The sequence below is a fragment of the Anabrus simplex genome, chromosome 1 (genome assembly GCF_040414725.1).
Source record: "Anabrus simplex isolate iqAnaSimp1 chromosome 1, ASM4041472v1, whole genome shotgun sequence".
NCBI classification, from domain to species: domain Eukaryota; kingdom Metazoa; phylum Arthropoda; class Insecta; order Orthoptera; family Tettigoniidae; genus Anabrus; species Anabrus simplex.
This window is the reverse complement of record NC_090265.1, coordinates 1,328,531,929-1,328,820,286: the sequence shown is the minus strand read 5'-3', so window position 1 is coordinate 1,328,820,286 and position 288,358 is coordinate 1,328,531,929. Positions and strand designations below refer to the sequence as shown.

Sequence of the window (288,358 nt, the reverse complement as noted above, 5' to 3'; positions counted from 1 at the left end):
TCACATTGGATTATATTCGGATAATTATGTGACAGCTACATACATAGCATTTGGCTCACATATGGCTACTGGGTGGGCCAATTTTCTTGTGGAGTTTGATGATTCTGTCTTTCCTATAAGTGGTTGAAAGTATGAACTATGCTTTGAAAAGTCCAAATTTACTTAACATCGCGAACTAGAGAAAAATCAAACGTATAAGGGATACAGATACGACAACAAGTCGTAAGACCAAGGTTGTAGATCACTCCAAATTGAGTGGAGATTGTACCATCCGTCATGTGATAGGACTTCCCGTTCATCCCACGAAATACCTCGAAACGAAGGTCTGCACCATCGTTTACATAGCTTTCATATTTCGGCATTCTTCGGGGTAAAAAGTGAAAAATTTAAAGATCTTGGAAGTGTTCCGTCTGTTATAGGCTAAAACGTATTATTTTGCAAAGTTTCAATTTTCTTGTTCGTCTGGCAGATCATGCCGTATTCTGGATTTTGGGCTAGGAAGGTAAATATTAGGACTTTCAGGAAACTAATCAAAAAACATGCAGATGGTCAATATTACCCCTTAAATGGATAGCTGTATGAAAATTTCGCCAAAATAGTCAATGTACAGGAACACATTCGTTACGATTTTATTTATATAGATAGATAAGCTATCTGCTCCACGTACAACACCTTTTTGGCTATGTCCGCTGGACTTAACCTGCAAAACCGACCGTTCATGATATCTACCTTATTAATCCTCCTATCGAAAAAATGCACATGAAGAGAAAGTTTTAGAAATGGACTTCCATCAAGTTTGGTCGATTTCCAGTCAGTTTGGTCTTGTACTGTATATATTGTGGAAGAGTAAAATCTCCATTTCGGTTCCCTATAAACCGCCAGTCCATTCTGGTAACATGAAATGTTATTGACCTTTAAAACCTACCTTTGGATAGGTGGATGCTAAATATAAAGTTTGGTTCAAATATCTTCAGTAGTTTTCAAGTTACAAAAGAAATACGCTTTACACGCACCCGCTCGTGAATTAAGTCCGGTGGGACTTGTACAGAAGAACGGTCCGTTAATGATATCTCCCTTATCAATCCTCGTATCGAAATGATGCACATGAGGAAAAAGATATAGAAATTAATTTCCATTAAGGCAGGTAGATTTCCATTAAGTTTGGTTGTGAATATTTTGTGGGAGTGCAAAATCACGGTACCGGTTTCGTATAAAACCTCAGTCAGTTCAGGGATTTAGAAACATTATTTACCCTAAAATGAAGGTGAATTCTAAATATGAACTTTGGTGGAAATATATCCAGTAGTTTCCAAACAAACAAACAAACAAACAAACAAACAAACAAACAAACAAACAAACAAACAAACAAACAAACAAACAAACAAACAACCAACCAACCAACCAACCAAACAAACAAACAAACAAACAAACAAACAAACAAACAAACAAACAAACAAACAAACAAACAAACAAACAAACAAACAAACACCAATGCTAAAAATATGCAGAGGATGCGGATTACTCTACGGAAATTTAGCCAATATAGTCAATGTACAGACAAACGGTCGTTACGATTTTATTGATATAGATAAGCATGGAGACTATAGAAGTACAGACCTTTATTTCGAGAGTTACGGTACTGTTTTGAAACTGGACGACATATCTACAAACGGACTTCACCATCAGACGCCCCTTTCAGTGTTCTACATGGTTGGTACTATGACATCTTCTCGTATCTCCTATATTTATGTGTTAGATTCAGTCATTGAATGGGGTGAAATTTTGTACAGTTTTCACATACGTCGTACTTTATATTTTTGTTCCTCATATGACAGCTAGAATCATAAAATTTGGCTATCACATGGCCACTGGTCATGTCAATGTGCGTGCCGAATGTCATGATTCTCTCTTTCCTATACGTGTGCCAAATGATAACATATACTTGTAAAAGTACAAAATTAACTTGAAATCGAGAAATGTAGCTCTATTTAACGTATAAGGGATAGAAATACGACAAAAAGTCATACGACCAAAATTGTAAATCTCTCAAAAATGGAAGGCGATTTTGCTTTCTGATTTGTGATACGACTTACCGATTAGCCACCAATTATTCTGAAACGAAGGTCTGCACCGTCGTTAAAATTGCATTTCGATACTTCCCGGGGCCAAAAGTAATACATTTGCATAGCTTAGAATATTTTCTCAAAGAAAAGAGTGTCCAGCTTTCGGAATTAGCACTCGCATACATACGAAGTAATTAAGGAAGAAAATAATACAGTTAAGAAAGTTGAAATTAATAGAAAATGGATTATAACCGAGGACAGCTGGATGACGACAAATATGTAAATACCAGGTGAATGTATTAGAAAATGAAATGCCCCTCAGTAATTTATGCTGGTGTGAGTTATGGATATAAGAAAGCGGTAACAGAGGAGAAATTTAGGCCCAGGGATTCATAGGTAAACAGATAAGAAGATGACTAATGGTGTTATTACTTAAGCTATTCGAGGACGGTTATAACCTCCAACGATATTCCACCAATATCCCGCAGAATGGCCGATTGACGCCTCTCTTGCTTTCTACCCAATGAACAACCACGAATTTACAGGAATGATGACGAAAATGGTAATACGTTATTTCCCTGCTGGCAAGGAGTCAGAGACGTTGCCATGGTAACCTGTAGGTTCGTTGTCGGTCTGCCGGTCACTCAATGCAGAGCATGATACCCGCAGAAAATTGTATTTTTTTCTGTCATTTGAAGAGTAAGGTAAATTATGAATATAACCAAAGTTGTTTAAAATGAAGAGACGTTTCACGTACGGTCCACGGAGTTTACAAAAATCAATAGTATAAGAGAAAATGGAGGAAAACCGTTTTGGTTTTCCTACAAAACCCCCGTCCGTTCAAAGATTTTAAAATAATCATCATCATCCCCGGGATAATTATAATCTAAATATGAAGTTTAGTTGATATTTAAACAGCCGTTTCACTGTGATGGTGGAACAAACAAACAAACATACACGAAAAATAAAAACCACCGATTCGGACTTGAGTTGACCTAAAAGGGATGAATAGGTGAAAAATTGGCAAAACAAAAGAAATTACAGACAGCGGATCCCCTACAACTTTATTTATATAGATAATCTTGCTGCTGTAGGAATCCTGGAGCTGACGTTGCCATGGTTACGGCAGTTCATTTCGTTATGCGATTCCTAGAGCAGGGGTAGTATGGTGCCAATATCTCCATAACTGTTGGTTTTAGGCCCGCAGGGTTTACCGAGTTTTGTTCCTTGCGTCAAGGGGCTTGAATTGAGCTTTGCCTCGTCCTTGTATGACAAATTCGATATTTCGCCTATATTAGCCTAGTATTCTTATATCTTCGCCCCCCCCCCTGCCACCCCTATAGAATTGCTTTGAAAACAAAATACAGCCCATGGCCCTCAGAAATAATGAATATTTACATTAGTAAAATAATTTTTAGAATCGATCCATTAATTCCTGAGATTAGCCGTTACATACAAACAAACTTTACCTCTTTTTATATTAGTATAGATACAATAAAATAAATTCACATACAGTTTTGTACAAGAAATCCATCTTTCTCTTTGGCAAATTTCTTGATTACTTTCATATTAACGTCCAGGAGTTCACAAGTAAATTTACTCTCCATGGATAATACTGAAAGGGTACCGAATCTTTCTTGGAGATTTGAATTTCTGAGAAATATTTTCACTAATTTAAGCATTGAAAAACTTTTCTACCCAATTTTCAGAAGCTGTAAACATTCTCCAATGGTTTCAATCAAGTGATTGTCATTTATGAACGAGTACAATGTCACAGCTTCCGACGTACGTCCGAAATCATTCCTACAATAAACCACTCCCAATTCTGTGCGTAGCGTTTTGGAATCCAGGAACAAGAGGAATTAAGAGGACAAATTGGAGCAAATAATTTACCAAGAGAGCGCATTTTAAAGTGTTCCTAACTGCGCTTTCTCAAGCGAGTGTCTCTAACGCTCTACTGTTAGAAAGCGTAAGAAATGCCACTTCATATCCGAGGACAGCTAGTCTGGGATAACCGGGTGAATTGGCCGTGAGGTTAGGGGCGCGCGGCTGTGAGCTTGCATCCGGGAGATAGTAGGTTCGAGTCCCATTGTCGGCAGCTCTGAAGATAGTTTTTCCATGCTTTCCCATTCTCACACCAGGCTGTAACTTAATTAAGGCCACGGCCGCTTCTTTCCCACTCCTAGGCCTTTCCTATCTGTTCGTCGCCATAAGACATATCTGAGTCAGTGCGATGTAAAGACAATTGTAAGAAGAAAAACCTCTCGGATAAATTCATCCTCGAAAACATCGTCTTCGTCGACTCTCCTATCTTACCAAAAATTCCGCATCTCCATCAGTTGATCGACAATCGTGGTCAGAATCATATCAAACAAGGAATACTTGTTAAACATAACCATGTTTTAATGTAGGTCTTGTCCGTGACTGTGAATTCGTTATGAAATAATTAATACCGTTACCAGTCACAATTTTTTACTAAGCTGTATTCCACAACGCGTTTCAGAGTTTACACTGGATCTTCAGGTGGTGAAATGGTGGCATTCATCGTTGCTCTATTTGAAGCACAATTGCTTTCAAAGAATATAATTTCATTTCCAACTTGTTTGATATCATTTAAGAAAAGACTAGGTAAAGAAACGGTAGATAATCCATTTTAAATAACTTTCTTGACTGTAATCAACTCCCTGAAGACAATATGGAGGTGCATTTTGACCGAAGGGCTCACTAGGACTTCACTTTCTTATAGCGGTCTGATTTTCTATTAGTTGTCATATGAAACTTCTGGGTGCGGTACAAGATGTGATTAGAACTACCTTTAGCCCAGACAGTTTGCTAGCTAGGCTAACATTCATCCAGTACACTTTAAATGACTTAATTTCCATCAATAACCAAGTTGTACTCACCTCGGTCAACTCCATATCTTGACGTAAGATCAACTACACTCGACACTGTGTCATCTAGGAAGTTTAAATAGCAGTAGTTCTGATCAGGGGATTCCTATAGAAGCAATATTCAGCGTTTGCTGCTTCTAGTAAAAAGTTCATGACCCTTTAGATAAACGAAAGATGATCCATGTTTACATTACATAATAGCGATAGGATAGCTATAAACAAGGCGATAGGAAATGGTAAACAACAGACTGACTGTGAAGTAATTCAAGATGACATTATGAATATGGTGACTCTTAGAGGAACTCGCAGCCTGTTTATCTAGTTCACCTGTTAACAACCCCTCTCTAATGTTTGGAATAGTGGTATCTGCATCTTACAAATCTCAGAAGGTCTAAGTGAATGAGCATTTCAGAACTCACAGCCATCATCATCATCATCATCATCATTCTTCTTCTTCTTCTTCTTCTTCTTAATCCGTTTACCCTCCAGAGTTGGTTTATCCCTTGGACTCAACGAGGGATCCCACCTCTACTGCCTCAAGACAGTGTCCTCAAGCGTGAAATTTTGGATCGGCGGATGAAACTGGGGAGAGGATCAGTACCTCACCCAGGCGGTCTCACCTGCTAATTATTCTTATTCTGATTCTTATTCTTATTCTTATTCTTATTCTTATTCTTATTCTTATTCTTATTCTTATTCTTATTCTTATTCTTATTCTTATTCTTATTCTTATTCTTATTCTTCTTGCCAAACCGAATGGCCGCGCGTATTAACGCGCTATGGATATGGAGCCAACCTTTGAATTCGGGAGACGCGTGGGTTCGAACCCTATCGTCGGCTGTCCTGAGAATGGTTTTCTGTCGTTCCCATTTTTTTACTTCCAGGCAAATGCCGGGACAAGTCCTGTTCATAAGCCACTGTTTATTCCTTCCACCTCCTTACGCAGTTTCGTTCACCATCATTCATTTCATCTTCATTAGCCCCTCAACTGTGGTTGGCGTCAGAAAGGGCATTTGGCGGTAGAAACATGCCACATAAATTCACCTCAATTCAACCCCGACTGCGCATCAGGGGTCGGGACTAAGGGGTAGACGTACATTGTTACGGGTAACAAGGTTTCATTGTACGTGTTTTTAAAATGAAGGTTCTTCCCTAGAAAGTCGAAAGACAGGTTCATTTTACGATACCGTCAAAATATATGAAGAAATATTCTATACAACTTTTAAGCTTAGAAGGAAAGTACACACATTTTGGTGTACGTTAACTCAAGATCGGCATATTTCTAGATATTTAAACTCAAGTCTTGCATATTTTTGAATCCGACAGTAGGCACTTTATTTCAATAATATTTATCGCGCGATGCAGTATTTTAGGAAATAACTAACGGCCGTTAGCCCGACACATTGCCGTTCAAATGTATTCATAGGCATCTTCAGGCTTTGATAAAACATTTAACATCGAGTGAACTGGCTACATGGTCCGAGTCGTGTAGATATAAATTTACTTTCGGAGATGATGGGTTCGAACCTCACCGATGGCAGCGTTGAAAATGATTTTCCGTGGCTTATGCCTGTTGTACACCATCAAATTTTCCTTTCAGTTCAATACTTCATAACAAAAGTTGTCAAATCTTGTCAAAGATTGTTCATTATTGCTGAAGGTTTGACAATATTTGGTAAGGTTTGATAGCATTTTGTTTTAACTTGGAGGAAAGGCAACCAGCAGTTGTAACTTAGTTCTTAGCAGTGGGATGCATTCTTAAAACTAAGAGAAACGCACAATATACTATCATTCTCATGGCAAAAATGTTAATGTGGTTATCTTCAACGTAATAGATTTACTGTATTCACTGCCATATCATAATTTGTAGAGGTTGTGTTATATAGCATTTACTCACATTAATTGAATAAAAATGATAGCAATGCAACGGAAATTCATATCTTATTACATGAAAACATATTCGGAATGCCATAATAATACTAGTCTATATGTGAAGATCACTATAAACTGATCATTGCTGACAGTGTGTACTTAGCCTAGCTGTCCACTTCCTTGAGGTATTTCTCTTGCAATCTCCTCGTAAGCTGCTGTTTTATTCATTGTATTGTGGCACTCTACGGAGTCCACCGAGTATAAGCGGGGATGTGCCTCATACTTAGCAATTAATACTATCTGCGCACTTTTTAGCGATAGATTTACACCCTAGTGCTGAAGCGGTCGACCTCGGCAATCTTCGAGATTCGTACTGGCAATCTTTGAAACACAAACTATGAATCGCTTATGCATCGCTCTGCGACGTCTGGCGTACACTTTACGTACTAGTACTGTACCATTACGTTACATTAGCGGCCGTCAATGTAATGGATATAGTGGACAAAGATGGCGGACAATAGCTTCAGGTGCAAGTACACAGAGTAGTGATCTAATAAATCGATATCGCCCGGCCGCAAGGGAAAAGAATCTCAAGAGTTAAATAATGACGGACGGAAAAATTTGAAAGAGAACGATTCTTGACTACTTTGTGAAGATAAAGTTACAAGTTGAAGGGAAGTTGCACGGCTTATAGAAAGATTATAAAAAGGATCAACTCAACGTCAAATACGAAAGTATTAGTATATTAACAGAATAGAAGACCATATCTGCAAGAACATAATACGGAAAAAGAGTAGATTTGAAAGAAATAGTCGTTACTGTGAGGCCAGAATTCAGAAACGGAAAGGAAGCTTCAGCCAAATTACACGTTGCCGAAATTAGTACCATAGCGGCATAATTTGTTGTTTCCAGGAGGGAGACAATATCTGTTTGAGCAAAAGGAAGAGCAAGGAATAGGCCAAATTAGAGAAATCTATAAATTTAAAGAAAAGAATATTTTCGTCCAACTCGAGTTTCCAAAAACTAATATTGCGAATTGAATTGCCTATTATTCACCAGTATACTATGAATTCTACTATGTATTTGTTCTTTTATGATTGCATGATGACTGGTGACAAGATGGACTCAGCTTAAACAGAAGGGATGTTTGCTCAAGACTGATTAGCTCAAGCCAAGACCCAAGATGAAGCCGCAGATGACGTAGTCTTCGGATCGCAGTGGTTGCCTACTCCAAGATGCCGTAGTCCAGCAAAGATCCAGTGGCAAAATCCCGTTACGAGATAAGTATTATGAGTTGCATCGTAATGAATTTCAAATCAATTGATGAAAAATATTTATAGGTGTACTGGAGTGCTAGATATATGAGATCAAGTGCAAATGAAATGATATATGAATATAAATACCAATTATTAGCCGATGAAATGTGCTATTTTATGCTATATAACTGCAATGCTAATGTGATAATTTTAAGGTTATTTGAAACTAGATCTGACTGAGTATTTGTGCATGTTTTGTGCCAATTAATACGTGTAGACCGTGAAGCGTTTAACCAGTTATGGATATATAAATATAAGCGAGATATAAGACGTAACCTAGAACTTCAGGTCAATATGTATACCAGTCATAGCCAGTACGATAATAATATGGAAAAGAAGTGTTTGAAATATTACGAAGTTGCAGTGTATAAGAGAACAATCAGGTTATTGAATATTGCGTCGGTAACACAGAGGTTATTTTAGTGGAATTGAATGATGATATATTTTATATTATGGAGGAATATGTATATATATATATAAAGGAAATGAAGTGTTAATGTGGCATGTTATAAGTAGAATGAGGAGATATGTTTCTGTTCGTTATTTAAGAATGGGATAGATAACTGAAATGCGAATTCCTGTGTTACATATTATATTTAGATTTTGGTTAGCACTGCAAGTAGGGAATATAGGCCATGTTGAGTTGAATGCATGTCTCGAGCCAAGCTGTATGTGTTTCGTTGTAACTTTCGGAGGAGGATATGGAGAGGTTACGTGTTTGATATGCATTACGTTATATATATTTGGGAAGAGAATGGAATCTCACACATTTACGTATTTGAAGGTCAGCACGTTAGCGCTTACACGGAGTACGGTTTGCTTTATCGAAATTATGGCACAGCGAAGAAATATTTGGGAGTATGTAAATATTTTGGCACATGAATAGGACTGTATGGCACGATTTTTCGCAGATTAGAATGACGTACCGTCAAATATATGGCACTCCGTACTAGATTTACTTGGTTTGTGTTGTACATATGGTGATGTACTGATTTAATTTATTCATTTGGGTTATGACAGGAATATTGGTAACTGTATGGGTGTTTTGAACCCATAATTAAACATGCTAATGCTTATCTCGTAACGTGGTGAGTCACAAACAAGAATCCAAACATGAATCTAAACATGTGTCCAAGTATATTTTGGTCAAATAGACCGAAAACCAAAATGAAACTTAACTTATGCCCCAAAGAAAATCCCAAACAATATTAAAGGAAAGATATTCCACTACTCTTTGGTTTAATAAAGTTCTGATCCCTATTTTTCCCCTTATATGAATTTAATCATGGAAGATATGGTATAATTTGATATTTAACAAATATGTAAGCAAATATGTTGAAGATTTAAAGTTCTTTCAAATATGTTTATCCCGGAAACCAAGCATTTTTGAGAATGATACTTACAATTCTATGATTTTCCTTTCGTTATTGCCAATGAATATATATTATTCAATTTTATTATACATTAGCATGCTAATAAATTAGATATAGATTTGATTTTGCATTTCTATTATTTAAGTAGGTAGTAGTAGGATAGTATATGGAATTATTGAGTTAGCTTACGCTGAATTTTAGGTGAGGTTCGGATAATTTCTTTTGACATAAGGATATGGTATGAATGTTTTAACGGTCGGCGACTCTTCAACGGAATCCGCGATTTATTTAATGCATATGGGAACAACGAAGCGAATTTTTACCCTGAGAAATGATTATATGCCATATGTTGGAACTTATGCTCATAAATATTATTCCAGTTTGGGAATCTTTGTATGACTTGTGACCCGATGCTTAGAATTTTGTGGCCGGAGAAATATTTAGATATGTGAATACTCAGTTAATACTCCAATAACATAAAACAGAGATGCCGGTAAAGGTCGCAAATCAAATAAAATCAGAAGGCATAGTACTGTTGTTATTTACACAGCAAAGCCAAACTATAGAATTCACTCTAGGAATAAGATTCGCATCGAGAAATGTTATATAATGTTATATAATGTTATATAATATGTGTGTGACACATTTGTTGGCTTAAAATAACAAAGGTTTAAATAATTCATATCGATCGATCATATTAACGATTCAATTCAGATTTCATTTCCATTCAGCTGGCAGTACTAACTGAACCGTAAGAGCTCCCTCCTTACTCCTCAAACCCGTACACAAATCTATCGCTAAAAAGTGCGCAGATAGTACACATACCACAACCCTAGGTCTTGAAGAAGCCATTTTTCTTGTTTTGATTCCTTTCCCGGAAATCCCAGCATGCCTAGCGGCATAACGCGCACCGTTAATACTCTAATTCCATTGATCAATTCTGTCAAAGACTTGGCAATTCTTTGATCGATTAGAACATGTTCTGATTTACTTCGATGACTTTTGAAGACTTCTCAAGACTTGTCAAGTATTGTAAGTGATTTGACAAGTAAACTTGTGAAGTAGGCCTAACGACATTTCTTGTGAAGTCTTTTGAAGTCTTGAAATTGACAAGAAATTGATCCTGTACTACAGACTTTACAAATAACGGTATTAAATCTTAACTAAGGCCACGGCATGATGTTACTCTAGCAATATTATGGGAGAGAGGGCTAGATGTCACTCCCTACGAGCCAAACCTGTTACTGCTGGGCTCGATTAGTAGGTAACCAGCTCATTTTCCTACTTACAAGGGAACATCCACAATGGTGAAGTCGCCGATCGCGATGAAACTTAGCAAACACATTGAGGTACATGTAAAAACAATGCCAGCATCAATTTTAGGCGCCAACATTCATTAGCGCGTTAACTAAGGGGCCTAAAATTTGCGACATTTCAAGTTCCGCGCGAACAGCGATGAATTCCTCCTGACCAATGCTTAGCCGGAACACTGCTTTGTGCCACACCTCTACTCCTCCTCCCCTCCGCCCCGCCTGGTTCAGCACCCTTCGTTTCCCTCTCCCCGCGCTGCCGTTTGCTTAGCTGTCGAACAGAACCTGTGCTACACTGCGTACGCTATCAGCCTTCCTCATAGCTCTCCCTTGGAATATCCACATTGTATAGGCAGTTTACATTGTTGTACCAGTTCGTACAATAGCCATGTACACTTTTACGTGTGTAACTGCCATTGTACCCAGAAGACTGTAGTGTGATACTTTAATATGGCTACTTGTTGAATACAAAGACCTCTGTCAGCTATAGCGCAAAAGTACGAGTAAGTAGGACTACAGCTCTGCCTGTGATTACGGTATATCTACTGCATATATAAATGCACATCTTTATTTCTTTTTAAAGATGTTGCTTATTACGTCAATCATTCCATGTCATACTCATATCAAAGTTGTTTATGCATTTAATTGATTCATGTTCGACAACCATGGCTGCAATTGAAATGTGTTGTGCCTTTCACTGCAAAACATAAATACATCGTTCAATAAAAGCACAAATAAAAACATTCTATCTAGATTCCTTATACCAGAGTACGTAATACGGGAAATACCAGCAGTTTCTAACTTGGAGTTTATAATTGCTGTTGTTCGCGATTTCGTTTCGTTATGACACAACTGATAGCGTACACAAAATGGGGGTAGGGGAGTGGAAATGAAAAGAAGGTCTGGACCTGTAACCATATTTTGATATCCCGAGATACATCATCTCATTACATTCATTGAGATCCTCTACCCGGGCACGTGATTTCTTTAAATAAAAGATATTTAACGTTGTTTCAAGGTGGGTGATTTATTTTAATAAATTTCATATGTATGTCCACTCTAAATGACACTACCGACAGCTTCAAGGTGTTTCAGACGTAAATAATAATTTAAGCCTAGATCGGACGCGGTACCTTATACCACGTTTGTCCACGCCCGATGGTGCTTAACTCGGGGTTGTACCCACGAATTGACAACCCACCGGAATTAGCAGGAATGAAAATATAACATTTGCATAAAATATGAGTAAATACGTTTAGGTTATTTATTATCATTATGTGTGAAACGGAACGTGATTTAAAGGATTTCAATAATTATAGTACGTGAAAATGAAAACCTACAACCTGTTTTCCAGTCATTGACCGGGTCAGGGATGTAATGAATAAATCATATATAGGCTATTAGTACGATGGGGTCGCCACTCCCAAAGTGATTTAGTAATGACTGATAGATGCTATGAAATGAGAATGGAGAGTGTTGCTGGAATGAAAGATGACAGGAAAAACCGGAGTACCCGGAGAAAAACCTGTCCCGCCTCCGCTTTGTCCAGCACAAATCTCACATGGAGTGACCGGGATTTGAACCACGGTATCCAGCGGTGAGAGGCCGACGCGCTGCCGCCTGAGCCACGGAGGCTACAATTAAAGTACGTAAAGAAGCAAAATATAGCGCCGGTTTCGTTCCACAGCTAAGGAACCGGCGAGCGCGAGGAGAAGGGAGGGGAACGTGCCGGGGAGAACCACTTGGAGGGTAAAAGGTGGTGCAGAGGGTGTGTCTCCAGACGGGAAGTGTATGTGCCGGCTTAGCATTGACCAGCAGGTATTCATCGCTGATCGCGCGGAACTTGAAATGTCGCAAATTTTAGGCCCCTTAGTTAACGCGCTAATGAATGTTGGCGCCTAAAATTGATGCTGGCATTGTTTTTACATGTACCTCAATGTGTTTGCTAAGTTTCATCGCGATCGGCGACTTCACCATTGTGGATGTTCCCTTGTTAGAGATCAATTTTCACAGCTGGTAGAATAGATTGTATTGCAGAACCTTAGTTTTTGTTTCTGGATAGCAATACTGTGCTTACTGATTACCAACTTACACTGTTCGCATTTACGAATCTAAATTTTATTTCCTTGTCTTCTGAACCGCATTCAAAAGTTTTGACTCAAGATATCAAATGGGATACTTTGTACCTTGAATGCCTTGGTTGGAGTTCTACCTTTCCTGGTGATGTGAATAAACTTCGTTTTCTTATAATCATCATTGATTCCTAAGCATTTGGTTTCATCAAACAATGATTCTGAAAAACATATGCGATTTTCTTAACCATCGGCGAATTATGCTACGTCATCATGCCAAGAAAAATAGTTTTAAAACATTTAGTTTTTGTTAGCATATTATTATTCCATTTCTTAATTTTGATATCTGTGTTTTGCAGTTCTTGAACATGCCAGTTATTTTTATTTTATTTTATTGTCTCAAAGATCCCATGAGCTAATGTTCGTATTAGGGACAGTACATTACAAAACTGACACAGTTATAATATTGAAAACAAATTAAATTATTGTTCGTGCAGAGCTTAGAGTACTATAAATAAAATTTAAATCTACATACAATACAAAAATTTTCAAGGATACAATTACATGTTAAAGAATATATATTAACATAATCGTAGAGCTAGAATAAAACCTGATAATAAGTTCATCTAAAAAGGCTAAATCCAAGAGCATTACATTTTATCCATACATTTTTCTTAACTTTTCTTTTGAATTTATTGAAATTCTGGCAAGCTTTTAGTGTCTCAGGAATGGAATTAAATGCGGCTATAGCCCTATAAAATACAAAATTAATTCCGTACTTCATCGTGCTAATTCAAGGGATTTGTAAGTTTCCAGATTGCAGTGTTGCATGATTATGAATTGATGAATTTGAATTTTATATTAGCCCGAGCTAATTTATGTTATATTTTGAAGGCGGGTGTTACCAAATGATATGCAATAGCTAACCTAACCGTAGGAATGCCTGTTGATGAAAACTTGACTTGTCTAGACATAAAGACTGGAAAACTATAAAGTGTTTTGAGTGCTTTATTTTGAAGAATTTGAAGCTCTGCTATCTGACCTTGAGTACAGTAACTCTATACAACTTTAGTGAATTGTAGATGCTGATGAATTAAAGCATAGCAAACACATTTTAAGTGAGATTAAGGAATTATTCCACGTAGTCTGTTCAGTACACATGTAGTAGATACTACTTTACTCTCAAATTGCAGATGTTGGTGCCAGTCTAGTTTGGTGGTTATAAAAATACCTAAATATTTAATACAATCAACTTGTTTAACAAATTCATCCGTAAGATACAGAGTGTCCGCCTCTGTGGTGTAGTGGTTAGCGTGATTAGCTGCCAGCCCCGGAGGCCCGGGTTCGATTCCCGGCTCTGCCACGAAATTTGAAAAGTGGTACGAGGGCTGGAATGGGGTCCACTCAGCCTCGGGAGGTCAACTGAGTAGAGGTGGGTTCGATTCCCACCTCAGCCATCCTGGAAGTGGTTTTCCGTGGTTTCCCACTTCTCCAGGCGAATGCCGGGATGGTACCTAACTTAAGGCCACGGCCGCTTCCTTCCCTCTTCCTTGCCTATCCCTTCCAATCTTCCCATCCCTCCACAAGGCCCCTGTTCAGCATAGCAGGTGAGGCCGCCTGGGCGAGATACTGGTCATACTCCCCAGTTGTATCCCCGACCAAGAGTCTGAAGCTCCAGGACACTGCGGCAGTAGAGGTGGGATCCCTCGCTAAGTCCGAGGGAAAAACCGAACCTGGAGGGTAAACAGATGATGATGATGATGATGAAGATACAGAGTATTAATATTAGTCTTGAGTGCTTACTAACTGTGCCTGTAATCGAATCTGTAACTCTGAATATAGGAAGCGAGCATCGTGACTGCTAAAATACACAGCCAGTCTATAAATGACATACCAATGTGGAAAAATGTAATAAACGTGCCCGCAAGAACACGTGAAGGGGGGGTCAGATTAGTTCTCTGTGGAAGCAGGTTGTTAACGATATTAAAATTATCAGCATCAGTAAGAGACACGCTCCAGTAAGTTGTAACGATGTGTGTAATATTCTCCTTAGATAAAGTAAAGAGCTGCCCAGCCGTATCGAAATGCTACAGGACCTTGAAGAGCACGACACACGTGGTTGTATAAAAACTACAAGAGTTGAGTAACGACTCTCTGAGTGTTATCGAACGTTTGGGCGTCAAAAATAACAGTGAAATACCTACTCTCAGTTTATTGAATTTATAACAGTACGAATGCCTTCATGCCCAATTCATTGTCAGCTTGTCGACCCGAGTTAACGGATTAACCCATGAATGTCCAGTTCATAATTTTGTGTGTATGACAAATGTTTATTTCCAACTTGGTTCTATCTCTCTCTTTCCTAGCGTTTCTTTTCGCTAATCAGCAAATAATAATAATAATAATAATAATAATAATAATAATAATAATAATAATAATAATAATAATAATAATAATATTTTAGGCAAACTTAAACTTCGAAATATTTTCTAGTCATTAAGAAGGTTATGAAGTCTAGGATACCGTCTCGTTTGTATCTTCTTCTCTGTTTCAACTTTCTTTAAATCTCCTTTATCATATTCTTCTAATAACATTACATAGTTATGCTGTTCCCCGTGTTTTCTTCCATTTTCTCTTCATTAACCAAACAAGAGTGTAATATTCAAGTTCATTTTAAGTTTTTATACCTCTATACCATCTTTATTTTTTTCTCTGATATTCCTTATTTCTTTGTGGCCAGTTTTGTTATATCGTCTCCATTTCTCTCTGATACTGGCGTCCTCAGAATTTAGACAGGCGGCTTACATATTCTCCTTGATGTTAACCGTGTACCGTTTCACGGAACTTCCCCGTGGCCGGTGTCCTCCTGAATGGAAATTAATCTATACCTTCTGTATGTTTTTATTAGTGGTAACGTTGTATCATCTCATAGGGTTGTAACATCGAAGTAACACATAAGTTTACGGCGACAATGAGATATAGGGCCTATGTATTGTACCTGTCCCGGGCATCGACGGAGTACTAAGTATAAAATCCTGCTTCACAAATATGTTAAGGATGGAGACCTCATGGTTGAAGAACTTCGGAGAATCAAACCCGGGCATCGAAGTCCCATCCTCCCTGCTTTCATTCAGAGCAACGGCTATACTCGAGAGCATATGAGTCATGGTTCTGTCCGGTAAAAATAAAGTGGGCATGTAACATAAATATCTTGAAAGTAGGGCACTATAGTAAGAGGAATACATTAATCTGATAAGAATTAATTTTTACCAAATTCAAAACACAATTTTATTCCCTGAGAGATCATTAGGGGAAACTTCTATACACACATGAGATACAAAATAATTCCTTGCGTGGCAATTTTTAAGACCTACTACACTTAACTTATCGCACGGATAATGCCATTTAATGTCTTTACGAGTTCATTATACAGTACACTCTTCAATTGCATTCTGACATTCTCAAGCCGAAACCACTCAACACTGCATATATTACAAATCCACTGCCACATGTTAAGGACTTTTCCCTTTCACTTTAATAATGATATAATTTGAATATCCACTGTATTGTGAAAGAACACATAAATTACATGAAGACGGTGGCATCTCGAGTGTTTTCGTTTCTTAAGTCATGGATTTAAGAGTATCGGACTAATACATTCCTTATTACATCAGCACATTTCCTAGTCATAAAAATCCCGCCATCGCCTATCATTAATGGTTCCTATTAGTATCACATTACACATTACCACGCTACTGAATATACGTGTCTCTCCGGGGTAACAAACTTATTACTAATATTTACAATGCAGACATTATAATGCTGGTAAGCCTGTGACACCAAAATGAATCAACGTACAATTACACAAAGCACAAACAATAAAATGTGGTGGAACATTCTCCCTGTAGAAATAACAATAAATACACTCCAGTGCTCTCCAAAATCTGTGATCCCAAAGAGGTCTTCTGGTATCAATCCGAAGACTTCGGGTATCGAACCACGCCTTCTTGACTTCTAGGTGCTATCTGAAATTCCCTAACTACGACTAATCTTAATACGCTAATCGGAGGAAAGCATCAACTACGGGCTCATTAAACACAAAGTCTTCCGATGGTAAAGACAAATTCCCACGCAAGCGAATATTTAAGTACTGTGTTCTAAATGAACGAGACTATCCATGCAGGTCAGAAGACCACATGTTCGAGGATAAACCCATTAAGAAACAAATAAGTGAGAGGTCTGGAGCCTCATCTACCTTTCACCCCTCTACTCAGAAGCCATATGTCACTTCGCCTAGGGACACGCGCCCTTACTAAAACAGCTGAGCGGATATACACAACTCCATCTGGAATGAGCGATTAATTAAAAATTCATCTATCACATGTTTTCCGGGCATGTTACCCTCCATTGACATCATTCACATATCATTCACTTTCTTCCAGTGCCCCAGCAAATTACACTACTGACTTATATTATTATCATTATCTCATGTCCTGCATATCTTCATATATTTTCTACCGAGCTCGATAGATCCAGTCGTTTAAGTGCGGCCAGTATCCAGTAATCGGGAGATAGTGGGTTCGAGCCCCACTGTCGGCAGCCCTGAAGATAGTTTTCCTTGGTTTCCCATTTTCACACCAGGCAAATGCTGCGGCTGTACCTTAATTAAGGCCACGGCTGCTTCCTACCAACTCATAGGGCTTTCCTATCCCATCGTCGCCGTAAGACCTATCTGTGTCGGTGCGACGTAAAGCAAATAGCATATATTTTCTCTATCGCCCTCAATTTCAAACACATGTACTTAATATCCTCACTACTCAAATACCTTCTAGAATACATTGACATGACCTTTTCTGACAGGGAATTACAGTACAACATTTCATACATTCGCGTATCTTTCTAGATCATTGGTTCGCAACTCGAGTCATCGTTTTCCTTCTTCACTTATCAGCATACTTAAACTGAGGGAGGATGTCTATAACCATGCAAGATGTTAATTGTTAACTTGTAGAGGACTTTGACAATTAATAATCGTAACTTAGGAAGGTCCTACCAGCTGATTTAAAATGGAAATACATAGAAGTCAGCCGAATTATTTAAATCCACCCATCAACGAGTGCTTCATTAAACACATATAACAACTTATAGGGCAGTAATCACTAATTCATGCATATATCCCGGGATAACTTTGGTGATTAACCACTAATCACCCAGAAGACAAGAAAAATAAAACTAATAAAGAACTGTACCCCTTTGAGAATCGCACATACTTTACATGAAATCAAAATGCATGCTGCTGAATTTATCTACAAGGTTTGATTACCATATTAATGCGACCTTTGACGGATTTTCATGCAAACACATTATTGGAATATACTTATCATTTCGGCGTGTAACCTGCTACCATCTGGCGATACCCATACGGATTTATTTATCCATGACCACCAGCTCGCTGGTAGAAGGTTGTGGGTTCATCTGGATCCGAGCTGACTCCATGATGTACTGGAAACTGCTACCTCCAAGCCGTTGAAATCCCACGCTGTCCACTCAGGAATACCGCTGGCACATAGGCGCGATCTGGTGACTGTATGTACTGGGTTCATCTGGGCACTAACATATATGTGAACACAGATGTGAGTCAAGTTATTTGAAGTACTGTTTATATGACTTCGAAATAAATGCAATGATGGTAGTGACCACTCATAGGCTCGATATGGACTGCCACAAGTAGCGATTAATATCCCTGAATATCGCCACTCGCTCCACGTTCATTAGAGACAGCGATACTTGAGAATTTCCCTATCATCCAAACTAATCGTCACTCTTGAATTACTCATTCCCGGCTAATCGCCGAGCTAAAACTTTTGGACAAAAAGAAATAAAATTTTGATGATACATTTATATTACAATGTAGGTGTCCACTAAGGGAGGATTTTGAGATACTCCGTCGCTAAAAGGGTTACAAGGGGGCGAATTTTTAAAACGGGTGTATCTATATCTCAAAACATAATAGTTTAAAGATGTGAAAGTTGGTATTTGGAATCTCCTTTAAAAATAAGGAAGCATGTATTTTTTGGAAAATCCTCTTAAGGAGAGTGAAAATGGTGAAAAAGTGGTTTGAGTACCATTTATGAGGATACGTATATATAAAAAACTGAAGCGGTTACAGTCATGAAAATTGATATTTGAAATCTCCTCTAAGAATTAAAAAACACATTTTTTTGTTTTTGGAAAATCTACTTACGAGGGGGTAACAGGAGTGAAAAATGGAGCGAACTTTTAAATGAGTATATCTCCAATATATCTAAAACTCGTAACATGGTACAGACGCGAAAATTGGCATTCGAAATCTCCTGTAAAGGTAAAGGAACACGCATAATTTTTTTCTGAAAATTCACGTAAGGGGAAGTGTTAAAGGGGGTGAATTTTTAAAGTGAGAATATGTACAGTATATCTAAAAAACGTAACTTATCACATAATCTTTTAAAAATGAAATAACACGTATAGTTTTGTTGTCAGAAAGAACATTTAAGAGGGGGTAAAATGACTGACAAAGTGGGTTGAATTATTTTTTATTACGATACTGGTATATCCAAAACTGAAGATATTACTGACGTGAAAATTGGTATTTGGAATCTCCTTTAAAAATAAATAAACACATATTTCTTTATTTCCGGAATATTCACCGGAAAAGGGGTTGAATTATTTTTATGAGGATACTTATATCTCAAAAACTGAAGAAGTTACAGACATGAAAGTTTGGAATCGTCTTTAAAAATAAAGAAACTCATTTTTATTTTCGGAAGTCCACTTAAGGGGGTGGGGTGGGTGAAAAGGAGTAAATAAATTGTTGAATTATATATATGAGGTTGCTTGCATATCAAATACTGAAGATGTTACAGACGTAAAAATTGTTATTTGGAATCTCCTGTAAAAGTAAAGAAACACGCATAATTTCTTTTCTGAAAATCCACTTAAGGGGAAGTGTTAAAGGGGATGAATTTTTAAAATGATCATATCTACAGTATATCTCAAAAACTGAACATATTGCAGACGTGAAAACTGGTATTTTTTTTATCTCTTTTAAAATATAAAACTAACACGTTTTTATGCTTCGGAAAAACACTTAAGAGGTGGGCATTGTAAAGCGGACTGAAAAGGGGTGGGATTCTTTTTATGTGGATACTTATATCTCAAAAACTGAAGATGTTATGGGCATGAAAATTTGTGTATGGAATCTCCTTTAAAAATAAATATTCTTTTGTTTTCGGAAGATCCAATTTGGGGGACGGTAAATTAATTGAATCATGAATTGAATTCCTTGTTTGAAGATACTTATATTTCGAAAACGAAGGACGTTACACAGGGAAAGATTTGGTATTTCGAATATCCTCTAAAAATACACACGTATTTTGTAGCGGGGAAGGGGAGGCTGGAATCACTTTAAGGGAGGTGTGAAAGGAGTTGAATTCTTTTTATGAATATACAAATAAGAAGTGGACTTAAAACTATACACCGCTAACGGGGTTTTGACTGGAGAGTGAGGTATGATGACAAAAATATGAATTTATATTAAACCGTTTTAAAAATGAAGTTAAAATTTCAAATGATATCCTAGGTGTTAAATAACAAGTTTTGAAACAAATGTGACCATTCAGGGAGCTAAATGGGGGTTACGATCCGGAAACAAATATATCCATTCCTCCTCCTAAATGGTTTAACGTTCGGAGACAAAATTCCAAATAGCGGTATACATTTTAAATCCTAGGTGTGAAATAGGAAGTATTTTTAACGTTCCACTCCTAAAGTGTTAAATGAGGTTTGCTCCGTAAACGCAATTATTCATCCCTCCAAAATCGTTTGACGTACGAAGTTGTAATTTTACGAAAAGGGTAAGCTTTTATGTCCTACGTGTAAAATATCGTATACTTCAAAATATTTCTCCTCTAAGGAGTTCAGATGGTGGTTGACCCTCGAAGCCGCCAAACCCGCACACGATGGTCATCGAAGGTTATGGATAAGCGGGATTCATCATTGAACATGATGCGACGCCAGTCGTCCTCTGTCCATGCATCCTGGGCAAGGCACCAATCCAAACGCAGGCGTTGATGTTCTGGAGTCAATGCAAACGACGTATGGGGCGGTAGGATCCCAATCCTGCGGATGCGAGTCATCGACCTTCTGTGCGAGAACTCACAGGATGTTGTAGAGTCTCCAGTACATGTTCGCGGACGCCGAATTTATGGGATCCCGCAATGCTTGGTGCACCCGGATAGTGTTTCTTGGTCGACCCGAACCTGCATGACGTGATTGGGTGCCCTCATGTACCCATTGAGTCCAACTTGGGGCCACTGTGACATTTGAATGGCCCACATGTCTGGCAATTGTGCAATACGACCAACCAGCCTCAAGCAGTCCCACAATACGGCCTCTGTCAGATGCTGTCAATTGGTGGATAGCCTGTCTAACGCGTCTGCGAGGCATCGCGGGTGCTTCGTACTGTCCGTAGTCCTCTCTGTACATCTTACTTTAACTGTCTGATTCACAGCAGTTGACTGGTAACAACTAATCATCAACAGGACGGTGCCATCACGAATGAACTCTGGTGGGCGTTCTACACATTACCGATCCTTGTAAGTCTAATCATTTACTCACACATAACAAGGTAAGCATGTATACCGAAATAGGATAATACTGGACCACTCTTTCTGGGTGTTTAACTATTTTGTCAGGCAGTATATATAGCGTGTGTTAATCCGAGCAAATAAGCTTTGTGAAGGTGAAATAATAATTTGAATTGCTTAAGTGGTTTCCGAGATTAACCTCCCCGTATAAACAAACTTACAAATTTGAACTCTCCTTACTATTACACATAATTGGTTAATTCTAGGACAGGCTTGTTCAGGCTGGGCTTTTCATCCCGCGGGCGCAGAGAGCACTGTAATGTGTTAGTAATATTTGCATGTGTAAATATAGGAAAATGAAACCATGTCTGTTAATATCGAGCTGCATATCTGCCAACTTTAACGGTTTATCCGTAAAATTGACCAAAATTGCAGCATTTTTTGGTTTTATGGATGGACGGTGTCATTTTACGACTTCGCGGACAAAAATTTGAAACGTTAACATTCAATAATCACTCCACTTCCGTACTATCGATTGTTTCCGTGGGTCGAATGCAAGTGCACGATAGTCGATAACTCATTCTTTGATATGATTGGTATTTTTAACCGTGTGATGCTTGTGTCGTTATTGGAATGGAATTTAAAGCCGGGATAACAGTTCTTCCGTGTAAATCTTAGGTGTCGACAGGCTCTTCTCCGCAAATTCCTTGTTCCGCTCCGTCCGCCTCTTGTGATTTAACCCAAATTCTTTGACCACGTGAGTGTTGTTCTTTGTTGGCGAAGTTGGGGTGTTCCATGAATGATTTGGCCTTTTGAGGTCATGACATATTTTAATGAAGTGTTCGAGTTTTTGTGTTATAACTTCGTGCTTCGGAGTTTCCCGTGTTCGTTGGACTAATTCCATTCGTTCCAGTGACTGGGTATACCGCTATTAGCGAAGCCCATTAAATTATAAAGAAGAAGAATAATTACATTCGTGTATGTAGTCGTGTGTGTATGATTTTTACCATGTGCATATTCTTTGTTTACGATGATGCGTCGTGTTCATTTAATGGCTTAAGACTTTGTGTGCTTTGAAATGTTTTAATGAAGTGTTTTACTTCTTTGAGTGTTTATGTTATAATTTAATGTGACGTTCAGTGTTCCAGGTTCCTTTCGATGTTTCAGTAGATATTGAGGCATTTGTTCTCGGACATTTTCATACGCTATATTCCGACTGTAGATTATCATGAATAAATCCGACAAGAAACAGTACTTCCAGACATTTAAAGAATCACATTATGTTGATTTTCCGTGCATACTAAAATCAAGACAGGGAAAAATTTGCCTTTTGCACGATATGTGGGTGTGCTATTAATATTACACATGGTGGAAGAAACGATTTAAGTACTCATGTGAAGAGCGGTAAACACGTAAGTTATGTTAAATCGAAGGAAAATAACAAGAAAATCACACCTTTCTTGCCAAGTCTGGAAACATTGACAGCGACGTAATTAGGGCCGAGTGTCTGTTTACTTCCTTTTTGGTGGAACACAATGTGCCCTTAAGTGCGGTTGATCATGCTAGTGCTTTATTTAAGATGTTACCTATATCAGAAGTTGTAAAGAAATACAACTGTGTTCGCAAGAAAACGGCATGCATTGTAAATAAAATGCCAAAAAATTGCATCATCTGAAGTTGTTAAGTGTCTTCAGAACGGACCATTTTTTTTGGCAACAGATGGAAGCAGTGATACGAATGCCAAGTTGTATCCTATTGTTGTTTCATTCTATGATATTCCGTGGGAAAAAGTAGTGGGCACTATGCTATCCAAACCAGCGTTAGACGGGGACTCAACGGGGCGAAACATAGGTAACCTGCTGTTATCACAGCTGAATTCTCATACCGTACCAATTGAATACTGTGTGGCTTTCTGCTCCGACAATGCTCCTATTATGATAGGACACAAAAATGGGGTTTTAGCAATTCTTAAGGAAGTTCAACTGGATATTGCCGTCATAGGTTGCATTTGCCACATGATTAATCTAGCAGCTGCAAAATGTGCTGGAAGATTACCACTTAAAGTGGATGAGATCCTTGATTATATATTTTATTTCTTAGAGCAGAGTGTCAAAAGGAAGGCACGCCTTCCGAAATATCAGAACTTACACAATAAAGAGGAAAAAACAATTCTGAAGCATGTATGTATTAGGTGGTTATCTTTAGGAAGATGTTTGGACAGACTACTGGAACAGTGGGAGCTGCTTCTTCCTTTTTTCAAGGAAGAAGTAATATTATGTACTGTAACGGTTCAAATCCCATTACATACATTCCTTTTTGTTATGGTTGTTTTAACTGTATTATTATTATTATTATTATTATTATTATTATTATTATTATTATTATTATTATTATTATTATTATTATTTTATGTGTGTTATTATTATTATTTGATTCAATTCTATAATTTCATTTCTTATGTATATATATATATGTGTGTGTGCATGTTAGCATTAAGAAAATGTAGAGTGAGATTTGCTGCTTTATAGAAATAGAAATATATTTATTTAAAGTTAATTACAAGTAGGACCAGAGGTCCCTTTGGCTGTAACTAACTGCCACTTTAACTTAAATGTATCACGTAACATACAAAATATAATAAAAGAATGCATAAAAAGCGTAAGATATTAATTAATTTATTTATTTTGTGAAACAACTTTTAAGACGTTGCAGCATATGGTGCAATACTGTTACAGTAGCTAACTGTCGAGTCATCGCTCTGTCATGGTATGCATTTAGAAGCATGAGATAATTGAGGGAGTTCCTAGTTTGCCTGAGGCTATTTCAACATAATCTGTAACACTTGGGAGCTGGTTTTGAGTGATGTCATGGACAGTTTGAACCATGACGTGGGTTTTATACCATGTGGCATTTAGTGTCTATATAAGGAGGAGTGTCCTATAGCGGAGAGTCAGTTGGACGGAGCCTTGGTCGATGGATAGTCATATTGAGAAAGAGGCCACAGTTATTCAGTCCGTCAGTTGGAGGTAGAGCAGTGACATGGATACGTAGTCGTCAGTGACCAAATGGATTAAATGTTCGGAGTGTGTTTCGTGTATCTGTTCGGTGGAGTTCTTGTGTCAGTTCGGTTACAGCCGAATACTGAGTCTTCGTAATGCAGACTAATAGTTCAGTGAATTAAGTGCAAAGTGATTGTGAAGTGAGGTTATATTTTCAAGCCATGCTATATCTCGTTTGTGAAACTAAAAGGATACTCCACCAAATTAGGTTTCAGATACCTACAGCTGATACCAATTCAAAGGAATACGTCATAATAACACTCATAGTGTTCAAGGTACTGTTAAGTGAAACAGTGAGGGATACATTTCTTGTACTGCTTTTAAATGTACTGTTAAGAGGATTTCAAATTTAATGCCTAGAGTTTCTTTCTGTTGTTATTTCAGAGTTTTATATTGTCATTTAAATTATCGCAGTAAATCTCGCCATTTAAATGCTAAATTTAAAGAATATATTTTGTTTAGTATCAAATACAAATAATTGTTTTATTTCAATGGTAGATCTGATAACCTTAAATTTTAGTTGGGAAACCAAACGTCAATGTCCTTTTCCCAGAACCTATATGTTATGCTGTCAAAGTAAGCTTATTACCCTACACCCTAGACATATTAAAGATTCTCATTTTATTATCATTACATTTATTTGTAGCTGGGGCCCATCAACAATTTTAAGTAAAGGAGAGGAGTACAAGGAGAGACCATACATGCCGACGATCGAACATTTTATTTCATGATTATTTTAATTATTGTTTCATTCTAACTTTGTGAGCAATCACAGCACCCCAAATATTTCCACAAGCTTGACACCTTTCAGAATACCTAGAGTTGAACAAAGTGGATCCAAAGAGTATCAGAAGAAAATAATTCTTGATTCTGCTACTACACATGCCCCTAAAAGAATAACATATTCTTCCGAATGTGACAAGCCCATCTTAAAAAGCAAGACTTCTGGTACAACAGGTGAGGAAAATTTCTTTATGTTCCTATCCTCAAACTTGAACAAGGCTTTTTGCACTTTCCTTAATGTGACTATTCCTGTATTTGACAAATTCAATGTTGCCCTTCAGACTTCTTACCCACAAATTCACTTTTTATTAGAACATGTAATGGATTTGCTAATGCAGTTGTTCATCAAGTTTGCTAAGCTCAAAATTGTCAAAAGCTTCTCATTGCTTGAAATTGAGTATAACTTGATTCAAAATCAAAGAAGCGATGATGAGTTAGTTATTAGCATTCAGAATTCGAACACAGGATACAGATAAATTCCTTTTCTTTTCATCAGTGAGAAACTTATTTTGTAAGGCCTGTGACTACATCATCAACAAGTTTCCACTCAAAGATGATGTGTTAAAAGCATTCTCAAGTTGCTAGGTTAAATAAAATTGAAGATGCACAGTTCTCTTCCATTCGTTTTTTCTTAGAAAAGTTTCCTATCTTGTTATGGAAGGAGGAGAATGAAACTACAGTTGAGGTGGTGAATGAGCTTCAGAGGCAGCTCACAGCTGTTCAGGTAGATGACACTTTGACTGCAAATCAATATGCTGCAAGTGATTCCAGTTAGGCACAAATATCAAGAATTCGTGGAGCCGATGGACTTCTTGAGTATAACTGAATTTCTAGAGTAATGCTCTCTATTCTCAACATACCCCATAGCAATGCAGAATGTCAACGTGTTTTCAGCCTTGTGAAGAAAAATAGAACCGAGTTCAGATCATCCATGTCCAATGAATCTCTGGAGTCTATTTCTATTTTAAAGACCAGGAATTCTGTCCCTGTTATGACAAACCATTTCCTCAAGACTTTATGCAGGAAGCTCAAAACGCCACTACTATCACTTTAAAGTCAAACTAGCGTGTGATTTGCAGTGTGTATTATTTCTTGCCTGTGTTACGTTAAACACGTTTTATTGTGTAAAGCCTTTTTCATTTATCGCATATCTGCTTAATTTATCAGGGAAGTATGCTATGTATGCTCCAAACCAATATTCACCATGCCTGCTGCTGTTTAACACGGATTTCTTCTTGATTGTTGTGTTCATCTACAAATCATTGACCTATGATATAAGTATATATAATTCCATTGAAGTATCCTGTTTAAAGCATGAATTATTGTATTTTGCAGCCCAGAAGTATTATTATTTTCGTCAAGCCGGGCTATGTCGAAAATCGTTACTTTTCAAAAGTATGCAGGTATGCGAACGCAGTATAAATCAAACAGGAATATTTGAAATGTATTTTGTGATTTTAGTGTCTTTCTTTATGCTGTACTCTAATATTTTGTTGAAAATGGTGGGAGGAAAGCTTCGTAGTCACAATCAAACGCCACTCCTCGTGTTCACTCTCTCGCTTGACTATGACGCACGCTTGTCAAGTAAGCTGTCCACATTTACGCCAAGCCAGCTCGGCCTCACTGGGCTAGTCCCAACGGGCGCCCAGCTGAGCACCTCTGCTCTAGATTACTACTCACTTTCGTCATCCGTGTGCACCTCTTTCTGTATTATTCTTACTTCATTTAATTCTAATTTCTTCAAATTCGTTGTGGTATGTCCTACCCCCCACCAACCCTCTTCTACTCCCACACACTTTCTTGTTTTTGCTTTTTTACTCGCTTTTCTTTTCATCTTTAATCTATCACTTTGTCCTTGGCGATCTTTTTTTTTTTGCACTGTATTTTATTTACGGTATTTATTCTTCTGTATTTCCCACCATCCTATTTGATCAGCCTGATGAGCTTGCTGTTTATTTCTCAATATACAGATGTACCGAATCGGAAACATCTTACTTTGAGCTAAGGTGGCATCGTCACTTCCCACCGCTAGGGCTAGCCCGCAGTGAGCCATCTGGTGACGAAAGAGAGTACCACTTGCAATAGACCAACGGTCAAGTTTTTTATTTTTTCAATTTGTATTATGTCGCACCGACAGAGACACGTCTCATGCTCACGATGGGCTAGGAGTGAGAAGGGAACCACGTAAAACCATCTTCAGGGCTGCCGACAGTGGGGTCCGAACCCACTATCTCCCGAATGCAAGCTCACAGCTGCACGGCCCTAAACGCATGGCCGACTCGCTCGGTAAACGGTAATGTAATTTCAAGTTCAAACCGTCACTGTTAGAGAAGTATTCGTCGTGGACTGACGTGTGTTTCTTTTCCGAAGACGCAGAGCAAAATCTCGGCGGAACATAAAGAATTTCCCTTTGTTTTACTTGTCACGGCAATGTCCCAAAGATACGGGCCGTGAAAACATTGTAAATTACTCACAATCTCTTTATAATATCCGTACATACTGGCAGTAGGATTTAGATGAGGATGTAAATTCGAAGCGATAAAAATCTCCTCGACTCACGTGGGTTCAAATCCCTGTCAGAATGTATAAATACTTACTGTAGAAACGAGATTTCTTCTTCTGGAGGGTCACATGCCCTCAGCGTTCACTCCGCCTTCAGTAGAAATGAGTACCAGGTTAATTCCTGGGGGCAAAGGTGGCCGGGTTTAGAGCTAACCTATCAGTGCCAAGGTTACTTTCCACCCCTTCACATCATTTACGGAGATGGGTTTTCTTTCGCTTGCTAGGACTGTTTACGGATCTTTCTGGTCTTTTCTTATCATGTTGCTGTGGGAAATCAGGGAGATAAACTTGTATTGTCGCCGAGCGTGGGATTTTATTTTACTTTTCTTATTAAATGTGTTATCGAGACTGGAACAAGTGCCAAATTCTCGGCGGAAACAAGAATCGAAGTTGGACCTGCCAGGCAGAAAGCTACTATACTAACTTCCACAGCACAGTGGAGGACCGATAACTTAGAAAAGGTGTTTCACAGTCACTACCATATGAGTGACGCATTTGGATCAGAAAGTAATATGTCATCGATTACCTTGGAAATTATCCATTCTTAAGCTCAGCATTTTGTGATTAGGAGGATTAAGCAAGCGTGTACAGAACGTGGCCTTTGTTTGATTCTTGGTATTAGCTCCAAAAACGAATGATTATTGGACACAATGTCAGTTCATCTCATACCCATTTGTGTGTCCTGGGACAGGTAATTTACACTAAGACTAGATAGAACATGATGGCTAGTTCGTCCATTGGTATATCTTGACCCAGTGCGATGTGAGCGATGAATTGACATTCTAGTATAGTTCTAAGAATAAATCAAACTATCCTCGTGCGCCAACTGACTGACAAGGAAACTTTACGAGATTCACGCTTAAGATTTTGATGATACAATACTCTCACAGTTGAATACATCGGGTAGTTAACTAGCACCGAGCTCGATAGCTGCAGTCGCTTAAGTGCGGCCAGTATCCAGCCACCCCACTGTCGGCAGCCCTGAAGATGGTTTTCCGTGGTTTTCCATTTTCACACCAGGCAAATGCTTGGGCTGTACCTTAATTAAGGCCACGGTCACTTCCTTCCCCATTCCTAGGCCTTTCCTATCCCATCGTCGCCATAAGACGTTAAAAAGTTAACTAGCCCCTTATTTTTTCGGAGATAGGTAACCCAACTAACGCATATATCATAGTCAACCGAAAAACATTAGTACCTGCTTCTTTATGGCCTTAGTGCAACTATACCGTTTATATAATGCTCGCGCATACGGTAGAAATCATTAGCGGCAGTGTTATTCCTATTGCTTAAATTATAAATCTTTCTTTTTTTCTTAATCCGATTACCCTCCAGGGTCGGTTTTTTCCTCGGATTCAGCGACCCACCTCTACCGCCTCAAGGACAGTGTTCTGGCGAGTGATACATTTGGTCGGGGGATACAACTGGGGAGTAGGACCAGTACCTCGCCCAGGCGGCCTCAACTGCTATGCTGAACAGGGTCCTTGTGGAGGATGGGAAGATTGGATGGAATGGGCAAGGAACGGGGAAGGAAGCGGCTGTAGCCTTAAGTTAGGTACCATCCCGGCATTTGCCTGGAGGAGAAGTGGGAAACCACGGGAAACCACTTCGAGGATGGCTGAGGTGGGAATCTAACCCTCTTCTACTCAGTTGACCTCCCGAGGCTGAGTGGATCCCGTTCCAGCCCTCGTACCACTTTTCCAATTTCGTGGCACAGCCGGGAATCGAATCCAGGCCTCCGGGGGTGGCAGCTAATCACACTAACCACAACACCACAGAGGCGGACCCAACGCAAGGTCACATATTAAAAATGTCGCCTTGGAGGATATCGGAATTGTATGAATTTTCGAATTCCACTGGTAAAATAAAGATTCAGGGAGATGTCGATAGTGTCGAGATCTCCGAGCTTGTGTCGTATCGAGATCTCCCCGAGTTCTGTGGGTGCGCAAGCTAAATGTTTGGCGATTTGACCATGACACGGCAGCTTCTCCAAACCTTGCTTGATGGATCTAACCTCAAATACGTATTATCCTACTAATACCGCATATCTTTCTGTTTCCTTACTGAACCTATTCAGTATCCTTTTAATCACAAGTCACTTGCTTACTCACCTTCAACTATTAAGGTGGCTTGTGTGTATTTATCATGATAATCTTCAGCTTAAAGTATCAACCTGAGCACATTAACGCACGCTTTTAAGGAATGTATGTCGGAATCTCCCGAGTTACAAGTAAATATTTAATTTTCTCTACAGCCTATGTTGTTTCAAAACATTTTCCCCACCTATTTATGTGTCATAAACCCAAAGAGGAATTTTATATAAATAAAGATATAACTCCACAATACAGAGGCCTAGCCAGGAACTGAAGGCGGGGAGAGTTCGCCCCCTAATTTACATACAACATGTTCGTCACATAAATTGATAGCATCTGAGGGTACATAAATGACGGGAGAGACACCTAGTTCAGACCCCTGTCTCCTTATTTTCTGTTTGTTTTTGGAATTCTATTTTTACGAAAAAAATGAGTCCAGTACGAAACTGAACTGATCGACACTATAACCTACCTGAGCGTTCAGTACGGTAGATGTATCAGCTAGGTGGAGCTGACTAAAATATACTCTTTTAACAGCGGCTGGAAACAGATTCCTTTGATTTGAGATGCCGCGTCTAATTAACATTCATTTATAGGGCGAGGAGTAAGGGAGTGGAATAAATTACCAAGGAAAACGTTCGATAAATTTCCAAGTTCGTCGAAAATATTTAAGTAAAAGCTAGGTAAACAATATTATAAATAAATGTAAATATGATATAAATTATTGGTAGGGAATCTGCCACCTGGGCGACCTCCCTAAATGCAGACTTTGATGATTGATTGATTGATTGATTGATTGATTGATTGATTGATTGATTGATTGATTGATTGATTGATTGATAACTACAGGCTACTCCTGTTACAATTGATAGCAAAGTAATATATTCATCGAATTGGACGTAGGAAAAAATTATATTTGATTTCAGTAATTTCAAGATCAGTTTAAGGTAACAAAACCACAGGACTTGTAAATCGACAATTCAGTGACGCGATTTTCGGTAGCAACACAAACTTTTCTCAATGTCGTGCACGTAACGTCAGAGAAGGATTGTTTCTTCATGCTTTAAATGATTAAAATTTGAAAATATTTCTATTAGAATAGAGCGGGCTTCAGACTGGTGAGCCCCCCTCTGTCTTTGCCACTGCTACAATATGATATAAAAATATACAAAATATATTCTGAAACAAAAGGAAAAACAAAATTTATCTAGTTAGCTATTCAGAAACACGAAGTTCTGTCCGCCATCCAGGCCTCTGGGTGAGGATTTTCGTGCAACACTGTTGACGCCTGGAGAGGATGAGATCTAGCCTTTCATTACAACTTATAAGCTATTCAGTCTTTCGAAAAAAAGAACAGAAATGTAACATTTAAGAAAACTATAAATTACCTGTAAAAAGTTGACAATTATAAGTGGAGTAACATGCTTTGCTCTACAATTACAGCATTTCTCAAACATGCCCATCATGAGATTCCTTCATATGTAAAAAATTTGAAGCGGGAACTTCATCACTTTATTTGTGAGACTGTTACACTCTTTCATATGAGAGGAAGGCGTTAATCTATGTTTATGAACATCGTCTTTATTTTTCCAATTCTTTATTTACGTGGGGTGTTCAGTTGCTATGAGGCCTCTGGATGGTACCCACAGGCCATATCTAACCTTACCATTCCCTCCATTTACCTGTACTTCTACTGCCATCCTTCCTTAGTCAACTCTTTGAGTTTGAGTCACGTAGCTTGCATTCAGGAGGTGGTGGGTTCGAACCCTACTGTCGGCAGCCTTGAAAATGGTTTTCCGTGGTTTCCCACTTTCACATCGGGTAAACGCTGGTTGGTAAAATTTAATTAAGGCTGTGTCCCTTCCTTCCTATGTCTTATCCCGTCGGGATAAATATCCATGTTAAATATCCATGAAGGCATTCAAGAGTATCTACTCACCCCAAGAAATCACATATATCCTTTGAAGGCTTTCTATGTGAGCTAAGCACAACATTCAGCATTAATGTGAAGGTACTACTGTTCTCAGGGGAAATGTCCAGTTGGGGAAAGTCGACATAAATAAATAAATAAATAAAATAAATAAATAAATAAATAAATAAATAAATAAATAAATAAATAAATAAATAAATAAATGTCATTATATCAGTAGAGTAAAAAAGTAACATACTGTACATTTAGCTGGCTCCACCTTGCTTTGTAGGCAACTTCTCTGCCTCGCCTACGTGGAGTATTGCCTATGATCTATATGGCAGCTGTATAGCGGAGAACTTATTGATAGGGTGGATCAGGATCGAAATCTGTTGCGTAGGATGGTTAAAGGTGACGAGATATGCTATTATTTTTTCACTGCGATCCAAAGGCCAAACGTGAAGTCCGTTTAAAGTTTAAAGTTATACTCAAATGGTTCTTTGATATCCAGAGACTAACACAATTCGAATTTACTCCTGAAAGTCGAAGTGTCACTAAGGGGACGAACTTTGCCATTCGTCGGCGACTTCGTGATGCAATACACTGAAACGGCCTCATTTGTGGCAAGGAGAGAATTGAGTTCTCGATCACGATAACGTCCGTACACACCGGTTATGTCCTTCCTCATCCTCCGTATTCTCCCGATCTTGCTCTAGTGGATTCCTATATGTTTCCGCAAATCAAAGCCCTCTCAAGGGGCGGAGGTTTAATTCGACCGAAGAAGTGAAGATAATGTGACGCGCGCTCTGCGAAAAGTGACCAAAATTGACAGCAGGACAGTTTTCTTAATGGGTACCGACGCTGGCAGAAGTGCGACTCTACCCAAACTGCTTATTTTGAAGTTGGAATTGTGTAAAAGATTTCAAGTCATCTGTAATAAAAGTTTCTACACGTGTTCGGTTACTTCTTGACTCTACTTCTACAGCAGTTACTGTTAGTTCATGTAAGTATGTAATAAAGGTACTCAACTATATTCATGCCTATAAGTATATGTTTATTAATCTTGTCATCCACAATACTGTTCTTTATTACAGGATCATAAAACATATTTTGTTCCTACCCATTGCCATTATATGGCCAATGTTTGCAGTACGCCTGCTTCTTATTTGATAATCTAGATAATGTAGCCGATATAGTTCTTTCACAGAATGAATTTTTATTTGAGGAATAAAGGTTTGGGACATCAGAAGAGAGAAGAACAAAAATTGTACAAATGCAGTGAAACCCGTCGTCAACGGAACCTCAGTGAAGAGGAGTAGTGATATATCCGGTCATTGTTAACATTTCCAAACTTATTTCCCTGTATTTTTGAAATTTCTGCAAATAGAAGGTTTACACTTGTAGAGCGTCTTTTGTCATCTCTAGTAAGTTCACTATACCAGATTTAAGTGATTCTTATAGTTTGAATAAGATTCATGATTTTAAAGCCAGTTTTGAAGAGAATACATACTCCAATTCAAGCCGGCGTCGTGGTATAGGGGTAGCGTGCTGCCTCTTACCCGGAGGCCTCGGGTTCAATTCCCGGCCAGGTCAGGGATTCTTACCTGGACTGAGGGCTGGTTCGAGGTCCACTCAGCCTACGTGATTAGAATTGAGGAGTTTTCTGACGGTGAGACAGCGGCCCCGGTCTAGAAAGCCAAGAATAGCGGCCGAGAGGATTCGTAGTGCTTACCACACAACACCTCGTAATGTACAGGCCTTCGAGCAAAACAGCGGTCGCTTCGTAGGCCAAGGCCCTTCAAGGGCTGTAGTGCCATGGGGTTTGGTTTGGTTTTACATACTCCAGTTCAGACACTGTGAAAGATCGTAATTGTTTTAAGAATTTGCTGGGAATTTTAATATTATCAGTTCAGTGGTTTGTTAGAAGTACATATTACAGTCAATGAGCAACGAATTAAGATTTTTTTTAACATTCTGGTCCTATTTCACAGACTTTACATAAAGTTGCATTTCCCTTGGATACTGTTGGTTTTGAAGTAGATATGGTAGTAATGTAGTTACGCATTTTTGGAAGTCTTGAAGGTTCAACATTTTTCCAACAGGTAGTGTAAGTGCCAAGAATGAAATATTCTGTTCCAGGCGGTGTAGTTAGGAATTTAATGAAGAACAAGCAACCCTATCTGCACGAATATTTGAAAAATAAAAGAACATCTTCATCAGATATGGTAACACGATGAAGATATTGCAACACTGGTGGTCTAGACATACGAAAGCGTGCCAAAATGTATTGAGGCTTTTATCACGTCAAAAGGTGGTGCTACAAAGTTTTAAACTCTTTTAAATATGCTGCGTATTGACATTCAAAATGCGTTTTAAATATTTAATAACTATGTACAGAAAACCAAACCAAACACCATGGCGCAACAGCCCCGAAAGACCATGCAGATTACGAGGTGTCATGTGGTCAGCACGACGAATCCTCTCGTCCGTTATTAACTATGTACTATAATCCTTGTTCGTTGTCCATACTCTGTATAACATTTAAATGTGAAATGTTACAGGCTATGATCACAGTTACTTGTTACGAATTAGCGTACAATGAAGTACTTTTAACTGCAAACCAAGTTCTGCATTCTGTGCAGTAATACCTGTTATGATAACACTGCTGACGAAAAGAAATGAACTTTGTCTGCAAATTTGTGTGAACCAAATCCATATCAATATTGGTTCCGGGAGAAGTATGGTACGTGAAAATTAGAACATTACTTGGTACACGTCACATGCTTGTTTCTTAAACGACGTTCTTAACCAAACTTGTCACGCAATTTTTAATGATTTTGTATGACGAAAATCTAGAAATTTATAACTTTATCTTTAGAATTTCGACTCCCTCTAGGCAGAATACTACCCAGTACTGAAAAAGACCCAGTTCCATGATTATTGTTCATTCATGTAACTCTGATGCGGTAATTGAAGGTAATTTAATGACTGTAATGGAAGAAATATATGTAGCTTCCTTCATAAAGCTCTCGAGTACACGCGTATTTCACACTTTCTGAATATTCTTATTGCCAGTTCATACTGTATTATCTCAGAACTCCCTCTTGCATCACGACTCTTCAGGTGATATTCTTCCACATTTTTGGACTATTGTTGGGAACCCACCTCAGCGGAGGGACCGCGCGAGTTAACGCACTACGGCTATGGAGCCAAGCTCTGCAGTCGGGAGACGGGAGAGTTCTAAACCCGCCGTGAGCCATCCTGAGAATGGTTTTAGCTAATTTTCCTATTTTCACTTCCAGGCAAATGCTTGGACAGTTCCTATTCATGGGCTACAGTCGATTCCCCCTACCCACTTACCCAATTTCATTCATCATCATTCATTTCATCTTTAGCTCCTCAGCTGAGATTGGCATCAGGAAGGGCATCCGGTCGTAAAACAGATCATATAAAAATTCACATCCTCATTCCTGACCTCGTATAAAGAAACGGGAGGAAGGGATAGGTCTATAGATATATATTGTATTGTTTGGAACACAGTGACTACAAAAACGTCACTCTTATGGAAAGAGTTTAAAACAAGTTGCTAAACTTGATTACTTATAAAATCACAAGAAATTACCCAGAATGAATGTATTATTCAAATATGCTCAAAGGAAATAGCGTGAAAAAGCTTGCGACACAGACGAAATTGCAAAACAAAATGAATTAATTAGAAAACTGATGATTCAAATATGATGCAGTCAGAAATTAACTTGAACTTGACATATCTTCTTTATTTCAAAGGCAATACTTAAATTCATAAAAACTCCCCAGTTAATTCTGCAATGAGAGTATACAGTAGTATTTATCCATACAGTATTGATATATTTTGTACAACAGAAGCTACAATTACTTCTTCACGTAAGTGTGTGCTTCGCACTATAATTTAGTAGATATAACGAAATTTGAAATGTTCCAGTACAATTGTTATAAATCATATATCTCAATTATATCTTAGTGAAATATACTGTTTTTATTACATTTTATATATTAAATTTTACTTCATTGATAAACATTTTTACTGAAGACCCCGAATAAAGAAAAAGTACTTTTATTCCATGTGACATATTAATTAATTAATTGTAATTAATTAAAACAAAAAATCAAAGTTTAATAGGTTAAAATATAGACATTTTCTTCTTTTGTGTTTGGTGATTTAGTAGGACGTAAAACCAAGAATTCTTTGGTGCTTCGCTCCGGTCGCGAAGATTCAAGATAGAAAATTTCATCCACTGGTGTGGCATCTGGAAACGTGTCCATAACGCTGGCAGCATTTCTTTGCTGGAAAGCAAATCCTATCCGCTGTCTCAGGAATTCCCTTGAACAACGTCTCCAGTAGTTCCAGATAATCGTTGGTCAGTATCTGAAAACATATTTTTGGCCTCTTGACACCACGTCCCCATCGTTTCGACTGTGAATACGACGATGTATTTGTCAAGTCACTGCCCTGTCTTTGGTCCTTTTATTATACGTGGCAATTACACTGCAGAACCAGCAGCCTACCAAATGTGAGGCGGAGGAGATGCCGCTGTGGCATCCCACAGGAAAGATCTGCTCTTGTTCCATGCGACCACCAGTGCGTGATGTGATAATATCGTGTTTGAAGATGTGACATTAATTATGTTTCATGTTGTTTATTATGCGTCATTGGAAACTGATTCAAAAAATAATGTTACGTGCCAGCTCAGTCGTAGCCCCCTTCGGGACTGTCTGGAAGGGATTAGTGAGTCAGACCGGAGAGCTGGCAGCCGGCCCGGAGGGCATGGCCGACCTTTCCGTCTATTGTTCTCTTCGTCTGGTTTCTCAATGCGCCTTCTAGAAGGTGCAACGAGAAATTTCCGTCTCTGGTCGAGCCACGAATATAATATTCTTTTAAGGTAGCTGGACAGGGGTGGCAGTGCTGGTAACCGTCAGTGTACCGCCGGAGTCAGAGTATCGTCGTGTTGGAGTACTGTGTGTGTATACTGCCTTATTGACCAGAGTTCTGTCTGTGTGCCGACGGGGAGTGAGTGACTGGAGCTTGGCGTCAGTAGTGTTGGTTGTCGTCTGTGTCTCGCCGGAGTGAAGAGTATCGTCGGGTACTAATAGGAGTACTGCCTTGGAGTACCGTGTGTGCACTACCGAGGACTGTAGACTGTCGTGGGGTCAGCGTTTGGAACGGCTGGTGTGAGTAGAATTGGTGCAGTGTTAAGTCTTATTGCTATGCGGAGTATTAGAGTGCTGTCTAGTACTGTTGTGTTCTTACTGTAGTGCGACTGCTGTTCAGTTGTCACTGTTGTGTAGTTCACTGTATCTGGACGTGAGAGTGGTGCACTGTCTGAGGAGTCAAACCAAGGAACAGACATCGTGTGTTGTGAGGGGTAGCAGCCCTGTTGTGTGGGAAGGAGCGGAGCGTGTGAACGAAAGTGAAAGGTAGCCTGGTACCCATTCAGGGTAATACCGCACAGCTGGAGTCCTGCTCTGAGAAACTTGTAAATAGACAGGAGTTAGTGGTGTCTGGTCATTGTGTGTATGTGTCTGTAGTCATTGGGCCATCCTAAATTTAAATTAGAGCGACAAATCATACTGTGCTTTATTCGTAACACTATGCTTGTGAATAAATTATTTTACACATACTAAGTAACAATTGGCGCGAACGTTGTAACTGGGATCTGTCATGTTCACGGTAAGTTAATATATGGGATTTTGAAAAGGTGTAAATATTTTCGAAAAGTGATAAAACGATATTCTCTGTCTGATAAACAATGCAGAGAAATTCGAAAAATTGAAGAATTGTGGAGTTTGTAATTTAAACATAGTTTGAAACAATCACATAGTTAAAGCTTCAACTCAAAAATTACGTAGAAGACATTCGTACGTTGCCTTACGTGTGTTAGTTGGAATCCGTTAACAACAAAATAAATACCGGTCGTTTATTTTTCCGTTGGAGATAGGTTTCACTGAAATTGGAATTTTCTATTTAATAGAACTAGAAGAGACGCCCTTTAGAATACCGACCATTATCATAGAACTTCTGAGGAAGGTAATGTGGTAGTGAAGCACTACTTCGGAACAATCTTGAAGGATCAGACAAAACATTAGGCAAGGTGTTAGGATTTGCATTTAGTTGAGAGAATTGTGGAGAAGCATTATTGGTAGGTGAAAATAGATTACTCGGCACATTTCCAGACAGTGGAGGCGAACCTAAGGAGCCAAGTAGCCCAAGTGATTGTAGGGAAGATATTAGATTTTGATCTGGACTGTTTAGATATTTTCCACCCAAATATCCGGAAGTTTGGAAGGGATTGCTCTGAAAAGCGCCAGAATTTGGATTACTGTTCATAGGGAGAGCAACAGGATTCTGAGCAGGATTCTTTGGACTGTATCCATATGGAGATGGGGCACGCTGGTCGAAACCTAAGAGGAGAGGTTTTAGGCCAGACGCCTGAAAACTTCCAAGAGGCTGAGCATACACGAGAAGAGGTATGAGATTTTGAGGCAGTGAGCCATCGGAGTTTGGTGGAAGATTGTAGCCCTGCTCTGTGGATTTTCCCTGAGGAAGAGATGTCTGAGTAGGCGGTGGAGGTGGATGAGCAGGTGATGAAGGTGGTGAAGGTGGTGAAGGAGGTGAAGGAGGTGCAGCAGGTGAAGGAGGTGCAGCAGGTGAAGGAGGAGCATTTTTCTCGAGAGGAGGGTTGTTTTCTTTAGAATCAGTGGAGAGAGCACTTAGTTTCTCCAGCAGAGACTTATCAGGGAGAGCTTGAAATAACTTGTTGACTTGAGAATCCAATTTCTGCAAGTATTCGTTTATATGTTGAAGCACATTATCATTACTGCCCGTACCTTCGGGTGAACTCTGAGCCTTTTGCAAATCATTGCTTGGTTTGGATGGAGGTGAAAGAGGTTCTTTCTTATTGCTGGATTTTTTTTCGGACTCAACGTTAGGTGAGTCTTCAGGACTAATATCACGATATTTCAGAAACGGGTAATCGTCATCCTTGAAAAATAGTTCTCCGGTGTCCTGTATAGCATTTGCGAAGTCATTTGCCGTTGCCCCTACCAGAACAAAGGCTATCGTGCAGAGCTGTGAAAAAGAAAGACATAAAATATAAATGAGTGAAAATGACATAGCAACAATACTGGTAGAGAGTATTATGGAGGTATGTAGGAATAATACTAATACTAATACTAATACTAATACTAATACTAATACTAATACTAATACTAATACTAATACTAATACTAATACTAATAATAATAATAATAATAATAATAATAATAATAATAATAATAATAATAATAATAATAATAATACTTTATTTAGGCATTACATGAGGTATAAGTGATAAATTAATATTGCACTAACAAATTAAATTATTAGTGCAATAAGTCAAATAAGCCAAGTTTACTAAACTTTAAACATTTGGCGTCAACCTCTGTGGTGTAGTGGTTAGTGTGATTAGCTGCCACCCCGGAGGCCCCAGTTCGATTCCCGGCTCTGCCACGAAAGTTTAAAAGTGGTACGAGGGCTGGAACGGGGTCCACTCAGCCTCGGGAGGTCAAATGAGTAGAGGTGGGTTCGATTCCCACCTCAGCCATCCTGGTGATTTTCCGTGGTTTCCCACTTCTCCTCCAGGCAAATGCCGGGATGGTACCTAACTTAAGGCCACGGCCGCTTCCTTCCCTCTTCCTTGTCTATCCCTTCCAATCTTCCCATCCCCCGCAAGGCCCCTGTTCAGCATAACAGATGAGGCCGCCTAGGAGAGGTACTGGTCATCCTCCCCAGTTGTATCCTTGACCCAGAGTCTGAAGCTCAAGGACAGAGGTGGGATCCCTCGCTGAGTCCGAGGGAAAACCGACCCTGAAGGGTAAACAGATTAAGAAAGAAAGATAATTATATCAGAACATTAGAAAATGAAGTGGCTGAGTGGACCCCGTTCCAGCCCTAGTACCACTTTTTAAGTTTCGTGGCTGAGCCGGAAATCGAACCGGGGTCTCCGGGGATGGCAGCTAATCACTCTAACCACTACACCACTTATTTACACCTATTTATCGCTCTATACAGGATAACATCATCCGCAAAAGGCCTTATCTCTGATTCCACTTCTTAACTCATATCATTTATGTATTATACAGGTCCTTCACTCAAGGTCAGACGAGCACATGCCAATTCGCTGAGCCTGGTGCCGGGAGAGCGCCCGTATGAACTGTATGTAAATAACAAGCACACATAATAACGCATAATCCCTCATCAGAGGGTCTGCATTACAAGGGCTGCACTCGGCTAGAAATAGTTACACGAAATCATTATTATTATGCATAATCAAAGTAAAATAATATCTCATCTTGTCACAGAAGATGTTAAAAATGTCCTCCACCTGCATCTACACATTTTTAGCTTCATCTAAGGAAATTTTCATTCATATGCATTAGTTCATCTATCGAGATAGCCTCAATTTCTCTCATGATATTTTGTTTGAGTTCATCTAGTGTGTGAAAATGGGAGTGTTGGCGGCAGTAACTGTATATAGGACTAGCGAATGTACCCGTGCTTCGCTACGGTATTCTACATTGTATTCGAATATCGAAGTAAATAGTGTACATGCAGTAAATAAGATTGTTTTAAAATTGCATGTCTTTTAGCGTTATCCGAGAAAGAGCATGGGGAGGTCCCCGTACGTTGTTTCCAATGTAAAGTGTTTGTTACGGATTTGTGATATAACGGCAGGCTCACTTGCCTACTGGCATTCACAATCGAGTTGGGAAGTTTACATTATAATTGCAGGCCCCATTGACTACTACGCGGACAGAATCGATTTGAGGAGTTTTCGTTAAAATGGCAGCCCCCTTTTCCTACTTCCAGACAGATTACAGTTGAGGAGTTTCTATTATAATGGCAGGCAATTACCTTACTATCACTCGAAATTGAGTTGTGGAGTTATCATTATAATGCCAGGCCCATTTTCCTACTGCCAGCCAGCTTACTGCCAGTCACACCAAGTTGGTGAGTTTCCATCAAAATAGCAGGCCACTATGCCTAATGCCAGTCACATTTTAGATGAGGACATTTCTTTATAATGGCGGGCACCCTTGCCTACTGCCAAACACAATCGGGTAGGGGAGTTTTAAACAAAACTGCATGCTCACTTGCCTTCTGCAAGTCAAATCGAGAAGGGAACTATTCATTACAATTGTAGGCCTTCCTTACTAATGACAGTTACACAGGAGTTGGAGAAGGAACCCTTTCCTACTGCCAGTCAAAGTCGGTGTGGGGAGTACTGATTACAATAGCAGACCCACCCTTTCTCGATCGCTACAAATCGACATCAGTGAATATATGTAGATCGACATACGAAAGTATATGCGTGTTTACAATATTGAAGACCTTCATTTACAGATTAACTGCTACTAAACGTACGTCATACCGACAAAGGATTATACCATAAGACACGCCAGATTTAGTGGCCTAAATGGCTGGTCCTTTGATATGTCCTCTATTCTTGGGTCAGATTGAGTTAGAAACGTGGAACAGGGTAAAGGTTTTGTAAGATTATCTCACATTACATTACTTTTCGCATAATTATGTGACAGCTACATACATAGCATTTGGCTCACATATGGCTACTGGGTGGGCCAATTTTCGTGAAGAGTTTGATGATTCTGTATTTCATATAAGTAATTGAAAGTATGAATTATGCATGTGAAAATTCCAAATTGACTTAACATAGATTAATAGAGAAAAATCAAACGTAAAAGGGATACAGAAACGGCAAAAAGTCATAAGACCAAGGTTGTAGATCATTCCAAATTGAACGGAGATTGTGAAATCCGTTATGTGATAGGAATTTCGGAAGGTCTGCACCATCATTAAAATTTCCTGCATATTTCGATATTCTTCGGGGATAAAAAGTGAAAAATTTAATGATCTAGGATGTTTTCCGTTCGTTACAGGCTAAAACGTATAATTTTGTCAAATTTCAATTATCTCCTTTTTCTTCTGGCAGATTATGCCGCAATCTGGATTTTGGGCGAGGCGGGTAAAAATTAGGACTTTCAGGAAACTAAACCAAAAATTATGGAGATGGTCATTATTACCCCTTAAACGGAAAGCTGTACGAAAATTTCGCCAAAATAGTTAGTGTAGAGGCACACAGTCGTTACGATTTGATTTAGATAGATAAGGAATCTGCTCCATGTAAAACACATTTTGGGCTATGTCCTCTGGACTTAACCTGCAAAAGTGACCATTCATGATATCTCCCTTACTAATCCTCCTGACGAAAAAATGCACATGAAAAAAAAAGTTTAGAGGTGGAATTCCATCACGTTTGGTCGATTTCCAGTCAGGTTGGTCTTGTTCTGTATATATTGTGGAAGAGTAAAATCACCATTTCGGTTCCCTATAAACTGCCAGTCCATTCCGGAACATGAAATGTTATTTACATTTAAAACCTACCTTTGGACAGGTGGGTGCTAAATATAAATTTTGGTTCGAATGTCTTCAGTAGTTTTCAAGTTGTAAGGAATACGCTTTGCACGCACCCGGTCGTGAGTTAAGTCAGATGGGACTTGTACAGAAAAACGGTCCGTTAATGATATCTCCCTTATTAATCCTCGTATCGAAATGATGCACATGAGAAGAAAGGTTTAGAAATTAATTTCTACCAAGATAGGTAGATTTCCATTAAGTTTGGTTGTGTATATTTTGTGGAAGTGCAAAATCACTGTTTTGGTTTCGTATAAACCCCCAGTCAGTTCAGGGATTTAGAAACAATATTTGCCCAAAAACCTATCAAGGACAGGTGTATTCTAAATATGAGTCTTGGTGGAAATACATCCAGAAGTTTGTAGCACTCGCGTACATACGGTGTAATTAAGGAAGAAAATAATACAGTTAAGAAAGTTGAAAGTAATAGTAAATGGATTATAACTGAGGACAGCCGGATGACGACAAATATGTAAATGCCAAGTGAATGTATTGGAAAATCAAATGCCCCTCAATAAATTATGCTAGTGTGAGTAATGGATATAATAAAGCGGTAACAGAGGAGAAATTTAGGTCAGTGATTCTTAGGTAAAGAAATAATAAGAAGATGACTAATGGTGTTATTACTTAATCTATTCGAGGGCGGTTATAATATCCAACGATATTCCGCCAATATCCCGCAGATAGGCCGATTGACACCTCTCTTGGCTTCTACCCAAGGAACAACCACGAATTTAAAAGCATGATGAGGAAAATGGCAATACGTTACTTCCCTGCTGGCATGCAGTCAGAGACGTTGCCATGGTAACCTGTAGTTTCGTTGTCGGTCTGTCGGTCACTCAATGCAGAGCATGATACCAGCGGAAAATTGTAAATTTCTCCGTCATGTGAAGAGTAAGGTAAATTATGAACATAACGAAAGTTGTTTATAATGAAGAGACGTTTCACGTACGGTAAACGAAGTTTACAGAAAATCAATAGTATAAGAGAAAATGGAGGGAAACCATTCTGGTTTTCCTATAAAACCCCCGTATATTCAAAGATTTTAAAATAATATGCATATCGAAACCTTCCCCGTTATGAGTATGATCTGAATATTAAGTTTGGTTGAGATCTATGCAGCCGTTTCGAAGTGATGGTGGAAAAACCATTCAGGTTTTCCTATAAACCCCCCGTCTATTCAAATATTTTAAAATGATATGCATATAGAAACCTTCCCCGGGATAAGTGTACTCTAAATATGAAGTTTGGTTGTGATCTATCCAGCCGTTTCGACGTGATGGTGGAAAAACCATTCTGGTTTTCCTATAAACCCCCGTGTATTCAAAGATTTTAAAACGATATGCATATCGAAACCTTCTCCGGGATGAGTATACTCTAAATATGAAGTTTTGTTGAGATCGATCAAGCTGTTTCGACGTGATGATGGAACAGACAAACAGACAGACAAACAGACAGACAAACAGACAAACAAACAGACACGAAACGTAAAAACCATCGATTCGGTCTTGAGTTGACCTAAAACGGATAAATATCTGAAAAATTGGCAAAACAAAAGAAATTACAGACAGCGGACCCCCTACAATTTTATTTATATAGATAATAGGGCCTATAGTTTTTGAAACCACGATCACTGGAAAGAGATATAGGAATGACATTCTCGTATCATTTATTAACAATTGATGGACAAAGAATGCCAATATGGATATTTTTAGTAAGACTTGGCAACCGCGAATACGGCTATCGAGTCATTGTTTAATTGTAGAAATTTTCGACAACAGGGTAACTATTCAACCATTGTGGCCCGCAAGATCCTCAGATCTTACGGTGAGCGATTTGTATTTATTGGGGAAAACTGAAAAATAAGGTTTATGCAACCGACCCTCACACTGTAGATGAACTCAAACAAAATATCACGAGAGAAATTGAGGCTATCTCGGTAGATGAACTAATGCGTATGAATGAAAATTTCCTTAGATGAAGCCAGAAATGTGTACATGCAGGTGGAGGACATTTTCAACATCTTCCATGACAAGGTGAGAAATTATTTTTCTTTGATTATGCGTTATTATGTGTGCTTGTTATTTACATGCGATTCATACGGGCGCTCTCCCGGCACCAGGCTCAGCTCGTCTGACCAGCTCGCCCATCTACCCGCTGCACTGCGCTGCGCCGGCCAGCCCCACTTTGAGCGAAAGATCCTGTATAAGAAAACATAAAGATACGATAACACAGCCTAGAGCCTCTTAATTTTTTCAAGGTCAGATAAAGCTTCGCCTACTCTAATTCTCTGAGTTCTATTTCCAAGAACCGGGCGAGTTGGCCGTGCGGTTAGGGGCGCACAGCTGTGAGCTTGCATCCGGGAGATGGTGGGTTAGAACTCTACTGTCGGTAGCACTGAAGATGGTTTTCCGTGGTTTCCCATTTTAACACCAGGCAAATGCTGGGGCTGTACCTTAAGGGCCACGGCCACTTCCTTCGCATTCCTAGGCCTTTCCTATCCCATCGTCGCCATAAGACCTATCTGTGTCGGTGCGACGTAAAGCGAGTTGTAAAAAAACCTACTTATACATACACTTTCCTTTTTCACTAAAATTTGGATGAGTGCCAATTATGCTTACCATCATGTTATCTTTTCTTTCAATCTGTTTACCCTCCAGGGTTGGTTTTTAGGGTCGGGGGATGCAGCTGGGGGATGAGAACTTATACGTACCACTGCGGTTTAAGTGAAGGCCATATGAGCGCAGATCCCTATTTCCTAATCACCCATTCGGATCTAGAAATCTCACTCCCAGTTTCCCCACATAGCGACTCCATAGTATTTAAATCCCCAATAACCTTCCAGTCAGTATCCCTCCTACACAGTATTCCACTCATAATAATCTCCACTTTCTTAACCTTCACCCGTGCTGCATTTATCAGATCCCACACATCTCCAACTATGTTGGTACTTTTACCTGCTTGCCTTACGTCATTGACACCAACATGAAACCCTTCCACCTTCTACTTTCCCTCCTCCTTCTCTTCTACTTTCCTCAACATCTGCCTCAACCTAATTCCTGGATAACACTCTACCCTCGTTCCCTTTCCTCCACACACTTTCCCCACACATCTAACAATGGAATCCCCCATGGCCAGGGCCTCAATCCTACCCACCTCATTTGTTCCCCTCTCCTCCTGGTCAGCTCTACCTTTCGGCTGCAGAAGCTGTTTCCTCCTCCATTTTCTCCTTCCCATGACCCTGTTCCACCTGTATTTTCCTATCCTCTACCATACATTTCCCTTTCATTATGAATTACTACCTGGAAAAACACCCCTGTAAACGACGGAAAACACCGCTAGGGGACAAGGTGAAATGTAAAAATAATTGAAAAGACCGATATTAGCGTGGAATCCATAGTTTTCGCGGTCACTAAGATGAAATGTGACACTCTGAATGCCGTGTAAGTCAAATTTTAACCACAATCGGCATGGGGGTGGAGAAGGGTTTAACAATAATATGTCCAAAATGGCCGATATTTTTGTTGAGTCCAGAGTTTTCAGGTCCTTAGCCTGATTGCTGACAGCCCCAGTGACAGTTGGAATCGTGTACATCATATCTATAGCGTGAATTAAATACATACAGTTATAACTTACTTTTGTTATTTGTTTGACAGGTTCAGGTACTTATCTTACAATTTGGACTTCCACAAGGAAATAATTTAACGCGAAATTATAATATCAATTGAAAACTTAAAATTAAACACATTACAATAACTCTAAATTTACAAAAGCTTTCGTAAACTATCAATGAACGCCACAACATAGATTTTTAAAAGTCACTTCGAATAGTTAAAACAAATCCCAAAATTAAACACTGAAGGAAAGTGCGCGGGCAAAGCCGGGTACTACAGCTTGTCTATATTATATAAATGGAAGTCTGTTGGAGCGATTTATAAAGGTGTAAACACGAAAATAGACATGAATTCACGAGGCTCTTTGAGGCATCTTAGAAACTTAAATTCCGCTATCAGAGTAGCTGATGACCTAAGGATCCCTAGAAAAATCGAAAATCCCAAAAGTCACCGAGGGGGCCAGGCTGAGGGTTATGAAATTTGGGGCTCAGTGTAAGAATGAAGCTATAAAAATATCTTTCTCCCAGTGGGGTATATTCTTCTAAAGCGACGACCTAATAGTTTTCATCGGCATAAAAGTTTCCTGAATGTTCGAATTTTTACCCCCCTTCTAAATCAAGATGGCGGCATAATCTGCCAGACGAGCTAGAAAATTGAAATTTGACAAAATTATAGCTTTTAGCGTGCAAACGACGGAAAAATTCCAAGATATTGAAATATTACACTTTCCCCCCTATAAATAACGAAATATCGGGAGAATATTAATGTCGGTCCGATCTTTTTCGAGGAACTTTGAGGTTAAACGGTAAGTCGTATCACGAAGCGAATGACACAATCGCACGCAGCTTGATGAGATCTACAGCTTTTGGCCTATGATTTTAAATAGTATCTCCATCCCTTGTACGTTAGACCAAGCTGCATTTCTTAATTTAGGTCAATTTTGTACGTGTTTACACGTATATTTTATAATTTGACACACTCATAGCAAAGATAGAGTCATCAAATTCGGCACGCACATTGGTACGACCAGTAGCCATACACTAAACATATTTTATGATTCCAGCTACCTCATAAGTATCCGAAAAATAAAGAAATGTGTGAAAAATGTACCCGAATTTCACCCTATTCAAAGTTTGTAACTCAATCTAACCCATAAACATAGGAGATACGAGAAAATGCTACAGGATCAACAATGTAATCTAATGGCGTGATCCGTTTGTCGATATGACGTACCGTAGGAATGAAGGTCTGCACTTATAAATGTGCCCGTGTTTATCTATATAAATAAAATTGTAGGGGTTCGCTGTCTGTAATTTCATTTATTTTGCAATTTTTTTCATATATTTATCTGTATCTGATTTTTAGCTTTCGTGTCTATTTATCTGTCTGTCTGTTTGTTCCACCATCACGGCGAAACAGCTAGATAGATCTCAATCAAACTTTATATTTAAATTATAGTCATCCAGGAGCAGGCTTTGGTGTGCATATGGTTTCAAAATCACGGAATAGACTGGGGTTTATAAGGAGATCAAACGAGTTATTTGATATTTTCTCATACACTATTGATTTTCTGTAAAATCTGTAGACTATCTGTGAAACGTCCCTTCGTTTTATATAATTTTTGACTACATAATTTCACTTACTCTTCAAATGACGGAGAATTTTTTTTTTTTTAATGGATTTCATGCTCTGCGTCGAGTGACGGACACCCTTGGAGACCGACAACGAACCTACCGTTACCACTGCGACATCTCTGGCTGCTTGCCAGCGGGCAAGTAACGTAATGTCATTTTCTTCATCATTCCTGTAAACTCGTAGTAGTTCGTCGGGTAGAAGGCGAGAGAGACATTAAACTGCTATTCTGCGGGATATTTTCGAAGTACCGTTAGAAGTTAAAATCGTCTTCGAACAGTATTAACAGTATCGTGGAGTGGAGCCCATTATTTCACACCGAAAGATGTTTTCTGGCATTTGCTATAATTTTTACTGTATTGCTCTTCTACTTAGGTTTCCTGCTTTAATTTATTGCCTCTGCCTTGCCTCTTTAGGCTTAAGTAATAACGCCATAAGTCATCACCTTATCTGAATACCTAAAAATCCCTGCGCCTAAATTTCTCCTCTGTTACCGCTTTCTTAAACACGTAACTGATATAATAATAATTTAATGAGGGACAATTCACTTTTCCAATACATCCACATGGTATTTACGTACTTGTCCTAGCCAGCTGTCCTCAGTTATGATTTTATCTTCAATTAATATCAACTTCCTTAACTGTCTTACTCTCTTCCTTAATTTCTCCGTATGAATGCGAGTGCTAACCCGAAACCTGGGCTCCCTTTCCTGTGAGTGATACTATGCACTATTTCTTTCGTTCATTTTTCCTTCACAGTCTATGATTTCTCCGATTAAGTCGTAACGTACTGTTAACTGGAAAATATTTAGAATCAGCAGGTAGGTTGTGACACTTTTGAGCGTTGGTGCCTCGTACGATAGGAACTAAAAAACGAGGTACACTTGGGGAGTGCTTCTGAACGTGAGGCCGGTAAGAATGTGCTCAGATTTAGTAAGATATTGGGGGAACGATGCTGATAGCAGGCCAGGTTCAGCTCGCGGAGAGAACGTCATTGAAGATCCAGGGTGTCTAAGGCTGCTTTTAATAATGTCGCTTTACGTCCCAAGGTTTCGGAAGACATCTAGGAGCCGGATATTTTGTGCCGCAAGAGGTCGTGTACAAATAGATCTACCAAAAAATCTACCAGTGAGGCCTACCGCGCAGCACTCGCAAACCCACGGACTCAAGCAGCCCAGCCCGAGCAATGCCGTCCTATTCCGACGCGGCCGCTTACTGGTCCATATCACTGGTCCCACATAGCCCACCGCTGTCCACCGCACTGGACGGGCAGAGTAGTCTACCTTGACTACTTCCTCGCAATAACGCGTGCGCCGTGTAACGAAACGTTCATTTTACACTTCTATTCGGATCGCTTACTATACGAATTTTCATACGCTAATCGCAGTATGAAATAAAACGATAAAGGTCTCTCCTGCACTGAAATAATAATAGAACTCAAACAGAAACATTATTAGAAACTCTAATGTCCGTCCGCAATTGGCATCAAGTTAACTGAAAATGGGTCTAAATAACACGAAGCATATTCAAGTTGGTGGTGGTGGTGGTGATTATTGTTTGTTTTTTTTTGCTAGGGGCTTTACGTCGCACCGACACAGATAGGTCTTATGGCGACGATGGGATAGGAAAGGCCTAGGAGTTGGAAGGAAGCGGCCGTGGCCTTAATTAAGGTACAGCCCCAGCATTTGCCTGGTGTGAAAATGGGAAACCACGGAAAACCATCTTCAGGGCTGCCGATAGTGGGATTCGAACCTACTATCTCCCGGATGCAAGTTCACAGCCGCGCGCCTCTGCGCGCACGGCCAACTCGCCCGGTGATTATTGTTTTAAGAGGAGGTACAACTGGGCAACCATCCTCTATTAACGCTGATCAGAGAGAAAAATGGAAGGGATCCGACACTTCGAGAAACGAAGATATCGGCCAAAAAAGGGCAAGGGCAGTGAAAGGCGTGAAAATTAAAGACTCCCTAGGCCTCGGATGCTCTAATACCGTCGGGGTCGGAAAAGAACAAGAGTTGATCAAGGGAGATCGGATAGGATAGATAAATGTGAGGAGCATGGCATAAGTAACTGGAATCAGTCAAATTAATGCCAGGACTCAGGTACGGGCCCCAAGGTCGCAATTCACACTCCCAAGTTAAAAGTCACTGGGTCCCCTTTTAGTCGCCTCTTACGGCAGGCATGGGTACCGTGGGTGTTGTTTTACCACCCCCACTCACGGGGGATGCATATTCAAGGGGCCTCTCTCGCGTTTAATTAAAATGAATGAAAATACAAACTAAAACGACGTTAAGAAATCTGAACACGGCTTTTACTTAGCTGCTGTGCGTAGTTTATTGGTCATTGATAAATGGTGGTGTGAACTAAAAAAAAGAGCATCAACATTGTCTGGGTGCAGAAGAGACCACCATGCGTTGTGAATGAAGCCCACTGAACTGAAGTTTTTCTCTGAAGCTGAACTTGACGATTGCATACATAGTACTTTCTTGGCGATCTGGTGAAGTTTTGGATGGTTTTATCTATTTGTCCTCCAATAGGATGCTATATATTCTTGCATTGCACAGTTTTGGTTTAAATATACTGTATTTCCATCTCATCTGTTGGAATAGGGCCATCGTCAACGTCAGTCAGCGAAGCAAACTTCATTCATTATTTTGGCAGATTATGGATTGGATTATTCGTCATTCATACGCGCTTTGTTCAGATCGGTCAGTATACAAATGAACGCCTGTCTCATCACTGTCAACTGTAGGCTTGAATACCAATCAAATATCACTTTTAATGTTCGGATCCGGCTCGGAAATCTTGTATCGTCCGGTTTGTAGGTTTCTCTTTATTTCGCGTTTTCTTGCCAAGGTTTCTTTTCTTTTGAAGCCACAGTCCGCATTAATTTCCGAAAACAGGTTAGACAGGAAAGTTAAATACAAAACCACAGCAAACGTGATGGTCTTCACTTGACAGTAACGCAACGCGCTCCTCTGACACGCAGTAAAACAGTCAGCCCAAAGCACTACCACAGCGCTATCATGGGTTCACCGCGTACGAACGCCATAGCGCTCCCCAGCGCGACCCGTGCGATGACGTCACGGGCTTCTTATGTTCGAGTCTTCTAAAGCCCATTGCCATCTATTGCCGAAGCAGCTCATGGGCTGGGCCGCTGTGCAGGACTCTGACGTAATGGTCTCCACTCGACAGTAACGTAACGCGCTCCGCTGACACGCAGTACAACAGTCAGCCCATTGCACTACCACAGCGCTGTCATGGGTTCACCGCGTACGAACGACGTAGCGCTGCCCAGCCCGACCCGTGCGGTGACGTCACGAGATTCTTATGTTCGAGCCTTCTAAAGCCCATTGCCATCTACTGCAGAAGCAGCTCATGGACTGGGCCTCAGTGCAGGACTCTGTGGGACACATCCCGGCACTAAAAGCTACACGCTATTTCATTTCATCTCACTTTCTTAATACAGAATAAGAATTGTCCTTTTGCCAATATCGAGGGAAGGTGTACATATTTCACATATAAATATGGATATAATTTATACAAAAGGAAGTTTACCAACTTATTAACTACAATCTGTCTATTTATCTATTTAACTATAAAATATACAGCTTCATATGTGTAAATGCACATGTAAATACACAATAGAGAGGGAATAGAAGGAAGTGAATACATATTTATAGATCCCCTGAAATAAGCATTAAATCATGAATCGATTAATCGATCAAAAATTAAAACGAATCCTGGATGAATAACTTCATCTCGCCTATAAAGAGTAGTATTGATCATGATCGGGCCCTCTGTAACAAATACGAAGGGTGTGAGTACATATCAGCTGAAGTTGACCAGAATGCCCAGTGTACGATTATTTATTAACAGTCAAAAGTACACTCTCTTATTCCTACATTAAAGTTATCCCTGGTTAGATTATAAAGATTTTAAATATTTTATTTCTAATTCCTATTTTATTTCTAATAGCATAAGGAGTGGGCATTTCTCGGAGATTGAGCAATAATCGATTATTTGATTCTAAATAAATTAATTTGAATTTTTATAGTTGATATTTTTCACTGACTGCAAAGTATCAGCAGAGATCGTTTACCAGATCTTATGTTCTTTAGAAAAAGGTTTTACATAATCTGAGGGATTTTACAAATCCATTGTTGGATGCGCTAGCGAGTGGTTGGCTGTTCTAAGAGCTCTATCTGTATTGTCTCAGTGATAAAGTACCTAGTTATTAGTTGTAGAAATTTAGCAAATTTTGTGTGTGTGTGTGTGTGTGTGTGTGATACATTTAGTTCCACAAATATTAGATTAGTGGTATTTATTTAAAATTTTTACACTGAATAGTTCCGTAAGCGTTCGTTAGATTACAAGCTGCAATTTAGGACTGCGTGAAAGAAGCATTAAAAGAATATTATTATTAAAATATCAGTAGGCTTGTTGATAAAATACTTACAAAGACGGGATATTACAAAGAGTCGTAACTTCGGCAGCGGTTATATATTACTGCAGGCAATTGACAGGGTATTTCAAATAGCAGTTCAACAGTTCAACCTATCACCTATCATGGAGGTAATAACTTTAAATAACGCGATACTGTTCTAAATTTTGTTTAAAGAAATGATTTTAACAGAATATACTGTATTTCACTGGCAAAATAGTTAACAGTCGTTGTTTTATTATCCATTATTGTCGCTCTCCATATTAAAATATTGTCTGGGGCCGATGACCTTCGATGTTAGGCCCCTTTAAACATCAAGCATGATCATCATCATCACATATTGCATTGTTGGCTGCAGTCGTAAACGAAGGGTGGAGTGTAGTCAAGAAATTATAATATTAAAAAAAATCAGCTGATTCTTGTATTCCGATCATTTGTAGTTCTGAGCAAGTAGTTAAAGTATCCGTTAATTTATATTTCGCACCATCGATCTTTCAGTATTTAAGAGCGTCTAGCTAATAATAATTAAGTTCCTATATCCCAATAATTGCAATACAAGTCTCTGGCGTAATTTTGATAAATTTTTGTAGACAATCTCGTATTTTTCAGCATTTATGGACACTTGTATTCTCCATCTCGTGGAGTAGGAAAAATAATAGTAATCCAATAGCTGTAATAGTCACATAACAACCCTTCAGTTGAGAGTTTAGGGCAGTCGCCCAGGTGGCAGATTCCCTATACGGTATGTCAGAAAGTATCTTGCCTGTCATATTCGTGTGTATCCTTGTGTAAGGTAACCCTTCCGCTACTTTAACGTTTAACCAAACGGCAGGTTTCATTTCTATTAGAGCATAAAGGATAAAGTACTAGCTACGCGTTTAACTTTGTTGGTAATCCTTGAGTAGTTCTTGCAAATTTCCAACTTGAGGCCTATTTGCAATTTTCATTTAATAGTGCTTAGTAATAACCTATTGTAATAATTCGGATACGTCTGAACGTAGTTTAAAAATTATTGTAGTGTATTGTAATACATTTAACCTGTTGTAATTAGGATACGTCTGAACGTAGTACTTGTAGTCTTTTGTACCAGTAAAAATTGGTCGACTCAAATCAGTTGGAATTGGTAAAGACTACGAGTATGATGCATACAATATATTACAAACCTCCAATGTTCCATTTTTAATAATGGTGTAATTCTCATCTAACGAAAATCTTCATATGAACAATTATACTTTAATAAATAACTTAACACTAGCAGCGTTAGAAAAAAACCGGAATTTTTAGCCGAATCTTACAATTTAATTGGCACATTACTATGACTTGGACATTAAATTCCTGTGATTAACGTCTAGTCTATTATAGACCCGTATTAATTGTTACTTCTTCATGTTTACTTTTTATATAGTAATGATAATAATAATAATAATAATAATAATAATAATAATAATAATAATAATAATAATAATAATAATAATAATAATAATAATTTTGGTGAAGATTACAAGTATGATGTATACAAGAGATTACAAACCTCCAATGTCCCACATTTTTAATAATGGTGTAATTCTTATCTAACGAGAATATATTACAAGTTAATCTTCTAATTCATTAATCTTCATATGAACATTTATGCTTTGATAAATAACTTAACACTAGCATTGTTAGAAAGAACCCGGAATTTTTAGCCAAATCTTACAATTTAATTTGGATATCAACTTCCTGTGATTAACGTCTGGTCTGTTATAGACCCATTTTAACTGTTACCTCTTCATATTTAATTTTCATATAGTAATGATACTTTATTACATGACATGAAAACATTTTAATGAACAAATAAGGTTTAATATAATGACTCAACCTTGAGATGATTGTACAAAATGGCTGAAGATGCTCGACACAACGAGCGAAACATGTTACATTTAATGTTTGTGTTGTGGTAAATGTCCTTTCAAAGGCAATAAACATTTTAATGTATTGAATAAGTGGATATAAAAACAAGAAATTGTAACTAATGTAAGTGGTATGTTCCGAGCTGTCAGTGAAGAGATGACATCAGTAGACGAATAAGTCTGAGTGGTGTCTTTAAAAGTAGGAAAGATCATAACATTGGTTTTCAAGAGGACAAATTGGGGCAAATATTCGTTTATAGGAAGGGGAGTTAGGGATTGTAATAACTTACCAAGAGAGATGTTAAATAAATTTCCAATTATTTTGCAATAATTTAAGAAAAGGCTAGGAAAACAACAGATAGGGAATCTGCCACCTGGGCAACTGCCTTAAGTGCAGATCAGTAATGACTGTTTGAATATAGCAAAGAAGTCAGCTAAGGATAATATGATGGCAAGCATAATGGGTGGACATATGAATTTTAGTGAAAAATGGAAGAGTATGTATAGGTATTTTAAGGCAGAAACAGGTTCCAAGAAGGACATTCCAGGAATCATTCATGAACAAGGGGAGGATCTTCAAAAGGCAGTCAGTATTCAGTCAGCAGTATGTAAGGATTGTTGTTGGTTACAAGGATAATGTTCAGATGGAGGAGGTGACTAATACTAAAGAAGTATGATAACAATGACATTTACAATAAGATACAAAAGTTGAAAACTAGAAAAGCGCCTGGAATTGATCAGATTTATGGGGATTTTCTAAAGACAATGGGTTGGGATATAGTACCATATCTGAAGTACTTATTTGATTATTGTTTGCAAGAAGGAGCTATACCAAATGAATGGTGAGTTGCTATAGTAGCCCCTGTGTATAGCCCTAAAGGAAAGGGTGATAGACATAAAGCTGAAACTTACAGGCCAGTCAGATAGACATGCATTGCATGTAAGCTTTGGGAAAGCATTCTTTCTGATTATATTAGACATGTTTGCAAAATTAATAACTGGTTTGATAGAAGGTAGTTCGGGTTATTCCACTGAAGCTCAACTTGTAGGATTCCAGCGAGATATAGCAGATATCCTGGATTCAGAAGGTCAAACGAACTGTATCGGGTTTGTCCTGTCTAAGGCAGTTGGTAGGGTAGATAGAGGGAGACTACTGGCAAAGATGAGTGTAATTGGACTAGAAAAAAGAGTGGCTGAATGGGTGGCTATATTTATAGGAAATAGAGTAGGGGAATTTTTGTGTGTCCCTGTAGGGGTTAAGAGGGGAATTCCTCAAGGCAGTATTGTTGGACCTTTATGTTTTCTTATATATATCAATGATATGTGTAAAGAAGTGGAATCAGAGATAAAGCTTTTTGCAGATGATGTTATTCTTTACAGAGTAGTAAATAAGTTACAAGATTGTAAGCAACTGCAAAATGACCTCGATAATGTTGTGAGATGGACAGTAGGCAATGGTACGATGATAAACGGGGTTAAAAGTCAGGTTGTGTCTTTTACAAATAGGAAAAGTCCTCTCAGTTTTGATTACTGTGTTGATGGGGTGAAAGTTCCTTTTAAGAATCTTACCTAGGTGTTATTTTTGGAAAGATTTTCATTGGGGTATTCACATAAATATGATTGTAAGTAAAGGGTATATATCTATGCACATGGTTTCGAGGGTATTTAGGGGTTATAGTAAGGATGTAAATGAGAGGGCTAATTAGTCTCTGGTTAAACCCCAACTAGAGTATGGTTACAGCATATGGGACCCTCACCAGAATTACTTGATTCAAGAACGGGAAAAATCCAAATAATGTTTTTTGCTACTGGCTTTACGTCGCATCGACACAGATAGGTCTTATGGCGACGATGGGGTAGGAAATGATTGGAATTGGAAGGAAGCGGCCGTGGCCTTAATTAAGGTACAGCCCCAGCATTTGCCTGGTGTGAAAATGGGAAACCACGGAAATCCATCTTCAGGGCTACCAACAGTAGGATTCGAACCCACTATGTCCCGGATGCAAGCTCACAGCTGCGCGCCCCTAACCGCAAGGCCAACTCGCCCGGTGAATCCAAAGAAAAGCAGCTCGATTTGTTCTGGATAATTTCCGACAAAAGATAGCGTTACAAACATGTTGAGAAGTTTGGGCTGAGAATACTTGGGAGAATGGAGACGAACTGCTCGACTAAGTGGTATGTTCCGAGCTGTCAGTGGAGAGGTGGAGTGGAATGACATCAGTAGATGAATAAGTTTGTGTTGTGTCTTTAAAAGTACGAATGATCACAATATGAAGATAAAGCTGGAATTCAAGAGGACAATTTAGGGGAAATATTCGTTTATAGGAAGGGGAGTTAGGGAGTGGAATAACTTACCAAGGGAGATGTTCAGTAAATTTCCAATTTCTGTGCAATCATTTAAGAAAAGGCTAGGAAAACAAGAGATAGGGAATCCGCGACCTGGGTGACTGCCCTAAATGCGGGTCAGTAGTGATTGATTGGAAGTGTGGGAATGACAAAAAATGACTAAACGAAATAACTCTACCGTTGTAAGGAAGCAAGTACCACTTAACAAACATTTCAACTCACAAAAACTTACAAATATATTGTTAAAGCGGAATATCAATGTTTTACAGTATCGCGTTAAATGCTCATTAAGTACATTAAATACTCGCCAAAAAAATAAGGACTTGAGTTACTCCTGAACAGTTTCAACGAAACGAAACTGACTCATCCTGTCTTTTTCTTAAGATCACACTTTTGATACATCAAAATATCTTTTCTGTCTGACCACTTGTAGAGTTCACTTGTTTGCTCCATAGCATTGACTACAATGCCATCTCTGCTTACTTGGTAAACTTCGGCAGGATATAATTTTCTTTCATACTGGACATAGAAACAGTCACCGGATTCAAATGCCGTATCTGAAATATAAAGTCAAGACATGCAAATCCAGAATAGAAAATACATTAAATATCCGACTCAGTACGGTAAATTCTAATTGGTCTAATCCAAGTTTGAAAATTAAAATGTACACAAGATATATACCTATGGTTGCAGAAGTAGATGGTCCCTTGGTTTCTCCTTCCTCATCAGCTTATATTGTGCATTTTCAATCAGGCCGAAGGTATCCATATCCCGTCGTAAACCTGTGACAGTGTTTCTCAGCTGAAGAACTGAAACAACTCAGTCTTCGGAACTCTAATGAAGGATTCTGCTTGTTGTAAACTACTTGGTGAACATTCAGTGTGCCGCAGAATGTTGTAAGGGAACAAGTTGAAAGCAATTCATCCTTTCCATCAATGTCGTGTTGTGCTATAATAAAAAGCTGTAACCTACAACAGTGTTCTTCCGAATAGCCATGAGGTCTTGTAAAGAAACCACATCTTTTCCCTCTGCCACAGCTTTATCACCAGTTCTCTTTTTGTGGAACCAGTACCATCATATGCCCTTTTCCCATGATACAGAGTAGTTCCGTGCGAAGCTCTGTACTGATGGCAAGAAGTCTGTGATGTGAAATGATATAGAACATTTTTTGTTGTTTTTATATTGAGTTACAGGTCCATTGCTCAGCATGTGAACCACCTTTAGTTCGTTTGAACATCTCGCTGAAACCCACTTGGAAATCAGTTTTAATGTGCCCAAATCGCAGCTGCATCAAACCTGGTGCATTGAGGAAAAGTACAAATGGAGTTTGTTTCAATCCTTCCAGCAGAATTTGTGATGTACGCTACACCTGTGTGTAATGTAATTTGCTATCTTGCACTTCCAACGAAGACAAACTGAATTCCTTCAGCAAATTATCAGGAACAGCTTTCACTGAAGTCGACATGAATAATTGCAGCATCGGCCTTAAGTGTGTGGATACTCTCGTATTGGTGAACCATAATTCTAACATGGTTCATGAATCCGCCTAAACGCTTCTCTCAGTCATAATATTTTTCAAGATTGTGGTGCTCTTCTCTTTTACTGTTTTTCTTACTTTTCATCTGCTCATTTACCCTGTATGTAGAGGTTCTGTGCACCCATTTTGCCTTATAATTTCAGTATCTTTTTGGTAGTTTATACTCCACATGTCTACTTTTACAAATAGAGCATGTTCTGAATAAGCAATGTTCATTTTCTGTATTACAACGCAGGGCTTGGAGAACACAACTGGGGTTAACAAACTTAAAAGCCTCATCATATTCGTGTAACGTTATCACAATCATTGCAAAGTTTGCATGGATTATGCATTTACATGTAATCCTGTCGTCAGCATTAGCTTCAGGTATCCAGAATGGCTTGGCATGACAAAAATTTTCAAAATTAATTAACTATCTATGTGAGGGAATGACGTCATAATAGTGGGACGAACGTGAGGGCATTATAGAAAATTCGACTTTTGCACTAAAACTTTTTTTTTCTCCCCTAATATAAACATTTCTCAAGACAAATTTTTCTGTGCAATAGTATGTTTATGTACCAAAAAACAATATGAAATAAAAGGAATGTTAGTATCTATAAACATCGAGGGTTCAATTGCTGGGAATTGATAATTGCTCAGTATTATGTTTACAGAGATTTCATGGAACAAGTGGCTTCTTGCGACGAAGACTCATAAGAGAGCTACATGCTAAGCTGTTTTAATGAAAAAGAAACAGGCACAATCAATGTCACTCTGTCTTACGGAACTGGTAGAAGTGGTTGATATAGTTCACATTATGAGGTTCTGCGGGATAGAATTTAGTTAGCCGGGATGAGTGACTCAGACGGTCGAGGCGCTGGCCTTCTGACCCCAACTTGGCAGGTTCGTTCCTGGCTCAGTCCGGTGGTATTTGAAGGTGCTCAAATACGTCAGCCTCGTGTCGGTAGATTTACTAGCACGTAAAAGAACTCCTGAGGGACTAAATTCCGGCACCTCGGCGTCTCCGAAAACCGTAAAAGAGTAGTTAGTGGGATATAAAGCAAATAGCATTATTATTATTATTATTATTATTATTATTATTATTATTATTATTATTATTATTATTATTATTATTATTATTATTATTATTATTATTATTATTATTATTAGAATTTAGTTATTGTAAAAGCTTGGAATGTTGCTTCCGTTTGTTTCTCGACTGTCGGATATTGACTTTACTCTCCTTGTCTTAATGTGTCATTACCCGTATCTGGAAGTCATAATCGAGATATAATGAAAATGAAAGTGATAAAGAAAGAAAATTAGACTAACTTGGCACACACAAACTAACACACACACATTAAGCAGACGGGGTTTTTGACCATGGCTATAAAAGAAACCAATGCACTTAATTTAATCTATGTTAATGACTAAATATTTCTGATCCCTCCCAGGACTTGGATCTGTACTTGTTTGAAAGTTTATTTCCAGTAAAATAGAACAGGTCCGCCTCTGTGGTGTAGTGGTTAGTGTGATTAGCCGCAATCCACAGAGGGCTGGGTTTGATTCCCGGCCCTGCCACGAAATTGAAAAGTGGTGCGAGGGTTGGAACGGGGTATACTCAGCCTCTGGCGGTCAACTGAGCAGAGGAGAGGGGTTCGATTCTCACTCAGCCATCCTCGAAGTGATTTTCCGTGGTTTCTCACTTCTCCAGGCAAATGCCGGGATGGTACCTAACTTAAGGCCACGGCCACTTCCTTCCCTCTTTCTTGTCTATCCCTTCCAATCTTCCTAACCCCTACAAGACCCCTATTCAGCACAGCAGGTGAGGCCGCCTGGGCGAGGTACTTGTCCTCTTCCCAGCTGTATCCCCCGACCCAAAGTTTCATGCTTAAGGACACAGCCCTGAAGTCGATAGAGCTAGGGTCCCTCTCTGAGTCCGAGGGAAAACCAACCCTGATGGGTAAACAGATTAAGAAGAAGAAGAAATAACAATAACACTAACTTCAGAAAACTCCTGAAAATTAACTTCAGATACTAACCGCAATTAGCTAGAAATAGCAATAAACAAATAATAGAATAATCATACCTGTCTGAATGTCACTGACAGACCCATGGTCGTCTTGTTTCAAAGTAAAAGATTAGCGCGAGGTGTAAAGCTATATATTTGTATCATACGTTTTAGTTGATACACGTGGGTGTTGATTGTCTCGCACGATCGCTCAGAAACAATTACTTTGAACTTCACAGTCCATTACTAATGGTAAAAGCTGTTAAAATACTAATATGACAATAAATGCTTATATATTTTAGTGTGAAGGATTTTCTGGCTATTTAATTTTTTTTTCCGTGATAAACGATTACAACATAGAGCTTCTATTTAAAGCACCACATTCAAAGAGGCGACGAAAGACAAGCAAATGACACGAATTCATGAAAATTATTCATCTCAACGATCTAAAGTTTAGCATAGTATTTTGCCACCCGGTTGATCTGGGTTCTATTTCCGGACTGGCAACGAATTTGCTGTGCGCTCATTAAAGAAGAATATCCGGCGAGGAGAAGTTGAACTTATCTCACTTTCGTCCACTTTCAAGTTATAGCTTAAGATTAATTTGGTAATGTGAGAAAACTCTCATTTCCCTTATGCCCAGAGATTGCGATTTTGAATTTAACCATTATGCCCTGAAGATGCTTTCCATGGATTTCCATTTTCACTTCAGGCGATTCTTGGTCTGTACCTCAATTAAGGCTACGACCGCTTCTTTGCTTGCCTATCCGAGCCTCACCGGCAATCGTTATGACGTATTAGTGGGGCATTAAGGAAAAGTTAAAAGAAATGTTAGTTTGCTTTCGTTTCGTTTCCTTTCGAGCTCTACCTAGCCGAGGCAGTAACGGCGTGCTCCATACACCTGGAAGGTACTTAGCTCAGTTCCCAGACAGATCACTGAAAAATTTAGAAACGATATTTGCACATGAAACAAAGGACCTTCACTCAACAGAGAAATGAGTACTACGTTAATTTGTAATCACTCGATATTTTGTACCTGTCATTAAAATGTATATACTGAAGAAAATGGAAATTGCAACACCATGAAGGCATTGGTCGTTTGTATTGATTTTCAAGATATGGAACGATGCCATGTAGGTATGTAAACGATCAAAGTTTCAGACCAATTGGATTGTTTCTACAGGTCTCCCCACGTGATTGGCCGCGGAGGAATCAACTCCAGTATACGGACTCTGGTGTAGCGTAGTAGACTTGCAGTCTGTGCAGTGAAGTGTTCCCCGTCAAACATGCCTCGACGACAGAGAAGAGCACGCTATCAACAACTGTCGCCGTTTGAGAGGGCTCGGATAATTGGGCTGTGTGAGGCTGGATTATCGCTAAAGACTGTCGCTGCACGTGTTGGCCGACAGGCATCTACGGTACAACGTGTATGGCAGCAGTGGTCAAATGAAGGTACCCACACTTGTAGACCTGGCACAGGCTCAGCGCGACAGACAACTGTGAGAGAGGATCGCCGCATCATTCGGATGGCCCGGATGGAACCCCATGCAACAGCAGCGCAAATTCGAACAGCTGTGGCACCCCACGTTACACAACAAACAGTTGGTAATCGCCTGCGTGCAGCTGGTTTACGAGCCCGTGTCCCTCCAGAAGGTGTTCCATTGACCCCACGACAGCGACGTGTAAGGCTGGCTTGGTGTCGAGAAAGATCGACGTGGGTCGACGAATGGCATAGGGTCGTCTTTAGTAATGAATCGCGCTTCTGTCTTGCCCGCAGTGATCGCCGGAATCGTGTGCGCCGACGTACCGGGGAAAGGGGCCGCCCAGATCTTATTGTCGAGAGGCATACAGGCCCAGCACCAAGCACTATGGTCTGGGGAGCTATTGACTTTAATGTGAAATCACAATTAGTGCTTGTTGAGGGCACTATGACTGCTCGACAGTACGTTGATACGGCACTCAATCCAGTGGTTGTCCCTATGATGGCGAACATTGCTAATGGGATGTTTCAGCAGGACAGTGCCCGGGTTCACACTGCACGCATCTTCAGAGAAGCTCTCCGCGACATCACAACCTTAGAATGGCCCGCCAGATCCCCGGACCTCAGTCCTATTGAGCATGTGTGGGACATGATGGGTCGACAACTGGCCAAACGTCCTCAGCCACCCACAACTCTGGAACAACTGACCCGTGCAGCGCAGCAAGCATGGGCCACAATTCCTCAGGAAGCGATCCAGGGCCTTATTGACTTCATGCCTTTTCGAATTCATCAATGTATTGCAGCTCGTGGTGGGAACATTCTGTATTGATTGTTGTCCAAACTTGCGACCAGAGAGACCTGAAAGTGTAATTATCGAATCACGACTGAACACTCGTCCTGCATGTTCTATTGCAGCAATGTAGCACCACTCCTTCTGGGTGTTGCAATTTCCATTTTCTTCAGTGTAATATCTAGGTTTAAGCTACCCGCCTGATGACCATGATCGTTAAGGCATCAAGTCTGGTGGTTAAGTGATTCGAATCCCGTTGGTGTAAAACATTTTCACGTCAGAACGTCGGCCGGTAAGGTAAGAGAGGTGGTGGTACAGCTGCCCCTATTTTTCCAGAAAATATGCAACCAGCTAGGAATTAAATGTCTCTTAGTCCTATCATACGCAACATCTTGTAGCAATTTTATGTGCAGTTAGCTCGATATAAACTTCGGCGAACAATGCAAAAATGGTACAAGAGGCAGTAAGTGAGGCCCATCTCAAAAACACTGTACCATTTTATGTAGAGCGGAGTCCAATATTCCAGTCATTTTTACGAAATGTTGCTGTACTGTACAAACCATAGCCACTCCTACGGCTGTCGGTAGAGAACTGCGCACCTGATTGATTCAAGAGGCCATTTTGTTTTGATAGAAAAGGGTGGTCACGGTATCATAAAAAACGTGATGGGTTAGGACCAATTACAGACATGTCAATTCACCGACATTCTGTATAGCCTCATCACATCGAAATTGACAGTATTTTATAATCTATGGCACGCAAATGCTGTGGAGCAGATGTGATAGCTAACGCCATGTAATTACTGCAATGAAGGGACATCAATGAAGTCATAAAACTGAACCATAAGTCTGTAACACATCAGCAAATTTACGAAACGGGAACTTTTGCTCCTCTCATGAAAACAGAGTTGTAATACCTGGGGGTCGACGCATGAAGTGGCTGCACGGAATTAGGCATGTGAGATGATCGTAGTTAAGCTATATGGAGCCGCGAGGGTTCGAAACCTTATTGAGTCAAGCCTTCTTACATTTTCATTTCACCGAGCTCGATAGCTGCAGTCGCTTAAGTGTGGCCAGTATCCAGTATTCGGGAGATAGTAGGTTCGAATCCCACTGTCGGCAGCCCTGAAAATGGTTTTCCGTGGTTTCCCATTTTCACCAGGCAAATGCTGGGGCTGTACCTTAATTAAGGCCACGGCCGCTTCCTTCCCACTCCTAACCCTTTCCTGTCCCATCGTCGCCATACGACCTATCTGTGTCGGTGCGACGTAAAGCAACTAGCAAAAAAAAAAAAAATTCACTTCCTCCCCTTCTCGGCATCCTTTACGAAGACTTGACATTTCTGACGTCACAGAATTTCTTCTAAGGAAGTTATAATAAACAGACATAATAATTAAGCCACGTAAGCACCTACTGTCCACCTTTGTGGTGTAGTGGTTAGTGTGATTAGCTGCCACCCCGGAGGCCTGGGTTCGATTACCGCCTCTGCCACGAAATTTGAAAAGTGGTATGAGGGCTGGAACGGGGTCCACTCAGCCTCGGGAGGTCAACTGAGTAGAGGTGGGTTCGATTCCCACCTCGGCCATCCTGGAAGTGGTTTTCCGTGGTTTCCCACTTCTCCTCCAGGCAAATACCGGGATGGTACCTAACTTAAGGCCACGGCCGCTTCCCTCCCTCTTCCTTGTCTATCCCTTCCAATCTTCCCATCCCTCACCAAGGCCCCTGTTCAGCATAGCAGGTGAGGTCGCCTGGGCGGGATACTGGGCATCCTTCCCAGTTATATGCCCCGACCCAATGTCTCACGCTCCAGGACACTGCACTTGAGGCGGTAGAGGTGGGATCTCTCGCTGAGTCCGAGCGAAAAACCAACTCTGGACGATAAACAGGTTAGGAAAGAAAGAAAGCACCTACTGCGGACAATTTCAATGTGAATACCATTTGAAACATTATGGTAGACTCATTTAAACAAGTAATAGGTAGAGGATCAAGATGGCAGTGACTTATATGATGTTCGCGTGTAATATTGTCGCTTGGAACTATTGAATAATCGGTAATTCTAAGGTAAAATTTACCGTCTGGAGGACCAGAGTAAAGTTGCTAAGTACTTTTGTAGTGAGTGTGGTTTTAAATCTGCATTGTGGAGATTAGTGTTCATTAAAGGATCAATCTCACACCTATAACCTCATCTTGTTAGCTAAAAGATAATGGCCGCCTCTGTTGATGGAGGTCGGCAATATTTTTCTAATTCAATGAATCTAAATAATGAAAATCAGCAAGTCTCAAGTAACCTCATGAATCGACAGGATAAAGAAAGCATAATTCCCACCCGTACCGGTGAACCAGGTAACCTCATGACAACCTCTATTACTGTTCCTAACACACTTAATCAATCTCCTAACAATCCAAGGTTAAATTACTCTGCAGCAATGCAATCCTATCCTACCAAAGATCAAGCTATTGTTATTGAATCTTGTGATGGTATTAGTATCTGAGATTATATACTAGCAATTGGAAAAGCCACTAGCCCTAGTAACATCCGATTTGTCTCACGGATATCTAATGGAAGAATATGTACCTTCCTTGCAAGTCAAAAGTGTGTTGAAGAATTAATTTCAAAACATCCCAAGATTCTCATAAATAATGTTTCCTTGGACATAAGACCTCTCCTAACTAAAAACAAACGAGTTATTCTATCCAATATTTGCCCTGTGATTCCTAATATTGTTATTGAAGAAGTATTTCTCAAACTCGGAATTAAACCAATGTCAAAGATATCACCTATTAGAGCAGGTTTAACAATCCCTGGATTTTCTCACATTCTCAGTTTTCGGAGACAGATTTATGTTCAAACTGAAGACTTTAACAAACTTCCAGACTGACTCCAAATCGAATATGAGGGTACCAATTACTGGATTTATTTGTCCTCTGTTACACCCATCTGCGTTCTTTGTAAGACGGAGGGACACTTAGCTAGAAACTGTCCTGATAATGATAAAATAATAAATGAAGGCTCCTCATTAAATCAAAACAGTCATTCTTGTGGCAAGATCAATCTAACAGAATTTCCCCAACTAGTAGAGGATACACAAAAAATTAGAACAAACTGTCAAGAAAATATTACCTGTTCTCCCTCACAAACTACTCTTCAGACAACTGCTACATCTACATCTTTTCAGTGTTCTCAAAATCAAAACTGTGGGCCTTTACACTCAGTCGAAACGACTCTAACCACTCCTTTGGAATGTCCTCAAAACCCCTTATGTGTTCATCTTGCTGGATCAAGGAGGCCAATATCACTATCTAGCAGTGAAACTACAGGCAGAAAAGACCTTGATTTTAAGAAACCTCCCTTAACAACTGAACATAAGATAAGTGAACAGGCAAGAAAACACAAGACAAAATAAATTTACAAGAAACCAAAGACAGAAAAAGAAAGCACAACTAATAGTGATATGCTTAAGCCAGTTAAGCAAGTTCTAGAAGCCAACCCTCAGTCCTTCCCCCTCAGTTACTTACAATTCCAATCCTTTTTTGAAAACAGTATTGGAGCTAATTACATAGCAACAATAGCTTCCAATTACACCCAAGATTTAGAGGGTTTAGCCCAAGCCCTTCAAAAACTATATCCATACTACAGTGAAAAATCGATTAAGAACAGGAGTACTCGAATAGTCAAGAAACTGCTTAAGACTAGCAGTGAAAACCGAGGTGAAGCAATTAACAGTTTAGTTCCAGATTACTCCAGCGATGACTCTACTTTCCTCACATAATGATGATAAAATTCCCTCTACACCTGTTTGTCATTCTTATGGCTATAATATTACTTCAATGGAACCTCGACAGTTTTCGATCACAGCAAGAGTATTTACAACTTCTACTAAATAAACATCAGCCTTCAGTTGTCTGTCTACAAGAAACTAACTTTAGAGACAACTTTGTTTCCCATTTAAGGGGACCTGGTAGGGTCTATATCTATAATTTTAAATTTACTGTTTTAGGTACATTTGTCTCAGAAACGGTTCATACTAAAGGCTTCATTTTTTCTCATGTTTTCTTTATACCTTCTTGCGTGTTTTAACACAGGGGTTTATTCATTAGAGATATTCGTCCATTTTTTTATTGCTCACATTTTAGCTCATTGTTTCTGTACTAAACACTTCTCTCAAAAAACGTTGTGTTAAAGTGTGTATATTATGACTTTATGTAATATCTGAAAGGTTCAAGATTGTATACTAAATAGTTTCTGAGAAAATGTTCCTTTTGTTCAGAAAAAAGTGAACTTGCAGAAACAAGCCTTCAAAGTTTTTCAATGTAATCCTGCCCCATATGATGGATCATCTGGGTTGTCTTGCATCTCATCCTCTAGTCCTCTTCTCACAGCTCTCTTAGTTTGTCTTGACAGATTTCGACCGTTTTTTAGCTGTTGAACAAGTAGGGGTATGTAAAATTTCCTCAGCGGAGTCCACAACATTTACATCACTTAGGCCTACACTACTACTGCTAACACTTCTGTTACTGACAACTATAACTTTTACAGTAGGTTTTTCAACATTCTTCCTTTTCTTAAAAACCCTATTGCTCAGTCGCGGCATTGCAACACAAACAATTGTCTTCAAACAACGAATGTAACTCCTGGAAATGCAGCGAACAATCATACGAAAAAATGAGCTCCATTACTTCATGGAATATTAATTTCCTGTCCTTTATGCGTCACTTATCTCTGAATAGGCTAGCAAATGTCACAAATACCCTTTACGTTACATCTACACACATATACCACCACTGGGCGGGAATATGAGTAGGGAGCCAAGGAAACGTGTATTGTCGTTGTCAACAACGAGATCTCCCGGCAGATAAAGTTACCGGTACCGTGCCCATGCAGTGTTGTCTTGGAAACGCAATACAAAGCACTTATAATTAAGATATGACCATGAATGATAGCTCTTATGAAAGAAGAAAGTCTCTAGATTTTTATGGAATGAAAAAGTAAAAATTCCAATTTTTGCCGAATTTCACCCTGCCGGGTCCCCTTAAGACAGTTCAACGTACATTATAAAAACCGAATGAATCCAAATCATGCAAGGGGAGGCGTAGCTACCTATGTTAAAAATAATTTACACCATCAAGAGATTCCTTTAACTACTGATTTAGAAGCAGTCGCAGTTTTATTATACCTACTACAAGCTATATGCGTACGTAATGTTTATTTTCCTACGAATAGTACATCTCACGCTGATGATTTATGAAACCTAATAGGCTATACCAACTCCCCAAACCCTTCATTTTGATGGATGATTTTAATAGCCACAACAGTTTATGGGGTAGTTGCAATACTGATGCAAGGGGGAAAGAAATAGAGAAGTTACTAGATGAATTTACTCTAGTATTATTGAACTCAACTGCTCCAACTCGTTTTGATATAGCACACGGAACATACAGTAGCATAGATTTAACTACATGTACGCCAGACGTAGCTGCACTATTTAACTGGTCCATTTATTCAACTCTACAAGGAAGTGACCACTTCCCCATCATAATTAATGATGATCAAAGTTCTCCAGACAACACATCAAAACCCCAATACTGTAAATGGAATTTAAATAAGGCAAACTGGCAATCATTTAGAAAGACTGTAAATAACTATTTAAATGATCTAACTTCAACAAATAAATTTCCTTCTAAGCACATCAATGATATTGTTCAAGACTTCAATGAAGAAATAATTAAATCTGCTGACCAGAGCATCCCAAAAGAACTCCTATGCCCTTCAAGAAAACGGTTCCATGGTGGAATGACTCCTGTACAGAGGCTATCAAAAATAAAAACCGTGCTTACTACCTATACAAAAGAAATCCTACGCCTGAAAATGAAGTTAATTTTAAAAATATCGAGCAATAGGACGAAATAAAATAAAGTCAAAAAAACTTCCTAGTTAACATTCGTGTCCTCCTTAACCAGCCAAACTTCACAAAAAGTTATGTGGAATAAAATCCAGAGAATAAGTGGTAAATACAATAAATTCTGTATTACATCGCTAAGAGATCCAGTCACTGGGTCAATTGTAAATGAACCTCAACAAATAGCTGATCTACTGGCTAAATCATTTTCAAAAATCTCCAGCAATAACAATCATGAACCTGAATTTCTTCGCATGAAAACAACTCGAGATCCAATAGACTTAAGTGAAACTGTACCTACACCGAACTATGCTTGTAATGATACTTTACAGTTACAAGAAATTGTTACAGAACTCAACAAATGCAGCAGATCTAGTCCTGGCCCAGACAACATTCCATATGAATTTTTAAAACAGGTTCCACATAGTGCACTCAATTATCTACTTGCTGTTTTCAACTATATATTGTACCCGCTCAAAGCCTGAGTCCCAACCAGCATTTATCTCAGGGAGTGTTACGGTCCGAATCCATCGCAACTAATACTCAATAAAAAAATATTTTGAGATATAAGATCTCAAACTAAATGTAAGGGCGCCATCCAATCAGTACTACAGGGTTGAACGGGACACTCTAATCTTTAACTTTAAGGCTCATCATAAAACACACAAATTATATATATATTCAGATCAAAGGGAAATTATGAAGGCTCCGTCCTAGGAATGGGGACGGATATTTAAACGGTCACCAAGGGTTTACTATTCTACAAGAACAAGAACCTGGAACTGTTTCCTTGTAAATGCTAAAGGAGCATTTTATTTAAGTAAACAAATGAAATTTTACACACAATCAAAATCTGTTGACCCTTGATTTGCCGGTAATTTGGCAAATTATTCCTGAAAAATGATTACATAATATTTATCACTTTTGACCACCCTTCCATTTGGGTGGTGGAACCGTTGATATCTGAAGGTATCAGATTTACCTTCGTTAACACCATGACCCTATTTGATCATGGACCAATAACCTGTTGGCTAAGTAGGCGCGATCACATGGACCATGTTATCGCCTCCACTTTAATTGAGATGAGACCAACCCGGGAAACTACAAACTCTCCCCGGGTTCCTAACCAAGATATGCTAATCGTTAGTTGAAGGAATACGACAAAGGGACTCTAACCTAATGGTCCAGATGTAGGGATTTGCCTTCATTTTACAAATATTAACTTAACTTATTATTTACAACCAATTGACATTATTACATTAATTCGCCAGCTGACTTCCCTAGTATCATCCATCATCATCATCCGAAATAATAAGAAAAATAAAAAAATATTTTATTAAATATTATTATTATTATTATTATTATTATTATTATTATTATTGTTATTATTATTTGTGGAGATCATGATTATCGTAACCCGTGATCATCCTCGGACTAATATTTCAACTTTTCGCGATTTTATTTATTTTTATCTGAAATAAATAAAAGTACCTTCTTTGATTATTCTTCTTCTCCTTCTTCAAATATTCTCATTTTTATTATTATTAGTTAAAATCTCAAATTTTTTATTTCAACTCCCAACATCATTATTATGTCCAAAATAAAAAAAGTAAATTCTTCTTCTTCTTCTTCTTCTTCTTCTTCTTCAAAAAAGTAGTTTTTCTTTATATTTATTATTATTATTAATTTAAAAAATTTAATTTCGCCTGTTACACGGTAGTCCACTCTCAATATGTTTAACGCATAACCCCTTTTACAATTCCTATTTATTTTGGCACTAATCAATCCAGATATGATTTACTTGGAATATTATTATTATTATTACTTCTTTCGAGAATATTTTTATTCCCCATCTTTATAATTTGGTCACATACGTTCTCTCCCAAACAGAAATCACCAAGATCCGAATTCACATCGGTCGGGACATACTAGTGTTCGAATCCGCCACCTTATTTTCGTACTGCCGTTAATTCATAGAGACCATATGCTCCTAAGACAATTCTCAAATCCCATAACACCTCGCAGTTGGGCAAATACCTCCAATCTCTGCAAGTGTTAAATTATTCCTTCCTTTTCCATTTTGAAGTCCATTTATCCATTGGAACTCTTCAAAACATTTTCACAAATTAACCCTCGGTGTGTGGACTCTATTCTGCCACTCAATACACCGGTATATAAATACAACCTCTATGTGGGCCTTAAGATCCATCTATTTCTTCATCAACATCAGTACAATTCACTTTCATTTCGGGCCGGATTTCTGTCCCACAAAACTCCAAATCTCAACTTTTGGCTCAAATCCCTCTGGATCTCAAACATAGCGTGACCATATTATAAAAGTGCCTATCTCGTTTCTACCAAAATTATTTATGATTATTATGGAGTCCAAAAACGTTAAATCAACAATTAGTGTTAAAACCGGATTCAATGCACAAATTATAATTATTCACGGCACATGTGATCTCCACATTTAAATTACTTTAATTTGCAATCATACTATCCAACTAGGCCCGTGCCTTTATTCTCAAAGATTATTATTAAACACGCCTTTACACATTACCAAATTTTAATGTACTACGACACTTGTACAGATTATTATTATTTTGTCCGCTGGCGAACTTCGCGATATTTACACACAACTCAATGGACTTCATTCCGTCCCACAACAATTTAAATCACTTGGCAATCCTACCTCTGGATTATCTTAACAACATGCCTTAATATCTATAAAAGTTCCGATGACGGGAAAACACTTTGGAAGCACTTCTAAATGAATATTAACATTATCTTTACGTGAAACGTGCTCCATATCATAGCAAACAACTCAAGCACTTGAATGAACAACTCAACCCTACTATACTCTATTTAATAATCAAAATTATGATGAGTGCTCGATCTAATCTACATTTTAATTTGTCCCTTTGTCTATCTATCTTTGAACTTATACGAGCCGTAACGGCTCGTTTCACAATCAAGTTACCATGATAAAATATGATTTCCTCCCCCTAACGATAGCAATCTATAAATATGTTAAAAGGTACTCAACTCTGCCATTGTAGTCTGCTAAAACCGGACGAGAAGCCATAGCCCCTCCGGTTTTTAGCAATGCATTCCACTGGTATTCATGCCAGCTTGAAGAATTAATCCTTGACCCTTTTCAACTTTACACATTTTGAATAAAAACAAATAAATTAGCTGTTGCACTTTGGAATAATTTCCACCCTAAATTCTATTCACAAATTTTACACTCTCGGCCTTGTATCTAGCCCACTTAATGTAGATATACATTCTTCATTCCTTTCCCGGACACTAGGAACATGGGATACCTCGGGTTTCCCTTTACAACGGCCCGTGCGCGCACTTGAATTTCCCGTCTCACGCTCGTGTAGCTGACCAGGTATCAGCTTAGAATCGACTGTTTACTAGGTAACATAAACACTCGTGACCGTTCTCATGTAACGCACTTCCGAATCTGTTGGTAGAATCTCACACTCCGTAAGTTATGCTTTACTGAGTCCTGTCTATTTGAAACACTTCATACTAGTAGACTGCTCAAGACCGTAATATGAGCTACATCACGTCATGAATCACTGTACTATGTAACAATATAATACTTCGAACTCTACTCCACGAGTAAGTATACACTCGCACCCCTGGCGTAGTCTCGGCTCGAACACAATATCAGAAGTACTTTCGCGTCCTAGTATACGAGCTCATATTTATACTTGTATCCCCTCTCTTCCGAGTTCAACGGAGGTCATCTTGGGATGCACAGTCCCGATATCTTCATACGACAGTTTGCGGTTTGGCCCGTGGCTTTAATATATGATCCAATGATGTAATTATGTTCTCAAATGCTCTATACCAATTCTCAACTATTATCGTTCGCTGGTAATGGATATATTCGCAAATTTAGCTGCCGTATCCCGGCTCGGGATTTCGCGCTCTATTGTGGCGTCCTTTGCCTTCAGCCAATCAACGAATAACGTCCATGAATTCTCAGAATTACACCATGCAATCTCCCGTAATTATTAACTTTTTATAAGTTTTATGGTATAGTAAGGCTCCTAAATTCCACTTTATTCTGAATCGATACTCCACTTCCTTCTATCAGTTTAATCCACGGAGTTAGCCTCGCTAGTGCTTCTTACAATACGAAGTCGTCGCCTTGCTTTGGTCAAGTGAATTTTTCCATTGGTCCACCTTAACCACGTGACCGGGAAGGCTCATATTTTTTTTCTTCCAGTGCCAACCCCGCTTTCAACTCCCGCGAGTTACATGGAGATACCTCGCCATCATTTCTCAGAAATTTGCACCCGGCTCCCTGCGCTGTTGCTACTACCAAGACTGCCCGGGGCTAGGAAAACTTTGGCAACAAGTTATCCTCTCTCTTTCCACGTTGTCACAATTTTCTGAGAAACCTAATTCTGTCCCTCATTGTGTTTGTTAATCTCACTGGAGACAACATTCTGTGGTATGGTGAAACCTGCCATCTCGGCCTGGCCTGTTCTTACTGTATGTACAGCAAGATACTATTTATTCTGAATATGAAATATATATTCCTCAATAATTCATCATAATTACAATTGCATGACGCTTATCACACCCCCACCAGGGTGCAATATGGAGTTCCAAACTATTTCCAGATCAAACCAGGAAAGAACATTTTGATCCCAGATAATTATCGTCCCATCGCCTTGACAAATACAATGTGTAAGCTAATGGAGATAATTGTTAACAAGAGATTACACTGGTATTTGGAACATATACTCTTTTTTAGTGATGCACAAAATGGTTTTCGTAAAGCATGTTCAACAACAGATACTCTAATATGTTTAGAATCCGAAATCCGACAAGCTTTCCTGAATAATCACCACCTCATAGCTGTTAGTTTAGACATTGAGAAGGCATATGACATGGTGTGGAAAAACTATCTAATTGAAACATTGATGAAACATAATATTTCAGGAAACATGCTGTACTTCATTTATAATTTCCTTAAAGATCGCCGAACTCAAGTCAGGACAAATGGAACTCTTTCACATGAAGTAACCATTGACAGTGGAGTTCCCCAAGGATCAGTCATCAGTGTCACATTATTCCTCGTTGCAATAAATGGCACTGTCTCCAACATTCACCTACCAGTAAAGGCTTCCTTTTTTTTGCTGATGATTTGACTATACTAAGTGCAGAAAGAAATAAATTAACTACTCAACAGGTACTTAAGGAATCAATTGATACCGGAATATCCAAAAATGGGCTAAAGTTACATGGTTCAAATTTTGCAAATACCAGTGTAATCTAAACATACTGTACAAGACCCTGAGCTGTACATGGACAATCACAAAATTGAAACAGTAACAACTATGAAAATCATAGGAGTTTCATTTTACGTTAAGTTGGATACCTCACCTGAAAAACCTTAAAGATGACTGCTTGCGAAGGCTGAACGTAATGAAGATCCTGCCAGCAAAGAACTGGGGGGGGGGGCAGACTACCAAGTGCTAATGAACACGTACAAAGCCATTATTGGGACTAAATTAGACTATGGCATTGTATACAATTCCAAAAGAATGCCTTCACTCAAAATCCTTGATTCCATCCAGTCCACAGCTCTTCGAATTGCTCTAGGTGCCTTCCGTATCAGTCCAGTAGCTAGCATTCAAATAGAACCAAACGAACCACCCCTCGCAATTAGACGTAGACAACTAAGTTTGACTTACGCGCTCAAGGTAGCAACTATGAGTGAATCAAGAATTAAATTGTATCCTTTTCCTAACAAGCACCAAGGTACACCCATTAAATCAGGATCACAACCACAGCCCTTCAAAGTCAGATTAGCCAAGTTCTTGAAGAATTAAATTTAAGTATCCCTCCAATACTCCTCGCAGACAACTCTCTTAATGTCCCACCATAGACAACAATTAACTTTGGAATAAATTACAGTGTCAAAGATGAAATTGACAAATCTCACTACCATCAATTATTTCTTGAAATTTCTAATAAATACCCAAGGCACACTGCAATCTATACTGATGGATCAAAATGTGAGGAAAGAAATGGATGTGGCCTGAACGTACCATGCTATACCGATTGGCTGACTACTATACAGTCTTCTCTAATGAGCTATACGCAATAAAGCAGGCTGTTACATATTTTGAAAACCAGCACCTGCAATAACTCCATCATTCTTTCTGATTCAAAAAGTACATTAAACGCAATATAAAGTCCATCATCGAAACACATCCTTGTACAAGAAATACAACTGTTGTTACAAACATCATGAAAGAAGGCAAACAAGTAATCCTTATGTGGATACCCTCTCATAGAGGTATTCAAGGCAACGAATCTGCTGCTCAAGCAGCTAAAGACGCTACTTACCTCCCACTAGGCGATCTAACAATAGCTACCCCTCACACTGACATTATTGCCTATGCTAAAACAAAATTATAACCAACAGTGGAAGGTAAAATGGTTTCAAACTTCAAACAGCAAACTCCACGAAGTAACAACGGAATCTACAGTACAACACTTCACAACCTTCACAGGCAAGATCAAATCCTAATATCTAGAATACGGATCGGCCACTCCAAGATAAGTCACAGCTACCCATTGAGAAGAAACTGCCTCCCATCTGTACAGCAGGCAATAGTGTGTTGACTGTGAAGCACATCATTACGGACTGTTCACTGTATGACAAATGGCGCCAGTACCACGGTATACCTAAGGATATTAAGGGGACACTCTCATCTCCTTGTCTGTATTAAAAAATTTAACTCTTCCGTTTAAAATACCAATATCTTGTATATTCCTTTCATTCTTCACTCTACTGCAATTTAATGTAAATTCTACAGTTAGACCTTAGGGTTAAAGTGAATGATTGCAAGTATCTGGGCTTAAGAGAGACATGATTCTTTAGCATATTGTGATGTTTGGAGCAAGGTAAACCTGTCTGCACATGTTAGAATTTGTGAAATACAAGATCAATTTCAAAGCAATAGCGTAGATTATTCCATTAGTACAGAGATACCAGACCTAATATTCGTCGCTTGGAGTGGATACATGGTACTAATCGCAGCCAGCATGTGTTTTTTCGACGGATTCAGAGTTCGAATCTTGCTAGGAGCTTTTCATTTTTTATACTTTTAAAGGCATTCGTAATTAAATTTTAACTTATTAAGTTTTAACTTGTCCACCTCTGTGGTGTAGTGGTTAGCGTGATTAGCTGCCACCCCCGGAGGTCCGGGTTCGATTCCCGGCTCTGCCACGAAATTTGAAAAGTGGTACGAGGGCTGGAACGGGGTCCACTCAGCCTCGGGAGGTCAACTGAGTAGAGGTGGGTTCGATTCCCACCTCAGCCATCCTGGAAGTGGTTTTCCGTGGTTTCCCACTTCTCCTCCAGGCGAATGCCGGGATGGTACCTAACTTAAGGCCACGGCCGCTTCCTTCCCTCTTCCTTGCCTATCCTTCCAATCTTCCCATCCCTCCACAAGGCCCCTGTTTAGCATAGCAGGTGAGGCCGCCTGGGCGAGGTACTGGTCATACTCCCCAGTTGTATCCCCCGACCAAGAGTCTGAAGCTCCAGGACACTGCCCTTGAGGCGGTAGAGGTGGGATCCCTCGCTGAGTCCGAGGGAAAACCGAACCTGGAGGGTAAACAGATGATGATGATGATGAAGTTTTAACTTCCTGAATTCTCAAAAGTCACTTTTCACCTTTAAAAAGAGAGCATACATTGTAAAAGAATAATTACATGGGACTCTCTTATGGCAAACGGCAACAACGAATGAAGCGCACTCCACTTATTTTCAGCATTATGACACACCCATTCGACCAAGGAACTGCGCACGTTCGACTCGAAGAACGCCTGGACTTCATACGTACGGCACATTGTAATATTTACAGCAAAGTGCAGGCAGGTTCCACCACATACATCACCACAAGCAAGAATGACTCATCTCTATCTTGCTCAGATATGCATTTACGAAGGGGGTGGTCATTTTGAACATTTCCTTCATTAATCGAATGGTCAAGCACAAGCCTAATGCACTTCTGTTCATAATAGCCTGTAAATAGCTCTTTTAAGAGCTACTTAGAAACGAACATAACAGAGTTCCTGCAACATGAGAACTGATCATGATTTAGGTTTGTCTTCAACAACGTGACTCACACGAACATTTAACAATGAAATAAATCAGGAGTGCTTTATCGGACTCGAACTTCCGACTAACGATCATCGCTTTCCTCCTTCAACTTCAAGCACGCTCGGCTATCAGGACCTGTCGTTTCGCATTGTTATATCAACACTACTTCTAGTCATTCAGCCATCATATTCTCTGTACATGAAGTTCCTGTGATACAAAATTTCACGATTCTTTACCATCATTCGGTATTTTATCGTCAATGCTGATTTTGTTGACGCGAATAAACGAATTGTAGAATGCGTAGTAAGACCAGACCTCGTTGTGAGTAGCCAAGGTCAATGCTTTAGGTTAGGTTATAATCTGCGGGTTGTATAAAACTGAGCGAAGAGGGGCAGCTGTACCACTCGGTATAGTTACTAATCATTCGATTGCGTGCCTTCCGCCTCTGTGGTATAGTGGTTAGTATAATTAGCTGCCACCTCCGGAGGCCCAGGTTCGATTCTCGGCTCTGCCACAAAACTTGAAAAGTGGTACGAGGGCTGAAACGGGGTCCACTCAATCTCGGGAGGTCAACTGAGTAGAGATGGGTTCGATTCCCACCCCAGCCATCCTGGAAGTGGTTTTCCGTGGTTTCCCACCTCTTCTCCAGGCAAATGCCGGGATGGTACCTAACTTAAGGCCACGGCCGCTTCCTTCCCTTTTCCTTGTCTATTCCTTTCAATCTTCTCATCCCCCCGCAAAGCCCCTGTTTAGCATAGCAGGTAAGGCCGCCTGGGCGAGGTACTGGTCATTCTCCTCAGTTGTATACCACGATCCAATTTCTCACGCTCCAGGATACTGACGGTAGAGGTGGGGATCCCTCGCTGAGTCCGAGGGAAAAACCAACCGTGGAGGGTAAGCAGATTAAGAAAGAAAGAAAGAAAGAAAGAAAGAAAGAAAGAAAGAAAGATTGCGTGCTAGGGGACTGGGTTCTGTTCCATACCTCTCTACAGTTTTAATATGGAGAGAGTACGCTGTTGATAGTGATTCATCCGTCGGATGGGGACTTTGAACCATGAGCAGACCCGTTGGTGTTATTCGACTGGAGCAGGCATTAGTTACGAGACCGCGTTTAACCCTCTTCCTATTTCATTATCATCATAATCATAACAGGTCATCTATGGGGGTCAAATAGAAAGACCCGCACCAGACCTCTCAAGAGGCCACACGATATCAATCAAGGCTTTTTTTTTTACAGTAAATATTAAAATGTTAATTTATATGTAGTATCTGATAGTAGCATGATGTGTTGCAATGGTCTAGGGCAGCGTGTGTGTTGAGTAAAAGTAAGCTCTTAATAGCCTGCTAGGTTAGAAATAACGAACGAAACATAGTTAGAATGTGAAAATAACCAGTGGTCTGTGATGTGATTTAGAGATAAATTATCCTGTATTATCACTGTCTTTAGACGAAACTATCGAGGCAGCGATTGACTTGTTTTGTAACGGGGGATAATTATTCCAATAAAAATAAAAATGAGATGGCGTATGACTTTTAGTGCCGGGAGTGTCCGAGGACAAGTTCGGCTGATGAAGACGACACACACACCCAGCCTCCGTGCCAACGAAATTAACCAATGGTGGTTAAATTCCCGACTCTGCCTGGAATCGAACCTGGGACCTCTGTGACCAAAGGCCTTCTTCTTCTTCTTCTTCTTCTTCTTCTTCTTCTTCTTCTTCTTGTGAAGTTTTCATTCCCTTCGGGCGGGGCGGGCTTCCTAGAGAGTTACGCTCTCTCTCGGGCCGGGAGAAGTGAAGAGAATAGGTCGGTGTGATAGACGAGTAAGACGGGTAATGGGGCTACGATGTGAAAAATAGGGGAGTTGTGAGACAGGATGCGTAGAAAAGGAGTGGGGTTATACAAGAGTGCCAGAGTGTAGTTGATTCGAGAGGAGTGTGGCGGAGATCTGGTTTAACGAAGTGGTGAAACGTCTGAGGATAGCTTGCAATTGCAGTGGGAAGAAGGAACAAATGGAGAGAGGAGGTGGGCGAACAGAATATCCATATTGTGGAGAAGGGGCTGGCCGGCTGCGACGTCGTGTGGGTCTAGGAGATGTTCGAGGAGGGGAGAGGGAAGGTTCAACTTTATGGCGATGGCTGAAGATGTAGACTCTGTTGAGGAGAAGATGGCGGACGTTTGCTTCCGTAGGTAGCTGTAGCCGGACCAAGAGTATAGGGCCAGTGGGATTCCTGATTCGGAAAGCTCTGTGTGCCGGAATGCGTGCAGCGTGGAGTTCTCGCAGTATTAGGGTTGAGACAGAGATGGAAGGGTCGACACCTCGAATGACGCAGCTATACATTTCTGGAGAAGACTGAGGTGGCGCTGGTGGCGATGGTAGTCGTGCGTCGGCGATCTGAACTGGTGGTGTGGCTGGTGCGTCTTGAAGTGTCTGTCGTTGCAGATGAGGGGGGCGGTCCGGAGACAGAAGTAAAAAGGAGGACATGATAGGAGACGGATGAGAAGACGTAGTCGTGGTGAGAGGAGCAGAAAGATGGATGCGACTAGAGGTTGTGGTTGTAGTGAGGGTGGTAGTGGTGGTGATCATTGTGGAAGGAAGGGAAAGATCGTAGATGGGGAGGCCAACTGCCAGTGCGGAGTCAGCCTATGTGCTTTTTTGGGATCGGCGGGAGCTGCAATTAAAGGTGAAGAGCCACCCGGCCGAGCAAAAATAGAAAGATTTGCGTAGATTGGAAATGCCCAATAACAGCGATGTTGACGAAAGACCTCTACCAAAGGCCAGCACGCTAACCATTTAGCCATGGAGCCGGACATTAATCCAGTGAGGAGAACGGACATGGACGACCCCTTCCTGACTCAGGATTTTTGATTTTTTTCGTGGCTTTAAATGCACTGCCTGAAAAATTTTGGAAGCCCCAAAAAGAAATGGCCGGATGTTAATATAACTTCGTACACGCACACACCGTCGGTAGGTTTGTAAACGATTAGAGTTGCAATCCTCTGCGACAGGTAGAACGGCCACCAGAGTGCATTAGTGTTGTTCGTGTTTAGTGTTGTGACCAGGCGGATGCGAGTATGGCGGCGACCTGAGAAGAGGTTCCATTCTTCCAATGTTTTGGAGAGGTACAGCGGTGTTACACCTGGCGTCAAGCTGTGGAGAGATCGGGTATGAGTTCAGGTTACGGCTGGTAGTAATTCAGGGAACTCTGGTGGCACAACGGTACGTCACGGACATCCTGCGTGCTCATGTGCTGCCTCTCATGCTACGGTATCATGGTGCCCTTCTTCAACAGAACAACGCTCGTCCCCACACGGCACGTGTCTCTATGGACTGTCTGCGTGGCCAGCAAGATCACCAGGTCTGTCCCCGATAGAAAACGCGTGAGACCAACTGGGATGTTGGTCCGAGACGTCGACGCCTTTTCTTCGTATTTAGAATAATTCCGTCCAAACGGTGTAGCACAAAAGGAATGAGTAAAATTTCAGACCATGAAAGCTTCGGTTATAATTTTAATATTTTTGAATTTCTGAGGTCTAGTATTAAATACTTCCGAAAGCGAAAAAGAGACTAACGACCCTTATTCTTACTAACGTCTGAACACTTTCGAGATATTTTGAACAGAATATAATTGTAAATTATAGAAGTTTAAACAATATATGCATCACAATACAGTCAATATACGATACCTCAGAGTGTTTGAGTACTAGTCAATGTGGAGAACTAAGAGTCGAATGAGTTTGAATTCCAGAGATGGATATTCTTGAAATTATCTTTTATATGACTTTTACATTCTAATATTTAACAATTAGAAATGATTCTCATTGACTATTTTCCTCTCAGTTTAAGAAGTCCCTGAAATTGAAATTTCATCATTAGAAAATATCCCGATATTGTTGTTCTGAACAGAATCTGAAATTTGACATTGAGGACGACTCCCATTAACAAATCTCAGTACGTCAAGAAGACTGCGAACTTTGAAATTTCAACAGCAGAGAAGATTCGCATTAATCGTCACCCTCAGGAGGTTAAGAAGATACAGAGATTTGAAATCTAACACTGAATGCGATTGTCTTTTTATTATTTTCAGTAGATTCTCAAGAATGATTGTCCTCAGCAGGGTATGAAGAGCCAGTCACTCCAAACAATAAAAATAATAAAAATAATAGGACATCTAATTTTCACTAAATAAGACCATAGCGATATCGGACGCAGGATACTTCGAAGAAAAGAAAGAACATATCACGGGAACCCTCGAAAGAAATGGATACTCATTAAACAAAATCTCTGATAGTTTTAAGAACATTAGAACGAAATAAAGGGAAGAACACGGTAAAAAGAGAACACAGGGAAGGAGGAAGTGACCCGTTCGAAGACAGGGATACTTTCATACATCATAAACAGGACAGACAGGATTGGGGAGGCTCTAAATAAATATGACATCAGGACCATTTACAGAACACAAAGTTAAGCCGTTATCTGCTACCATTGAAAGACATAATAGAATTATAGGCCCCTGGAGTCTACCACATTTAATGTAGCGGTGCTACCTGCTACATAGGTGAAACGAAGCGTCTGATTCCTACCCGACTTACAGAACAAGTCCATCACACCAGGAACCAAGACACAGACATTTCAGCTGTAAGCAAGCGTTCTTGCGAAATTTCATTTGACAGAATCAAGATTTTAGCAGCTATTCACTGGAATAATAAAAGAAAGGAATTCGGGAGGCTATTGAAATTAAGAAACGACTGAACAATACTAATTTAGATAAATGTTATAAAATTAGCAATTCCCGAATGTCTATTAGACACTTATTACAATATGCAGGTCTTCAAGTTACGTAACAGCAATGGTAACTCCCAGCTGTCTGCCGAGTGACATACACGTTCCCGATAATCTACTCAAATGAGAAAATAATTTACGTTGTAGCAAACATCTAAACTTCTTCCGCGAAAATAACAGGTCAAAGTGGAAATAAAGTACAATCAACAAATCTCACATCTCTTCCACTCATCTCCTCCTATACACACTTCTCCCTTCACCATCCGTAGCTAGATATGCCTTCAGGATGAGGAATGAAAATTATTCATCAAACAACAACAAAAACAACAACAACAGCCAATTTCCTAGTTGATTTTAGCTGCCTAGGGAGTCTGATTACCTCGGATTGTTGCCTTGACAAATAATACCGCAGTGTATTCGAAACGTCTGCAATCTGTGTGTAAGGTACATAAAACAATAACACGGTTCAATCCAGAAGAACTACATAATTCAACAGTTGGCCGCGCGGTTAGGGTCACGTAGCTGTGAACTTGAATTCGGGAGATTGTGGGTTCGGATCTCACCATCGGCAGCTCTGAAGATGGTTTTCAACTGTTTCAATTTTCATGCGAGACAAATGCTGGACCTGTACCTTAATTAACGCCATGGCCCCTACCATTCCAATTTAAGCACTTTCCTACCCTGCCGTCACCGAAAACCTTCGATATGTTAGTGCGACGTTAAAACACTAGCAAAAATAGAATTAAAAAAGAAAGCAATGGAAGCCTCATAGCTAAGAGAATCTCGTAGCTGATACATTGTTACCTTCAGAGCTATAATAATGGAGATACTCTCAATTTAGAATTGTATAGTTACGTCCATTAACGGAAGAATCGCTGATGTTCAAGTATTGTTCAATCGTTATGGCAACGAATAAACTGACGGTGGTGGGGTAATACAAACTGCAAAAACACAGAACAGGTTCAGAAACGTTATTTTTAGCCTTGTCCACAAAGTAGTTGCTGAGGACCAACATGGCTTAAAAAAAGAAGGAAGCAGAAAATTTGAAGTCATAACACATTTCGCGAATGGTCTACATGAATTACTTTATTTTCAATAGACTTGTTCCTTATGAACATTCATTGCAACTGCCCATTGATATCATTTGACAGCTGCTGTAGAAAGTTTGAAAGTATTCCTTGCTAGTTGCATAGCCAGAGCAGGACGAATAGAAATGAATAGTGTGACCGACTCCCTCTGAATTACATGTTTACAGACACGGCGTACATGATATCCGCCGCCTGCAGCGCTGCTGTCGATGAAAAGGCAAGTAGGAGCACTTATTGTCGGCTTAAAGCGGAAGTGTGTAAATATTTTCTGGTCATTCTTGGTAGTTGTATATGCGCCAGATATCTGAGGTTAAATTTCTGTGAACTGAAAAGTGAAAAATATTAAGTAGTTATTTGAGAAGTAGGACGTATATGTTTCCGATTTCTACCACATGTGAATATGTCTACAACTCGCTATGTTCCAGATTGCAAAGTCGGGTTATGATAAACAGTCGATTGAAAACATTTTCTTCGCCCCAAAAGTTCCCAGTCTGTTCTTCAAGTGATCGAAGGCTATTCCACGACAAACAGTTCAGCCATTTTCGAGATCCTCCCTCCATAATAAGCGATATTCAGACCATGGCAAAGCTGTAAAGACCGAATAACTTCTACTGAAGCCGGAATGGGCGAGAATGTAAATCCGGCCCGGTTAGTAGACCTCATGGCTGTTTTCGACACGCCAGCTGATATATAAACGTCTGAAAGCATTAGAGTGCAAAAATAATGCATATCTTATTAACTGCATGGACAATGCTCTCAGAAAATCAAAAAAGACTAAGCAAATGTCTTCCACAAGGCCACTCCTTGCCTCTATATAAACAACTTTCTGTACAGACTGATTTTCACCACACAGTTTGACGTGCTCATGCCAGTTTTTCACCGATAGCGGTAATACTGAAGAATCCTCTCACGTGTTCATTACTCACTCGGTAGGACAGACCTTCTGACCACCATAGCATTCGCATCCCTGTGGCGTGCATTTGATGATCGCGCTTCTTCTGCCTTCCCCAGAATTCGGACTTATCCATGAGAATTGGTCTGATGACCATCTAGTAATATTTATCTATAAGCTTTATGAGCATCAATTTGTCGCATAAGACACCTGTCAGAGTTCGCCATTTCATTCACCAAACATTGATTGGGTGCATGACATCCTCGTAGATTGTGGCATCGGGAAGAACCGAGATAATTACATCTGTCAGTCATCATCAGTGTTTTCCTCGAGTGAATAACGGCATTGTTTGGAGTAAACAGATCTGGTTCTGCGAAGTTGCAGAACATGTATTCCGTCTTCTTACGGATGTTCCTGAGTCTGTTTCTCTCCAGTGAATCACTCCATCATCATAAGGGCATCTGCACATCTTCAGATGTTTCACAAACCAGAGCGAAATCATCCGCGAATAACAGAGTCTATGATACTTCCGGCATCAGTTGCTCTGTCAAATACGTAGGTAGTGACATTATTGAACATAATTGGACTCGGTTCCGATTCCTGCACACCGACTTCAACAGGAAACATTCAGACACACTGACCCAGCTTTCAGTTTAGTAGAGGAATACGTAAACATGTATATTCTGAATCAGTCTCAGATACTCCTCACGTGATCTCACTGGGAATACGGTCAAAGACTTTCTCTATATCGCACAGAGTTTCTTTGTGTATAAATACTCGCAATGGTGCTTCTCCATCATGATCCAGAGAGTCTGAATTACATCTCTGTTTGACATATCAGATGTGAAACCTCACTGATTCTGATGGATGTTGACGATATTCCTGATGCTACAGTATTTACAATGACACGCCCCCGAATTGTTAGAGCATGTGAAGTGAGTTTGACGCCTCAGTAGTTCCCACATTCTCAGACATCTTTCTTCTACTTGAAGATGGGCACGAGACAGCAGATGAAATTGGTACGATTATACTTCACTGTATTTTACCTGACGTTTTTGATAATAAATCCTACCATTGATTCTGGCATTGGCGTGCCATCAACGTATTTTTAAACACCCTAGTCAGCTATACATTTCTTTCAGCACCCAGAGCATTCCATACCTCAGCTGGGGTATCATCAGATCAATATTTTTTTTCACCATCTGGAGCTTGCAGGTCATCGCAGAAGTCTTGCATTGCTTCTCCTCTAGCTTCTGCAACTATTGCCTTTGGAAGTTGCTTAGTAGCCTTGTATCTCATCTTCAGGCGTGGCCTGTTCTGGCTGTTATTAGACTTCCACTACTGCTTGAAATCAGTTTTATTCTCGTTGAGCGCCCACCTACTGTACTTCGTCTTTCTGCCAACACATCTCTTCATATACAGACTCCCTTTTGAGACTCCGGATGCTGCCTCGTTTTCCCGTATGACTATGACCTGGGCCATCGGTGTAATTGCTCCCAGATCCTGGACAGTATAGGCCCTTGTATCATCGACGGGCAGCTGAAAGGTTGTATCTCGTTTAGTAATTTGGTTTCAGTAAGCTGATGACGTAGCAGCTTTAACTCGCCTATGAGTTGTAAGAAACAAGGAAAATGTATTTTATATCTACTGCATATACATTGTTTTACATTTTTTGCTGGAAAAAGCAGTGCAGAAAGAACATGGCAACCGTGATTGACTGCTAACTTGTAAAATGGACTTGTTGCAGTCATTTTTACCACTAGTTGTATACGTCATAGCCTTTCAGAATTGATTATCTTACTAAGAGGTACGCCAAGAAATATTTAAACAGAACATGTGTATTATTTCTAGGGATTTTATTTTTACGCATAAGAACTGTAACTATTAAACATGTACTCTATGATGTCCCCTTCAAATTTGGCCTATAATGAATATTTTATTGTATGTGGCAAAGGGATATTATTATTCTTTCATTAAGGGTGATATGTTACAAGTTGATTTCAACTCAGTCGTGTTTTAGTGCAGAGAACCGGTTTGAACAGGTAGCGTGGACAGTGTATTGTTTTTTCAATCGACCGCCCAGCTGTAGTCATGTGACCTACTTGGAATTTCTTAAGGCCGCCCCAATTGATAGCGCGTAGCGAATGTTCTCGATATAGTACTCTCTCGAATTATGAGAACCTATCGGGTGAAGGTACGATGTCCAATTACGACGCGATATAAGGGCACACCTCCCGTTGTAAGTGCATAAATACCTGAACTTCAGGAATAAACGCCCCTTCCTATTGCGACGTTCTTCGAGTGCAGCAGATTTTCGAGGACGATTTACGTATAATTCTACGATAATTTCCACGTGGTCGTGTGTGTAGTCACATTCTAAAACTTTTGTGTCAGTTTCAGCTCTCATCAAGACGAGAAAGAAGAGGACCTTTACATATTCAATTCTCTTCAGGATGTCTCACCCATCTTCTGAAAGAGCGATCTACGAGAATCTGGAAATGGCCTTTTCTGTCAACATGCAGTGTTAAAATGTACGCACTGTCTGAAGTGGGGGAGATAACGACTGGATGCAGATTGCTATGTAAACCAATCACCATGTGAGCAGTTTCGTTCATCGACGGTGAGATCCAATTTCATCAGAAATTTAAGTACACTTTTATAATAATTTTCCTGTTCATCTTTGTAGACATAGTAATAGCTTATTCATTGATGGTAGTATTTATGTTAGATTAGAGTTTATGACAATAGTTCCATTCTTCTTTCCTATGGGTAATGGTAGTGTTGTTACATTGTGAGTGAATGATTTGTTGGACTCTATTAGCGTAGTTAGTCAGTGACCGTCTTCTGATCTTGTTCTAAATGTCCCTCCGAATGATTAGAATGCTATTTTAAAATCATAGACCTCTCCGATAAAAGATAGTTTTATGTGAGATTAATTTCAAATTTGTGAACTCGCGTGGGACAAAATTACGTCACATTTGACATGTTGAATTTCATTGAATTTCACTGAATTTCATTAAATTAATTTAAGGCAGTGTCATCAGACTCAGTGTCAAATTCAGATTTTTGGTGAAGTTAACAGTCTGTAATAATAATAATAATAATAATAATAATAATAATAATAATAATAATAATAATAATAATAATAATAATAAAGTTGAAGGTCGGGTTAAACTGAAATTTAATGGTCATGTGTGGTAAATGTTATTTGTTACTATTGTGTTATATTTGATGTGTGCACTGTTAGTGGATTATGAGCCTGGAAAACGGCGGATCCTGAGGGATTAATTATGCCATTTTATTTGGGAAGTATGCGTCTAGAGAGCCACGTCTTCTGCGAATGTGGATGAGATTTAGGAGTAATAATAATTTATCGCTACTCAAGAACCACATGTCCGATGATAATATTTAACCAAAGTTTCGACCAATTATTTTGAATATTGAATCACCGATTTGCTCAATGATGAACGTTGTGATACATACACATACATACATTATCATTAACGACTGTTATGCCTTTCAGCGTTCAATCTCCAGGCCTCTGTGAATTTACTAAACGTCGCCACAATCCTCTATTTGTAACTAGTGCAGTGGCCTCATTTAGTTCTATACCTCTTATCTTATAGAACTATACCTATAACTATACCTATACCTTTTATCTTTGGATCTCGCATACCAAGTACAGATGAACAGGACATAGTTGGATGTGCCTTTGTTGTTCATGAAAACGATTCTGAGGTGTTCTCATCCCAGTACAAACTCTCTTCCACATGCTCTATTTTCCAGGATGAACTATGGGCGAGCAAGTCTGCGATCGAATGGTGCAGATCTAACAATAAGAAATCTCGGTTATTAAGTGATTCGCAAGCTGCGCTGAATGCGATAAATAACAAATATAATCTGAATCCAATAGCTGTAGCTATTAGAACCACAGCTCAACAAAGTCCCCACATCTGTTTTGACTGGATTCACGGTCATTGTGAAATATCTGGAAACGAGAAAGCTGATCCACTGGCAAAAGCAGCGGCTACATCTAATTTGGAAACTTACGACGATGGTTAGACTCAGTTTCTAACGATTTAAAGATAAGAGGTATTATTATTATTATTATTATTATTATTATTATTATTATTATTATTATTATTATTATTATTATTATTATTATTATTATTATTGAATATCCAAAGCAGTTTGGAACCCTATTTTACATAGCATATTAGGGTTGTAGTTAAAATGCATATTCAGTTTTACAATGAAAAAGAATTCATGTATCTAATCGACGGAAAATGAAGTGGATGAAGTTAATACAATATTTGTAACAGCATGGCTTCTTAAACAAATGATACGGGGGTTTTGATAATGCAATGTTGCAATAATTGAAATGAGAGTTCAAGTCATACCTTCTTCTTTCAAATGCAGCACATTCAAACAATAGGTGATCCACCATTCGTGAGGATCCGCAAAAACACACGTAGCCAACAGGACGATTAATTCTAAATCGATGAAAATAGTAACCAAATTTGCTACGAAGCATTGAGTGACATCGTGGTCAGGGTCAACAGCAAGGATAGAATAGTGCTAATGGGCGATTTCAATGCGAGAGTTGGGAACAGAACTGAAGGATACGAAAGGGTGATTGGTAAATATGGGGAAGATATGGAAGCTAATGGGAATGAGAAGCGTTTGCTGGACTTTGTGCTAGTATGGGTTTAGCTGTTACGAATACATTCTTCAAGCATAAGGCTATTCACCGCTACACATGGGAGGCTAGGGGTACCAGATCTATAATAGACTATATCTTAACCGACTCCGAATTCAGGAAATCTGTTAGGAATGTACGAGTTTTCCGTGGATTTTTCGATGATACAGACCACTATCTGATCTGTAGTGAACTAAGTATCTCTAGACCTAGGGTAGAGAAAGTGAAATCTGTCTGCAAACGAATAAGGGTAGAAAATCTCCAGGACAAGGAAATTAGACAGAAGTACATGGATATGATTAGTGAGAAGTTTCGAACAGTAGACAGTAAGCAGGTTCAGGATATAGAAAGTGAATGGGTGGCATACAGGGATGTTGTAGTAGAAACAGCAAGGGAATTCCTAGGAACAACTGTGTGTAAAGATGGGAAAAGGCGAACATCTTGGTGGAATGATGAAGTGAGAGCAGCTTGTAAACGTAAAAAGAAGGTTTATCAAAAGCTCCAAACAAGGGCCGAGGCAGAAAAGGATTTGTACGTAGATGAAAGAAACAGAGCGAAACAAATAGTTGTTGAATCCAAAAAGAAGTCTTGGGAAGATTTTAGTAATAACCTGGAAAGGCTAGGTCAAGCAGCAGGGAAACCTTTCTGGACAGTAATAAAGAATCTTAGGAAGGGAGGGAAAAGGAAAATGAACAGTGTTTTGAGTAATTCAGGTGAACTCATAATAGATCCCAGGGAATCACTGGAGAGGTGGAGGGAATATTTTGAACATCTTCTCAATGTAAAAGGAAATCATCCTGCTGGTGTAGCGAACACCCAAGCTCATGGGGAGGAGGAAAATAATGTTTGTGAAATTAGTCTTGAGGAAGTGGAAAGGATTGTAAATAAACTCCATTGTCATAAAGCAGCAGGAACAGATGAAATTAGACCTGAAATGGTGAAGTTTAGTGAGAAGGCAGGGATGAAATGGCTTCATAGAGTAGTAAAATTAGCGTGGAGTGTTGGTAAGGTACCTTCAGATTGGACAAAAGCAGTAATTGCACCTATCTAGAAGCAAGGGACCAGGAGGGATTGCAAGAACTATCGAGGTATCTCATTGATTAGTATACCAGGCAAAGTGTTCACTGGCATCTTGGAAGGGAGGGTGCGATCAGTCGTAGAGGAAGTTGGATGAAAACCAGTGTGTTTTCAGACCACAGAGAGGCTGTCAGGATCAGATTTTCAGTATGCGCCAGGTAATTGAAAAAATGCTACGAGAGGAATAGGCAGTTGTGTTTATGTTTCGTAGATCTAGAGAAAGCTTATGACAGGGTACCGAGGGAAAAGATGTTCGCCATACTGGGGGACTATGGAATTAAAGGTAGATTATTAAAATCAATCAAAGGCATTTATGTTGACAGTTGGGCTTCGGTGAGAATTGATGATACAATGAGTTCTTGGTTCAGGGTACTTACAGGGGTTACACAAGGCTGTAATCTTTCACCTTTTCTGTTCCTAGTTTACATGGATCATCTGCTGAAAGGTATAAAATGGCAGGGAGGGATTCAGTTAGGTGGAAATGTAGTAAGCAGTCTGGCCTATGCTGACGACTTGGTCTTAATGGGAGATTGTGCCGAAAGCCTGCAGTCTAATATCTTGGAACTTGAAATGATATGATATGAAAATTAGCCTCTCGAAGACTAAATTGATGTCAGTAGGTAAGAAATTCAACAGAACTGAATGCCAGATTGGTGATAAAAAAAGTTAGAACAAGTCGATAATTTCAAGTATTTAGGTTGTGTGTTCTCCCAGGATGGTAATATAGTAAGTGAGATTGAATCAAGGTGTAGTAAAGCTAATGCAGTGAGCTCGCAGTTGCGATCAACAGTATTCTGTAAGAAGGAAGTCAGCTCCCAGACGAAACTATCTTTACATCGGTCTGTTTTCAGACCAACTTTGCTTTACGGGAGCGAAAGCTGGGTGGACTCAGGATATCTTATTCATAAGTTAGAAGTAACAGACATGAAAGTAGCAAGAATGATTGCTGGTACAAACAGGTGGGAACAATGGCAGGAGGGTACTCGGAATGAGGAGATAAAGGCTAATTGAGGAATGAACTCGATGGATGAAGCTGTACGCATAAACCGGCTTCGGTGGTGGGGTCATGTGAGGCGAATGGAGGAAGATAGGTTACCTAGGAGAATAATGGACTCTGTTATGGAGGGTAAGAGAAGTAGAGGTAGACCAAGACGACGATAGTTAGACTCGGTTTCTAACGATTTAAAAATAAGAGGTATAGAACTAAATGAGGCCACAATACTAGTTGCAAATCGAGGATTGTGGCGTTTAGTAAATTCACAGAGGCTTGCAGACTGAACTCTGAAAGGCATAACAGTCAAAAATGATAATGTATGTAGGTAGGTAGGTAGGTAGGTAGGTAGGTAGACACTATCGCGATAGCCTAGGATACTTTATGGAACCTGGAATAGCTTACTGTTGTTAATTTTTCTAATTTGCTGATAATTTAACCAGTGTTAGGAGGAGGTTCTCCCACAATAATTTTCATTTTTATTCAAGCCAGATGTGGGATAATAATTATTTATTTTATATTACAGTAAAATGCAAGCTTCGGTATGGTTGAGAATGAAGGTGTAGTGTATCAGACAACTTTTGGAGAAGAATCTGAGTCAAAATCATCAAGATAGTCCGGCTCCATAGCTAAATGTATAGCGTGCTGGCCTTTGGTCACAGGAGTCCCGGGTTAGATTCCCGGTAGGGTCGGGAATTTTAACCTCAATTGGTTAATTTCGCAGGCACTGGGGCTGGGTATATGTGTCGTCTTCATCATTTCATCCCCCATCACGACTCGCAGGTCGCCTACGGGAGTCAGATCAAAAGACCTGCACCTGGCGAGCCGAACTTCTCCTCGGACACTCCTGGCACTAAAAGCCATACGCCATTTTATTTCATTTCATCAAGATTAATTTGTTAAATTTTGTTATTTTCTGTTACATGAAGTGCTAGTTGAAATAAATGTCAAACCTGTTGTTTTTAATGTTTTTTTAATTGTCGTCAGTCCGTAAGTCTTACCTGCCCTTTTAAAATAAGCAGAGCTTGACAGCAAACCGTCCACGACTGGGACTTTCTCTCTCCGGCTGAGCCGACCGGGAATAAAGGGGGCAATATTTAACTTAAGATCAAGACTACAAGGCAAAATATTTGGTCTGCAGCAACGTGGGTCCAATGTTTGAATTTTACCGCAGGGAAACATCTGATAGATTTTGCTTGCTAGTGTTTGAATACAATCACTGAATGCTTTACTCTCTCCTTTTCGTAGCGTTATTCTATGATGGTGCAGAATCCACTAATTTGCTCGCCTTGTTCCCCTCCTTGTCATTAAGGGCATCCGTTGCAAGAGGTGATGCGTGCATTTCGCATATCTTCCTTGATGTTACCATGATGTTTCTGAAGAGACCGATTCCTTCTGTGTTTTATGCAAATGTCATATTTACCGTCAGATTCGTTTTTCTTTCATAACATGACTGTACCACCTGGGACGGTGTATTAGCATGTTTTCTAAAACTGGCATGACGTTTTACGGCGTCCACGTTCATAATGCGGTCGAAATTAGTAACGTCTACTAACCGACATAGTATTTTCCCCCATTCTGTGGAGAGCTTGTTTGTGTTCCGTTGAAGCAAGCGTACAGTGTCTCTGATCCATGTATTGACTTGCAAACTTTCCTCAGCACCCCGGTGTCTCGATCCCATCTTAACCACATCATTCGAGTTGACAAGGACCTGTGGGAGTTTAGGACTCCCAGATTTATTTATTTTGGAACATTCTATGAGACAAGGCTATGGAATCTACTATATTTCATATAAATGCTATTCAAATATGACTTTGAAAATGAGAATCGATTAAAAATAACTTGTTCAATCGGAAGAAAATCAGTCTGTAATTCTTCTGAGGTTTATTTACAAAATAATTCTCAAGGTTACTCTGCACTAAATCATGTCTATTATCAATGCCGTCCTTTTTATTTTTTTTATTCCAGTACAGCTTTAAGTCTTCACCGCCTGATTCAGGAGAGTGACCACAAGGATCATACACGGATCTTTGCACATCTGAGAAATTTTCAGTCCGTCCTTTAATGATCAAAACCTCTCTGACACATGACATTTTTTTCAAAATCTTAGTACATCATTGTTGACACGGGAAAGTGCTTCTTCTCAATTTGCTAATATCCACAAAAGATGTCAGGGTCAGGCAGACTGTACGTTATTTTCTCCTTGTTTAAATGACACTTGAAGTACGTATTGCTTTCTCTGTACACAGTCGTGCCCTGCGTACACTGTCGCGGTTTTTCGTTTACACTTGGAATTACATGCATCACCTATTGTTTCGAGGAATTTTTGATATTCAGTTAGAAATACTCTACGAGGAACCCATGTGACCACCGCGAGCTTCGTATAGCTACTAAACTAGTGTTGCCGAGTGACAATATGTTACAAGTTGAGGAAAGTCATTGTCTATTTTCTGATATTCTCTTTTTCTCTTTCCAGATTCCAGTGCAGATTTAGATCATCGCCCAATTAAGATCAGTGAGCGCAAGGACCATTTACCAGTGGGAGATCTCTAAATATAGCGCTTTCTACCTGTTCTTTCATCCAATATTTTAAATTCGAATTCTGGTCGTTTCATCACCATATGACCGCTTTCTCCTCGGGAATGTTGTTTCATATCAATCTATATAAATAAAGATGCAGGGGGTCCGCTGTCTGTAATTTATTTTGTTTTGCCAGTTTTTCAGATATTTATCCGTTTTAGGTCAACTCAAGACCGAATCGATGGTTTTTTACTTTTCGTGTCTGTTTGAATCTTCCACCATCCCGTCGAAACGGCTGGATAGATCTCAACCAAACTTCACATTTAGAGTGTAATCACATCGGGGAAGGTTTCAATATTGATATCATTTTAAAATCCTTGAATAGACGAGGGGTTTATAGGAAAACCAGAATGGTTTTCCTCCATTTTCTCTTATACTATTGATTTTCTGTAAACTCCGTGGACCGTACGTGAAACTTCTCTTAATTATAAACAACTTTCTTCATGTTCATAAAGGGAGAAATTTACTATTTTCTGCGGGTATCATGCTCTGCATTGAGTGACCGACAGACCGACAACGAACCTACAGGTTACCACGGCAACGTGTCTGACTGCTTGCCAGCAGGGAAGTAACGTATTGCCATTTTCCTCATCATGCTTTTAAATTCGTGGTTGTTCCTTGGGTAGAAGGCAAGAGAGGGCTCAATCGGCCATTCTGCGGGATATTGGCGGAATATCGTTGGAGGTTATAACCGCCCTCGAATAGATTAAGTAATAACGCGATTGGTCATCTTCTTATCTGTTTACGTAAGAATCGCTGCGCCTAAATTTCTCGTCTGTTACCGCTTTATTATATCCATAACTCACACCAGCATAATTTATTGAGGGGCATTTGATTTTCCAATACATTCACTTGGCATTTACATATTTGTCGTTATCCGGCTGTCCTCAGTAATAATCCATTTTCTATTAATTTCAACTTCCTTACCTGTATTATTTTCTTCCTTAATTACTGCGTATGTACGCGAGTGCTAGAAACTACTGGATATATTTCCACCAAACTTCATATTTAGAATCCACCTGTCCTTGGGTAGGTTTTAGGGCAAATATTGTTTCTAAATCCCTGAACTGACTGGGGGTTTATACGAAACCGAAACCGTGATTTTGCTCTCCCACAAAATATACACAACCAAACTTAATGAAAATCTACCTGCCTTAATGGAAATTAATTTCTAAACCTTTTTTCTCATGTGTATCATTTCGATACGAGGATTAATAAGGGAGATATCATTAACGGACCGTTTTTCGGTACAAGTCCCATCGGACTTCATTCAAGAGCGGGTGCGTGTAAAGCGTATTTCTTACAACTTGAAAACTACTGAAAATATTCGAACCAAACTTTATATTTAGCATCCACCTGTCCAAAGGTAAGTTTTAAAGGTCAATAACATTTCATGTTCCCGGAAGGGACTGGTGGTTTATAGGGAACTGAAATGGTGATTTTACTCTTCCACAATATATACAATACAAGACCAACCTGACTGGAAATCGACCAAACGTGATGGAATTCCATCTCTAAAACTTTTTTCATGTGCAGTTTTTCGTCAGGAGGATTAATAAGGGAGGTATCATGAATGGTCAGTTTTGCAGGTTAAGTCAAGCGGACATAGCCAAAAAGGTGTTTTACGTGGAGCAGATTCCTTATCTATCTATATAAATATAATCGTAACGACTGTGTGCCTCTACATTGACTATTTTGGCGAAATTTTCTCACAGCTACCCGTTTAAGGGGTAATAATGACCATCTGCATATTTTTTTGGTTTAATTTCCTGAAAGTCCTAATTTTTAGCCCCCTCGCCCAAAATACAGATTGGGTTTCTCAAACTGGCCAAAGATAAAAATCCAAACATCATGGGAACCCACTGTATAATTCACAGGCAGGCTTTGGCGGCCAAAACCTTGCCCCAAGATTTTAATAACACTCTAAAACTCGCTATAAGAATTGTGAACTCTGTGAAGACAAGTCCTTTACTGACAAGATTGTTTGAAGTCCTTTGTGTTGACCTTCAAGCCGATCACAAAACTCTCCTTTTCCACACAGAGGTTCGCTGGCTATCAAAAGGGAACATGTTGGCTCGGCTGTTTGAATTAGTCTGAAGTTGAAATTTTACTTCTTGGTGAAGGTAAGAACGATCTGTATGAAGTGTTTACTGATGCCAATTTTATCGTCTCATTGGCATATCTTTGCGATTGTTTGAAGCTTTAAACAGTTTGAATATCTGGAATATTTATAATGTCCAATAACGGAAGATTTATATTGATATTAAAGCTCCAAGACAAAAACTCCAAAATTATGCTTGCTTATGATGCCATCAGAACTTTCCTGGAAAAAATACAGTTATGGAAACGCCGGCTTCAGTTGAACTTCTCATCCTGGATGCTGCCATCTTGATATGGGGGAGGGGGTTAAAAATTAGGACTTTCAGGAAACTTTTAAGCCCATGAAACCTTTGGGTTATCGTTCTGGATAAATATCACCGACTGTGTTCTTATGCAGATTTGAAACTCCCAGCGTGTCTCTCTCAGACAATTACGAGAATTTTAGATTTTTCTAGGGATCCTGAAATCATCAGGTTGCCTGAAACCAAGTTTTAAATTTCTAGGCTGCCTAGAATGGTCTCATTAGTTCACGCCTGTTTTCATTTATATGCCTTAATTTATATATATAGTACAGTATATATAGAACGCGCCAAACTGACTTCTATTTATTAATATGAATTATATTTCACCCGCTTCCGTAGTGGTTCTAGGGGCGTCTTACTCCCACAGTATGTTTTCCAGGTAGTAAGTCATACTTGAAAGTCATACTGGAACATACACACGTCTATCACCTTGGGAATTTTTGACAATTTATTTTTTCATCCTTCCTCACCCTCTATGCAAAAGGGGGCTGAAGTTGGACTTTAAAAATCCGGAATGTTACTATTCATCTCAGCGACCCGGAAAACGATGGATTAAGCAGTATATTCGATTATTATTATTATATCTCACTCCCCCTCCCCCCCTAAAGGGAGCTAAACTTTGAGTTTTAAAAATCGGGAGTGTTACTATTCATCTCAGCGACACCGAAAACTGTGGCTTCGACACTATTTTCGATTATTTTAAAATCTGAATCCCTCACCCCGCACCAGAAAGGGGGATGAACTTGGACTTATAAAATATCCGGGGTATCGCCATTCATCCCAGTGACACCGACAACTATGGATTCAACATTATTTTCGTTTACTTTTATATATCACTCTCCCATTGCCACCCACCACGAAGGGGGCTGAACTTAAAAAAAATCCTGAGTGCCATTATTCATCTCAGTGACCCCGAAAAGTATGGATTCGACACTACTTTCGATTATTTTTATATCTCAGCCCCCTCTCCCCCCTCGTCCCCCCGCCCCTAAGGGTTCCTGGGGTGTCCTACCCCCATGCGGTTTGTCTCCTGATACTAAAATTTCGAAGTGTACATTTCACCTCGGCGACCCCGAAAACTATGTATTCGACACTATTTTCGATTAATTTTATATATCACTCCCCCCTCCATCCGATCCCAAAGGGGAATGGACTTGGACTTATAAAATAACCGGAGTCTCACTATTCATCTCAGCGACCCCGACAACTATGGATTCGACACTATTATCGATTATTTTTATATAACATTCTCCCATCTCCCCCACCACGATGGGGGCTGAAATTGGACTTAAAAAATTTCGGAGTGTCACTATTCATCTCAGCGACCCCAAAAAGTATGGATTCGACACTATATTCGATGATGTGTATATCTCAGTCCCCTCGCCCCCCGCCCCTAATGTTTCCTGGGGTGTATTACCCCCACGTGGTTTGTCTCCTGATACTAAAATTCCGGAGTGTCACTATTCATCTCAGCGACCCAGAAGACTACGTATTCGACAGTATTTTCTATTATTTCTATATATCACTCCCCTATCCCCCCCAACGAAGGGGGCTGAACTTGAACATTAACAAATTCCGGAGTGTTGCTATTCATTTCAGCGAGCCCGAAAAGTATTGATTCGACACTACTTTCGATGATATTTATATCTCACCCCCTCGCCCCCCCCCGCCCCTAAGCGTTCCTGGGGTGTCCTACCCCACGTGGTTTGTCTCCTGATACTAAAAATCCGAAGTGTACAATTCACCTCGGCGACCCCGAAAACTATGTATTCGACACAATTTTCGATTAATTTTATATATCACTCCCCCCTCGCCACCACCCCAAAGGGGGATGAACTTAGACTTATAAAATATCCAGAGTCTCACTATTCGTCTCAGCGACCCTGACAACTATGGATTCGACACTCTTTTCGATTATTTTATATATCAATCTCCCATCGACCCCTACCACGAAGGGGGCTGAACTTGGATTTAAAAAATTCCGGAGTGTGACTATTCATCTCAGCGACCACGAAAAGTATGGCTTCAACACTATTTTTGATGATTTTTGTATCTCAGCCCCTTGCCCCCCTGTCCCTAAGGTTTCTTGGGGTGTAATACCCCCACGTGGTTTTACTCCTGATACTAAAACCCCGGAGCGTCACCATTCATCTCAGCGACCCCGAAAACTGTGGATTCGACACTATTTTCTATTATTTTTGTATATTACTCCTCCATCGCCCCCCCCCACCTCGAAAGGGGCTGAACTTGGACACTTAAAAATTCCGGAGTGTCACTATTCGTTTCAGCGACCCCGAAAAGTATGGATTCGACACTATTTTCGTTAATTTGTATATCTGACCCCTGTCCTGCCTTACCCCCACGTGGTTTATCTCCGATACTAAAAATACGAAGTGTACAATTCACCTCGACGACCCCGAAAACTATGTATTCGACATTGTTTTCGTTTAATTTTATATATCAGTACCCCCTCGCCCCCACCCAAATGGGAGCAGAAATTTGACTTTTAAAAATTCGGGAGTGTCACTATTCACCTCAACGGCCCCAAAAAGTATGGATTCGACACTATTTTGATTATCTTTTACCTGCCCCCCTAACCCCCCTAACGGGGCTAGAGGTGGCTTACCCCCACAGTGCTCGTTTCCAGATAGCAAACAATAAGTGTTCACAATTTGATTGAAATTGCACAGTGGTTTAGGAGACGTGTCATTTACACACATACATACATTCATTTTTATATATATAGATAGATTATATATATCACTCCCCCCTCGCCCCCACCCCAAAGGGGGCTGAACTTGGACTTTTAAAAAATCCGGAGTGTCACTATTCATCTCAGCGACCCCGAAAAGTATGGATTCGATACTATTTTCGTTAATTTGTATATCTGACCCCCCTTCCCCCCCGCCCCTAAGGTTTCCTGGGCTGTCTTACCCCTACGTGGTTTTTCTTCTGATACTAAAAATCCGGAGTGTAAAATTCACCTCGACGACCCCGAAAATTATGTATTCGACACTATTTTCGTTTAATTTTATATATCAGTACCCCCTCGCCCCCACCCAAATGGGAGCAGAAATTTGACTTTTAAAAATTCGAGAGTGTCACTATTCACCTCAACGGCCCCAAAAACTATGGATTCAACACTATTTTCGATTTTTTTACCTGACCCCCTAACCCCCCACCTAAGGGGGCTAGAGGTGGCTTACCCCCACAGTGCTCGTCTCGAGATAGCAAATAATAAGTGTTCAAAATTTGATTGAAATTGCTCCAGTGGTTTAGGAGGAGATGTGTCATTTACAAACATACAAACATTCATTTATATATATATATAGATAATCATAGTTAGGAAGTAACTGAATAAAGGTAATCGAATTACTAATAACGAGTAATATTTTCTACAAAATAATTATTACTCATAAATTACTTCTTGAAATAAAATTGTAATCGATACATTCTAGCAATTTTTATTTTCTAGCAGTCATTACATTCTAGCAATCGTTATATTCTAGTAATCATTACATTTTAGCAATCGTTATATTCTAGTAATCATTACATTTTAGCAATCGTTATATTCCAGTAATCATTACATTCTAGCAATCGTTATATTATAGTGATTATATTCTAGCAATCGTTATATTCAAGTAATCATTACATTGTAGAAATTGTTATATTCTAATGATCATTACATTCTAGCAATCGTTATATTCTAGGAACCATTACATTCTAGCAATCGTTATAATTATTCTAGTGATCATTACATACTAGCAATCGTTATATTCTAGTAATAATTACATTCTAGCAATCGTTATAATTATTCCAGTGATCATTACATTCTATCAATTGTTATATTCTAGTAATCATTACATTCTAGCTATCTTTACATTCTAGTAATCATTACATTCCAGCAATCGTTATATTCTAGTAATCATTACATTCTAGCAATCGTTACATTCTAATAATCATTACATTCCAGCAATCGTTACATTCTAGTAATCATTACATTCCAGCAATCGTTACATTCTAGTAATCATTACATTCCAGCAATCGTTATATTCTAGTAATCATTACATTCTAGCAATCGTTATATTCTAGTGATTATATTCTAGCAATCCTGATATTACTGTATAGTAATCAGTATATTCATGCAAATGTTATATTCTAATGATCATTACATTCTAGCAATCGTTATATTCTAGTAATAATTACATTCTAGCAATCGTTATAATTATTCCAGTGATCATTACATTCTATCAATCGTTATATTCTAGTAATCATTACATTCTAGCAATCGTTATATTCTAGTGACTATATTCTAGCAATCCTGATATTACTGTAGAGTAATCATTATATTCATGCAAATGTTATATTCGAATGATCATTACATTCTAGCAATCGTTATATTCTAGTAACAATTACATTCTAGCAATCGTTATAATTATTCCAGTGATCATTACATTCTATCAATCGTTATATTCTATTAATAATTACATTCTAGCAATCGTTATAATTATTCCAGTAATCATTACATTCCAGCAATCGTTATATTCAAGTAATCATTACATTCTAGCAATCGTTATATTCTAGTGATTATATTCTAGCAATCCTGATATTACTGTATAGTAATCATTATATTCATGCAAATGTTATATTCTAATGATCATTACATTCTAGCACTCGTTATAATTATTCCAGTGATCATTACATTCTATCAATCGTTATATTCTAGTGATCATTACATTCTAGTAATCATTATATTCTAGTGATAATTACATTCTAGCGACCATTATATTCCAGTAATCATTCCATTCTAGCAATCGTTATATTCTAGTAATCATTACATTGTAGCAATCGTGATATTATAATGATCATTACATTCCAGCAATCGTTATATTCTAATAATCATTGCATTCTGTCAATCGTTATATTCTAGTAATCGTTACATTCTAGCAATCGTTATATTCTAGTAATCATTACATTCCAGCAATCGTTACATTCTAGTAATCATTAAATTCCAGCAATCGTTATATTCTAATAATCATTACATTCTAGCAATCGTTACATTCTAGGAATCATTACATTGTAGCAATCGTGATATTATAATGATCATTGCATTCCAGCAATCGTTATATTCTAATAATCATTGCATTCTATCAATCGTTATATTCTAGTAATCATTACATTCTAGCAATCGTTATATTCTAGTAATCATTACATTCCAGCAATCGTTACATTCTAGTAATCATTACATTCCAGCAATCGTTATATTCTAATAATCATTACATTCTAGCAATCGTTATATTCTAGTAATCATTGCATTCCAGCAATCGTTATATTATAATAATCATTACATTCTAGCAATCGTTATATTCTAGTAATCATTATATCCTAGCAATCGTTATATTCTAGTAATTATTACGTTGTAGCCATCGTGATATTATAATGATCATTACATTCCAGCAATCGTTATATTCTAATAATCATTACATTCCAGCAATCGTTATATTCTAATAATCATTACATTCTAGCAATCGTTATAATTATTCCAGTGATCATTGCATTCTATCAATCGTTATATTCTAGTAATCATTACATTCTAGCAATCGTTATATTCTAGTAATCATTACATTCCAGCAATCGTTATATTCTAATAATCATTACATTCTAGCAATCGTTATATTCTAGTAATCATTACATTCTAGCAATCGTTATATTCTAGTAATCGAGATACAGTACATCATATGGAATCAGAAACGGGAAAAGGTAAGTTATAATGAAAATAAGTTTTATAGTTCTATTGCTGTATATTAGAATTAGTAGCTTCACCAATGCTGGAAGAGTTACTTTCGTACCTCTCGAGTACTTCCAACGACATCAAACTTATCCCACAAGTTCCATTACTGGTGGGGATAGCCCATTCTCAAAATTGATTACGTGTATTCTTGAAGTGGCTCTGCGGAGCGTCTTTTCCACGAATGTCCGGTTCCATGGCTAGATGGTAAGCGTGCTGAACTTTGGTCCAGAGGGTCCCGGGTTCGATTCCCGACGGGGTTTGAATTTAACCTTAACTAGTTAATTCGAGTGGCTCTGGGGCTGGATGTGTGGCATATTCAGCATTGGAAATTATCCCAGGTAGGGTCCTCATCTTCACAGAATGCAGGCCACCTAATAGGCCGTCTACGAGAAAAAAAAACCGCACCAGGCCTCTCCGGAGGCCATACGCCATTATTATTATTCCCCAAGAGGTTGAGGTTTAGGGATGATACTTCTAAGAACTGACTACTTTGTAAAGTAAACAACAAATTATCTGAAATGCTGAAGGTCACGAACCAAAATAAATATCATCATATTTTTTTTAAAGTCCAAGGAATGGCGTTCATTCTCACTTAGCGATGATAGCCACTTAACTCCTCTGTGACAAAAATCACAAAATGAAGTACCAGGCAAGTGCTGGGGCTGTAGCCTATCTTAATTAAGGCCATGGCCGCTTCCTTCCCAGTTCTAGCGCTTTCCCATCCCTGCGTCGCCAAAAATTTTCGAAGTGTTAGTGCGACATTAAAAGGCTAGAAAAAGAAAAAGGAAAAGAACATTTTTTCTTTGCAATATTTGGTATCATTCCAGACCCAAGCTAAAACAGAAATGTTAGTGATTTCCTTAAGGCTGGCGTTCTGTGAAGCAATTATCATTGTAATTGTACTGATTATACTTGCCGAAAAAGTTATTTTTAATTTCAATGGAGTAAAATATTTCAAAGGTAGCTCTAATTCAGCCCAGTTATTTTCTAATGAATTCTTCCCGTCCGCCTCTGTGGTGTAGTTTTTAGTGTGATTAGCTGCTACCCCTGGAGGCCCGGGTTCGATTCCCGGCTCTGCCACGAAATTTTAAATGTGGTACGAGGGCTGGAACGGGGTCCACTCAGCCTCGGGAGGTCAACTGGGTAGAGGTGGTTTCGATTCCCACCTCAGCCATCCTGGGAGTGGTTTTCCGTGGTTTCCCCACTTCTCCTCCAGGCAAATGCTGGGATGGTGCCTAATTTAAGACCACGGCCGCTTCCTTCCCTCTTTCTTGTCTATCCCTTCCAATCTTCCCATCCCCCAGCAAGGCCCCTGTTCAGCATAGCAGGTGAGGCTGCCTGGGCGATGTAGTGGTCATCCTCCCCAATTGTATCCCCCGACCCAGAGTCTGAAGCTCCAGGACACTGTCCTTGAGGCGGTAGAGGTGGGATCCCTCGCTGAGTCCGGGGGAAAACCCACCCTGGATGATAAACATGTAAATAAGAATAAGAATAAGAATAATAAGAATTTTCCCCACAATGAGTATGGAGTAATTTATACATAGTGTCCTTGAAAATGGTTCCTATATTTACAGAAGAGGCAGCACGCAACAAATGAAGGAAGAAGGGTCCTATATACTGTACATTGATCCCAAACGGAGTATCTTCAGAGTTAGGGTTCGCTTCCACTACTATCAATGATCGCGATGTTCCAAAAATTTACGGAGGTTCTATGTAACAAAAAACGGAATTAGGTTCCTACTAAATCTACTAGCGTGTGGTGTTATGGTCTTATTATGATGGGGCACTGGCTCATTTTCATCGTAGGTCAAGGCGATACCTAACACGGGTCTTCCATGAGCGATGGGTTGGTCGAGGAGAGCCAATATCTTGGCCTTCCCGTTCGCCTGACCTTAATTCTTCAGACTTTTGACTCAGGTGTCATGTAAAGACCATGGTGTATGCGGTATCCATAAGGGATATGTATACACTAAGAGAACGTGTCTTCAATCCGGCAACAGCCAGGGGTGTTCCAATCATTGCGACGTAGGATGGAAGGCTGCATTGCAATGGATGTTGGTCACATCTAGCACATGTTTTCAAAAGTAGATCAAAGAGATGGTAGTGGTAGCGGAAGATATTGGGTTTGCGATCAATGTTTATAGGACCTTTTGCCTCCTCTGTAAAGATTGGAACGTTTTTCAAGGACACGCTGTATATCTCATCAATCCAAAAATTGTAATTGCTATTCTGGAAAACATTACAGAAATGTAATTGATAAACACTAAAACAACATTCTTAAATTTAAGCCTATACTTCATGTCGATTGAGAGCGTACAAAACAAGAACAATTACAAATTACGTAAGCGATGCATCAATGTTATGAATGGTTAATGGCATATATATTTTTTATTCTGAATTTCAAAAAGAATATTTCAAATAATTCTGCCTCGTATAACACGACCATTCGAAGTAATTTCAGATGATTAATCTGGAATTATTTAATAAAAATTTGCCTATCAAAGGATTAAAAAGGAGTAGAGAAGTCTGTGAAAACAAGGTAACTCTAACTTTTGTAACGAAATGTTAGTATTTTCCTTTCTGCAATCTAACAGGTATCCATGAATATCAATAGCACATTGAATCATTTCTTTGGCATCTGTTCCTTTTAGAATAACAGTAGGCTTATTTCCTTAGACATTATAGATTTACAAGGGTAAGAGAAAAACCATACCGCGCCAGATAACTGATATCTGGGAGATATGCGAGTCTTTATCCCAAACACAATCGGATGGGGATCAAACAACGATTAACCTATAAGAGAGTATGAAGCCCACGACAGTGAAGTTACGATAAGGGGATCAAGAGAACAGCCGCAGCATCTCATATAAAAGTGCCACCCTCAAGGACGCGCACGACTTCTTTTGTTCCTCAGGCAGCCAACAGGTGAGTAGCAATATTTACGTATATAATTTCTTGATAAGTGATGAATTAACGATACAAAATAACTGTGCTTATTTCGAGTGTCAGAAATACATCCAAATTCACGAAAGACAAACACATTTTATTCGCTAAAAGCTATTTGCTGGATTTTCGTGATTGAATTTCTAACACGATAGAATAGCTCCTTGACACATTGAGACATAGAAGTCAGTAGTCTGATTTTCATAAAGTTTATTATGAAACCTATTAGAATAGTCCATTTAAACACCATACAGTTCATACTTTGAACTATTATTGAAGTCAATAGCTCCCTCTGTGGATCAGTGGTAGAGTGTTTGCCTGCCGATACCAAGTTGCGGGTTCAAACAGGACAGAGGTAGTCGGATGTTTGAAGGGCGAACAAATTCCATTCGACATTTCGTGTCGCACTGTGTCGTCGGCGTGTAAAAATCACTGGCGATGTGTTTACCCAAAAAAAAATTTAAAAATCTCAGTCGTCGTTCCCCAACAGAGATCCGCTTTATTCTACCTAGGGTAAAACAGAACGTCGACATTGACGCACAGGTAACTTAAATGGCGTCAAAATCAAATGCCTGCACAGGGTAGCTGAGTTCATAGGAACAGTGGCGTAGATACGATATTTCCCTGTGGGATTAATAATAGTTACAATCATAAAACAAAGTTTAAATGAATGTAGAGGCTTGCCTGTAGAAAAAACACTGGAACTCGCTGTACACTTGACAAAATGATCTATTAGTGGAGGACAAAGTTACATCGCATCATCATTTAAGTGAGGGAAAAAGTATGCAATGGGAAAACAGTTATACAGGCATCCGAAACGCAACCCACTGTTCCACAATTGAGTTCAATCAATCAATACTGACCTGCATTTAGGGCAGTCGCCCAGGTGGCAGATTCCCTATCTGTTGTTTGCCTAGCCATTTCTTAAATGATTTCAATGACATGGGAAATTTATTGAACATCTCCTTTAGTAAGTTATTCCAATTCCTAATTCCCCTTCCTATAAATGCATATTCTTTATTACTGTATTACTGCATTGCCGGTGATTTATATATTAGTGAATTCATTTGGTAAAAACCACGACAATGTAGCGTAACAGAAGTGCACAATTCTATCAAGTTCAACAGCAATAACAATCTTGAGATTCAATCACTTAATGGGATAGAATAAATTTGTTACTTTCGTTGGCCTGTCTCAATCTCATCCTTGGCTTTGACAGTGTGACAGTGACCGAGGTATAAGTGATGCTAGTAATACCATTCCTTATGCAGCCAGTCCCTCTTATGAATGGTGTGAAAATATCGCTCATAGGGTCGGTTGGTGTATGCATTTCAGTGGGCTTGGCAGACTGATATGTAATAGCAACTTCTGGCTCGGCGAGGAAAGCAACGGGAAACTACCTTACTTCTCATTTCTCTAGTATGCCTCTTCAGTGACGCCTAGGCTATTATGACAGCCTTTGGCGGAGCTGTGGAGGTTCAAACCAGCCTTCGGGCTGAATATCCAACACACATACAACATGACTTAGATATACTGTACAAAGTAAAACGCATTCCTTTCAAAGCGTAAGAAATTTCAAAATCAACTCAATTCCTCTTCTTTTCTGAGCAAGTTAATCTATCACTTTGGCAGCTGACAGAGTAACGTCCTCATGCATAGACAATATGGCAATGCCATTTAGTCTTGTCTGAGAGGTTCGTGGCGTGGGTTACTGTTGTCACGTCCTAGTTTGTGACCCACGGACAACAGCTGAGTGGCCTAGTAAGTAGTCATGAGAGTCGAGATACCAATTGCTATGGAATGGGAGTGGACACCTTGGACATATTTTGAGTCATGACCCTCCTTGTGCTCAGGCGGCTAGGACTATACAACCCGATAGAATAGAGATCCTCACTGGAACTACGTGTAAGTTCATCCTGCTTCATAGAATGTTCACCGAGAACGCTCAGAACGTTTTAAGCAAGCCTCGTACCTATGAGAGTAATGGAGTCCTACTCCCTTTTAACGGGCGAGGGACTCCCCGGAAACAACTTGAAGAACAAAATGGAATTCGATGGGGAGCTATAAATATTAATGAGGCTTATGGAAGAGAGAGAGTAGAACTGACTGAGTCAGCAAAAAAAAAACAAACATAGGAGTAAATGGTATTCGCGTAAGGAAGATGACGAGGAAGTTAGGATATAATAAAGTGAACTTGACGGGTGTTGGAAAGGGAAGGAAAGAGTGTGGGGTAGGACTGTTCATCAGCAATACTACTGCACGGAACATAGTTTCTGTTAGGCACGTAAATGAGTGAGATGTGGTTAGATTTACAGTTGGAGGAATTAGGACGAGAATTGTCTCAGTGTATTCACCATGTGAGGATGTAGATGAGGATGAAGTTGACAAGTTTTATGAATTGAGTGACATCGTAGTCAGGTCAACATCAAGGATAGGGTAGTGCTAACTTGCGATTTCAATGCGAGAGTTGAAAATAGAACTGCAGGATACGAAAAGGTGATTGGTAAATGTGGGAAAGATATAGAAGCTAATAGGAATGGGAGGCGTTTGCTGGTCATCTGTATTAGTATGGGATTAGAATAGTTATAAATACATTCTTCAAGCACAAGGCTATTTACCGCTGCACATGGGAGGGTCGGGGCACCAGACCCACAATAGACTATATCTAAACCGACTTTGAATTCAGGAAATCTCTTAGGAATGTGTAGGTATTCCGACGATTTTTCGATGATACCGACCACTATCTTATCCGTAGAGAACTAAGTCTCTAGAGGGATAGAGAAAGTGAAATCATCTGTCTGCAGACGAATAATGGTAGGAAATCTCCAGGACGAGGTAATTAGACATAAGCACATGGATATGATTAGTGAACATTTACAAACAATGGACAGTGAGCAGGTCGAGGATATATATATATTTCCTATTGGCTTTACGTCGCCCCGACACAGATAGGTCTTACGGCGACGATGGGACAGGAAAGGCCTAGGAAGTGCAAGTAAGCGACCGTGGCCTTAATTAAGGTACAGTCCCAGCATTTGTCTGGTGTGAAAATGGGAAACCACGGAAAACCATCTTCAGGGCTGCCGACAATGGGGTTCGAACCCACTATCTCCTGAATACTGGATACTGGCCGCACTTAAGCGACTCCAGCTATCGAGCTCGGTCCAGGATATATAAAGAGAATGGGTGGCATACAGGGATGCTTTAGTAGAAACAGGAACAACTGTGTGTAAACACGGGAAAAGCGAATACCTGGGTGGAATGATGAAGTGCAGCCTGTAAACATAAAAAGAAGGCTTATCAGAAATAGCTCTAAACAAGGGCCAATGCAGACAAGGAACTGTACGTAGATGAAATAAACAGAGCGAAGCAAATAGTTGTTGAATATAAGAACAAAACGCCGGAAGATTTTGGTAATCGCCTGGAAAGGCTAGGTCAAACAGCAGGAAAACCTTTCTGGACAGTAATAAAGAATCTCAAAAAGGGAAGGAGAAATGAAATTAATAGCGTTTTGGGTAAATCAGGTGAACTCATAATATATCCCAGGAAATCACTGGACAGGTAGAAGGAATATTTTGAAAATCTTCTCAACGTGAAAGGAAATCTCTCTGGTGACGTCGCGAACAACCAAGCTCTTGGCCATGAGGACAATGATGTTGGTGAAATTACATTTGATGAAGCGGAAAGGATGGTAAATAAACTCCATTGTCATAAAGTCGGAGACATAGATGAAATTAGACCTGAAATGGTGATATATATTGGGAAGGCAGGTACGAAATAGCTTCATAGAGTAATAAGATTAGCATGGAGTGTTGGTAACCTTCTAAATGGCCAAAACAATAATTTCACCTATCTATTAGGAAGGGAACAGGAAGGATTGCAACAACTATCGAGGTATCTCATTGATCAGTATACTAGACAAGGTGTTTACTGGCATTTTGGAAGGGAGGGTGCGATCAGTGGTTGAGAATAAGTTGGATGAAAAGCAGTGTGGTTTCAGACCATAGAGAGACCGTCAGGATCAAATTTCAGTTTGCGCCAAGTAACTGAAAATGCTACGAGAGGAATAGACAGTTTAATTATGTTTCATAGTTCCAGAGAAGGCATATGACCGAGTACCGAGGGAAAGGATGTTCGCCGTATTGGGACTAGGAGTAGATTACTGAAATCAATCAAAGGCATTTATGTTGAAAATTGAGAACTGATAATGTAATGAGTTCTTGGCTCAAGTCACTTCGAGGGGTTAGACAAGGCTGTAATACTTCACCTTTGTTGATCATAGTTAAGAGAGATCATCTGCTTAAAAGTGTGAAGTGGCAGGGAGGGATTCAGTTAGGAGAAAATGTTGGCCTATGCTGACAACTTGGTATTAATGGCAGTGTCGAATGCCTGCAGTCTAATACCGTGGAACTTGAAAATAGTTCAATGAGTATGGAATGAAAATTAGCCTTTCCAAGACTAAATCAATTGCTGCCAGTGGGTAGGAAAGTCAAAATAACTGAAAGTCAGATTGGTGATACAAAGCTGGAACTGGTAGATAATTTCAAGTATTTAGGATGTGTGTTCTCCCAGGGTGGTAATTTAGTGAGATTGAATCAAGGTGCAGTAAAGCTAATCCAGTGAGCTCAGTGATGCGATCAAAGTATTCCGTAAGAAGGAAGTCAGCTCCCGGACGAAATCATCCTTACATCGGTCTGTTTTCAGACCAACTTTTTTTTACGGGAGTGAAAGCTGGGTGGACTCAGGATATCTTATTCGTAAGTTAAAAGTAAGAGTCATGAAAGTAATGAGAATCATTGCTGGTACAAACAGGAGGAACAATGGTAGGAGAGTACTTGGAATAAGGAGATAAGGGATAAATTAGGAATGCACTCGATGGATGAAGCTGTACGCATAAACGGGCTTCGTTGGTGGGATCATGTGAGGTGAATGGAGGATGATAGGTTACTTAGAAGAATAATGGACTCTGTTATGGAAGGTAAGAGAAGTAGAGGGAGACAAAGGCGACGATGGTTAGACTGAGTTTAGAACGATTTAAAGATAAAAGGAATAGAACTAAGCGAGGACACAGAACTAGTTACAAATAGAGGATTGTGGCTGTGGTTTGTAAATTCACAGAGGCTAGCAGACCGAACGCTGAAAGGCAAAACAATCTATAAAGAAGATATATGTATGTATCGGAGAATGAATATCGCAAATAGGTCCTTAACCTTTTCACACATGAAAATTATCATTCTGGTGTATATGTTGAAACTGGTATTGTGCACAATAGTTGCAACAGTTTCGAAATGTTGGGATGAATTTCAGGAATACACTGCTGAAAGGCCACAGTGGAGTTCTGGAAACTACGTTCGTCATGGCCAGTCTAGATTTCCATAAACGCAACTCTGTAAATGAATGTTCAGTCATTTAGGGCAGTAACCCAGGTTAGCAGATTCCCTATCAATTGTTAAACATTGTTTTAAAAATCTTCAAATATTGAAACTGTATCGAAACGATAAACCTTTTTCCTACAAATAATATTCGTCCCACGTTTTCCTCTTGAATTCCATTTTTATCTACATATTTTGATCTTTCCTAATTTTTAAAATACTACTCAGTCTTATTCGTTTACTAAAGTCATTCCTCGCCATCTCTCCACTGACAGCTCAGAACATATCGCTTAGTCCAGCAGCCCGCATCCCGAGTCTTTTTATTTCTAGCGGCTTTACGTCTTACCGGCACAGATTGGTTTTATGGCGACGATGGGGTAGGAAAGGTCTAGGAGTTGGAATGAAGCGGCCGTGGCCTTAATTAAGTTACAGCCCTAGCATTTGCCTGGTGTGAAAATGGGAAACTACGGAAAACCATCTTCAGGGCTGCCGACAGTGGGATTCGAACCCACTATCTCCCGGATGCAAGCTCACACCTGCGCGCCCCTAATCGCACTGCCAACTCGCCCGGTCCTCCCGAGTCTTGCCAGCCCAAACTTTGCAACATTTTCGTAACGCTGTTCTTATGTCGGAAATCACTCAGAACAAATCGAGCTACTTTTCTTCGGATTTCTTTTACTTCTCGATTCAAGTAATCCTGGTGAGGGTCCAATACCCTGGAACCAGTGACGTGCATGCCTTCTCCTTTACATCCTTACTACAAACGCAAATTACCCTCATAACCATGCGAAGAGATCTGTAAACTTCATTTACAATCCCATTTATGTGATCACCTCAATTAGGGTCTTAACACCTAGGTAATTACGATGATCCCCATGAGGAACTTTCACCCTAAAAACGCAGTAATTAAAATTTCTTTATGAAACTCGCAACTTCACTTTTCACCCCCATTTGTCAACATACCAGTGCCTGCTGTCCATTTCACGACATTGTCGGGGACTTCTTTCAGTCACTCACTATCTTGTATCTTATTTATTACTCTGTATAGTATAAAATCGTTCAGATAAAGTCTTATTTCTGATTACAGTTCTTTACTCATCTTATTTATTACTCTGTATAGTATAAAATCGTTCAGATAAAGTCTTATTTCTGATTACAGTTCTTCACTCATCTTATTTATTACTCTGTATAGTATAAAATCGTTCAGATAAAGCCTTATTTCTGATTACAGTTCTTCACTCATCTTATTTATTACTCTGTATAGTATAAAATCGTTCAGATAAAGCCTTATTTCTGATTACAGTTCTTTACTCATCTTATTTATTACTCTGTATAGTATAAAATCGTTCAGATAAAGTCTTATTTCTGATTACAGTTCTTTACTCATCTTATTTATTACTCAGTATAGTATAAAATCGTTCAGATAAAGCCTTATTTCTGATTACAGTTCTTTACTCATCTTATTTATTACTCTGTATAGTATAAAATCGTTCAGATAAAGCCTTATTTCTGATTACAGTTCTTCACTCATCTTATTTATTACTCTGTATAGTATAAAATCGTTCAGATAAAGTCTTATTTCTGATTACAGTTCTTCACTCATCTTATTTATTACTCTGTATAGTATAAAATCGTTCAGATAAAGTCTTATTTCTGATTACAGTTCTTCACTCATCTTATTTATTACTCTGTATAGTATAAAATCGTTCAGATAAAGCCTTATTTCTGATTACAGTTCTTCACTCATCTTATTTATTACTCTGTATAGTATAAAATCGTTCAGATAAAGCCTTATTTCTGATTACAGTTCTTCACTCATCTTATTTATTACTCTGTATAGTATAAAATCGTTCAGATAAAGCCTTATTTCTGATTACAGTTCTTCACTCATCTTATTTATTACTCTGTATAGTATAAAATCGTTCAGATAAAGTCTTATTTCTGATTACAGTTCTTCACTCATCTTATTTATTACTCTGTATAGTATAAAATCGTTCAGATAAAGCCTTATTTCTGATTACAGTTCTTCACTCATCTTATTTATTACTCTGTATAGTATAAAATCGTTCAGATAAAGCCTTATTTCTGATTACAGTTCTTCACTCATCTTATTTATTACTCTGTATAGTATAAAATCGTTCAGATAAAGCCTTATTTCTGATTACAGTTCTTCACTCATCTTATTTATTACTCTGTATAGTATAAAATCGTTCAGATAAAGTCTTATTTCTGATTACAGTTCTTCACTCATCTTATTTATTACTCTGTATAGTATAAAATCGTTCAGATAAAGTCTTATTTCTGATTACAGTTCTTCACTCATCTTATTTATTACTCTGTATAGTATAAAATCGTTCAGATAAAGCCTTATTTCTGATTACAGTTCTTCACTCATCTTATTTATTACTCTGTATAGTATAAAATCGTTCAGATAAAGTCTTATTTCTGATTACAGTTCTTCACTCATCTTATTTATTACTCTGTATAGTATAAAATCGTTCAGATAAAGCCTTATTTCTGATTACAGTTCTTCACTCATCTTATTTATTACTCTGTATAGTATAAAATCGTTCAGATAAAGCCTTATTTCTGATTACAGTTCTTCACTCATCTTATTTATTACTCTGTATAGTATAAAATCGTTCAGATAAAGCCTTATTTCTGATTACAGTTCTTCACTCATCTTATTTATTACTCTGTATAGTATAAAATCGTTCAGATAAAGCCTTATTTCTGATTACAGTTCTTCACTCATCTTATTTATTACTCTGTATAGTATAAAATCGTTCAGATAAAGCCTTATTTCTGATTACAGTTCTTCACTCATCTTATTTATTACTCTGTATAGTATAAAATCGTTCAGATAAAGCCTTATTTCTGATTACAGTTCTTTACTCATCTTATTTATTACTCTGTATAGTATAAAATCGTTCAGATAAAGCCTTATTTCTGATTACAGTTCTTTACTCATCTTATTTATTACTCTGTATAGTATAAAATCGTTCAGATAAAGCCTTATTTCTGATTACAGTTCTTTACTCATCTTATTTATTACTCTGTATAGTATAAAATCGTTCAGATAAAGCCTTATTTCTGATTACAGTTCTTTACTCATCTTATTTATTACTCTGTATAGTATAAAATCGTTCAGATAAAGCCTTATTTCTGATTACAGTTCTTTACTCATCTTATTTATTACTCTGTATAGTATAAAATCGTTCAGATAAAGCCTTATTTCTGATTACAGTTCTTTACTCATCTTATTTATTACTCTGTATAGTATAAAATCGTTCAGATAAAGCCTTATTTCTGATTACAGTTCTTTACTCATCTTATTTATTACTCTGTATAGTATAAAATCGTTCAGATAGAGCCTTATTTCTGATTACAGTTCTTTACTCATCTTATTTATTACTCTGTATAGTATAAAATCGTTCAGATAAAGCCTTATTTCTGATTACAGTTCTTTACTCATCTTATTTATTACTCTGTATAGTATAAAATCGTTCAGATAAAGTCTTATTTCTGATTACAGTTCTTTACTCATCTTATTTATTACTCTGTATAGTATAAAATCGTTCAGATAAAGCCTTATTTCTGATTACAGTTCTTTACTCATCTTATTTATTACTCTGTATAGTATAAAATCGTTCAGATAAAGCCTTATTTCTGATTACAGTTCTTTACTCATCTTATTTATTACTCTGTATAGTATAAAATCGTTCAGATAAAGCCTTATTTCTGATTACAGTTCTTTACTCATCTTATTTATTACTCTGTATAGTATAAAATCGTTCAGATAAAGCCTTATTTCTGATTACAGTTCTTTACTCATCTTATTTATTACTCTGTATAGTATAAAATCGTTCAGATAAAGCCTTATTTCTGATTACAGTTCTTTACTCATATAATTTATATATAAGAAAATATAAAGGTCCAATAATACTGCCTTGAGCCTTAGATAGGTCAATCGCGATGCAGGCCATTTGACCTACCGAATGTAAAATACCTGCTATACCTTGTTGGAATCGTACACGTTTACCTTCAGTGGAGTAACTTTTCCTGAACCGTAAGTGCCCTCTATCAAATCAGTTAGTAATTTCGCAAACATGTTTAATATAACCATAACCAATGCATTCCCAAAGCTTACATGCAACATATGCCAAGCTTACTGGCCTATAATTATCGGATTTATGTTTATCACTCTTTCCTCTATACACACAGCGTTCTCTCCATACATTTAATATAGCTGCTTGATCCAAATAGTAATCAGATAAATACTTCAGATATGGTACTATATCCCAACCCATTGCCTTTGGTATATCCCCAGAAATGTTATCAATTCTAGCTACTTTTCTAGTTTTCAATTGTCGTGCCTTTTTTAAATAAATTTCTTTGTTATCGTATGTAAATTTGAGTACTTTGTTAGCATTAGTCACCTTCTATAACTGGACATTATCTTCATAACCAACAATCTTTACATACTGCTGACTGAATACTTCCGTCTTCTGTAAATCCTCACATATACACCGACCGAGCTCGATAGCTGCAGTCGCTTAAGTGCGGCCAGTATCCAGTAATCGGGAGATAGTGGGTTCGAGCCCCACTGTCGGCAGCCCTGAAGATGGTTTTCCGTGGTTTCCCATTTTCACACCAGGCAAATGCCGGGGCTGTACCTTAATTAAGGCCACAGCCGCTTCCTTCCACTTCCTAGGCCTTTCCTATTCCATCGTCGCAATAAGACATATCTGTGTCGGCGCGACGTTAAGCAAAATAGCAAAAAGCACATATACACTTCCCTTGTTCATTAACGACGCGTGGAATGTCCTTCTTGGAACCTATTTCTGCCTAAAGTACCTTTACATACCCTTCCGTTTTTCACTAAAAGTTGTATGACTGCCATTTATGTTTGTCGTCATGTCATCTTTAGTTGACTTCTTCGCTAGATTCAAATTCCTTGTAAGTTCCTTCAATTTCTCCTTACTTTCACAACTATTTGTAACTCCTTTTTTTTTTCTGGAGATGTTGTTTTTGAAATTTCGCATTAAAAATATAAAAACTAACATCGTGTTTAGAAATGCATGGAAAATTCTTTGGAATGAACTACTGTCAACAAACTTGCACTCCTCGCGTAGTACAGATCGCAGGGGTCAATAGACTACCTGTTACAGATAGAGAATTTCGCTTAGTGGCGTCTTATCTTTGAGGTTACTGTTGCTGTGCGAACAGGGAAGTGAGTGTGGTGAAAAATGTAGAAAAAGCGACCATATGATACTTTCATCTTTCGGCTTTTAAGGAAATATTCACTCTATTATTCACACTCTATTATTTAGGAAAATATAAGTAGCCTTATTTCCTGCTGTATTTTAGTGAACAAGGTGGCTTTTATACCCAAAAGTAGGTTACTTTCATAAGTTCTCAAAATGTTTAAAAAATTATAACTATAAACACTTCAACGAATCTTTTTCGTAAGTTGTTCATCAATACGAATAAAAAAGAAAGCATACCAACCTGTACCATAAATGTAGGTCCAAGAGTTCATTAACTGATTTTAGCTGGTGGTCTTAAATTTTGTTAGGTACTGTAGTTAAGTACATGCCTTTACTGATAACAGGCTTGTAGATAAATTTGACTTTCGAAGAAAGCAAGTAACAATATTGATACTTGGTACGGTTGTAGAGTGACATGCGTGCTTCAGTTGACCTCCACCCAACGTGGAGCGCACTGCTAAAGTTTAGAATGGGGTTACGAGAAGGTGCTTTCATGAAATACGGAAAATGTACGTAGGTAAGAAAAATGAATAGAACTGGCAAATTAAGTTAATGGAAAAATGGCATCCTGTATAAATTTGTATTCTTTTTTTATGAAATCAATTTCATTTCAAAAACGTTGTCAACTGTCCTCGTGCAAAATGGTAAGGCATCCGTCCGGCTGCCGACAGTGGGATTCGAACCCGCGATCTCCAGAATGCAAGCTCATAATTGCATGGTCCATACAAAGGAGCATCTCGCTCGGTACCGAGAATATTATTATTATTATTATTATTATTATTATTATTATTATTATTATTATTATTATTATTATTATTATTATTTATGCCTTTGCTGGCAAGACCTAGTGTTTACATGCACTGTCTTCTGGTGTGGGCTAGAACGAATTTGTTGCTTTCATTCACATGTGTCAGGCTCATGGCCTTGACAACATGAAAGTGACCGAGGTATGAGTGATGCTAGTAATGTCATTTCTTATGCAGCCAGTCCCTGTTGTGAATGGTGTGAAAATGTTGCTCATAAGATTGGTTGGTCCGGCATTTTATTGGGCTTGGCAGACTGATATGTAATAGCAAACTTCGGGCTCGGTGAGGAAAGCAACGGGAAACTACCTCATTCCTCATTTTCCTAGAACCGGACGAGTTGGCCGTGCAGTTAGGGCCGCACAGCTGTGAGCTTGCATCAGGGAGATAGTGGGTTCGAACCCCACTGTCGGCAGCCCTGAAGATGGTTTTCCGTGGTTTCCCATTTTCATACCGGGCAAATGCGGGGGCTGTACCTTTATTAAGGCCACGGCCGATTCCTTCCCACTCCTAGGCCTTTCCTATCCCATCGTCGCCGTAAGACGTATTTGTGTCGGCGCGACGTAAAGCAAGTTGTTAAAAAGAAGCCGTAGTATGCTTCTTCAGTGACGCCTGGCCCACCTATGACGGCCGATGGCGGAGTTGTTCAGGTCCAAACCAGCCCCCGGGCTGAGCACTCAACATATAAACATTATTATTTTTATTGTTATTATTATTATTGAGGATATTGTTGGTCATTTTTATTTTCTATAAAGTGTGATGCAAACATGGTGCTGGGCGTCAGCGTAGTACCTTCCGTCTAGTAGCCTCGGGTTCGTTTCCTGACTCTGACACGAAATTTCGTATATTTGAGGTTATCTACGGTGAAACGGAATGGTGAACATTTAAATAAAACTAGGGAAATTAATCAGTCCTAGGTTGGAATCTTCTCGTGAAATATTATTTAATGTCAGGAGGGGCATCCAGTCTTAAATCTCCGGCCAAAACCTCAAATAAGCCAGGTGGCTCGAGCGACCCCAGATGTACTTGTAATACACTGAAGAATGTTACTTGGGAAAATAATATTTCTAATTGTCAGAAACTTGTATATATATATGATGTCTCGCTGCTCTTTTATTGGACTAACCACTTCCAACAACCCAATCATTGACATACTCGTGCGCTCACATACTTCATTTCACTCTACTAGTCTGTCATTCTCTCACACACTCAAAGACACATGCAGCATTTCTGATTTTCTTTCTTTAAGTGCAATTGAATTTCTGGAGGAGACAAGCTCTATGCATCCCCTGACAGTGAATTCCATGTCTCTGCAAAAGTATCACCGGAAGAAGCGGTAGAGCCATGAAAAGCTCCAAAATAAAACTTCCAAAGTATGGAAACCAAAAACCGTCAGAGTTAGGAAAGGACATCAGTTGGCTTGTCGAGGTTGTTGGAACTGGTTAGTCCAATAAAAGAGAGAATGCAAGAACAGCGGAAAATCACATATATATATATATATACACGTTTCTGAGCCTCCGTGGCTCAGACGGCAGTGCGTCGGCCTCTCACCGCTGGATACCGTGGTTCAAATCCCGGTCGTTCCATGTGAGATTTGTGCTGGACAGAGCGGAGGGGGGACAGGTTTTCCTCCGGGTACTCCGGTTTTCCCTGTCATCTTTCTTTCCAGCAATACTCTCCATTCTCATTTCATAGCATCTATTAGTCATTAATAGAGAGGGGAATTATAGGCACGAATAGGTTAGAATGCAAATGTATTTGAACAAGGCGCAAGTGTATGTTACCCGCATGACGGTTCTGCGGTGAGATTTGCATAAATATTATCGATCTGAATTATCAGAACCCCTAAAATTTATGCAACTCCCCGACATATCTGTAGAGCGGCTAGTTTTCACTTGCGCCTTGTTCAAATACGTTTGCATTCTAACCTATTCGTGCCTATAATTCCCATCTCTAGTCATTAATAAATCACTTTGGGAGTGGCGACCCCATCGTACTAATAGCCTATATCTGCTTCATTCATTCCATCCCTGACCCGGTCAATGACTGAAAAACAGGCTGTAGGTTTTCATACAAGTTTCTAACAATTATAAATATATTATTATTTTCCTAAATAAGATTCTTCAGCTTATTACAAGTACATCTGGGGTCGCTCGAGCTCAGTGTCCCTGGAGAGCAGTACACTTCCGTCTAGTGTGATATGGGTGTTTTCAGGAACGTTTTATCTTCTGGGAATTAACCAGGTAGCGATGTACACGTGCGTAGTTCACACCTTATCTAACAGGGAGTCACGTGTCGTAAGTGGTGCAAGTATAGTGCGTGTAACCATACGATAGCTTTATCTTCTTTTCCTTAAGTAGGTTCTATTTTCTAATAATGCTCAACTCTCTACAACTTCTACTGGGTTGGGCAGCACAATGATCATTCCTGGGAAACTGCACTGTTTCTAGATCCGAGGTTCGATCTCAGGCACTGCCACTGGCTGTTATTTCCCTCGTTCTCTTGACAGATATGTGACCTTTAAGGCCTTGTCTGTCCGTACGATATCAGGCTGGTTTGAACTACCTTGTTCCAGGACACTTTCCACTTCCGGTTATCTAAACTGGTTGAGGATTGTACTTTTGATATTGTGTATTATTGGTGACTCTTCCTCTTCTTTGGATTTGGATGCCCTTCCTGACGCCAACACTATATGGTGGTTGGTAGTATATTGTCTGAATATGATGAGGAGAGTGTTGGGGCGGACATATACACCCAGTCCCCGAGTCAGAAGTATTAATCAGAACCGATTAAAATCCCAGGTCCGGCCGGGAATCGAACCCGGAACCCTCTGAACCGAAGGCCAGTACGCTGACCATTGAGCCAACGAGTCGGACTTGTGTATTATCGGTGAATCTCGAACTAATTACAATATGTGTTCTATCGCAGAAGTCTGGCTCATTGGGTGAAGCGTCAGCGTGAAGGCCTACTGTTCAGAGATTCCAGGGTTCGTCCCTCAGCCGGGTCGGAATTTTATACGGTACATATTTGGTTAACTCCCTGTACTACCATCCACCACAGAAACACGCAGAAGTGAATACCTCCCTCCACATACGGTTTGAGTCAGCAATGGTGGATTTAACATTTCTGCGCCCATAGGCACAATTATAGCACTAACTTCTGGGTTGTTCATTCGTCCGTTCAGTGTTATCCAGCACCTACTAGATTCGCGCACACACCTCTTAACGGAATTTCTAATTGTTTCTAGAAACATCCCTTTCTCACTGCAATACCACCTTTGCGTTTAAATATCAAAGACTACGCTAAATTTAGCCCAACCCTCGGCAAATCTCTTATCACAGCATTGCAACATATTATGCTTTCCTGGCTTGCTAGCTTAGTCTTAATTTTCAATTTTTACAACGGCATTGTATGAATTTATATGCACCCTCATTTCCAGGTTTATTTACTATATTAACTCTTGGTTCAATTCTCATTACATTTTGATTTCGATGATAATTAATAACGATATCATTGGCTTTACGTCCCACTACCTACTTTTACGGTTTTCGGATACATAATAATTAACTTCATAGCAATTTTACACTCGGGTGGTCATGGCTTCGATTTTTTTTTGCTACTTTGCTTTACGTCTCACTGACACAGAAAGGTTTTATGGCGACGATGGGACAGGAAAGGCCTAGGAATGGGAAGGAAGCGGCCGTGGCCTTAATTAAGGTACAACCCCAGCATTTGCCTGGTGTGAAAATGGGAAACCACGGAAAACCATCTTCAGGGCTGACGAGAGTGGGGTTCGAACCCACTGTCTCCCGGATGCGAGCTCACAGCTGCGCTCTCCTAACCGCACGGCCCACTCGCCCGGTTCATGACTTCGAATCCAGTCGACTCCTTAGTAGCATACGGAAGGGTATAGCGCGGTTCTGCAATCGCAGCAAATATTAATTCTTTGGTGTACGATATTCTGTAATTACTTGTATTTTTTCACTACTGTTCTCTTCAGGTGGGCGCATGGTATATTTTACCTAGAGGCAGAATTGTTAAAACCACCGCTATGTATATTACTTGTCTGTTAGAAATGTAGGACCACACAGATGGTTCGCTGTTATAAGAATTAATTGTGAAAGATTAATCAAGTAACTTGTATGGTAGGCATTAACGAACATTGGCCAATAGTTGCTGCCCTCTTGTTTTGCCACTCCTAGGTACGTGCCTAAAAGGCCTATATTATAAACCCGTCTCTGGGCGTCAGGAAGAGCTTTAGGCTATAAAACAAGGCCAAATTTACTCACATCAACCATCAACCTCTAATTTTCCTTTCTATTAACGTGTCAGGGTCCGCCTCTGTGGTGTAGTGGTTAGCGTGATTAGCTGCCACCCCCGGAGGCCCGGGTTCGATTCCCGGCTCTGCCACGAAATTTGAAAAGTGGTACGAGGGCTGGAACGGGGTCCACTCAGCCTCGGGAGGTCAACTGAGTAGAGGTGGGTTCGATTTCCACCTCAGCCATCCTGGAAGTGGTTTTCCGTGGTTTCCCACTTCTCCTCCAGGCGAATGCCGGGATGGTACCTAACTTAAGGCCACGGCCGCTTCTTTCCCTCTTCCTTGCCTATCCCTTCCAATCTTCCCATCCCTCCACAAGGTCCCTGTTCAGCATAGCAGGTGAGGCCGCCTGGGCGAGGTACTGGTCATTCTCCCCAGTTGTATCCCCGACCAAGAGTCTGAAGCTCCAGAACACTGCCCTTGAGGCGGTAGAGGTGGGATCCCTCGCTGAGTCCGAGGGAAAAACCGAACCTGGAGGGTAAACAGATGATGATGATGATGATTAACGTGTCAGGCCTTACTGCCATATTTGTATTTATGTTACAAAATTCAACAAGTGTTCTCTTGCAGTAATATTCTGTTGAAATTGTTTGTCTTTCAATGTCTTTCACTCTTTGGACCACCTTCCTACACAATCCCGTATCATTCCTTGATAAATTTATTGCCCAGTGGTAGTCCATTCCAAAGTCATCCAGTAGTTTCTTCACCCCATACTCCCAACAACCCTCATTTCAATGTTTCATTTGGTGCTGATATGCTATCCTTAGAATTTCAATTCCTGCCCCTGTCTTCAGCCTCAACGAGTATTTAAATATTCGTTTAGCAATGTATGTCCTATATTCATCCTACACACACCATTCTCACTCCACCATTTGCAGTAAAGCTTGGCAATCCCATTATAATTTTGTCAAATTTACTTACAACTGCATCTAATGCTAAAATTCCTCATCTATTCCCCAAATTTCTGTCCCACACAATAACTTCCTTTTAACTATTCAATTAAATACATTTTCCTGAAATGTGTTTTCGATGTTTGGCATATTTCTATCCAATATTTTTATACCAGCCAAAGAAATTCCCTTCAATTTTTCCCTTTTATCTCTTCTGCCATGGCTACGTATGAGCGTCCCTAGGTATTCAATTTTTAACGTCTATTTTTTTCTTAACCATCCACCACTGTTCACTTTTTGAGAGTTGTTCACCCCTTTTACACACCATAACGCTTGTTTTCTGTGGATTAATTTTTAGATTCCACACTTTACAATAATTTATTATCCCATTAATGCTATTTTGATATTTGATGGTGTTAATGTGAGTAAAAGATATCACTTGCGAAGATCAAACCCGAAATAGCTTGGCTCCTTTCTCAGTCTTCCGTTGGAAAATATAATTCTTTCTTAATGCGTTTACCCTCCAGTGTTTGTTTTTCCCTCGGACTCAGCGACGGATCCCACCTCTACCGCCTCAAGGCAAGGCCGCACTAGATAGACAGGCCACAAGGCTCGGACCGTGACGTCACGAGAGTGGCTGGCGTTAAGCATGGCAGTGTAGGGCCCGCTCTCACTTTCACCATGATATTGTTCATTTATTCAACCTTAACGATATAACTGCGCACTCCTTCAATTGTGGCTTTACTTAGGCTTGTATACTACACGAGTTTTATGAGTGGAGAAAACTGGCTGGGCAGTATATGTATATTTATTTACGTAAAATTATGCTGACATCTGTCACTTGTAACTGAACACGGTATCATGTAAAAGATTAGAACGCATAGTACGTATACAAATAATTGTAATGTTACTAGGAAAATACATGATGGCAATTCACAACAATAGTCTGAAACCTTTCTTAGAAATTAAGCTGCAACTTAAAACTTACCTAACAATTCCTAAGGTTTCAGTTTATACACTTTTATTTTCCTGAGGATTTCTTCTTCTTAGCCACGAGTTTGTCTACGGTAACTTTTCTATTGTTATTCGGTAATATATTACAAAAGATGTATATACATTTGTCAACGAAATATTTAAAACTATTTATTTAATCACTGCATGTTTTAAACATGACGTTTTCGTTTTCCAGAACATTGTTGACAAGCGAAATCAGAATTTTTCTATGAGAATCCTCATGTAAAAACATTAGTATACAGGTTTACATTTTGTAGCTCTAAAAGAGTCTGGTACAACACCTTTTGGTCCAGGGCAGGAGCAAGCCAAGGCCGCACTAGATAGACTCAGACATTTTTTTGTGTGACCCAGGATTGTCAAAGTCAGGATAAGTTGTCAGCTTGATTAAGCCAGTTATTTATTAAGATTTTAAATAAATGACCAGTATCAAACAATTATTTATTTTTGTGTTTCGTCAAATGGGTTTTGAAAAATGGTTTGTAAATTGCTCTTGCACAGCTTTTCAAACATTTTCCTACTAACACTGTTATTATTAGAAGTTATGCCCAGTATTCTGGAGATAGTGGGTTCGAACCCCACTGTCGGCAGCCCAGAAGATGATTTTCCGTGGTTTCCCATTTTCACACCAGGCAAATGCTGGGGCTGTACCTTAATTAAGGCCACGGACGCTTCCTTCGCACTCCTAGTCCTTTCCTGTCCCATCGTCGTCATAAGACCTACCTGTGTCGGTGCGACATAAAGCAACTTGCAAATAAATATATATATATATATATATATATGCATGCTACCTTATAAGCTATAGGCCTATCTGTTATTACTTTAAAGACTTTCAAAGTTAGTTCTTCTGAGAAATGTCACGTTAGGTTCTTACGTGGAAAGAAATCAACAACATCTTTATTTTTTTAAAGACTGGATGACAACATAAAAGTTTGTGCAGTTGTAGCTAATTTAGTGTTATTTTCTCCGCTTTTACTACTAAAAGCAACTCCCTCTACCTTTCCTCCTACCGGACGATTTGACCGTGCGGTTAGGGGCGTGCGGCTGTGAACTTGCATCGGGAGATAGTAGGTTCGAATCCCACTGTCGGCAGCCCTGAAGATGGTTTTCCGTAGTTTTCCATTTTCACACCAGGCAAATGCTGGGGCTGTACCTTAATTAAGGCTACGGCCGCTTCCTTCCAGCTGTTAGGCCTTTCCTATCCCATCGTCGACATAAGACCTATCTGTGTCGGTGCGACGTAAAGCCACTAGCAAAAACGAAAACAAAAAATAAAACCTTTCCTCCTTTATAGTTCAGCTCACGTTTTACGTAGACTCCATCCAACAAGTTACAAAATCTTTCATGCTCCTTTAACAATTTTTTCAAGTAATTCCAATGTGAATCATCAATACCCGAATTTCCCGTGCCTAGTTTTGCAGTAAAAGACTGTGAATAACCGGGTGAGGCATTGTAAGAAACGTTGACTGTCTTATCTTCTTTTACGCCCCAGGAAATGCGAAAAAAATTGAAGTGAACCATGTTATTAGTATACAGGAGTAAGATACTTTCTTTCCAAAGGCTATATTTAACTGTTCCTTACAAAATTATAATTTATCAGTAATGATACACTCATCAACTTCACTTTCAATTTCATCGATTATTTTGTGCACAGATTCTATTTTGTCGTGGACAGTCACTTTTGAGTTACAAGCAGGTCTAAACAGGAAGTTACAAATACTTTTCTAATTTGACCATTTTAATATTTTTCCCCGTCACCTAATGCACGATATCACTCATGAAAATATCATGTTTAATGGCTTTAAAATCAAGAGCCTCGTTTAATGTTCAAGAAGTACCAATTTTCTGAATATTTTCCTCAGTCATATGCATTTTGAAAATACAGAGACTTTGGCTGTTAAAATTGACGAAAACTTTGTCCAAATCTAATTTGCGTTTAATACTGAAATTACCCTGAACGTTATCGAAGTCCTTGATCCTGTCATATTCTTCCTCAGCTTTCTTTCTTTCTTTTCTCTTCCCGTTTTTCAATTTCTTCTTGTCTTTGAATAGGATTTTTGCTCGGTGTTGGAAGATTTTTAGACAGATAGGCAGGCACATTTTCAAACTTAGGAATAGCGTCGTTTGAGAGTTTTAAATGGTTAGGTTTTAAAGTTAAAATAGACTCATCAGGTCTTTTAACAGAATCGCCCCTAATTACGAAACTTCGTCGAAGTGTTTTATGCACGTAACTGAGCTTGCTGAAGGGACGAATTCGGTTCGATGGATGGCTATGATCCACTTTTGTTTCCGAAACAAGTCAGTAGGAAATTTAAACACTGAAATATTAGGCTGTTTTGAACTGTAGTTGATTCTACAACCAGGTATACAACACGACGTGGCCATAATTCACAATGTTCACACACGTTTAAATCATTCAACACCATCGATAGCCTCACTGCTGCGAGGTTCAGATCAGCCTACGAGTCACTGGCGAGAAGTGAAGCGGCTGGCGACTTGTGTGATGTAGCGCCCGAAGTGGAGGGAGAGCCTTATGGCCTGTCTATCTAGTTGGCCTTGCTCAAGGGCAGTGTCCCAGAGCGTAAGACTTTGGTTCTGAGGGATACAACTGTGAAGGAGGACGAGACTGAGGTGGGAATCGAACCGTCCTCTAATCAGCTGACCACCCGAGGCTGAGTGGACCCCGTTCCAGCCCTCGTACCACTTTTCGAATTTCGTGACAGAGCTGGAAATCGAACCCGAGCCTCCGGAGGTGGCAATTAATCACACTAACCACTACACCACAGAGGCGGACTACTTGTACTCAAACCAACGCAAATAATATTTTTAAAATCTTTATAAATATATAAGTTGCAAATCATGTTTTAAAATATGACCGAAATCTTAAACAAGAAATATATTCGGCTTGAATGGTTTAAGTAGGCTTCATCCTTATCACTGGTGTATTTAAACCATTGTGTTGATCTCTGTATTCCAGAACTATGTCTGCCTGGACGCCTGTGCTACTCACCGCTGCACTTGTCTCTGCAGTTTGCGGATCTCCTTTCAGCTGGCCAGTGACCAGAGACACCTCCTACAGACTGGTACCGGAAGAAACTCCAAAACCAATCAGTTACGTTATAAGACTTGCTCCCGATTTGGAAAAATCATCTTTTACTGGAAAAGTTGTTCTTAAGGTACAAGCCCCTGAAAAGCCTCTAAACCAAATAAAATTGCACTCGAAGGACATTGAAGTATCTACCGCTTCGGTGAAAGAGGACGGTGGTGATGGCAGTGACCTTTCTTCTGCTTTCACCTATGACATAGACAGAGACTTTCTCATCCTTAGTCTCAAAAGCCAACTAGAAAAGGACAAGACATACACCATTGAAATTGATTATACAGGAAAACTCCATGACGACATGTATGGCTTCTACAAGAGTTCCTACGATGTTTCTGAAGGAACCAGGTGAGTGATAGATACTGCGAAGCTTCACTGTAGCGGACACCTTTGAGGATTTAAAAATCTCTCTTATTAAGAAGTGTCAACTATTAGGAAAAAGTAAAACAGATTTGAGGATACATTTTTCACATAAACACTCACGGATGTAGTTGAAGAATAAACGAAGTTCCATCACTAAAATTAAGTTTAAAAGTAGCCCTAATTCAGTAATACAAAACAGTGTATGGCAGACTGAAAATTCTCTTGGAACAAAATGAAAATATATTTAATTTTCTTAACTTAAAAAGAAATCTAAGAGAAGTTTGGGTTACCTAAATTCTTGCAAATTTGTTATCTAGATGCATTTAAAATTCTGAACTAATTTTAAGTCCCTCTGCATCTTCGCAATGCATGACTTTTTATTTTTAATGGCGTACTTATTTCGAAAACAATTCACAAGTTTCTGTTACTTCGAGTGCTTCATCCTCATACTCCTTCGTGTTCGATAGTGGTATCAGACGTGGTATCTATCAAAATATCGTATTTTCATGGAGAAAGTAGCAAACGTTCATACCACGGACATGAAAAAGGTAACAAGTCCACTGGTAGAGTAAATTTGTTACTACGATTGATGCAAGATGGGACCTGTGGTAAGTCCACAAGGTGCAGCATAGAGCAGGTAGTAAGTCAGCCCGTGCCTCTGGTGGAGTTAGGTATAACCTTTCCCATTTGTCGACAGTCAACTGCGTGTAAACCTTGTTTTTAGCTAATATGCATAGTTAGTCATAGTTATATTTCAGTTGTCGTAATGTCTCCGAAACCTATTCCACTCAAAAGGGTAAGTTAAGTCGTTATTGCCAACAACTTGACATGACGTTCGTACTAGTTCTTTGTTTTTATAGATAGGTATTACGTGTGTCCAACAATTGACCCAAAAGAAGTTGCGGTAATGATCAGAGAGGCTAAACATTTTCAACAATTTCATTTAATCATGATGACACCTGGGGATGTTAGTGTCTTCACTATGGAAAGCAAGATATATTTAAATACTCAACACCGTAAGGATTTCAAGAGTTCGACTTCCATCATTCAAATAGAACCGAGGAAGGAGCACAACATCCTCAAAAGAGGGCGGTCCTATCAACAACATTCAGTCCTTACTACCACTTGGAAGGAGACCAACCATCAGGGAACAGAGTGAAAAAGGTCTTATTGACCATGCAGGTTTTCTTCGATGAAAAAATATTTTGCGTTTCATCGTGAAACTTGTGCTTGAATCATACATGTAAAATGACAAACTGATTAGACAGTGATTTTTCGCAATGTGTTCTATCACATAATTTGTGCCTGAAACATAATTACCAGGGAACGGATTTATATGTAAATACATATCTCTTTAGGAAGCTAAAATTAATTATATTTTGCATTATCTTTACGAATCATGACGTGTGGAGTTGAAAAATGGAGTATTCATTTTCCATATTTTTTCATATTTTGGAGTTTAGCACATATGTTCCATATTCTTTGTCATTAAAATCAATATAGTCCATATTTCGGCTAAATTAGCAGTCCTCTCAATAATGGAGAAATAAATTAAAAATCTATATTCGAAAAATTAATATTTTAACTGGCGTGCAGGTCATTATCACGCCTGTCCACGTCTGGGCTAATAAAAGAAGACGATAAGCGGTGCGAAGAAAGAGAGAGGTTGAGCCCGGAAGTGGTGGAGATCAGCCGGTCAGTACCGTGACTATCTGAATCACACTTACAGCCCTGATAAGCTGCGTTACATAATATCGACTGTGTCTGTGTCATAATTTCGTAACTAGGGAAATGGCATTCATCGACGATGTGCTAGTGGTTTCCGGATTAGTTCGTAATTCGGGCATTCCCTTTGATTGCTTCATAACTCCATCTAGTTCACTACCAGTCATTCACAGTTTGAATTAGCAGTGAGACGTACCATAGTGTTCTTGTACGTTCAGTGTGTGCAGTTTTATACTGATATTCATTGAGGACATTAACGTTGTTACAATATGCCTAAAGTAGCTCAGTCAACCAGTTCAAAATTGAAAAGTTACGTATCAGAATTTAAAGATGGTTTATCAACTGACAGTAAGATATTATTTTGTAATTTGTGTCATTGTACAGTGACATCTACTCAAAGGTTCCTTGCGCAACAGCACGTTTCAAGCAGTAAACACCAGGCTAACAAACAACGAGATTCCAAGCAGAGACAGTTGTTTCTGACACAACCAGCAACTTCCAGTGTAACGTCCGAGTTCAACACCGATCTCTGCAGTGCTCTCATCTCTGCTGACATTCGTCTCTTCAAACTGAATAATCAGTGCTTCAGGGAATTCCTAGAGAAATATACTAAACGATCCACCCCGGATGAGTCAACGTTCAGAAAAACGTACTGTTCACCCATATACGATGAAACTGTTCGGAAGATAAGGCAAGAGATTAAAGACGGTCCAATCTGGGTTTCCATTGATGAGACAACAGACAAAGAAGGCAGGCTAATTGGCAATGTAATCATTGGTTTGTTAAGCGAAGATTATTGTAAACGGATTCTCTTACACTGTTATGTTCTAGAAAAGTGCGATAACAAAACTATAGCAAAACTGTTCAATTAGGCTATGGGTATCCTCTGGCCACAGGGCGTTAAGTATAATAAAGTGTTACTTTTTATTATATGATAAAAGCCCGAGAAGCATTACGTGTTGTATATCCTAAGATGACTCATTTAACATGTGTATCACATGCCTTTAATCGTGTGGCAGAGGTGGTAAGAGACAGTTACCCCAATGTAGATTTATTGATTTCCTCAGTGAAAAAAGTTTTTCTCGAAGCCCAAAGAAGAGTTCATATTTTGAAATAAATGTGCCCAGAGATTCCATTGCCGCCTATGCCGATTCTAACTAGGTGGAGTACGTGGCTGAACGCGGTTGAATATTATGTTGAATATATAGACTGTATTAAGAACGTTCTGCATGTCATGGACTCTGAAGATGCAGCCTCAATTGAAGCCGCGAAAACAGTCGTCTGCGATACAAGTGTGTGATATGACTTATCTTACATACAGCATAATTATTTATGCATCAAAAAACACTGAAAAGGTTCCAAAACTCGCATCTCTCACTTTCTGAAAGTTGTGAAATTGTGAATAAAACTGTGGAACAACTAAATCGTGGTACAGGTAAAGTTGCAGATGTAGCAAACATGAAGATGGCCACTGTAATTTCAAAGCACCCTGGATATGGAGAAATGACAAAGGTTGCTGCAATGCTGTGTGGAAATTTATGTGTAAAATTAACATTGGATTTAACCCCAGCAGATACTGTGAAGTTGAATTATGCCCTCATTACCTCTTCTGATGTTTAACGCAGTTTCAGTCAATATAAATCTGTCCTTAGAGATAATAGGAGAAGATTCACTTTCCAGCACTTAAAAGAACATTTTGTAATCCATTGTTTTGGTAACAGAGAATAAAAGATTGTGTGTTCTTCAAATATATATAGACTAGCAAGATACCCGTGCTTCGCTACGGTATTATAATGACATTTATAATTGAACGCTTAACGTTTTATATATAATCCGCCGAAATTCGCAATCTAACTCTTTTTCTGAGAGAATCCGCCAAAATTCGTCATCTGACTCGTTTTCTGAGAGATTACGGCAAAGTTCCTCCCATTTTTTAATCTTTCTTTCCAGCAATCGATTTCGTACTTCCCGGGCTAGGTCCAGGTATTCCACCCGGCCAGTTGGGTCCCTAAATATTTGCTATCTTTTCCTATAAGCATTTTCATATGGATCAAAACCTTGAGGAGATCCGGCGTGGTGTCGCCTTGGGTGCCTTGGCGGTACTGAACCCGCGGCCGGACTGCAATCGTAGTCATTACCCGGCCAGGACCAGTTTCCATCGCGGTCCGCATATTTTAACGACGGTCCAGAACATTATTAACATTATTATTATTATTATTATTATTATTATTATTATTATTATTAGGGTGGGTGATGTTAGTTGAATTTAGGTTATTATTATTATTATTATTATTATTATTATTATTATTATTATTATTATTATTATTATTATTATTATTATTATTATTATTATTGATGGTCTGGAACCCACAGCAATATGCAAGACCGCTACTTGGCGGTAAATTACATCCTCTGCCATTGTCATTGCTGACAATGTGACCAGCACCATCGTCGCGCGTAGGCAAGTGCGCGAGGTTTCAGGCGACACGAATGATATACTTCCGTGAATTATTGGCCTTATTATAGAGGTGAACAATTTCACGGTCAATATCATTCTTATCGAATATTTCAAATGTGTTTATATTTTTATTTATATGCCAGGAGAATCTACTGTAATCTAACTTTATGTACTCCAAAGGAAAAGATGGTTCATGAAAATGAACCCAGGAAAAATTAAAAATGATCAGTTTATGATCAAAATAAGTACATTATGAACAGTAAAATTAATTCGTCAAACTCCTTTTTCACCCCACTGCCTTTAAATTCATTCCCCCACCCCTCAGAGAAAAGGAGGCGTGCTTCCTTATGTTTAAGGGAGATTCCAAATACCAGTGTTCACGTCTGTAACCTTCAGTTCTGGGAAATAAGTATCCCCATAAAAAGAATTCACTTTTTCACTTCCATTCACACTCCCCCCCCCCCCCAAGTGAATTTCCCGTTAAAAATACTTGTCTCTTTAATAGTAAACAATCTTCTAAATACCAATTATCACGACCCTAACATATTAAGTTTTTGAGATATGCGTCCACATAAAAGGAATTCAACTCCTTTCCACCACCGGCCCCCGAAATGATTACCCCCAAGAACACTTTCTTCTTTGTTTTCAAAGGAGATTCAAATATCAATCTTTACGTCTGTAACAACTTCAGTTTTTATTAGATGTAAGTATCCTCATACAACCAATCAATTTTTTCTATTTTTCACCTCCCACACCCTTCATTGGATTTTCCGAGAATACGTGTTTGTTTAATTTAAAAGCAGATTCCAAATACCAATTTTTACGTCCGCAAAATCTTTCGTTTTTGAGATAATAGTATCCTCATACAAATAATTCAACTAGTATTTCAAGTTTCCTCCTCCCTTTAGTTGGATTTCCGAAAATAAAAAATACGTATTCCTTTATTTTTAAAGGAAATTCCAAATACCAAATTTCACATCTGTAACAACTTCAGCTTTTGAGGTATCAGTATCCCACTTAAAAGAATTCAACCCCATTTTCAGTCGCTTTTACCCCCTCCACCAAAATTGGTTTTCCAGAAAACAAAAAATGCATGTCCCTTTATTTTCAATAGAGATAAAAAATACTATTTTTCACTTCGGTAACATGTTCAGTTTTTGAGATATACTGAAGAAATGCTCATTTTAAAATTTCACCCCCTTTTTAATTACCCTTAGGTAGAGTTTCCAAAACCAAATCACCTATGTTTCTTTACTTTTACAGGAGATTCCAAATACCAATTTTTACGTCTGTAACATTTTACGTTTCCGAGATATACTGTAGATGTAGTCTTTCTAAAAATTCACCCCAATTTGTTATTCCTGTTTAACCCCCATTAATTAGATTTTCCAAAAACAAAAAATACATGTTTCTTTATTTTCAAAGGGGATTACAAATACCAATTTTCAGGTCTGTAATATCTTCTGTTTCTGAGATATATATGTATCCTCATTTAAGGCATTCAACCCCTGTTTCAACCCTCCCATTGGGATTTCCGAAAACAAAAAAATATGTTTCTTTATTTTCAAAGTGGATTCTAAATACCACTTTTTACACCTGTACACTTTAAACGTTTTGGGATATATACACTCATTTTCAAAATCACCACCCTTTTCAACCCCCACATTAATTGGATTTTCCAAAAACAAAACATATGTGTTTCTTTATTTTTAAAGGAGATCCCAAATAACAATTTTCAGGTCCATAATATCTTCAGTTTCTGAGATATAAGTATCCTCATTAAAGGCATTCAATCCCTTTTTCACCCTTTTCCATCATTCCTATTGGGATTTTCCGAAAACAAAAAATACGTGTTTCTTTATTTTTAACGAAGATTCTAAATACCAATTTTTACATCTATAAACTTTAAAAGTTTTGTGATATAAGATGCATTCATTTTTAAAATTCACCCCCTTTTCAGCCCCCCATTAATTGGATTTTCCTAAAACAAAAAGTACATGTTTCTTTGTTTTGAAAGGAGATCCTAAACACCCATTTTTTGGTCTGTAATATCTTCACTTTCTGAGATATAAGTATCCTCATTAAAGGCATTTAACCCATTTTTTTACCCCTTTTCACCCCTCCTATTGGGATTTTCCGAAAACAAAAAATACGTGTTTCTACATTTTTCATGAAGATTCTAAATGCTAATTTTTACATCTGTAAACTTTCAAAGTTTTGAGATATAGATACACTCATTTTAAAAATTCACCCCCCCTTTTCACGGTCCCATTAATTGGAATTTCCAAAAAAAATACGTGTTTCTTTTTTAAAAGAGATCAAAAGTACCAATTTTCAGGTCTGTAATATCTTCGGTTTCTGAGATATAAGTACCGGTATCCTGATTGAAAGGCATTCAACCCCTTTTTCACCCATCCTATTTGGATTTTCCGAAAACAAATAAATACGTGTTTCCTTACATATAAAGAAGATTCTAAATACCAATTTTTACATCTGTAAACATTTAAAGTTTTGATATATAAATACACTCATTTTAAAATTTCACCCCCGTTTTCACCTCGTTAGCGACGGAATATCCACAAATACTCTCTTGGCGAGCACTTACATCTTAATACGAATGTATCCCCAAAATTTTATTTTTTTATGTCCAGTATTTTTGGCTCGGCGATGTTGAATCAGTCGGTCAGTCAGTCAGTCAGTCAGTCAGGACAAGTTATTTTATATATATAGATTACTAGCAAAATACACGTGATTCGCTACAGTATTATACTGAAATTTAAAAATGAATGCTTAACGTTTTATCTATAATCCGCCGAAATTCGCGATCGGACTCGTTTTCTGAGAGAACCCGTCAAAATTCGCGATCTGGCTCGTTTTCTGTGAGGTTACGGCAAAATTACTCCGATTTTTCAATCTTTCTTTCCAGCAATATATTTCGTACTTCCCGCGCTAGGTCCAGGTATTCCGCCCGGTCAGTTGGGTCCCTAAATCTTTGCCGTCTTTTCCTATAAGCATTTTTAATATGGATCAAATCCTTGAGGAGATCCGGCGTGGTGTCGTCTTGGGTGCCTTGGCGGTACTGAACCCGCGACCGGACTGCATTCGTAGTCATTACTCGGCCAGGACCCGTTTCCAGCGCGGTCCGCACATTTTGACGACAGTCCAGAACATTATTATTGTTATTGTTATTATTATTATTATTATTTGGGTGGGTGACATTAGTTGAATTTAGGTTATTATTATTATTATTATTATTATTATTATTATTATTATTATTATTATTATTATTATTATTATTATTATTATTATTGATGTTCTGGACCCCGCGGCAAGATTCAAGACCGCTACTTGGCGGTAAATTACATCTTCTGCCATTGTCATTGCTGACAATGTGACCAGCACCATTGTCGGGCATAGGCAAGTGCGTGGGATTTCTGGCGATACGAATTGCAATTACACGAATTATACGAATTACAATTGCACGGTCAAATCATCCAAATAGTTTATTTCAAATGTGTTTACAATTTTATTTATATGCCCGGAAAATCTACTGTAATCTAACTCCAAAGGTAAAGATGGCTCTTGAAAACGAACCCAGGAAAGATTAAAAAGAATCGGTTTGTGATCAGAATCAAGTACATTATGAACAGTAAAATCAATTGGTCTCAATTCCTCAACCGCCATTAAGTTGATCCCCCACCCCCAAAAAAGAAGGCGGGTTTTTTATGTTTAAAGGAGATTCCAAATACCAATCTTCACGTCTGTTACCTTCAGTTTTGAGATATAAGTATCCCCATAAAAGGAATTCATTATTTTCACTTCCTTTCACCCCCCCCCCCGTTAAGTGAATTTTTCGGAGGAAAAGTCTTGTTTCTTTATTAGTAGTGGATCTTCTAAATACCAATTGTCACGGCTGTAACATCTTCAGTTTTTGAAATATGTGTCCTCAAAAAAGGAATTAGACTCCTTTTCACCACCGTCTCCCAAGATTATTTTCCCCCAAAATAAGTTTTTCTTTGTTTTTAAAGGAGATCCAAATACCAATTTTCACGTCCGCAACATCTTTCGTTTTTGAGATAATAATATCATCACAAATTATTCAACTAATCTTTCAATTCAATTCTCTGCCTCCCCCCACTTTAAGTGGATTTCCGAAAACAGAAGATACGCATTTCTTTATTAAAGGAGATTCCAAATACTAATTTTCACGTTTGTAATATCTTCAGTTTTTGAGATATCAGTATCCTAATAAAAAGAATTCAACCCCATTTTCAGTCATTTTTACCCCCCCACCCAAATGGTTTTTCTGGAAACAAAAGTAACGTTTTCTTATTTTTAATGGAGATTAAAAATACCATTTTTCACTTCTGTAACATATTAAGTTTTTGAGATATGCTGTAGACATGCTCATTTTAAAATTTCACCCCCTTTTTAGTTCCCCGTATGTGGAGTTTCGAAAACAAATCACCTATGTTTCTTTACTTTTACTGGGGATCCCAAGTACGTCTGTAATATTTTACGTTTCTGAGATATACTGTAGTTATAGTCTTTCTAAAAATTCACCCCACTTGTCACTCCTGTTTAACCCCATTAATTTGATTTTTTTTTAAACGTGTTTCGTTATTTTCAAAGGCGATTCAAAATACCAATTTTTAGGTCTGTAATATCTTTACTTTCTGAGATGTAAGTATCCTCATTTAAGGCATTCAACCCCTTCTTCATCCTTTTTCACAACTCCCAGTGAGATTTTTGAAAACAAAAAAAACACTTGTTTCTTTATTTTCAAAGAAGATTCTAAATACCAATTTTTACTTCTGTAAACTTTTAAAGTTTTGAAATATAGACACACGCATTTTAAAATTTCTAAAAATTTACCCCATTTGTCACTCCTGTTTAACCCCCATTAATTAGATTTTCCAAAAACAAAAAAATACGTGTTTCGTTATTTTTAAAGAAGATTCAAAATATCAATTTTCAGGTCTGTAATATCTTCACTTTCTGAGATATAAGTATCTTCATTAAAGGCATTCAACCCCCTCTTCACCCTTTTCACCCCTCCTAGTGGGATTTTCCGAGAAAAATAAGTGTTTCTTTATTTTTAAAGGAGATTCTGAATACCAATTTTTACATCTGTAAATTTTTAAAGTTCTGAGATATAGATACACTCATTTTAAAAATTCACCTCCTTTTTCACCCCTTTAGCGACGGAATATCCAAAACTCCTCCTTTAGCGAGCACCTACATTTTAATATGAATGTATCCTCAAAATTTCATTTCTTTATGTCCAGTAGGTTTGGCTCGGCGATGATGAATGTGTCCGTTAGTCAGTCAGTCAGGACATGTTATTGTATATGTATAGATTGTGTTCTCCAGTTCGCTGACAGACTGGTACTTTTAGTTCACAATCTGTAATCATACTTAAGTTGTAGACTGCTGTCCTTTGAACATGTCTTCTTTATTTTCAATAAAGCTAAAGTGTAGAGCTTAGGTTTCAATTACATGTATCTTTTCCGAATGTTCAAACATATCAGTTACAATCATGGCCCTTATATTTAAGAGAGCGACATGATCATTTTTGAGGTACCGGTGGGCCTATATACTGTTTTATCTGTTTTCCGGGACTGAATTTCAAATATGTGTTTATTTATATATATTTATTTTTGTTGGTAGTCTATTTTTCATTCTTCTTATTCGTTATGCTAAAGTTCATTTTTATGGCTATCCAAAGGATTTGTATATATTGTTCAGTACAGTGCAAAATGTGTTCAGTTCTTATATCTTTTGATATGACCACAGTCTTGATATTATGTATATTTATTGCGTGTGTACACGGTAGTCTGTGTAGGCTGTCATAATCTACTAGGGCGGGTGTTTTCGTAAGTGCGAATTGTAAGTTAATGCATGAATTCCATACTACGATCTCCTCGTCAAGCTGAGGAGCTCCCACAACATGGCGGTACGCGCATGAACATATCTTCCCCAGTCACACGCTTCTTCGCAACCAGCGATGTGGATGAATGAAGCAATAAGAGCACCTAAAAGACGACTGTAGGATTCAGAAGTGAGAATGTCCAACAAGAAAACTATTTTCCTTTAGTGCCATCTAAAAACAACGTTCACGTAGCCAGATATGGTAGTGGATCCATATCCCTCATTTAGGACTCCGAGAGAACACTTACCATCATTACTTATCCGGCGCTACATTCCTTGAAGCACCTGGGCCTTGTCGATCACTTGTCTCCTTCAGTCGTCTCCCGAAGAGGCCAGCCTTCTCCAGTTCCGTATTCCTAGTCTTCTCAGGTCTGCCTCTTTATCGTCCAGCCATCGTAATCTTGGTCGTCCCACTGAGCGGCTTCCCTCGGGCTTGGTGACTAACACCTTCCTTGACACTCGCTGTTCCTCCATTCGCTGCACATATCCCAACCACCGTAATCTTCTAATCTTTATATCTGCAGTTATTAATAATAATAATAATAATCGTATGGCCTCAGCTACCGTGTGCAGACATTTCAATCTGACGCCATCTGGCTGTCTGCTCGTCAATTTCGACGTTCCGTTTTACTCTAGGCCCCCACTAGGTGGCAGACCGAGTAAACCGAAACTCTCTTGGGCGTCTATGGCTGAGATGTAATGAATTTTGTCGGGTAAACACCAAATGTGTCACCAGAGATCTTTTACATGCCGACATCGTACGACATGGAGTGTCGAATGGACTTTTTCCCGCCCTTCAAAAACCCGACTACCTCTGCCGGGTTTGAACCCGCTATCTTGGGATCCGGAGGTCGACACTCTACCTCTGATCCACAGAGGCAGCTTCTGCAGTTATTGACGGATTCTTATATAGTTCATACAGCTCTTTGTTGGTCCTAATTCTCCATCCACCCCACCCTTCTCGTATACTGCACCATATATCTTCCTCAAGACTTTACATTCCCTATGATCCAAAGTATTTCTAATTTGTTGTGTAATTGTCCATGTTGCCGATCCATACATAACTACAGGTTTTATAATCGTTCTATACACTGTCAACTTCAGCTGCCTTGAGATGTTTGACGATCGCAACAAGTTATGGAATCTATAATAGCATCTTTTGCCTGTCGCTATTCTTGCCTTAATCTCTACTCGTACTACATTAACTTCCGTGACTATTACTCCCAAATACTTGAACTGATTTACTCTTTCAAACCGTTCAAACTGCTCTGCCCCTCTCCGCCTGCTTTTATTTCTTGTGTTGATCATATATTTTGTTTTCTCCTTACTTATGAGAAAGCCAAATGTAGCCGCTTCTCTTTGCAGAACGGTGTAGTTCTCTTCCTCGTCTGCAAAGGCCATACTCTGGGACGTTATGTTGAATATAGAGCCATCTAATTTGCTTGGCAGCTTGCGCATAATCCCATCTAGTGCCAGATTAAAAAGTGTCAGTGATACAGAATGTCCTTGTTTTAGTCTTAAAATTGAAATTACCCCTTCATGAAAGCAGTCAAAACTACCTGAATCCGGTGAAAACAAACTCAGTTGTAACGGAAATGATAGTGGCAATGGGGCCCTTCACACTGGCGATTATTTCTTGCTTTATTTAATATACATACATACATACATACATACATACATACTGCACCCGTCCCTACACATAATGGCTCCGGCATGATATCTACAGGGCGTTAACGGGTTGGAATAAAACAAAATAGGCGCTTAACTAGACTCAGCTTAAAGGCATACAGGGTAGGAGACGGATCATACCTAATTACAATGAGAACACATTCGGGTTAAAGTTTAGATTAATACAAGTGGTTTATTAGGCCTTAATGATGATGATGATGGTAATGACGCATTTATATACAAATGAATTACATGGATTATTATCAATTGTTGTGGTTTGTTATCGACTTTTAGTCGTATGTGATGGATCCGAGTATTATCTATCGCAGAGCGATCCATTATGACGAGATTCGAACGGAAAAACACTTATCATAGACACTGAGGCTATGTGATATCATTGACCAATAGGATTAACATGCATGCAACGAGTCTGAGCAATCCCTATACTAAACACACAACTATTCCCCAACGAAGTACCAAGAAGGAACTCATAAAAATGTGGAACAAACGCCCGGGTTTGAACCGACCCTCACTTGTATACAATTCACCACCCCGATGGTCAGCACCATCGGCAACTCAATTATAATCACAACAAGATACATAAACACTTAGAGAACACAAATTATATACAGTAAACACGTGAGACATCCAGCCTTCGGTTGAGCATTGGGGTACCAATGCAGCTGTCGGGAACTGAACTGACACCCCTTTGGATGGAAGTGGGACTCTGAAAACCCTAAGCTACATTATCCTCAAATGAGTAATGACAGTAAACTAACAAGTACTGGTAACAATCGCCGTGTCATTTATTAGCTACTACATCATTCTGGCGTGTTGAATATTTCCATTATTAGGCGACTCTTCCGGGCCTCGTTCACTTTAACTCAAGGCTCCCCCTTCTACGAGCGGACGAGCATACAAAAAAACCAACACTTCTCCTCACTAGGTCAACTGCCCCAACCCCTGCACGGCGGGTGGTCAATGGCCTCGGCCTTCACAGGCATAACGCCCTTTCTTAACAAAACACCCCATCTCGGGGATCGTTCACTAATAAACTGAGCTTCATTGTTCATTAAGCAAAATTACATCGGCTCTCAATACTTCACTTCAATTCAACACACACATTCGTTTACAATATCATGATCCCGCGACGCGACACCGGTTTCTATGATACCAATACTTGCATGATTACCATAATTACAATTTATTATTATTATTATTATTATTATTATTATTATTGGGTTCATCATTACACTATCTCCCTACACGACTTACCTGGAAATTAGACCATACTGCGTGATCATAATTAACTTCCTCGTAATAACGGTGTAATTAATCCATATCTAAATTGTGATTTCTGATAAAATCGTCACACGGTAATACAATTATGAATTAAATATTCCTCGATTTGCACTTAAATTGTGATGAGCCTGCCAATTAAAATTGTACAATTCCTATCTAAATATATGTCAGTGGAGGCCTGTGGTGTCAGTTCCGAAGTCATATCTCGTAGTTCTGGGTGCTCACGGAATAAAATTACACTACTTACCAGCCATGCATTATCAACGCTGGACTAACTACAGCCTAACTTGAATTACTCTGAATTACTAAAAATTGGTTTCCTGACGCATCAATAATTACAAATTTCCCCAAATAAAATGATTAAGTCAATCTACTACTGCATGCAAACTTATCGTATTACACCTTTATTTACAATTGATTGCTCAGACGTGTTACTAATTAAATAAAGTAAATAGAAGCTACGTGTATCATGGTAGTACATCTACATTACTGAAGTTACAATCTCTAACATTATAGCGTCAGGTAATGATAACTGTTCCCCGCCCAATCTGATCACGTCATATTAAATATGAGTAATACTCATCTCCATCACTTGATGACCCGTTGTCAGCTCAGGAAGTCCATTGCTGGTTTAGTGCTGACCCATAGGCACCAAAGCAGTTACTGGAGGCACCATTCTTCTTTCCAACCGGGAGTCCATTGTTCTAGGTTGACGAAACCGCTGGCAGTATTCCTGAGGCACACAATACGTCACTATTTATTCCAAGATTTGTTTAGTTACATTCAGTGTGAACGTCCAGCCACGATAACGGACCTCACTCCGCAATCCGCGGTTCAGTATCGGATTCCGCGTACCTTTGTTACTACTCGACACAGTAGCGCCGTAGTAATAATAATAATATTATTACAAATTATATTAAATGTTCGCGACACGTCCCTGATCTTTAAAGTTTAGACACTAGCATCGCGTCTATCCAATCTCTGCAATATTTACGCACAGTACGCGATTTCACTTGTAAATTAAATTTAAATTCACTCAAACAAAAGATCGCTGGAAGCTCGACTGCACATAGCTTCGCCGTCTGTAAGCCACGAGTCCCGACTGACTCTTGTCCCTTCCTGCAGTAGTTTTTACTAGGGAGCGATACCCCTTCCACTAATTTGCGTAGCGCCTATTCCCGGCGTACTCGAGGCATAATAGTACGGGTAGTCGGTGACCAGTATCTAGTTGGTGCGATTGAGACATAACCACTCAATTATCCTTCGGTGAATCTCTTTAAATTAATTAAAATATGTTCTGCTTCTCCTACCACACGGGGTGAAGTCCCTCCGTCGAGGACGTGTCATGAGACTAACCAGATGGCCCCAGTACTTTTCCACGCAGAAACAACACAGTATTCTTTCTTCGGCTGAAAGTTATCACGGAAGAGGACATTAAATACTCTAAATAAATGTCCCAGTAACATTTATCCCTTTTAAATCGGGAGATGAGCCCCTAATTCGAGTTTTATTAATTTTCTATCTCGTAGGTAATTCAGTTGGCCAGTCCGAATCCAAGATGGCTCCTATATTCCGTTTCGAAAAAGTTAGTTTCCCCTCATTCCGTGAGTCTTGAGGAGGGATGTCTTCTCTCGAGTGATGTTACAGGGAATCCCCATTCGTAAACCCTCCCGGGTCTAAGTTGGCTTGGCTTCATCTACGGGGCCCCCGCTACACAAAGGATAGTACTGCGCAATAAGTCGCAGACAAAGAAATCTCGTAGAATAATTTTAAAATACACAATTTATCTATCTCAATGGTATGAATATTAATTAGTTTCGGTATGACCTCTATTAATGATATGAATATTAATCATTTTCAGCGTTCTTTCCCTTTAATAGCATTGCGTGCGTAATTACGGAGATCGATATCAACCTAAGGTCCTTGGATCATGCGCCTGTCGGGTTCATATTACCCTCTCCCCGAGAAGAAATGGGTTCAGGCACTGGACACATTTCGTCGCTAAATATTCAATAGGCAATATCGATTCACGACTGTTTCCAAACCTTTGCTTTCTGGCGAAGTTCCTGGTTCTCTCTTTCCAGATAATATGCTATCTGACGCAATGCTTCTCTGTAGTTCTCCAGGCACTGACATTCTGGACATTCTTCATCCCCAAGATCTCTCTGTGAAAACAAATTCTCCAAATAATTGACTTCTTCGGCTTCCTCATTTGGTCCCGACTCTTCATCTGACACGTCACGTCGATCTTCTTCTCCGTCTTCCTCATCGTCTTCTTCGTCCGTTGCCCCAAGTTCTTCTGCGTTGTTCACTTCTTCTAAGTTGCCTCCGGACGTATGGTACAACTTCAGATTTGCTGTCACGTTCGGGTAATTAATGTAATTCATCAGCTGCGCCTGGGTGATAATATTTACAAATATTTACATACATAAGATGACCGTCGATAAGTTAGGTCTTCCTTCATTAAGCCACAGAACATCCTCCAGGATCCTCTGTAATCTCATCGGTAGCTTTTGGTTTCCAGCTGCTTGAGTCCCCATGTGCTACGAACTCAAGACTTCCACTTCTTCTTGTCAATTGCAACATTGCAAAGTGCTGGTCCTTCTTGCTTTCTCGCTTACGTTTCAATTGCTCTACGTAGCGTTTGGGTTTCAGAACTCGTTCATCTCTCATCTCGTCTCTCCAGTTCACATGCTGTAGCTTCGAACCTCTGGTATCCCGACGTCAGCTTCTTAAACATGTCCCTCTTTCACTGGTAATCCATCCATACTTAATTCGGCGCTGCTTGTTGCGTTGTCGTCTCTTGTATCGGCTTGATGGTCTCTTCCTTTCTGCTCCGTCCTCGGATTTCATCTCGTCTTGCATATTCTCTATTTTTCCCTTGACGCTCCTGATTTCGTCGTTTAGGTGGATATTGTCTCGCGTGATACTGGTCTCAACCTGATCAAGCCGCTCAACTATTTCCTCGACTTTCCTTTCGCTTACTGCCTCTATCTCTATTCGTTTTTCTTCTGCCTTATCCTCAAGATTTGTAAACTTATCCTCAGAGTCATTTGTACTGTTCATCACTTCACTACTCTCTGGACTATTCTGATCCATTTGCACTTTCGATTTAACTCCGAACCCTTTTAATCTGTCCTGTCTCAGTTCCTCTGTGAGCCTTCTTATCCCACTACTTGCTTCCCTAATATCTGCAAACTGCCGGTCCATTATCCCCGTTAGACTGTTCTTCATTTCCTCCCGAAACTTCTTAAAATCGTCCTTTATACTCTCCCTAATCTGCGCATAGTTCCGATCCATTGTCTCCTCCATCGCCTTCCTGCTCTCCCTAATCTGCGCACTATTCTCTTCCATCTTATTTCCAAGTGTCTTAATATCGTCCTTCACGCTGACCATAATCTCCTCCATCAAAGCCCGCATGGCTTCACTATCCATGTCGCTATCCTTTGAGATGACAGGACCCCCCTCGCTAACGTCGGCGTCAACAAACCACAACAATATATAATTATTATTTATTTTAAAGGAAAAGATCCCTCTATCCAAACTTTACGTTCTTCCAGCTTCAAATAATTTTTACTTTAATCATCATTGCAAATTAATCCTCAAAAACGGCTATCATTGAAGCTGCCTAACTGCCTAACATCATTAAGGTTCATGAAATTTATAGGAAAAGCAACGGGAAATTTCCGAAAATGATTCTAATATTAGCCCTCAAATTCAGTTAATAAAGTTGCCGGTTGACCTGTGATTCTAAAATTGGGCTCGATTTTAAATACCAACACCTGTGGTATAGTGCCAGTAAATCAACCCATGCCTTCAGCATTGAGGTCCTTCAAACACACAAAGTCATCAGAATCTCAAACTGAACCCATGAAATCAACCTACTGCCACTCGAAAAAGAAAAGTAGGCGTGAGATTACCTCTTTTCATCCACGGTTATACTAACGTAAAATATATTTCCTAATAGCAGGTTGCTTGGTGACGAAACACGCACCACTAGCTAATATCCGTGAAGAGATATGCACTAAGAAAAAGCCACTATTCACTTCAAACCTCACTTATGGGAAATTCATTTTATTGTTTCCCCGGGATTCGAACTAATCCCCTTGAATTTTGGATACGCCCCTGCTTACGCGAATGTCATGGCTCTGCCCATATCATTGGACCATGACTGTGTTCTCATTCATAAAACGATTTAATATTGACATCAAGGTATCACTTATTCAACTATAATGAACTGGGCCTCGCGTGGAAATGTCAGAAGCAGACATGGGTTACCAAAATAATCGTGCCCACTCCTGGAAGCTGCACAAGTATGCCTTGCCTAATACACAACACGCCCCTATCTTCGCATTAATATTATGCGATATGTGGGATAATTATGCGCCTATTAAACATGAAAATACGTCCATTAAACCGTAAAACATGTCCCACCTGGAGCGTCATTTTTATATGGCAGGTAAAGTAAATATGCGCCCCTATTTAACAGTAAAACACGTCGGACGTTAGGCCGACATTTTATATGGCGCTATGGTACCCTTTTACGGAATTTCGGGCCACACGTTGCTCGGCTACCATGTCTACTATGGCGCTAAATTTCCTAAATCTGGGTAGCCCTTATTTACGGACATATCGAGCCCCCACAGTTCACTTACGCCCTTTTATCTCGCACCACGTTGGACGCGCCATTTTAGTATGGTGCGCAACGTGTAAATGTCAGGTAATATAAATATACGCGCCTATTTAACATTAGAACACGCCCCACGTTGGGCGCCATTTTAGTATGCACCCGTCCCTACACATAATGGCTCCGGCATGATATCTACAGGGCGTTAACGGGTTGGAATAAAACAAAATAGGCGCTTAACTAGACTTAGCTTAAAGGCATACAGGGTAGGAGACGGATCATACCTAATTACAATGAGAACACATTCGGGTTAAAGTTTAGATTAATACAAGTGGTTTATTAGGCCTTAATGATGATGATGGTAATGACGCATTTATATACAAATGAATTACATGGATTATTATCAATTGTTGTGGTTTGTTATCGACTTTTAGTCGTATGTGATGGATCCGAGTATTATCTATCGCAGAGCGATCCATTATGACGAGATTCGAACGGAAAAACACTTATCATAGACACTGAGGCTATGTGATATCATTGACCAATAGGATTAACATGCATGCAACGAGTCTGAGCAATCCCTATACTAAACACACAACTATTCCCCAACGAAGTACCAAGAAGGAACTCATAAAAATGTGGAACAAACGCCCGGGTTTGAACCGACCCTCACTTGTATACAATTCACCACCCCGATGGTCAGCACCATCGGCAACTCAATTATAATCACAACAAGATACATAAACACTTAGAGAACACAAATTATATACAGTAAACACGTGAGACATCCAGCCTTCGGTTGAGCATTGGGGTACCAATGCCGCTGTCGGGAACTGAACTGACACCCCTTTGGATGGAAGTGGGACTCTGAAAACCCTAAGCTACATTATCCTCAAATGAGTAATGGCAGTAAACTAACAAGTACTGGTAACAATCGCCGTGTCATTTATTAGCGACTACATCATTCTGGCGTGTTGAATATTTCCATTATTAGGCGACTCTTCCGGGCCTCGTTCTCTTTAACTCAAGGCTCCCCCTTCTACGAGCGGACGAGCATACAAAGAAAACCAACACTTCTCTTCACTAGGTCAACTGCCCCAACCCCTGCACGGCGGTTGGTCAATGGCCTCGGCCTTCACAGGCATAACGCCCTTTCTTAACAAAACACCCCATCCCGGGGATCGTTCACTAATAAACTGAGCTTCATTGTTCATTAAGCAAAATTACATCGGCTCTCAATACTTCACTTCAATTCAACACACACATTCGTTTACAATATCATGATCCCGCGACGCGACACCGGTTTCTATGATACCAATACTTGCATGATTACCATAATTACAATTTATTATTATTGTTATTATTATTATTATTATTATTATTATTATTATTATTATTATTGGGTTCATCATTACACTATCTCCCTACACGACTTACCTGGAAATTAGACCATACTGCGTGATCATAATTAACTTCCTCGTAATAACGGTGTAATTAATCCATATCTAAATTGTGATTTCTGATAAAATCGTCACACGGTAATACAATTATGAATTAAATATTCCTCGATTTGCACTTAAATTGTGATGAGCCTGCCAATTAAAATTGTACAATTCCTATCTAAATATATGTCAGTGGAGGCCTGTGGTGTCAGTTCCGAAGTCATATCTCGTAGTTCTGGGTGCTCACGGAATAAAATTACACTACTTACCAGCCATGCATTATCAACGCTGGACTAACTACAGCCTAACTTGAATTACTCTGAATTACTAAAAATTGGTTTCCTGACTCATCAATAATTACAAGTTTCCCCAAATAAAATGATTAAGTCAATCTACTACTGCATGCAAACTTATCGTATTACACCTTTATTTACAATTGATTGCTCAGACGTGTTACTAATTAAATAAAGTAAATAGAAGCTACGTGTATCATGGTAGTACATCTACATTACTGAAGTTACAATCTCTAACATTATAGCGTCAGGTAATGATAACTGTTCCCCGCCCAATCTGATCACGTCATATTAAATATGAGTAATACTCATCTCCATCACTTGATGACCCGTTGTCAGCTCAGGAAGTCCATTGCTGGTTTAGTGCTGACCCATAGGCACCAAAGCAGTTACTGGAGGCACCATTCTTCTTTCCAACCGGGAGTCCATTGTTCTAGGTTGACGAAACCGCTGGCAGTATTCCTGAGGCACACAATACGTCACTATTTATTCCAAGATTTGTTTAGTTACATTCAGTGTGAACGTCCAGCCACGATAACGGACCTCACTCCGCAATCCGCGGTTCAGTATCGGATTCCGCGTACCTTTGTTACTACTCGACACAGTAGCGCCGTAGTAATAATAATAATATTATTACAAATTATATTAAATGTTCGCGACACGTCCCTGATCTTTAAAGTTTAGACACTAGCATCGCGTCTATCCAATCTCTGCAATATTTACGCACAGTACGCGATTTCACTTGTAAATTAAATTTAAATTCACTCAAACAAAAGATCGCTGGAAGCTCGACTGCACATAGCTTCGCCGTCTGTAAGCCACGAGTCCCGACTGACTCTTGTCCCTTCCTGCAGTAGTTTTTACTAGGGAGCGATACCCCTTCCACTAATTTGCGTAGCGCCTATTCCCGGCGTACTCGAGGTATAATAGTACGGGTAGTCGGTGACCAGTATCTAGTTGGTGCGATTGAGACATAACCACTCAATTATCCTTCGGTGAATCTCTTTAAATTAATTAAAATATGTTCTGCTTCTCCTACCACACGGGGTGAAGTCCCTCCGTCGAGGACGTGTCATGAGACTAACCAGATGGCCCCAGTACTTTTCCACGCAGAAACAACACAGTATTCTTTCTTCGGCTGAAAGTTATCACGGAAGAGGACATTAAACACTCTAAATAAATGTCCCAGTAACATTTATCCCTTTTAAATCGGGAGATGAGCCCCTAATTCGAGTTTTATTAATTTTCTATCTCGTAGGTAATTCAGTTGGCCAGTCCGAATCCAAGATGGCTCCTATATTCCGTTTCGAAAAAGTTAGTTTCCCCTCATTCCGTGAGTCTTGAGGAGGGATGTCTTCTCTCGGGTGATGTCACAGGGAATCCCCATTCGTAACCCCTCCCGGGTCTAAGTTGGCTTGGCTTCATCTACGGGGCCCCCGCTACACAAAGGATAGTACTGCGCAATAAGTCGCAGACAAAGAAATCTCGTAGAATAATTTTAAAATACACAATTTATCTATCTCAATGGTATGAATATTAATTAGTTTCGGTATGACCTCTATTAATGATGTGAATATTAATCACTTTCAGCGTTCTTTCCCTTTAATAGCATTGCGTGCGTAATTACGGAGATCGATATCAACCTAAGGTCCTTGGATCATGCCCCTGTCGGGTTCAATACATACATACATACATACGATGTTTGTCCGGAAAATACGTATAAAAGTTGAATAATAACTTTATTTGACAATTATTCAGGTATTACAATATGGTCTCCTTCAAAGTACTCTTCCTGAGACAAGATGCACTTCTGCCAACGCCGTTTCCACTGTTGATAACATTGTTGAAAGTCTTCAGTTGTGATGCTGTTCAGTTGCCGTGTCGTTTCTCCCTTGATGGCTTCCACATCACCCAAGTGCCGCCCCCGAAGCACCATTTTGCATTTCGGGAACAGGAAGAAGTCACAAGTGGCTAAATCGGGTGAATAAGGCGGGTGGTCTGTCACGGTGATTGAGCTTCGGGCCAAGAACTCACGCACAACGAGCGACGTGTGAGCGGGCGCATTGTCGTGATAAAGGATCCACCTGCCCCCTTGTCCCAAATCCGGTCGAACTCGGGCCACACGAGCTCTGAGACTTGATGTTGATGCGCTGTTCCTCAATCAGTGAGAACTCCATACCGACGGCAGGTGAAAACGGGTAACTTTCAACAAGCAGCCGCACACTGCTACTGACACGCAGAGCTCTCCGACTCGAACTGAGCGTTGAGAAGATTGGCGACAACAGCAGTGCCACCTGCCGGCGCCTCCATGATACGTGATACGTCACCCCGACGGATTTATACGTATTTTCCGGACAGACCTCGTACATCTTCATTATAGTCTGTTATGCCTTTCGGTGTTCAGCTGCAAGCCTCTGTGAATTTACTAGCCGTCGCCACAATCCTCTATTTGAAACTGAACTGAACCAAGGTATGGCACTTCTGAGACATTCTGTGCAGGCTAAGTTCACGGCTCTATCAACAATAATTATTTCGGTCTAGTTCATATTAATTTGTAGTCCCATTTCAGCACTGACATTTTGACACGAGAAATTAATGAGTTCTGCCATTTTCTTCTCATCACTAGCAATGAGTGCTTTATCGTCTGCATAGCGGAGGTTGGATATTTTCTTACCACCAACAGGAAATCCGGCATCCCATTCCTCATTATATATTCGCCATAGATATTGAAAAGCACAGGTGACAATATATAGCCCTGGCGGAAATATTTCTGGATCTTTAAAATTCCCAGAGAGGTACCCCTTTATTTTAACCATAGCTGAGTTCGCTTCATACAAATTCCTTATCAGCCAAACCAGATGTGTAGGATAATTCAAAAATGTAATCATGCACATACTAAGTGATTTTAGCCTTGGTCTAGGAAGTCTGTTTGTATGTATATAGTCTTTACCCTCTTTCCATCGGCCATCGATATTTCTATTTTCTGAATTTTAGGGTATACATAATAGACTACTAATAACAGTCTGCTCTTGGCAGCGTCGTGGTCTTCGATTCGGAGGGTCTCGGCTTGCTTCCAAGTCGGTACGTTCACTACAGGGTCTCTTATATAAAGTAAGACCGTTGAAGCGGTGTTTTTACTCTCCGAGACATAAGCTATTGTATGGGAGGCGCGCGCGCATGTTTCATGACCTTGCAAGCATCAGTCGCCAGTCTCAATCTCAGCCATTAACATGGTGAGACAGTTATCATTGCAACACCGTATTTTCGTATGTAAACGTTCTCTCGCTATTGGTGTGCAGAAAATACAAATGGTGTTCATAAAGTCTCTCATTATGATAGGAAGATTGGTGTTGTGTGTGCTGTTGGTGTAAGACGAATAATTGGTACTTTTTATTTCGAGACGACAGTAAATGCAGAGAGGTACCAAGATGATATTTTGACAGCGTTCTTCCATCAGTTAACGGAAGAAGTAAAATTGCGTGGGTGGTTTGAACAAGATTCACGCCCTGCTCACACAGCAGATGATTCCCTTCTTATAACCTCGGAACTGTTTGCAGACAGAGTGATCAGTGCTGGTCTATTTCCCATCGTTCTCCAGATCTAACTGTGTGAATTTTACTTGTGGGGTAAACTGAAAGAAAAAGTGTATCGAACAAATCCTCACACAATGGAGGAAATTAAAGAAAATATTAAGAACGAAATACAGAAACATTACAGAGTCAGAACTTTCTCGCGTCAGCCAGAATTTGGTTATCACATACAATGCCTGCATAACCCAGGAAGGACGGCAATTACAGCAAATTTTATAAGGTAAAATTTCATATAAGATTGTATAACGCTTAAAGAACGGCGGCCACGCGCGACATAAGTTCGGCTGAGGCAGCTGCCGTAGCCCAGAGTACAAACACCGTGCTGTCGGTCTTAGTTTATAATAGAGATCCTATATAATAAACGCAGTGCCTAATCGAATAAAATATAATATACAAAACGATGAAAGGCAAAGAGTGTCTACACAATTAAGTCTGACGATGTTGGGTCTAAAAGGAATATATGTCTAACAATACTTGATGTCTAATAATGACAGAATATCAAAGAATTCCTCATCCTGTTAAAGAAACTTATTACATAAATCAACGGTGGGTAGAGGCAATAGTATCAAATTATCAGTCATACTGCACCTGTCCCAGCTCCACAGGACATCAATAAAATAACCAAGTTTCACAAATAAATATCTGAATGGAAATCTGTTGAATGAGATATTCGGCAATCGATCCCGGGCATCGAAATCCCATCCTCCCTCCTTTCATTGTCTCCACGGCTAAACTCAAGAGCATGCTGGTCAATGGTCTGTTGGACCAAAACGGGCACTAATTTAAATATATTGAAAGTAGGGTGTCCTCCAACATGAGAGGAATACGCTACCTACTAAATGAGAAGATTTTTGTTCCCAATCAAAAACATAAAATTTTAATGAACTGATAGAGTCACAAGGGTAAAAATATATACACGGGACATTGCCATATAAACATACAGGATAAATCAATTATCTGGAGAGTGTCTCCATATTTACGTTAGTCTGTTATAAATCTGACTCTCATTTTACACTTCCAAATCACCTTGTACAGACGCACTTGAGAACTTAAATTTTTCTCTGAAAAGGGCGTCCCCTTTCTATGCTAACGATACCCGCTGGTATTTATTACACTACTGTACAAGAAACAAACGATTAAATATATTCATTTGGTATGACACTTCTCGCGAAACGACACAATCATTGGTGTCTCTCATGGTATTGAGGCATCTAACGAAATACTGTTACGCACATTTCTATATTCACGAAAATCATATCATCGTATTTGCATATTAGAGTTTACCTAAGTACCTTAATGAATTACTACAATATCGCATAAGCATGTTTCTCCATGATGCCTTACACTAATATATCACAAGGCGGACCCAAACAACGTTGGTTTCCTGTAATAATAATAATAATAATAATAATAATAATAATAATAATAATAATAATCGTATGGCCTCAGCTACCGTTTGCAGACATTTCGATTTGACGCCATCTGGCTGTCTGCTCGTCAATTTCGACGTTCCGGTTTACTCTGTCTGCCATCTAGCGGACCTAGAGTAAACCGGATCTCTCTTGGGCGTCTATGGCTGAGATTTAATTAATTTTGTCGGGTAAATACCAAATGTATCACCAGAGTTCTTTTACATGCCGACATCGTACGACATGGAGTGCCGAATGGACTTTTTTCCGCCCTTCAAAAATCCGACTACCTCTGCCGGGTTTGAACCCGCTATCTTGGGATCAGGAGGCCGACACTCTACCACGGATCCACAGAGACACCATAACACCATCGAATTATACAAGCACATAAAAAGAACAAATATATAAAAACAATCATCTGAAATTATGGCAGCAATATATACACTTCACACACAAGAATGCATATAGAAACTGCGACCCTTCCAGGTCTCCTGGTATTGATCCATAGACGTCAATCTACATGGAATCGAACCCATGTTCTTCAGACTACGGGGTACACGTCTGAAATCCTACCTTCGATCTCATTTAATAAAGAAAAATGGGTGGAATCACTTCGTCTCATGGAAGCATCGAGTCTGCATCGCTGGCGGTAATCTATAATTTGCATGTGGTTATTAATACAGTGTCCAGATGTAGCGAACTTATCGCGTGAATGTTCCAAGCACTTGACAGCCAAGCGAACCCTGTCTCTGGGCTCAACGTTATTTCGTACAAAGGGGTGGTAAATATGTCACTGAGCAGTCGGCTGCTTCGTCAGCTGAGAGGAAACACTTTCACTCTCGTTTCCAGTTCCTGTGCGAAATGTCCCCTTCGCACGACATTCGCCTTGTCTAGGCACACATTATTATTATCATTATTATCAAATATCATTTTATCAACGACCCGGCTTCTTTCAGCTTGACTATAATTGTAATATTCATCTTATTCCTTTCATCTTTCCGGTCTGTCACTTCAAACACTGGCATACGAAGCGTACTTCCCTCCCTCACACACAAATATCTCAAACCACAATGCTCATTCATTTTTTTGCTATTGGCTTTACGTCGCACCGACACAGATAGGTCTTATGGCGACGATTAGACAGGAAAGACCTAGGAATGGGAAGGAAGTGGCTGTGGCCTTAATTAAGGCACAACCCCAGCATTTACCTGGTGTGAAAATGGGAAACTACGGAAAACCATCTTCAGGGCTGCCGACAGTGGGGTTCAAACCCACTATCTCCCGGTTGCGAGCTTATAGCTGCACGGCCCTAACCGCACGTCCAACTCGCCCGTTGCTCATTCATTTAGAAGACTCTGTATCACCAGGTACTTTAACTAACACCATAACACTCGCGTACTAATTAAATAATGGATCGTACCCCGCGTCACGTCTCGCCATCGTCTGGTCAGCAGCCTTAATATTACAAGTAGTAGTAATATCTACATTACTTGTGAAGCATTAGAACAAATTAACTTGAAACATTCTGACGACTCATAAAGACTAATGGGACTATAGTGACTTAGAACGTATATTGAAATATATATATCCCAGCTTAAAATGCTTCACATTTAACAACTCTAGGGGTCTTATAACTAATTCATGCATTAATTTCACGGGATAAAATTGTGATCACCCCAATCACAGAAGACAAGTCCACATACAACCATATTAATAAAAAGCTTCAATTCCTTCAAAACACGCCTATAGCGCTTACCTATCCTTTATGTATTTACATGCAATAAAAAATTTTATGTACATAACTTTACACATTTTACGGGATATGAACTTCATGCTTAGAAACTGGAATGTACTTAAAGCCTCTGCTTGTAGTCGTCTGTCATTGGAAGGCACATCTGGGGTGTTTAAGCTGTCATCACTGTAGTCTTGTTAACGGAAGGTCCTCGGTTCGTCATCTGCTTGGTCCTGTTCATGATGGCTTGATCTGCAAACTGCCATGGACGTTCTGGGTGTTCCTTGAAGACCGCAGGCACACAGACGCGTCCTAGACGGTTCCTAATCCTGGAGATTCAGGCACACAGCGCGTTCTAGTCGGCCCCTCGTGGGTTCAATGAACACTCACATACACATGGTCAAACGGGAAAAATTGTTAGTGGAATACTGTTTGTATTATTTAAAATTAATTATTAAGGATAGATCCACTCATTAATTCGAATAGTCTACCCGAGCAGCGAATACGTTCCTGGAAATCACTACTTCTGTCCTCTTTATTGTCACACGTCACTAGTCAAGAATATTGTTTTCTATGTGAGCGCTCCTTGTTTAACAAGACGGCATTCCCTGGCTTAATCTAGCATTGCCTATTGCCTCGTACGACGTCTCCCAACACTTCAGTTTCTTTGATTACGACAGGTTCATTCTCGTAGGATATGTTTACATCTCACTATGTAAGAGCGATTTGTCGGAAGCTTGACCCGTTCTTTAACTACTATTCATGTGAGCCTCCACTGTTTGTTAACAGTTTGCACTCCCTTAATATGCGAATATATGAATATGGGGGGTTACAAGCACCTACATTCGCACACCACAATCCTGCTTTCATCCCGTACGATCGGAGTATATTCCATGTAGAACTGTCTGATATAGAACAGACTTCACTGAACACTATTTTTCAAATTTGAATAGCACCTACTATTCTTCAATATCACTGCACATGGCCTACTATGAACTATGAAGACTACTTCCGAATACAATAACGAATGAATGCATGAGTAATGGGCCTAGTCTGGCCGTTTCTTTTATAGAGATCTGGTCTTCTGGCAGTGGAAGTGGTAAGCTCCACCCCTTCTGAAAGATCGCTCCGCTAATAGTTACTTCTCAGAGTCGAGTGAGCACTCAATTTGTAGCCCTTAAATTCTTCTATCTACTGATTGAGTTTCATTCAAATCGCATCGTGGGATCGTTGGTAATCTCGTCGGCTTTCCATTATAAATTGGCGCTTTAGCCATTGTGTCGTGGGGAACCCTACGTCTCTATCGCGTGGTTAGACCTTCAACATCTAGTTCCTATTACCCGCACCTGTCTAAAGTGCGTCATTACTGATCCACTCGTTATGTATTACATAATATTATTTCGGTATCATTGATTAACATATGTCACTTTTTTGATGAATATAAATAAATAATGAATAAAATATATAAATAAAATCACTCAAAAACTTAATAAAATTAATAAGCATAATTAACCGAAATGTCCGTAGTATGGGCGCCAGAGTTCACCAGAATGGATCCCTCGAATTTAGATAACAGCATGATAAACTTTATATCCCAGGGCGTGTACATAATGCTGCGTACTGGTACATCTGCTGCAGGCCTTACCTAACCTCCTGAAAACGACTAATTAGGTAGGAACTGCACCTAGGTTCATCAATAACACTGATTCTAAAATAGCTAACTATATTCTTAACAAATTCCGTGCATGAGCACCTCATCAACATACAACATTATACATATAATACACACATAAAATATTGCTGGAAGACTCCATATTTACAACAACAACAACAATAATAATAATGAAAATCGTGGGAAAACGAAAGCGAGAACTAAGCTACCATTTGTAGATAGTCCGATGAACAATGTACATGTATGAAGATAAATACCCTTCACTGTCTCTATATCAATTCGACTTACCGATTCTCATAATCGGCAGTTATCACATCACACAGATACTGTACCTTGTACTACTGTGTTCACATATTTTAACACTTGTAAAGATATATACACACGCCTGTCGATCCTCAACATAAATTATGGAAAGTCTGAGATAGCTTTCACCAACATATAATGCTAGGCCGCCACAAGTGCTACAATACTTAATGCGCAAGCACTCTCCACAATCATCCACTTCCCACGAACATAACAAGACTACGCTCCACGAACGTTTGAAGTCCAGTCCATTGCTGCCGTGTCACTCCAGTACCGTGTATCAGCACTACTTCCTTCTCGTACAGTGCGTCAGTTGTCGTTCCTTCATATAGTGTTACTGCTTGTAGTTGTAGTAGTTGTCTTCCTTCTCGTTCCTTTACAATCACCCATACAATGTCCCCTTACAATGTCCCCGGTTGCCGCCGTATGATCAATCTTTATAGACATCAACATCCCCCTTCTCTCAGATGATACGCCTGGATTGGTGCTTGCCAGCCAATCATGGGTGGTCCTCTTCTCAAGCCCAAGCCCTGAACTACTTCTTCCTCCCAAGACAATAACAAACTCTGGGGTATATTCCATGAATCACCAAACTTTCCTAATACAACAACAAGCTCATCTCATCAGGCTGGGATATATACATGACTAATGGAATTTCCTGACACAAGTACATCACAACAAACACTGGGGTAGCCAGATGACTCATCAGAATTACCAGAGTTATTAAAGTAATGTTTTCCCACTCGTGCAAAACAAATTACTCATACCTACATATGTGGATATCTTCCAGCTTACCAATATAAATGGCAAAATATATAAATGAAATAATAATAATAATAATAATAATAATAATACTAATAATAATAATAAAAAATCGAATACTGACAATAATATCTCTAACTTCTACATATAATTCGGGGGTGTGATATATGTACTATCACACATAAAATACTCTGGTTCAAGAGAGTCCCTATTCATCAATTTCCATAAGTTAGATCCAATCCTTTATTATTATTATTATTATTATTAAGAAGTGAAGATTGTGTGTTGGCACCCGTGAATCTGCGGGGAAGTCGCTGAGATTTTTTAGTTCCCGCGTTAACAACACACCGTGATAAACTCCGCCTTCTGACCTAAATATCCTCCTGCGCGTGGCGTGCTATCTCTTCTCTCTGTCTGCGGAGTGAGAGCGTTATTTCAAGGACTCGCTGTACGTAGCTCCTTTTCTCTCTGTGCATGTAACTAGACCTCCGCTCTCCGAACTAGCGCAGTGCCACTCGTATCCCGGGCTGGGTGAGAAATTTTCATTATGACACTATATGTCGCAGAATGTCGCGGACAACGGCATATATTATTAACTGGACCCCATGACATGCCTATGGAGTGGTGATGGACGGTTACAATACAAGGGATGCGATGAAATTAAGAACCACTTAAGAGCGCTTAGCTACAGGTTAAAATGCTGTAGTATGCGGTGAAGAGGAAGACAGTGAGCAAAATCTTTTATGACACACCTTTGAACTGTAATACAACCACATTTTAATAAATATTTGGCACTCTCTCCTTAACATTACGGATTTCCTTCCTCTATAATAATATATAGTATAAGCTCTAATATTAATATTACCAGTACTACTTATTTTACGTACCACTAACTATATATACGATTTTCATTGAATCTCGGGTGCCAGACTTTCTCCCGCAGAAGTTCTTTTACGCACCGATAAATCTGCCGACACGAGCCTGACATATTTCAAATACCGCCGGACTGAGCCGGGATCGAACCCGCCAATCTGAGCTTAGAAGGCCAGCTGTCTACCGCCTGAGCTACTCAGCCCGACTGTATGGATGCTATTTATTGGACTTCATAATGTAGGTTAACTTTACTTATCCAACATTTCATAGACGTACAATAGATGTACGTTATGCATTGTTAGACGTTGTTCACAGACATTATTTTGTGTACTTAATATTGTATACGAACTATCATTAGATTTAAGCACGTATACAATGTGTTATTGCCCATTAATTATGTAGACCTATCGCCTGTGTATAATTCCCGATGGGCTGAGATTTATTTCCGCGTCCGGTTCATTCCATTTGTTTGAAGACATACTGTTTGTGTTAATACCACCTGTCCATTTACACCACACATCACACTACCAGTCACCTCAGAAAGAAAGTAACATCAAGTTGATGTCAGGAAGAGCATCCGGTCATAAAACTAGAGTGAAATAAAGGTGGTGGTGGCTATAGAAGGCAAGGTTGAAAGACATAATAAGACATAACTACTCTAATAAAAAAAGTTATAGATATACACCAAACTGCTTCTATATGTTCAGAAAATGTATTGCACAGAATGCAGTAGATATACATGGTGAATGAGTTGTTTAGTTTTTTATATTTCGTGTCCTCACTCTCGAAGTATTTCTAAGGTCTTTGGCTTTGCAGGTACATAGCAGCGACTCAGTTTCAGCCAACCCATGCGAGGAAAGCCTTCCCCTGTTTCGACGAACCGAAATACAAAGCTACGTTCAAGATCACCATCGACACTCCCGAGGGATATGCCAGCCTTTGCAACTCGCCACTGGAGAATACTCCGGAGCCAGGGTGAGAGTAATATTTGTTATTATTATTATTATTATTATTATTATTATTATTATTATTATTATTATTATTATTATTATTATTATTATTATTATTATTATTATTATTTTGTAGGGGTTTAATGTTGCACTAATTCAAGGAAGTACATATTTCTGCGACACAAGGGTGGGAAAGAGCTAGGATTGGGAAGGCAGAGGCCTTGAACTTAATTAAGATACAGCCGCAGTATTTGCCTCATTTTATTTCTTTTAGTTTTCCCCACTTACAAGATCGGGAGTATATAAACAACGCCATTGGTCATTAGGAACTAATTTACGATTTGCTGATTTAGGACTACTAAGCCACTGAACATAAGCATTTGGAAGTCACTATAACATAGTTAAAATTTCACTTAGTATTCTTTTAACTTTCAAGTGTGTGGGGGGAGGGAGGGGGGGAGTATACAAAAGGCAATTGTCAAGGGGTTATTCTACATTCTTTCTCTATTGGTTTGACCTTGAGTATTACCTACTGCACCTGTTCATTCATTTGAAATTACGAAATATTATAGGTATTAAAGAGGAGAAACTGGGACAAATATTCCTTTATAGGAAGACAAGTTAGAGACTGGAATAATTTACCAAAGGATATGTTCGATAAACTTCCAAATTCTCTGAAATTATTTAAGAAAATATTAAGTAAAAAACATATAGGGAATCTGCCACCTAGGCAACTGCCCTAAATTCATATCAGTGGTAATGATTGATTGATTGATTGATTGATTGATTGATTGATTGATTGATTGATTGATTGATTGATTGATTGATTGAATATTATACAGGACGGAGGATAACTGATGCACCAAAATGGATACAATTCATAGATCTTAATATACACTGAGCCATCCCGGTTTCACACCAAACTCTGCAATTGGACTTGTGTTTTATTGTGTATATATATATTAGTGACTAGCAAGATACCCGTGCTTCGCTACGGTATTATACTGAAATTTATAATTGAATGTTATTGTTTTAGATATATAATCCGCCGAAATTCGCGATCTGATTCGTTTTCTAATAGATTACGGCAAGTTTCCTCCCCTTTTTCAATCTTTCTTTCCAGCAATCGATTTCATACTTCCCGGGCTAGGTCCAGGTATTCCACCCAGTTACTTGGGTCCCTAAATCTTTGCCATATTTTCCTATAAGCATTTTTAATATGGATCAAATCCTTCAGGGGATCTGTCGTGGTGTCGTCTTGGGTGCCTTGGCGGTAGCCTACTGAACCCGCGGCCGGACTGCATTCTTAGTCATTAGCCGTCCAGGACCCGTTTCCAGCGTGGTCCGCACATGTGACGACGGTCCAGAACATTATTATTATTATTATTATTATTATTATTATTATTATTATTATTATTATTATTATTATTATTATTATTATTATTATTATTATTATTATTATTATTATTATTATTATTATTATTATATGTTCTGGATCCCACAGCAATATGCAAGTCCGCTACTTGGCGGTAAATTACATCTGCTGCCTTTGTTATTGTTGACAATGTGACCAGCACCATTGTCGCGCTTAGGCAAGTGTGCGGGATTTCTGGCGATACGAATGACATACCTCCGTGTATTATTGACCTTATTATAGAGGTGAACAATTTGACGGCCAATCTCATTCCTATAGTTTATTTCAAATGTGTTTAAATTTTTATTTATATGCCAGGAGAATCTACTGTAATCTAAGAGTGTTCTCCGAAGGAAAAGATGGCTGTTGGAAACGAACCCAGGAAAGATTAAAAATGATCGGTTCATGATCAGAATAAGTACATCGAAAGTCTACAGCCTGTTTCCTATCATTCGACAGGATCAGGGATGGAATGAATAAAGCCCCATCTAGCGGCGACAATAGGAATTGTGCCGGCTGCCGAAGCTCCCCTCTGGGGCAATAATCGATGAGTGACAAATGAAATGAAATATTGGACAGTGTTGCTGGAATGAATGATGACAGGGAAAGCCGGAGTATCCGGAGAAAAACCTGTCCCGCCTCCATTTTGTCCAGCACGAATGTCACATGGAGTGACCGGGATTTGAAACACGGAACCCAGCTGTGAGAGGCCGGCGCGCTGCCGCCTGAGCAACGGAGGCTCCTTATAAGTAGATTATGAACAGTAAAATCAATTGGTCTCACCTTCTTTTACACCCCACCGCCGTTAAGTTTATTTACCCCCACCCCCCAAAAAATTAAAAGAAGGCGTGTTTCTTTATGTTTAAAGGAGATTCCAAATACCAATGTTCACGTTTATTACATTCATTTTTGAGATATAAGTATCCCCTTAAAAATAATTCACTTTTTTTAACTTCCTTTCACACCCCCCCCCCCCCCATCACAAAGTGATATTAAGGCAAAAAGTACTTGTTCCTTTAATAGTAAAGGATCTTCTAAATACCACTTATTACCACTCTAACCTCTTCAGTTCTTGATTTATGTGTCCTCATGAAAGGAATTCAACTCCTTTTCACTCCCGCCCCCACCCTAAGATTGTTTCCCCCCCAAAACGCGCTTTTCTTTGTTTTTAAAGGAGATCAAAATACCAATTTTCATGTCTGTAACAACTTTAGTTTTTATTAGATGTATGTATTCTCATACAATTAAGTCAATTTTTTCAATCATTTATCCCCCCAAACCCACTTCATTGGATTTTCCGAGAATACGTGTTTGTTTACTTTTAAAGCAGATTCCAAAAATAAAATTTCGCGTGTGTAACATCTTCATTTTTGAGATATCAGTAGCCTAATTAAAAGAATTCAACACCATTTTCAGTTTCCGAAAACTAAAAATACACGTTTCTTTATTTTTAATAGAATAAAAAAATTACCATTTTTCACTTCTGTAACATGTTAAGTTTTTTGAGATATACTGTAGAAATTCTCATTTTAAACTTTCAGCCCTTTTTAGTTCCCCTTAAGTGGAGTTTCCAAAGACAAATCACCTATGTTTCTTTACACTTACAGGAGATTCCAAATACCCACTTCTTACGTCTGTAACATTTTACGCTTCTCAGATATTCTGTAGATATAGTCTTTCAAAAAATTCACCCCAATTTGCCACTCCTGTTTAACCGCCATTAATTGAATTTTCCAAAAGCAAAAATATACGTGTTTCTTTATTTTTAAAGGAGATCCCATTTACAAATTTTCAGTTCTGTAATATCTTCAGTTTCTGATATATATGTATCCTCATTAAAGGCATTCAACACATTATTCACCCTTTTACACCCCTCCTATTGGGATTTAGAGAAAACAAAGAAATACGTGTTCCTTTATTTTTAAGAGAGATTCTAAACACCAATTTTACATCTGTAAACGTTTAAAGTTTTAAGATGTAGACACACTCATTTTAAAAATTCACCCCCCCTTTTCACCCCCCATTATTTGGATTTTCCCAAAACGAAAAAATACCTGTTTCTTTATTTTTAAAGTAGATCCCAAATACCAATTTTCAGGTCTGTAATATCTTCAGGTTCTGAAATATAAGTAGCCTCATTAAAGGCATTCAACCTCTTTTTCACCCTTTTCCACCCTTCCTATTAGGATTTTCTGAAAACAAAAAAATACGTGTTTCTTTATTTTCAAAGGAGATTCTAAATACCAAATTTTACATCTTTAAACTTTAAACGTTTTGAGATATAGGTACACTCATTTTAAAAATTTCATCCCCCTTTTCACCCCCCGTTATTTGGATTTTCCCAAAACGAAAAAATACCTGTTTCTTTATTTTTAAAGTAGATCCCAAATACCAATTTTAATGTCTGTAATATCTTCAGTTTCTGAGATATAAGTATTCTCTTTAAAGGCATTCAACCCATTTTTCACCCCTTTTCACCCCTCCTATTGGGATTTTCCGAAAACAAAAAAATACGTGTTCCTTTATTTTTAATGAAGATTCTAAATACCAATTTTTACATCTCAAAACTTTAAAACTTTTGAGATATAGATGCACTGTTTTTAAAAATTCACCCCCCTTTCACCCTCGCATTAATTGGATTTTCCAAAAACAAAAAAATATGTGTTTCTTTATTTTTGACAGCGATCAAAAGTACCAATTTTGAGGTCTGTAATATCTTCAGTTTCTGAGATATAAGTAGCGGTATCCTGATTAAAGGCATTCAACCCCTTCTTCACCCCTGTTCACCCCTCCTATTGGGATTGTCTGAAAACAAAAAAATACGTATTTCCTTATTTTTAAAGAAGATTCTAAATACCAATTTTCACATCTGTAAACTTTTAAAGTTTTGAGATATAGACACACTCATTTTAAAATTTCAACCTCCTTTTCACCCCCTTAGCGACGGAATATCCAAAAATCCTCTCTTAGCGAGCACCTACATCTTAATATGAATATATCCCCAAAATTTCATTTCTTTATGTCCAGTAGTTTTGGCTCGGCGATGATGAATCAGTCAGTCAGTCAGTCAGTCAGTCAGTCAGTCAGTCAGTCAGGACAAGCTACTTTGTATATATAGATACTAGCATGGTACCCGTGCTTCGCTACGGTATTATACTGAAATTTATAATTGAATGCTTATTGTTTTAGATATATAATCCGCCGAAATTCGCGATCTGACACGTCTTCAGCGAGAATCCACCAAAATTCCCGATCTGACTCGTTTTCTATTAGAATACCTCACGTTTCCTCCCATTTTTCAATCTTCCTTTCCAGCAATCGATCTCGTACTTCCCGGGCTAGGCTCAGGTATTCTTCCCGGTCAGTTGGGTCCGTCAATCTTTGACATACCGTATATTCCTATAATCATTTTTAATCTGGATAAAATCCTTCAGGAGATCCGGCGTGGTGTCTTATTGGGAGCCTTGGCTGCACTGAACCCGCGGCCGGCTGCATTCTTAGTCATTACCCGTCCAGGAGCCGTTTCCAGCGCGGTCCGCACATTTGACGACGGTCCGGAACATTATTATTATTATTATTATTATTATTATTATTATTAATGTTATTCTTATTCTTATTCTTCTTATTATTATTATTACTATTATGTGTTGCTGGGATGAATGATGACAGGGAAAACCGGAGTATCCGGAGAAAAACCTGTTCCGCCTCCGTTTTGTCCAGCACGAATGTCACATGGAGTGACCGGGATTTGAACCACGGAACCCAGCTGTGAGAGGCCGGCGCGCTGCCGCCTGAGCAACGGAGGATCCTTATAAGTACATTAAGAACAGTAAAATCAATTGGCCTCACCTCCTTTTACACCCCACCGCCGTTAGTTTTTACTGCCCCCCCCCCAAAAAAAAAAATTAAAAGAAGGCGTGTTTCTTTATGTTTAAGGGAGATTACAAACACCAATGTTCACGTCTATTACCTTCAGTTTTGAGATATAAGTATCCCCATAAATATAATTTACTTTTGTCACTTCATTTCAAACTACTCCCCCCCCCCCCCTAAGTGAATTTTCCCGCAAAAAATACTTGTTTCTTTAATAGTGAAGGATCTTCTAAATACCAATTATCACGACTCTAACTTCTTCAGTTTTTGATTTATGTGTCCTCATGAAAGGAGTTCAACTCCTTTACACTCCCGCCCCCCAAGATGCCTTCCGCCCCAAAACGCGTTTTTCTTTGTTTTTAAAGGAGATCCAAATACGAATTTTCACGTCTGTAACAACTTTAGTTTTTATTAGATGTATATATTCTCATACAATTAAAGTCAATTAATTTTTCAATTCTTTCACCCCCCTCCCCCCGCTTCATTGGATTTTCCGAGAATACGTGTTTCTTTACTTTTAAAGCAGATTGCAAATATCAAATTTCACGTCTGTAACATCTTCATTTTTAAGATATCAGTAGCCTAATTAAAAGAATTCAACACCATTTTCAGTCACTTTCACCCCTCCCCCCTCCACTCAAGTGGTATTTCCGAAAATTAAAAATACACGTTTCTTTATGTTTAAAAGAGATAAAAAGACCATTTTTCACTTCTGTAACATGTTAAGTTTTTTAGATATACTGTAAAAATTCTCATTTTAAAATTTCACCCCTTTTGGGTTCCCCTTAAGTGGAGTTTCCAAAAACAAATCACCTATGTTTCTTTACATTTACAGGAGATTCCAAACACCCACTTTTTACGTCTGTAACATTTTACGTTCCCAAGATAATCTTTCAAAAAATTCACCCCAATTTGTCACTTCTGTTTAACCGCCATTAATAGGATTTTCCAAAAACTAAAAAAATACGTGTTTCTTTATTTTTAAAGGTGATCCCATATACAAATTTTCAGTTCTGTAATATCTTCCGTTTCTGAGATATATGTATCCTCATTAAAGGAATTCAACCCATTTTTTACCCTTTTACACCCCTCCTATTGGGATTTACAGGAAACAAAAAAATGCGTGTTCCTTTATTTTTAGAGGAGATTCTAACTACCAATTTTTACATATGTAAATTTTAAAGTTTTAAGATGTAGACGCACTCATTTAAAAATTCACCCCCCTTTTCACCCCCCCCCCCAGTATTTGGATTTTCCAAAAACGAAAAAAATACGTGTTTCTTTACATTTAAAGTAGATCCCAAATACCAATTTTCAGGTCTGTAATATCTTCGGGTTCTGAAATATAAGTAGCCTCATTAAAGGCATTCAACCCATTATTCACCCTTTTACACCCTTCCTATTGGGATTTTCCGAAAACAAAAGAATACGTGTTTCTTTATTTTTAAAGGAGATTCTAAATACCAATTTTTACATCTATAAACTGTAACAGTTTTGAGATATAGATACACTCATTTTAAAAAATCACCCCCTTTTCACCCACCCATTAATTGGATTTTCCAAAAACAAAAAAATACGTGTTTCTTTATTTTAAAGGAAATCCCAAACACCAATTTTCAGATCTGTAATATCTTCAGTTTCTGAAATATATGTAGCCTGATCAAAGGCTTTCGACCCCTTTTTCACCCCTTTTTCACCCCTTTTCACCCCTCCTATTGCGATTTTCCGAAAACAAAAAAATACGTGTTTCTTTATGTTTAATGAAGATTCTAAATACCAATTTTTACATCTGCAAACTTTAAAAGTTTGGAGATATAGATTCACTCATTTTAAAAATTCACCCCATTTTCACCCTCCCATTAATTGGATTTTTCAAAAACAAAAAAATACGTGTTTCTTTATTTTTAAAAGAGATCAAAAGTACCAATTTTCAGGTCTGTAATATCTTCAGTTTCTGAGATATAAGTACTGGTATACTGATTAAAGGCATTCAACCCATTTTCCCCATTTTCACCCCTTTTCACCCCTCCTATTGGGATTTTCTGAAAACAAAAAAAATACGTGTTTCCTTATTTTTAAAGAAGATTCTAAATACCAATTTTTACATCTGTAAACTTTTAAACTTTCGAGATATAGACACACTCATTTTAAAATTTCACCCCTCTTTTCACCCCCTTAGCGAAGGAATATCCAAAAATCCTCTCTTAGCGAGCACCTACATCTTAATATGAATATATCCCCAAAATTTCATTTCGTTACGTCCAGTAGTTTTGGCTCTGCGATGATGAATCAGTCAGTCAGTCAGGACAAGTTATCTATATATATAAAATAACTTGTCCTGACTGACTGACTGACTGACTGACTGACTGATTCATCATCGCCGAGCCAAAACTACTGGACATAAAGAGATGAAATTTTGGGGATATATTCATATTAAGACGTAGGTGCTCGCTAAGAGAGGATTTTTGGATATTCCTTCGCTAAGGGGGTGAAAACGGGGGTGAAATTTTAAAATGAGTTGCTCTATATCTCAAAACTTTGAAAGTTTACAGATGTAAAAATTGGTATTTAGAATCTTCTTTAAAAATAAGGAAACACGTATTTTTTTGTTTTCAGAAAATCCCAATAGGAGGGGTGAAAAAGGGTGAAAATGGGGAAAAATGGGTTGAATGCCTTTAATCAGGATACCGGTACTTATATCTGAGAAACTGAAGATATTACAGACCTGAAAATTGGTACTTTAGATCTCTTTTAAAAATAAAGAAACGCGTAATTTTTTGTTTTTGGAAAATCCAATTAATGGGAGGGTGAAAAGGGGGTGAATTTTTAAAATGACTGAATCTATATCTCCAAATTTTTAAAGTTTGCAGATGTAAAGATTGGTATTTAGAACCTTCATTAAAAATAAAGGAACACGTATTTTTTTGTTTTTGGAAAATCGCAATAGGAGGAGTGAAAAGGGGCTAAAAATTGGTTGAATGCCTTTAATGAGGCTACTTATATGTCAGAAACTGAAGATATTACAGACCTGAAAATTGGTGTTTGGGATCTCCGTTAAAAATAAAGAAACACGTATTTTTTTGTTTCTGTAAAATCCAATTTGGGGGGGGGGGTGAAAAGGGAGTAATATTTTAAAATGAGTGTATCTATCTCAAAAATTTTAAAGGTTATATATGTGAAAATTGGTATTTAGAATCTCCTTTAAAAATAAATAAACACACGTATTTTTTCGTTTTTGGAAAATCCAAATATTGGGGGGTAAAAAGGGGGGAGGGTAAATTTTTTAAAATGAGTGTGTATACATCTTAAAACTTTAAAATTTACAGATGTAAAAATTGGTAGTTAGAATCTCCTCTAAAAAAAAAGGAAAATGTATTTTTTGTTTCCTGTAAATCCCAATAGGAGGGGTGTAAAAGGGTGAAAAATGGGTTGAATGCCTTTAATGAGGATACATATATCTCAGAAACGAAAGATATTACAGAACTGAAAATTTGTATATGGGATCTCCTTTAAAAATAAAGAAACACGTATTTTTTAGTTTTGGAAAATCCAATTAATGGCGGTTAAACAGGAGTGACAAATTGGGTGAATTTTTGAAAGACTATATCTACAGAATGTCTTGGAAACGTAAAATGTTACAGACGTAAAAAGTGGGTGTTTGTAATCTCCTGTAAATCTAAGGAAACATAGGTGATTTTTGTTTGGAAACTCCACTTAAGGGGAACTCAAAAGGGGTGAAATTTTAAAATGAGAATTTTTACAGTTTATCTCAAAAAACTTAACATGTTACAGAAGTGAAAAATGATATTTTTTATTTCTATTCAACATAAAGAAACGTGTATTTTTAGCTTTCGGAAATACCACTTGGGTGGAGGGGGGGGGGGGGTAAAAAGTGACTGAAAATGGTGTTGAATTCTTTTAATTAGGCTACTGATATCTCAAAAATGAAGATGATACAGACGTGAAATTTGATATTTGCAATCTGCTTTAAAAATAAAGAAACACGTATTCTCGGAGAATCCAATGAAGGGGGGGGGGGGGTTGAAAGAATTGAAAAATTAATTGAATTAATTGAATGAGAATACATACATCTAATAAAAACTAAAGTTGTTACAGACGTGAAAATTCGTATTTGGATCTCCTTTAAAAACAAAGAAAAACGCGTTTTGGGGGGAAACTATCTTGGAGGGCGGGAGTGTAAAGGAGTTGAATTCCTTTCATGAGGACACATAAATCAAAAACTGAAGAAGTTAGAGTCGTGATAATTGGTATTTAGAAGATCCTTTACTATTAAAGAAACAAGTATCTTTTGCGGGAAAATTCACTTGGGGGGGGGGGTAGTAGTGTGAAATGAAGTGAAAAAAAGTAAATGATTTTTATGGGGATACTTTTATCTTAAAACTGAAGGTAATAGACGTGAACATTGGTGTTTGAAATCTTCTTTAAACATAAGAAACAAGCCTTCTTTTAATTTTTTGGAGGGGGGGGGGGTGCCGGTAAATAAACTTGACGGCGGTGGGGTGTAGAAGGAGGTGAGACCAATTGATTTTACTGTTCTTAATGTACTTATAAGGATCCTCGGCAGCGCGCCGGCCTCTCACAGCTGGGTTCCGTTGTTCAAATCCCGTTCACTCCATGTGATATTCGTGCTGGACAAAACGGAGGCGGGACAGGTTTTTCTCCGGATACTCCGGTTTTCCTGTCATCATCCATTCCAGCAATACATAATAATAATAATAATAATAATAATAATAATAATAATAATAATAATAATAATGTTCCGGACCGTCCTCAAATGTGCGGACCGCGCTGGAAACGGCTCCTGGACGGGTAATGACTATGAATGCAGTCCGGCCGCGGGTTCAGTGCCTTCTAGGCACCCAATATGACACCACGCCGGATCTCCTGAAGGATTTTATCCATATTAAAAATGATTATAGGGAAAGATGGCAAAGATTTACGGACCCAACTGACCGGGAGGAATACCTGAGCCTAGCCCGGGAAGTACGAAATCGATTGCTGGAAAAGAAGATTGAAAAATGGGAGGAAACATGCCGTAATCTAATAGAAAACGAGTCAGATCGGGAATTTTGGTGGGTCCTCGCAGAAAACGAGTCAGACCGCGAATTTCGGCGGATTATATATCTAAAACAATAAGCATTCAATTATAAATTTCAGTATAATACCGTAGCGAAGCACGGGTATCTTGCTAGTTTTATATATATAGATGAGTAAGGAAATGGAATTACAGATAACACGTTTTGCGGATGATATTCTTTATGGAGTAATAAATAAGTTACAAGATTGTGAGTGACTGCAATAAGATATCAACCATGTTGTGAGATGGACAACAGACAGTGGTATGATGGTAAACGGGGTAAAAAGTCAAGTTGTAAGTTTCACCAAGAGGAAAAGTCCTCTGAGTTTTACTCACTGTGTCGATGGCATGACAGTAACTGACGAGGATCACTGTAAGTACCTAGCCGTTAATATAAGGAAAGATCTGCATTGGAGTAATCACATAAACGGAATAGTAAATAAGGGTTACATACCTCTTCATATGGTTATGAGGGCATTTGGGGATTGTAGTAAAGATGTGGAGGAGAGGGCGTACAAAGCAATGGTAAGACCCCAATTAGAGTATGGTTCTAGGATTACTCGATTCGATAACTGGAAAAGATCGAAAGCTCAGCAGCAGGATTTGTTTTGGGTGATATCCGACAAACTAGTAGTGTTACAAAAAAAACTTCGCGCTGGGAAGACTTGGGAGTAAGAAAACGAGCTGCTCGACTAAGTGGTATGTTCCGAGCTGTCAGTGGAGAGATGGCCTGGAATGAGCTTGACTGGAGTTTTTAAGATTAGAAACTATCATAAAATGAAGATAAAGCTGGAATTCAAGAGGGTGAATTGTGGCAAATATTCGTTTATAGGAAGATTAATTAGGGATTTAAGTAATATATCAAGGGAGATGTTTGATAAATTTCCAACTTCTTTGAAATCATTTAAGAACAGACAGACTAGGTAAAAACTGTCACCTTGGGGACAGCCCTAAATTCAGATGAATGATTGATTGATTTTTCTTGCAACTATAACATAGTGAATAACTTAATTTGATTGTGATCACTGATATCAAACAATAAATGTGGCAAAGTGTATAGTGTATTGGTATGCTTATAGAAAGATAATTTCACACATATTTTTACTCTTGTGTTGAGGGGCCGATGACCTTGATGTTAGACCCCTTTAAACAACAAGCTTCATCATCATCATCATCAACTCTTGTGTTGAGAAGAAATATCCCCTCCAACTTTGGATGAAATATCAACACCAAGAAATGAAAAGTATTAATACCATTCTTTTTTCTTTCAGGATACGGGCTGATTATATCTTTCAAGAAACCCCCAAAATGTCAACATACCTCGTTGCTTTTGTTGTGTCTGACTTTGAAAGCCTAAACGTGACCGATAATGGTATTTCCTTCCATACATGGGCACGAAGTAACGCAATTGAGACTGGAAAATATAGCATTGAAGTCACTCCTGGGATTCTTAACAGCTTGCAAAACTACACAAATATTTTGTACAACTACTCGGGCCTTCAGAAAGTAGATCAGGTAGCTTTACCCGACTTTTCTGCGGGAGCCATGGAGAACTGGGGTCTTGTCACATACAGAGAAACAGCCTTACTGTACACAGATGGAGCCTCTACTGCCAACGCCAAGCAAAGAATTGCTACCGTCATATCACATGAGTTAGCACATATGTGGTTTGGTAATCTCGTTACCACTGACTGGTGGGACTCCACATGGCTCAACGAAGGTTTCGCCACTTACTTCGAAAACTACATTACCAGCATGGTGGAGCCGGATATGCGCATCATGGATCAGTTCGTAGTCACCGTTCATCAGATGATCTTCGGAGCTGATGGACTCGCAGTAGCTCAACCTCTGACCAGTAGCTGTCATACTCCTGCTGAAGTGAGCGCCATGTTCTCCAGCATCACATACAGTAAAGGTAAGGAAAAAATGAGAAATGTTTTCATCCCGTGTTCTTCTTGTTTACTCACTGTACGGACGAGACAATGTTGAAAATTTCCCCTTTCTTATCTGAAAACATTTTGGTTGAGTCTTTCTCTAAATGTAGATTTTTTAGAATTGATACAATGTCTGAAATACAGAACAAGTAGTGAAACAAGTATTTCTGCCACATGTGTTCTGGAAACATACCAGCATAATTGTGCTGGCTATATGTTTATTGAATATGTTTTTATATTTTTTGCACAAAATATTGATAAAATCAAAATATTTTAAATGGCTTGTAAATAATTACAGTACAACCTCGGTTAACCGAACTAAAGGAGTGGGTGGAGGAGGGGGGGGGGGAAGCCGTTCTGGATAACGATTTTTTTGGTTAAGCAATGTAATTCTCAAACGTTTTGAAGACCAAATGAATTGTCCGACTCGTTGGCTGAATGGTCAGCATACTGGCCTTCGGTTCAGAGGGTCGCGGGTTCGATTCCCGGCCGGGACGGGGATTTTAACCTTCATTGATTAATTCCAATGGCCCGGGGGCTGTGTGTTTGTGCTGTCCCCAACATCCCTGCAACTCACACACCACACATAACACTATCCTCCACCACAATAACATGCAGTTACATACATATGGCAGATGCCGCCCACCCTCAAAGGAGGGTCTGTCTTACAAGGACTGCACTCGGCTAGAAATAGCCACACAAAATTATATACTGCACCCGCTCACCTCCTGAGTCCCAGACTAGCTTTAATCATAGGGGTGATCAGTTCGTAAACGATAAAAAAAAACAATTTTATCAATAAAAAAATATATATATCTAGGCGCACCAAATGAACGCAGGGATGAACGGGGCATGCAAATTAGGGTAAAGGGGGACGGCTCGTTCATGGATACAAATTATAGACTCCACAATAGGACTGGGAAGTGGCAACTTAAATTTCATGGGCATACTAGACTAACTACAATAAAACAAATATGGAAACTGTTTCCTATTGAAATTGCAATGAGGAGCAATTTATTGACTTATTTTGCAAACTGCACATGATGACAATTATTACATTGGGAAACTTCCATCCTGAAAAAGAAATGACATAATACTTGGATTCACCTCACTACTCTGGTAGTGTAAAATATTTGGTGAATTCGCCCCATTGGTTACTGGGGATCGAATCCACATCCGTATGAGTGGACGTTTCACCGCTGGAGATCTCCTTTCGGAGACGAAGGCATGAGAGTAACTATTTACTGTCACCTCCCAGTTCCGTTGGACATGAGTCACTTCCGGTATGTACATTCTAGTGGGCCGGACCCCACCGTGGAAATGTTATCGTATCGAAAACGGGAATTTATTGTACGGACAAACTCTAGGCTCTATTTCCAGATTCATAAACATGCCAGGTGTGGCTCCTTAACTCAAAGCTTATCTCAATATTTACATTTGTCAATATGGCAAGACGTACGGAAAGGTTCATTACTATGCTCTGACAACGAAGACATGTGCCGTCCGTGGGTTATTTCGCACCTACCGCCAACAATCTCCCACGTGGAAACCCAACATCTGGTTCCGACCAGTTCGACACAGAACGACTGTCCATTTCATATCTTCCTATGATTATTAAATAATTATCATTAGCATTCTTTATCTGATCATTATCATCTTCTGTGATCACCATCAATTATTTTATTATTATCATTAATGTCAATTATCATCCTATTTTTATTATTATCATTTATCATCCGGCATGATTTTATGCTATCCTTTGCCGACGTTTCAAATGAAGGATCGTTTTCCCTCGTAATTAATCCGCACAACTTAATGATCAGTTTCATAACATATTATTATTATTATTATTATTATTATTATTATTATTTTTATTATTATATTCGTAACACTGAATCATCGTCCCTTAGATATCTTAATTTCCTTTCATCAATTATTGTTATCCTCAAAATACTATTGCAAGTTCATCTTCTTCTTCTTCTTCTTATTATTATTATTATTATTATTTTCATCAGTGGAGATTATCATTATCGCGTCACTTATTCTTCATGGATTTAATATTTTACCTTGATCTGACCGTAATTATTCTCAAATTAATCGAATAAATTATTCCTATTATTCCTCTTCATATTATTATTATTATGGTAACTTAATTTCATGTGTTACACTACCGTTAGCGATATTTATGGTTAATGCATAAGCTTTTACAATTTCGGTTCACTTTGGCACTAAGCAATTGATTTAAGACAAGATTCACTTGGATTATTATTATTAAAATGGCAAGTTTTATATTTTTATTTCGACTCTCTTAGAATTTAGTCACATATGTTGAGTCCCAATATGAACCACCAAGATCCGATTTACATTGATCGGGACACCACGGTATTCGGAACCGTAACCTTCATTTCGTACTGCCGTTATTTTTATGGGTACACCATGTCCTCCCAAGACACACTTCAAATCCCATGGCACATCGCGGCTGGGCAAATACATCCAATGCCTGCGATTGCTAACTTTTAATATACTAATTAATCCTCGGTGCGTGGATCCTGCCACTCATAACACCGGAATCGACATTATATCGTCTTAGGCATCGAGATTTATCTTTTTCAACATCAAAAACAGTACGGCTCAATTCTCACCTCATGCCGGATTTTCGTCCCGCACGGCTTCCGATCTTAAAAATGGGCTTAAACCACTCTGGGCTTTCAACATAACGTGACCATCCTATACACGTGCCTCTATTACTTCTAAACAAATTGTTATGGTAATTATAGAGTCCAAAAACGTGAAATCAACTATTTACGTAAAAATGAAATTTACTGCCCGAATTCAATTCTTTAACGCTACATGTTATCTCCACACTGATTATTTTTTTCACTAGCCACTCACGAAGCACTGTCATTATTATTATTATACTTTAACTTGCAAGCGCATAAAATGTTATTATTATTATTATTATTATTATTATTATTATTATTATTATTATTATTATTATTATTATTATTATTATTATTATTATGACCTTCCGTTCGCAACACAAATTTTACACACTCTGGCACTTTCATAATCTGGCGGTCTGGTAACAAATATTCATACTAAAATATAAATAATCACCGCAGTGATTGAAAATCAAATAAATGGGTTAGCACAAAAAGAAATCTAACACTAGAAATGAACTTTGATCAGAGTACTGACAAACAGCATGCATTAATTTAAAGAAATATCCCATATTTACATTATATACAACAACAAAATACTCAATTAATTAATCTAACCCATAATTACGTTAAAATAAATTAGTTCGTCCGTCTATCTCAAAAAATCATGGATTCGGGAGGCGATCCATGTTAAGTAACCATGATTAATCCACACTGAATCCCGTTTTGTCGAGATAACATCCCCAAATATTAAATTGGTGTACTTATTCCTATGCAGAATTCCATTGTCTCGTAGCGGATGAGAAGCCTCATGGCCCCATGGTGATTTATTCGTGCATCATGTCGCACTTAATAAATTTTACACAACAAAACACTTCTGGGCGATTACCCATGATTAACATCTTATTAGATAATTTACAATGATTTATACAAGAATAGAAAACCACTTATAGGTGCCTCTAGACCCATTACACTTGCACAATATTTTCTTTCTTGAGCCCGAACCACAAGCCGTGACACATTACGACGAAGTGTCGTTTCATTCGAACCGGCGCGTATCGCGTTCTTCAACCGGCACTTCCTGAAGTATACGATGCCGTCTTGTGATAGCCTCGCTCCTACAGTTCCCTGCTACAATAATTGTTACACCGTCTATCATGAAATATTTATTTCGGGCGCTGAACACTGCCTTCAACAAGTACTATCGGCGTTCCGTCGATCCTTTAAATTCCAACACATGAAATGTTGAGAAATGTATTAATTTCATATACAGTGATACTGATAATTTACACTCGATATTCTGAATAATTATCACCGTTCGTCTTCACCTTCATGACTACTAATGTACTCTCAACTCTAACATAATCTGTAATGCGTTTCCTGGTACTGAGTCACAGAGTCACAGTGTCAGCGTATCAAATTATTTCAAACGACTGGTTTCTGTGAAGCCCGACTCCCTAGTATATATGGTCGACCTGGTTTCGCGCGTGGGTTATCTGCGTTCACTCCAGAGGGAGAGGGGTTGGTTATCCTAAATCGGCATTTGCAAGTGGATTTGGATCTCTGAATTTATCCCACTTAATAAACTGGCGATACACATTCACGTGTCGTATTCTAATCTCATATCGTTCGGCGATCACGGAGATATTACTTGATTTCTGTCCTCCACATTTCGCGCGCTAAGTCGGCGTCCCTGATGGCGTGATCGTCTTGATCAATGGCGAGATAGCGTTGGTCATTTCCAAGAATTCTTTACTTTAATGCATTACAATTACAATTAATCAACATTGGGATGATATCACAAAAATCCCCTCTGTTCAATTTGGTGGTTGGAATATTTTAATTATTGTTATCGGAGAAACTAACTGGAGTTCATATTGGTTTCACTTATGTTGGCGCATCTGCGAGTCCTTTACTAATTTTGTCATTGGCTAATACTGCAGCGGTTCGTTTAAATATCTTAGTCTTTCAACTTGAAAACAAAATGCCTCGAGGCGTTGGAAACTTCGTTGCGACACTTTCTCAGTATCGTGACGCGCTGCCTGCACCTTGTTCAAGAATAAATGCTCCCTTTCTCCTCGTAGCAATTAGCTCTGTTGTTGTCAGTGCTCGATTTTTATCCTCTTAGCTTCTGACAAGGAATATATACCATCCATTATGACAAGCTTAACTTTGGCGACAGATTGTTGAGAATACGTATGACTATGTTGAAACTCTTCCTTACACACCAAACTGATTCAATATTCCCATATGTCTACATTTATTTTATATTAACAAATCATGATAACTATGGCCCATCTCATCCGGGTACAATACCAAATGAATTAAAAACTCTCTTTGTAGGCTACACTTATGATCTTTATTAACGATAAAATGACGTTTTTAGGATTAAAGTACATCAATATATAAACTTACTTAATATGAATTACTCATTCAAAAAACCTAAGCCATTTTTACTTGCTTTTTGCGTCCCTCTCAACGTTTTCGAGCAGCAGTTTCCCGCCATCTTTTCACTAGAAGGACGTCAGCGGGTGTTGACTCGCTGCATTGTTCAAGAAATCTTGGGGTAACCTAAAAAAACACACACATGTACATACTGTCGTTTCTATGTTTCTTTCAAAGAAAATGTTTTGATTTACAGAATAAAGCAGACTGCAGTTGATACAGCGGTCACTTTTGATTTTCACATTTAAAAAAGGCTGGGTATTAAATACTGTGTAGCCTTCTGCGATTATTTTATTATCACTAGTGTTAGTTTTATAATTATTATCATGCTCATTTAGATTGTCGTGGTGTACATTCTATAATCGTTTCTTTGATTACTATCTCCATATTTTCTATTAGCACTATTGTATTTAAAAATGGTATGTATGTTAATTATTTTAAATAATGTGGTTAAGTGTAAGAGAGGGCCTTGAGCCCTAACTTCGCCACGAATAAAGACGAATTACTTACTTACTTACTTACTTACTTACTTACTTACTTACTTACTTACTTACTTACTTACTTACTTACTTACTTACTTACTTACTTACTTACTTACAGTAATGAATTTTCTTTGGATATGCGATATCGGAGGCATTCCAGATAAGCCGGGTTTTGGTTAACCCGAATTCGTTTAACTAAGGTTTTTCTGTATTTAGGGAGAGCATACCAAATAATGACAACAATGGTCGTCATAACTATTGAAATCAGTATGAAAAAGACTTAGCCAGATGTTCTATTTAAATATATTCTATAAGGTAATTTCTCAATGTTACACACATGTGTAGAACGTTTTAAAACAGCTGTTTTCCTTGGAGAGGCACAGCTATACATCAAACATTACACAGCGAGTTTTGATTTTACTTTTGCATTGACAATTTGTAGCTCTTTAAACCTGCTGGCTAACTAGAGGAACAGAAACAATGGAAAGACACTCTGAGAGAACCGCACAATGATTGCAGTCCGAGCTGACGCGGGAAAGCGACTAGTTAGATCTTGACGTGAACACGCCCTGTAAGTCGGGATGAAAGTCTGAAAAGTTAAACGAGACGAAAACAGGAAAAAAATTAAAATGTTAAGAAATGTAAAGCACGCACAGTACAGTTGACCTGCGTATAAGTTTACACGTCCGCCAATAAGAATATTTATCGAAAATATTCCAGGTTATGGCAAGGAACCGACGCACATCTCTAGGGTTCGGTTCCGGACGGGCAGTCTACTTGAGAGCGTAGCAAACACACGCGTTAACTGATTCAGTGAAATGAAACGTATTTTGCACAAAATTAACAAATTGTGTGCAAGAAACTTTTAAGGAGTTATTATAATACTGTTATGTTATAATAACTGTGAGACTAAATTATAAATTTTGATAAGAAAAATTAATAATGTGAAGGTACATAGCGAATTTGTAGAGGCGGAATTTCAGTAAGCGACAATTGTAAGAAATTTTAGCACGTGACGATTACAAAAATGTCCACTGACCGGTGTCTAACGGAACAGGCTCTTCAGTGAGAGGAGGAAGCGTAAGCGAGAAGCTGTCACCTGACCTCGTACTGGGGCTCATTAGAATATAGAATTACTGTATTTCTTTCCTTTGTGTGTCCAACCCTTGACCCATTCCTCTACAGGGTCGGATATGAAGCTGGATTTATCTTCCTTGTCAGTTTTACGACCGGATGCTCTTCCTGACGTCAACCTCATCAGAGGATTTAATGAGATGAAATGAATGACGTGATGTATGATAGTAGGAAGGGACAGAGTGAAACCCGGTGCCGCCACATAGCCTACTCCTGTCAAATAGCGCAGAGGAATCTACTCAAGTCTTAACATCCCCATCCGACGGGCGAATCACCACCAACAGCGTCATAGACCTTCACTCCATATGAAGATTGCGGAGATGTTTTGGAGTTGAATCCGGGCTTTTAGCACGCAACCTAGTGGGACCACCTCTCCTACCCTGCCGGACAACATGCTGATGGTGGTTTTCGACCAACGGGACTCAAACCGGCTAACCACGGTGTCAGACCATATAGATACTTCGTGTGGCTATTTCTAGCCTGGTGCAGCCCTTGTAAGGCATACCCTCCGATGAGAGTGGGCGGCATCTGCCATGTATAGGTAACTGCGTGTTATTGTAGTGGAGGATAGTGTTATGTGTGGTGTGTGAGTTGCAGGGGTGTTTCATAACAGCACAAACACCCAGCCCCCGAGCCACTGGTATTAACCAATAAAGATCGAAATCCCCGACGCGGCCGGAAATCGAGCCCGGGACCAGCTGAACCGAAGGCCAGTACGCTGACCATTCAGTCAACGAGTTGGACAGAGCATGCAGATGCGACGCGTTAACAATCGTGGCCACCAGGCGGGTTGCTGTACTTCTTTCCTATAGTGTAATATGTATTAAAACAGGAACAAAAGTAATATTGTGTTACTGATTGAATCTAGTACTGCCTTTACTTAAACTCTTTCATTCACAATATGCATTTACGTTAAAAAGAGAGAGCTGTGTTCCTATTTTTCTTCAAAACTAATCCGCACGACTTGTGTGGGTCAGGAGCGAAAAGTAGAGGCAGATACAGTATATTACTTCGTACCAGGGAATTGCTATAATTATAACTGTAACCGTGGAGTGAGTGATCAGTGCAGTATAGCAAGGAAAGAGAAAACAAGCTGTCGGGCTTGGCTATAAGGGGCACAATTGATAGAGCCATTTAAGAAAACGCCTCATAAGAGGGCCAACGGCAGTAGCCGTGTTGAAACACCGGATCCCATGAGATCTCCAAAGTTAAGCAACATTGGGCGTGGTCGAGAAGTGGATGGAGTATCCAGTAATCGGGAGATAGTAGGTTCGAACCCTACTGTCGGCAGCCCTGAAGATGGTTTTCCGTGGTTTCCCATTTTCACCCCAGGTACCTTCATTAAGTCCACGGCCGCTTCCTTCCCATTCCTAGGCCTTTCCTATCCCATCGTCGCCATAAGACATATCTGTGTCGGTGCGACGTAAAGCAAATAGCAAGAAAAAAGAAAAAAGAAGTGGATGGGTTACCACGCGCTGTTGGTGGGGGGGTAAGGGAATCGAGGTGCGGAAAGGAACTGGCCACCCTACCGTACGTAAACTCCGGCTCAGGTACACCTCTGCGGAGGTTCGGACCTGCCTTCGGGCAGAGCACACCCTTACCTTACCTCATAAGAGGATGACTGTTTTGTTGCAATGTTTGCATCTGACAGCGCACAAACTGCAAAATCAGTTTCAGGAAGCGAGAAATATGACGATAAGTGAAGGTACTGTCAGAAGAAAGCTGGGGAAATGTGGATTGTTGTCCGCAGACAAGCCCGAAGCCCTCGATTACGAACAAGCCATGAAACAGCTGTGCTTGAGTTCAGGAGATACCACAAGGACTGGAAAGAGGAAGAATAGTCGCGAAATAAGTTTTGTTTTGCGTTCGTTGACCAGAGTGTGATGAAGGGCTGTGGAAGGTACTCTCACCGTGTGCGAATATTTCTAAGGAACCACTTTCGGTCATAGATCAGGAACATGTTAATTTTGAGGGCGATCGGAGCTAGTCAGTGTCACTGCTGTGTTTTGGCAGAGTGCGTGGTTCCTATGATCTATGTGGTGGGTCCGAATAGGCTTCTCAAGCACGATGACGCGCCCTTCAAAAAGGCGCAGTGATGGAGGAGTATCTCTAAATTGTAAGAGTAGTATGTTAGCTTGAAATTGCCTGGTCGAAGGTCTGAACTGAACATAATTGATTACGTCCTGATAGGCTAGTAGCGTCACCATTGTGGGTGGATAAGGTAGAGGACATCATGGTTTCCCATGCTTATTGAAGGATCCGGTGGAGAACATCCTCGGTTCCCCTGCTTATTGAAGGATCCGGTGGAGAACATCCTCGGTTCCCCTGGTTATTGAAGGATCCGGTGGAGAACATCCTCGGTTCCCCTGGTTATTGAAGGATCCGGTGGAGAACATCTTCGGTTACCCCTGCTTATTGAAGTTTCCGATAGAGATCATCTTCGGTTACCCCTGCTTATTGAAGTTTCCGATAGAGATCATCTTCGGTTACCCCTGTTTGTTGAAGTTTCCGATAGAGATCATCTTCGGTTACCCCTGCTTATTGAAGTTTCCGATAGAGATCATCTTCGGTTACCCCTGCTTATTGAAGTTTCCGATAGAGATCATCTTCGGTTACCCCTGCTTATTGAAGTTTCCGATAGAGATCATCTTCGGTTACCCCTGCTTATTGAAGTTTCCGATAGAGATCATCTTCGGTTACCCCTGCTTATTGAAGTTTCCGATAGAGATCATCTTCGGTTACCCCTGCTTATTGAAGTTTCCGATAGAGATCATCTTCGGTTACCCCTGTTTGTTGAAGTTTCCGATAGAGATCATCTTCGGTTACCCCTGCTTATTGAAGTTTCCGATAGAGATCATCTTCGGTTACCCCTGTTTGTTGAAGGATCCGGTCGAGAACATCATCGGTTTCCCCTGCTTATTGAAGGATGCGACTAGAAGTCTGTTATTACATTGACTTTCTAGTTCCGGACTCTTCACTTTTAATTTTCCTACCTGACCTCCCTCGGACAACCCTTGTTTTCCTCCGGCCCCGTGAGTATTTGGATTGTGAAGTGTAGGATGCCCTTCATTTTTGCGCCCTTCGTAGTCCTTCCTTTTCTTTTGCGTTGTCATTCTTCAAAGGACTGGACCCCTTCCTTCCTTCCTTCCTTCCTTCCTTCCTTCCTTCCTTCCTTCCTTCCTTCCTTCCTTCCTTCCTTCCCTTTCTAGTTTATGTTAAACAGAGATTGTTGATTTGTTGTTCTTCCCCTTAAAAAGATAACCACGATCACCAAGAAGGTCTAAGGGAACATTTTAGCTGCCATTCGTGAGGAATGGAAGGATCTGCCTCAAGAAGCCATACGGTAACTAAGAAACTAACGCAGGCTTTAACCTGAACTAAAGGCGGTTAACACACGATACTGATAAAGCTGATTATCTTTGTAATTCCATAATTAACCATTTATACAGAAACATTTCCTTTCAACGTCACATTTTTATGTAGGCCTACTCTGTAATATTATTCGATTTCCGTGGAAAGGCGGTTACTGTTCTATACCATGATTGATATTACTGATCAATAAGGTGAATATATGTTTAAAATCCATTATATTGATCACCAGTCAGGGTCTGTAAAATTCGACTAGTTAATGTGCTTTAGAAAAGGGACTAACTTGTGATCGGATGATTTTGCCCCTGACTGTAGTAGCACATACTTGAACTCCGTATCTCCTTTCCTCATTACAGGAGGCTCAGTGCTGCGTATGCTGAACCACAGTCTTACGGAGGAGAAGTTTCAGGCGGCTCTGAATAGTTACCTCACCGATCGGTAAGTAATATTTGTCCAACAAACATCATCACACATTCTTATATACAAATGAGTACAACACCGCAGTTTGTGAGGAAGTTAGTAGATACTGTAAATTATAGTAATGGAATTTATTTTGACCTGTCCGTGCAAGTGTTACGGCCGCACCGAGCGAAATAGAGGTGCTATTACGGGCGCGCGCAACTGTAAGCTTGCATTCGGTGTAGAAAGTTCGAACCCCACTGTTGGCAGGCCTGAAGATTGTTTTCCATGGTTTCCCATTTTCACACCAGACAAATGCTGGGGTGGACCTTATTTAGGCCACGGCCGCTTCCTTCTGACTCTTAGCTCTTTCCTATACCATCGTCGCCATAAGACCTATCTGTGTCGGTGCGACGTACAGCCAATTGTAAAACATGAGAGTTATGACCGTACAAAGGGCTAGGGAATCTGCCACGTTGGCAACAGCCCTAAACACGGGTGATTGATTGATTGATCGATTGATTGATTGATTGATTGATTGATTGATTGATTGATTGATTGATTGATTGATTGATTGATTGATTGATTGATTGATTGATTGATTGATTGATTGATTGATTGATTGATTGATTGATTGATTGATTGATTGATTGATTGATTGATTGATTGATTGATTGATTGATTGATTGATTGATTGATTGATTGATTGATTGATTGATTGATTGATTGATTGATATGGTCGTAGTTGTACATTTCAAACGCCTTCCATGAACCAATAAAATGTTGAAGGTGTACGTCTCCTTTCCCTTGGTCGTTCTTGCACATTCATGCTCGTAAAGACGGATTTGTTGTTAAGTGTTCATCTCGGACGCTGATTATATTTACAAGAAACGTCGCCAAAGTTTATGCTGTTACAGGGAAGCCATATAAACCAACGGCGACGCCATAATGCACACGGCATTGTACCGAGCGAGGTAGTTTACCATTAGGGAGTACTGCACTTGCGTCACTTGGCCAGAAAGTGCTATTGCCGCACGAGTAGCCCTATGAGCAGTACTTGTTATAACTTCCAGATGCACTAGCCGTGTTCCCAATTGTATTTCTCTGCAACACCCATACCTCAGCAACATCCGTATTATCACAGTCATGAATGTGACTGAGACTTCGGTGGAAACTATATTTTTCTGTGGCCTCTGTCAAGAGACAGTTGCATCCATCAAGAAATAACAGCAGGCTACATAAGGCCGCCTGCCTAGATCCATCTCTGGTGAGATACAGTGTCTCCAGGTATGGGGCTTAGTATTATTTTATAAGTCTCAGTCCCTTACTCGGCTTTGACAATAATATGAAAGTGACAAGTATGAGCGGTGCTATAGTTCAGAAGATATAACTTTCGGTCCTTCCACCCGCTACACGGGTTTGAACGAAAGGCACAACCATGAGGCCACCAATCGCAGATGCCGATCCTGCGCGCTGTTGACAAGTTTTCGCATCCTTGCCTCACTGGCTTGTGTTCCGTGCGTTGTGTGTTGAAGTACAACTAAACATGGTATTTTACGCATTTAAAGTTGCACAGAGTGTATAGGAGGCGCGAATAGCCTAGCTAGCTATAGAGTTTGACATGGAGTTTCTTATTGTACCGACTATTTTATATTTAGTAAGCGTTGCAAATTTTGCTGGAGTAGGTCGGGGAAAACCTTACTTTCCGATGCGAGGGTAATTATCGGGAAGGTTTACAATTACTTACCAAGTGAGTGCCTACATGGTTTGGGTCACGTATACCTGTCAGCTTGAATTCGGGAGATAGTGGGTTCGAACCCCACTATAAGCAGCCCTGAAGATGGCTTTTCGTGGTTCACAGACAAATGCTGAGCTGTATCTTTATCAAGGCCACGGCCGCTTCCTTCCCACTCCTAGCCCTTTCCTATCCCATCGTCGCCGTAAGACCTATCTGTGTTGATTCGATGTAAAATCCAATTGTAAAAGAAGAAGATGCTTGTCCGAACAGTCTTCCCATGGGATAGGAGAGGCCTAGGAATGAGAAGGAAGCGGCCGTAGCCTTAATTAAGGTACAGCCCTAGCATTTTCCTGGTGTGAAAATGGGAAAACAGGAAAACCATCTTCAGGGCTACCGACAGTGGGATTCGAACCCACTATCTCCCGGATGCAAGCTTCTAACCCCACAGCCAACTCGCCAGGTGCAATTGCTTTGCTACACCTTGATTCAATCTCACTTACTATACTACCATCCTGGAGGAACACACATCCTAAATACTTGAAATTATCTATATTTTTCCTGCCTTGTATTCCTAATCTGACATTCAGTTATCTTTAATTTCTTACCTGCTGACATCAATTTACTCTTGGAAAGGCTAATTTTCATACCATACTCATTACACCTATGTTCAATTTCCAAGATATTAGACTGCAGGTTTCCGGCACAATCTGCCATTAACACAAACTCATCAGTATAGGCCAGACTGTTTACTTCGTTTCCACGTACCTGAATTCCTCCCTGCCACTTTATACCTTTCAGCAGATGATTCATGTAAACTATGAAAACAAAGGTAAAAGATTAATAATACTGTTATTTGTTTTACGTTCCACTAACTACTCTTTTACGGTTTTCGGAGACGCCGAGGTGCCGGTATTTAGTCCCGCAGGAGTTCTCTTACGTGCCAGTAAATCTACCGACACGAGGCTGACGTATTTGAGCACCTTCAAATACCACCGGACTGAGCCAGGATCGAACCTGCCAAGTTGGGGTCAGAAGGCCAGCGCCTTAACCGTCTGAGCCACTCAGCCCGGCGGGTAAAATATTACAGCCTTGTCTAACCCCTCTAAGTACCTTAAACCAAGAACTCATTCTACCACCAATTCTCACTGAATCTCAATTGCCAACATAAATGCCTTTGATTGATTTTAATAATCTACGGTACCTTTCATCCCATAATCCCCCAGTACGGCAAACCTCTATTCTCTCGGCACTCTGTCATATGCCTTCTCTGGAACTACGAAACATAAACAAAACCGCCTATTCCTCTCGTAGCATTTTTCAGTTTCCTGTCGCATACTTAAAATCTGGACCTGACAGCCCCTCTGTGGTCTGAAACTACACTGGTTTTCATCCAACTTCCTCTCAACCACTGATCGCATCCTCCCTTCCGAAATCCCAATGAACACCATGCTTGGTATACTGATATCTGGATAGTTGTTGTAATCATTCCTGTTCCCTTGCTTGTAGATAGGTGCAATTACTGTTTTTGTCTAATCAGAAGGTACCTAACTACTACTCCATGCTAATCTTATTACTCTATGAAGCCATTTCATCCGTGCCTTCCTACTATATTTCACTATTTCAGGTCTGATTTCATCTATTCCTCCTGTTTTATGACAATCGAGTTTATTTACATTTTTTTGCAATTTGCTTTACGTCGCACCGACACAGATAGGTCTTATGACGACGATGGGACAAAGACTGGCTAGGAGTGGGAAGGAAGCGGGCGTGGCCTTAATTTAGGTGCAGCCCCAGCATTTGCCTGGTGTGAAAATGGGAAACCACGGAAAACTATTTTCAGGGCTGCCGACAGTGGGGTTCGAATCTACTATCTCCCGAATACTGGATACTGATCGCACTTAAGCGACTGCAGCTATCGAGCTTGGTGTGTTTATTTACTATCCTTTCCACTTCCTAAAGCGTAATTTCACCATCATCATTGTCCTCCTTCCCATGATCTCGGTTGTTGGCGACGTCACCAGATAATAATAATAATAATAATAATAATAATAATAATAATAATAATAATAATAATAATAATAATAATAATAATAATAATAATAATAATAATAATAATAATAATAATAATAAATATTATTGAGTATATCTAAAAATAATCAGGTTGCAATTTGGATTATTAAATCTGAGAACTGATGCGATGTTTCATCCAGCAGAAATGTTAGACGGGGCAGGCAGATCAACGAGGGTGTTGTTTGTGATTTTTCGTAAGGGTTGCGATACACGCATTGGTTTTGCCATAGAATTTTTGTTGTAAGAACCCTTGAAAAATATTTTTGATTTTTGCAGTAACGATTAGAGTGAGAAAAATATAGTTTACAGGTATCAATGAAATAGCAAAGTCATCTCCGTTCAGGCCATGAAGGCCCTTGGGAGGGGTGGGGGTATGTAAAGGCTTCCACTATCTGTAACCTCGGTACTTGATGTGGTAGAGTGGTTAGCTCTACGCCAGAAAGTAATGCAATGGTTTAATTAGGTGAAATATCTCCTCTATATTTACAGCATTAGTTGTCAGATCTATTGATATTAGGTCTATATATTTTGTTAGATATTTCAAAACATGGTTCTATAAATAATAATAATAATCATCGTAGGTGGTTCTGATTTTCTGCAGGTCCAGTCATGGCTATACTCTCCATGTCTCTCTGCCTTGTGCCCTTTTCTTTACGTCTGCATATCCTTTCATTTTCTAATAGCTGCTACGTCCTCCATACCCTTCCCCGTTTCCCTTTTTCCATCCCTTCATCGCCACTCGTAATAATAATAATAATAATAATAATAATAATAATAATAATAATAATAATAAGCTATAAAATAAATATTTTTCCGGATCGGCGCTCAGTTACATTTCGGTCCATCTAAACCACTGACCGCTGCACAATGGATGACATGGTGAAGGACACAGTTAATTCTCGTAAGTTGACCAATTATTGGGCAGATACTATTTTAATATTTATTTGTATGAGTTCTACGTCGTTATTTAATCGTTTTAAGTATCGTACCAACATCATGTTTTTTCGTTTTTTTTTTTTTTTTTTTTTTTTTGTTTCTTGGACTAAATTATTAAGTATTAGCATTTAACACTTTTCTTGTTGAATTCCTTTTCTTTGAACCTTATATGTTAATTAGTCATTATATAGCGTGGCTGAAAATAAATTGCGGAATTGTAAGTGGTCAGTGTTCTATAACAAAAATCGATCTCTTGCGAATTCTATTTCCTCCTAGTGAAATCTAGCCAGAAAATAGACAAAGAAATGTAAGTTCAGTCGTGAACAACTTTTGTATCAGCCTGTGTAGCGTGTGGCCTGCCAAGCTCTCTTGCTTGATAACCTTGCGCGGTGTGCTGATGTGTCGCTCGCTCGCATGCAATCCTGCTAGTACTGTAATGGCGGCATTAACTCAGAGCAGCATCTGATCATCATGTCCGCATAATGTAACGTCTTTATTCTGATTATCATGCGCTAAGGTACCTGCACAATGCAATTGTTTTATGAAGCATGTCGGTCAACACAGTACATTTCGTGCATGTCAAAGTGCGCCACACTGCAAAATAATTGCTGAAATAACATACCCACTTATCATAAGTTATGTAATAAAAGTAAACATCGCAAGCACGTCCTATGGTATTGACAGGTAATAAAGGGTAAGTTAAGGACAGAGTATCTTAGGATATAGGCTAATAAAACTAAGTCCAATGTTGTTCCGTACGTTGTGATTGTGTTTTGATAGATATTAATCAGAAATGTACATAACTATTAATGCCAAACATCATCTTTACTTTATTTAGATTCCTTTAGATTTCTTTATTTATAGACATGATACTGTATAGGCTTTTGGGCTTATGCCGTGTCAAGATGATAAGGTGAAATTCTTTACGTTTCGCAGAGAACTGTGCTCTGCGTCATCAGAAGAAAATCTGGAAGCTTCTTAAACAATGAGTTTTTGAAATTTAGATGTTGTATTAGAAGTGGAAATGGTACGTTCATTCGACCTCAGATGGTTCTCCAGACGTGGCACAGCGCTAGCGCTCGAAGCGGAAGCTGACCGAACCATCAGAATCAGTCTAAGCGGGTCACATAACATGTTTACGTAACGTGTGACTGACAGGTGTATGACATTGACACAAGCCTGGAATGAAACGTCTGGCGATGAGGAACGGACGACTTTGGAAAACACCGAGACGAAATAACAATAGTGAAGGGACAGGGAAGGGAACTACCTACGTAAATCTTTAATAATTGGCAACCAGGTATTACTTAATTGATAGCCAGTGTCCTTTATTTAGATTTCTTTGCAGTTCGACCTTGAGAGTCCTTAGGTCATTGGGGAAATATGTTTAGAGGTAATTGATTTCTGTTAATTGTTTATGTATCGTACATACCGTACTGCGAATACTATGTTTATTTCATTTTTGCAGTGTGTTTCACCCGGCGCAGGGCACAAACGCGAAAATTTACAGGAAATGAAACCTTAAATCTCTCCTTCCCGATGGCCCGCTTGTCCACTCCCCTCCCATACATGTGCTAGTCACGCAATATAATCAACTGTATTTCTGGTCAACTGGACAGCACATTTAACCAGTTGATACCGTGCGATTCTCATTCACGCACTCATGTTTTCCGAAACTTATTTTCAGATATCCTGTATTACTCTCAGTAAGTAAAATAATGTTTTCCCTCCATCTTCCTCTTTAGAATATTGTATAGTGTTGCTTCTGATACGCATAAATAAATTACCAATATTTATTCTAATGTTATCAGGCAGTTTGACACGGCCGTACCCAGTCAACTGATGGATCATCTGAGTAGAGTCGCTGCAGGTGCTGATTTCATCCCCAGCAACGTCAATTTTAAAGACGTGGTCACATCTTGGACTGTGCAATCTGGTTATCCTGTGATAACTGTTAACAGAAATTATACCACCAATGTCACAACTGTATCCCAGGTGAGTGTTACAGATGGAGCTATTTGTTTGTTTGTTTGTTTGTTTGTTTGTTCGTTAAGCCATCAGCCTGCAGACTGGTTGGATCTCAGATAGCACCACGACCAAAGTTTATGCGGTTGTGGGAAAACTGCAAAATCCTATCGTGGCACCAAAATGAGGCGTACTGGTCAGCATGAGGTGTGGGGTAGTTTGCCATTGCTTTCCTCACTGGGCCAGAAAGTGCTATTGCAGCACAACTGACCCTATGAATATCACCTTTCATAACGCTCAGGCGCACTCGTCGAGCACCACCCATGCCTCATCAGCTTCCATATTGTCATAGCCATGGATGAGGCTAGGACTTCAGTGGAAGCTACATTTTGCTCTGACCTGTTCCAAGAGACAGATTCAGACCATCAAGAAATGGCAAAAAAACGGGACAGATAGGGGAACGTTTGAAGAATGAAGTCTTCAATACGAACGAAAACACAACATGACCGCAATGTAACGAAGGCTACATTACAATGGGTGTTTTCCTTCAGGGTTTTAAGAATCGTCTACGTAATGGAATTAAGAAACACTTGGACTAAATTTTAAAATGTCCATGTATCTTAAATTGAATATTGAATTTTACGAAATCGCCGTGGTGTACCATACCGAACAATGGCCGAGAGGTAAACACCCGGTGATCATTAACCTGCGGTACTACGATAGTGACCACATCTGGAGGTCTAAGCGTCAGTTAAAGAGCACGCGACTTCTCCTGACGGAATCACTCACGGGCACCAGAAAGAATATTTTAAATCGTGTACGTGATCACTTTGTTTAGAGCCAGGATGACCGCATTGTTGTGCTATGTGACAATGGACGAAAAGTGCTTGTTACCACAATGGTGCAACTTGTTAGTCTCATGTAAAACACTAGTGACCATTGATACAGGCTTAGTACAGAGATGACATTAATTCATAATGTTGTAGTTTTAAGTAAATATGTGTGTATTTGTCTGGGTTGCCTTTATTTTAAAAATAAAAAAAGGAAGATGTTCATTGAAATATTTTTAAATAACTCATACCTTCAGTTTTATTAAATGCCATTTTCGACCAAAACTCACACACATTAGACTTAAAATCTATTGCTTGGTAACACTTAGGTATTTTGAAACTGATTTAACTTCATGTAGTAATCTACTGTTATTATTTAGTAGGTTTAAAAGCTCTTTGCAAACATGCTGAAATTTATTATAATTTAAAGCTCTGATTTTATGAGTTTGGATGAATACCTGTTCCTAATATCAGACCACGTAATACTTTCAGGTAGTGTTGGCTACTGAGTGTATGATTCAAAACAGTGTATCGATTCATTCAGCTGTCCGAGTGAATCGAAGCGCAGTAACGGCAAGCTCACGACACACGATTCAGCTGACTCGCAGCAGACGGTGCTGAATGGCTTACTTACGGATCAGTGGAGACACAACACACACACGGTTCATTATCGGTACACTGGACATTGGCGAGGAGCCGAACTTACGGACGCTATAACGGGCTCTCGCTCTCAGCTCGTTTGATGATGATGATGATGCTTGTTGTTTAAAGGGTCCTAACATCGAGGTCATCGGCACCTAATGGTACGAAATGAAATGACAAACAAAAAGTTCAAAATCATCCACTGACCAAAATAAAAAATGTCATGAATGAATGGATTGACATGAACCCCCAAAACACCCAGTGAATCCGACTCAAAAAAGATCATAAATAATAGTATTACTGACCAAGGGACCACTTATAAAGCACAATCCTGAATCGAGGATGCTTGATGTCTAAAGGAGTCAAAAGGGGGTAGTGTGTTTGGTCCGCGAGAGGTATTTTATTTCCCTCAAATCCGCCGGCAAGCCGGTTAGGACCCCCCTATCCAAAACCTGGGACGCGCCACGTGGGAGTATCACCTCTCCCCCTTCTACGCCAGCGTAGCAGGTTCGTGGCAGCTCATTTGAAAATAAACCCACCTGCATTCACTGTCCTCTTCTTACAGGGCGGTTTAAATAATCGTTGGATTTATGTGCAGTGTTAAAATGGTAGTCAATGATACTTATCGCTAGTAAAGTAGAACCATGGTATTTGTCATGTTGGGGTACTAATCAAAAGTAGCGAAGACTCACGGTGTTCCACACCTGATGGTACTACTCACAAGTATTGTACGTCGTACAGGTAACGCAAACCTATGTTTTTTTCACACAATGGCGCCATTCATAGCCAACGCAAACCGATGAGGTTCCTCACCTAGGTGTACTAGTCACGGGTGCCGGTATTCCCGTGGTGTTCCTCACATAGTGGTACTAATCACAGGCAACGCAGACCCACGGTGTCGCTTATATAGTGGTACAACTCACAGGCAACGCCCAGACCCGCGGTGTTGCTCACATGGGTACGACTCACGGGTACTGGAAACCCACAGGGGAACCACTCTCTGCTGCTACTAATCACATACCTATTTCGTACCTAATATAGTGGTATTACTCGCAAGTAAAGGCGACCCATGGTGTTCCCCGTTTGATGGTACTAATCAAAAGTAGTTTCCTGGTTCTAAGACAATCATCCCTTGGTCGCCCCTTTTATTCGCCTCTCACGACAGGCAGGGGATACCGCGGGTGTATTCTACATGTGCGTCCCCCACCCGCAGGGGGTAGTGTGTTTGGTCCGCGAGAGGTATTTTATTTCCCTCAAGTCCGCCGGCAAGCCGGTTAAGACCCCCCTATCCACCACCTGGGACGCGCCACGTGGGAGTATCACCTCTCCCCCTTCTACGCCAGCGTAGCAGGTTCGTGGCAGCTCCTTTGAAAATAAACCCACCTGCATTCACTGTTCTCTTCTTACAGGGCGGTTTAAATACTCGTTGGATTTACGTGCAGTGTTAAAATGGTAGTCAAAACATAATTCCAAAGTAGCTAGTAAGTAGGTAGGGCATTAGGCTATTATAGTTGTTTATTACTTTAACGAACTTAGTTGACATTCGACAATTAATTTAACTCAGCCTTCTAGCCTACTCTATGACTATGAGTCATGCTTATAATCACTCAAAATTATCTGTTTTATATTGGGAAGAACCGCTCGGTATTCTCTCAGTTCGTATGTCGCACCATTGCTCAAGACTTCAGTTATCGAATCATGAGATCACCCGGGTATGTGGACAGTGAGTAAGTGAGCCGACTGACGCAATTACTTAACTAAAATAAGATGTTGAATCAGAAGACCGTGAACACTGTAAAATTTCTAGGTTCTTCGAAATCATTTAAGAAAAGACTAGGCACACAATTGATAGGGAATCTGCAACCTGGACGACAGCCCTAAATGCAGATCATTAATTAATTAATTAATTAATTAATTAATTAATTAATGTTATTTGCTTTACGTCCCACTAACTACTTTTACGGTCTTCGGAGACGCCAAGGTGCCGGAATTTAGTCCCGCAGGAGTTTTTTTACGTGCCAGTAAATCTACCGACACGAGGCTGTCGTATTTGAGTACCTTCAAATACCACCGGACTGAACCAGGATCGAACCTGCCAAGTTGGGGTTAGAAGGCCAGCGCCTTAACCGTCTGAGCCACTCAGCCCGGCCATTGATGATTGTGTGTACAGATATTTTTCCCATCTAAATCCATATACTTATTAATACAGTTGTTACTCTGGGGAATGTGGGGGAAAGGCTTTGTAACATAACATGATGCGAGAGGTGACTGCAGGATTAACCTGAATTTGAAAGCTAGATGACACATAGGAAAGCAGTTCATAGAATGAAGGAGAAAGAAGAGAGAGATGCAATAGCAACGGTGATTCTAATGTGCAGTAAACCGTATCACTGTATCGACTGTAGCGTGAACGGAATAAAATGAATCGATTAAAATTAATCGAATATCCCATCATTTCTATCAACGGCGCTATTTATTATGTTCAGTAGGACTCTTGACATAACTTTTTCCCCATATGAGAGCAACGTTATTCCCCTCCAGTTATTACAATCTGAGAGGTCACCCTTCTTCGGCATCTTGATGAGTACTCCCTTCTTCCATTCTTCACGAAGGTTATCTTCATTCCAGATTAGTGTCAAAAGTGGCTCCATGAATTTTGCTGTTAAATCTGTATCTACCGTTAGGGCTGCTGGGAAAATGTTCTAAACCTTCAAGGAGTATAGGTGCTGGAAATAGCTTCTAAGTTATCTGTGTCATTTTCAGATAAATACCATAAATTCAGAACGTCCCAGCAGCAATTTTTGTATCATTTTATGATTCTTTCTTGTATATTTTCCTCTTCAGATTCCTCTTTCTGCTTTTGACTTCTGATCGGTGAATATATGTATATATGCTTCCTGTATACGAATCTTCTCAGTTAAAAATAGAGAATTACCTAAACTGAGTCCACATTTTGTTCCCAAGCTCTTCAGTACATTCATCCTGGTTGTTGCACTACATCCTTACAGATTAGTTAATCGGAAAAACACATCTCCAAAGTTTCTAGAACAAGAACAACTTTTTACTCTTCTTTTCCAAATGCAGTGATTAAAACTCTTATTGGGATTTTAAGTGCCCTATACAAGTACCTCGCTAACAGATTCGCATCACTCATCAAGGCCCTAAACCATGATATTTTTTCATCATAAGTATAGCCAGCAGAGCACCGATGACATTTAACATGGGCCCCCGGGATGTAATTTATAAGTGAAGATTTAAAGTTTTTTATAGACATCATAACCCTAATAAACTGTGTATACATTTTGACTTTAGACAACAATGGAGAATTTTATACTGGTAAAATAAAATGTCGTTCTTTCGTCGTATAAGAAGTACCCAGGGGGATATCTGAGATAATTTCAGTAATTCATATGTAATTTAATAATTTGTAATATTACACATGCTATTTTTAATTGAAAACTTCTTTAGAATATTTCTTGCTTCATTACAATGATACCTACTTAACTTTGTTCATTATCTCTTTCACGATTTCGTAAAATATTCCATTGAATTTAGGCTTTGATTCATGTTCGCATTCATTCCGAGTACACAAGAAAAGTAGCTCTGAGAAAACTACAGTACGTTATTATATATCAACATACCTGATTAAGGGAAGTGCTAAAGAGTTCCAGGTTCATTAATTTTAAGTTCTTCTTTCCTCTCACTAACCTCCCATAGCGGTTTCCTTGACGTCAAACCGCGTGGTGAACCCTTACTTAGTTCGGAGCATGACATTTCTTCATGTACTATATTCTGTCAGCTTACCGAAACTGGTATATTGCAGAGAAATTCTTGCACATTCGTATCACATATCATTTTCCGATAAAATACAAACTACGTATTTTTGACCGATTTCCCCAAAATTGTGTCCCAAATAAAGGTATAGAATGGATTTCTTTCTTTGCTAACGGTTTTACGTCACACTGACGAAAATAAGTTTTTCCATGACAGTGGAATATAGGAAAGCATGAACTAGCCTAACGCCTTGTTATATCGGCAATCCACCAGACGCGCCTGTGAAGCAGTATTGTGTGCTGCAGCCAAGTATGGAAGATACGGCTGAGTCTATGATCGGCCTTTATGTGCCAATCCACCCTTCCAGGTAAATTATTTGTTTACGGTAAAATCACACAACTCTACCACCAACAAAAACATAGTCATGTGGTACGGTGTTTTTTACTGTTGTAATTCCTATTTTGAGTGAGAAAATAATTTTGTTTCAATTACAATACAGAGCAGAAGGTGACTAATGCACCAAATTAACTCAAGTAATAGATCATAAGAAGAGGATCACAATGTCGAAAATATCAGATCTGTAACCTCCACCGTTCTCGAGTCGCTTTTTGGGAATTGCAAGAACTGCAACACAGGAGCTGGCGGTAGCTACTGATGAGACTGCCGGGGTACGTGGGCAAGTGTTTAAATCGATTGTGCCGTGCTGTTGCATATTGAAGATTGAGCGTCAGCTGTAAACACAGAAAATAACAGCATACATATCCCTTTTCCAGAGAACCGGCTAGCACTAGTGCATTGACCAAACTTTGTGACAGTACAGGGCGAAAATTCACGCTTTAAACTTTAAAAAAATGTAAGGAACGTTCGGTATATTCGACAATATAGCATTAATCGTAACTTGTCCTATTTCAATGATGCCCCTTATTTGTACCCTGAAGGTGAAGATGTGAAACTACGGAACGCAACCTTCAAGATGGCGGGAAATGGGATTCAACACACGGACCATCCGACTGCAGCAAACTCGCCGGAAAAGCGTGCCGCTAACAACTTCACCATGCTGCTCGGGTTGGCCAGCCCGTTAATAAATAATACCATAATAAGATCACAGCTGCGAGCTACATAGCTGCATGGCTAGCATACTAGCCTTTCGTCTTTGAAGCCCCCGGTTCGTTTTCCGTCCGGACCGTATTTCATTAACAAGTACACTTCTATGACTCGAGGACTGGGTGATCTTGACATCTTCAACACCAGTACGTTGCACACAACAAGACACGACAGTCACGACCATTACCACCACCACCTCCACCACCACCACCTCCACCACCACCACCACCACCACATTAACACACAGCATTTCTCCCCTAATGGTTGATGTCAAGAAGTGGATCCGGTTGTAAAAGTCTGCCAAATCTCCTACAACTCTTGACCCCGCAGGAAAAACGGATAAAATGCGGTGTAACAGAAACAATCCCAGTAGCTTCGTTGCTCGCTTCTCACCAAAGCAATTTGGGTTTTGTTTCCGGCCAATGCTTGGGGAATTTACGAAAGGAAATGCCACGTCCTATGGGTCGGATTCCACATAAAAAATGGAGGTCCCGTGGCTTATGATCACAAAAGTAAAGGTCACGTAGAACTCTAAGCGTAGTTTACCTTTTTAACAGAAAGAATGAAAACACCAAAGTGTTTGTGTACCTTTTAGAGAGTGGCATACTTGGCCAGATTGATCGTGAGAAATGGTGCACATTACTGCAGAAGGTGTTCGAAATGTCCGCCGTTGGCGGTAATACATATTTGGCACCTTCAGAAAATATTCTTGAACCTGCATGGAAACTACCGGTAGACAATCTTCCACCTGGGCGACAGCCCTAAATGCATGTCAATGGCGACTGATTGACCATAAGCCGATATGGCGTCCTTCTTTGTGGAAATAGCTCAGCGTACATCTCCGCAGCTAAACGAGCATTCTGTCCAATTTTGCTGAAAATTATCATATCCAAATATTCCCTTGACCAGTCGGTGAACATAATGTGTCATTTGTGCACGGTCAAACATTTCATAGCGGACCGGTCCTACCCCCGAACAACACCGCGTAGCTAACACAATACAGCCACTTGTAAGCGGCTCAATATCACGTATAAAGGGCAAATGCATACAGTAATTACAAATTAGTTAGGTTATTTCGTTATCATTCCTAAAATTTCTGGACCATTCTTACAGTTTTATGTTGTTGTTTTTTTCCTTCTGGTGTTAGATGAGAATTTTGTCCTTACGCGATACTAGTGCTTAAGCGACTATACAGATTTTGTCCTAGTACTTTGCTCTAAGATTAATGTTATAACCCGACGATCTATTCTTGCATTATTGTATTCTCACTATGTTAACAAATATAATTATAATAAATAATTACTAGTGTATAATACATTATATACATACATTATCATTAAAGACTGTTATGCCTTTCAGCGTTGAGTCTGCAAGCCTCTGTGAATTTACTAAACGTCGCCACAATCCTATATTTGCAACTAATGCTGTGGCCTCATTTACTTCTATACCTCTTAAATCTTTAGAAACTGAGTCTAAATATCGTCGCCTTGGTCTCCCTCTACTTCTCTTGCCCTCCATAACAGAGTCCATTATTCTCCTAGTTAACCTACCCTCCTCCATTCGCCTCACATGACCCCACCACCAAAGCCAGTTTATGCGTACAGCTTCATCCATCGAGTTCATTCCTAAATTAGTCTTTATATCCTCATTCCGAGTACCCTCCTGCCATTGTCCCCACCTATTTGTGCCAGCAATCATTCTCGCTACTTCCATGTCTGCTACTTCTAACTTATGAATAAGATATCCTGAGTCTACCCAGCTTTCGCTCCCGTAAAGCAAAGTTGGTCTGAAAGCAGACCGATGTAAAGATAGTTTCGTCTGGGAGCTGACTTCCTTGTTACAGAATACTGCCGATCGCAACTGCGAGATCACTGCATTAGCTTTACTATACCTTGATTCAATCTCACTTACTATATTACCATCCTGGGAGAACATACAACCTAAATACTTGAAATTATCCACCTGTTCTAGCTTTGTATCACCAATCTGACATTCAATTCTGTTAATTTCTTACCTACTGACATCAATTTAGTCTTCGAAAGGCTAATTTTCATACCATACTCATTGCACCTATTTTCAAGTTGCAAGATATTAGACTGCAGCCTTTCAGCACAGGCTGCCATTAAGACCAAGTCTTCAGCATAGGCCAGACTGCTTACTACATTTCCACCTAACTGAATCCCTCCTTGCCATTTTATACCTTTCAGCAGATGATCCATGTAAACTACGAACAGCGAAGGTGAAAGAGTACAGCCTTGTCTAACACCTGTAAGTACCCTGAACCAAGAACTCATTCTATCATCAATTCTCACTGAAGCCCAATTGTCAACATAAATGCCTTTGATTGATTTTAATAATCTACCTTTAATTTCATAGTCCCCCAGTATGGCGAACATCTTTGCCCTCGGTACCCTGTTATATGCTTTCTCTGGATCTACGAAACATAAACACAACTGCCAATTCCTCTCGTAGAATTTTTCAATTACCTAGCGCATACTGAAAATCTGATCCTGACAGCCCATTTGTGGTCCGAAACCACACTGGTTTTCATTCAACTTCCTCTCAACGACTAATCGCACCCTCCGTTCCAAAATGCCAGTGAATACTTTGCCTGGTATACTAATCAATGAGATACCTCGATAGTTGTTGCAATCCTTCCTGTTCCCTTGTTTATAGATAGGTGCAATTACTGCTTTTGTCCAATCTGAAGGTACCTTACCAACACTCCATGCTAATCTTACTACTCTATGAAGCCATTTCATCCCTGCCTTCCCACTATACTTCACCATTTCAAGTTTAATTTCATCTATTCCTGCTGCTTTATGACAATGGAGTTTATTTACCATCCTTTCCACTTCCTCAAGAATAATTTCACCAACATCATTTTCCTTCTCACCATGAGCTTGGCTGTCACAACACCACCAGGAAGATCTCCTTTTACGTTGAGAAGATGTTCAAAATATTCCCTCCACCTCTCCAGAGATTCCCTGGGATCTATTATGAGTTCACCTGAATTACTCAAAACACTGTTCATTTCCTTTTTCCCTCCCTTCCTAAGATTCTTTATTACTGCCCTCAAAGTTTCCCTGCTGCTTGACCTAGCCTTCACAGGTTATTACCAAAATCTTCTCACGACTTCTGTTTGGATTCAACAATTATTTGTTTTGCTCTGTTTCTTTCATCTACGTACAAATCCTTGTCTGCCTCGGCTCTTGTTTGGAGCCATTTCTGACAAGCCTTCTCTTTACGTTTACAAGCTGCTCTCACTTCATCATTCCACCAAGATGTTCGTCTTTTTCCATATTTACACACAGTTGTTAGTAGGCATTCCCTTGCTGTTTCTACTACAGCATACCTGTATGCCACCCATTCTCTTTCTATATCCTGAACCTGCTTACTGCCCACTGTTCGAAACTTCTCACGGATCATATCCATGTACTTCTGTCTAATTTCCTTGTCGTGGAGATTTTCTACCCTTATTCGTTTGCAGACAGATTACACTTTCTCTACCCTAGGCCTAGAGATACTTAGTTCACTGCAGATCAAATTGTGGTCTGTATCATCAAAAAATCCCCGGAAAACTAGTACATTCCTAACAGATTTCCTGAATTCGAAGTCAGTTAAGATATAGTCTATTATTGATCTGGTACCCCTAGCCTCCCATGTGTAGCGGTGAATAGCCTTATGCTTGAAGAATGTATTCGTAACTGCTAAACCCATACTAGCACAGAAGTCCAGCAAACGCTTCCCATTCCCATTAGCTTCCAAATCTTCCCTACATTTACTAATCACCCTTTCGTATCCTTCCGTTCTATTTCCAAATCTCGCATTGAAAACGCCCATTAGCACTATTCTGTCCTTGCTGTTGACCCTGACCACGATGTCACTCAATGCTTCATAAAACTTGTCAAATTCATCCTCATCTGCACCCTCACATGGTGAATACACTGAGACAATTCTCGTCCTAATTCCTCCAACTGCCAAATCTACTCACATCATTCGCTCATTCACGTGCCTAACAGAAACTATGTTGGGTGCAAAGGTATTCCGAATAAAGAGCCCTACTCCAGACTCTGCCCTTCCCTTTCTATCACCAGTCAAGTACACTTTATAATCTCCTATCTCTTCCTCGTGATCTCCCCTTACCCGAATATCACTTACTCCTAGCACATCTAGATGCATCCTCTTTGCTGACACAGCCAGTTCTACTTTCTTTCTTCCATAAGCCCCATTAATATTGATAGCTTCCCATTGAATTCCATTTCGTTCGCCAAGTTGTTTCCAAGGAGTCCCTCGCCTGTCAAATGGGAGTGTGACTCCATTACTCCTATAGATCCGAGGCTTGCTTAAAATGTTCTGAGCTCGGTAAATTCACGAAGCAGGATGCTACCATACTTACACATCGTCCAAGTGAGGATCTCTCCTCTAACGAGTTATGGACCACCGGTGGATTGTATAGTCCTAGCCTCCTGAGCACAAGGAGGGCCATGACTCAGAATATGTCCGAGATGCCCACTCCCATTCCATAGCAACTGGTATCCCGACTCTCAGGACCACTTACTAGGCCACTCAGCTGTTGCCCGTGGTTCACGAACTAGGACATGCCTACAGTAACCCACACCATTGTTCGAGTAATGGCATATATCTGTTTCATAACGCTACGTATAGCCTACAACTTTACAATAATGTGTCAGATTTTTACCTGTTAATCCAAACGTTTGTAAAATTGTTATAGAAATCTACAAAATTGTTAACATTGATGCTTCCACAGCCCGTTCTTGTAGACATGACATAGGTTTTTGGGCTCATGTCTTGTCAAGAAAATAAGGTGAAACTCTTTAAGTCTCGCAGTGAACTTTACTCCTCGTCTTCAGAAGAAAACTGCATGCTGTTCTTCGTGATTTTCCATATCATGTCTACAATCTACAAAATGGTCATGCCTATTTTGTAAATTTGTAAGCTTTTATGAAACAGGAAATTGTCAATATGTAAACCTGTCTGACAATTTCCTGTCACCTGTCGTATGTAAAATTGTAACTTTTATTAAATAGGGCCCAGGTATCAGACTGTTTCATTACCTATGGTCTTCATGCGTGGCCGCACATTTACTGCATCGTGTGGGTAGTAATGCCATTTGTTTTCACAGAGTCGCTTCCTGTTCAGTCGCCAGGAGAACCCGGACAACCAACTGTGGTACGTACCTCTGAACTGGGCAACTACAAGTGATGAGTTTGAAGATACAAAACCCAAAGCATGGTTGACAGAAGAAACGATGGACATTGAAAACGCCATTTCTGGAGATGGATGGGTCATCTTTAACATTCAGGAAACTGGTAAGTAATAAGTTAAGAGAGTTGCTAACCATTCTCCTAATTCCCATTGCTAGTGTTGGCTGTCATACTCATATGTAAGTATATGTTTAAAATTGAAAGGCATGCTGGATGAAAATATACCTTAAATTCAATCACAAATATACTTTATACTAAACTTCAATCACCAACAAAGCAAGTATTACTCGAAATGAGGCACAGAGATCTCCATTCAGTACGGGAAGCACTTGAAAGTATTTGCGCTTACCTGTGCGCAAGCCTGATTTATGTATGCGGCGCTGCATGCTTCCGTCTGCCTCTGCCGCACACCTCTAATAGCAAGAAAAGATACACCGTCTAACCACGACATTACTTTATCCATGGTGCTCAGTCATCACAGTTAACTCTCTGCCTCAGAAACTTGCCTTCATTTCCCTTCAAGTTAATTTAATGACATTTACTTGTATGCAGTTCTTGTGCAACAGTACATTTCCTGTGGCTGTTACGAAACTATAAGCTCTGTGTTACATTAAGATAGTTTCTGAATTGTTCAATCCAAACATTGCTGGCAATGTATTCATCTTCTTCAGTAAATTCGTCTTGCTGGTAGGTTTCTAGACAAATGTATTTTCCACCTCGAGATTGCAAACCTAGACTGCTGATGTCTAGGTTTGTGAATGTTTACCTGAACGGTTGCCAACAAGGTTTGTTTGGAAGCCATTTTATTGTAATTTTAATATCGTCTTAATTAATCCAAAATGATGTTTTAAGTTTGTTACCTTTAAATGTAAATGCTCACATACATACATACATACATACATACATACATACATACATGCATGCATGCATGCATGCATACATACATGCATGCATACATACATACATACATACATACATCATTCCAGACAGTTATGCGTGTCAGCGTTCATTCTCCAAGCCTCTGTGAATTTACTAAGCACCTCCATAATCCTCTGTTTACAGCTTGGTCTGTGGCCTCGTTTAGTTCCACCATCCAACCATCGTCACCTTGGTCTCCTTCTACTTCTCCTATCCACCACGGCCGAGTTCATTATTCTCCTAGGTGCCTATCCTCCGCCATATGCCTAACATGATCCTAACACCAAAGTGGATTAATACGTACAACTTCATCCATCGAGTTTATTCCATCATTCACACTACTTTCAAGTCCGTAAGTCCGTTACCATCAGCGTATGAATGAAGTATGCTGAGTCCACGCAGATTTCACTCCCGTACTACAGCAAGCCATAAGATATTAGATTGCAGACTTTCAATATGTCGGTATAGGTAAAACTGCATACTATATTTCCACCCAGCGGAATCCCTCCCTGCCATTTTGAATGTTTCAGTAAACGATCCATGAATACTGTTATGAATAAAAACACGGTTTAATTGACCTAGTTTGATGTAGAATGACGCAATCAGTACACACAAATATACAACCAGTTACATTTAAAGTGTATTACAACAGTTCACTAATTAGTGGTTATTTACAACAGTCCTGTCCTCACAGCAGTGTTTAGCTTGGCAGTCTTCACCTGGAACGTAATCCTGATTGACAGCTTCTACTTCATTACGCATGAACCAGTTCCTTCGCTTCACATAGTAGCTACGTGCTGAGATTTTCGAACACGATCCTGTTGACTATCACAACTTGCGGCTATAGTTCACTTGACTCGTCTCCAGACAAGGGGGATAACTCGCACAGTCAACTCAAAACAATTAACTCACAATAAACGTGACTGTTTCACATACTGAACAACTCAACACGTATCAGTTGACAATAACACAGCTCGACCAACATTGATTCCAACACAATTTATTTATATATTTACTCGTGTCAGAAGCATACTTAATCATACAGTTGAAATTAAAATAATAATAAAACTATTTACAAACATTAAGAGACAAAGGAAATTGACCAAATTTACTGTACATATAGATGGTGTTTTTCCAAAACTGAGCCACACCTAGGGCGTTGTCATCAGCAAGCATTAAATATTGCTCTGAGCATGAAAATGGTCAGAGAGGACATTGATACATATGGTTCACTGTTTGTTCTTCACCGCAGTCGCACTTGCTGTCCTCTGATGTGAAGCCCCATAACTTAAGTGAAGACTTAGCCCTGCCGACACCAGTTCTTAATCGGTTAAGGGACCTCCAAACACTCCAGTCTTCATCATAGCCAGCCGGAAGTTGTTCACATGGCTCCATCCATTTTTGCCGCTTAGATTTCCACAAGGAAAGTCTTGCCTTGTCTGGTGGTCCTTTCAAGGCCTTCGATATCTGGAGGAAGCTTTTCCTGGATTTCAGACTAGATTGAGTTTGTTGATGACCAAACAGCGGGTGAGCTTCAACGTTCTCAACATTCAGTCGTTCTTGATCAGCAGCGACTTCTCGATGAATGCTTGGAGGTGCAACGCCAGCAAGACAATATAGCTTCTCAACAGGGGTAGGTTTCAGGCATCCTGTGATTAATCTACAAGCTTCATTCAGGGCAGGGTCCACAGTTTTGGCGTGGGATGATCTATACCACACAGGGGGTGCGTATTCTGCAGCAGAGTAACGCATAGCCAATGCAGTGGTTCTAAGAACCTGTGGCCTTGCACCCCAGTTTGTACCTCTTAGCTTCCTCAGGATGTTCTTTCTGGCACTGACTTTGTATTTGAAGTTGGAACAGTGTTTTCTGAAAGTGAGGGAGCGGTCCAGCATTACCCCTAGGTACTTTGGGGTGAAAGAATGTCCCAAGGGGGTTCCATTCCAGGAGAGATCTAATTTGCTTGATACCTCTCTGTTCTTGAGGTGGAAAGCACAAAGCAGAGATTTCGATGGATTCGGCTTTAGGTGGTTAACCTAATTCCTTCAGAGCGCTGTCAAGAGTGAGTTCTACCTCTTCAAAAGTTGCACTCTGGCAGGATACTGCAAGGTCGTCTGCATATATGAAACTTCTTGTTTTGTTACGGAGTAGTTGGTCATTGGTATAAATATTAAATACCAATGGAGCCAGTACACTTCCTTGGGACAATCCATTTTTCTGTGATCTCCATCTGCTTCTTTGTTCTTAGAAGTCAACAAAAAACCTGCGGTTCTGCAACAAGGTTGACATCAATCTGGTAAGTTTTGAATGTTTCGTGAGTGTAAAGATATTATGAAGCACTTTCTGGTTTCTAAAGTTCACTGGTTCTTTGGAAGAGAAATGGGGGGCTGGAGGCTTGTAGATCGATGTAACTGTACAGTTGGAAAGTTCAATTGTTATAATTTCAATCTCATTCTCTATTCTAAGGGAGCTTCCGTGGCTCAGACGGCAGCGCGTCGGCCTCTCACCGCTGGATACCGTGGTTCAAATCCCGGTCACTCCATGTGAGATTTGTGCTGGACAAAGCGGAGGTGGGACAGGTTTTTCTCCGGGTACTCCGGTTTTCCCTGTCATCTTTCATTCCAGCAACACTCTCCATTCTCATTTCATAGCATCTATCAGTCATTAATAAATCACTTTGGGAGTGGCAACCCCATCGTACTAATAGCCTATATCTGCTTCATTTATTACATCCCTGACCCGGTCAATGACTGGAAAACAGGTTGTATGTTTTCGTTTTTCTCTATTGTAAATGCCGTTGACAGAATAAAGGTTTCAGGTTTTGTAAATATGGCACTTCCATGTTAAAAAACATGATTGTAAATTTCGGTCCTGAAAAGGACTTACTTTGATATTTCCTTGGTGTCATGTTAAATTCTAGGTGGTCGCCTGAACGAAATATATTTACAAAAGATGCTTCTGGTGCGAGAGAATCAGCCGTCTAGGAAATGTCCTAGTCCCTTGCCCAGGGAACGCCCGGATGCATTTAATTAATAAAATACATTCTGCGGGGAGGCTTCTTTTTTGTTCCAACACAATGATTCCAGTACACTCAACAAGAACAACTCTCTAACAGCACTCCAACAGCCCGCCACGACGATATTTCCTCAACACTCTGGCACTGACAGTGATCCCTCTTGTTCGCAGCTAGCTTCCTTCTATTTACCAGGTAATGCAATACTAGAACGTTCGGGACTCTTCCGGAATGGGAATATTCGAATTTCACCCTCCAGAAAGCCCACTCAGACACCAGACAAAATCACAATACAATGAGAAGCTGGCACACGCCCTCGGACTGGTTGGAACGTCCGCAGCCTGACTTACTCATCCCTTCCAAGAAATACCGAAAGGGACTACAGTAGGACTGACAGTCACATGGGCGCGTAACAATACTATAAACAACGAAGTTGAAAATTACAGCCTTGTCTTACACGTGAATCTATTTTCATCCAAGGATTCATTAATACAATCAATTCTCATTGCGGCCCGACTGTCAACAAAAATGCCTTTGATTGCCTGTAATAACCTACCCTTAATTCCACAATCCTCCAATACGGCTAACATATTTGCATTTCGTACTCTGCCATGTCTTCTTTAGATTTATGACACATAAACATGATTGTCTATTTCTTTCGTAGTATTTTTCAATTGACTGGCTGATACTCAAAATATAGCCCTGACAGCCTCTGTGGTCTCAAACTGCGCCGGATTTACTCCAACATACTCTCCACTTTTTATTCACCCCCCCCCCACCCCCTCTTCGAAAATGCCAGTGAACATATTGCCTGGTATACTAATCAGTTTACAAGCCGAATCAAGTTTATTAAAAAAAATAGATAGTTAAAAAATGTCCTGTGATTTTCAGTCAATTAAAATATGACAAATTTATGAATAAATTTTGAGCAGCTGGAAAAATAGATTAATTTTAAATACCTGGCAGATAAAATCAAGATAACTGACAAGAAGCCCATCAAAAGGGTGGGTTTAGGTCGGGTCATATCGAGAATCTACACTGTATAGTAGGTAGGTAAGGGTTGTTCTGCCCAAAGGCAGGTCCGAACCTCCGCAGAGGTGTTCCTGAGCCGGAGTTTACGTGCGGTAGGGTGGCCAGTTCCTTTCCGCTCCTCCATTCCCTTACCCCACACCAACAGCGCGTGGCAACCCATCCAACTCCTGACCACGCCCAATGTTGCTTAAGTTCGGAGATCTCACGAGATCCGGTGTTTCAACACGGCTACGGCCGTTGGCACACTGTATAGTAACAGGACAGAATTAAACATATTATTATTGCCGCCTCTGTGGTGTAGTGGTTAGCGTGATTAGCTGCCACCTGGGGATGTCCGGGTACGATTTACGGCTCTGCCACGAAATTTGGAAAGTGGTACGAGGGCTGGAACGGGATGCATTCAGCCTCGGGAGGTCAAATGAGTAGAAAGGGGTTCTGTTCCCATCTCATGCATCCTCGAAGTGGTTTTCCGTGGTTTCCCACTTCTCCTCCATCAACATGCTGGGATGGTACCTTACTTAAGGCCATGGCCGCTTCCTTCCCTCCTCCTTGCCTATCCCTTCCTGTCTTCCCATTCTCCCGCATGGCCCCTGTTCAGCAAAGCTGGTGAGGCCCCCTGTGCGAGGTACTGGTCCTCCTTACAAATTGTATCCCTTCGAACCAAAGTCACACGTTCCAGGACACTGCCCTTGAGGCGGTACAGGTGGGATCCCTCGCTGAGTCCGAGGGGAAAAACAACCCTGGACGGTAAACAAATTAAGAAAGCAGAATTATTATTATTATTATTATTATTATTATTATACACCGAGCAGAATGGCCGCCCATGACATCACGCTACGGCTATAGAGCCAAACTTTTAATTGGGGAGACGAGTAGCTTCAGCTGTCCTGAGAATGGTTTTCTGTGGTTTCCCATTTTCATTTCCAGTCAAAAGGCGCAACGGTTCCTTATTCACAAGCCACAGCCGACTCCTTCCACCTCCCTACCCAATTCCATTTTTCATCATTCATTTAATCTTCATCAGCTCCTCAACTGTGGTTGGCGTCAGGAAGTGCATCCGGCCGTAAAAACGTATCATATAATTTCATAACACTTCATCCCCACCTCCGTTTCAGGAAACGGAACTATGGAGTAGATATACAGAATTATCATATTGTTTTCAATTTGCTTTGCGTTGAACCAACACAGATAGGTCTTACAGCGACGATAGCATAGGGAAGGGCTACGGGAGGGAAGGAAGCCACCGAGGCCTTAATTAAGGCACAGCTTCGGCATTTGCCTGGTGTGAAAATGGGAAACCACGGAAACCATCTTCAGGGCTGCCGATAGTGGGGTTCGAACCCACTGCCTCCCGAATGTAAGCAGGTAGCTACTTGACCAAAACCCCACAACCACTAGTTAGGTATTATTATTATTATTATTATTATTATTATTATTATTATTATTATTATTATTATTATTATTATTATGTCCACCTCTGTGGTGTAGTCGTTAGGGTGATTAGCTGCCACCCCCGCAGGCACGGATTCGATTCCCAGCTTGGCACGAAATTTGAAAAGTGGTACGAGGGCTGGAACGGGGTCCATTCAATCTCTGGAGGTCAACTGAGTAGAGACGGTTCGATTCCCACCTCATGCATCCTCGAAGTGGTTTTCCGTGATTTCCCACTTCTCCTCCATCAACATGCTGGGATGGTACCCAACTTAAGGCCACAACCGCTTCCTTCTTCCTTGTCTATCCCTTCCAATCTTCCCATCCCCCATAACGCCCCCTGTTCAGCAAAGCAGGTGAGGCAGCTTGGGCGAGGTACTGGCCCTCCTCACCAGTTGTATCCCTACGAACCAAAGTCTCACGCTCCAGGACACTGCTCTTCAGTCGGTAGAGGTGGCATTTCTCGCTGAGCCTGAAGGAAAAACCAACCCTGGAGGTAAAACGGATTAAGAAAGATGAAAGAAAGGTTATTATTATACAGTTCAAAAAATTAGGGGATGATGTTTTGTAACGTCTGGTATGTGAACGTTAATTTGGTAGATGGGGTTCGAATGGTCGTACGGCATACCTCGAGACCTTAGCTACTCAGACTATGTCTAATTGAAGTTATACTCCATCTATAGGCGTAGCGATGCATTAATTTGTCAGGTGACCTCTCAAAACAAAGTGAATAGCGGTGTGTCCGTGTGTCGTTGTGAGATACTCAGACTACTGCGGTCATCTGAGCACGTTGTACATAAACCAACACATCCTATGAGACATCTTAACGAGGTTCAAGTCGCAAGGGCGGTCACTTTGATCCAGGAAGGATCGTGTTGCCGTCGATCTCAATGTCTCTCCGTCAGTTATTCAACGCGGTGGAATCGCTACAGTGAGACAGGCCAGTTCACAAGGAGGGTTGGACAAGGTCGTGGACGCATGACAACCGCACAGGATGACCGATATCTGACCATCTGTGCGTTGCAGCGTCGTCAGAGAACAGCAACAAGACTTCAGGAGGGTCACTGAAGTCACGGTGTCTGACCAAACAGTAAGGAACAGGTTATAAGAGAAGTGTCCTTACCACCTAAACGTCCTGTTCGAGTGCCCCGTTTAACGCAGCAACATCGCGCAGCTCTCCTTCTGTTTGCCCGTACCCACGTCAACTGGCAACTTCGCCAATGGAGACCTGTGTTGTTCACAGACGAGTCCAGATTTCCCCTCACACAGCGTGATGGACATCAACGTGTATGGAGACGCCATGGTGAGCAGTACATGCCAAATGTTGTCCAGGAAGGCGACTGATTCGGAGAAGGTTCTGTGATGGTGTCGGGTGGCATCAATATTGATGGCCGTACGGATCTTGTCGTCGTCCGTGGTAATCTTACCACTACGGGGAATATCGAGCAGATACAGCTCAGTATGTGTTGGTTGCTGCATACGGTGTTGGCCTGAATTCGTACTCATGCACGACAATGCCACGGCTCATGTAGGGCGCATCTTGCGAGAACTGAACATTCAAGGGATGGAATGGCCAGCAGTGAGCCCGACCTTAATCCCATCGAGCATGTGTGGGATAGGCTTGGCATACGTATTCGTGGGCGTCCTGTTCCACCACAGACTGTCCAAGACCTCGAACAGGCTCTCATTGAAGAATGGGACCTGATGCCGCAACGTGAACTCCGTCGACTTAAACGGAGGAGCATGCCACGTAGGTGCCAAGCTGTGATAAATGCTTGTGGAGGACATACACCATACTGAAGCTCTCCAACTGTGATAAAAATCCACCCTATAGAACTGTTATAATTTTATTTTCGCCCCTATTTGGACATTTACTGAAAATGAAAGCGAATCCATCGATGTTCTTTTCTATGCTTCAACGGTAAAGAATAAAGGTTTAGATGGTAATATATCTGGGTGTGAGGTGTTGTTTTTTGGAACATGGCATACGTTCTAAAACATGTTCCTCTAATTTTGAACTGTGTATTATTGTTATTATTATTATTAATAATAATAATAATAATAATAATAGGTTACCTCTTAAGAGTTTTATGTAAACTGTTGAGTTACAATTAAAGTATTTACGCCAATGAATAGGTCGACCACTGATAAATTTAAGATGTTTAACTAAATTTACTTCTAAAAATTATAGTGATTTATGCAAGCTGTTAAAACCGGAGACAGTTTGAAACTTATATACAATTTGAGTATCGAAAGGGAACGTTACTACTAACAGGTTACTTCTGACGGAATACAATCGCCGACACGCTAAAATGGGTTATAAATGAACGATTAATAGCGCCAATAATTTCTATTTTTGACTTTGTGAACTCTAAACTTCATTACAATAGATGCTTTGCATCATGCTTGAGAAAGATGATTTTACGCTATGAGATAGTTCTACGATAGACCTATAAAATTATTCCTTTGTCTATAGAGCGGAAATGGTAAGTTCTGTAACAGTGAAGTTTTTCTTTCAAAAAATATGTTTATACCTATTCTCATTCCTGTACAGTGTGTACACTTCTTTGGTGGCTGATGGTGGGGAGTACAATTGGATATCTTAATGCATAAAGCTGTAAAGAACCAAAACCAAGAAAAAGATGGTTTGTACGTATAAATGTGCTACGAGGCCAGCAGAATGTTGTATGAAGGGCGCTTAGTACACTTGGGTACCTTATACGGAAAACACGACGTATTCCAGTTGGCAGCAGTGGTAATTCTCCATGCTCTTGCAGAAACGAGAGTTAAAAGCTTTCATTGTAAGTGATCTGTTTAAAATCGTGAATGGTAAAGTTCGGAAGCCATTCAAAGTAATTCAAATAACTGCGTTAGATTTCTCTAACTCTTAACTGTTCGTCTCGGGTTTTTCAGACCGCGCGAATTAACTTTTACTCCAAAAATTCGTCTTCGTTAGTCGATACGAACTCGTTCGGCCATGTAACCATTCAGCGTTAGGATGTCCGACTCGTTGGCTGAATGGTCAGCGTACTGGCCTTCGGTTCAGAGGGTCCCGGGTTCGATTCCCGGCAGGGTCGTGGATTTTAACCTTCATTGCTTAATTCCAATGGCCCGGAGGCTGGGTGTTGTGCTGTCCCCAACATCCCTGCAACTCACACACCACACATAACACTATCCTCTACCAGAATAACATGTATTTTCCTACACATGGTAGATGCCGCCTACCCTCATCGGGGGGTCTGCCATACAAGGGCTGCACTCGGCTAGAAATAGCCACACGAAATTGTTATTATTATTATTATTATTATCAGCGTTAGGATTCAAATAAACTACCCTTTTGAACGCCAGGTGGTTCGAGATACAAGCTGCTGAATATATGTGTATGACTTATAGATCGAACGCGGGTTATATGAAGTGCTTGAAGGTTTCAAGAAAGAGTGATATAATTCAAATAATAATTTGTAGTTTGTTTATATCAATCACAGTCTAATATACTGTATACAGTCGCGAAGCTCTGAAGATATTTTTCATCCGATTCGATTACAGCGCTCCAAGAGGTGAGGTAGAGGCAACTTGCTAGAAGACAACAGGGAACGAATTACCACTACAGTCTAAAATGGTCATAACTTCTGAATCAATGATGTTTTATAGACGATGTCCCTATCATAGGAGCGAGGTAGTTAAGGGTAAATATCCAAATAGTTACTGACCAGCTGATTACCATTAAGAATCTGAATATTCCTTCAGCATATTGCATTTACTATGAAGCTAATAATTTAGGCAGTGTTGTTGTGAAAAAACGCATATAATTAGTGTACATTAAAATAGGGAATACCACTATGGCGCTGAAGAATGATCGAACAATGGACGATGTGTGGTCTACGTTATTGGATACTCAAACACCACATCGGGTAATCATTGCAGAAAAGAGCATGAATCTGTTGGCAATGATTCTTTACCTACCAACTGACGAGCACAGGCAGTTGTATAGGCAGATCTGAGAGTAAAGAATACTTCAGAAAAAGAAATAGAGCTGATGGGCTTATAACCACTGAACTGTGATTTGGTTCTTTTCACAAATTGTGTCGTAAAACGTGTCTAAACAAAGAATAACTCCATATACCTGCGTTATTAATGCATATGCTTGTACATGGGCTGTTGTTCACCAATAACATAAACATGGACCCGATCTGAGTAAAATTAAAGTAACATATTTGTACATTATCTCAAATGTTTCATTTTCTACTTTAAGATATCCATTTTTTTCAATTCGTTTTATGTCGCACAGACACAGAAATGGCAAACCACGGAAAACCATCTGTCGGCAGCCCTGAAGATGGTTTTCCGTGGTTTCCCATGTTCACACCAGGCAAATGCTGGGGCTGTACCTTAATTAAGGCCACGGACGCTTCCTTCCAATTGCTAGGCCGTTCCTCTCCCATCGTCGCCATAAGACATATCTGTATCGGTGCGACGTAAAGCAAATTGAAAAAAAATTGCAATTTTTATCTCTTCTCAAGTCATATCTTACTTGAAATATTCTAATCAATTGTTATATCACGAGTTCTTGTGATGTTTTAGGATACTACAGGGTCAATTACGATGAAGATAACTGGAAACTGCTACAGACAGCTCTCCGCGAAGAAACTGCTAACATCCACCTCTTGAATAGAGCTCAGCTGGTTGATGATGCTCTGAACCTGGCCAGAGCCGGATACATCCCATATGCCACAGCATTCAACATCACCGGATATTTGGCTGTTGAAGAGGATTATATCCCATGGCTTTCAGGCCTCAATGGGCTGTCCTTTCTGAATAGAAGACTTCTGGGTCACAAGGACTACTCATATTTTCAGGTGAGATAATCTTCCCCTATTCTTAACTGAACGAACTTCCGTTGAGCACGTTCTCGGAATATAAGACTATCACATTTTTACTTCAGACAGAAGGTAGAAAGTAGTCAGGAAAATACATTCTTGTTGTCGATGATTAATTCGATGTGATTAAGACATTATGATCAACAGTTTGGTGTACGTGTACTCTGTGCGATATACTACGGGTGCAGTCCATTACCGGTGTTTACGTCGTATGATGATGTTATCATGGACGTGTCTAGGGACATTTGCTATAATACTTCTTCTTAATCTGTTTACCCTCCAGGGTTGGTTTTTCCCTCGGACTCAGCGAGGGATCCCACCTCTATCGCCTCAAGGGCAGTATCCTGGAGCGTGAGACATTGGGTCGGGGGATACAACTGGGGAGAACGACCAGTACCTCGCCCAGGCGGCCTCACCTGCTATGCTGTGCGGGGGCCTTGTGGGGGATGGGAAGGTTGGAAGGGATAGATAAGGAAGAGGGAAGGAAGCGGCCGTGGCCTTAAGTTAGGTACCATCCCGGCATTTGCCTGGAGGAGAAGTTAGAAACCACGCAAAACCACTTCCAGGATGGCTGAGGTGGGAAACGAACCCACCTCTACTCATTTGACCTCCTGAGGCTGAGTGGACCCCGTTCCAGCCCTCGTACCACTTATTCAAATTTCGTGGCAGAGCTGGGAATCGAACCCGTGCCTCCGGGGGTGGCAGCTAATCACACTTAGGGACATGTGTGTCCCCGCAATTGTTAGTGTGTATTACAGCGAGAAATGGTAGTTTGCCTGAGTTTTTTAGTGTGGAGAATGGTGTGTTTCTGATATACCGTGTGATTCAGCAGCCCCTTCCAATATCGTTTGCTGCAGCCCAACTAACGTGCTCATGGTTATAGGGGTGCTATTTCCCTGCAGGCGTACTGTATGGTACTAATGTTCAGTAAGCGCATTTGGCACACGATTATGAACCCTAGCGAAATGTTATATCATCCGTCCGCAAAACATGACGGCTTGAGATCATGTAGCAACGTCCTTTTACCATGAAACTATGTTAATGTGTCGTGCCTCGTGACCGGGTGTAATGAAGAGGGAATTAATGCATAAAACCAGGTAACAGTGCAGTAATTAATGTCTCAAAACCGAACCGGATTGCTTATGTACTCTGCTCTCGTCGTACTACGAGTATGTTTCGAGTAGTGTAGCGTAGTGGATGTGGTTAGTTGTTCGCCTAACAACCAACGAAATGTGCAGCGGCATTTCGAATCCTGCATCGTTCAAATATGTTTTGCGTCGGTATGATGTTAGAATACGTAAACACAGGCCCACGTTTGCCAAATTCAAACAGTACAATGACGTTGTTATTCATATTGTGCCCTGCGCATACTCCGCTGGTAAGGGCCTGAATGTATTGTAATTTCTGCACAGAGGAATGCGTTGTCATGCTTCTCATTTATGGGGAAGAAAGATAAAACGCGTGCGAGGTACTACGTCTGTACCAGGAACGGTATCCCGACACATTCCACCGTACTGAAAGACGCCTAAGGACAACAGGCGTGATTTCCAACAAGCCACCAGTCCGCGTTAGGCCCGTTACATCGGGTGAAACAGAAGAGGCCGTTCAAGAGGCAGCTTTTAATAATCCATACATCAGTACAATGGCGATTGCATGACAGGTGAACACCAGCCAGCCAGTCCGTCTGGCGAATACTACATGGACATAAGTTTCACCTATACCATCTTGAGCTACACCAAGAGCTCCATGGGCGGGATTTCGAAGCTCGAATGGAGTTTTGTCGGTGGCTATTAGGCAGACTGGACAATGACACAGCATTCGTATCGCATATCTTGTTCTCGGACGAATCACGCGTATCCACAGTAATGGGAACATCAATCGCCACAACATGCACTATTGGAGTCCGGACAATCCTCACTGGGTGCGACAGGCGGCCCATCAAGTACGATGGGGAGTGAATTTTTGGTGTGGAATCTTGGGGGATCGCCTGATTGGACCTTATTCCTCTGAGGGCCATTGAACGGGCCCAGGCTACCTGCACTTTCTGCGTCAGGAACTCGCACTGCTCCTGGAGGATGTACCCTTGCACGATCGTTTGGCGATGTGGTTGCAACACGATGGAGCTCCACCACGTTCGACTTTGCCCGTCCGTAACCATCTGAACGTGGAACTGCCAGGAAAATGGATAGGACGAGGAGGCCCTGTTTTTTGGCCCGCCAGATCACCGGATTTAACGCCTTTAGACTTCTTGTGGGGACATTTGAGGAACGTTTACACTCAAGTGCCGGAAAACCCCGACCATCTCCGGCAACTCATCACGGACGCCTGACGAGCAATTACACCTGGAAAGCTTCAGCGCGCAAGATGATCTATTGGACACCCAGTCCGAATGTGCATAAACCAACACGGTCATCACATCGAGCATTTGCTGCGATAAAACATTGTCAGGCAGTTGTGTTCCTATTATTTCAGGTCTGTATGTGTCCGGCCTGCTAACTAATCGGCCCTTCTTAGGGCCACAAACATATTCATTCACACACAATTTGCATGGAAGCGGGTATTGAACTTACATTGCGTGCGGTACGTATGAAACAAATTTTTCAAACATTTGTAATCTTCGCCCCGGACTCAATCCTCCTACCTTACATGCAAGCCCGCTCCGCCACGCCTTTACCTACTACACTACGGTTCCACACGGCGCAATAGGCAGCTTATAGCTAGTATTAGGTTTACTGCAGTCCCAATATCAAATTAGTGTTTCGCCGGCATGTCATGATCTAGAAGGCACACTCATATCTTCCAGTGTTTAGTACGAGTATAACATTACGGCGTCCTCTCATAGTGAGGCGGTAAATACCAAGATATCCGGTTGTGTTGTCTGAGCATACCGGCAGGGCAGATGTTTCCAGGACGGAATGAATATTGTGGGTTGCATAAAACTACGTTGGAAGGGGCAGCTGAATCATGCTGTATATCTATATAAATGAAATCGTAACGACCGTGTGTCTATAAATTGACCATTTTGGCGAAATTTCCCTACAGTTATCCGTTTCAGGTGTAATAATGACCATCCACATACTTTTTAGCTTTGGTGTCTGTTTGTCGGTTTGTCTGTTCGTCTGTTTATTTGTCTTGGTTCTTATAACTTGAAAACTACTTAATATATTTCTACCAAGAATTGATATTTACAATACACCTGTCCTTGGGTAGGTTTCAGGGCCAATATTATTTCTGAATACCTAAATTTACTGGGGGTTTATCCGAAACCGGAACCATGATTTTGCACTCTCGCAAAATATGAACATACGACATTAATGGGAATCTACCATCCTTAATGGAAATCAATTTCTAAAACTTTCTTCTCATGTGCATCATTTCGATAGGAGGATAAATAAGGGAGATATCATGAACGGTCGGTTTTTCAGGCTAAGTCCAGCAGACATAGGACCAGCACATAGGTGTTGTGGGTGGAGCAGATACCTTATCTATCTATATAAATAAAATCGTAACGACTGTGTATCTGTAAATTGACTATTTTGGCGAGATTTTCGTACAGTTATCCGTTCAAAAGGTAACAATGACCATCTGTATATTTTTTTAGCTTTAGTTTCCTAAAACTCCTCATTTTTACCCCCCTCCCCCAAAATCTAGATTGCGATACAATCTGCCAGACGAGGTAGAAAATTGAAATTTGGCAAACTTATTCGTTTTAGCCTGTAACCGACGGAAAACTTCAAAGATCTTTAAATTTTTCACTTCTTATCCTCGAAGAATATCGAAATATCGAGGCCATTCTAATGATGGTGAAGACCTTCGTTTCGAGGTTATTCGTGGCTCAATGGTAAGTCCTATCACAAAAAGGGATGGCACTATCTCTGTTCAAATTGGAGTGATCTACAACTTTGGTCCTATGATGTTTTGTCGTATCTCTACCCTTTATATGTTAGATTTGTCTCTATTTCTCAATTGTAAGGCAATTTTGCACTTTTTACACGCATAATTCATACTTTGAATCACCTATAGGAAAGATAGAATCATCAAATTCTACACGATCATTGGCCACACAGTAGACATATGTGAGTCAAATGCTAGGTTTGCAGCTGTCACAAATTTCACCCTATTCAACGTTTTTAACTCAATCTTACCCATAAATAGATGGGATACGAAAAATTGTCGTAGGACCAGCCATTTAGACCACTAAATACGGCGCCTTATGGTACAATCTGTTTTTCGATATGACGTACCGTTTAGCAGCAGTTAACCTGTAAATGAAAGTCTGCAATATTTTAAACAAGCATATACTTTTGTATGTAGATATGTATAGGTATATTGATGTCGATTTGTAGCGATCAAGAAAGGGTGTGTCTGCTATTGTAACCAGTACCCCGCACATCGACTTTGATGGCAGTAGGTACGGAGTCCTTTTCCAACTCCTGTGTAAGTGTCATTAGTAAGGAGGGCCCACCATTATAAAGAATATTTTCCTCCTCGATTTCACTTGCGGAAGGCAAGAGAGCATGAAATTTTGTTCAAAACACCACTGCCGGATTGTATTTGGCTGTGGGCAAGGGTGCCGGCCATTATGAACAAAAGTATTCATCTAAAATATGACTGGCAGTAGGCATAGTGGCCTGCTATTTTAATGGAAACTCACCAACTCGGTGTGACTGGCAGTAAGCTGGCTGGCATTAGGAAAAGGGGCCTATCGTTATAATGATAACAGCGCAACTCAATTTTGACTGGCAGTACGGAAGTTGCCTGCCATTATAATGAAAACTCCTCAACTGTAATCCGTCTCGAAATATGAAAGGGGGCCTGCGATTTTAACGAAAAATTTCCAAATTGATTGTGACCGCGCATTAGGCAATTAGGCCTGCCATTATTATGTAAACTTCCCAACTCGATTGAGATTGGCAGTAGGCAAGTGAACCTACCGTTATCATCACTACTCCTCAATTCACACTTTACATTAGAAACAACGTATGGGGACCTCTCCATGCTGTTTCTCGGATAACGCTAAGAGATATGCAATTTAAAAATCTTATTCACTGCATGTATAGTAATTTACTTCGATATCCGCATACAATGTAGAATACCGTAGCGAAGCATGGGTACATTTGCTAGTATAGTAATATGATTAATTAGCTATGGATTTAAAGTGGGTATCTAACGTTCTGAGACTGGCCGCATGATGGCGCTGTGGTGGACTATAGCACATAGTAGCGCCGTGGTATGGGACCATGTCAGTTAGTCTCTCGTCCTTGCAAGAGACAGTTGAGTGCATGCACTGGAAGCAGACGTACGGTCGTTGTTGTGACGGTGATTTTAATGCGCCCGTCGGAACTTGACTTGTCACAGTTTCAGCAAGGGGCAAACATCAAGTTCTGCCAGAAATTAGGCAAAACCGCTGCCGAAACGTTTGAAATGATATAGCAGGTTTACGGTGAGGACGCATTAAGTCGCAGTGTTGTGTTTAGGTGACACCGACGTTTTGTGCAAGGACGGGGCAGTTTGTAAGATCATGTGCATACTGGTCGGCCACAAACAGTTCGAACGGAAGGCAAGGTCCAAGAAGTTGCAACGTTGGTGCGTGCTAACCGCTCCCAATCGGTAGACGATCTCGGAGCAGCAATAGAGGTCAGCCATGGTACTTGCCACAAAATTCTGACGGATGACCTCAACGTGTCCCGTGTTACCCAACACAGTGTGCCACGAATCCTGTCGTAAGACCAACGTGATGATCGCACGACGATTTGTGGTGACCTCATCAGCAGTGCTGACGACGATCCGACGTTTCTCAACCGGATAATAACTAGAAACGAAACATAGTGTTTCCTTTCAGCGGTGCTTCCAGCAGCTATACCAACGTTGGAAAACGTGCATAACGGCCAACGGCGACTATTTTGAGGGTGGATGTGGTTCTGTGCAAAGACTTTAATATTACTTATCTAGACTCACAGAGCGCGCTGATGCTAAGCGGAATATTGAACACTTTCGCGCATCGCCATGTTGCGGGCGCTTCAGATTCGAATGCATGGCTAGCACGTGGTAATGTTTACAGACCCTTGCATATTTTCGATTGGAATCATGCCTGTTAGTGGATCTAGTTTGGTGTTATATGTGACGGAGTGATAATATATTGTCAAATTTTTTCAAGGAATGTGGGAGCTGATACATTACGTTAGTTAAATTGATCGGCAATATTAGGCCTAAAGTTAGGCATTACCTGTGGAATGGAAAGATATTCGCGAGGGCGAATTCGTGTGCAGCCTTCATTTGTACGGACTGCTATTAGAAGGGATCTGGTATTTCTTTTCACATGTGAGTAGACATTGAACTGTTAAAAAATAACTTTCATTTACCATAATCGAGAACTAAACAGGTTATAGGGTGGTTGATTCAGAGAACGCATGGACGTGCAATTTAGAATATTTAGGCTTCTTTTTCTTGTTTGCCTTTTTCCAGTTCATTGGGAATAATTGTTTAGAACTAAAACGCTGTTCTGAAACGGACTACATATTTTTCACACAAACTGTGTAGCGGTATTACAAATTTGATAAATCTGGGCCTAGAATCCTTAAGATATGATTGATACAACTTGATAAAACCTTCCAATATTAGGGTAAGGTATTGCTTCAAATGATCAATTAACTGAAAATTGACTTATTAGTATCGTATGTCTTAATTTCTCCAATTTTTTTCCACTTGCTTTATAATAAAAGAATACAATTGTTAATACGCTATTCCAGAAAAATCTGACAATATAAAGTCTGAACAAAGCTCATTACAATCTTGTCAATCCTAGTCTGCGTTAGAAAACGCTAATCAAATTAACCTTTCACTATGATATTGATCTTTTTTTGTTTGCAAGTGCTTTACTTTCAATTTCATTTTATTTTCTTTCTGGTGTAAATCATGGTGCTCATATTAGAGAAAAATTAGAACGCACTTTCAATTTTTATGTGCTCAGATAATATTAATTCAGAATGAGTTTGTAAAAGCAGTAATATTTAAGAAGATAATATTATGAGGAGGGCTTTACATCTTAAATGATAACATTCTTACTTAAGCCTAACCGAGCGAGTTGGCCGTGCGGTTAGGACCGCGCAGCTGTGAGCTTCCATCAGTAATATAGTGGGTTGGAACCCACTGTCGGCAACCCTGAAGATGGTTTTTCGTGGCTTCCCATTTTCACACCAGGCAAATGCTGGGGACTGTAGTTTTAATTAAGGCCACGTGCTCTTCCTTCCCATTCCTGGGTCTTTCCTATCCCATCGTCCCCATGAGACCTATCTGTGCCGGTGCGACGTAAAGCAAATTGTAAAATAAAAAAAATAAAAACTAAACCACGCAGAGAAACTCAAACTAACTCTAGACATTAATTTCATTTTACGAAATACACAATAGAAAACTAGCACCAGTGTAACGAATGTCAGGCAGCATTTACCTAAATCCAAATCACACAAACATGATAATTTAACTTCTACTGATACAATTTCGTTATTTCATATCCAGACCAAACCAAACCTCATGGCACAACAGGCCCGAAAGGCCATGGCCTACCAAGCGACCACTGGTCAGCTTGAAGGCCTGCAGATTACGAGGTGTCATGTGGTCAGCACGGCGAATTCTCTCGGCCGTTATGTCACCGTCAGATAGCTCCGCAATTGTAATCACGTATGCTGAGTGGACCTCAAATCAGCACTCAGATCCAGGTACAAATCTCTGACCTGGCCGGGGATTGAACCCGGAGCCTCCGGGTAAGAAGTAGACACGCTACCCCTACACCGCAGAGCCGGCATTTCATATTCAGAAAATGATAAAAAATGTATCTGATTGTTTTAGAAAAATTTCTGCAGTCATGTACTTTTTAAACAATCTGTCCAGATAACTGAGTAAAATTTGCTACAATGACTTATTTGAGAGGAATCATAAGCTTTATACCTTTCATAGAAATATTTTATTTGACAGGTTTCCTTTTTTGTTGATATTGAAGATTATTGTTATCGGTACAGGAGTTTGTAAATATTTAATTTGTGTGTTCTCCAGTCTGCTAAGAATCAGGTAATTTTTATCTCACGATATGTAATCATACTTAAGTTGTATAGACCGCTTTTTGAACGTGTCTTCATATTTTCAATAAAGCTAAATAATTGTTGATCCTAGGCTTCTCAAGAGACAGATTGCCACGTGATTCTCGTCCTTTGAGTCTGGCCTTCTTGCCATACGTACAATGTTCAAACACATCAGTTACAAACATGGCCCTTATATTAAAGTGAGCGACATGATCATTTTCGAGGCACCGCTAGTGTATTTTTGTAGTAGTGTATTTTTCAGTCTTCTTATTCAGTCTGCCAAAAGTTTCTTTTTTTATGTGCGCCACCTATAGGCTACCGGTACCCAAATGATTTGTGTAGATTGTTCAGTTCTTATACAGAAGTATATTTTAATATTAACACAGTCTTGATGTTATGTATATTTATTGCGTGTGTACGGTAGTTGGTGTAGGCTGTCATTAATTTTATAAGGCGAATGTTTTCATGTGTGCGAAATGTAAGTTAAAGCATGAATTCCATACGATTTCCGCGTCAAGCTGAGGAGCGCCCGCAACATGGCGGTACGCGCATGGACGTGTCTTCCCCAGTCACACGCTTCTGCGCAGCCAGCGGTGTGGGGTCTTGGTTCTGTGTAGGTGTACACCGTGTAATGCGGCATCATGTGCAACACACATAGTCGTGCGACTGCCTATCCCCCAGGCGTCAAGTGTCAGAACTTAATGACTGTACTACGTATATCTGTTATACGTATTATAGTAGTATTTACATATTATTAATGTGAAAATTACTTTGAAACAATGTTATATTCTGGATAATTACTGTTAACTAGAGGAAGTATTTACATGGTACATACTAAAACTATCTCACCAAACTCTGCAAGCAAGAAATTAGTGTCTTCTCCAACTCAGAGGATAATAAAAATCTCTTCTCCCTCAAATATACAAAACAATACTGTCGTAAATCGTGTTTATACCTAAACTATTTGCAACAAGCAATTATTCTTCCGTTAACATGGGAAAAATGACCTAAATTAGGTTGGTAGTCCCAACTTTCGGAAACCTTTGTGTACCTCCTTCGGAGGAGTTGCACATCAACTGTGACTATAACTCCACCGTGGCATATGAGTTGGAAGTGAATGAATGAATGAATTAATTAAGTATTCTCTTCTCTCGTAATAATGGATTACCAACAACTTGGTATGGATTATTAGTGTATTATAATCTCTCCTATTCTGGTTGTACCTACTCTAATCACATTTAATCTGCATGAAATAAAACACTCAATCGTCGGACTATCTGGTCTCTCCTTGTACTTACCTGATTACTTACACATGGGCACCAGCTACAAATAATTGTAACGATAATAGAATGACCTTACTTTGACAGCATTACATAGAGGTTCTGGGAAAAGTACATTGACGTTTGGTTTCCCAACTAAAATTTGAGATTATCTGAAATTGAAATAAAACAATTAATTGCATTTGACACAAAACAAAATATATTCTTTAAATTTTGAATTTAAATGGTGAGATTTGCTGCGATAATTTGAATGACAATATAAAACACTGAAATTACAACGGAAAGAAACTCGAGGCATTAAATTTGAAATCCTCTTGACCGGGCATTTAAAAGCTGTACAAGAAAGTTATCTCTCACTGTTTCACTTAACAGTACCTTGAACACTTTGAGTGTTATTATGACGTATTCCTTAGAATTGGCATCAGGTGTAGGTATCTCAAACCTAATTTGATGACGTATCCTTTTAGCTTCACGAGCAAGATATAGCATGGCTTGAAAATATAATCACACTGCACAGTCAACTTTAAACTTAATTCTCTGAATTGTTAGTCTGCATTACGAAGACTTAATATTCGGCTGTCACCGAAGTGACACAAGAACTCGACCGAACAGGTACACGACGAAACACACTCCGAACATTTAATCCATTTGGTCACTGACGACTACGTATCCATGTCACTACCATCTCAGTAAAACTCCTGATGGCAAGGCTCTGTATCCAACTGATTGGCTGCTATAGGAGACTGCTCGTTATATAGATACTAATTGTCACATGGTATTACACCCATGTCATGGTTAAAACAATCCATGACACTCAAATCAAGCTCCAAAGTATTACAGATTGTGTTGTAGTAGCCTCAGGCAGCCCAAAACTCCCTCCATTATCTCATGCAGACGATGACGCGTGGGGTATAAAGCATGACTCGACAGAAAATACGACATCATTGCACAATGTAATGCAATGTCTTAAAGTTGTTTCATAAAATAAAAAATATCTTATATTAGGCAGCAAATCATTCACACTACATTTTCTTAATGCTAACATATACACATAATACATAATAAATGCAATAAAATTAAACAAGCTATAATTAATCAATAAATAGCGAAACTAGATGATAGAATTGAATAAAAAATAATAATAGTAATACAGATAAAATAATAATAATAATAATAATAATAATAATAATAATAATAATAATAATAATAATAATAATAATAATACAGAGGAATGTGTGTAACAGGATTTGAACAGTTACACTATATACCAATATGTCCAACTGCTTGACTGAATGGTCAGCGCTGAGGCCTTCGGTTCAGAGAGTTCCGGGTTCGTGGATTTTAATTATATGTGATTAATTCTTCTGGCTCGGGGATTGGTTGTTCGTGCTTGTCCCAACACTCTCCTCTTTACAGTTAGACAACACACTACACTACCAACCACCACACAGAAATATGCAATAGTGATTACATCCCTCCAGATAGGGTTGGCGTCTGGAAGGGCTTCCGTCAGTAAAACATGGCCAAATTCACATGTGCGACACAGTTCGCACCGCGAACCCACAAACTGTGGGAAAAGCGGAAGAAAGAGAATAGTAATAATAAGAAGACTATATAACGGTGTAACTGACCTCAGCTACCACGTTCAGACAATTTGATCTGATGCCTTTTAGATTGTTCATTTTGACGTTCCACTTTACCAGATCAGAGAGAAACGGATTTCTCGTAAAAGATACATGTCTGTGTTTGAATTAAATTCGACGGGTAAACAGCGATTGTACGTATCTGCGGATATCATTTCCATGCTGTCACCATACGACGTGGAATGACGAGTGGACTTTTATCCGCCCTTCAAAGACCCGAGTTTTTGACTGAACCCACGCTCTTGGGTCCTAGAGACCAACACTTCGCCACTGACCCACAGAGAAAGTCCGTGTCCAAGTCCCGGCATTTTTATATCTTTGGCCGTATCGGGAATCGAGCCCGGATCTCCGAGAATAGCACCTAATATAGCTAACTTACTCTACAGAGGTGGACACTCTTTACTCATAAATGCAGTTAGTAACAATTCAAAATGTTAAATAGTTTGCAAACAACGAAATGTTATAAATAATGCAACTAAAACATCATGTGCTTTTTCTCGCCATGAACTCGAAAAAATTAGAAACGAGATTTCCACTTCTGGAGAGGCACATGACCCTGGGGTTCACTTGGACAGCACTACCAAATTAATTCTTAGGAACAAAGGCTGGACATAGAGAAAATCACTCTATCCTATTCTCTGCCGAGATTACGGGTACTGGAAACCTTTACATCCCATTCCTCCAAAGATTTGTCTCGTGGTAGCAGTAGTAAATAAGGTTACACAGATTTCAATGTTTTTCCTAGACTATGCCACAGAGTGCGGAATATCTCCTCGTGCGTTTCCTCGCTATTTGTTACATGCTTCATCTCTCTTTCTATTCACTTTTCTTTAATTTTCTTCACCAGTCTCATAACTTCTCTGTCATTTCTGGTTTAATCGACTGTTTAAATATCTTACTAAATGTGCAAAGTTCGATCTTCTTCTTCCCGACTTGCTTCCAGTTTCTTGAGGTCGGCACTTTGTGTGGATCTGGCACGATGTTACGGTCAGGTGGCCTTCCTGACACATACCATATGTGGAGGGTGTCTGTCGTGGTTTGTAGTGTGATGTGTTGTGTGTAGATGGAGACTGATGTGTATGGAGGCGAACATAAACGCCCGGTTCACGAGCCAGAGACCTTAATCATATACGGTTAAAAGTCTGGGCCCAGTCTGCAATCGAACCTGGGATCTTCTGAACCAAAGGCCACTACTCTGACCATTCAGCCAAGGAGACGGACAGTCCGAGCTCCACCAAGAATAAATAAATACATAAATAAAATAAAATCAAAATGTTATAAGAAAGAATAAGTCTAATGTTATATGAAAACAAGTTATAGTCAGAAAAAGATACTTGGAGAATGTATTCGGTATTATATAACTTCGTAACTACGACGATATGCAGAAAAATGCAGCCAATTGATGCGTATGATTTTAGTGAGAGAAATAAGAAAGAACAGTAGTAGTAAGGTGTGGGATTGTGGACAGCATCTGGAAACACCTTGCACCACACTAGGATACATGAGACCATTGACGGAGCTGGTAATCCCGTTGTTTTTCTCTTTAAAACAACGATCACAAGCACAAAACACTTAGTGTATGATGTCTGATATTATCTTGGAGAATATTCAAGCCACTTTTTGCTTTGACTGCTACGTGCTGTCTATACATCATCTACAACATGGGCAGTAAAATCCTCAGACAGATAGTCAATGAGCAGCCGTCATCGTCAATCAAGATAGAACGTTAACATAACCTCTTGTGCTCTGTGCTACAGATGAGATATCATTTCACCCCTGAGCATCTTCCACGTATGAAAACATTCGTAGTTACATAACTGTCTCACACTAAGGTTAACGTACAGTACAAAGACTGCTCTTTCTCGTCAACGCCCCCTATCCGTTCCAAATCATGTTCGTCATCCAGTCATAGAATTCATTTCTGTCCAGAAAAGTTGTTCCACCACAGTCTAACCTTTCCCTCCTCTTTCTATCCCATTTCCTGGTGCCGGTCTGAGTGGCTCAGGCGGTTGAGGCTCGATCCTGGCTCAGTCCGGTGGTATTTGAAGGTGCTCAGATACGTCAGTCTCGTGTCGGTAGACTTACTGGCACCTAAATTAACTCCCGCGGGACTAAATTCCGGCACTTTGGCGTCTCCGAAAACCGTAAAAAGTAGTTAGTGGGACGTAAAAACAATTAACATTATTGTTATAACATTTTCTGGTGGATATCTACGTTATGACTAGTTCGATCTGCAAAGATGTAGTCTGGTACATTTATTCGAAGTCTCGAATCATCATGGAATTTAGGAACTTATTCTTTCACCACTTTTCCCACACCCTAGTTGGGTCGCGCGTGCCAACTGCCTCGCACATGTAACGCACTGTTTTATGGCCGAATGCCTTTCGTGATGCCAGTCCTATGTGAAAGGGATGTATTCACTGTTTCGTGTTTCTGTGGTGGTGTCGTGAATATGAATAGTGGTGTGTTGAGAGAAGCACAGTTGCCCAGTCCCAGAGTTAGAGGAATTAACCAATCTTGATTAAAATCCCTGACTCGGCCGGGAATTCAACCTGGGACCCTCCAAACTGCAGGCCTCGATGCTGACAATTCAGCCATGGAACCAGGTTTTCTGTTCGTGACCCTCTGTGTATAAACCGATATTTAGAAATAATTTCGACGAATTTTAAAAACAAAATTTTAAAACATATTTTATACAATAATTTGTGGTACACTAAATATAACAGCAAGTTTCATCACCACATTGGAAAAAAAGCTTCATTTCTACAGTTGTTCGCCTGGTAAATGGGAAATTATTACACCTCTTGTCAACAGTGTCAGTAACTTTCGTTAATTGAATTTATTAATGTAATTTATTGCATTCATTAATGTTTAATTATGCAATGCTTTAATTAATAATTAAAATGCAATAGCAACTTCTTGCAGATATCATGGTTCGCATTATCCGGAAGACAAGTACAATTGGCCTTTTAACAAGAGAGTTTTCCTTAAAAACTTTTGTTAAGCTTCCTACATGTTTTATACTGGGTAAGAACTCTTCTAAAGCTGAATCATGTTTTCCTCGCACTTATTTCCAGCCATTACGTACACTTTGGACATCAATCACGCGCTCTTCTTTTCTGCTTTCAGACATTTGTCCTCAACCTTCTGGACAAAGTGTATAACAAACTTGAGTTTAAAGATGATGGCGGTCATGTCGACAAACTTCATCGCAGCAGCATACTGTCCTGGGCCTGCAATATGGGCCATCCGGGGTGTCTCGCAAATGCCACACAGAAACTGGAGAACTTCGTCAATAGTGAAGGGAAGTAAGTTGTGCTCATTTTATCTGATGCATGAGACATTAGTTAGTGATGTACGCACTAGAATATGAACTCCCTTATTGTTCGTTATTCAATAATGCTATATTCGCATAACATATTATTCCATATTATGTTCGCATTGAAAGTCTCGAATCATCATTGAATTTAGGAATTTCTTCTTCGTCTTCTTTAAGCACTTTTCCCACACCTAAGTTGGGTCAATTAAATAATCAAGGTTTAGGCACCTAAACCTGGCTAAAGAAATTTTAAATTAGACGCTAAGAATATTATAGGCTGTAAAAATTTCGTGATTAACATTACTGTAACATTGGGCCAGAAAACAATCACGAGAAATGTTGTTTCTGAGATGTGTCCAAATTTTATATGCGATTTCTTCTCGTAAAAAATCTGATAATAATAATAATAATAATAATAATAATAATAATAATAATAATAATAATAATAATAATAATTGCGTGACCTCAGCTAGCGTGTAGAGGCATATTTTATTTGACGTCACTTGTCAATTTCGACGTTTCATTTTGCTCTACCAGATGGCAGGTCTATGACTAGACATTTAATGAATTTTGTCAGGTAAACACCAAACGTTTCACCAGAGATCTTACGACATCGTACGACATGGAGTGTCGAATGGACTTTTTTCCTCCTTTCAAACATCCGACTGCCTCTACCGAGTCTGAATCCGGACGCCGACATTCTACGACTGATCCTCGGAGGGAGAGAGAGAGAGAGAGAGAGAGAGAGAGAGAGAGAGAGCAATTCGATTTTTATCCTGAATGCAAACCAATGTTTCCGAAAATGTATGAGGTTATTAAAATATAAATTATAAATACTTAACAGAGTGAATCTTTACTTGATTTTTTTACACAAAGGACAAAATATGATTTTCCTGTCTTAAGTCAAATCTGTATACGCCACCAGCCATACACGGATCAATGAAGACAGTGATTTTTTTAATCTTTCGGCATTGGATGCTATCCGGTGTAAGCGAGTTCTTGTGATCGCAACACCATTCATATACATAGAACTCAGCACCAGTATTAAATGCAGTAGGTGAAGTACCGACACTACTGTTGAGTGCAATTCTTGCCACAATAGCTACTTTTTTTCTTATTATAATTCTTATTCTTCTGGTGTCGTTATTCGTCCCAGATGTTGATGGTCATCATGGTGATCATCGTCTTGTCGGTTGCTGCCCCGAACAGTTAAGCAGATGACATTCCCAGCCATTTCCTCATATACTGTAGCCAAGAAATCCGTTCTTGGTGGGTCTCGTCTGCCGAAGAGTTGGAAGTGGTGATTTTTGTGTTAAGAGGAAGTGCAGCTGGGCAACTATCCTCTATTAACACTGATCACAGGGGAAAATGGAAGAGGTCCGACACGAAAAGCGAAGGTATCGGCAAGGACCACGAAAAACTCTCTAGACCTCGCAGACCTAATGCCGCTGGGTCGGCAAAGAACAATAGTTGACCAAGGGAGGTCGGATAGGAAAGATAAAAGCGAGGAACCTAACACAAGTAAGTGTAAGCAATGGCAGACTCAGCTAGGGGTTTGTGGTAACTCTCCTCATGTCTCGAATCGTGACCAAAGTATTCCAGGTGACGTTCTTAATATTTTTGAGGAGTTATTTTTCTCTACCACCATGACGTAGTGTAATACTTCGATGCTGGCCACACGGTCCACCCATGAAGTTCGCAATAACAGTCGATAGATCCACATTTCTAAAGCTTCCGTCCTCTTTTCTGATACTTTGGTCAACTTCCAAGCTTCAGCTCCATACATCAGCCTTGAGAATACGTGACCTTCATGCCGAGGGTAAGTTCACCGCAGCACACTGAAGGAGGATCTAGCTTTCTCTAGGCGCGATTTAATGCTTGTCTGGAGAATTCGTGTAAGCTGGACTCGCCTGCAATCTCAAAAGCAATTTAAAAGTCGTGTGCTTCTATATTGCTAACTAACTGTTCTGGTTTTCTAAAAGCAGGGCTGAGTGGCTCAGACGGTTGAGGCGCGCTGGCCTTCTGACTTCAACTTGGCAGGTTCGATCCTGTCTCAGTTCGGTGGTATTTGAAGGTTCTCAAATATGTCAGGCTCGTGTCGGTTGATTTACTGTCACGTAACAGAACCCCTATGGAACGAAATTCCGCCACCTCGGCGATTCCGAAAACCTCCAGATGTAGTTGTCAGACGTAAAACAATAACATTAGTAACATTAATAATTTTTTTCAAAATTTCTCTGTAATATACCGGCAGCGACGTGTACAACATTTTTAATTTGCGGTTTTTGGAGCCCAGTCAATAGAATGGAAGTTATAAGAAAAATTGCAGAGATATTACTTCAAAATTGCACCATATGCTAAATGAAATCTAACGCGTGAGTACAGCGTCCTTCAAATTTCTTTCACCAAAATATGTCTGTTAAGTATTCAGCTCAGATTTTTGTTGGGTCCTCAGAGGTTATATCTGGGTAACAGAGAATAGTGTTTGAAACCAAATACATCGACTGGTGTTTTCTCGATACATATGAGTAAGATAATACCAATGTGCGTCTTCGGTGTTGTGGAATAGTACACACCTACCATGAGCCCTTTCTGCCCCATTAGAGCCGGCTTATGCCGTTATAGGGGAACCACTACTTTCCTCACTGGTCCAGAAGAGTACTAATAGCACATTTAATAACACTCAGACGCACTAGTCGTGAACCGAATGCCATTACTCAGCACTCCCTATATCTCAACAGCTTCCATACTTTCACTGCCGTAATTGAGACTGAGTCATCTATGGAAACTACAATTTTCTCTGGGCACTGCCAAAAGATGGATGACAAAATATTGCATCCATCAAGAAATGACGAGAGTCTGCGCGGCAATATACAACTTTCTATTGTTTCGGTCTGTCTGTTTATTTTTTTTTTTTTGCTATGGGCTTTACGTCGCACCGACACAGATAGGTCTTATGGCGACGATGGGATAGGAAAGGCCTGTCTGTTGAAAATAGGTTAGTGCTATTCGACTGAAATCAATATTATGGAAGAACATTACAAATAATTAAGAGCATTAGTTAGGTTTAGAAATACTCAGGTTTCGGCATTTTAAGCTAGCTGTGTCAAAACTTGGAGATAATCCTTATTTTAGACGAATTAGGCTGTGAAAATTGCTTCCAGTAGCCTTTATATGACATGCATCTTGAACATATTTTAGTATTTTCTACCACGTCATAGAGGGACTGAATAGTGATTACCTAAAATCCAGGTTGTACTGTACTTATAACGCTGGCATTCGCTCCTTGTAACCAATCTGTACTCTGTATCAACTTGTTTGTAGTTTCGTGAATAACGAATTTGTTTAGTGCTAGGGCAGGAACACAAACAATGGCTGATTGGTATGACAGATCCGCAGGAAAACAGGTGTTAGGTGTAGTTTCTGAAGTTGCAACTTCTGCCTGCTTCATAGAGAGTAAAGCCAACTGGGCATGCGCATGAAACTTTGCGAAATATAAAGTTGCATTCGTTCACTTTGGATCTCAGGTAAAATGATTTTTTTTTACAATTTGCTTTACGTCGCACCGGCACAGAAAGGTCTTATGATGATGATGGGATAGGAAAAGGCTAGGGATGGGAAGGAAGCAACCGTGGCCTTAATTTAGGTGTGAACATGGGAAATCACGGAAAACCATTTTTCAGGGATGCCGACAGTGGGTATCGAACCCTTTATTTCCCAAATGCGAGCTGATAATTAGTGACCCAAACCACGTGGTCACTTGCTCGGTCGGTAAAACTCAAGTTCCATTCTTTATGGCTAAGAAATTAAAAAGACAAGGACTTAATAAATTTTGACGTTTTGCCATTACTGTCGTCATAAATGTAACCGGTAATGGTAAACATTCATGAAGTCGTATAGCAAAATATATTTTATAATCTGATTACTATATAATGCAAACAAAGTGTGTTAAGCGAAAAATGTTTATACTTTATATGTAAGGGTGGTTCACTTGAAAATTATAGTGGTGTCTATAAACTTCGCTGTGTGTATTGTACAACATGCACTATATCAAAACGACAGCATACTGATGATAGTTTGAGAGAATCTACTGATATCTATACCTATTGTCCAGGCACCTGCTCCAACACTGAAAAAGATTTTCTATGTCCTGCCAATTTTTTTTTTTTTTTTTTTTTTGCTAGGGGCTTTACGTCGCGCCGACACAGATAGGTCTTATGGCGACGATGGGATACGAAAGGCCTAGGAGTTGGAAGGAAGCGGCAGTGGCCTTAATTAAGGTACAGCCCCAGCATTTGCCTGGTGTGAAAATGGGAAACCACGGAAAACCATTTTCAGGGCTGCCGATAGTGGGATTCGAACCTACTATCTCCCGGATGCAAGCTCACAGCCGCGCGCCTCTACGCGCACGGCCAACTCGCCCGGTGTGTCCTGCCAAATGAAGGACGTTGCTTCCACGTTGAACCACTCTTCGGTCGTGAAACGCCTACTCTTCAGGGCTTTCTTCAGCGTACCTGAAGACGTGACCGTCGCAAAAGAAGAGAGATTTTGGTTGTAAGGCGGCTGATCCATTAGAGTCCAGATAAAACAGCACCGACTGCCCATTGTTGCGCTGGCAGAGTGTTGACGTGTGTTACCGCGGAGCACAAGCACACTTCGTGCCAGTCAAACCATCTTCTTTGCATAAAAACTGAATCATGCCACGTTGTATTCGTTTGGTCGTAATCTTTGTTTCAACTTCTTCCTCTACTTAGCAAACGTATCTCACAGACTGACCACATTCTGAACTGTTACTACAAACACCCAACTATATAGTGTTTCCACCTCTTGGTTGCACCGTCACTTTGCCAGCTCTTTCTACGTTCCAATTGAACAAACCCTGTGATGGCATTAGTCCTCAATTGACGCAGTAGCGCACCTCACTGAAATGCAGACAGCTGACGCTTATCCATTATGAATAAGCAGCTCGGTACGTCTTTAATAAAATATGTGTTCAATATATTTTCTTAAATAACTGAAGGAAAAAAAAAGACTGTTAATGTCACGATAGTTGACTAGGTTGAAGTCCTCGTTTATCCCGGACTGCTACATGACTTTTCATCGTGTTCTGGGGTCCGGGCGCAAATGAAAATATTCATCATGTGTCCTCCTTGTTAAACCGTCCTAAAATCTTATATTTGTAAATTGAGGGTATTTCTAATTATAATGATCGGACTTTGCTCTACAGTATCAGTATTATAGGTCTTCTCCTTCTTCCTCTACCTTTTTTCCCACACCTGTGGGTTAAGGTGTGTGAACTGTGTCGCACATGTGGATATGGCCATGTTTTACGGCCAAATGTCCGGCTCCATAGCTAAATGGTTAGCGTGCTGGCCTTTGGTCACAGAAGCCCCGGGTTCGATTCCCGGCAGGGTCAAGAATTTTAACCTTCATTGGTTAAAATCTCTGGCATGGGGACTGGGTGTGTGTGTTGTCTTCATCATCATTTCATCCTCATCATGACGCGCAGGTTGCCTACGGGAGTCAAATCGAAAGACCTGCATCTGGCGAGCCGAACATGTCCTCGGACACTCCCGGCACTAAAAGCCATACGCCATTTCATTTACGGCCTTTCTGACGCCAACCCTATGTGGAGGGTTGTAACCACTACTGCGTGTTTCTGTAGTGGTTGGTATGTGGTGTGTGTTGTATGAATATGAAGAAGATGGGGCAAACATAAACAAAAACACTCAGTCTCCGAGTCAGAAGAATTAATAAATCGTGGTTAAAATCCCTGACCCCGCCGGAAATTGAATCCGGAACCCTCTGAACCGAAGGCCTCAACGCTGACCATTCAGCCAAGGAGTCGGACCGTGTACGATTCCCGGTACTGCCAAAAATTTAATAATGGCAGGGGGCTGGTATGTGGGTAAAATGGTACATGTAGCTCACCTCCATTGGGGGTGTGCTTGAAAAAGAGCTGCACCACCTCGGGATACGGACAATAATTTACGTTTTTTTATCAAGTTAATTCTATTAAAAACCGATATACACTCGTTGTTCTATGATGTACCTTCAGTAAATAAGATCTTTATTATAAAATCTAACAAAGTGAATGTAATTGAAACTCTTGCAATTGCCATATAAATCGGTCTGAATTTTCAGATTCATCAGAGAAAATGATGTTAATACTTAAAATCTTCTCAAAATTTTAGAATACATATTGTGTTGCCTGAATATCAGCATGTGAGAAAGAGGTAGCATGACGATGAAAAGTGTTAAATTTGTATTAAAATGAAATTTAACTGTGACTGCAGCTACAGTGACTTCTGTAACTAATATAAAGTGATGAAGATATCATACTAAAAGTTTCTAAGGTAAGCTTATGTTTCATTAAAACATCGAAGTTGTCCTCGAATTTTCTTTCAGGAATATGGTAGCTCTATAGTTGACCAAATAAATTTATTAAACTGACGAATTGCTTAAAGTATCGAACTCTTTCTGTCACTGATACTGTATACTGATATGCGGGATTTTAACAAGTCCATGTACCATATTTATTGTAAAAACAACATAAATCGTTATGCATTTACTTAAATTCAGCTCTTGGTGAGTATTTTCTACCTCGTATTCTCATTTCTAAAGATAATAGGCAACTTGATATATTTGGAGTGTACAGATCGGGAAAGGGTAGCACTGATGCGGATTCGGAATTATTTGATAGGATAGTCAGATATGTGGGAAACGACATGGAAAGAAATGTGATTGTAGCGGGAGATCTGAATTTGCCAGATGTCAATTGGGAAGGAAATGCGAACGACAGGAAGCATGACCAACAAATGGCAAATAAGTTAATATGGGAAGGACAGCTGATTCAGAAAGTGATGGAACCAACCAGAGGGAAAAATATTTTGGATGTGGTGCTGATAAAACCAGATGAGCTCTATAGGGAAACTGAAGTAATAGATGGTATTAGTGATCATGAAGCTGTTTTTGTGGTAGTTAAAAATAAATGTGATAGAAAGGAAGGTCTTAAAAGTAGGACTGTTAGGCAGTACCATATGGCTGATAAAGCAGGTATGAGGCAGTTTCTAAAAAGTAACTATGATCGGTGGAAAACGGTAAATAAAAATGTAAACAGACTCTGGGATGGGTTTAAAGAAATTGTTGAGGAATGCGAAAACAGGTTTGTACCTTTAAGGGTGGTAAGGAATGGTAAAGATCCACCTTATTATAATAGAGAAATAAAGAGACTAAGAAGGAGGTGCAGACTGGAAAGAAATAGAGTTAGAAATGGCTGTGGAAGTAAGGAGAAATTGAAGGAACTTACTAGAAAATTGAATCTAGCAAAGAAGGCAGCTAAGGATAACATGATGGCAAGCATAATTGGCAGTCATACAAATTTTAGTGAAAAATGGAAGGGTATGTATAGTATTTTAAGGCAGAAACAGGTTCCAAGAAGGACATTCCAGGAATAATTAATGAACAAGGGGAGTGTGTATGTGAGGATCTTCAAAAGGCAGAAGTATTCAGTCAGCAGTATGTAAAGATTGTTGGTTACAAGGATAATGTCGAGATAGAGGAAGAGACTAAGGCCAAAGAAGTAATAAAATTTACGTATGATAACAATGTCATTTACAATAAGATACAAAAGTTGAAAACTAGAAAAGCGGCTGGAATTGATCAGATTTCTGGGGATATACTAAAGACAATGGGTTGGGATATAGTACCATATCTGAAGTACTTATTTGATTATTGTTTGGCCGAAGGAGCTATACCAGATGAATGGAGAGTTGCTATAGTAGCCCCTGTGTATAAAGGAAAGGGTGATAGACATAAAGCTGAAAATTACAGGCCAGTAAGTTTGACATGCATTGTATGTAAGCTTTGGGAAGGCATTCTTTCTGATTATATTAGACATGTTTGTGAAATTAATAACTGGTTCGATAGAAGGCAATTCGGTTTTAGGAAACGTTATTCCACTGAAGCTCAACTTGTAGGATTCCAGCAAGATATAGCAGATATCTTGGATTCTGGAGGTCAAATGGACTGTATCGCGATTGACATGTCTAAAGCATTTGATAGGGTGGATCATGGGAGACTACTGGCAAAAATGAGTGCAATTGGACTAGACAAAAGAGTGACTGAATGGGTTGCTATATTTCTAGAAAATAGATCTCAGAGAGTTAGAGTAGGTGAAGCTTTGTCTGACCCTGTAATAGTTGAGAGGGGAGTTCCTCAGGGCAGTGTTATCGGACCTTTATGTTTTCTTATATATATAAATGATATGAGTAAAGGAGTGGAATCGGAGCTAAGGCTTTTTGCGGATGATGTTATTCTCTATAGAGTGATAAATAAGTTACAAGATTGTGAGCAACTGCAACGTGACCTCGAAAATATTGTGAGATGGACAGCAGGCAATGGTATGTTGATAAATGGGGCTAAAAGTCAGGTTGTGAGTTTTACAAATAGGAAAAGTCCTCTCAGTTTTAATTACTGCGTTGATGGGGTGAAAGTTCCTTTTGGGGATCATTGTAAGTATCTAGGTGTTAATATAAGGAAAGATCTTCACTGGGGTAATCACATAAATGGGATTGTAAATAAAGGGTACCGATCTCTGCACATGGTTATGAGGGTGTTTAGGGGTTGTAGTAAGGATGTAAAGGAGAGTGCATATAAGTCTCTGGTAAGACCCCAACTAGAGTATGGTTCCAGTGTATGGGACCCTCACCAGGATTACCTGATTCAAGAACTGGAAAAAATCCAAAGAAAAGCAGCTCGATTTGTTCTGGGTGATTTCCGACAAAAGAGTAGCGTTACAAAAATGTTGCAGTGTTTGGGTTGGGAAGAATTGAGAGAAAGAAGAAGAGCTGCTCGACTAAGTGGTATGTTCCGAGCTGTCAGCGGAGAGATGGCGTGGAATGACATTAGTAGACGAATAAGTTTGAATGGCGTCTATAAAAGTAGGAAAGATCACAATATGAAGATAAAGTTGGAATTCAAGAGGACAAACTGGGGCAAATATTCATTTATAGGAAGGGGAGTTAGGGATTGGAATAACTTACCAAGGGAGATGTTCAATAAATTTCCAATTTCTTTGAAATCATTTCGGAAAAGGCTAGGAAAGCAACAGATAGGGAATCTGCCACCTGGGCGACTGCCCTAAATGCAGATCAGTATTGATTGAATAAAGAGTGGAATGACATTTTAAGTTTAAACGTTAGTAAAACGATATTAGTTTAAAAATAATATGTGTGCAAAAAAGATAATGCTGTAAATTAGGATTTTTTCCCTTCTTGGTTTTCATTTTCAAGATCTTCATTCACTTTCTTAATAGTTGGTTTGAGGCTTAAGTATAGTCCGCTTTGCACCGCTGAAATGTATTACAGTCGGCGCAGCAAAGCTCTGTGTTTATGTGATTAATATCTCTTCCTGATGGGTACAGGATATTCAGGGTTTCCAGTGCTTCTTTCAACAATTCGTTTGTAAGCAACATTCATCTTTTTGTTTTGTTTTGTGTTAAGTGGCTTTTTAGTAGACATGAATCTATTTCACAGGATCCCCGAGAAGCAATGTTCTCTGTCCACATACACATGATACCAGATTCATCATTGCAGATATGAACATCTAGGTTATACATCCACAGCTGCCTGAGATAGAACACATTTTCCAGAGGTCCTTTAGGTATAGGTAAAGCCTGCTGTAAGTCGTATGTGATTGAGTATTAATAAATAGGATCTTCAGAGTCTCTTCTGTCATCAGTTAGAGTTTTGTATCTTTGTTCTGCTTTTATTTGATGAAGCCTAACTGCATAATATAACCTCCCCCACTCATTGCATACTGTGCAGATGTCACTTAATGGCGCCTGAAATCAAATGTTAAAGCTTTCATTATAAACATATAAGTATTTATCATATGAAAGGGGACAGCCTACGTCACTCTGTTCCTTGTATTCTTTGAGATAGAATCTGTGCATTTCAGAAACTGATGCCACCAACCTTATGTAGCTATTGTGTGGGTCTTCTTTATACAAAAGTGGCTAACGTACCTAGGAAACATGTTAATATGTTTACACGCAAAGTGAAGTTGACAGTCAGTTATTTTCTTCCAACACTTCCCATGCCTTCCTCTCTTGTCCTAACATAGTGGTGATGGGATGGAAAGTGACCCAGAAAATGTAGTCCTTCCATTCAGACTTGCATCACTACCAAAAAAATCATCGTCAGTTCTTCCACATGATTATTCTTTCATCCCACGTCTAGCAACTGAAACACTCTTTCATGATACAGAAAAAGTGTCACAAAAAGCTTTTAAACACACTCTGGCATCTTCACCGCTTTCTTAGGTAATAATAGTATGTCACCTTTCTCTTACACTCACTTTCCTTTTTTGCATAGGCTGTCTTACATGACTTATGTTTAATCAGACCAAACAATAAAAAGCATTTTGTAATTTTCAAGTTTGTAATATCCTACAAAACAGTTTTCGTTTTCAATATCAGATAGTTTGTAATACTCAAACCACTTAACATTAGCCTTTTCATTCTTCACTGCGTACTTACATCCTTCACCCATTCTCTTAGTTGGTACAAGTTTCTTAGTTTTATCACTTTCATAAGCTTCACCACTATTTCTCAATCTCTTAGTACGGACCTCTTCCAGTTGTCTTCGTTTCGTTTATGTTTTCTACATTTACTCACAATAAAACCACAGTTTGTGCCACCATAAGGCATTTTACTCACTGTAACACTACTATTTGTACCATCAAAAGATATTTTCTGGTTAAAAAAGTAACTACATGTCACTCTCAACTCTCCACTCCAATTGAATGAGGCATGTGGGTTACACCCTTCTCTTACTAAATTCTTTGGACAGACAAGGAACTATCCTACAACCACAAGTAGTGCACAGGATTGCTAAGAGATACCATCACTATGTAAAAACACGATAAAACGAATTTCTGAATTGTTGTGGGTTAGTCCCTTTCTTACTCAGGCACTCAATTGTATTGATATGGTATATTTTAACGTCTGAAATGCCATTTCTTTTTAACAAGAATTCCATTTTAAATTTGTCACTGGCAATGGAAGCCTTACCTGTCTGCTTTGAAATGATTTTTCATCTCAATATTCTATCTGAAAATTCCTTTAAAACGAATTTAAAGGGGTTCATACGTGAATGTTAAGGGGCGTAGCTGCATGGCATCTTGCTTGCATAAGTATTTCAAATTTCCCGATTCAGTTTCAAGTTCAAGCGAATTCTATATGTCGACATCCTTTTAGCAGTGAAGCTTATGCATGAGAGACATTAAACCAGCAAAGGTGGTCAAATATCTGCATGGACCGACACAAAACATCGAGTCATTCAATGGCATGTCATGAAAAAGATCCTCTATCTCCTAAGGAAACATACTGGGCGTCATACTTTTAAATTCGGAGTTATGTATACCGTTTACACTTCAATTATGGGAATGAAGTTGAAATATGAATCCTGAAGAAAATGAACATCATTCCTGGCAAGTTCACATTGTGTGGTGTAAGTCAAGCAGATGCAGTATGGTTAAAGAATGATTCAAATCAAAGTAGCTTATACCTAACGAGAAGCAAAGGAGAAGGTATCTGAGGACCGGAAGAAAACTGAAAGAGGACAAGATAGTGGGGAAGTAGGTTTAATCCTGTGGAGTTACAGGACATCCAAGTAAACTAATTTCCTTCATATAATAATGGGAAACGTCATCCATGCTTTCCCATAATCAAGTTCCTTTACATTTCCTGTCGTTTAGATTAACAAAAATCAATATAAACAATTGATCTAGCTCAAGAATGTAGGAATGCTGTAATCTAGGGACTTTTCATACTCCATATTTTTCTGTTGCAGGTATGGTATGAATTAGGGAAAATAATTCAGTGAAATAAAAAATAAATTTGAGAATTAAATAATATGTAATAACTCTAGGGCGTTTAGAAAACTGTAATTCTTTTATTTTTCCAGTCAGAAAATTCTAATAGAGAATTGCATTCGTTGAGTTTCATATGTTATGTGGTAAAAGCTTCAAAGAAATCGGTTTAAAAATGTGAATTTTCCTCCAAAACGTTAATACGGACGTTAAGTCAAATAAGGAATCTTCATTATCACCCTTCTGTAAAACATTTATAAAACCCTGTCGTCAGGAAAATGACAAAACTTCGTAGAAAATTAGTATTTCAAATGTGATTGAACTCCTTTAATCAACGTGATTTGTCGTAGTTATCTTTGTCATAATTTTTCTTTTTTGGCATCTTCCTTTCAGGGATGGTGTGGCACCAGATTTGAAGAGTGTGGTGTACTGCTATGGCCTAAAGAATAGCGAAGGTAGTGCATCTTGGGACTACTTGTGGGAGTCGTACAAGGCGTCCAACGATGCCTTTGAAAAGACACTTCTCCTCTCATCTCTTGGCTGTACTAATGATCAGGAAATTCTGACGCGGTAAGTAATTAGAATTGTTTATAGTATCGCAGACTGTTGGTGTAATGTACTGAGTGCCCAACGACACGCCCCGTCGACTATAGAACTTATAGACTGTTGAATGAATATATCGCAGACCACGATGACTTGGGAGTGATCTAACCCAAAACTACGTATATGGTAACTTGCTTTCAGTTCCCATACATCGAACCTTAAAGTACCCTACATGTGACCCCTGAGAGGTGTCAACTATGCAAGAACGATACTTGTAGCGAAATCACCTTCTGGTAAATGCACACGGAATATGCTTCCCAATGGCTCTTTTAAGAGTTACTCTAATAGAAATCTACGATCCATTTACTGAATCCTGCAATTGAATATAAATGACATAGATATCAATTGTGAAAAAATTGTAGAAGAGGCGGATGAACATCATTTTACAGTTTTAATCAAAAGAAAAGGGACCTTTAGATATGATGCATGGAAAGAGCAACATTACCCTGAGATCTGCTTTGCCACTCACAATGAAGTAGGCTCATTTATCCCAACAGCAAGGGAGGTAAGGGTTATTCTGCCCGAAGGCAGGTCCGAACCTCCGCAGAGGTGTTCCCGAGCCGGAGTTTACGTGCGGTAGGGTGGTCAGTTCCTTTCCGCTCCTCCATTCCCTTACCCCCCACCAACAGCGTGTGGCAACCCATCCAACCCCTGACCACGCCCAATGTTGCTTAACTTCGGGATCCAGTGTTTCAACACGGCTACGGCCGTTGGCTTAACAGCAAGGGAAGTCCCATCACATTTCCCACATAGCAAAGAACAACCATGCTAGAAAGAAAAATTCAAATTCCCTTAGTAAATTTAACACCATATCCCCGCTAGAATCTCAGTAAGGTGAAATGGGAATGCTTTGCATCTGATCTTGACATAATTGCAAGATGGATTAACCCACAAGTTGCAATTATAAACGATTTACCGGAACTTAAACTGTACCAGCGAAAAATAATATCTCTAAAGGTCATCGGACCTCCCTTTTCTCGGAGGTTGTGCGTTCGGATCCCACTGGTGTCCAGTTCGCATTTTTGTTCTGTACTTAACATCTCTTCAACATGTACTAAATGTACGTAACACGACCTAATAGGTTGAAAGTCGGTTTCGAAATACTTCTGGTTAATAAGATGACAATGTCGGGTAGTATTTTTCGGCAGATTCGGGACATTAGGAGTGAAAAAGTATTCATATTTATAATTTGAAGTTTTAATAGTGCATAGGGTAAAGGTCCGTAAATGATGCGCAATAAATTAACAAATGGAATGCGATTACCCGTGTCGTTTCTTCGGGACATCAATTATTTGCAGAACTTAATGTAGGTTTAAAAATGAAATTACTAAAAATAATAAATGTATGAACTTAATGCAAAGATTCCTCTCATATTACAGGGTTATTCAGCAAAGTTGTCCACCTGAAATAACTCGTGAGCGGTTAAAGCTATTAACATTTTGTTTTCACTTTCAGTAATGGTACTGAAGGGCTAATAATCGGACTTACAGTACTGTATCATGGCGTCAATATTTTCTGAGATCATCTTACTAATTTGGCTTTTTTAAACGGTATCACACTATTTTGTACACACGGCCTTAAATCTACAATCATTACAAATTCAGCACCGTGATTATTTTGAAAATGGGAGAAGTACTTCTCGGAAAAGTATTATATATTCAAACGTGCTTCATTTGCCAGCTGAGGACTGATTTGTTCGATTCGCGCTACGTATGAAACATGAGCTAGCTGTTGATATACACAATTCGTACGTATTCTCTCTACTGTACTCATAAATACATTATGATGAAATCTATGATTGAATGCCTTTTATATCGCCATAGGTAACTGCTAAATGAAAAACGGATATAGACCTTTAGCCAAAGCAGATAACATAGCCCTGTGAACGTAATCGAAGTACACAACTTAAACGATAATTTGTCACAAATATTTCCGTGACAGCGTATCTGATATATCGGTGACAGAAAAATATCGGTAACAAACTAGCAGGCTGTGATTTATCGACCATCTCTAGCTGTGTGTGGTTTCACTAGCTTTGCTAAGTAGAGAGCGCCGAATCTGCTGCCAACTCGCTGAAAACCGCTTCGCCCAAGTGCAATCGACCAATCGTATTTTGAATATGCAATACTTTCTATTATTTACTTGACTAAGCACAGTCCTAAGCATTATCAGAACGTTCTGTCCTTTCATTGAACACTTCTGAAATATACCTGTACCTTAATTAAGGCCACGGCCGCTTCCTTCCAACTCCTAGGCCTTTTCTATCACATCGTCGCCATAAGACCTATCTGTGTCGGTAGGATGTAAAGCAACTAGCAAAAAAAGAAGTATTTATCATGCTCTTGTATGATCCAGGTACCTCGACATGTCCATCAGTGACAGCGCTATCCGCAAGCAAGACGCTGCCAGTGTGTTCTCAGCAGTGTACAGCAATCCTGCCGGCGTGGAGACGGCTCTGAACTTCCTCAGCAGCAACTTCGACAAGATATCCTCCTAGTAAGTACCGTACATAAATACGATATGGCATTTAGAAGCACCTCGTTCTGTAAATAGCATGTTTTCTAGTAAAAGGAAATGGAGACAGTCTCGATAAAAACACGCACTACATCAATAACGGTCTCCGAATTCTTTAGAAATATGTAATGGTTACTGGTTTTGAATTCGGCGCCGTGGCTTGTAAAAATAATACCACGCAACGTTCCACCACACTAACACGCATTATCCTGTACTCGACTGACGCTGTTCATTCCGCCTTACAAGAGTTAGTAATAGCCAAAGATAATAATAATAATAATAATAATAATAATAATAATAATAATAATAATAATAATAATAATAATAATAATAATAATAATAATAATGTGTGGTCTCCGGAGAAGTCTGGTGCAGGTCTTACGAGTTGATGTGTAGGCGACCTATGCGTCTGTGAGTTTGGGGCCGTACCTGAAATGAATTTTAAATTCTGAAGGCGGCATAAAGCTCATCCTCCAAGTCAGAGGAATTAACTAATGAAAGTAAAAACCCCGACTTGGTCGGGAAAGAAACCCGTGACCCTTTGAACCAAAGGCCAACATGCTAACCATTTAGCCATGGAGCCGAACGTAATAATATCTTTTAATAAAAAAAGGACTTAAAATTATCTCTTGAATCAACGAAATATCAAACTTTTCACTAACACTTCCTGACTAGAATACTTTTGAAATTGTTGGTGGCACTCGTGACATATCTAGTTGATGCACTGTCACCTCCCCCCCCCCCAAGCAAAAACAAAAAGGAACGAATAATGAGCGCATGGTATTGTATAACTTCCTCTCAGGCACACTTTCCTTATAAACAATTGAATTTTTAGATATATTGTTTGTTGTGGATATCCACAGGGTCTGAATCTACATGGGAGGTGAATTATATTTTGAAAATGAATAAAATTAAGCCTGATAAAATAGTAAATACAAGCAATATACAATATCATGTAGGTACTTATTCTTCTTACGAACAACTATCTTACAATATGTAATATTTAAGATAGTATGGTCGATTTTTACTGTTCATAACTACATGATGTAGGTACTAGAGGTCTGCATTATCTCTGATTTTTACCGGTGAGTCTCGCTCGCCTCTCTGACTCTCGGGAGTATGCGGTCGAGCGTCCTATGCAGCCGGTTGCAGGCTACCGATCGCCAGCGACTGGCCGAGTGCGCCAAACGCTCGGCCAGTCTCCAGTAACCGGCGGACGCAGTGCCAGCCAGCCAGCGATCTGCGCTACGCCGGACTCCTTGAGATCATAGGCCACTACTTTACATTAACCCTCACCTATTTCTTTTACAAATGTCTTTCATTTTTTACTATTAGTTTTATAACCTAAATATTAAAATTGTATATGTTACATTTGAAGTGTGTTAATATGTTGCAGACTATTGGATTTTAGTCTTTGAGGTAATCATGTATTCCAGTAATTATAACGTTATGAACTGTAATGTCTTCATATAGTATTTTGTTCCGTTCGCTAGAAAAACGGCGACACAGTAATAGTGTAGCTTATCTCCAGACTCGGCCACATATGCATTGTACTAATATCGAATGCAGGAGCAAGAAGGAATGCAAGATTGTTTTTAAACATAATACTCACCAATTTTCTTTTTACAAGAGTTAATTCATAAACAAATCATGACCTGTAAATAATGTTGTATGTGGATCATAACTATACAATTCGTTTTACGTCACTGGTGCTCCCTGAGACACAGGAGTCATTTGTGTTCCGGGAGCTACTACTACAGCTGGCGGTTTGTAATTCTTCCTGTGAAGTAAATGAAAGTGGAATCATACATTTATAGAGTTTGAGGAATGTTTCCTTTCTTGTGATTACGTGGTATGTTCGGAATACTTACGAAATTGTGATGGATCAATAAGAGATCATCCACCTTGTCTGATTCCAAGCACGATCTTTTGCTAGACAGCAGGTGACCGGCCTGGCTAAAATTTCTCTCTCTGGCAGCACTAGTAGCAGGAAGGCAGAGAACTTTTCTGGCTGCTACCGACAGCCTTGGAAATAACTCCGCGTGCGTTTTTCACCACTTCAAAATCTGTCCTTCGGCACAGTTACAGCCGGATTTGGAGAGTGAAAGGTACCTGTCGAATTTATTAGCAGTAATTGTGTGTCCATCTTCGTCGTCCTCATCCAAACTCCAGTCCACCTTGAACATTTTCATGGGAAGAACTTGGTCACTGTTCGCCTGAATGGGCTCTAAAAATAAATGAAAATATCCGTAATGTATTCCTGTCACCTTTAAATGTGTATAAATCTTAGTTAGGATTACTGGTAACTAAAAACTATATTTCCAGTAAATTCCCACATATATCGCAAAAATTACATCAAAACGCATTGTGGGATGTTTAGTCTGCGATACCCTTCCCAAATATTGTACATTTTAGACGACATATCTGTTGATCTAACGAAAGGTGGAAGATTAGGCAAACAAACATTCGTTTACTAATTTGTTTCAGTGAATCAACTTTACCATTTACAGGCAGTTCGGAGCACAATCGTCGAACTTCAGCATACGCGACTTGCTTTTCTTCTGCTGTGAGTTTCTTCAAATGACGCCGTGATGGCTATAGAACCGTTACAACGTAATGGATAGCCTCCAATTTGCACTTCTCTCTGATGAAGTATGCTGCACTTTTTTATTTTCGTCCTGCACTGAAAAGGATAAACAATATATACATAATTTCATTCCGCAGTTTTATAAATTATCATACCTTATAAAAAATTTCTTACTTCGTTGTCACTGTCTTCTAGTTCTCAATGATGTAACAGACGCGTGTACCAAGGCAGCACACGTACCAGCTCTGCTATTTTTGCACTTTCCAAATCCAAACTCGCTTCTTTAAAGAGGGTTAGAAAAACAAAAACTTCTCATACGCACTCTTCATGGAAAGTTTCTAAGAGTTTCGATTGCTTGCGGGAATCTAGTAGATCTCGAATATCGCCGATTTGACTTACGATGGAATTGAGCATTAACAGTATACAGTTCCACCGCGTTACAGCTTCTTGCTTCACGGAGTGCTGCAGACGCCCCGAGTGACCCGATCTCTTCAGATAACCTACTATAGCTCTTGCTGATAGCTGATACGACAGGATTTCAGGAGCTATGTCTTCTAAACATATCTCTTGAAATGTGTGACGAAGCGCAGTCATCAGGCAGTGATCAAAGCAAGGCAAATGATCGTAAGATTCAAGTGCCTTCTTCATATTAGCTCCTTGGTCGGTGACAAAATAACATTTTGTAACATCATTCTTGTTAATTGCTAACTCAAGCAAAAACGTTCTTCGATTTCGAGCCGAATGTTCTCTCCTGTCTTAGATATGTCCGGAAACTCAGTTGTTAGCAAAAGCGTTTCTAGCTGCCACTCTTCGTTGACATAATGCGATGTCATAGTAAAAAAAAAATCTCTTCTTGTAGTTATTAGACCACAGATCAGCGTATAAAGCGCACATTTTGTCATTTAGGGCACATATTTACTTGGGCACCATTGTCGCCCGCATTTTGTCTGCCTTTTCTTTAACATGCCGTGATACAGTGGTAGGGTGCGGAAGAACATCTTCTATATTGACTTTGCCGTAAGTGTCGCCAACATTGATGAGCTCCTGCGAATAATTCTTGAAGCCAATCTTACTACAAATATTTAACGGTAGCAAATCTATTCCACTCATATCGACCAACTTATCAACAACAACTTTCTTTATGCTGCTAGGTACTGCACGTGTTCGGTGGAATTCTGATCCGCAATTACTTTTGCAGTGACTGGTAAGAAGGTACAGTGTCACATGTGGCACACTCCACGAAACCAGAAGAAGCCTGCGTGACAGGATCTACAAGTGCAAATGATTTCCAAGCTTCGCTCTTCGCCTCCTCTTCCGACATATCTTTCTTCTACTTCAGGCCTAACGAGCCGCTCCTAATTCTCTCCAGAATACTTCTCTTCGTTTCTTGAATGCAGTGTTTACGACCTATACTTGGGTGATCCATAACGCTGTCTGCACTGCTCAAAGCTCAGTCACCAACTGATTTTACACACGATTTCTAATGCAAATCCGCACTGTTGAGCACGCGGCAGTTTTACTGTCACCAACCGAGATTATGATTATGCTCGAGCGCTGGGCAGTGCTCGACAGTTCTACTGATCACCGAGAGGTGAAGGACGGCCGGGCACACAGCCTTATCGCAGCGTGGGCTTTTCCCAGCCGTCGAGCAGCGGCACGAACTGGGCAATGCTCGAACGGTTGTTTTCTTCCAAATGCAGAGCTCTAGTAGGTACTAAAGTTAAGATACCTATCTGTTCCATAACGTTAAATAACATTTAGTTTTCTCATACATTCGCAGCAATTCGTAATGCTTCAGGTTGTGCATATTAAACAATGTTTGCATGTTCTTGTTCATTTGTTCTTTTACTTTCACGAAGTCCTGATAGAACGAACTGTGCCTAAAAGTACGCATTACTCACGAAATTTTTAGTGATACTTCTTTGTACGGGGTGAGGAGTCAGGAGGGAGCCAGCTCGGTTCCGGTAATACTGCCAACTGAATGGAAATGAAATCTGAATTGCATCGATAGTATGATCCCTCGATAGGAATTTTCTAATACTTTATTATCTTAAGCCAACAACTGTGTCACACACGCATTATATAACATTTCTCGATGCGAATCTTCTTCCTAGCATGAATTCTATATTTTGGCTTTGCTGTGTAAACAACAATAGGACTAGTACGTAAAATGTACGCTAGATGTCTCACAGCGATTCATAGTTTGTGTTTAAAGGTTGCCAATACGGATCTCGAAAATTGCCGAGGTCTACCGATTCAGCACTAGGGAGTCCAGGTATCACTAAAAGTTTCACCAGTAATACAAGCTATTTCAGAAGTTATAAATTGATATGAAACATTAGAAAGGAGGTAAAAGAGACTGTGTAGTTTATGACGTTCAGTGAGTCTCACGGATTTATTACATCAAATATTTTCTCGTCTCTTACTGATGACCTGTTCATCGCCAGAGGGGTTACCTGGTGGACATGAACCGGTGAACTTCAGATTCTAAGCAGCCATATTAATGCATTATTCCTTCAACAGACGGTCTCTCATTTACTGAAAGGAAAGTGTCACATCTTTCGTACTGAAACCCACCGTGAAACTTTGCTGATATAACCGATGCGTTACGAGAAGACTACGTGTAGACCTGCCATTTTCTAGAGCAAAGCCTCGAAATAAAACCCCTTAATTATGGATATAAGTAATGTGATAATAGTCGCTATAGGTTGTATTGCGCAACCGACACTGTGGACAAAGCAGCAAGGAAAAAACTAGCAGAGAACCGTGATCAAGGTCAGTAATATATGCTCTCCAGTGAGGCAGGGACGTCCAACTGCATCGCCTTACCGTCTGGCCATGATTTGGGAGACTTGCAATGGAAACAAGTAGCTAGGTTATTATTATTATTATTATTATTATTATTATTATTATTATTATTATTATTATTATTATTATTATTATTATTATTTTGCTTGTGGTCATCTGATAGCACGTCGGTTATGTCACCAAAGTTTCCAAGTAGGTTTTGGCATGATGGGTGTGACACTTCCCTTGTTAGTACGGCTGCTTCTCTCACACCACGACGTGCTCTATTACAGACGCTAGTTCACTGACATCATGGGTCCGTCGTAGCCATAACACCAAGATATGTTATGCTTTCCGTTCATTATGACTGCTTTGGTTAACAAGTGTAGTCTGAACACACTCATGTCAAAATTATGGAAATTATAAGAAAAACTGCTTCTAAACATGCGTTATCACGAAGTTCATTAACCTTATACGAGTAATAAATTGGTATACCGATATATTGATTGAATATTCTGGTTATGATCAGGCGAATTGTGACTTAACCACGTAGAGAAAATGATTAACAATGTTCGAACTAACAAATATTGCAAGAGTTAAATAATGCAATTGGTTAAAAAAAAAAGTTGAAACGTGCATAGCCGAAAATATACAAAAGCTATCAATTTATTTCTCATCTATTGGTAATAAATTGTTAAGAATGTACATATTCAAAGTGTTCGTTCATATCGCTTATTATTGTAAGTTACAATATGTACAGACTTTCTTCACTATAATTCTCAGAACTGAAATAAAGGGATTCAAAATTTAATGTTATCATTCCATATCTTGCAGACGTCATTCCAAGAATACCTTTTCCTCTAATTTCGTTTTCTACATCGAACATCTGGGTGTCACTAAAGTTGTAATGTCCACCACTAAATTGTTTGTACATGCTAAATCGTTTTTCGAATGTGACAGACTGAAATTTTCTAGGCATTACATATTTTATATTTTCAATTCCTAGACAACACGTAATTGCTTTTATTAGCATTTCTGTACTCGTGATTGGGTCTCTTCCTGTGTTATTGTTAAAGAGTCACGTTTTAGAGTCGCGCCTAGTTTCATCCAATTTTGTAACGAGGTGACATAGGACTACCACAGGTGAGGGAAAGGATTTTGTCTATGACAGATCGAAACTGAAAGCTGGTTCTGCTTCAACAATTTTTTCGACGGATTATCTTTCTATATTTCGAAGAAACTATCAGTAAAAAAAGAAAAACATCCAGACAATAGACTAGAAATAGTAGAAAGGTTAAAAACGGATATAGAGGCGTTGAAATAGGCTGCTATAGACGACAGCGCAGGAACAATGTGTGCGGGGAATTCCTGGTAAGTTGACGCATATTCAAATTGAAAATAAGGCGCTTAATGTTAAATTGCTCGATGACGAGGTAGTAAAGTTTCACTAGGCTATATGAGTGTTCAGTTTTATCTAAATAAGGATAGGAAACTTATTTAAATGAAAATGGGGTTAGTTTTCAAGAGATAAGTGTAATTCTAGGGCCACAACTATTGTTATAGAAGTAGAGCTGTCTGCGACTCTTAAATTCACTAAAGTTATGAAATCTACAATCCTCCACCTGTAAATACATTAGTGAAAACTGAGATAGATAATCTTCAGAACCTAAAAGACGCTCTTATATACAATGACAGTGAAATTCTAGCTAACCAAGTTGACTTCTCTTCCCTTAATTTTCACGTCTAAAGCGGTTTTTCTTCAAGGGTGATTTTGACAGCATTCCTTATTTACCTGCAGTCTAAAAAGTGTTATGTGGCAATTAGGACCAACAAAATTCTTATGCTACCGTATATATGCGAGCGAAGGGGTAGACTACAGGTGTGGAAAAATTACAGGTTTCGCAGATAAATTGTTTCTTATATTTTTATGATGTGAACATGCAATATATAGTATAATCAATCTTAGGCATAAGCAATTTACATACGTCGTCTGATCCTTCATTCAACAAATTAAACATATCTTGAATGACTTTGTTATTGTTAGAAATGACACTTAAAACCTTGAAATTAGTCTTATGGAAGTTGAGCAACCATCTTGGTTTTTGTTGCATTTGTTTATCGGATGCAAAGAACTACATGTTTAAATGAAGGAAATGCTGAGGATATTAGATACGCTAACACAATTTTGCCTCTACTAGTTAATCGCGATCTTTTTATCTACGCCCAAAAAATCAAGAGATACGTATCCGACGGTTTGTATATTACTTAACGGCAGCCCTGAAGATGGTTTTCCGTGGTTTCCCATCTCACACCAGGTAAATGCCGGGACTGTACTTTTCCAATTCTAGCCCTTTCCCACCCTTCCGTCGCCGAAAACCTTCGATGTGTTAGTAGGATGTTAAACAAGTAGAAAAATAAAAATAAAATATAAACAGCACCTTAAATATAGACGCCCATATTTTCAAAACAAATAGAAATTACCAGTCCCCTCCTATATGCGCGTAATTATGGACTTCCTGTATCAGTTGCATGTTCATAAATCTTTGTTTTAATGTTCAACATGAATTTGTACTTTTTATTTGAGTTGTTTGCAAGTGTGTTACTATATATCTTATTTAAAATGTTGAGGGAAATAAATTCCTTCATATTAAATTATTCCGTTTTTCAAATGATAGACCATGAACGATATTTTTGTTATTTTTTCAGCTATGGCTCAATGGGAGGAATTGGGAATATAGTCAGAGGAATTGCCGCTCAAATAACGAATGATGCACAGAAGACAAAGGTAATAAGTCTGGTTTTATATCCATGTTAACTATGCAAATTTAGGATACTTTTGTTAAGGTGGAAGTCTTACTCTTCAGCTTTATTTTAGTTAAAATAACCTACGGTATGTTTTTCGGTCTATCGAATACAAGAAACAAATTTATAAAACACAAGTACATATTACTAATATAATGAAATGCTTCTTGCTATAAGAACATGCTTATATAGGCCTACATACAAAAGATGTACAAGATGACGTATGTGGACGTGTAGTGTCCGGACTGCACAAAGATACGTTCTCAAATATTATCACAGTTATTAAGTTCATGACTTTCACTTATTCACAGTATGACCAATTCATAAATTGTGGCAAGTTTTTACAACGTAAATTTCTTGTCCAGATTCTCGTTTCCATCCTGAATTTCTAGTCCATACAGAAACATCCCCTCCTAAATCGCCAGTTACACTACCAGATACTTGCTTCACATTGTGGGTTTAAAAGCAAATTTCACTAAGTAAAAAATCTTACATTTCAGAAAGAGATTTAAAAGTTTTCACAGTAGTCTATTTCGAATATCTGCTCTCAGAATAATATGTGTCTATAAAATTATGCAGAGCGTTTGTTACAGTAAAAAAATAGCTCTGAGTAGTTGAAACTGTACTTTTTGTACCTAGCCAAGTTAAACTAACATTTTCATCACAACATGTCACAGGTGTAATGACTTACCTACCATAAATAGTTCGACAAAAATGACATAACTTGGCTTAACATATTTTACTTGTTTAGTTTTCAGTGCATACAACACTTAAATCAACTACTACTACTGCTCAAATATTTTCATTCTTCCCCTGAAGGGGGAGAGAGACCTCCTGGACGGTAATGTGTCTTTCAGGCCTGGGGATTTGTTTCGGTGACGGAGGTGATCTGAGAAGGTGAGGGTTGGCGGGCGTGGCCTATACTAGGAACTGTCTCGCCATTCGCCTTAGTGCAGAAGAATGGAAAACCACGGGAAAACATTCTCAGGACAGCCGACGATTGAGGCCAGCCGTGAGGTCCAACCCTGTCCCTTCTTCCGAATGCAGAGGAGTAGAACCACGGTAGAGCCGTGACCACCCTTCCTTTGCTCGGTTGGCCGGTCGGAGTGCAGAGTGATTGGACCACGGACCAGCCGTGGCAACTTGTGGGCCGAGACCCACTCTGCATCCACCGACCCTAGAGAAATTAAGACAAAACTTGTTAGCTTATTCTGAAAGTGATTTGCATTTATAAATTTAAATTCAGTTTCTACCACTGAGTGCGAATTATGACACGAAAAGGAACCAACAACTAACAACATTGACTCTCTGAAGGGATCCCTGCACTAGTACTCTTATAAATGTACTTTGAAGTAGAACATATCATCAACATGTGCACCAAGATATTTTATTTATTTTTCTAAGAATGGCGTATTTTTAAAATGATGTATTACTAGCAGAACGTAACCACAAGGGGCGGGGGGTGATTAGCTCAGTGCCTTAGCTGCTGGATTCCGACCTGGAAGACTGAGGTTCGAATCCCGGCCAATTCTGTGTTCAGATTGACATCTCTAAAATCAAGTAGAAAGGGCATACGGCCTTAAACCTCCGACCATAACAAAATGAACATGGGTGACTCCAGCGACCCCAGAAATTACCAAGCTGAAGAAAATTTAGTGAAAAGCACGCGTCGTTGGTGGACCGATAGTTAGCGATGACTCTGACTTCTATTTGTACCATTCTTAGGTGTGTAATTTGCGCAGCAATCCTTGCACACTCTGGTATCCAGTCTGAATTAGCAGGACCTATCAGGAACCGGCCAAATACCCAACCGAATAGCGCTCATTGAATAGGCGTTTTGGAATGAGTGCTTTAACACATAAAAGTCAAATTTCTTAGTGAACCATTAAAGTTCTAAAAAATGCATATTAATATTTGTAAAAAAAAAAAAAAAAAAAAAAAAAAAAAAACGAAATTTAGGTACATATGCTGGGCTTTGTTTGGCGTTAAGACTAACCATTTGCCAATGATCTTGGGTTTTAGCGGATAAAGCATGCGCGAGTTCAGTAAATACCTACATATTAATGACCGCAATTTAGAAAAGATGGATTATCAACTGAATATCTGAGATATATCCATACCGAATTTCAGATCAATTCATCCGGTAAGTCAGGCGTGAAATGAAGAGACGCCTTCTTATTTTAAACTATTAGGCGATCTTTAATAATAATTTCGCAAACATATTTGCAGGTCAATATAGCGAAAAGGGACCTAGCAGAATGTACCCGCCGTTTAATTCCACACCTCTTATAATTAAATAATTAAAAATTGAATCTAACCATCGTCACTTTGGTCTCCCTCTACTTCTCTTACCCTGCAAGGCCCAGTCCATTTCATTAACCTCATATTCCCCATCGCCGAAACCGGTTAATACGTACAACTTCATCGAGTTTATTTCTAACAGCCTTTTCCTCTTCATTTCGTGTACCCTCTTACAATTCTTTCCACCTTTTTGTAACAGCAATCATTCTCGCTACTTTATGTCTGTTGTTACATGTAACTTATCAGGTATCCTGAGTCCATCTAGATTTCACTCCCGTACAACAAAGTCGGTCTGGAAACAAATCGAATTAAGGAGTTTTTCGATAGTCCCGTGGCCACTTTTTTGTCATACGAGTGTACAGGAAGATAAGCCAACGTCTGTAACGCTTTTTATCATCATCATCATCATCATCTGTTTACCCTCCAGGTTCGGTTTTTCCCTCGGACTTAGCGAGGGATCCCACCTCTACCGCCTCAAGGGCAGTGTCCTGGAGCTTCAGACTCTTGGTCGGGGGATACAACTGGGGAGTATGACCAGTACGTCGCCCAGGCGGCCTCACCTGCTATGCTGAACAGGGGCCTTGTGGAAGGATGGGAAGATTGGAAGGGATAGGCAAGGAAGAGGGAAGGAAGCGGCCGTGGCCTTAAGTTAGGTACCATCCCGGCATTCGCCTGGAGGAGAAGTGGGAAACCACGGAAAACCACTTCCAGGATGGCTGAGGTGGGAATCGAACCCACCTCTACTCAGTTGACCTCCCGAGGCTGAGTGGACCCCGTTCCAGCCCTCGTACCACTTTTCAAATTTCGTGGCAGAGCCGGGAATCGAACCCGGGCCTCCGGGGGTGGCAGCTAATCACGCTAACCACTACACCACAGAACGCTTTTTATAACGTTTTAAATCGGAGTTATTTTAAAGTCTAGAGGCATGTGCTGGCCAACATTATTTTCCAAATTTAACTAAAGTTTTATTATTATGGTTCTAATTTCAAACTGCTCTTGCGCTTTAAAATGATAACTAAACATATAACTTAAGTCATAAATTATTTCATTTCTCCCAGATTTGTGGGTAGCTTTTGAGCTCTTAGCGCTCTTGAAGTTGCCCTGTTAAAAATATGAGAGTTGGTGAAGATAATTTACTAACGAATAGTTAGGTATAGGAAACGTCCACACAGGCAGACATACTTTCACAACGCGCAGCAGACCACAGGCTATCAATATGTCATCTACTGCCTTCACATCAATAAACTAATAGCTGCCTCTGTGGATCCGTGGTAGAGTGTCGGCCTCCGGATCCCAAGATAGGGGGTTCAAACCCGGCAGAGGTAGTCAGATTTTTGAAGGGCGGGAAAAAGTCCATTCGGCACTACATGTCGTACGATGTCGGCATGTAAAATATCTCTGGTGATACATTTGGTATTTACCCGACAGCCAGATGGCGTCAAATCGAAATGTCTGCAAACGGTAGCTGAGGCCATACGATTATTATTAATAATAATAATAATAATAATAAACTAATGTCATACTATGCCCACGTGACTGTGATATCTGGTCTGGGAGTAAGCGTTTGCACGAATTTTCGCAAACAGTTTCAGATATAAGATATTTTTGATTTATGTTAAAGAAACGAGAAGTGTTATAGATCTAGTGCTATGTTTAGGGGAGGCATTAGAAGTCACCAAATGAGTAGCAGTTGATCGCTTGGGATAATCTCATCACTCACCACTAATTCATCTGGTAGGCTAAGTAAGAAGGAGAATTGTGGAGCTTATTAACATGGAAGTGTTAAATATAGCATAGTGCCCAAATATAGCTGGACAGACGATTTTATCAAGTCAATAGTGATCTTTAATAGAAAAAAAAATGAGATTTAGACTCAATGTAAAGTGTGTAAATTCTTCATTTTATTTCAGTTTCTGGACTTCTTAGAGCAAAACAAGGAGGCTCTGGGTACAGTTACACTTACAGCTGAACAGACAGTCGATGAGAATCTATCATGGTCCGAGAAGTATCAAGAAGAAATCTTCGAAGCTCTCAAGACTGACGACAATAATGACTCTGGGAACTCTGGGATGATCAGCACTCCGGAAAAAGTAACATTGCTCACGGCGCTAATCTTGTGTGTTTTCTATTTATATTAACATGATTTCTGATTTATATAACCAGAAAAACCGCGCCATGTATGTAAGACTGACCGTAGATGTGATGTATAATATTCTGTTATTGTATGTACTGAACAAAGTTATTCAAATGTATTATTCAAGGACGTGACAAACGAACAATAAATATGAAACCCTTTAAGACATGTTTATTAATTTAAGGGAAAGGTACAACTTTTCGCTAGCTTAAATGAAGTAAAATCCAAATTGTTACACTTCAGCAATTACAAAAGCTACTTAAATAAATTGTCCTCGGTCCTTTCTCTCTGTAGGAAATTCATCCCTTCTGTTTACCGTAGTATCACACCATCACCAACAGCAACAACTTATTCATATTGTACACTGACTGACAGAGCAAATGCAACACCAAGAAGGAGTGGTCAGAACTTTATGCCAATTGCAGGGTAGACTGACGTCACTGAGGTATGCTCATGATGTGAAATGCGCCGCTGTGCTGCGCACGTAGCGAACGATAAATGGGACACGGCGTTGGCGAATGGCCCACTTCGCACCGTGATTTCTCAGCCGACAGTCATTGTAGAACGTGTTGTCGTGTGCCACAGGACACGTGTATAGCTAAGAATGCCAGGCCGCCGTCAACGGAGGCATTTCCAGCAGACAGACGACTTTACGAGGGGTATGGTGATCGGGCTGAGAAGGGCAGGTTGGTCGCTTCGTCAAATCGCAGCCGATACCCATAGGGATGTGTCCACGGTGCAGCGCCTGTGGCGAAGATGGTTGGCGCAGGGACATGTGGCACGTGCGAGGGGTCCAGGCGCAGCCCGAGTGACGTCAGCACGCGAGGATCGGCGCATCCGCCGCTAAGCGGTGGCAGCCCCGCACGCCACGTCAACCGCCATTCTTCAGCATGTGCAAGACACCCTGGCTGTTCCAATATCGACCAGAACAATTTCCCGTCGATTGGTTGAAGGAGGCCTGCACTCCCGGCGTCCGCTCAGAAGACTACCATTGACTCCACAGCATAGACGTGCACGCCTGGCATGGTGCCGGGCTAGAGCGACTTGGATGAGGGAATGGCGGAACGTCGTGTTCTCCGATGAGTGACGCTTCTGTTCTGTCAGTGATAGTCACCGCAGACGAGTGTGGCGTCGGCGTGGAGAAAGGTCAAATCCGGCAGTAACTGTGGAGCGCCCTACCGCTAGACAACGCGGCATCATGGTTTGGGGCGCTATTGCGTATGATTCCACGTCACCTCTAGTGCGTATTCAAGGCACGTTAAATGCCCACCGCTACGTGCAGCATGTGCTGCGGCCGGTGGCACTCCCGTACCTTCAGGGGCTGCCTAATGCTCTGTTTCAGCAGGATAATGCCCGCCTACACACTGCTCGCATCTCCCAACAGGCTCTACGAGGTGTACAGATGCTTCCGTGGCCAGCGTACTCTCCGGATCTCTCACCAATCGAACACGTGTGGGATCTCATTGGACGCCGTTTGCAAACTCTGCCCCAGCCTCGTACGGACGACCAACTGTGGCAAATGGTTGACAGAGAATGGAGAACCATCCCTCAGGACACCATCCGCACTCTTATTGACTCTGTACCTCGACGTGTTTCTGCGTGCATCGCCGCTCGCGGTGGTCCTACATCCTACTGAGTCGATGCCGTGCGCATTGTGTAACCTGCATATCGGTTTGAAATAAACATCAATTATTCGTCCGTGCCATCTCTGTTTTTTCCTCAACTTTCATCCCTTTCGAACCACTCCTTCTTGGTGTTGCATTTGCTCTGTCAGTCAGTGTATATTATTTCTTTCTGTTTAATTATCACTATGAGTGAGAATTTTTCAATTATTATACACTAGTCATTAATTAATATAATTTTGTCAACACAACGAGAATACTGTGAAAATACAAAATGTGCTGTGTAAATCATCCAGAACAAGACGGGATCCCCAGATTGTAGTATTAATCTTACAGTTACGAGTTACGAATTTCAAATGCCGATGGATAGAAGTTATATCATCACCTAAGAACCAGTACCACGTATGGACAAAATGCAAATATTACAACAGAATTAAAATATATATGAAAATATAAAAATGTTCCAGAAGTCGTGGAAACTGCCTCTTATAATGAAATAGTTTAGCTAATGTGTAAGTAATAGAAAAACCTCATTTCTATATGTACTTATACAAGTTATTTACTCCATACTGAGCCAAAGCATTTGGCTCCAATCTCTCAGCTACGTGGAGTTGTTTTCTAAACGATGGTATACGCAGGTGTAAGACCGGCCAGCAATAAAATGTTTGGCCGAATATAATCGTCGCATCATGTTCGCTGACCGGTTGAAGCTGAACCGAGTATAAACCAGTTTCTACATAATTCTAATAGGAACCACCATTTCATTTTCTATGGTCTTCTACCTGGGGCCCGGGAAGCCATGTATTGATAAGTAGCTAATGTCCTCAATGCACTAAGGATTAAAGGATTATCCAAACTCTCTGATAGGAGTCATTATTGTTGACTCCGTAGCCATTGTTCAGCATCACATTTATATATTTGGAATTGCGCACAAATGTGCAAATACAGTTTTATGTAATTCAGTCTTTACTGTAATCGACTATCGATCTGACTCTCTTGTTGCAAACAGTTATATGATACTTGTCGCAGCGTTTTCCACATAATACACACACGAACTCAATATTTGGCTCATGAAATTTCTTATTAGTACATAATTTATGATGAAAGCACAGTAAACACTACATCTCGCTAGCAAAGGCATATTTCCTCTTTAACCTAGTGAAATTAATCATCTCAACTACTTCAAAATAAATTTTCGTGATATACATGTACATCACTTGCTACATCGAGTGAGTTAGCTACTCAGACCGAGCCACGTTGCTATGACCTCTTCAGACCCGAGAGCAAGGAAGTTGGGATAAAAATTATTTCTTTGCTTTCTTGACTTAAAAATGACCTCAGTAAGTCATATTTGGTGGTAAAAGGAAATATTTATTTTATTCATAAAATATACAGAAGGTGCACATATGTGCACTTCAGGTCACAGCTCAACTTTCATCTGTGATAGTTCTCAAAACAGTTGTTTTTCATTATGCACAAATACACTTTGCATTTCACACACGTAACTCGTGATCTTGATTTGCATCCCGGAAAACGGCATTTTGAGGCAAAATTGTCGTCATTGTAGTGGGGTAGGTGTCCAAAACCGTCTGTTCGAACGTCAACATCGGGCTGTGGCACAACTCTTCTTTGCTTCCTTGGTGTTAGGTCAGCCTCTTGACTCGTGCTGATCTCCAATACTGATTCTCGACTTGGTCGACCTCGCTTAGGTACTGATCCGGATTGATGCGGAGTTCCCCCTTCATACTGAATCATAGCTCTTGCGACAGCCAGACGGTAAGCAAGGAGTCCAAGTACGTCTTTCTTCGGAATTTCTTCTTGTACACAAAAGCGCTTGTACATAAGCCAGCAGTTTACAATTACTAGATCAATAAAGTGGCTGTATACTCTTACTGGCAATTTGCAGGTCCGCATATCAGTTCTGTAATAGGCCACGAGCCTATCACACAAGTCTGTTCCTCCCATTGAGACGTTATAATTTTTTACAATCGCTGGTCGTGATACATCAATCTTCTTGTTATCTTTCTTTGACCACCGTAGGCACGTGTCTGCTGGTCTACTTCCTACACTAGTCGACAGTAGCACAACGGACTTATTGTCTTTCCATTTTAGAACACACATATTTTCGTCCTGTCGAATTCTCTCATCCCATTTTCCCCTGTTCATATCTTTGTCGCCCTTCAGTTTCTTCGATACAGGACCAATCCTGTTTGTCATAACTGTACCTGTGATGTAAATTCCATCCTGAAGCAGTACATCAGCTAACTTTAAGCTCGTAAAAAATCTGTCGGTGTAAAGAGTACTGCCACTAAACTTAGGAACTGTACGACACAATAGCCTAACAATGCTTGCACCAAGGCCAAATTCTTTCAGTTCTTTTTCTTCGACCGTATCTTTCCCGACATACAAGTGAAAGTCAAGTACAGCACCATCTCTTGCCGCTAGAACAAAGTTCTTCAGCCCAATAGGGTTTGGTTTTGATGGCACGAACTGTCTAAATTTGCACCTTCCGGAGAAAGGAATCATCTGCTCATCAATGGAGAGATGGGTTGTTCGAGGTAAGGAATGGCACTTGCTTAGAACACAGTCTAAAATCGGTCTTACTTTCCACAGTTTATCTTTACACTCAGAACGGTCCACCTCGTTGTCTGCAAAATGGAGATAATTTCTAAGCTCAAAATATCGATCTCTTGTCATAGCCTCACTTATAAGTGGAACTGCCAGATCTTGTGACCAATACATTCTACTCTGGGGAAACTTCAGTGTTCCCATTAGCACTTGGATTCCAGTGAATTTCACAATCTCCTTCACTGTAGTACTCACAGATCTATGATTGCGCTTTTGCACAGAATTTAGATTAGTCTGATCTGCTACTAGTTGCCAGAACTGTAAATTGAAATATTCAAAAATTGAATACAGCTTTCCCTTTGAATAATCTGAATCTGGAGATAGCGCCTCATCAGTAGTCACTCCACGGGGTGTCATTCTGGAACAACAATGCGCTGTGTTACTGTTACAAAAACAATTGCTTCCTAACAAATTAATTAATTTCCTATTATAACTCGGAAATTCTGCACATGAATCAGCATAACATTATGTCATTTTAGTACCATGCGTAACACCCGTGAGGTTAATGAACTTATGATTGAAGAATGATTTTTTTTTCTAATTATAATTTCTAAATGTTCTATTTTCCTAATGAGTTTACTCCAATACTGCAACAATATTATAGAAACATTAATAAACTTAATAGACTTACTCTTTAGAAACCCATGGCAATTCTCTATGAGACGTTGTAACACTGGAATCAGCCGAGTCATTTCTATCTGGATCACGATATATTTCTGGTTCTGAAGGAACTTCTTCGTTATTTGGCACTTCCAGGGGCTCATTTATGTATTCTTCATCACCAGAATCTGAAAATTCTCCATCACTATTGTTCAGAAGGGCACTAATATCATCATCACCTAAGCCGAAATCTGTAAGAATAAATAGGGAGGTACAGACATTTTCTGTTAACTTGAACCTGAGATGCACATATGTGTACCTTGTAATTTCTGCTCAAACAGTGCAAACATCAACAAAAATTCTGTGAAATTATAACATGAATGTGATAATTAGGCATGTAGTAAAGTTTATACATTTTTATCCTGGCTGAAAATAGGCATATACTAATTAAAATGGACTTACCAGTAAGCGAGGTTGATCGTGCCGCCATCTTGGTAACTCTGCTTTCTTTCTTCGTCTGCAGTAGAAGCTTGTTCTACGCGCTGCTGCGATCTGGTGTAGATTTAAAGAACCCAATGATACACAAATGTGTATGCGAGGTCAGAATGCAGATAAATCAAATCCCCACACTGTCAATACGTAATAACCGAAGGTGCACATACGTGTACCCCAGGTCTGAAGAGGATGAGAGTGAATCTGGGAAATACGGGATTCGATCCCCGCCATCAACAGCCTTGAGGTTGGTTTTCCGGAGTTTCCCATTTTCACAACAGGCCAATGCAGGATCTGAATCTTCATTAAGATCACGGCCGCTTCATCTCGTTTCCCATCGTCACCAAAAGACCTAACTGAGTTGGTGCAAAAGAAATCACATGCTACATTCCAGTCTGCCCTGTGTTTGTAGTTCATTTTCCGCATTTTTAATTTCTACACATGGTTTTATCATAATTAAAATATTATTGGAGATATTTACATCAAATTTTGTAAGATCGTGTAGGGTATTTAATTCACATAAAAATGCACTCCAAGCTCTTTCTTTTAACACAATTGGTTTAATTTAAAAATAATGTGTACTGAACAAATTAAGAAAAATGGATATGAAAGATATGGAGAGAAATCACTGATTTGCAAAGTGAAACATGACGGCCTCAGTTCCTGGAAGCGAACTGGAAACCAGCAGTCAATCGTACCCTACACCCTGCTAAGTTAATGAGTTCTAAGTGATCCTTGTTTGGTACGGAGAGGTTGCCAAACCACTCTGTTTAGTGTTTACTCTTTCTTCGTGTCGAGTGCAGTAGACGATTTGGCAACTCCGGCTACAGTAGACGTAGTAAATCCTGTAAGTCACTAATAGACACCAGGCTGCCGCTGGAGAGTAGCGGTGTGAGGCGAGCTCGTCGTGTTTTGTCCCCAAGTACCCGTGTACCAATTTTATCACGGCAGTGAGTAATTAGACTATTGTGATGTAAAGTATTATACATTATTAAATTAATAATAATTTAACACGCTTATTGTATTTGAATAAATGTGATGCTCCTCATAATGGAGAGAGCTACAGCTGCTATCGGAGGGATATACACTATTAAGAACATTACCTGACTGTCTTTGCAAACATCATTAACACTATTCCACGCACAAAACTCCCCAATACTAACATACAGCATAGAATTGATTCGGGAAAAATTATCTTTAACTGATTTAAATACACTAGAAAATATAAAAGCAGCTTACCCGAGAAGAGTGTTGGGAGTCTCAAGAACAGCATCTTCTCGTCAAGTTTATGAACTGGCAAGAGAACAATTCTGTTTGGAAGATCTACGGCTGAATCTACCACTACTTGCAACTAAAGCGATTGAAGAAGGAAACAAAAACTTGCAGAAATATCTCAAGACTTCTACGTTACTGACGCAATGACTGGCAGGAGATGGACGAACGAAAACCAGCCATTAAGATCTGTTTTAACAAGACTCGCAATTCATGGCTTTCATCATAAATTATGTACTAATAAGAAATTTCATGAGCCAAATATTGAGTTCGTGTGTGTATTATGTGGAAAACGCTGCGACAAGTATCATATAACTGTTTGCAACAAGAGAGTCAGATCGATAGTCGATTACAGTAAAGACTGAATTACATAAAACTGTATTTGCACATTTGTGCGCAATTCCAAATATATAAATGTGATGCTGAACAATGGCTACGGAGTCAACAATAATGACTCCTATCAGAGAGTTTGGATAATCCTTTAATCCTTAGTGCATTGAGGACATTAGCTACTTATCAATATATGGCTTCCCGGGCCCCAGGTAGAAGACCATAGAAAATGAAATGGTGGTTCCTATTAGAATTATGTAGAAACTGGTTTATACTGGTTCGGCTTCAACCGGTCAGCGAACATGATGCGACGATTATATTCGGCCAAACATTTTATTGCTGGCCGGTCTTACACCTGCGTATACCATCGTTTAGAAAACAACTCCACATAGCTAAGAGATTGGAGCCAAATGCTTTGGCTCAGTATGGAGTAAATAACTTGTATAAGTACGTATAGAAATGAGGTTTTTCTATTACTTACACATTAGCTAAACTATTTCATTATAAGAGGCAGTTTCCACGACTTCTGGAACATTTTTATATTTTCATATATATTTTACTTCTGTTGTAATATTTGCATTTTGTCCATACGTGGTACTGGTTCTTAGGTGATGATATAACTTCTATCCATCGGCATTTGAAATTCGTAACTCGTAACTGTAAGATTAATACTACAATCTGGGGATCCCGTCTTGTTCTGGATGATTTACACTGCACATTTTGTATTTTCACAGTATTCTCGTTGTGTTGACAATATTATATTAATTAATGACTAGTGTATAATAATTGAAAAATTCTCACTCATAGTGATAATTAAACAGAAAGAAATAATATACACTGACTGACAGAGCAAATGCAACACCAAGAAAGAGTGGTTCGAAAGGGATGAAAGTTGGGGAAAAAACAGAGACGGCACGGACGAATAATTGATGTTTATTTCAAACCGATATGCAGGTTACACAATGCGCACGGCATCGACTCAGTAGGATGTAGGACCACCGCGAGCGGCGATGCACGCAGAAACACGTCGAGGTACAGAGTCAATAAGAGTGCGGATGGTGTCCTGAGGGATGGTTCTCCATTCTCTGTCAACCATTTGCCACAGTTGGTCGTCCGTACGAGGCTGGGGCAGAGTTTGCAAACGGCGTCCAATGAGATCCCACACGTGTTCGATTGGTGAGAGATCCGGAGAGTACGCTGGCCACGGAAGCATCTGTACACCTCGTAGAGCCTGTTGGGAGATGCGAGCAGTGTGTGGGCGGGCATTATCCTGCTGAAACAGAGTATTGGGCAGCCTCTGAAGGTACGGGAGTGCCACCGGCCGCAGCACATGCTGCACGTAGCGGTGGGCATTTAACGTGCCTTGAATACGCACTAGAGGTGACGTGGAATCATACGCAATAGCGCCCCAAACCATGATGCCGCGCTGTCTAGCGGTAGGGCGCTCCACAGTTACTGCCGGATTTGACCTTTCTCCACGCCGACGCCACACTCGTCTGCGGTGACTATCACTGACAGAACAGAAGCGTCACTCATCGGAGAACACGACGTTCCGCCATTCCCTCATCCAAGTCGCTCTAGCCCGGCACCATGCCAGGCGTGCACGTCTATGCTGTGAAGTCAATGGTAGTCTTCTGAGCGGACGCCGGGAGTGCAGGCCTCCTTCAACCAATCGCCGGGAAATTGTTCTGGTCGATATTGGAACAGCCAGGGTGTCTTGCACATGCTGAAGAATGGCGGTTGACGTGGCGTGCGGGGCTGCCACCGCTTGGCGGCGGATGCGCCGATCCTCGCGTGCTGACGTCACTCGGGCTGCGCCTGGACCCCTCGCACGTGCCACATGTCCCTGCGCCAACCATCTTCGCCACAGGCGCTGCACCGTGGACACATCCCTATGGGTATCGGCTGCGATTTGACGAAGCGACCAACCTGCCCTTCTCAGCCCGATCACCATACCCCTCGTAAAGTCGTCTGTCTGCTGGAAATGCCTCCGTTGACGGCGGCCTGGCATTCTTAGCTATACACGTGTCCCGTGGCACACGACAACACGTTCTACAATGACTGTCGGCTGAGAAATCACGGTACGAAGTGGGCCATTCGCCAACGCCGTGTCCCATTTATCGTTCGCTACGTGCGCAGCACAGCGGCGCATTTCACATCATGAGCATACCTCAGTGACGTCAGTCTACCCTGCAATTGGCATAAAGTTCTGACCACTCCTTCTTGGTGTTGCATTTGCTCTGTCAGTCAGTGTATTTGAGAAGAATCCTAGTGGTTCCATCTGTGTGTCACGGATTTGATGTAATGAAGCTCCCATTGCGAAGTCGGATGTGTCAACCAGCTATGCTAACGGTAGGTCACCTGACGGATGTGCCAGAAGGGTGGCATTTGCTATTTGTCCCTTAAGTGGTGTGAAGGATTGTACTGCTTCTGGTGTCCAGTTAACCTCCCTGCGATCACGCTTGCGTGTGTCTTTACAAAGATTGAAGAGTAAGCGTTGAGTAGCAGCTGTGTCTGGTAATGACCGGCGATAGAAATTTACTAATCCAAGAAATCTTCTCAAGTCAGCAATAGTACGAGGTTGTGGGAATGAGCGAATAGCATCAACACGGTGGGAAAGTGGTTTAATGCCCGAAGATGACACACTGTAGCCTAGGAAAGAAATTTCTGAGGCACCAAAAACACATTTTGAAAGATTCACATTGATACTGTATTTATGCAGTCGTTCAAGAAGGATTCTTAAGTGATGCTCATGCTCTTCTTCATTTTGAGATGCAATCAGGATATCATCGAGATAGCAAAACACAAAGTTCAAATCTCTCAAAATGGAGTCCATGTACCTTTGAAAAGATTGGGCAGCATTTCGGAGACCAGATGGAAGTTTAAAAAATTCAAATAAACCAAACGGGGTTATAATAGCTGTCTTGGCCACATCATCTTTTGCAACTGGGATGTGGTGGAAACCTCTGATTAGGTCGAACTTTGAGAAAATTGTTTTACATGACAGTCTGGTATTGAAGTCTTGGAGATGAGGTATAGGATACCTGTCTGGAACTGAGATGGCATTGAGGACCCTGTAGTCCCCACAGGGTCGCCATGAGCCATCTTCTTTCTCTAGCATGTGGAGGGGACTGGACCAAGGACTCTTCGAAGGTCTGCAGATACCCAAGTCGATCATTTTCTGGAACTCCATCTTCGCTTGAGCATTTTATCGGGGGCCAGTCTTCTCGTTTTGGCAGCGACTGGTAGGCCGATTGTAGAGTTGGTGTGGAAAAAATGTATGTCGGTTGCAGTAAATGCTGGATTGTCCCGAAGGACGCCTAAGTAGTCTTGGAGTAGAACAGAGTATCTGTTGTGATGGTCGAGTAAATGAACACTTCCTGAGACAGGGGAGATACTGGTAGTCCGTGGGTTGATAAATTAGTTGTGCCATCTATGAGACGTTTGTGTTTTATATCAACTAACAACCCATAGTTATTAAGAAAGTCAGCACCGAGGAGAGATTGCTGAACATCAGGTATTGTGAATGGCCACAAAAATTATCGTCTCAAACCAAAGTCAAGTGGGATTAAGCGCTCGCCGTACGTTTTGATTGGTGTCCAATCAGCTGCATATAGCAGGCGTTTGCAAGCACGCTTTTTATCTTGTGCTGTGGGAGGAAGGGGAGGAAGAACGGACAAATCCGCTCCTGAATCGATCAGAAATCGTCTGCCAGAGGAGTGGTCTGTAATGAATAAGCGGCGAGAATTTACATAGCCCACGTCACTATGTGCCGCCTCTAGCGAGGGGCCTGAGCATTTCCCGAATCAGAAGAAGAGAAAAACTGGATGGGGGAGTACATTTCTTCCCCTATTGTCGGTATGTGAAATGGTACCAGCATAATGAACCACGTGGTTGATAATGTTTACGGTGAGGAGAACGGGACTTTGAGCGAGAACGATACTGTGGTCTATTCAGAACACGAATTATTGAGAATATTAATTGTTCAATATGTTCTTCAAGCCTAGAAATCCTATCGGTGGGTGATGCTACGTTCGCGACTGAATAGCAGATATGCTAGGGCTCGAGTAATCCAATATCCGGTCTGCTATTGTTGCTAGGTTGTGCAGTGTATCACTGGAAGATGCTAATATAGACCTTAAATGTACTGGTAGACTTTGCATGAAAATAGTTCTTAAAAAGACGTCCTAAGCTTGTGTTCCAGCAAGGGTTCGCATTTCCCTGAGTAACTGACTAGGCTTCTTATCACCAAGTTCGATTTCTGTTAAAAGTTTGGTTACCTTTCGTCCTTCTGTTTCCTCGAATTCAGCTATAAGACGGGACATGAGGTCTGTAAAAAGTGTGTTGGATAATGGTCGATTCAGAAAGTCACTTACAACCTTTGCGACATCAGGCTCGAGCGATCCTATTATGTAATTAAATTTTGTCAATTCTGCCATAATACCGGCCGTAGCGAATTGTTCTTCCATTTGTATTAGCCATAATTTTACGCTCTTGCGCCAAATGGGTGGTATTTTTACCGAGACGCGTGCGATATGTGCATTTCTGTTCTCGTAAATGTCTGTTGATAGTGTTCCTTCCGTATTCTCAGTGTTAGACATGTTTACAGAAACACAATAGTCACCGGTTACACTGCACAACACTCGAATGCACACGTTTTTATTTCATCACGTCGGGGTCACCGCTGTTAGAGTAAGCTAACTTGATTCGTGCTCTTAAATTGCTATTCAAGAATGAAAACTGTAAAAAGCAATGGTTTATTGTTAACACAGCACCACACACAATTAACAACCAGATATAAACAAACCCACATAAACATACATTCCACAAGGAGGTTATACAAACTTAAAATGAGCAAAGAATGAATGTAAAGATTGGTCACTAAGTCCTTGGAGTCGTTTTAAGGTAGATGGAGCCACCACACTTTACTGCCCGCAAATCTGCGAAGACAAATGAAAAAAAAAAATTGTCTGGGCCCTGTTTCATAAAACATCTTTTACTAATATTATTATTAAGAAACCAATAATATTAACTAATAATATTGGTATTATGTGTCACAGAGTTATTAGCTAATAATATTAATAATTAGTTTAAGAGTCGAAATTATTAGTAGATATTCCTAATAGTATTAGTAAATTGTTTCATAGACAACATGACTAATAAACTTTACTCATATTATTAGGATTATTTCCATGAGTGTATTTTGACTCATAATTCATATTATTAGTGAAACCAAAGTGAGTGGTATTTTAATATTTTGGCATAAAATTGTGAAGATAACTGAAATGGTTGACTGTGGTTCAAATAGTGATAAGATAAGGAACGAGTGTAGGTATTCACCGTTCAATAAATGTTACGTCAAAAAGAGCCCGTACTGACATGTAACAAACATATGAATACAATGGGAGATTTAGGTTAGATTACAGAACTTTTGAGTATTTGCTTGATAGGATTGGTAATAGAACGTTCCACTGCAAGGAATGAAGCATACCGTAACATTGCACTCCACCGGTTGGTAGTGATACACGGTATCATTGTGTTTCTCTAGTGCAGTTATGCTCGGACACTCCAGGTATCCTTTAAAATCTTGGCTTATATCACCAGTAAACCAGGATGATGGTGGTGATGATTATTGTTTTAAGAGGAAGTAGGCTACAACTAGGCAACTATCATCTATAATAACACAAATCAGATAGAAAATGGAAAGGATCCGACATTTTGAAAAATGAAGGTATCGGCCATAGAAAGAGAAGGGCCACGATGAGCGTGAAAATGAAAGACTCTCTAGGCCTCGCTACGTAATACAGTCAGGATCGGAAATAACAAGAGTTGAACAAAGGAGGTCGGAAAGGTAGATGAAAATGAGCCTGGCACAAGTAAGTTGAAGCAATGGCAGGACTCATTTCAGTGCCACGTGTTCGCCAACTTGTGCTCCCAGGTTGAGAGACCTGGGACCCCTTTTAGTCGCCTCTTACGACAGGCAGGGGATACCGTGGCTGTTATTCTACCGCCCCCACCAACAGGGGGTAGTAAACAAAGATTTTGCTAGTCCATCTCAACAGAGAATAGTTGACACTTTAACTCAATCACTTTCCGCCAAGAAACTTTCTTCTCTCACATTATTTTCACTTCTTTTGTCCATTTTGATATGTATCAAAGTCACAACAACGAAAATATCAAGTGGGCTTCTCGACCATTTGAATTAATAGTCGGTTGTAGTTAAGAATTAACCTACTGCTAGGAACAAACCCAAACCAAGGAACATATGCAACAGATCGATTCTAACTTCCATTTGTATCAGCTGACTAATGAAGTCACGAAGGTAGCATGGTAGTGTAAGACGTGTGTGAGCTCCACATTATTATGAAAATGAGATGGTTTCATCGGCGACACAAGAGTGAGAGTGGTCTCTTCTTAAACTGTAAGTTACACTGATTCATCTTCGATAATTATTTTGTTTGATCTTGTATACTATAAGTCAAATACTGAACTATAATAGCGAATGTTTTTCATCATAACCTGAAACGATAAACATTGGATCAGTGTAGCCAACTGTGAAATCTTGGCAAAGAGTATTTACACAACCAGCGACAGTTAATCTCAAGGAATAGTAAATTACTTCCAGAATACCCAACTGTGAAATCTGGGCAAATAGTATTTATGGAACCAGTGGCAGTCAATCCCAAGGAATACTAAAACATTTCCAGTGTAGCCACGTATGAAACCTGTGCAAAGAGTATTTATATAACCAGTTACTGTCAATCTCAAGGAATAGTAAATATTTCAAGCTCCATCATCTCTCTCCGTGTCACCAGTCTATACTCTCGGAGCTCAGCGACTATTAATCTCATCTAGTAATGGATATGTGCAATATCTGTAAAAATAAAACATCTAGTAGGTCAGGTAAAACTAACAGGATTACGTGTGGTTTATGTGATAAAGCATTTCATACAAAGTGTCTAAATTTACAAAAAGAGGACATTGACAGTTTAGGAAGTACAGCTGCTTGTTGGCATGTGACAGTTGCACTGACAAAAGTAGCAGTCTCCCAAAAATAGGGCATGAGGGGGATATTTCTGGCACTGTGGACAGTAACCAACCTGAAAGAGAGTGTTGTAGTAATATAACTCTTTATTCAATAAAAGTGATGATGAGTAAACTACAGTAGGTGAGATACAGGCAAATACAGTAACCATGGGGAAGACCCAGAAATCCTTAGAAACAGCTCTTGGAGAGATGAAGTATGAACTTTTAGAAATGAAGCAGGGTATTGGATCGGTCAAGAATTCTCAGAAAGAACTTGAGCGTGATGTAGGTAAATCCATAGAAGTGTGTCATGAAAAGTTGGACCACGGTATCACACAGCAAGAATAATGTAATAAAGTGATACAAGAGGTCCTGGGGATGATCGAGAGTTGGAAAGATGAGAACATAAAACTCAAGAACGAAAATTTGGAGCTAAAACAGCGCATTGAAGACTGTGAAAAGTACTCGAGGATAAATACAATAGAGATTCAAGGCATTCCAACACAAGCTAATGAAAATACAGTGCATTTAGTGAAGGCTATGGGAAGATCTCTTGACATACATATTAATGAAGAGGATATTGATGCATATCATAGGCTCTCATGTAACCATAACTACCCGTCTTCTAATACTAGCATCGTCAAATTCTGTCAGAGAGTACATAAAGATGAAATGATGAGGAAACGCCGCGTGAAAAGTAATCTGTAGACTTTGGACTTGGGATTCACCTACAACAATCCCGTTTATATCAATGAGAGCCTTTGCCCTACCAGGAAGCGGCTTCTTGTTCAATGTCGTCAACTTCGCAGGTCATCTAATGTGAAGCATCTTTGGACAAGGAATAGCTGAATCTTCATGAGACAAAGTGACAATTCACCAGTTATCAATATCACCTGTGAAGAAGACATCAGAAAATTCAAGAACACTATTCATATTGTGCAATGAGTTTGTTAGATAATGAATTTATAATTTATTATCAAAACGTGCATGGATAAAGATCTAAACCGCATACTTTATACACAGGTATATTATCTAATAATATTGATATAATATGTCTGACTGAGACTTGGCTGAATGATACTTTACATGATTCTGAACTACTTGATAATAGGTATACTATATTTCGTAAGGGCAGAATGCAATAACTAGTTGCAAAAAAGATGGCGGTGGAGTCCTCATTGGTGTTAAGGCAACATTTAATCCAGAAATGGTTCATTCATTAGACTCAAATACTGAATCAGTATGGGTTAAATTTACCTTCAACAATAACAAGTACTATATCTGCACAGTTTACTTCCCCCCAAATTCACACTTAGATGCCTACTTAGAATTTTTTAGTAAGAACAATATATTAATTTACTTGGAAATAACATTATTATAGTTGGTGACTTTAATATCTCTGAAATAGTTGACAGTACGTACGATTTGAACAAAGGAAGTAATATAAGTCAAGAATTAAGGAGGGTCTTACATTTTTCGAATCTCACTCTGTTAACAATGTACAGAATAGTAATAATAAGACACTTGATCTTGTGTTAACAAATTTATTAGGCATACGTATTGTTGAGGAAATTGATCCAATCATTCCAAAAGACGGGTATCATCCTCCTCTTCAGATAATTCTTAAACTTAAGCGAAATAGGAGAAAAGAAAATAATCATCATAGAAGGTATAATTTCGCAATGGCAGATAATTTATAATCAATATGTTCAATATTCTCGGGTAATTCAAAATTGACAAAATAATGGTATAATAATTTATTTAATTAGAACTTTACAGTCTGTTGAAGGAAACAGATTGTATTAATATTAAAGAATGCAGAGATGTTAATTTAGCAAAAAACTTTTCTATGATAAAATGTATGCTGTATTGGATCGATGTGTTCCGAAAACGAAAAGCTACAAGAAAAAAATCCCATCTGGTTAAATTAAATTAAAAGAAAAAATTAGAAAGAAGAAAAATTCTGAGTATTGCACGCATATATTTAAAACTCTCAGAGCAAAAATAAAAAGAGATATAACTATTCCATACAACCAATATGTCCAGAAGAATGAAAAAAACTTGAATAATGATTGTAATGTATTCTGGAACTTTATTAATAATAAGAGTAGATGCTTAAAAAATAACCCACAGTTTGAATTTCAGGGTTGTCTGTTACAAGCACCAGATGACATAGCTAATGGATTTTAGACTATTTGAAAACTATATACTCTCAGGAAGAGTCTAAATATAATTTGGAATTTGGGAATAATGATCAGTTAAACGAAATAGGTGTACTTAATATACAGCATATAACTATAGAAGAAGTCCTTAAAGCAACTGACCACCTAAAACCGAAGAAATCAGTAGGACCTGATGATATTCCCCCGTATATTTTCAAAGGTTGTAGAGAAGTGTTAGTATATCCTTTAACCATTCTCTTCAACCGAATTGTAAAAACAGAGATATTCTCTGATTTGTGGAAACATATGAAGGTTACTCCTGGATATAAAACTGGAGATATCAAACTGTTCAGTAATTATAGACCTGTTACTATTGTTTGTGCCCCAGCCAAGATTTTTGAAATTATATTGTACAAACAAATTTGTGATCATGTTAGAAATAGTATCTCACCGAGACAACATGGATTCATGGCTAGAAGATCCACCGAAACAAATTTTGCAACTTTACTGAATATGTGTCCGCTAGTTTAGATTATTATGCTCAGGTTGATGTAATTTACACGGATTTTCAAAAAGCTTTTGACAAGGTTAATCATGATTGCTTAATAAATAAATGATCTTCCTTTGGATTTTCTACTACATTACAAAACTTTTTGGTATAGTATTTAAAGGATAGAACTCAGGTTGTAAGTTACAAAGGTCATATATCTTCCAAATTTGATGTGAATTAATGAGTTCCACGAGGTTCTAACTTGGGGCCTTTGCTATTTCTAATCTTTGTTAATGACATACCGGAAACTATAACATATTCTGAAATTCTTTTTTTTACTGATGATATTAAAATATACAAATATATTACTACAGTATCTGTTTGTCAACTACTTCAAAACGAATTAGATTCTCTTGTAGACTGGAGGAAACAGAATAAGTTAATTTTTAATATAGGTAAATGTGTACCCATGACATTTAATCGGAAGAAACAGAAGATTAAATATATCTATGCAATGGATACTGACATATTAACTCGTGTCAAGACGAAAATGAATTTAGGAATAACATTCAGTGAAGATTTAAGATTCAACGACCATATTCCAAAATTATGAATAATGCTCTTAAAATGTTAGGCTTCATTATAAGGAATTCATTATCATATCGTCCAAAGACACTATTAACCTCGTTTAACTCATTTGTAAGGTCCAGACTTGAGTATGGCTCAATTGTTTGGAACCCAATAACCACAAAAATAACAATCTTATCGAGAGTACTCAAAACAAGATTTTTAAAATTCGTGACTTATAAAATCACAGGAGATTACCCAACCTTCATAAATTATTCAGGTATACTGAAGAAACATGGTGTGAATAGCTTGCGCCACAAACGAAGTTGCAAAGATTTGACTTTCCTGTATAAAATGATTAATTCTGTAATTGATGACTCAAACATATTGAAGTCAATAACATTTTATGTGGCACATAAACTAAGTCGTCCTAGAAATATATTCTTTCTATCAAAGGCTAAGACTGAAATACACAAGAACTCCCCAATTAACAGAGCAATGAGACTCTACAATAATAATCATCCCTACGTTGATATTTTTAGTATGACCGAAGCTACATTCATATCGACGTGTAACACTGTACTTCTGAACATAATTTAATAGATTATGAAGATTTAAAAAAGGAAAACTAGTATAAACTATTATAAGTGTTGTAAACTATGTTTTTGAGTGTATTACATTCCAAGTGGAAATCCTGTTAAAATAATTCTTTTAAATATTATACTAATTTTAAATAGAATGTATTAGTACTTTAATGTAATATTAGTTATATTAACCTAATTTCTTTTTTGTAATGAGACTTGTGTGTCAGAGGAATTAAGTTTTAAGATTAATCTAGCTATGCATTGTTTTTGTTTTTAATTTGTATTTTTAACGTCTAAGTAACAATTGTCCTAAATATTGTAATTGGGACTCATGACCTGTTATGTTCACAATAAAGTAAATAAATTATTAGTGAAGAAATTTTATTAGTCATGTGTAAATCTTTATGAAACAGAATTTGGTTAACTAATAATTACACCGGGCGAGTTGGTCGTGCGGTTAGGGTCGCGCAACTGTGAGGTTGCATCCGGGAGATAGTGAGTTCGAATCCCACTGTCGGCAGCCCTGAAGATGGTTTTCTGTGGTTTCCCATTTTCACACCAGGCAAATGCTGGGGCTGTACCTTAATTAACGCTACGGCCGCTTCCTTCCTATCCCATCGTCACCATAAGACCTATCTGTGTCGGTGCGACGTAAAGCAAAATAGCAAAATATATATAACTAATAATTATTTTTATGAGTTCTAATATTATTAGGTAATATTATTAGTTAGTCTTATGAAACAGGGCCCGAGAAGAACCTAGCAAAATTTCGACGTAAACGTCAATGATTAACGAACTGTCAGGATGTATTGATGAAAAATGCGAAAACCGACGATGACAGTACTACAGAGATCTCATGCCACATGTGTCACCGCACAGCACTAGCAGAGGAAGAACGTGCTATTGCAGAAACCTTAAGGGGAGATGTTCACGAAAATTCATTGATTTTATGATTTCTCTGTAACTTGGACCTTATTTGAGTTAGAATCATGAAACATTCACACTGGTTTAAAATGGATTGTTCTTACCTATAAACACCCAGTTCCTCAGCCAAGGGAATTAACTACTTAAGGTTAAAACCTCCGACCCGGCCGGGAATTGAACCTGGGACCCTCTGGACCAAAGGCTTTCGCATAGAAAATCTAAATGATGGGCGTCGTAGGGGGATCAGCTGCCTACTGTTCAAGGTTAAGGAGTCATCAAAATAACTTCAAAATTAACTGATTATTGGTTTTGATATTACGGTAGTCGGTCTTAGATTCTAAATCGTTAGCGTGGTGTAATTTGGTCCAAATTTGATTTCTTTCCTCCAGGAACTCCAAGTTTAATTCCAAATCCAGTACTTTGTAAACAATAATTGGAATGATGCACACTAAACGAGAAGAGGATTGCGAACGAATGCAATATCATTCAAAAGCGCCGTTTAAAATATGAATAACACAACATTGACATACAACGAAACATGTAAGTAAATATGACATTCAATAGATACATTTTATCTAACAAACAGTCGGTTCCACTTAACATAGTAATAAAGGATGATATCGTTTCTTTTATTAAGGTACACGATGGCGGTAGATTTGATGATATCCATCAATGCAATCCTAACTGAGCACGTATAGAAATATTAAGACAGAATTTTACGGGAGGAAATTCACCTGGGCACACCTTTGTTAATCCAATATTTAGGTTTTACATTCAGAAATTGGATAGTGCCTTTAGAAATAACAGTACACTCATTATGTAAAATATTATGATATGTTGTTATGTTATGATAAATGCTAATAGCTAGAACAACTTCCTCTCTATAATTGTGGGATACAAGAGGAGTTCCTGGTCAAATTTAGAGCAAACCTTAATAGTATTCGTACGAACCTATTCTATCAAAGATATGCATGAAGAAATAGTTCTTTGTATCAACTGATAGACTCCTGGATATGTCTGAGGAATTGTAGGAATCCATATCAGAAGCTCTGGTAGATACTGTGCCCTAAACTGAAGCTAATAACTGCAATATACTGTAATTCAAAAGCAAATGTTATTTTTCTATATTTTAATATATCCATATCACTATTTGTTTCACTAAGATACAAATCCTGTTGGAGGTGGAAATATGTTCGTAATTGTAAACTGACCCACCAAATTGTACAGCTTATCCCAGCTGTTATACAGAAGGTCTCGGTTGGCACACACCTATTTTCTTATAAAACACCTTCACATTCAAGGTACTCGACACTTCTAAACAGGCATTCTTTGACAAGATATCGTCAATACTACCATCATTTACCTTGACAAAAAAGGACTCTACCGTCTATGTTAAGTGGAACCAGGAGTTTGTTCTGAGGTCATCAAAAGTAGATCAAATCCTAGAAAATTCAACTCGTCTCCTTAAAATACTACCACTTTCTCTCGGAAAGAGGCAATTCTTAACCACAAATTTATTTTTTCCGGTGTATATTTCTTATACGGTATATTTCTTTTTCAGAGCTGTATATTAAGGGAATTTAAAAACTGGAGTACGGCATCTGCAATAGCATAATTTAATTTAAAACCTACTACGCAACATGAACGATCCATTTTCGCAAATGCTATAGCCGTTATAGCATTAGAATAGATAATATGCACAATTATTTACATCTCTAACACTAGGCCTACACAATATGAATTACTCGTTAATGACTACTTATATACTTTGTACTTAATAACGCGGATGAAATAGTACTTCCTATCCTCTGAACACAATGTAAAAAAACATAACCACGTGCGAACCACACATCCCTTACAACCACTATGAGTTGCACTATTTTTCCGCCATGCGATAGTAGCATTAATGTCTGAAATATTGTAGTCGGTCTCGTTAATGTCATGCCTACTTCGACCTTCTAAAATAAACTAACTTTTCAATTTGGAAACTTCACAAAAATACATATATTAAATTCTAAAGTCCATAAAACTACATATTTTGTAATTCATTGCAGGAAAATGTGTGAAAATGTTTAGCCTGCCTGTCTCTCAAGTTTCAAATTGATACCTCTAGTAGTTCCATGGAAAAAGGAAGTCCAAGAAATAACAACTGAATTTCACAACACGAAACCCGCACTGGTACAACTCCACCTTTAAGGCTCACCAGCGCAGTACCGCTGTTTAATGTTCATTTGTCATTGGGGATGTAAGTTAGTTCAATTAGTTCTTGGTACACTTTAATTAGTTTCTAGTATGATGTACCAACAACTAAACTTAGTTCCTAATACTACCTAACATCAGGTACCAACTTGGGGGATGAAGGGGAGGACACTGATTGAGCGCGTTGTTTAATTATTCTTTTCGTTGCTATGGTACCGGTAATCAACAAGTTACTGTTGAAAATGGATGTCGCTGTTTGTGCAAGTTATTCCTAACAGAGTTCACAATCTCTTCCTGGAAGCTGCTGATCTCTACCCTCCTCTCCATTAAAGTACGTTCAATGTCGGTATAAATGTTTCTTTTTTCTATATCCTTCTTTATGTGTGATGAAATAATTTTCAGCATTTCTTTTCCCTGGACCATAGCGTACTGCCACCTCTGAACCATTTAAACATGTCATTATTTGTGTTTATCATTGAATTTGAATCAAGGTGCTAGTATTGCGCAATGTATGCTTTACAGTGTTCAATTCCGTAACTACTGTCTCCCTAGATTGGTCTGGGTACGTTAGGTCCGGGTAGTGACAAAGCGATTGGTCTCTGAACAAGCAAATGCTAGAAGCTTTACGCCTCTATTTCTTATTAATATTAAAACATAAGTGGCGCAATCTATGCTTTACAGTGTTCAGATACGTAATTACTGCATGGCTAGTGACAAAGCGATTGGTCTGGATAGGTTAGGTCCGGTTAGTGACAAAACCATTAGTCTCGATACGTTAGGTTCGGCTAGTGACAAAATCAATGGTCTGTGATCAACCAAACATTAGAAGCCGCAAAGCATCACAAAGTCTGAACTATTTCAACATGTTGTTATTTCACATCGGTGTTTTAATATATATTCATGGCAGGCGGTGGCACGAATAGACTCTGCCATTGCCTGAAGATTTGCCCTATGAAACATCACTTCCATAATTCAAGACAGCGAGATATTGTTATTCTTATTTATTTCGTGTGCTTATTCTTTCACATTGCCCCATTTTCTTAGGTCCTTTTATACCGTGTAAGTTGGTCATAACTTCTCGCTGTCTTTAATTATGGGAACGATATTTCATTCGCGTAATCTTCAACCAATGACAGAGTCCATTCGCCCACCGTCAACCATGATTACTATGTTATTTATCCTGGCGACCTTATCTGGAGTTATACCCTCGCACTACATCTCTCAAATCAAAACACACTTTCCGCGGTTATCGCCATGCTTAACCAACCGGAAATGATACTTCACAGCCTTCTTCGATACTGCTAAATGTGATACCGTCAACTGCCTGACTAAACAGATGTAAAGTGTTCAGCGAAGATGAAAAAGCGCAATGCATAAAAAATTGGGGCGTGGGACCCGGCGCGCATGTGTTAGATATTTAATGCACTTTAGGGCCGGTTGTATAAACATAGCTGATCGGGGATCAATTTTGAATCGAGATCAGAAAATGTTCGCCTCCAAGGTGATCCTTGTGTTGTATAACGTTGATCTCGGATCAACTTTGATCTGTCATCATATAATTGCGTTTGGCAACGTCGTAAACAGCGTGTGTGACGTAACTATGTTATGAATATGCTTATTGGAGCTTAAATTCTCTACGGATAAGCAACTGTATTCAGTTTATGTATCTAGACGGAATATCTTCATTTGCTGCATTTTAAGATGTATTTGGACATTGATTTCATTCTGCTCGCATAAAGCTTACCTCTACGCCTGGTATTACTTTGCTCAAGTGTTTTTGAGCGGCTCACTCGTTCGTGGCTTCTGAGTGTCGCACGTGACTTATTGTGGACTCTCGCGTCATTTGATAATGAAATAGCTTACTCATCCCCAGTGTGAGATTGTGCGAACATTTCCGCCTGGTTCTAAAGTTTGTGTGGACGCTTGCTTGAAAGCGGTAACGCCGGTGACTCTCTGTCATCGGACGTTGTCGAGTCATGTCTCGACGGCTGACTGTAAAAATGAAGCTCAGACCGACATGAGTCGATTAAGACTTCATCTAACATCCCTGTGAGATATAGTGGTTAAGAAAACAGTAGGATCCACTCCGGTTTTTTATGTAAACTTATTTTTTTATTTGTGTGTACCGGCAGCGCATGTGGACTGCATAGTAGGGGAGCTGTGAGAGTTCTGGATTCGCTGAGTCAGCATCCGACGTCATTGACCCCGGCCAAAGTCACTGACCCCTAGTATACCTAGGCGGGTTCTGACCCCGAGGTCATTGACCCCTAGTATAGTAAAAAGGCCAGGCCGATTTGTGGATTTTGCATAAGAGAGCAAGCCTAAATCACAGTCGCCATCTTGAGGGGCGTAACCTCACTTTAACGGCTAGTTGCCTTTCCCGATGCCTAGGAGAGCAAGTCTAACCTCACATCCGCCAACATGAAGGGAGTTTTACGGACGGATGCCCTTCCTAACGCCAATTGCACAAGATGGCGGCTAATACATGGGATCTTATAAGCCTCCCTAGGGGCACTTGCGCAAGATGGCGGCTATACACTGCTCCTTATGGGACGGCCTAGGGGCGCTTGTGCAAGATGGCGGCAATACAGAGCTCCTTATGGGACGGCCTAGGAACGCTTGCGCAAGATGGCTGCTATACGTAGGCTCTTATGAGGCTCCCTAGGGGCGCTTGCGCAAGATGGATGCTATCTAATTGCTCAAGATGGCGCTGACAGCGGCCATCTATAATCAACAGAGCACCGTGTTGCCATCTTTACGACACCAAACCTCATCCTTAGGCACGTGTTGGTGGGCAATTTGAAATACCACGTGCTTTTTGACAGCTGTCAGTCACTATCTTTAACTACATGCACATGGCTTACTGCTATCTTGACGGAAGTAAACTTTATAGCGCGGGACTTAGCCACGCCGCAAGCAAGGAAGCTGCCCACCTCAACTTACTACGATCATAGTTATAAAGCAAGCTGCCCTTCTCAACATACTTACCGAGCTGCTCTTCTGAACATATCCTCCTCCTCCTCTGTCAAGACATAGCTTTATCGAACATGCATCGCAAAGGCTAGAGTGTGCACGTGTTGCAACTATGACGTCATCATATTTGTGCATGTTTATACTTGATCGTTGATTGAAAGCTTTAGTCTTCGAGACACAGTGATAGAGAGTAGAGCGCAAACATGACGAGAACATTAATAGTTGATGTACAGGGCTTTAAAGTAGTAAGTTGAGGTGGGCAGCTTCCTTGCTTGCAGCGTGGCTAAGTCCCGCGCTATAAAGTTTACTTCCATCAAGATAGTAGTAAGCCATGTGCATGTAGTTAAAGATAGCGCCTGACAGCAGTCAACGAGCACGTGGTATTTCAAATTGCCCGCCACCACGTGCCAAAGGATGAGGTTTGGTGCTGTAAAAATAGCAGCACGATACGTTGTTGATTAAAGATGGCGGATGATAGCTGTCAAAAAGCACGTAGAATTTCAAATGGCCCGCCACCACGTGCTTAAGGATGAGGTTTATTGTCGTAAAGATGGCAGCACGGTGATCTGTTGTTAAAGGATGGCTGCTCATAGCTGTCAAAAGCACGTGGCTTTGTTTACAAATAAGAGCACGTGGAATTTCAAATTGCCCGCCACCACGTGCCTATAAGATTTAGTACCGTAAAGATAGAAGCACGGTGCTCTGTTGATTATAGATGGCCGCTGCCAGCGCCATCTTGAGCAATTAGATAGCGGCCATCTTGCGCAAGCGCCCCTAGGGCGCCTCATAAGTGCCTATGTATAGCAGCGATCTTGCGCAAGCGCCCCTAGGTCGTTCCATAAGGAGCTGTGTATTGCCGCCATCTTGCGACCGCCATGTTACGCAAGTGCCCCTAGGGAGTCTCATAAGAGCCTATGTACAGCAGCCATCTTGCACAAGCGTCCCTAGGCCGTCCCATAAGGAGCTGTGTATAGCAGCCATCTTAGGGCTGCCATCTTGAAAAATAGTACGGCTCTCTTTGAAAGTGGGAGCGGCGGTAATAACTGCTCACAGGGCATAGACGTTTCCAGTAACATCGATCATAAAGAAACAGCGCAGTCGGCAAATACTGGTGAAGTTATCAACCCAGCTCTTGGTGGTGACCATCATTCATCCAATATTCAACCTGATCAGAACGTTCTACAAAATCCGCTTTTCTACTATCCTGGGCATCGAGGTTCGTATGTAGTCTATGTGGAGTCAGCAGGTGATAAAAATATTGGAAATATACACTCAATGATGCTTGGTAGGATTTTCTATGATAATCACATTGCAGGAATAACATCTATCACAAAAAATGAGCTAAGAGAATTCAACTTCTCTTTAGCTCCACTTCCAATGCCAACAATTTTCTTTTACACCCAATTTTGGAATCTGACCACCTTAAAGCCTTCATCCCCGAATCCAGCCTTTTTCGCATTGACTTAGTTCGGGGAGTCGATAAGAATTTAACAGAGGATGATATTATCAAATGCATCCAATCCCCCGTTCCTATAGTCAAGGCCCAACGGTTCAACAAACGTGTGACTGTTGACGAACAAACTACGTACGTTCCCACTGGAACGGTAAAATTAACCTGCAAATGACAAACGTTACCAGAATTTGTTGCCATTTTCCATGTAAAGCTAGAGGTTCAGACTTTTATTTTTCTGTGGCAAGTGTCAGCGGTATGGGCATACAACAAAGAACTGCAGAACAAGACTCCCGAGATGTGGTATCTGCTCTTTGTCTCACGAAACTAACAGATGCTCTGATGAAATGCGTAAATGCCTACATTGTGGGTTTAATCGCGGTGTAGGCTCAGATGGATGTGAAGTCCGACAGCAACAAATAGCAATTAAAGGCATTATGTGTGTGTACAATATATTCTTTAAAAAAGCCCACGACAAACTACACCCAAAGGACTTTTCCCCTCTTAGAGTACCACATCTATTTCCATGGCTTCGTGAAAGCGATTCGACGCCTCCACAAGAGACTTCCCGAAAACACAAATTCACTGAAGTGATCCACAAACCAATTCGACAGCCCCGCTGCCAGGTTTCGACAAGGCAGGTTATCACGCAATATTGCGCAATCCTATTTTGGAGAATGTACCAAGAGTATCGATCTCACAGCCACAACTGAAAAAAGTGCACGTGGAATCGTCAACTAGCACAGCTTCCACTTCAGAAAATCATCTGATTCCATCAGATCTCACTACACTCCTTAGATTCAAAAATGTGTTCAAGCATAAATGACAGAACGATTTCAAACGGTTATCCGAAGTCTTGGGGGAACAACCTCAACGGGCTCATCTATTAAAAATCCTCTTTGATAAAGTTAGTCAGTTTTTCGTAGAGGACGATGTGAATACCGCAATGGAACAGTAGAAGTATTACTCAAAAAAACATGAATTAATAGTATTAATTCAAGAATATAATCCCCATATCCTCTTATTACAAGAATCATGGTTAAAACATGAATCAAATTTTCATGTGCCAGGTTACAATGTTGAACGCATGGAAGATTATGGGTATGGAGGTGAGCTCGCTTTAATTGCAACTAATATACCATACACATCAATAGTCCTAAATTATATGCTTCCTAACACATACTCTTTAGCAGTGAGGGTAAACAATTGCATTGTTGTGAACATGTATTGTCCACCAGTAATCCAGGGCAACGCCATTTAATGGAATCAATGGTTTTCTTAATTTTCATCCCAAGAAAGTTTCATTATATCAGGCGATCTAAACGTACATCACATTGACTGGAGATGTGTCAATACCGCAACAAAGGGTCGTAATATTTTAAATGCAGTCTAAGATAACCAGCTGTATATTTTAAACGACGGCTCATCTACGCGGCTGTCACCACCAGGACAACATAATAATGCAGTAGATTTATCATATTTTTCCGGGAATATCGCATATAAATCTATATGGTATACGCATAAAGACACTCATCTCAGTGATCATTTTCCAATATTCATAGACATTGATACACAACTTCATTCGCAGAAAAATTTAAAAACTCAGCGTCGAACTCGAAATCTGCGCGATTTTGATTTCGGACTATTTCATGATTATATTTTACACAACATTAAATTCCTATCCCAGACCTCATGAGCATATAATATCTTATACCATCATATCCAGAACTATCTAGATATATATCACCCTCTTCACTTTCAAAACTATGGGAACACTCAAAGACGTATTACCATTCAATGGTGGAATAAACAATGTACAGCAATGGTGAAACGAAGAAGCAGCCTGCTAAAAATTTTAAATCAAAATTTTACACTTGACAATTATGTTCTATACAAAAAGTACACTGTACATCTACGGAATTTTTTCAATGATAGAAGACGAGAAGCTTGGAAATGTTTCATCAACACTCTCAACAGTAACACCATTATGAAAGACATATTGGACGCTACCTAAAACTAGCTCATGTGGGAAACAACAAAATAGAACAAACTCATCTCCAAATTCTATCATACCTTAACACCGGATTTTGTTATCCCAGATTATAGACAATATAATACAGTGACTATATCTGATAAATATGTCACACTTTCACAAACTATTACTTACCTAAAATTATTTTATATACTCCAAGAGAAACCTACTCCTGCTTCAGGCCCAGACTATTGTACCAGTAAAAGAGCCCGACTCTCAGATTAAATTTTAAAGTAGCATGAATATAGTTCTCAGGGCGAAAAACTGGATTAATTGTAGCTAGGGCTCGGTACAGGAGGTAGGGTCCTATCTACAGAAAAACTTTGACTCTGATTGCACAAGAGTTTATTCAAATAAGTCATGAATTTGCACATCACCTCTAAGTAGAAATGGATTGTCTTCCTCGTATTCCAATAGTATGGCTCGGGTTCTCCAGCTCACCAAGCCAAGCTGGTTGAAGCACGTTCCAGAAGACTCCAGGGATTACAGGGACTCCAGATACTCCAGACAGAGGCAGCTGGACTGTCTGGATTGACGGCAAGTAGAGATGTCTCGAACTCTGAGGTCCGGGTTGAACCCCGGTGATCCAGGCGATGTTGTAGATAGTCATGTACAACCTCAGCCCAATGAGACTGAGAGGATTGATGTTCCCAAGGTCACTAGTAGCACTGAGTCCATGAAAACCTTGGATGATCAACTTATAAGCAGAGTTCTTGATAATTGTACATCAAGACTTCCAACACTCCTAAAACGATATGAGTGGTATTAATAATTTTAGAGTTCATCACTAGGAAAATCCTCGTCCCTGAATAACTTTTGGCAACGAAAAATACAAGTCCCTTCTTGTGAAATTATAGTTAAACTCAAAGTTCATTACTGGCGAAGGTGCAAGTCTTTGCCTAAACTCGAATGAAAAACACAAGTCCATTCACTTGGAAGTTTGAATATATTTAAAGTTAATCACTGGTGAAATTCATAAAGTCTTTGAGTGACCGCTGACGGAAACACAAGTCCTTCCACATAAGTAAATTCACTGACGAAATGTATAAGTCTTTTAAACCAACACTGGCAAATGTACAAGTCTTTGAGTAAATGTAAGTGAAATCCTAACTTCGTTTAAAGCCGTTGGAATGTTAAAGTTCATCACTAGCAATGTTAATCAATCACTGTCTATTAGAAGGATGAGTTCCTCAACAGTCGCAAATATTCCACGTAAATAATACAAGTCAATTTCACGAACACTTAGAAAAATTCCAATCTCGAATACTCGTAAATAATACAAGTCCATTCAATGATCACGTAGAAAAGTTCTGGTCTCGAACACATGAAAATAATACAAGTCCATTTAGTGAACACTTAGAAGAATCCGGGTCTCGAACCCATGTAAATAATACAAGTCCATTTCACGAACACTTAGAAAAATTCCAGCTTCGAAGACACGTAAATAATACAAGTCCAAACACTTAGAAAAGTTTCAGTCTCGAAGGCACGTAAATAATACAAGTCCATTCAATTAACACTTGTAAATATTCTAAGTTCAATTACGAAGACTTAGAAAATTTTCTACAACACTCGTAGTCTTATGAGTCCACTTTATAGTACTTGGAAGAATCGTCTTCCCACACTTGTAGAATGACAGAGTTCCACGATGATAGTAGCAGCAAGAGTGTCCCCGCTGACTACTCAGCTGAGACTGTGTGAATAGGCTACAGTAGGTCCTCCTTTTATTCGATTCGGGACGTCTACGTCATAATACGGTTTGATTGAATATCTCCCGAATCCCTCGATGGATTTGCTTGAAACTCGAGCATTGGGACGTTTAGGTGATCCCAAACAAGATGACATATCGCTCGACTCGCTAGCATCATTATTATAGAAATTTCAAAATTTTCTCCATAGAACTCTCTAGAACAAGTGACGTGGAATCCAGAAAATACCAGTCAAGGCTGGTGACACGTGTTGAGACGAGCGGGCGGTCTAGCTAGCCCCTGTGGCTACGTCACAGCTCACAGTCGTCGTACACTCGCTAGCTGGTCCTCGCTGCTGGTAAACAAACCAGGCGCTCTCGGAACATAACGCGTGGTAAATAAACGTAACTTATGCTCAAAAAATACTTATGTACAGGTCGTAACTGGTACATTATATCACCTATAAAATGATCACCCATCTTCCTTATCATGCACACAAGATACTAATAGCATATTACAATCAAATATTGAACTCAACAATCACTCCTTCTGAATGGAATACATTTACGGGAGTACCAATACAGAAACAAAAACTCTCGGCCACAAATTTCATAGAATATAGAGGAATCTGTTTAGGATCCTGTTTGCGGAAGATGTTCTTCAGCATTCTGTTAGGAAGGCTTTTATTGTGCCTCGCTAATTACAGTTTCCTGCCCATATATCAATACGCCTTTATTAAAGGGAGAAGCACAGCGGACCCCATCAATATATAAGGTACGGATCTATTACTCACAAAACAACGTAAACAAGGAAGAAATGCTGCATTTATTGATATAAAAGCTACATACGACTACGTGTCCACACTCATATTATTGGCACAACTCAATAAGTTGAATCTCCCCGATAACTTTATCAACATGCTACAAAATCTATTATACTTAAGGAGCATGGGAATCACAACACAAACCTCTAATAAAATACTAATGTACGATATGCATCAAATGAATTGATTCAAGGCGATATTTTAAGTAGTCTATTATTTGCTTTATACTTAAAAGACTTAGAAGATATAGTAACACGAAACGCTAGAATATTAATCTATACAGATGATATAGTAATTTACTCTTCTAATGCATGTCTGGAAGAATTCAACCATAATATTAATAAAGCTTTAACTAATTCTAAGGCATGGTTAAACGATCACGGCTTGGATTTATCCTCTACCAAGAACTTGGCCATAATTTTCAAACATAAACGTAACTATATTAAAGACGCTTTCAGAATCACTAATATTACAATCCCGGTTTTAGGAGTACACAAATATTTAGGCATATATTTAGAACAAACTATCTCGGAGACCCAATTTTGAATACCTATCGAAGAAAACACAAAAAATTACCAATATATTTAAAATTACAATTAGACTTGAATGGGGTGCTCATCCCGTAACAGCTTTATTACTTTATAGGTAGAAAATAAGACCGCATTTAGATTACGGATCCTTTTATTTCTATATTGCATCATCCACTCTTATACAAAAGCTCAACGTAATTCAACATACAGCACTCCGATTATGTATTGCCACCTTAAACTCTACACCGGCTAACGCACTACTTGTTGAAAAGTGTGAAATGCCTCTAAGCTGTCACAGATTGTATTTAGCTTCCAAATATTTACTGCAAAGAATGGTCCTAGCCAGACATCCTCTAATACCTAACATACAACTTTTAGCAGAATATAGGCACCGTGCTCAACAGCAATCGCGAAACCCTGCTCTGTTGGAAGCCTTCCATTTTACAAGACAGTATCAAAATAGTATTTAACAACGTCTTTCACTTCCACATAATACAATGCCATATAATGTTATGCATTACAAACCTAATATTATAGCGACTCGTCTTATTTCCTTCAATAACAGCACAATGAAAATTTCTGATATATCTAACCCAGCACTTGAAACGGCAATACGTAATCTAACCCTAATCTCATAATCTATAATATTATAAAAGGAAGTGTTTGTCTGTCTGTCTGTCTGTCTGTCTGTCTGTCTGTCTGTGCGCGATGCCCAGCAAAATCTACAGCACGTAGAGAACTGAAATTTTGAACATAGGTAGATGGAAAGGGGTCCGAATGCACCTCGAAGCCGGAATTTTCATTTTCGCTTTCGTTGGTGAGTTATGAACGAAAAACCATCGGAAAACGTGCGTTGGGATATGACAATCCAACGTGCTGTCACCAAGATTAAATGCATCGAGTCGCTGTCGCTAGGCAACGTCCATAAGATAGGTAGAGAACACAATATTCAAGGAGCCATTTTACGTCCAGGGCGTAGGAAGTTGGTCTTATATGGTGGGAGGGCATATGACGGTGTTGATGATGATTCGTCCGTCGGATCGGGACGTTAAGTCTTGAGCTATTCGCGAGGAGTGGCATATATGCCGGCGCCGGGTTTCATCCTCTTCATTCTTGCTATCATATATCATGTCATTCATTTCTTTCAACAAGCAACTTTTACAAGAATTACCCGAGGGTCGCCGAAGTGAATTGTATACTCTGGATTTTTAGTATCAGGAGACAAACAACGTGGGGGTAAGAAAGCCCAGGAACCCTTAGGGGAGGGGGCAGGGGGGTCAGATAAACAAATTAACGAAAATACTGTCGAATCCATACTTTTTAGGGTCGCTGATATGAATAGTGACACTCCGGATTTTTTTTATAGTTCAAGTTCAACCCCTTTTGGGGGGGGGGTGCGAGGGGGAGTGATATATAAAATTAAACGAAAATAGTGTCGAATACATAGTTTTCGGGGTCGCCGAGGTGAATTGTACATTCCGGAGTTTTAGTATCAGGAGACAAACCACGTGGAGGTAAGACAGCCCAGGAACCCTTAGGGGCAGGTTGGAGCGAAGGGGCTGAGATATAAAAATAATCGAAAATAGTGTCGAATCCATATTTTTCGGGGTCGCTGAGATGAACAGTGACACTCCGTAATATTTTAAAGTCCAAGTTCAGCCCCCTTCGTGGTGGGGGGCGATGGAAGAGTGTTATATAGAAATAATAGTGTCGAATACATAGTCGCTGAGGTGAATAGTGACACTCCGAATTTTTAGTATCAGGAGACAAAGCACATGGGGGTAAAACACCCCAGGAACCCTTAGAGGCGGGGGGGGGGGTGGCAAGCGGACTGAAATATACAAATCATCGAAAGTAGTGTCGAACCCATACTTTTCGGGGTCGCTGAGATAGATAGTAACATTCCGATTTGTAAACCTCACAGTTTAGCCCCCTTTAGGGTGGGGGAATGGGGACTGAGATATAATAGTAATAGAATATACTGTCGAATCCATAGTTTTCCGGGTCGCTGAGATGAATAGTAACATTCCGGATGTTTAAAGTTTAACTTCAGCCCCCTTTGGCATAGGGGGTGAGAAAGGGTGAAAAAATAAATGACCGAGATAATGGACGTGTTTATGTTCCAGTATGACATTCAAGTATGACTTACTACCTGGAAAACTTACTGTGGGAGTAAGACGCCCCTAGAACCACTAGCGAAGCGGGTAAAATATTATCCACACTAATAAATGGAAGTCTGTTTGGCGCGATCTATATATACTGTACTATATATATATTAAGGCATAAAAATGAAAACAGACGTAAATTAGTGAGACCATTCTAGGCATCTTAGAAATTTAAAACTTGGTACCAGACAACCTGATGACTTCAGAATCCCTAGAAAAGTCTCAGATTCTCATAATTCTCTGAGGGGTACATGCTGGGAGTTTCAAACCTGCATAAGAACACAGTCGGTGATATTTATCCAGAACCTACAGGTTTTATGGGCTTAAGAGTTTCCTTAAAGTCCTGATTTTTAACCCACTCCCCCATATCAAGATCGCAGCACAATCTCCCAGAAAAGTTAGAAAATTGAAATTTTGCAAATTTTAGCATGTAACCGACGGAAAATTTAAGAGATGTTAAAACATTTTATTTTTTACCTCCGAAAAATGTCGAAATATGGAGGCAATTTTAATGACGGTGCAGTCCTTCTTTTCGATGTATTTCGTGGCTAAACGGTAAGTCGTATCACAAAACGGATGGCATAATCTCCGTTCAATTTGGAGTGATCTACAACTTCGGTCCTATGACCTTTTGTCGAATCTCTATCCCTTATACATTAAATGTTTCTCTATTTCTGGATTTACCTAAATTTTGCACTTTGTACACGTACAATTGATGGTTTCATTCACTTATAGGAAAGATGGGATCCTCAAATTCTACACGAATATTGGCCCACCCAGTACCCATATGTGAGCCAAATTCTATGTTTGAAGCTGTCGCATAAGTATATGAAAAGTAATGCACTGTGTGAAAATCTTACACAAATTTCACCCTATTCAACGTTTCTAAAACATAATGAATTGTGGTAGACAAGTGCACCTGTCGTTATCATCACAACTCCACAACTCGCACTTTACATTGGAAACATCGTCTGTGGACCTCCGTATGCTTTTTCTCGGATAATGCCAATTTACATGCAATTTAAAAATTATTATTAACTTAATGTACAGTAATTTACTTCGATATCCGTATACAATCTGGAATACCGTAGCGAAGCACGGGTACAATTGCTAGTATATACTATCACCTTTCAATGGCATGTAATCGTATGTCAAGGAGTCATTGAAAGTCATAAGTTAAATAGATTCATGTGAACGGCATGGAAGTATGTAAATCGTTGATGTACGGCTAATTTATGTGTTCATAATATACGAAAGCCGATACAAATCGCAAATCTATGGTAGATCTTGTGGTTGGAAATCGGAAGAACAAGCTCAGAACCCCGTGGTATACGGTAGTTCGAATGAAGAACAGTTCAGTTACAGGCAGATATGGATAAAGAATAATTACATCAACAGCTGAGAAGAGGAAGGGTCAGACATTGTATTTAGTCCGGAAGACGTCAAAGGAGGCTATGGAATAACTTGGAATCATATACGGTTGATCATCTAGAAGGCATACGGTGTGATGTATTACATGTTCAGAAGAATAAACAATTGTAGGATGTGTTCCTTTGTGAATTTCGGTAGATAAGAAGGAGCGATTGCGGTGACAAGTTCCTCAAATGTCAAAATCAGGTGTAATGAAGTTGTAATATGGTAGCTCTGTGGATCGTGAAAAGCGAATCATTTATTATTGCAAAATAATGAATTTTGTTTTTCTGACAATACTTCATGATGAAACCAGTTAGGAAGCAAATAGTGTGCATAGCTCTGGTACACGCATGAAAGCTGAGAGAATTTGCTGAATTGAAGGGCTAAATAGCATTAAATAAGCTTAATAATCGTCAAATAGCATTGACTTATGCAGGCGAGTGTTAACCCATGAAAGTGGAATTATAAAATCTGTGTGAACACTTTTTAATGATTCTCGTTCAAGTTTCAGGGTTGGAGCCAGTGATACTATTCATGGTTATGAATCAAGAAATAAATAAGGAGGAAATGTGTGCTTAAATTGGCAGGGTCCCTGATGGATCCGAACTCTACTGGAATGTACGGGATGACATGAACAGATGACCTGACCACCACTACTTTCATGATGGAATGAGACTGGATTTTCTAATGATGAGTAGGCGTACATTTGTCCTTCCTTGCTTATCTGTAGTTGCTTATGGTAGATGTAGATGTTAATATCACACAGGTGATTTTAAAGGAAATAACTTGAATAACCTAACATGTTAATGGTGTTTAATATCACACAGGTGATTTTAAAGGAAATAACTTGAATAACCTAACATGTTAATGGTGTTAATTTAATGATGTGTTGTCCGTCCGCGCATACGTTAGAATTATGCTCGCCGTCTGTAAATATTGGGGTTAGACGCGATCTTTTCCTGCGTTGTTCCTGTACTAGTGAATAATTGTGAAGGTGAATGTAATATATCTTTTGCGTTACAGGTAAGTTCTTCAGATCTCCGTGTGTGTGATATAATTAATGTGGTGATCCTTAGTGTAAGGAATTCCGCGAATCGTTGTGATATGCTCATTCAGTAGGAACTATGTAATGTTCATACGTATAATATTGAGGCTCTTCGATTGCCTTTGCTTGATTATTTAGGAAATGATTTTCTTTCCTTATGCGGTGCATATTGTGATGGTATAAGGTGAATGTTGGATCATCTGAAGTTATAATTTGGTGTGACATAATCAGTGAATGAGATTTATTGAATTGTTCATTACGTTGGTGAGTTGATTCTTCGAGATGGTCAATATGATAGTATGGTGTTATTGAACGGTATGTTCGCCGCGCATTCGAGTGCTAGATAACGAGCGATGTATTTATTGTTGGGATTGAGAGCATTTCGAAGAGATTTCTGTTGAGCATATGAATTGTTATCGTTTAAGTCCTGTTATAACATGAGTAACGGAATAGTCGAGCGGACATGTAAGTAGGATCTTCGACAATTTATACTGGAATGGTAGACCGAATTTTTTAGGTCGATGTCACCTGTAAGTGTGCGTTGATATTTGTAGCATTGCTTGAGGCAGCAATTTTGTGCAGTAGCATTATTTTCAGCCTGATGGAGAGATGCAGACGCAGCTCAGATCTTCTGGCATTGGACCATTTAATATGTCAGTAGTTAGTGCTTAATTTTTAGATGCGGCTATGCGGAGCATCCAGATGGATGATGACACGTGGTCATTCAATTATGGGACGATAACACTATAATTATTTGTTTGAAATGATTCTATGTTTGCTTAAAGACCGCTAGGCAATTCAAGTTATTGTTAGCTAGGTAGGTATTTATAAGATGAAACAAATAGAAACAGGTAGAGCAGGGAAGACAAGGTACGGATAATAAGTGAAATACAGTGAATGAACAAACAAGTTCAGAGGAGATGAAGGATTCAATTTACTGATTTTCTAATGTGTTTAATAACTACTTAAATGAAGTATCAAAGAAAGTAATGAGCGATGATAATGTTTTAATTTAATTGTGGATAACTTTCAAGAAAGACTTAATTTTAATAGAGCATGACAAGGTGTTCATAAGAATGTTTTCTTTAAAAAAAATATGTTTGCTTATTCAGTTTTTTAATTATATCCAATTAGTATTGCTTATTAAAGTTGATGTCCTTCCAAATTTTTATTGCGGTTATCATTTCTTGCCTAGTTTATATAAGACCCTAGTGTATTGGGATAAGATGTAGGATCATCATTTGATTAATTATTGAGAGGATGTGACCGCTTTCTCGTCGAAGGGCTATGCCCTTGAGTGGAGTTTTTTGCAAACCACTGAATTCTAGTTGAGGCATATTAAAGAAGTTTATTATTTCGAACCACGCGCGTCCATGAACGGTCACAATACAGATGGATCCAGACATAATGAAGGCACAGGTGCCGCATATTATATACTGCATCGTAACGTCAGTGAGCAATACCGGTATATCCTTCTAAAATGCCTCAATATTTACTGCCGAGGCTTTCGCTATCAGACAAGATTTGCTCTACATAAAACATCACCGAATCACAAAGGCGATAATTTTTACAGATTCTTTAAGTGTCCTTCATAGCTTAATGCCACACAAATCATACAAAAATTTGCACATCTGCAACAGACGAAGACTATTATTTGAATTAGTACAACTTGGCCATGATATAACTTTAATATGGATAAAGGGACATTCAAACATCACCGGTAATGATCAGGCTGATAAAATGGCAAAAAATGCTGTACATTGAACGGGTATCATCGCTTCAATTGCCTTCCCTTTAACAGATTTCACCCCGATAATTAAACATGCTATTAAACAAAATTGGCAGCGCCACTGGTCACAATCGGCGAAACCTAACATTCCTAGTCTCGCATGGTTTTCTAAAAAAATATTCATGAAGACATATTACTACCATTATCAGATTAAGATTTAATCCCGCTCTTACCCCGGCTTATAAATTCAAATTGAAACAGACGAATTCACCCCTGTGTTCATGTAGTAATAGCATGGCCGGCGTCAATCATACTTTTTCCCAATGTTCCCATTTCACTCTACATAGAAAAAGGTTTTTACACAATCTAAAATCGCAAAAGCAACAAGTTCCAACAACTGTAACTAATCTAGTTAAAAATCCTACACCGTCACTTGTCGTTGCCATTCAAGAATATTTGGATAAAATGTAATATTAATCTATAAATTCGCTTGACTAGTGAGTATTATGAACTCAATCAAATTGCATCCTCCTCTAAATTACTGTCAAATAAGACGTTGTAACGTTCTCATCAAGCAAACCTAGTGTTTCTACAAGAGGCGAACAAATCAAGAAATCGCGAGTGAAAATCAAGTCTGTTTCCTTGAAGACATGTCAAAAACATATCAGATGGAAGGCTTTTCAGGCGTTTGCTCTATTAACCAGCGTTTCGTCTTAGGTCTGACACTAGACTCATCAGAATGGGATGTGCCGGACCCTACCCACTGACGCTGGGGTGTATACAGGTGAACTTACTTACTTTACAAGTTTTCATTCCCCACCCTGAAGGGGTGGAGCGGGCCACCTAGAGGGTGTCTCCCTCTCTCTGGCCAGGAGAGATGACGGGGTTGAGAAGATGTGAGAAAAGAGGGAGGTGGGTAATTTGATGTATGGAATTAGGAAGTGTGTGCGGATAGTATTTAATGATCAGAGATGTGTATAAGTATTCAATATTCAGAGGAGAGTGCAATGATTGATAAGTTTTAGATGAGAGGGCTAGGATGGAACTGAAGAGTTAGAAGGTGTAATGTTGCGGTTATATTGCATAATGAGGTGGTGAGGAGTCTGAGGATTTCAAGTTGCAGAGGAGGTTGATAGAAGAAGTTAGGTGGAGGTAGGGGTGGACATACGGGTTGACTAGGTTGAAATGAAGGACTGGCTGGCCGGGGGTGTCGAAAGGAAGTGTTGGAAGTATGGCGAAAAGGTTGGGGTGGGGAACGTGAGGGCTCCACTTTGAAGCGATGTCGAAAGATGTAGGCACCAGTGTTGATAAATTGTTCCACATCATTGGCGGTGGGAAGATGTATTCGGACCATAAAAGTAGGGCCGGAGGCGTTGTAAATCCTGAACGCACGACGAGCGGGGATGCCTGCTGCCTGTAGTTCTTGGAGAATGTCCCGTTCTGAGGTGGTAGGTTCTACGCCGCGGATGACACAGCTTGACACAGTGTCCAGAGGTGGTGGTTGCGACTGTTGCGATGATGTTGCGGCGGCGTTTGCGGTGTCGTATGGTGGTGACACAGCGTGGGTGTCTAGGATGTTGTCGGGGATTTGCTGGGGACAAGGTTGTGCAGCAGTCAGGGTAGAAGAGAGGGAGGATATCATTACTGGGGAAGGATGGCATGACGTAACGGTAGTAACAGGAATATGGTGGAGGGTAGTGGCTGACATCGTAGTGGTCGCGGTGGTAGTAATGGGTGGTGTGTGATGAGGGGGAAAGGAGGGTGAAGTTTGTTGTAGCAGGGGCTTGTGTTGAGGCGCGTTGACCACAGGCAATGTGGTGGGATCTGCTGTAAGCTGGGCTAAGATGGGCTGCCTGGTAGGCTCCACTAGGTAGTACTGGTCGTGAATAGACACCCCGGTGTCAAGGAGGCGCTTTAAGTCATCCAACGTAGGTAGATAAAGAAGAACCTGCGATGATGGTAATGAAGTTGAGGCATCCAACATCCGGTGGGCATCGTGGACTGGGTAGCCAGCGGTGCGGAGGGCGTAG

At 39.6% G+C, this 288,358-nt stretch overlaps 2 protein-coding genes across 2 annotated transcripts in view; one reads left to right on the top strand and one right to left on the bottom strand.

The window, feature by feature from the left end:
* LOC136878636 (hemolymph lipopolysaccharide-binding protein) overlaps positions 1–5,050 on the bottom strand; it is a 121,710-nt gene extending 116,660 nt beyond the window's left edge. Inside the window, exon 1 of the mRNA XM_067152096.2 lies at positions 4,967–5,050. Within this exon, the coding sequence (XP_067008197.2) occupies positions 4,967–4,981 (15 nt within the window). The 5' untranslated portion in view covers positions 4,982–5,050. The remainder of the gene's footprint in view (positions 1–4,966) is intronic.
* Positions 5,051–103,345: 98,295 nt separating this feature from the next.
* Positions 103,346–249,748, top strand: LOC136878619 (aminopeptidase N). Its single transcript, XM_067152095.2, has 13 exons — positions 103,346–103,419; positions 124,079–124,549; positions 155,168–155,326; positions 166,958–167,601; positions 178,067–178,148; positions 184,665–184,848; positions 196,315–196,501; positions 207,370–207,644; positions 221,793–221,971; positions 234,250–234,426; positions 236,815–236,955; positions 245,054–245,132; positions 249,361–249,748. The coding sequence occupies exons 2-13, from the start codon at positions 124,083–124,085 to the stop codon at positions 249,586–249,588; spliced, it is 2,802 nt and encodes a 933-aa protein (XP_067008196.2). The 5' UTR covers positions 103,346–103,419; positions 124,079–124,082; the 3' UTR covers positions 249,589–249,748.
* The last annotated feature ends 38,610 nt before the right edge of the window (positions 249,749–288,358 follow it).

Bases quoted from the DNA above. Each gene is read 5' to 3' on its own strand.
- LOC136878619 (XM_067152095.2), top strand. From the start codon at position 124,083: ATGTCTGCCTGGACGCCTGTGCTACTCACCGCTGCACTTGTCTCTGCA. The intron at 178,149-184,664 runs GTAAGTAATATT...TAATGTTATCAG, and splicing joins AATAGTTACCTCACCGATCG to GCAGTTTGACACGGCCGTAC. The intron at 196,502-207,369 runs GTAAGTAATAAG...GTGATGTTTTAG, and splicing joins CTTTAACATTCAGGAAACTG to GATACTACAGGGTCAATTAC.